We start from the raw sequence: 246,849 nt of genomic DNA, 5'->3' as shown, positions 1-246,849 counted from the left end.
TGTGTCCCTGCTCAGGGAATGAGCTTTTCCATCAGCAGCAGTCCAGGGCAGCCCACCACCCCTTGTGAGACACACACCAGGCACAGCACACACTGGCATCACCAGACCACGGAGTAAATACAACTCTGCCTTGGGTCATAGGTCTGCATTTCAGTACAAAGATCACTGAGGTCTGGGAGCATGGTTTTGATGCCTCATTCTTCTCCCTCTTCAAAACTGGACTTCAAATCTGAGGTTCTGGTTTATGTAGTTTGTAGAAAAAGGAATAATTCCACAAGGGTTTGCTCCTCTTTATTCCCTACCTCACCTCCAGCAATGTAATTACACCAGGGATGAGGAAGTATTACTTATACCACCTACAGTTTACCAAAGAAACTTGAACATGAGCAAAAACAAGAAAGAGGAAAACCAAAAAATCCTGAAGTAGGAGGAAATGGAAATGAACAGTTTTGAACTCATATGATATGACAATTAGCATATGTTATACTTAATTTCCTGCCAAGTAATCAGACACTAAAATAATTTTTATTGGATTCCAGTGTAGATTAAAAATCCATTAAAGGATTAAAAAAATGTCATAAACTTCTTTCAGAGTCATTCCCTCCCTTCAAACATTGCACAGCACTGGAAAAAATTCATGTTTAAGTGCCGCATTTCTGGTAGTTTTGAGAACAAAGTAACCAAAACCTGTTGATTTTTGCCTTTCCCACTAAACAGGTCAAAATGAAACACTTACACTGATCCTTATCAATCCTGCACAAATACATCTGCTTTGATAACACTGAATATTGTCACTATAGGCAGCTCACATGGAAAGCAACTGGATGAAAGAGCCTCCTGTGGTTCTGTCCTTAGTAATGGAAGCACCACTTTGGTCGTGCTATGCTGGCTGAAAACTTCCCAATGGTTTGGACAGGACTGAAAGGGAAAAGAATGCAGCTTACTGCCTCTCCCCACAGAGCACAAATAACCCAACACACTGCTGAGGGGATTGTTTGGATACACACAAAAATCACCCCAATGGAGATAATAAATATTATTTCGCAAAGGAAATAGACCTATGAGTCTCATGATATGCATATTATATGTTCAGCTTATAAAGTTGTGAGTATATGACTCTACATACTGGAGTTTATTTTCAAAAGAGCTCTAAAAGCAGCACAATGCAAGTTGGGCTAAGGAGATACACAAATATTAGCAGGAAGATACTATATCCTGAGGGACACCATACCCTTTTGGCAAACATATCCAACTGTTCTGTCCCAATTCATGCTGAACAGGATATTAACTACCAACCAACACAAGCATATCCAGTGTTAAGCCAGGAAGGAGCAACTGAAAAGGGACATATTAACAAATTACTGTAAAGCACTGTGTGACAAATAAGCAGCACAACAATCATCCAGAGAAGTAGCTGCTGGCTACAAAACATAGCTCTTTTAGAGTAAAAATGTCACTACCTCCCTAGTGTATAAATTCACTTAACTTTTGTAAATGCTAGCAAAGTCTTTTGCAGTACTTGTTCTTACCAAACACACAATACTGTATATTGACACCCATACAGAATCCAAAATGTTACATTTCCAAGATTCAGAAGCAGAATGACAAAAAGCATTCAGCTGTGATCTTCAAAAACCCACAACCTTCTGAGTATTCTTTCACTCAAAGTTTCAGGCAGGTGCTTTTCCCCAATGACCACTTTTTCTATCAGAGCTCATTTAATGTTTGCAAACACTGCCTGACTGGCAGCTGTGCCCAGTGAGCAAGAACAGAGGGAACAGCAGGAAAGCCAGGTCTTCTCCTATTGACTTGTTACCATCCCAAGTGAAGGCAACCATATGTCATAAGAAGTCAACATCCCTACACTCTAGTGCTGTTACCTCCTCAAATACAACAGGAATGGAATGTCTTGCCTCACCACTATTTATCTCCCTTCCTTTTCAATGATTAGTTAGATTATTGAATTATTACTCTTGAATCATAGAACTGTTTGAGTTGGAAAAGAGCTCTAAGATCATAGAGTCCACCCATGTCTCCAGGTGCCACATTGATGCATCTTTTAAATCCCTCCAGGCCCAGTGACTTCACCATTTCCCTGAACAGCCTGTTCCCATGCTTCACAGCCCTCTCAATGAGGAATTCTTGCCTCATATCCAATCTCCCTGGCACAGCCTGAGATAATTTTCTCTTATCCTGTCGTTTGTTCCTTGAGAGAAGAGACCAATGTGGTTACAACCTCCTCTCAGGGAGCTGCACAGGGCAATAAGGTCCCTCCTGAGCCTCCTTTTCTCCAAGTTGAGACCCCTTTGCTCCCTCAGCAGCTTCTCATCTGATTTGTGCTCCAGACCCCTCCCCAGCTCCATTCCCTTCCCTGGAGAAGATCCAGCATCTCAATGTTTTTTTTTTTTTGTTCGTGAGGAGCCCTAAACTCAATCCAGGATTTGAGGTGCCTCACCAGTGCCCAGCACAGGGGACAGTCACTGCCCTGGTCCTGGTGGTCACACCAGTGCTGGTACAAGCCAGGTGCCATTGACCTCCTTGGCCTCTGCTGAGCAGCACCCCAGGTCCTTTCCTGCCAGGCAGCTTTCCAGACACTCTGCCCCAGCCTGCAGTGCTGCAGGGCTTGTTGTGGCCTTCCTGCCCTCCAGGAGACCAGCACTCCTGCCCAGCTGGTGTCACCTGCAAACTAATTGAGGCTGCCCTCGATGCCCTCATCCAAGTAACTATTAAAGATATTAAATAGGTGTGGTCCCAACACCAAACTCTGGGGAACCCCACTAGTGCCCAGCTGGATGTGGCACTATTCTCCACCACTCTGGACTTGGCTAGTTTTTTTGTCCAGTCATTTAACTGAACTTGCTCATTTATCTAATGGTAGGAATTCTTGATTATTATTGATTTGGACTGAAATAAGAAATTTTTGTAATAACTACAACTCTTATTTTGATGGGAGATTTTGGTTACAGTTAACAGCATTCTTTAACAGGGAAAACTAATTACATTGCACTTCCAAAGGAGATTTACTGGCAATGCTGTAAAATCTCAGTCAACTTCATTCACAGTTGTCCCCTTGATAGGAATGAAGGAGGCAAATGATAAAAGTTAAAGACTTTCTCATCACAATAAAGGGACAGATATTCACAAAGAGGTTCCACACTAGCACAGAGGCAGGGTATCTCATTCTGTTAAAATAAGCATTTCACTGACCAGAAGTATTGATTTAACTGAAATATAAGCTCTCTCTTGCTTTTTGTGAGTGCTATGGCAAGTACAGGAAGAAGGAAAAGGCAATTCTAAACAATTTTTTGTAAGGAAGGAAAAAAAAAAGTATTTTCTTATGGAGTCTGTATGACTAAGCAGATCACCCACTTCTCCAGTGTTCTCTACTCATTATCTGGGTCTTACTTCTCTCATGCAGTTAATTATTGTCATTATAAAATAAACAAATTCAGACCACAGACCTGAACTACTCCCATTCACTGGAGAACAGGATGTGAAGTTACAGTTGACAGAAACTTGAAAATGCTGCCTAGGGTGAATCTTACTATGCATTGTCCAGAATTAAGATCACACCCCCCCCCCCACCAAAAAAAAAAAAAAAAAAAAAAACAGCTTCCCCAGGAAATTCTTCTCCAGAGATAACAGAAGCACATACCAAGACTGAGAGAAAAATCAAGAAAAAAAAATCTCTTCTGGGATAACAGCTTTTCCCCAAATATCTGATCTCAAATGCACTCATTCAATTCAATTCCAAATCTTCTCTATTCCATGCAATAATCACCTTGACACCCAGTTTTCAAGGCAACTGTTTCTTCCTGTTTAGAGCCTGCATTACACTTCATACACTAAGCACAAAAAGGCACTGGTATTGTAAGGTTTATTTCTTGGCCCTGTTCCCTAAATTCCTTGACACCTACAGACTAGGAACTTAAAATCCAACTGATGTCACCACTCCTACAACCTCTTGATTTAAGAAAATACTCTTTGTTCCTGCTATCTCCTCCATCCTAACATCCACTACAAATGCATGCTGATTTTTATTACTTCCTATGCCTGGAAGCTTGTGTTTGGTTGCTGAGGTGCATTCCATAACCTGGGCACTTTTTTAAAGGAAGGAATATACAGCTTTTGCACTATTTTGGGAAAGCAGAAGCCACAGCCAGCCATCCTTGCACACAACTGTTAAGCAGCAATGCTGCAAGAGTAACCAAACCTCTGGACAGTTACATTACACTGGGAATGCTGTTCCTTTTGTTTCCATCAGTGAGTGATGCAAATAATAAATGCAAATACTGAATAAAAGAGCATACTAAACAGAAGATGGCAACCAAACCCTGATGCTAAATCCACCAATTAGAGAGACAGAGACATACCTTGACACTGACAGACCGTTTTCAGAACTCCTAGGCACCAGAAGGGTAATAAACATTTGCCCTTGATTAAATTACCCATTTTCCCTCTTGCTGACTGCAGCCTCCCAGGCCTCAGACACATTTTCTGCAGCAGCTGCTCTTTTCCCAACTCACACACTGCTCCCACACTGCACCAGCACGACCCCTCTATGTGGCTGGACAGCAATCTGATTCAGCTGAAAACCTACCTGGAAGCAAAATTCAGTTCCCAAATGTGATTTACCACAAAGTTGCATGAACATCTCTTTGGGCACAAAGGGGAAAAAAAAGCCAGTGAGAGAGTGAGAACATGCAGCCCTGGGTACGGGCTGATCAAGCTGAAATCACTGTCACCAAGGCCATGCCCTAAGCAGTCAGATACTGCTCCAGTGCAGGGGACAGACAGCATTTCTATTTGAGAAAGTGAGATAGTCCTTGTGACAAAGCTTCCTCGCCTTCAAAGCTCCAGCCCAAAGGACAGTGCATGTAGCCAAGGTGAGATAAACTTCTCAGTTGTCTCTTTCTTCAAATAGTCATGGCATCACTAAGTGGCTTGTGTAACTGGTTCTGAACTTCATTTTGCTGGACTTTTTCAATTGAAAAAAAATCAATGCAATTGCCACTCAAAGCACAGAAGTATCATAAAGTATATTATGCAGTCAGACACTCTTGCTGTGCACATCTCTCTCCCCACAGCAAATACTCATAAGCTGCCCAAAGCCCAAAAAAATACATCTCCTCATGCAAGTCTCTAGCATGCAGCATTTTTAGTGAGAACCTCTGTAAACAGGTCCTTCCAATTACATGTGGGCACCAAAAAAGGCAGGATAAGGCTCTGTTTTAGAGAACAGGAAAATAAGCTGAGACACTGGTAACCTGTACTGAGAGAAATTTCTCTGGGTCAGGGCACGTCCCCTCCTAAATGCACTCTGGGGGACTTGTTAAAGGAACACCTCTATGGGGTGACAAAGAAAAGTGATGCAATCTGTACCATGAGAGCAAACAGGTAATTTCTTTAACCTCATTAGAGGAATCTACTTTGGCCATGATGAACACAAACCTGCCCCCTGGGATCAAGGGCTGATTTTCAGTACTTGAATAAGAGAATGACTTTCTTTAGCCCTCAGCCTTTCTTTGTTTTTTTGTTGTATCTTATTATGTCTGGGATAAGTAGATATTCCTAGGTTGTCCTAGAACATAGACCTTTCCCCAAAATGCAACCAAGAGCCACTGTGGGGATCTGGCCATCAATACATACTGGTGTATGTAGCCTCTCATGCACAACCCCTCTGTTTGCTTTGTGTTTGTTTCACTCAACACTTGAACTTCACCCAAAGTGCTCAAGCAGGCATAAACACTCTTGGCATGAGGTCCTAAAGGTCTTCTCTCATCCTCACTTCTCACAAGAACGAAGTTGCCACTCCAGAGACTGCTGCTCTTGGTCTCAATTTTCTAACCCAGGCCACAGGTAAATTTTTTCACATTCTATAGCTTATACTAAACAATGTCTCCGTCAAGCATAAATAAAAGTGAGAAGTGACAGGTCCCCTCAGAAAGCATGAGAAAGATACCTGTCTGATACAGGATACAAGAGGTGTTCCAGCACATTAAGACCAAATTAAAAAACCTGAAATCCTTATCTCCTGAGTTCTATGATCTCATCCAATCACCAAAATCTTATACAGACTCCCAGAGAGTTAATTCTGTTCACCTTCAATCTTTCCTGCCATAAAGCAACTGCAAAGAGAGCCAACAGATCATTGCAGGGAGGGGGGGAGGTAAAGAAACTGCTCACTTATAACCACTTCTGTCTCCCTTCACTGCCTTCCTTCTCTTTGTCAGCAAAATGGGTCAGACAAGATAACAGAAAGGAGAGCAAGAGATGCAGAGGAGACACACCCCCTCCAAGCTGCAAGGAAACTGAAAGATAAACAACTTCCCTCAACAGAAGGATTTACCTCTAAGTCTTCCTGCATAGGCCAGACCAGGAGGAGGGGGGAAAAAAAACAACAACAAAAAAGAGAACACAAGACCTTGCCAAAATAATAAAGTAAGTCGTAGAGGGGAAAAGTTAACACTTGGCTGGAAAATGCTCCAAGGAGGTAACTTCTTTCAGGATAGCCTCTTTCAGTGATAAAAGAAATCACTTCTTCTAGTGCTGACCTTTCCCCAAACCCAGAGGTCTCGAACAGACAGATTGTATCTGCTGCTTGCTGGAGCAGCCTTTCTGCACAGGGGCTGTCAGTGTAGGCACAGGTTCCCTGCTCAAGTCGAGGCAGTGCCTGGGAAAGGCCATCCAGGACAATCTGCCACGAGCAGAGCATCCAGCTCCTGCATTCCCCACGGCCCTTCCTCTGACACGTGACTGGGCACGCACCCGTCCTGTGATGGGGAAAAGATCAGGATGTCTGCAAAGGTGCCTACCAGGCACAAGATGCTGTCACAGCTACACTAGTTTCCATTGTACTTCCAGAAGGGTTTGGGAAAACATCCCAAACCAATTGTTCACAGAGAACCCACAGACAACCAGTAATCTCCCTAATGGCCAAGGCAGAAGAGGACCCATGGTTTTTTCCCCTGTACATCCTTCACTGCTTTGGCAGACAAAACACAGCAGAAACCATTCCTCTGGTGGACAAGGGGCACGCTGATTTCACACTAGCAGAGACACACAAGGCACAACATCCTTATTGCATCTGCACTCAGCTACCTCAGCCAGCAAGAGCACTTGCAATTTCTTCCCCAAATGAAAAAGCCATTTCTACAGAATGTAAAGACCACTCACTGCTGGAGTAAACATCTTCAGAGCACATTATCAAATTTTTTTGAGCAAAACCACTGGGGAAGGTATTCCAACCTCTTGAGGAAATGAAACAGCCACCCCTGTCCCACCCCCATACAGCCCCTTCCTATCACTGAAAATGACAGTGCTTCCCAAAAAAAGAGATCACAAATATTTGATTTCGTTTAAGTATACAGTGCATACTAGCATATTTATTCCCCCAAGAGACAATGTACACTTCATAGATTTAAAGGAGTGCTATAAGACAGCAACTACCACCACCAGATCCTTGAACTGACTCTAGCACGTGCAGGAAGAGTCTGAACACTACTGGGTGAGATCTGTTTAGCAAGTGCCAATGTCCCTGCACTTGATGACTTCAAGAGATGCAGACATCTTAATTTTCCTTAATACTTACAAGTATCTTCCTAATGTCTTCAGTGGTAGATCACATTCACTGTTAACAATCCGTGCCTTTTTCCTAATTTGAAATAATCTTTTTAATTTCCAGGCACTGGCTGCTATTGTATCTTTTTTCCACTAAATTAAAGGGCCCTTTGGTGCACAGTCTATTCTGCCCGAAGAAAATTGAGAAACTTTTAAATACCTTGTGCTAAGCTAAACTGATTGAGCAGTTCAATAAAGTTTTATAATGACCAGTTTAATGCCTCAAATAACACAGAACATTACATCTTTCTTGCTTTTGAACATCTCTTTAAAAACACCAACATTAAACCTTGTCAAAATACTCTGCAACTGATTTCACCTCTCTGTCCTTATTCAGTATTTCCTATTATTATGAATGTACATTAATATTAAAAAAAATTAATTAGCTTATTTTAAGCTCTGAAGACTCATTGCCATGTATCTGCTCTGCTCCTGCCATCCTTTCCAAGGTCGCTGGTTTCTGGAAGCACAATTCTGTATTCTAAACCTACAGCCTCCAGTCTTTCCCATAACATGCATAACATGCTCCAGCTCTATAAAAACATTTGGCCATATTAAACCCAGTTACCCAAACAATTCAGAGGACACTGTACAGCTGCTGTTCCTTCTTCATGCTTCACCACTCAGGCATAACCTTTACATAATCCACAAATTTGAACAGCTCTAATTTTATGTTTTCTTCCAGGCCACTGACAAAAATACTACAAAGCTCTGGACCTACTACAAATCCCTGAAAAAATCCTCCATTCATATTCTATTTTCCACATCTACTGTTTTTAATCCAGTTGTTGACTCATAGATCATACATGAAACTGTATATGTTGACCAAGATTCACTTTTCAACAACACCCTCATTGACTGAAGCAGTCATGGGAATACAATTACCACACAAATCCCATTTGTAAGTATGTGTTTGATACAAGAGATTTAATTAGAATTTTTTGATCTTCCAGAGCACTGCTACTCCCCAGCCACATAAGAGAGTCTCTTTTGCTACACTAATTTTGAGTAAATCCCACCAGCAGCCCTCCTCAATCAACTCTTTTTTGAGCAACATTCCATTTTCCATGTTGACTCAGCAGGCAGTCAGAGCACCAGTGCTCCACTATCCACTCCCTTTGTACAGGTCCACAGATTTTATTTTGTTTGGGGTTTGGTTGGTTGTTGTTGTATCAGCAACAAACAGCTAGAAAAATTCACATAAGATCAATAGATTTTAACAATCTGTTTATTCTGGATTCAACAACTCCAAATATAATAACCTGCACTTAATTGATGCTGATGTTCCAGGTAAGACTTGAGAAACTGGAGAAAATCTTTGGTGAATTACCATGTTTCTAAAATGTCATTTCCACAGCTCTGTTGGGCTAGAAAAGTTCTCTTCACAAGAATTTTAGATAAAAATTTTCACTGTGAAGAGGAGAAAGCACAAGTCAAAATTATGTTATTTCCACCATGTTTCAATTACCTCCCATCCTGTGTTTGCCCTACAAACTCTTTGTACCCAACCAGCCAGGTTCTGCACTTTCTGTTGGTCAATTCTGCCCTTGTATAGCTCCACTTTTTGTTAATAAGATCAAGTTGGTTTGCCACAGAGAACATCAGAATAAAGTTTTCTGCCAAATCACTACAAAACCCCTTTAATTTAAAGCCTCTCTTATATAAAGCATGTTGTTTTGCACTTGACTTGACCAAAGTGCTCCTGGTTTCAATGTATTTGTTACCCAAGAAAGCATGTAGCCATGTTGGGCTTTTCCACTTTTGGTTTTCTACCTATCTTCCCCCAAAGTTCTACCAGCACAGAAACAGTTACAGTGACAGAAGAGAAATTTTGTTAATATGCTTAATTCTTGGCTAGCTCCTACCAGTACCACTGTGTGTGCACGTGTACAGGAGAAGGAGGAGAGAGTAACTCAAGTCATACCAGCAAGAAGCTAGTTCATCTTATCAACTCTCCTCTGTTTCAAATAGGTGTCCAAGAAGCAAATGGTAACTGTACTTGGCAGCTCAGAAATTCCTCTTAGGATTTAGGGCAGTAGTAGAGGGTACTGTTTGTATGCACTCCCTGTTTATACCACAAGCTGCACTGATTGCATCTAACAAGATTTCTTCAGCCTGGTTTTGAAGCAACTGGCTAACAGTCTCCCCCTAAAGATTTCTGCATCTTTGAATGAGATCTTCAGTCATGAAGTTATTCAGCACTTTTCCCCAGCACAGGATCAATACTTCCTCCAGCTAAGTGCCTACCAGCCTTTGCATCTTCTCCAATGCTTGAATAACTGACTGTCACTAATACCAAACTTGGATCATTCTTGTTTTCTTTGTTTGTGCCTTTCAACTTGCAGATACACTCTCAGAACAGCAGCTTTGGGAGAAGCTGACAGGCTGCCCCAGAGGGCTTCAAATCACTGCTCCTACTTGCACACTTTAGAGCATGCTGAAAATGCAGCTATGAGGTAAAAGTGATGGATGTAACACTTCAAGTGAGTCACAGATACCTTTGACATGTCACAAGATTTTTGGAGGTGTCAGACTTGACCCCAACTCCAACATTACCACTGAATAAGAGCAAGGTTTCAATTGCCACATCTGCTCTGGCATTGCAATAGCACTGAATCAGCCTTGCTCACAAGACTGCACACAAATTCTGCTACTTCACATCAGGCATAAATTAAGTCAATCGTATATCTGACCTTTAAGAATTTCTGAAAGGTTATTTTCTATAGAAAAGAAAGTATCTCTATATCCTTGAGATATTTTTCAAAGTAACAAATCTTGCTGTTATTCTTATACAGTTCTATATCTATCTACATGAATGAAAGCAATATATACTTTTTCACCTTTTTTTCCCTCAAAACTTGTTTCAACTTCAGATATACCAATTTTGTCAGCAAATGTGCAGTTGGCATTTGCTGGTTATCACATACAAAATGCTGATCAATAACTCACTATTATTTAGAATGTCATGCCACCAGTAAGCTGTTTTTAAAAAATGATTACTTACAAAAAACAAACAACAAAACAATACCACCATAGTCTCAGAAACTCAACCAGCTTCTAAGGGTGCCTGTACAACAGATTTTACCTTCTCCTGGCTACCTCTAATTCCATCTTCTTTCTTCTTTCAGTATACAATGACCCTTGATTTCATCAGCTAATTCTGTCCCTTTCCCTAACAATAAATGGTTGTTTATTATTTCATCATTCCCCTTTATCTTCAAGATTATTTCTTAATAAGAATAAAACCCTAAAAATTAAATGTGAGGTTTCTAAAAGTTAACAAGAAACAAAATTTACATTCATTGCTTCAAATTACCTAAATATCAGATTCTACACAAGCCTTCTGTGCTAGCAAAAGTACTCAGTAAGTACTGATGTGGGAGGCAGGGGAAACCCCAGCTCTCTATAAATTATTTTTATATAGCTAAAATGTTGCTTAAACACAACAAATTCCTGCCTTGAGATGAGCATTCTCTGAAACAAGTTCAGCTGTAGCCAACAATCAGGTAAATAGAATGCAGAGATTATTTTGTGTAAGCAGAAAACATGTCTCAAAACTAGATCTATACCAAGGATCTTGGAATAACAAACAGTATTTAACCTCTGCAGGAACTAAGTTCTGGAGAATAAGGTTTAAAATAAGAGACTTTGTCAGCAGAGAATAATTACCCTACAGGATATTGTCCCCCAAAAACTTCTAAATAAGAGACTTTGTTAGCAGAGAATATTTATCCTACAGGCTCCTGTCCCCCAAAAAACTTCTAAGCACCTGATGGAAAGGAGTTCAGAGAAATTATAAGAACATCGTTTCATGGTAACTACCAGCACTCTCAGAAAACTTGTAACTGTTTCATTCAACTCACATCCATAAACCACCATGTTTCAAAGCACATTTTCTGCATTGTTACATTCTGGATTTGATCAAATGGGATTCAACCCCATCCCCATGGGAAAAATCTGCCACTCCCTTCCTAGCGCAGTAACTTGATACATCTCAAAGAAGTGTTTGAAACAACATTTTGAGAAACAAAAGTGAAGGCAAGGCAACAGGCAGACCTGTAAACTGGGAAGTCAGGATACCTGTGGCAGCAGAAGTCATAGGAAAGTGAGCCAGAGAGCCAAGAGTCACACTAGTGACAGCTGGAATACATGGAAAAGGATGGAACAGCTACTGCTCAGCGCTGCAGGTAGTGTGAATTGACACGTGTGTGCACCTACACACGTGTGTGCAAATGAATGAGGCTCCCTGCAGAGCTGTGTGGCAGGAGGGGCAGAGACATCGGTGGTGAGCACGTGTGTACAAATACATCCCTGCACGCGGGAAATGCAAGACACGGTGACAGCACTGGGCTGTACCAGCAGGAGCACAGCCACCTTGAGCCAGGGAAACCATGGCTTCCTGGCAGTCAGCACTTTTCAGAGCCACTGGGAGCACCACAGGCAGTTTTGGGCACCCCCAGCACATGATAAATCAGAGTGGGTTTGGTGGAGGGAGATGCTCAGAGGGACAGAGCTGTGTGAAAAGAGGCTGTGGGAGATGGGAAGGTCCAGACTGGAGGACCAAAGGCTTTGGGGATCTGACAGCAGATCTGCTGGACCTACAGGGGTCTGTGCACAGGGGCACACGGCAGGACATCAGACACAAACTGCAATGGTGCAGGTGTGACCTGACCTAGAGAAAAGGTCCTTCCTGGTAAGGACAGTCAAGCACCAGAACAAGGACACAGAAACTGAAAAACCTTTGTCTTTGGAGGGTTTAAGGTCTGAATGAACAAAGTCCTGCTCTGACCTTGGTGTACACCCCACTTTGAGCAGCAGGTTCGACTAGACACCTCTTGAGGCCCTTTCCAGTCTGATTATTCCACAATGTCAACTTGGATCCCAGAGAACACCATGATGTCCTGCTACAAATTTACTGTGCCAGGTTTTACCTTTCAAATCTTCACTAACATGCAATCACTATCAAGAGGAGACAAAACTCATGCTTTTTGGTTCATCTCCTCACAAAAGCTCAGGCTCCTACCCAGGATCTGCAATAGCTTTGAGTATCAAATCTAGAATTCCAAGAGATTTTAGAGGTGCAGAAGTTACCAGTTACCTGAATGCAGTACAAGTAGAACCCAGTGCCTAAACATTCAGAGCTTTTTTGGGAGAAGGTGGTGTTTACTCTGAGGCAGAAAACATCACACATCCACAGCAGCTCTTCCTTAAAGTAGCAGCTGTGTATTTCTTGAAAATTTCATGTTCAGCACCTACCCTCAAGGAATAACCCCTACATTCTGATGCTGTAAAGGCACAGGGTAAGAAGCTGCGTCGCTCTCTCTGTATATTCAGGGTGTACAGCTCCACACCTGGGAAAAGAAGCCTCACTTAGCAAACCAAAACCATGTCAGCTCCCACCAGGAGCACCTGCAGTGGTCGAAGCAAACTGGTTTGTTTTTATTCTTCTGCTGGGTGCTGTTGCCCCTAGAGCAGAGCTACTTAAACAAAGGCTGTTTATTCTAAATGAATTGATTCTGCATTGAAGCACACAGAGACAACTCACAAGGACCATTACTCTAAGTCAGGAAGGGGACCTACCACCTTCAAGCAGGGAGCAGAACATCTTGCGCCAACACAGAAGTTTCTGCAGTGATTTCCTATAGGCTAAGTGATTATTCACCAAGCATGATGCTTGCATAACCATACAAAGGATATCCAATGTTAATAAAGTTATAAGGACAAGCAAATGTAACCATCTTATTAGCAAAAAAGGAAAAAAAAAAGAAAAAAAAAGGAAATAAAGAACCCTTTTACTGTTTAGTGGTTTGGGGGATTTTTGTTTGTTTGGGTTTTCTTGCATTTTTTTAAATCAAAATTCCCCCGCCTGTACATGGACTGGAGGGATGTAGCAAGAACTTTTTAAAGCACCAGTTTTGTACCAATCGACTAAGAGACAGGAGCAGATTTCAATGGAGCATATGAACATCTCTCAAACGCGAGCACTGAAACATACAGTCACCCAAAACCTATTCCTCGGAGGGAGCAAGTTAAAAAGCTGTGAGACAGGATCCAGAGAGGAGAGGTGACAGGATCAGCAGCACCAGCTCAGCGCACCGAGCCTTCCCCTTCCACAGCTCACAAACAAGTCTCACGCAGACAATAAATTATGACTTCGCATGTCTGTTTACCGGTGCCACAGACCATGTTTACCAGTACCACAGATCACCGCCGCTCGGCCACGCAGAGCGTGCCAACCGCTGTGCCCGGGCACCGCCAGGCCCTCCCGTCTCAGCACCGCCAGACAACCGGGAGCCACGGCACCCCACCGGGGGCATGCACACCCCACGGCTCCCCCACAGCCAGAACCTCGCTCAGGCCCCGAAGCTCGGCCAGGCGAGCTCCGGGCCGGCCGCCCCGCTCCCGGTGGCGAGCGCAGCCTCAGCCCCGGGCCCGGCCCCGCAGCCCCCGGCTCCTCGCCCCGCACCGGGACCCGCCCCCCGGGCGGCCGGGCAGTACCGCCCCTCCGCCCTCCCACCCCCGCAGCGCTCCCGGCCCCTCGGACCGCCGGAGCCGCTCCCCCGCCGCCCTCACTCGGCGCCCACCGCGCCCCGCGCACACCCCCGGCGGGTCGAGCGGGCCTCCGCCGGCGCGCCCCTGCCCGGCCCGCTCCCATTGTGGCGGCGGCCCCGCGTTCTCACCTGGGCGGCGGGCGGGGGCTGCGGCCCAGCGGCCCCGGGAGCTGCGGCCGCTCCGGGAGCTGCGGCCGTCCCGGGAGCTGCGGCCGTCCCGGGAGCTGCGGCCGTCCCGCCGCCTCCTCCCGCCTCCGCCGCTCCTCGAGCTCCGCCGCCGCTCGGGGCCGCCCCCCGTCGCAGCGCCCGCCTCGTCCCCCGGGCAGCAACAGGCGCCTCCGCCGCGAAGGTTCCGCAGGGCGCAGAAAGGTTCCCCCCGGCCCGAGGGGTCCCGGGGCGGGAGCGGGATGAGGCGGGATGCGGGGCCCGGGCTGCCTCTGCCGGTGCCATCGGCTGGGAGGAGAGCGACTGCAGGGGGCAACCCCCCACCGCCCGCGGAAAGCCGGTAATTAGCCACGGGGACCCGTGGTCATTAAGGCTGGGTAGCCTCGGGGGCCTCTCCTCCGGCCGGCCTCAAGACAGGGACAACGAGGAGCTTGGCTCTGTGCCTCGGCCCATCAGCGTTAAATCCCTCCACGGGCACAAGAACCCATCAGGCTCCGAGCCCCTGCTCCACCGCTGGGCTCTTCACAGGAGAGAACTCTTTTCTCGTACCCAGTGATACAGGACCCATTTATGTTCACCACTGCTGTTCCCTGTTCTCCTGCCATCAGTCTGGCTCTGCTGTCTCCATCCCTTGCCCAGAGGGACTGGGCAACCACCACTGAGCCCACCCAAATCCTTCTCCAGCTCGACATTCCCATTTCCCTCAGCCTGTTAAACCCCAACCTTTCTGCAGCCTCCTCAGGGATCTTTAAAATTCAAAGTCTGACACGCCAGAGGTATCCAAAAGCACAGACAGCATTTCAGATATGAGTGCTAGGCAAAAGGTGAGCTCGTGTCTCATCTCCATGGGCTGGCTGTGGTGCCACAGCCAGAGAGCCCAGCGCGTCCATAGCCTCTGTCCTGGCCAGGATACTCTGCTGACACCACACCAGGATGCTCAGCCTACACAGCAGCCCATGTTCTGTGTTTTCATCTGTTCCAGGGAAGAAAAGGACAAGGACAGCAGAGAAGGTGCCTGGTTCCCCTGTGCTCAAATACCCAGAACATGAAAAATATGAGTGGGAGACTGGTGTCTGGGTGTGGATGTGTACTGGCAACCTGACCATCATCAGTGTAACTCAAATGTCAGTACTTCAGGGGCCTCTTGCTTTTGGGGAAGCCAGAACTGGTCCAAAATAAAAAGGCCACAGATCTATCTTACAAATAATGTGCTCCAGGGTGCTTGGCAAAGGCATAAAGGGATCACAGTAAGCCTTTACCCTTCTCCCCAGCCAGACACATCCAAATCCTCTACGGACCTTTTGCTGTTAAACCTGATAGGAAAATCCAGATTTTCCTTCCCTGCCTCAGCCTGTCACACAGGAGGCCTTCAGAGAGAAGGGTGGTGGCAGAGACCTCAGAAACAATGGGACAAGTCCAAGTTAAAGCAGGCAGGATGCCCCCCAGCAGAGCAGCAAGGAGTCCTTATGTGCTTTTATTCTCTATGGCAACCTTATAACGTGTTATGCTTCAGGCATTTGCCCCACAGCAACACAAATAAGCACAGCCAAGGGTGGATGTTTCACAGGCCACTCCTCTGAGCACTCCAGCAGCTAAGCACCTCCTCCTTATTTCTAGCAAGTTAGCTGAAACAGAAAGCCTAGAAGGTTATTCTTGGTTTCTGTAGATGTACAACCACTATCTTTCACAGCCAACGAACCTTTGCAGTGGGACACCCATGGTGTCTGGTGGACACATGGGGCTGGCTGTGCACAGGGAGCTGCCTGCACAGTCCCACTGCAGAGCTCGTCCCTTCACACAGCTCCACATCTCCCACGCTTCCCCAGCAGGCAGCTCGTGGTGCAGCCTCAGGACACCCACTGATGCTACAACCAGAAACACTCAGTCCAAGCAGCAAGTGTGGGTTATGACTGCTGGTTTGCAACACCGAGGCTGGAGTTACACCATCCAGAGAGAACTGAGGTAGCAAACTCAGGTGTCACTTCTCAAGGAGGTACCCTCAAGTCCCATCACACACAACGGCTCTGGCTCCTTAAACAGGTACCAGCTGTCCTTTACCATCTCTGGTAGAGGATTAATTTCTAGCAGTGACTCCTCCCAGAATGAGCAAATAAAGAAATGGTCTGAGATCTTCCAGGTGGGATCAGTGGTTGCCTTACACCTTCAGTGGAGCAGCCACCTACACAATCCTCAAGTGCTTTCACAGCCTTTCACACATCAGCCATCAACAAAAGTGCTCTACAACCAACCAACACTGTTCCTCAGGCCAGTGGCTGGTTGCTCACCACAACATGTGACCTCTGCCCTTCCCTCATGTCCTGTGCCTCAGCTGAATACAACGAGGCACCTGCAGCAGATTTTGCTCTTAGCTGGGCAGGCACCCAAGCACTGGAAAATTCCTGTACCTGGGTGTTGGGAAGCACCAAAGCAAAGGGACATGGAGCACTCCTGCTTTGCCAGGCTCCTGCTCTAGCCTACAGCAGTTATTTCAGTCTCAGAGTTGACACTTAGCTTTTCCAAACCCAACCAGTGCATGGACCCAAGGGGAGACCCATAAGATCTGAAGAGCAGTTGATTTTGACCTGCAGATCAGTATGTGGGGGTGGAATATGTGAACAGCAACAGAACATTTCCCACCTGAGTCCCAGGCTTTCTCCAACACTCCATTGCACTGGGTCTCCTTTGGAGATCCCTGCACACATCCAAGGAACAACAGAGCCACACCTCTAGGGATAAATAAAGCTGACTGATTGATGCCCTACAACTAGATCCCAAAAGAGCAAGGCAGACATTGCCTTAATAAAGGAAAGGCCATCAGATTTCAAAGCAAGGGCTTCAACTTCTGACTCTTTAAATGCTCATATCATTTACAGTCTGAATGGGGTTCTTGGGCAGTATGAGTTACATGGATTAGGAGCTGTAGAGGACATAAGTACAATTCCTCTTCCTGAGATTTTTACAGCTTAATGGACAGGAAACGTTGATGAGCCTCCAGCTTCTTACGCTATGACCAGAATCTCCCGATCTTCCCTTTGTGCTTTTTTCTGTTCTAGAATCACTGTCAATTAACAGTACACAAATAAAACCGATGTCATCCATCTCTCCTAAGCTGCACATGCATTATTCATCAACATGCCCTAATTGATTCTCTTATAACCATGAGCACTTCTGCACTTGGCAGTGTTCTTCTTGTTCAGCAGAGCGAAGTTTATGAAGTTTTATTCCACTCGGAAAAGGCACTTTCAAAGTCACTTCCATGACTTTTCTGATCAGAACATCAAGTTTGATCTCAATGCATACAGACTTCAGACCTGGGTTTTGTACCCAGATGAAAGTGTCAATCAAGTAACTCTGGTGCACTGATGCTCAGTGTCCTGACTGTGAGGTCAGTACTATTCTGGATACTCTGGGCCTTCTTCCCCATAATAGGGTATATAAAAGAGGTAAAAGGGAAATTTTGAAAAGGACTCCACAGTCCTGATTAAATGCTCTACAAAACACATAGGGAGCCAAAATGCCCTCACAACAGCTTTCCATGGAAGTTATAGAAGCATCTCCTGAACTACTCAGCCAACTACTCTCTGAAGACTCCCTCTAGACCAAGAGAAAAACACATATCCTATTTACATGAGGATAGCTCAGCTTTGCCTTCAGCACCCTGATGCTGAAATACCTCTGGATTCTTTCATCCTAATCTTTGACCTAGATTTCTGGGATCTGAAAGCCTGTGACAGAATGCTTAGAAACAGCACATACTATCAAGGTGCAGTCCACACACTCAGTGAGATGAGCAGGCCTGAATTTCACTCTGGAACCCAAGCAGATACAAGTCAGCATATGACACCCTATAGAAAGCAATTAATTAATCAAAACTTACCATTGTGAGGTTTGCACAAATCGTACAAATGTGTTTGGTTTGATGGGACCATACATCACAGCAATTTCTTCTCAAGTACTCTAGTGGCAGCACAATTCCTCCTACTGGTGGATGTGCCCTTTCTTAGATCCTTCTCTTTCCAATGTGGGGTCTAAGCTGTTATGTCAACTGGTTATGTCAACAGACAACAGTGTGCCATGGTGATACCATCTGTGCTCTCTGGAGACCTTCTGCAGCCAGGGATGTCACACAGTGCTCTGCATCACCATTAACCACATCTGAGTAGTCTCTGATATTCCTCTTTTCTCTATTTGGTGCTTGTTCCAGATGCTATTCACTGGACCTTTTGCTTGCTGCTGCACTCTTCCATTGTGAAAGAAAGGGGGACACTCCAGCCAGTCCCTCACAGGAAGCCCATCCCAACTACAAGATGGGAAAGCTGATGGTGCTGCCAAGCTGTTTTCATCCTGAGAGAAGGGCTCAAGCAGTCATGCAGGGGAGGCAGAAAATCAGACGTTCACTCGGTTTCTAATATCACACCGTAACATTGAGCTTTGTGCTGAAGGACTTGGTCAAGGAGTCACAAGGGAGCCACGACTCAGAGTAGCCTGTTAGGTTTGTGGTGCTCCAGCCTCACGGGCATTTAATCAGCCTCATGAAATCCATGCTGGACTTCACCTGCACTTCAGCAGTCAGCCTGCAGCCTCCTTCTTCCCCCGCTAGAAGGGGCTGAGAACTAGCGACTGCAGAGCAGGAGCAAGGGAGCTTCCTTAGGGGAACTTCAAGGCAAATCCCACCACACGAAACTACTTGGACACTTCTGCCTGTTAGTCTCTGCACCAGCCCAATCCAGAAGGGATTCGGTGTCCCTACAAAGCAAGATCTCTCTGCTTGAAAAGCTGATTTCTTAACCCTATGGTGAGCTGCTTTGGGGAGGATTTTAGTACTGAAATGCTGTAACATCATTGCATAACTCAGCACATGCTGCTCAATTGAAACACTCTTCAACCATCAACACTCCATTTTCAACACTGCGTGCAGAAGGTAAAACAAGGCACCACTTTTCCAGACGAAGCTGGAAGGGTTTAAGGTTTCAGGAAAGCAAAGAAAATAGCAAAGATATGGTGATATTAACAGGAGGGAGAAAGATCTAGACAGGGAATTTTGCTCAAAGAAGAGGCAGTTTTATATTTAAAGTAACTTGTTAAAGTATCATGTTTACAAACTAATACAAGGCAACACCTTATTAGAAGAGGTCACCCAGCTGCTCCTGGCAGTCCCCAGAGCAGGGTGCTGACTAAACCCAGGCTCATTCTGCTTCATCACCCACTCAAGGGTGATGTCTGTGAGGCCAGCAGAGAGCCCTCAGACAACCACAGTGCTCACACCTCCCACAGAGGGGGGCAGAGTTAAACCCACAGCTCCAGCACATGTCAATGCATCATTGAACTGCCTTGTGAAGGCCCATTAGCAAATTCACAGCAGGCAGCTCTTGACTGGTCCTTACTGGGGGCCAACCAACTTTTACAACACTCCAAGGGGACAAGGCAACCTCCTGCCAAGAGAAGAGCTGCTCACAGATCTGGGGTGGCTGCTGTTCACTTTGATTTTGCCTATAGCCAGCTCTACTTTTCTGCCATTAGCTGTGGGACAGGGAAGGTGACACAATGCACAACCAATGTAAGTTTTACTGCCAGTGCTCGGCCAGTACCTCCTTTTCAATGCTGCAATGAGCTTTCCTGAGGAATTAACTTCGGTAACAGTTCATACAAAGGGGTGCTCCCCTGTGTGAGGACACTGTCCCTGTTGGGCTGCAGATGTCAGGGCCATAGTGTCCCTAATGCCCTAACCAGCCTCACCTGGGACTTTCACCCACACACCCAGCACTGCTCATTAGCACAGGGGCTCAATTTAAGCCCAACTCTGGGCATTTAGTTTTGGTTGATGCCTGCTTTGTTTTGCTGGGTCTGGCCTGCAAATATTCCCCCCCCCCCCCCCCCCCCCCCTTTAACTTTCACTCTGCCTTGTTGCCATGAGTGTGTCTGATCTGGATCTGACCTGGGTCTTTGGTGATGCTGCTTGCTGCTCCTCAGCCTGCCTAGTTCTTCTGACTGTGGTGCAAGCACTGACTGGGGAGACCCCTGCCCTGCTGGTCCTGGAATCCCCTTGGCTCCTGGTTTCTTGTCTCTTTAAAGAGTAGCAGGTATTTGCTGTTGATGGAGAAGTGAGGAACTATTCAGCCTCTGCTCTTCCCCCCTGGTTAAAGCTGTTCACATTCACCCTCTGAGTGCATTAATGAAGACCCTGGGGCTTTGCCAGGGACAAGGAGGAAGGCTGTAGTTTGCTTCAGACAGTGAGATTTATATTGTTTTGCTCATTACACAACTACATTTTAATTGATTAGCCCGAAATTTATCCTTACCCAAGGATGGCACAAAAAAGAGGGTTTTTTTAGGAGATGAGAAGGATATGTGCAATTAAATGACTAATAATAAAAGACTTTTTGGTTTTGAGTAGCTATGCAACAGACATAATGACCATGAGTGGATTGTCAACGTTTGGGAAGAGAATTTAGAGCACTCTTCATATTAATGCTAGTAAAACCGACATTTTTTTCTTCTATCTGTAGGCCCATCCAGGATTTACTATTAATCTGCAGCCATAAAACAAGGTAGAGAACTTTTCTCTGATTTTCAATACACTTTCTACTCTTTTGTTCTTCATGTAGGAGCTAATCTTTTGTTTTTTAGAACAGTTGTAATCACTACAAATTCTTTAAGCAGCCCATATATAGGGCTTGGTGTTGATTTCACTTTTCATTTATTAGCAGTAATGCTTCTTTTTAGTATCATAATCCTGAAACAGTTGTACCAGGTGAGACTCCGTGGTCATGCACAGAATTGTTAAGGCAATGAGTGGCACCAGGAGCTGTTCCTTTCCCTACACTCCCCTGGTATCCAGGGTTGGCTCCCACCTGGATCCCTGCAGGCATTGCCCACTGTTCACCAGTTGTTCTACAGGAGTGTAATCATATTAATGGCAAAACCTGGTGTGCTTGAAAGCCACAATTCATTATTCTGTTCATCCCAGTACCTCTAGTATTTGGGAGAGGTTCTTCACGCCAGTTATTTCTGCTTTTTCACTCAGTGGGAATACACTGGTGCAATTCAGTGCTCTCTGCAGCCTGCTCTCCTGCAGTGGGTGGTATCTGAGTTTTGAAATAGGCAAACACCATTGTAGCTGTTTTTCCTCCATCACAGGTGAATTCACTCATTTGAAAAGCAGTCCCTGAGCAACAACTGTTTAAACTACATTTAACATTTTCTCTCTCATTGACTCTTCTGGCTTTACAGTTGTTTCTGAGGTTTAGGAGATTAAGGAAGTTTCTGTTTCAAAAGCACATTTTCATTCCTGCAAGGCTCAATCTCTGGGGCATGACTTAACTAGATAATTTTGATGGTGGATGTATTTAAGTAGGGAAATTATGGAACTGTACGTATGAAGGAGGTAATATGGGGCTGCCTGTATGAATAAAACGTCCTGGTATATTAAATGGGAAGCACCATTAACACATTATTTCTTTGCCTGCATGGCTGGAGCCATGATGAATGACTTTCCCTGCTCAAATGCAACAAGATCTGCTAGCTAGGCCAATGCAGCAGGGAGAAGAGGATGATGCAATCAAGAGGCTGGACAATTATTTTTGGAAGCTTACTGTTTACAGATTGGAATAGCAGTTAAGGTGACAACATACCTGTTGTAAGAGCTTTGGAAACTGTCCTGGGCCCCCTTTCAGGCACTACCAAGGGGTTATGAAACAGTAAATGGTTTTTTTAATAGTGCAGGGATGTGTGTTCAGCATGTGGGGAAAAAACATGATTCAGATCCTTCCCTTTCTCCAGCTTCTGGTAGAGGAAGCAGCCTCTAGGATTCCCTTCATTATACTGTGTGGTGACCCAGCACAGGACCCATGGACATGTCCAAATACACTTTTTCTGACTTGAAGTTGCACTGTGCTGCTTCCTTTGCCCCAATTATGGCCCTGGTGAGAACAAAAGTAGGAAGTAAATTAAGCCATACAATTTGTGTTCCTGTCTCCACTCTGATCTAGACCACATAAAGGATGGTATTGAAAAAGATAAATTTGCTGAAGTTAATTGACATTAGGAGAGGGAAGATATAAGTAACAGCTTTACTTTATTTCCAAGCATCTGAAATAATTATGCAAAAAAAAAAAAAAAACCAAAAAAACCAAATTAATCAGCAAAGTGTCCACTGCAGCCAAGCTGCACACACCCATGGAGAGGTATTGTTATGGCTGAGCCTGCAAACCCTGCATAACAAACAGAATTATGTGAAGCATTAGGGCAAAATTAAAGAAAACCCACAAAAGAAGAGATAGAAGAAGGCAGGCAATGGCAGGACTGCATTGGAAATCAGCCAAGGGCTAGCAGTGAAGTTTACCCAAATATAGTTTTGTGTTCCTGCCACCAACTTCCTCAGCCCTGTGTGCTTTGCCATGGAGTCAGTAATACACAGCATGTGGGTAGAGAAGCTGAGAGCCCTGCTGACTCCTTTGCACAGCCCTGTGCTCCACAAGAGTGAAGAGCAGTGGGCAGAGCAGGTTTTCCCACTGACAGAGAGTCCTGGAGACCAGCAGCCAGAGGAGGTATTTTGGCACATCTGCTGTCAGATGGGCTGGAGGCAGGGACTCTGGTTCTTGGGATGCTTTGATGTTATCAGGTCTGTGCCCCTTTCAGGGTTGCAGGAAAATTTCAGAGCTCTTCAGCTGTTTCAGGCTGGAGATAATTCCACAGCACACAAGCTTGTTTTTCTTAGTCATCTTTCATTTTCTTAGTCATTTTCAGCTAGTCCACACCCTGGATTTAAAATTGCCTGTGTACAGTCTGGGTGCAGAGCTGAGCAGGAATGGATTGCTCCCAGCTGGTGTCTGCGTGGGAAGGAGACTGCTGAATTCCCAAGAGATGTTCAAGACACGAGTACTCCCAGCAATTCCCCAGCATCGAGTGTTTTGAGATGGGATGAGAGGCATGGACCAGAACTGGCAGACCTGCATGCTGTGACCGTGGCTGAATGACAGGGTGAAGTCAAAGAGCCCTTCCAGAATAAAACAGCTCAGGGACGTGGATACTGCACCTGACACTTACATGGGGAAGAGAGGAGCTACAGCCCTCCCTCCAGCAAATCCTCCTCAGCCAGTGCTGAATCCCTCCTGGGGATTACTCCTAACTGAGCAAAGCCCCCTGCCTCAAACACTGTTTCCTTAGGGTGGAAGGTACAAGCTCTGGAATTTGATAGTGTCTGCAGGGTGACATATTCTCCTTTGTGCACAGGATAAGGGGTGCAACTCCACCAATTACAAAGTCTGTGTGTTACTAAAGTCTTGGCAAAGGTTCAGCCAGAGAGGATCAAGAGAGAAAAGCTGCATTAGGAATAGGAGCAAAAACTTTTCTTTGTCAGTGTGAGGTGTCTGCAATCAGCCCATCAAGACAAAAGGTTTTGTGAGCCTGCCTGGAATAAAGCTGATTTCTTCCTCCTCCTTTCTCAGTTTCCAAGGCTCTTGGGAGAGTGATGCTGATCAAGTCCAGGCAAAGAGGGAACTAGAGGGAGCTTCAGAAGATCTGTAACTGTGAGACCTCAGCAATCCCTTTTCTCTTTGTGAAAGGGAGAGATGAGGAGTTGCATGTTTGGATCTGGAAATGTTGCTCTAAAGCAAACACTGAATATTCACCATCTGGGTGGTGGGTAACCACAGCTCGCTTGAAAAACTTTCCACAGCAAGCAATGTTGTTCCCTGGAGCTTTCCCTTGGGGATCCATCTTCCAGGGAATTCTTTCCTCATTCAGGGCAATTTTCTGTACCCCAGGAGAACTTTAACAGTGGTTAACAGTAAGTAGTGGGAGGAGGCTGTGTCTCAAGGAGCTCCTCTGGCCTGATGCACCTGTCTGCTACAAAACAGGCTGGGAACAATCCCAGACAGCCTGTTGGGAGAGGCTAGGATGAAGAGAATTCAAAATGTCTGTGGTGAAATCTCGCCTTTATTATCCTAGTCACTCACATCCCACATATTTCAAGGAGACCAGCATTTTACTCCCACGATCCAAAGACAAAGCAAAATAAATCTTGGGACTCTCAGCCACAGTGCAAAACTCTGATTTATAGAAAATAGCATCCTAGCCTTGAAGAGTGGCTAAATATGCCTCCTTCTTCCTTCCTGGCTTAAAGCTTTGCATCCCTATTGCCAAAATCTCCTGTGAGTTCTGCTGTCCAAACAGCCTGTAAAAGCCATAAACATCTCTCATTATGTCCTCCCATCTTTTTAACTTCTCTTTGGGCTAAAGCATTGTTTTTCTTGCAAACTACACTGACGACTGCTGCCCAGGTACTACATTAGATGTAATGAAATTATGATAATCACACAAATGTTACATTAAAAACAAATATAGACTGTGAAACAATGTAAAACAGGGAAAATTCCTGTTGATCCTATCCACTTGTGGATACACTGGTGATTTGGTATGTCCAATAACTGAAAATTATCTTTTTTCTCTGGACAAGACTTGATGAAAAGAGAGGCAAGACAAAAAAAAGTTGGGAAAAAAATTCTTCATTGGGGTATGTCAAAATGATTCATCCAAATGTCCATATTTCATAATTAGTAGCTTTTATTGCAATTTAACAATCATATTGCAGCAGGTAGGGACAGACACGTTGTTGCAAATGCCCAGTGCAATATTGTGGATCAAGTGCACTCCCAGGCTGTGAAGGTATCACTTCTCTATAACTGCTCACTGATAACATTGGGTTTTGATAGTTTGTTGCTCCTTTGCATCCAGAAGTGGTAAAAATGTTTTTCTCAGAAACCTCTTCCATCACAGGGTGAGGGGTGTGTGTATTACACATATACCTGGTGTTCAAACTGAATGGAAATGCAGAGCTTTGTATCACCCATTTACTGTCATTTGCATCACTGCACATCTGAGCTGCCCTTAAACCCCAGCTCCAGAAACAGAGAGGACATTCAGGTATTTTTCTGGTTATCATTAATGCAGGTTTTAGAATAAGGATAAGGATACAGCACTTATCTACATCCCAAAAGGACTAGACTACTACATAAAATATCCTGCACTCCTATAAATGCAACTAAATGTTCACAAACAAGGTTCCCTGGAGACCAAAGCTGATGAGGATGTCCCTGCAGTTGCTAACAAAGCATACTGTGCCCTGGGAGGTAGTGGGATTTTTCTCCTTTGTGGGTTGGCATCCAATTTGATTCCTAAAAGTTCAGTGCTTTTCCCTTCCTCCATATTGTCAGTTGCTTCTGATTTATTTGGGCAAAGAAAATTTATAAAGCTTGTCTTTTTCTCTATTCCCTCCCCACTGACTGGGGATATGAAGCTCTTGGAAGGAAGAAAAGACATTGTCATCTACAGGAGAGAACAGGAGGAAGAGGGAAGGGAAGGGAAGGGAAGGGAAGGGAAGGGAAGGGAAGGGAAGGGAAGGGAAGGGAAGGGAAGGGAAGGGAAGGGAAGGGAAGGGAAGGGAAGGGAAGGGAAGGGAAGGGAAGGGAAGGGAAGGGAAGGGAAGGGAAGGGAAGGGAAGGGAAGGGAAGGGAAGGGAAGGGCCTCAAGCTGGTGCTGCTGTCTTGATGTGGCACTTTGAGTTCAGCAGCAGAACCAGAACTTATGTTAACTCACACGATGTCAGGGATCTGGGTCTGCACCAGTAACATGGTGCCCCAAGGACCACCTGCACTCCTAGGAACCTGGGCTTGGAGGTGCTTAGTATTTCAGGAAACTGCCCTCAAATATCCCTGTCCCAGAAAGTTTCTGGGGCTGCAGAGGCTGTTCAGGATGAGGGTAGCACAGAAAGAGGTGTTGCCAGAGGGAGTCATTCCTTCTGGGTGAAAACACATGACCTATTTCATGGCAGAGGAAAATTTAGGGCGAGAGTCCTGGGTGAATCCCAGCACAGTCTCTCTCAGCTTTACATTACCTTGTTTCAGCTGGGGATTTGCCCCATGTCAAAATGTTTGATGCTTTATGCTGCTAAGGGAGCTTCAGAGCTTCTTCCTAAGTGTGGCTGAAGGTAAGAACCAAGCGTTCAGACTTTACAGTGCTCCAGGTCCCAGTGTTTGGGCAGTGCCTGCAGTGTGGCTGCTGAGAGTTGATATCTGTGGAGCTCCCAGAGCTATAAGAGCCACCATGGATAAGCCAAAAATTAGGATTGCCAGGAGATGCAGCATATGATGAACACCATGCAATTGTTATTAAGACCCTTGGTGGAATTACTCCATGATAAAACAACTCACAAATACAAAATTAACATTTGCAAATGTGCCTCCCACCATTATAGCTCGCTTTCACCAATTTGCTTATTGTTTCTATGTGCATCAAAAATGGAGACATAAATGCACTTGACCTAATTAACTCCTATAGGGAGAAGTGATGAAGAAAGCAGGTATAAAATCTGCACTTAAGGTCTGATAAAAAGGAAAACAAACAAACAAACAAAACAAAACAAAACCCAAAAAAAAACAACAAGAAAAACCAACCCAGAGAAAGCCAAAACAAACCCCACCTTCCCCTTACAAAGGCTTGTAGTCTTAAAATTGTACTTTTTTTTCTGGTTCTGTTTAGTCTTTGTTTTTTAAAGCTGCTGTTGTTGCAAGTAATCCCTAAGATCCTTGTTGCTGGAAAACATAAGGAGGAATTTGTTTGTATTCTCTGTGTGTCTTGCAGGCATTTCACAGTATGTTGCGCATAGTCTTTTCTTGCTTCCTTCTGTATGAAGAGTTTTCTTTGCTGGTTGTCTCCTATAGTAACAAAAGAGATAAAAGAAAAGAAAACCCTCGTTAAACCACAAAAACTAGCAAGGGATTTTGTGTAGTGCCTGAAATGAACTTTTAACATTCCCAGTTAGAGATATAAATTTAGTCAGGAAATGGTGTCTTTGTTGCCGTGATGCCACTTTCTCTGTATTGTCTCCCACTTTTCTCATGTTCTCCCTTGTATATTCTTTGTGCTTGGTTTATCTGTGCATTTCCAGTCTCCCAAAGGCTCCTCCTTTCATAGCTTCACACCCCTGGATAGCTCATATATCACAAGACACACCAATAACCTCACTTTTCAGTAATTTGAGAGAAAGGAGAGGTATCAAAATTTGCTTGAAGTTTCTGGGTGTGTGTGAGAAGCTGAGCACAAAAAACTCTGAGCAAGACTGGACTAGCAGCGTGGTGAGGATTTGGGGGCCATGCTGCTGAAAGCAAGGGGTGTATGTCAGTGTATACTTCATGCAACACTGATTACTTTGTACTATTTAACTTTTTTGTTGACTTTCAGCCTGCAAACGCAGATGTGCTGTCACTCAGATGCTCAGCTAGGCAGAGTCTTGGCATCACACTGAGTGTCTGAATGGAGCTTTTTGGCAGCAGCTTATTTGGAAGAGAGCTTTTTGCCTGCTCATGTTCTCATTAGTATCTGAGCTGATGAACGACATTCTTCTGCATTTCTATGTTTCTAGATATAGATCTGGCTTCTGTCTTCAGTCTGGGCTAAATGCTCAGGGGGAGCTGGCTGGGGAGCCTGTGTCTGCACTGCTGAATCCATGCAAACGCTGGGAGAGCCTGGGGAGCAGCCTGCCTGATGGCAAGTCCTGCAGATCCTGTGAGTGTCCAGAAGAGTTGGTGCAGCTGGCCATGGAAAGGTCCTTGATACTTTCAGGAGTGAACTGCTTCTACTGATCTACAGTAATAAAGCAAGATGCAATGGCAGCTCAGCCATTGCCAAAATGTAGGTCTCTCCCTGTCCTCTCCTCATAAATAATTTAGCTGGTTTCAGTTTGTGTTGCTGTTTTAGCTCCAGCCCGGAGAAAACCACCCCAAAATGTTGCTACCACTCTCCCATCACTCTTACCCCACAAGCAGCCACCCTTGAAATCCTTCTGCAACAGGTGCCATCTGCCTGCTGTCACCATTCCCCTCTGTCTTTCTGCCTCTGTGAGAAACTTTTCCTTGAGCTTTGCTTGGCCTTTTCTGCTGAAAGGAAACCCCAAATGCTCTCTCCACACACAAGAGCAGGCATAACTCTCAGAAAAGGTGGCAACTGCATTCCCTGTATCAGCGCCCACCTCTGCTGCTCTCCGTGCATTTCCTCTGTGTTCCATTGATGAGCGAGCCTCCCCTGCCTTTCTCACCATCACTCAGAAATAGCGAAGGGGCACAGGCAGAATTCGAGTGAATGAACACATTTCGCCTGCCCTTTTACATTTGATGTCTCTCTCCAGCTGCTGGGTAGTTCGGCTGTGTGTGTGTGAGCACACAGATGGCTCTAAGCACCTCGGCCCCGGATGATTGCATTTTAATTTTTGCTTTGGGCTATTTTGAGCTTTTTCCTCTCCTCCCGAGAGGATACTGGTGTGCTGTGATGGCGTGCCACCTAGTGATTGAACTATTCCCTGGTCGCACATAATTTATCGGAACACTCAGTGCATGTATTTTGGCCCCATTTGCCCATGGTCACCTGGATCACAGGTAACCTGTGGCAACGCCTGCAACCCCTTTGCTCTGCTCAGTCTGTCCAGGCAGAGGGGATCCCACTGAACTGCTTTTTCCTGCTTATTTCACTTTGTACCTTTTTTTCCCTTTGTATCTCTTTCTACAGTATTATCTGTAGTTTCTCTGATGTGGGCAAGAAATGGGAGATTTGAGAGGTGCTGGCTGCCAGCTTGCAGGTCATCCATGGCCATAATCTAATCCATCAGGATTTTAAACGTAAAAATTTAGGACTAGATACGTGTCATTCAGATGCTCTGGGGGAGTCTAGACAGTGTTTAAAGCCCTTTAGGTATGAGTGGTATCATTGCAGATATTTATCGTCTTCACACCTCATAAAACCACTTCAGAACTATTTGGGCAGATCCAGGCTGGGAGAGCAATAAATCGTGCTAGGGTTGGAAGTGAGGCCTTTTTGTCGGGATTTTGTGCCTGCTGCCCACTCCCCAGATTGCCACAGGCACCACAGCCGGCTGAGCTCCGCTGCTGCCCTGGCAGCCGTGCTGTGTTCCCAGGTGCAGCTCCCCAGACTCTGACCTCCTGCCCGGCTCCTGCAGTCCCCCGGGGCATGGGCGTTGCGAAGAAACACCTTTCAGTTTACAAGCAGCTGAGCAGGGCAAGTTCAGACCCTCCCAAAGGTTCAGGTCCCGGCATTGCTACCCTTCCCTGGATGCTGCTGGGAAATCCAGCTGGTGCTGGGTGCAGCTGCAGAGGAATACAGAGTGCTGTGAAGGGACTCAGCTCTACTCCTGGGCTCACTGCTCACCTGCTATGAGTCATGCAGTAAAATTGTGCTGCAGAGGCTGGTACTGCTCGGTCAGTAACCACCGTCACAACTTCCTTTCAGCAGGAGCTCAGTTGCAAGGAGAAACACGGTGACAAGCAAACTGAGTCCCACAAGAGGATGGGGCAATTAATGACAGGCTAAGGGTAGGAAGTCAACAAACTTTATCACTGTAGATCTGTGCTGGAGGTCAAGGTGAGAAATTAACACTCCTGAAAGCCTAAAGAATCTGTCCTCTCCTCATAGGGCAGCTGTGCTGAGCGTCTCTGAATGCTGTGAGCTTTTTGATCATGATCTTTTTCTCATTCTCAGAGCAAAGGTCTGTTCAGGCAGAAGGTGAAGCTGCTGCCTGGAGCCTGGGTCTGGGGCTTTCTGCCTCTGCCAGCAGCTGTGAGAGATTAAGCAGCCCAGACACTTTTCCACCCCTAGCTATACTCAAGGCAACCTTTGGAAATGCAATTTGTGTCTTCCTGGCTTCTTCTACAGGGCTGTTCCTTCTTTGATCCCACAGCTAATTGTCGTTAAGTCTATAAGTTTATTAGGGCCCCATGAAATGGATTTATTCTTTCCTGGTAAACTACAGTATTGTGAGGTGATCTGAGATGTGACAGCAATGGGGAGAAGTGGTTGCTTTGTTCAAGAAACCTCAAACTGTGATTCAGCCACAAGTCACTGTTACCATCAGTTGGCCATCCTGTGGAATATGTTGTTCTTCTGGCAGGGGAGCCTATGAAGGTGAACTTTCCCTACCTTGCACACCACAGGCCTCTCTCTCAGCTACAAGATCCCACAGGGCAAGAGGTGCCAGCTGGCTACTGGCCTGTTATTTTTATTGCTCTGCAATCCACAGCCATCTTTTACATTTTTTTTGTGGGCTTTTTTCCTTCAATTGCATCATTAAGGTGAAGTGTTGTTGTGAGGATGGGGGCTTACTCACTATACCCAGTGCTGCAGGATTCCCACTCTTGCAGTCATTATCCTGGAGTTAATCAAGACTGACAGTCAAATGTTGGAAGTGTGGTAGCAGAATCTCTACCTGTGCAAACACTGCCTGGGGCAGGGATTTATGCAGCTGCAGTGCAAGGAAGTGGATTAATGTGGACACTGTGGGGCAACTTTGGTAAGAATGGTGCCTATGAAGCTTTTCCTTAGGAGGTAGGACACTCTTTCCCCTTATTTTGTGATCTTTTTATTAATATTTATTCTTCTATGAGAAAAGCTTCTGCCAGTACCTGGGCAATTACTAGAGCACAGCAGCACAAACAGATATTTCATTGCTTTCATGCTGTCTTGTTTCTGACAGGTGAGCCAGTAGGACTCCCACCTGCCCTGTGGGAAACAAGAATGTTGGACTGAATCCTTCCTAAATATCTTTGAGGTGTGGAAATGCCAGAGCTGGAGGCCTGAGCATTTCAGGCAGTTTGTAGAGGAGGCTGTGGCAGAGCCAGGGGGTGGCTGCAAGCTGTGCCCTGTGCCAGCAGTGGGCCAGGCTCTGGCAATGAGGAGCAGGCTCTGAATCTCATCTGCTCAGGTGAGCTGGGAACTGAACATCACTCTCTGAGAAAAGACCCTTTCTCCAGCACACCACAGATAAGGCAGGAACTGAAAACTCTAATTCTGCTCTCAGCCCTTTGAACATGGGGATAAGGAGTGAGAATGCAGACCTCTGCAGCTCCTCTTGAACAGCCCTGTGGATGCTTCGAGGCTCCCAGGTGCCTTGCAGGGGGAGAAGAAGGTGCAGCTGTGGATGTGATGATCTTCCCTGGATAATAATGTTGCAGGCAGGTGTGATATGATTTGGATGATCCGACCAGCCATGAGGGCCTGGGTGAGAAGTGTACTTTTCCAGATCTTCCCCTCAGAAACCGTAACTTCGCTGAGAGCATGTGGATCTTCTCCATGGGTAACTTGATAAAGTGGGGCAAGGGACCGTGCAGAGTAACAGTTCAGTACCACTGTAAAAGCACACAAGAGCAGGGATATTCCCACTCTGGAACCAACAAAGAAAAACTATCCCAGAGGAATAGAAGAGTTTGCCTGTGGAAGGCACACAGGGATGGGGCTATACACTGCTGAATGGTTTCTTTGCACACAGGCTCTCTCTCATCGCAGGCAGGTGCATTTCTCCTGCACTGACAGAAGGAAGGACTGGGGAGTGGATGAGCTCTCCCGAGCTCGTAATGAGCAGCTGTAGGAAGGGCGGGAACATGACAAGAGGAGTTTTCCTCAGGCACTCAGGAGAGCCCGAGTTTCCTCTTGCTCCTTTGTTATGGTCCAGAGCAGAGGTGGGGTTTAGCTGCAGCTGCCAAACTCAGCCCTCGTTTAAGTGTGAAGAAGCAGGACAATGCTCCTTCCCGTGTTGGAGGTAAGAGCAGGAATCACCCTGGAGCAGGAGCCGGCGCGTTCGGCATCCGAGCTCTCCTGAAAGCTGCCCTCCCTCTGGTGAGTGAACAACACAGTGAACAGCATTCAGCCTTGAGAAAGGAAGAGCAGCTGCAGCTGATCATAGTCCCGCCGTGGGACTGGAGGGCGGATGGCGGCGTGCCCAGCAACACGCCGCTATCGGGGCCGACAGCTGCTGCTCGGCGGCTCCTCCGTGTCACGGCGTGCCGCGGAGCCAAGAGCCTCGCCCCTCTCCCTGGAGACCGCATGCTAGAGCACCGATGCCCCCGCCCGAGCCACCGCTCTGGGCGATGGCGGCGCGCGTCGGGAACTACAGTTCCCAGCACCCCCTGCGGCGGCAGCTCCTGAGGGGCGCATGCGTCCCACGCGAACTCCTGTTCCCGGCAGGCCGCCCGAGAGCGTGGTCTCCCGCCCCGCCCCGCTCCCTCACGGCCGTGACGCGCGCGTCGTGACGCAGCGCGGTGACGCAAAAAAGTGTGCGCCCTCCACAGCGATCGCGGCCGCCGCGGGGTGCGCGGGACCGCCAGCAGAGGCCGGGGGCGGTGGCGGCACCGCGGGGCAGCGCGCAGGTACCGGGGTCGGGGCGGGCGGGACGCGCCACTGTTGATTCCCCGGAGCCTCGCCGGGCCGGGCCGGTTGGCGGCCGCGGCCTCCTCGCCGGGCAGGAACAGCGGCAGCGGTGGGTGGGGGGGTGCGCCTCAGGGGCACGGGGTCGGCTGCAGGTCCGCCCCCGCGCTAGGGGGCGCCCTCGGGGCGGGGGGCCCGGCGGGCCCGGCCCGGCCTGTCCCGTCCCGTCCCCCCCGGCGGGACCGGGCCTGCGCCGCCCCGCCCGCCCCGGGCCCCCGCGCCCGCCCCGCCCCCTGCGCTGGACTCTTCCTCCCGCCCTGGGCCCGCTCGGACGGGAGGCTCTCTGGCTTTTCGCTCTCACCCACTCTGGTCTGCGCCGACCTTTAAATGTTGGGGCCGCCCGTGCGTCCCGCGGAGCCGGGCAGTGCGCGAACCCGCGGGAGCTGTCACCGGCCGCCCCCGCGAGGTGCGGCCCGCGTGTTTCCCCTTCCAGCCGCGCGAAGAGGAATTGGTGTTGAAACGGAGCGGGGCTTTCTTTTTTTTTTTTCCTCTTATGTTGTAGACAGCAGAAGTTCGTTCCTGTTTTTTGGGCTTGTCCTGCCAGATCAGAACGTACTTCTAAGTTTTTTTTTGTTGTTTTTTTTTTTGTTTGTTTGTTTTTGTGAAAGGAGAAATTCCAGGAAACTGAATAACCTTGTGGTCTTCCCCAGTTCTTAAAATGCCTTAATAAAAAACAAACGAAAAACCCCAAACAACAACAAAACCCACAATACAAAACACAACCAACAACCGAGTTTTTAAATACTTAAAAGGAACATTAGGGATATGTTCAGTATACTGGGGCTGTGTTAAACAGGAAGCTTGAACAAACGAAGGCTTCCCTCAGTGTAGGACACCAAACCATTTCTTGTGCTCCAGAGATTGTGAGGCTTTTCTTACTTGGTGCTATATTGTTTCCACTACTGAGCTTCAGTGTTGACAGTTTGTGATACTTTGACTTCCACGTGGTTATTTCAGGCTCAACAGGTTTAGACAAATAGGTGTCATGTGCCTCATTTCTTTAAAGGGTATTTGTGATGAGAGGGAGAATTTTGTTTTTTCTTAAAGTAAGGAGTTCCTTGTGTTAAAGCATTAGTATGAAAGAGCCTACAGATGTACTCAACTTTGCTGGGCAATTAACTAGATTCCAGCTCATTAGTGGTGTTATGTTTTTGCATTAGTCTTCTCTTCTGCATTGTTTTCTCAGCCATACTTAGAATCATGTTTGGGAGCAATGTAAAACTGGACTGTTTAAGCTGGCTCAAAGTGCAGTTACTAGAATTTGGGATGCCCTTATGCATCTGGAACTACAAATCTTCATGTGATTTTTGTCCATTAATTTAAATGTGCAGTCTTCTTACAAAGAAGAAGATTATTTGAATTGCGGTTTTCAGGAGATGTTTTTTTTTTTTGCTTGAGGTATAATTTTTGGTTTTATTACATAGCTCTTTCATTTTCCATTTAAATTGCTAAGTTAGGCCTTTTGTGATCATTTCCCAAATAACCAAACTGTTGGTTTTCAGATTGTATAATTATATTTATATTCACTGAGAGGTTTCATGCTTTAAAATGTTTATCTGTGGGAAGTCAGTGTGTTCAGAACCTCCTAATCCTTTCCCTGAACACAGCATCAGTGAGGGAATGAGCTGTTGTAGTGGTGTGGTTAGTGTGAGGCTCCAATGGACAGCAGGGTGGAGCTGAATTGCTCCAACTGTTCCAGGCACTGAACCAAGGTTTGTGGTTAGTGTTTACTGGAATTTTATTTCCTCACTGTTCAGAGGTGTCTCACTAAGGTGACTCAAGCACTAAAGTGTCTGAGGTTTCTAAAACAAATGAGTACTTTGAGGAATCTGTGTCTCTCTACTCCTTGGGTTTCCTTTTATGCCAGATTCTTACATGTAAGCTCAGAAGAGTGAAATGGCCATAAAGCCTTTGCTGTGACACAGGAATAGCAGGTGGTGTTTAATATTAAAGCAATAGCATGTGCACCAACAGTGGTGTGCTCAAAGAGGCACATGTGGGTTTTCAGTGGCAGTGGCCACCATGGTAGTTAAGACTGCAGATATTTGTCTTTCAGAGTCAAATTCTTAGAGTAAATGCTTTATGTTTCGTTAATATTGATTCTAAATATATTTTGGCAATAGTGCTGTTTGGGAAAAAAAAAATCCCATTCCTTAGCTTATTAGATGTTCAAACTGAAATCTGTAGTAGGCTGTGATTTGCAAAACTTACTGAGAGAAAAAAATTACACCCCCCTCACCCCCCTAGTTTAAAACTGATCAGTTCTGCTGTTTCTGGATAGCAGTGTAAGATGGAATTTTTTCAGCAACTTGTTCAAGGGAAATAGTGAAAGTCAGAGCTCTTCTCCCAGTTTTCCTCACTGTCAGGCCAGGTGTGTTGCTGACAGTTACAGGTTAGTTACTGTCATTTATATTCTTGTCTTCTCTGCAGAGCTCTTCACTCTGATTTAAGATGGAGTTCTTGAAAGAGAACACAGTAGGAGTTTCTGTAGTGCCCTCTGAAATAATTGTATTTATTTGAATAGATTGGGAGGGATAAGCTTGTGAAAGAGAGGAGATGCCTTGGCGAGACATTCACTGTCCCTGCTGTGTCCCAGTAGAAAGGGTGGCATTTTTGTTATAACTTCATTTCAGGAAAGCACCTCTCTGTCAGCATCAGTTCTTTAGACCCATAATGTGCGTTGTTGAGGCAATACTCCAGTTTTTAGGGATGGCTGGGGTTTTTCACTTGATTTTGGTATAGCACAAGCTGTCCCAGAGGCCAGTGTAAGCGGTTCCTGACTGGGACTTTGTTGACCTGTTGCAGGTATTGCTGGGTCTTTTCTATTTTCCAGCAGAAACTGTTAAGTGTTGTTAGAGGAAGTAAATTGTTGTCCAGATTGCAGGAAAGTCTGCACAGGCCCTGTACAAGCTCTGAGTTCACAGGGCCTTTTTTTTCTGTATCCCTTGAGTGCAGAATGAAGGTGGGGATGTCTGAAATGGTTGAATGTGGGTTCTGTTACAGCACTTGTCTTCTGAGGCCCAGAGTGGATTTGTCTGAATGTTTTTCTGTGATATTTAAAAGCTCTGAAGTGCTGCTGGCAAGTGGTGTTCAGTTAATGAACAAGGAAATGGAGCTTTGAGCTTGGAGTAGTTTTTATTTTCAAAGGTGTTTTGGGGATGTGTGTGTGTACAATCTCATTATGTTTTTGCCTGCATCTAGGTAGCGTTTCTTCCTGAGCAATTTATGCATTTGCACTGAATTTCCAGATGTGGCATTCTGAAATGAATGAATGAATAATGAATGCCCTAGATAAAATCATAATTACTTGTGATTTAGGAAACCTCTTTCTTCATGCTGAGGTGGTTTTTTTGGTAGCAGATGCCCACTTCATATAGTACTTATCAAAATTATGTTCTTGTAGTCACAGGTTTATCTTTTCATAGTCTTTGGGTGATGACTTTTTAATGCAGTTTCTGCCAGTTTAATCTACAGCCAGTGTTCTTAACTTCATGTTTCCCATTTAACTAACCAGTCCCAGTACATTAAATTCAGAAGCATTTATGAGACAAGAGATAGAACTGCAGGATTGTTCATTCATTCCCCAAGTGAGAAAAAGTTTTAAATCAATTGGAGGTGTCCATCACACAGTTAAATTATGGTGATGTTTTTTCAGAGGCAACTTGGGCAATAAGTGCATATGTGATCCATGCTATGGCTGCCTTTAGAGTCTGTCATTTGACTGACTCCTGAACATGTATTTCAGGAGTTGATGTGTGTGACACTGTCTTAAACGCTTCTGTATTTAACACTGGTTTGAAAACTTCTTTCTCTGGGTCAGTTATGACAAATGGGTATTTAATCTCATGACAGGTGGATATTGAATATGTTATGGCTAATGAAATGCTGAAAACCTTTGTGTTTTTGGATATGAAGAAATCTGTTTTGCTTTGTGTACTCTCCCCCACCTGAAATACAAAGTCAGTTTATAAATTAGGTTTGGGTATTCCTTCCTCCAGAAGTTACAACTTCACAGCAATCACAGTCTGTCAGGTTGGAAGCTAGAGGCACAGCAGTATCTTGAGACAGATTTTGTTCTAGTTTAAGCTGTTAATATTTTTAGTGGGTTTTTATCAGATCAACAGAAGCTGACACTTGGAAATTTAAAGGTTTAAACAGAACCTACAGTGATAGTTCCCTTCATTAAATGGTACTTCAACAAGTCACTCAGTGCTGTACGAGTTTCTCACTTCTGAGGATGGGAAGATAAATCTTCTGTCAGCTGCTGTCATGCAAGGAAAGGCTGATAAATCTGAAGTAATTGCTCCAGTGCTCCCTCCTGTGATCATCCTTCCTTCCTCTTGGAGCCGTTCAAGAAGTGGTGCCCAGCTCTTTCCCACCCCGGCTGTCCTGGGGCTGCTCCCACTGCCCGCAGCGCTCAGGGGCTGCCTGTGCTCTCAGCACTGTGCACCTGAGGAGGCTGTTGGCACTTGCACCGCTGGCTGCAGGGCATTAAACTGGGATAGCGACACTGATCACACTCTTGCTGCCCTGGCTGGGTTGGTTCTTGAGTAAATCACCACAAAGGGTAGCTCAGGTGTGCTGCTGGAGTTGAGGTAGAGCTTTTAAAAGGCTCAGCAGTGAACACAGCCGTGGTGAGCTGTGCATTCCAACCAGCCTGGTCGGGGCTGGGGAGCACCAGTCAGGACTTGTGTTCAGAGGTGCACGTGTTCTTTGGTCTGCAGGCAAAGGACCAGAAAGAAACTTTCACCTTTGAAAGCACCGTTCTGTCACTTTATCTTCTCACTCCTTTTTGCTGAGTATTATTTGCCTCTTTCAAATGACTTGTAACATTTGTTTTAGATTGTTTCAATAAATACAGTAAAACAGTGGGATTTCTTGCTTATTTTTATGCCTTTTTTTTTTCTGGTTGTTACCTCTGCCTTAGGCTAAGCCATGACTTCAGGATCTGGGCATGTGGACTCCAAGGCTGAGCTCACTTCTTTGCTTGAGCAATGGGAGAAAGAACATGGCAGCGGGCAAGACATGGTCCCTATTCTCACCAGGTAGGATCTGTTAAGCAAATTCCTAAAACTGAATATCTGAAGTTACATGACAACAGCTTTTACCATGTTTTTTCTTGAGATGTTCACATACCTGATAACCTGTAATTCATTTTCTTGGTCTGGAAAATGAACTGTTAATGTGGTATTTAAATAAAAACTTTTAGTAAGAAATTTTTATTACAAAGACATCTTACACAAGCTGTCTCTAAAACATTCAGAGAATTTAATTCTCTGAAATAGTAGAAGTCAGGAGCATCATTAAATGCTTGAAATAACTTTGGTATCTTCAATTGAAGCTTGTAAAACATTCATCAAGGTGGGAAGCAAAGTGTGAGGGGTTTGAGATTGCAGTGACATTGATCAGATTAAATGAAAGGGTGAGAGTAGGAGGAGCTATATTGAGAAGATATTAGTTAAGCTCATAGGGCATGTTTAAAGTGGAATTTTAAAACCTGTTTGTTTTTGTTTTTTAAGCTGTGTGATGATTGACTGGCATTGTATTATGAGAAAAATATTCCCTGGACCAATAAATTATCTGGGGCTGTGTAGGTAACGCCATTAATTATAAGACAGTATCTAGTACAAAAGAAAGTTTTGAATCATCAGTTGCATTTGTGGTTTCCCAAGCTAGGCATCATTTGGGTAGACTGACATTACTCGTGCTTTAAGGGGAGATTTGCAGCAGTTCCCCCAGTTCCTCACAGCTCTGCTGGCAGGTCCATGGCCTGCCCTGTGTGTGCATGACTCAACTGCTCTGCAGGTCAGGAGTAATCCAGGTGTCTCTTCTGCCTTCTTGGGTCAGACAAGTCAGTGCACAAAGCTGGAGCTGGCACTGGGTGGAAGTAACAGGAACCTGGTGCATCTTCTTTGCTCATGTGCTATGCCTAACCCACTGGGCACATTTTTTTTGCTGTTCTTACTACATTTTAAAATTAGCCACGCAGGAGAAGGAGATGAGCAACAGAAAGGCAGCCCTGAACACTTGAAAATTAGTAGGTCTCTTGAAAATCATGAGACAGATTTTGGTATATCTTTGTGTATTGTCTGAAGAAAGTGTGCTATTTCAAGGCTTTTTCTTGTAGGTGTAACCAGAAATTTACTGTATTCTAAGAAATTTAAAGACATTTGAATGGAACGTGTATTTTTTTGTGCTTATAGCATTCTGGCACTTCTTGTTCCTGCTCAGCTCCTGGAGCTCCCTACATTATTTATGCTTAGACAAATCTGATAATTCTGTTGAGTCTCAAGGTTTCTGTTCAGCAGGTGGGGTAGTTATGAATGGTGAAGGCTTGGGTATTTTTGCTTTAGTGGAATAGTATAGATTTATTTAAGGTAGCAAGGGGATCTAATGGCTTTGGCCAGAAGTTAAAATCAGAAATTAGATTTACAGTGCTTCAGTTATCAATGAGAACCATGTTTCTGTTTGTAGAAGAGAATTTTAGCTATTTAGAGTTTGCTGGTAGAGATGCTCCCGAGGAATCCTCACCAGCTGGAGCTTGCATTGGCCAGTGTCCTGAGGCAGGTCAGTGCCCTTGCATATTGGTTTGGTCTTAGGGCAGAGTGAGCTCTGGCCGTACTTGTTGGTGAGTGGTATTTCTCTACTTCCTTCTTCCTTGTGAGCTAAATGGATGAAAACTTCCCTGTGTGGATGGAGGTTTGTTGAATGTGATGCTGAGGCAGCACAGATGAGAGTGAAGTAACAGGACAAGGACAGCAGCAGTAATAGCACCAGTTACAGACTGCAGCTTGAGTTGTCACTTCCGAAAAGCTGGTTTTCTGGGTTTACAGACACTTGAGTGTTAGAAAGTAGGAACTGAAGAAGTTGCTTGGAAAGCCTGTCAGCAAACTACAGGTATTTAATATAAATGTTTTTCAAAAATATTATAAATCAAAATGATCCTGCGATAGTGTTACTTCATAGACTGCATGCAAGTCATGTTCAACCAATTGGGCAAATCCTGAGACTCAGATAATTTATTGCATCCCAGGAGCCTCTTCTTCAAGGGGATAATCAGTTTAACATTGTAACTTCATCTCCACAAACCAACCATACTGTGGTATGGGATCCTAGAGCATCTTATGCTGTTGCAATCTGCTGTAAAGGCTCAAGTTGGTCATTAATGTCAGGTGATGACACAGAGCAGGATTAGGATGGCTTTGTTGTGCCATCTAGATCACTGGGGGCCTTGCAAACTTGGCATACTTCTCTGTATATCCCTGTCCTTCCCCACTCCCAAGCTGAACTCAGTTTGTGGCAAGTGAAAATGAAGATCTGACTGACTTTCCAAAGACAGTTGTAAGAGAAAAAAAATTAGTTAGAAGAAAATAGCTCTGTGTAAATCCTAAATAGCTCTGTGTAAATCCTGCATCTTGGCTGCAGATTTGGAAGTGGCTGCAGAGCCAGTATAATGCCAAGTGAATGAAGGAAATCTTGAATAAAAGTTCTGTGGCTTTGTGAACTGTATTTTGTTGCAGCCCTGTGTACCAGGTTAGAAGGTGGGAATAAGCTTTGGTAGTTATTTGACACTCAGTTGCTTCAGTTGAGAATTGACAAAGCTGTTGATCTAGATAGATAAATCTAAGTCAAGTCACAAACCACCTTTTCATGTGTTAGTTAAAAGAAGGGTATTGTAAGCAAGCTTGATTTTTCTTTTTTTTTTGAATCAATTTCAAAGAGGTAATGCTTTTTTTTTTTCAAATTTTATTTTGGTCAAACAATTGTGAATAATTATCTCATAAACCTCCATAATTAGTGAATCATTTTTGTCTTTTATTGATCCTGTGATAATGTTGTTGTCCCTGAAAGCACTGGGAGCTGGCTTGCTGTTTGGCTGCCTACCCAGACAAGATGCACTGGCCAGAGTGTTGTGCTCACTTTCCATGCTGCTTGTCTGTCCTTTCTGGCACATCACCAAAATGCTAATTATCACCTCAAAAGACCTGACAAGGCGAGAGTGCTGCTTCCTAGCTCCCCGTTTGTCTGAGTTTTCTGTCAGCAGACATCCCTCGAGCTATTAGTTCTCATGGAAAAAAAAATGAGGAGCTGGCAGTGGAGTATTTAAGTAACTTGCTTGTGCCAGAATTTCTTGAGAGCTCAAGCTGTGCCACCTATTATTAACAAGGGACACAATTTGCATCCCTTCACAATCAGGCTTATAAAAGTAAATATTGGAACCCCACAGGATCAGCAGTTTGTTGGAAGATAATTGTCAGATCAAAGGCAAGCAAGAATGTTCTCTGCTCATTCCCAATGAGCTAATTTTCTGTTCCTAGAATCTGGCAGGAGTCATCCTCTGTCACTGGCTAGACAGTGTAACTCACAGAGCCAGGACTAAGTACATCTTTGCCTCTAGTCATGCCTGGGAGCACTGGATATTTTCTGGAAAGCAACAGGAACAGAGTAGAAGTCAACAGTGTTCTGTATATGGGGAATCCTCTGTGAAAGACAAATATTTTTCCAGGGATTACTGCAGACTTCCAGCAGTTTTCCCTCCCCTGTGATAAACTCTGCCTAGATCACTACTCTGAGGTATTAAGACCTTGTTTTAAAATGCTGTGCTGCACATAGATGCTGCCTCCCACTCTGGACCTCTCTAGAGGGGAAGGAATCATGTTTTTTACCAGGGAAGTGAGATTTAATTTCCTAATGCTTTTTCAATTGAATTGAGTGCTCTTTATTTCACCTCAAACTGCATATATTTCTGCTGTAACACTACATGGAGAAGGACAGTGAATGACTATGGAATTATTTATTGCTTGATCATAGAGATAATTTTTCTCTTCTTGATTTTGTGCAAATAAAAATAATTAATTCTCTTACTGCTCATTCCAAATGAATTAGAGCATAGGGTTTCTTATGTCTGCTGAGGCTGCTTCTCAGTTTAGGGGAAGGCACAGCTCCAAAGCAACTCAATTTTGTATTTCTGGTACAGAGGAGCATTTAATGTATTTTGAAGGTCTATGAACAGGAAGCTGCCTGAGTTTCTCCTTGTCTTATCTGTGGTGGTAGTTGACACATGGTAAAAAGTTGATAACTGAATAGAGGTTACACTGCACTTAATAAAAGTATTTAATATTTATTAAATATTTATATGTAATTCTGCAACACCATTGAAATTTAATGTGCAAAATAACAAAAAACTGCAGACAGTTTGAACAGCTGCCCCTGCACAGACTGAATAGGGAGAAGGATTAAGTCACCTGTTCAGGACTTGCTCTGCTGTGAAAGAAAGTCACTGTGGTGGTGAGAAGCACTGCTCAAGCCCTTTATTTACTCTAGTTCTCTACACTCTGTGTTGTAGAGCACCACGAGGAGTCTAACATGAGTAAATAAAGGGTGTTGGCCCTTCATAGTATCATGTTTATGCATCTCTGGGGTGCTGCTATAGGTTCAGTGCATTTTGGAGATAAAAATGAGATGAGATGGAGGCCAGTGTTTTCTCTCCCCACTATTGTGGACAGTAAGAGATCCTCTGGTGGCACTGACGCTGGGTGAAAGCTGATGGGCTGGTTTGGAGTGCTCTGACAGATCTGTGAATGTCAGGAGCTGTGCTCCAGGACTGTGAATTCTGCTGACTTTGTGTTGTTCCTGCTGCAGAATGTCCGAGCTGATTGAGAAGGAGACTGAAGAGTACCGCAAAGGGGACCCAGACCCGTTTGATGACCGACACCCAGGTAAGGGCCCTGGGTGATTTTGGCAGCACCAGCTGTCCCCTGGTGCTTACCTGGTAGCTCATATTCAAAAGTAAGCAGTTTTTAGCCTGAATGTGCAACTGCTGATCCAGATCTGACACTGCTTTTGCACTGGGAAGTTGTGCTCTGTAGTGCTGACACTAGAGCATCCCACAGTTGGTTTGGAGGTAGCAGTTCAATATTAATGCTGGCATTTTGAGGTAGGAAGATGAGTGTTTTCCTGTTTGTCCCACAGGTCGGGCAGACCCTGAGTGCATGCTTGGTCACTTACTGAGGATACTCTTCAAGAATGATGATTTCATGAATGCGGTAGGTTTGCTCTAAGAAGTTTCTCTGTTAATTCCTCACACCACCTTATGGCTTTTATTTCCTCTGTGCTGGTTGACCTTGGTGCTTATTTAATACTTATTTTAGTGGTGTCAGAATTCTCTTTTCTGCAATACTGGTTTTTAAGACGGGTTTAAAAGCAACTTGTATGCCACTGTTAAAGTGACTCAATTAAAGGGGACCTCATGAGCTATTGGAATGTGTGTAGCAACAACTGAATTAGTTGTTTTTGAAGTTTGTCAGTCTCTTTAAAGAAAATGGAACTTCTCAAATATGAGTCCAAAAACATAATTCTTTCTATAATGGAAATGAATGCCACTAATTCCAGTACCTTGTTTCTGAGTGCTTGAAACTGCTGGGCTGCCTGCAAGAGCAGAAGAGCATGTCAGCTCTAGAAGACTCAGGCAATCAGGAGGCAAGAGTCTGTCTTTCCACTTGCATTGCTAACCTCTAACATGACTTAATGGCTAGAATTTTGTTACCTTTGCATCCCTGCATGGACCTGTATCAGTACACATTGCCAGAAGGATTCTGACAGATTACTTGCATGTCTCTCTCTCTTTTAAACTGCAAATGATAAGCAAGTACAGGTGCAATTACAAATGTACAATTTCTTATGTTATTTTTTTTTTTTTAGTTATCTTTTCATGTTTGTACTGTTACTGTTACAGTTTTTCAAGGCACTTGTCTTTACAAATCAGTTCAAGATAGATATTTAGTCAGTGAACAGCAGATCAGAAGCTCTCTGCTTCTGTGAGAAGTAATTTCAACTTCTAAGTCACTGAGGGAGCAGGGTAAAGGCTGGTCATATTGAAATCCGGGGCTTAGACTGCCATTCCTTATTTTGTTGTTACTCTGCTGTGGGAGCTGTAAGGCTTTCACTGCTCTGGGTTTGGTCAGAGTTGAATTTCAAACCAGTGCTGTTCCTGCTCTTCTCCAGCTAGTGAATGCTTATGTGATGACAAGCAGGGAACCTCCACTGAACACTGCTGCCTGCAGACTTCTGCTGGACATTATGCCAGGACTGGAAACAGCTGTTGTCTTTCAGGAAAAGGTATCACCTGTAGTAAAGCTTGGGTTTTAAGCTTGCTTTATTTTGCCAACAAAATAAAAATTTCTTCTTCCCGAAGGAGAAACCAGTAAAATACCATATTGAAATCCTGGGTCTGAGAGTCAGTCTGCTGTTAATGGGTTTAGGCTTTTTGCTCTTCTTTGCTTGTTCAGTTAATCAAATCTTGGGTATTTCATAGCTTTTTTAAGTGTTATGTGACTGATTCAAACAGAGGATCTGGAACTTAATGTAATGTTTTTGGGAATTGTTTTAATTGGAATCGTTACTTTATAGGCCTGTGAATGGAGCAGGCTGTGTAGAACATGGAGGACTTGCCCAGTAATCCCCAGCTCTGGCAGAGCAATTGCTTTCCTAGAGCTAAGTGATAAGCAAGTCATACTTTAACTAAGCAGTCTAAAATCCATAAGCTTTGTGGGGATTATCTGGAACTGTGATGGACAGCTGAATCAGACTTCTGCATATTGACAGATGAGTTGTTCTCAGGGAATGCACACAGAGTGGAAAGTATGGAGAAAGTGAATTTTCATTCACAGTTTCCTCATCTGTAACAATTAATGTTTGTCTGAAGTTTGGAAATGAGGTAGTGCTTTATAAAAAAGTTGTAAATTTATTTCTCTACTATTGGAAATATATATATGAATTCTAAAGCATGATAAAAGAAAAGAATAATGTGCTCCCTTTATGAACCATTTAATTTAATTTGAGCTCTTTGTGATCTTTCCAAAAGCTCAGGCTGGGAAGCCTTGATCAAAAAAACAATTTAAAACCACAACAATAGTTCCCCATTTGAGGAGAATATAGCTATTTCCAGAGACCAAAGCTCTCTGTAAACTGAAATGAAATTAAATTTTGCACTTGGGGACTTTTTTTCTTTTTGACTTGAGAATATCGCGAGCTCTGTTCCGGCGCTTAGGGCTCCTGTACTTCGGAGGCTCTGGGAAGAGGGTGCTGCTCTTGTCACAAAGAGGCCCTCTAGCGACCAAAGGATTTCACAGCACATCAGTCAGAATTTTTTTTTTTAATTATTACATAAGAGTATTGAAATAATAATGCAATTGTCTTTAAATGTATAGCAGGCAACTCCAGAAATCTGTAAGTTAAGAGTTCCCGTTAAAATGTCTCTTCATTATTACTTTTCACTGATCTTTTATTGTATTGTACCTATAATTCAAATTATGGGCAAGATTTCTGTCATGATAATAAAGTCTTGTTGTTGGTGTTTCCAAATCCAGTGGCAATTTAAAGGAAACAAATTAATCTTTCTTTCTAAACATTGCATTTTTAATTGTCTGTTTTAAATTTAGCCAAATTTCATTTTATTTGATATAAGTTCAACACAGATTCTTTGAAATTTGCTAAATTGCTAAATATTTTTATTAGTGAAACTCACTGGAACTTAGGGCTTGTTTGTTTGGACTAATTCATACTTGTAGTGTTTTGCTGCTTCCTGGGAAATACCTTGACTGGCCATTTTTGCAGGGGTGCAAATCCAAACATTTGATGGCTGGGCATAGTTTCATGCAGCTTATAGTTTTAGATTTTTCTCCCTCTTTCTTTCTCCCTTCCTCTCTTTTTGGTTCCAGTTATTTTTATTCATTGCATGCTTGGTAGGAAATCCAGCTTGGTCATTGCTTGAGATAAGAGAGAATTCTTCCCAGCAGGTGCTTTTACTGGCCCTGAGAAATTAAAGATGAAATGTAACTGTTAGAACTGGTTTCTTGTTTTCTCCCTTCTAGGAAGGCATAGTTGAAAATCTCTTCAAGTGGGCACGAGAGGCTGATCAGCCACTAAGGACATATGCAACGGGACTGTTGGGAGGAGCTATGGAGAACCAGGACATTGCTGCAAATTACAGGGATGAGAACTCACAATTGGTAAAGATCTCTCAAATGCTCTCCCTTTGTGGAATGCAGTTACCTCTTTATAAATTTTATTTATGGGGAGCTCACATTCATGGGTTAAAATTACTCTTACAGTGGTTGTAATACTGTCTGTAAGAGTCATGGTTTCCATCTTTTCCTGACTGAGTTGGAGCATGCAGTCTGATTATTCTGTTTACAGCAGATCTATTTAAAATGCCAATGGAAACCTAAGCAGTCAAATACTCTACTTTTTAATGAGGTTCATATTCAAACTTTCCTTAAAGAAGAATTTTAAGAAGCTCTGCATTTGTATCTATTGAACATTGTGATTTGCCCACCAGATAGAGGTTTTGAAATGAAAGGTAAGTTAACATGGAGACAGCTATGCTGAAATTGTGATGACTTCTCTTCTAAACATTGAAAGTATGACCTTTTGGTTTTGTGGAACTGCAATTTACTGAAGCTGCTGCTCCTTTCTTTCGGGCTGGGCAGCGATGGTGGAAGGATGCTTCAAGCTGGTATGTGGTTCTGTTAGCACCACTATAGCTCATCTGCCCCTAATGGCTTTCCAGCCACTTCCTTCTCACACAGGAGACATGGTGCTGATATTTTAGAATGAAAGCAACTGTAGCAAAATGGATTTGAGTTCTTTCACTTACTTTGAAGTTGTTGTTTCTCTGGCCAAATGTACACCACAACATACTCAGCACTATATGCTGTGGAGGGGTTATATGATGATAACAAAAAATACGGCTGAGGTGAGTTGCATGATCAAAGCAAGGAGTGTGTTCTCATGAATGTTGCTTTTCTGAAACAGGTGGCTCTGGTGCTTCGTCGACTACGAGAGTTGCAGGTCACTGAAATGACCACAAAGCAGGAAAACAAGCGCCCCAGTCCTCGGAAAGTGCCATCAGATCCTCTGCTGCCCCTCGATGAAGAGGCTGTGGATATGGATTATGGGGAGATGACGGTAGATGGAGAGCAAGAAGAAGTTTCTGGTGATATGGAGATCTCCTTTCATCTCGATTCAAGTCATAAGACAAGTAGCAGAGTAAACTCTGCTACAAAGCTAGATGATGTGGGACTGAGAAAAAGCAAATCAGGGAAACAGCATGAAAGAGACGGCTTCCGGAAGGCCAAGCAAAAGCTGGGCTTCTCCACCTCAGAACCAGAGCGGATGTTTGTTGAACTGTCCAACAGCAGCTGGTCAGAAATGTCCCCGTGGGTGATTGGCACTAATTACACACTTTACCCCTTGACTCCTGCCATAGAGCAGAGGCTCATTCTTCAGTACCTGACTCCCTTGGGGGAGTACCAAGAGGTGAGCATATGAAGGTGGGAGTAAACACTCTGAGCTTTAATTCTCTGTACAAAGCTGAGTGGAATTGTGGGGGGAAAGTGGCAGAGCTGTTATATCACTCTCTGATATTTCCTGTCGTGATTAAGACTGGTAACTTTTCCTGAGTTGTTGATGACTTCTAAGTTGATGAAGTCATTAGTTTGAATATTACTTGGTGAGTAATACTCAAACCTGAACCTGGCAGATGTGTGGTCTGGTAGTTGGAGCATGGCTGTGGGGATTTTTTTCCATGTTCCTGCTAAATTTGGTGTTTGCTTCCATGAAGCTTTGTTTGAAATGGAGGCATTTTTCCTGTTTGCTATGGGGGATATAATAGATTCCTGCAAGTATAAGTCTGAGGAAATAATCAACTTGAAAATCTAAATGAAGTGGTTTGTGTAACCTCTGTAGTAGTTCTGAGGAGAACTGGCAGGGCCCATGTTATGCAGATGCTTTTGAAAACTGATATTATTTAAATGGACAAAATAATATGACTGTGTTAGATTTACCAAAGTGTGTTTCCGTATTTCTTTTTTTTTTTTCTTTTTTTCCCCCCTCATTTTTTTGTGGTTTACCCTACTTCATAACAGAACAAAGCAACACAGTGTTGTTTTGTGGTAGATGTTATATGTGTGCACATGTGTGCCTTGTTTCTGTGAGAGCCAGAGAAACCATTACCCCCTAACACCCTGCATGCAGACCGGATTGCTTCATATGCCAGCAATAACAGGCTATAAAAAGTAGGAATTACTAGCATAAAGGTGTTACAAAGAATGATGCAAAGGGGTTTGGTTTGTTGCCCTGCTCTCCTGTTTTTTCTGTTCAGTTGTTGGGTAGTTGTCTTTGCACAGATGGAAGGTGGAGCCTCTCTCCAGGGTGGTATCTGTGTGGACTTCCATAGCCGCACTTGGAGGAGAGTCTTAAGATTTCCGTGTGGCAGCTGCCATGCACCTTGCTGCAGTCAGCAGATGTATTACAAGAGGTCTGTTAACCTTTATTGCTTCCTATGGATGGAGCTGGTTACCTCTGACCTCTCATAACAGGTATCTGCTAATAGGGGAAAATTGGGGGTTTGAGAGAGTATAAACCAAAAGAGACCTTGTTATTCTCATGAAACATTCAGCTAGTGTCCCATTTTGATTTTTCTCAGCTGCTACCCATCTTTATGCAATTGGGATCAAGGGAGCTGATGATGTACTACATTGATTTGAAGCGAACCAACGATGTGCTGCTCACTTTTGAAGCCCTTAAGGTAAATTACTTTCATAGTACATAAAGTATACTGTAAACACTGTAAAAACATGGAATATATGCTTGCTGTGTGTCAAAGGCAAGTGCTCATCTTTAGACTGGTGTCTTCCAGCATTCCCTGGGGTTAGAATTGGCTTTCACTCAACTTGAATGCATTGCAGGTTTGTTTTCTAAGTGTCAAACACTTAAAATGAAAAAACAGGAAAGGAAGGAGGGAATAAACAGATCTTAATTGTGCAGGAAGGGTCATTAAGTTCACATTTCAGCTGCCTGTTTGAAGATTATAAAAATTCCTTTTTCTGTGAAATGATTCTGTTCCTGCTGCCCTTAGATGGCATTTCTGAGATATTCCACGGCCTGCCATCTCAAAGGACACTTGTGAGGGGTAAGGCACATAAACATCTTACTCCCAGAAGCTTCAGCTTGACATCTCTGAGCTCAGTGGCTGAAATGCTGGTTTTGTGTGAGTAGTTTTAAGGTTACCTCCCCAAGGTAAAAAGCCACACAAAATAACCTTATTCAAGCCAAACCTGCAGTGCAGCAGCACAAGTTAAACTTTTCTGTGCATTCTTTCACTCTTTCACAATAGCTTCTCTGCCTCTGATCCTCTAGAGTCTTGCCCTGTGTATCTTTGTCATTTGTCTGAGAATTTATTTTGAAGGAGCAGTGTTCCTACTGTAGCTGTAGGTTACTGCATTGGGGAGTAGAGTGGGGTTTACAGTGGTTCTTACTTTTCCTCTTGAGGTGTAGGTAATACAGAAAAGCTGTGTACAGTACACTTCAGTGCAGCTGCAAGCTTCCCTTTAAGTGCCTTTACACCTAATTTTCTAAAATTCCTTGTGTCAGCAATGTGTCATAATCAAAATATGAATGGAAATTGAAATCATTAGTAGTGATAATAGAAAGTGAGTGAATTTGAAGAGAATAGAAAGACCTTAAGGCAGCTGGTTGGATAATTTCTGAGTTGCTCTACTTTTCTTCTATTTCTTTTGCAGGATATATAGAAAGAAGTGGTAGTGCCTCTTTTTTTTGGTTTTGTTATTGGGATAAATACTTCATTCTGGATTAAATGTAATGGGAGGAGGAAGTGAGGTGCACAGAGCAGTTACTTTTTCTGCCATCTATTTTTCTATGGGATGGGGATGGAATTGATGGCAAGTTTGAAGAATCCTGGTCTAATCTGCTTTTATGATTCCTTAGCATTTGGCATCATTGCTGCTGCACAACAAGTTTGCTACGGAGTTTGTTGCTCATGGAGGAGTGCAAAAGTTGCTGGAGATTCCTCGTCCTTCCATGGCAGCAACAGGAGTGTCCATGTGTTTGTATTACTTGTCATACAATCAAGATGCTATGGAGAGGGTAAGAGTTGTTCTTGTGCTGCAAGTGCAGTGATTCCCATAATTTCTCAGTGTTTCTCCCTGTGTTCAAACAGTGAATAAATATCTCCCAAGACTGAAAGCAGATTTATATGGATCATTGATATATGCAGAGGCATTAGGAGGTGAATAAATATGTATTGTTAATAATACAATAATAATGATATGAATAATAGTGTTTTGTTTCAAGCTGTGTATATGAATAGGTGTTTTGTTTCAAGGGTGTGGATTTCAGTTCCTAGGGATTTAACTGAAGGCCTTGTCAGTATTGTCTCAATACTTTAATCACCCTTTTCATTCTGTTCTTCCCTCAAAAACCTCCTTCATTCTCATTTGCCTTTCTTTTCCTGTCTACTCCAGTGGACTACACCTGAGATTTTTCTCCATGCGTGGTTCCAGATGTTCTGCCAGATGTTATCCCCAATATGTTCAGATACCAGGTAGAGCAGGTGTCTGTGGTACATTTTGGATTTCAGAGGAAGCCAGCTTCAGGGTACAGTCCCTTGTCAGATAGTCCATTTCAGACCTCGGGTCTGAAGCTGGTAGCCCTGTATTCTTTGAGTACATCCAACACCAGCAGAGAAGAGATAGAAAACTTTGCTAACTCGACACACAGCAGCTGGTGCCAGCACTTCAGTTCCTCTTGTCAGTGACCCTGACAGAGGATTCCCAGTTCCTTCTCAGAAGAAATAAACAGGCACTTGGAAAAGTCCAGTTCTGAGCACGTTGTCTGCACATCTTAGAGGCACAGTCTGAGAATGGGAAAAGACCAGCCCAGTTGTCTGTTTCCAGAGAAGAGTAAGGCTTTAGACTTGCATTTGACAATCCTTGAAATTTCTCTAGGCTTCAGTGCTGTCAGAGTTTGCTAGTACCTCAACATAGCATATGGTACTTGGTTACACTGAGCAGAATTAGTTTCTTCAGTGGAAACTTGTCAGCCTCTAGCAATGCAGTCTTTGGATATGTGGAAGTGGTACGAAGAACTATATCTGTATATCTCTGGAATTTTACTGCACTAAGGCTGCTGTATTCATTGTGCTCTGCTCTAGGAATGGACCAATTTCTAGTCCTACATTGCCAAATCATACTCTTTGTTAGTCTAACAGCAGCTTTTTTTTTTTACTAGTTTTTTATTTCACATGTCAAGTGTCTCAAGTCAAGCTGGGAATAACTGATACTTGTGCTCTGTTTCTCAAAGAGTCTTCATTCTCCTTGGTCCAAATGTCTTAAGCAATCTGTTTGAAGTCGTCCTCAGAAATGTTCTTTTGCTTTCTAGGTGTGCATGCACCCCCATAATGTGCTTTCAGATGTAGTGAACTACACCTTGTGGCTGATGGAATGCTCCCACGCCTCGGGCTGCTGCCATGCCACCATGTTCTTCTCCATTTGCTTCTCCTTCCGTGCTGTCCTGGAGCTCTTTGACAGGCACGATGGGCTGCGACGTCTGGTTAACCTGGTAAGGGCTGTGGCTTTAAGTAGTGAACAGGGGTTTAGTGGCAGGTTTTGCACCCTGTAAGTGCAACTGTGGAGAGTTCTGTTCTTTTGTTTGGTTTTGTTTGGCATTTCTACTCCTCAATTCCCAAGAGATGGAGAGGTGGGTTGAGTTCTCTAAGCAACGCTCACATACATCCTTTTGTCTTTATTATTTTTATTTTTATTATAATGATTATTGTCTAGAGACTTTCTTTCTCTTTGGAGTTTTTTTGGTGCAACTCCTGGGTTAAGCAGCACTCATTTAAACAGTGGTGGCTTAGTGGTAGTCCAGGTGTTTTTTACCATTCCACATAGACGCACACATTGTTGGACGTGGATAAATGCAGCCTTATTCCAGGAGAGGTATTGCTGTGTGTGTGCACTGCAGGAACCATGGGCACAAGTTCAAGGCACCATTCATGTAGAAGAGCTGCAATGTGTGCAGGGCGTTGCTGTGCACTCCTGCAGCTTGGGTCGTGTCTAACTCAGGGACAGCAGTGCTGCAGGATGCAAGCACACTGTGTGGTATAGTACTCAGCACAATACTGCTTCCAGAGCTACACTGATGTGACTTCATTAGCCTGGAAAAAACGAGGCTCAGGGGTGACCATATCACTCCCTACAACTACCTGAAAGGTGGTTGTAGTCAGGTGGGGGTTGGTCTCATCTCCCAGGCAATGACTGACAGAATGAGAGGACACAGCCTTAAGCTGTGCCAAGGGACGTTTAGGTTGGACGTCAGAAAAAAACTAATTGAAAGAGTGATTGGGCACTGGAACTGTCTGCCCAGGGAGGTTGTGGAGTCACCATCCCTAGACGTGTTTAGAAACAGACTGGATGTGGCACTCAGTGCCATGGTTTAGTTGATGAGGAGGTGTTCGGTCATAGGTTGGATTTGATGATCTCAAAGGTCTTTTCCAATCTAGTTCAATCTGTGATTCTGTGATTTCTGTCTTCATAGATAGTGAAGAAGAGGGCATGGTTCAATTTAGGCTGTTAACCCATGCAGAGACCCTTTTCTGTTCAGACAGCCCTTTTCAGCTCTCAGTGTGCTTCTGTGTCCTGTACAGCAATGGCAGCATGTTTGGGCTTTGTACGAGAGCAGCTGGGAGTTGTAGGTGCTTTTTTTTTCCTGAAGACTAAGCTGATGAAACTTTTTTTCCCACACCAACTTCTTTCTGAAGATAAGCACTCTGGAGATCTTAAACCTGGAAGATCAAGGAGCCCTCCTGAGTGATGATGAGATCTTTGCCAGTCGCCAGACAGGGAAGCACACCTGCATGGCCCTGCGCCGGTACTTCGAGGCTCACCTTGCCATCAAACTGGAGCAGGTGAAGCAGTCGCTGCAGCGCACCGAGGGTGGCATCCTGGTCCATCCACAGCCCCCCTACAAGGTGAGGAGCACATTGCAAGCTTTTCACATGGTTATTGCATTTCTCATTTGAACCCGAGCTGCAGACATATGTAGATACCCTTCGAAGCCAATGCAATAACTAGGCAGGCTGCAGTTGTTTTATTTGTACTTTTTTTCTATTGTGTGGAACGGGACTGTAATAGGAAAATACAAAGGAGCCCTTGAGGTTTGTCTGAATTACATTTGATTAAGGCTCCTGCTCATGTGCTGTAGTACCCTTTGCATCTCTCAAAAAACTCAAAGGGGGGTTGTTTTTGGTACTTGTGGGGTTTTCTATGCTGTTAGTTTCTGAAAGGACAAAATCTGTATGTGTATAGAGGTGCCTAATGCTGTAAAACTCATATAGATAAGTTTTATTTGATAATGATAAATGAAGTGTCTTTTGGACACCATGTTTTTCGAAATTACCTGTGAGATCCAGATAGATAATAATCCATAGTCTTGGCCATGATTTTTTTTTCCCTGATTTCTCCCTGCAAAACTGGTTTTGTTGGTTTGTTTTGGGTTTGTTTGTTTGTTGGGTTTTTTTTAAGCTGGATTTTATGGTTGCTGATTTTGAGAAAGTACATTCACCTGTGGTTTCTGATTTAATTTATGATGATTTTCTGGAGGAATTGAAATAAGAAAATATAAGGGAGTTTGTTTCTGCAGAAATCACTTATTTTTAGTGACTAAAGAAAAGTATATAAAGTGTTGCTTTCTCATGTAATTAAAAATATTGAAAGGCAAACTTGCTAGGAGTTTTTTTATTCAGTATGTTTCGTAGTCAAAACTTAGAAACTGTAATTGAATATTTTTAGCAACCTTTATAATATTTTAGTATAAATGTACATTGAGTGACGGTGTACTAATTACCAGTTTAGTAGTTTAAAAGCAGAGTAGAATTTTAACTTAATGTAACTTTGTCTTAAATCGGCCTTAGCTTTTTAAGACTGTAAAGAAACTTAAAGGATGTTATCCTTAAGCTTATTATTGTATATTATAGTGCCAGTTGCTGTATTCCTTTATAACTGGGGAATAAACCAGAAAGTAAATACATAATCTGCAAGACACAGTGGTAGTCTAATCTTATAGATGCAGTTTTCAGTTAAATCCCAGCAGAGGGGGATTTGATGTGCAAATATGTAACCCTTGTTATCTAATGGTGTCCTAACCCTGCAGGCCTGCTCCTATACTCATGAGCAGATTGTGGAGATGATGGAGTTCCTGATTGAATATGGTCCAGCACAGCTTTACTGGGACCCAGCAGAGGTTTTTCTCAAGCTGTCTTGTGTCCAGCTCATGCTTCAACTCATTTCCATTGCCTGCAACTGGAAAACATACTATGCAAGGTGAGCTGTTTGCTGTAGTGCTCTGAGTGCAGCCCTTGTGACTCTTGGGCAGGACGTTACATTTCTAGATTTTTCTACCCTGATAGTGTTTAAAACAGGCATGTGCTGTTAGGACCTGTGCTGTGGCCACACAGTACTTATCAAAGCTAACTCTGGGGAAAGCAGGACTAAAATTTTAAGGTAGAGAGAGAGACGTCAAGAAGTTTCAGAAGAGCCAAAATGCCTCAGGCCTTTGATTACTATAACACTGGTTTCTCAGAAAAGCTTCATCACAATTCTGTGCCTCTTTCTATCTGTCTCAAAATTTCTTTTTTTATTTTGTTAAGAGAGGCTAGAAAATGCTCCAAAGAGAGGGTGAAATCAAGACCTAATCTTAATCCTGGAATGAGGTGGACCAGTTCTCCCTCCTCCTTATTTCTGCTGCCTACAGGAGCTCCTTGCCTAACTTAAATTGAAAGCCTTTGAAATCTGTTTTGCTTCGGCAGTTCCCTGCCTCCCTCCTACTCTCAGGTTGCACTCTCCTGGGTAGTTTGTGTTCTCCTGTTTCTTTCCTTCTGCAGCTGTTTCCTAATTGCTACCTGGGTTAACTCCTACCTTTCCACACAGGTTATAGATCTCCTTTTTTTGCATTTTTTCTGCTTTCTCACCTCTTGCTAAACATCTCTTTTCACCTTCCACACACCTGTGTCTTTCTTAAACTGGTGTCTGAGTTGGTGTCTTTTTGCCTATCAGAGTTGTCTGGTTTGCTGTTAAACGGTTTCCCTTGACTTCAGAATAACTTCCTTCCTTGTTAACTGATGACAGAGTATTTTGGACAGCAGTGTTTCCTAGCTCAGATGTAGAATTAGATTAGATTTAGAAGCTTAATTTAGAATGCTTTTGTTAGTAAGTCCTAACATTCTTATTTTTATAAATACAAAACTGCTGTGCTTTTAGGAGCCTGTGAGCCATGTGGGATAAGTGTTGGCAGACTGCAGGAAGTGGTGTGCATGTGAGCACTGTGTTCTATGGAGACTAGCCCTTTTCATTCTAAAATCAAAAGGCACCATCAAATGCAGCAGATGTCACTGATTTGCTTCCATTTCTTGGAGTAAATTGAATGCTATTTTATGTTGTTTAAACAACTCTGTACCTGCAATTCTCAGAAGTTCTTCTGCTGCTGTCTTCCAGGAATGACACAGTACGATATGCTTTGGATGTACTGGCCATCCTGACTGTAGTTCCTAAAATCCAGTTGCAACTGGCAGAACCTGTGGATGTGTTAGATGAAGCTGGATCAACTGTTTCCACTGTGGGTAAGCTGAATATGGTTCTAACGACTTACACATTTATCAGTTGTCTTCTGCTACGTGGGTTTAGGCTGGTTGTTCCTCATCTACAGTGAGACAAAGGTTAAAATAACTCATGTTCTCAGAGTTACTGTCAAGGATGCAAATAAATGGGAGAGTGCACTGTGGTTAAAATTGTCATGATTAGCACTGTGCTTGGGTTACCAATTTAGAGGCAAGTCTTTCTCTTGCACTTGTTTTCAAGAGCTCATTCAATACAGGTGGAGGCAAATAGACTTTTGTAATGGGACTATTAGGCTTCCTCAGTTTCTCAGAAATCTAGGTCTCCTGAGGATATGGCATCTGAGAGTAAGGGAGAGGAGCAATTATTGCTGTGTGAGTTATGCTCTAACTGGTTGCCTCCAGGTTCAGCGTGTAAATGAGTGAGGTGTGCCTGGATCAGATCCAAGTCTTCTGCTTTAACTGGAGCCTCACTTTTCTTTTTAAGAAAATAAAAATGAAAGGCAAGCAGAATACTAGATATAGGCAAAAGATAATTTCGTTTGTGCATAAAGTCACTAAATGAACATCAATTCTGTGCGGGTTTTGATATTCTGAAGTAGGCATGAAACTAACAGAAATTCTGTGGGGAAAAAAGCTGCCCTAAGGTTTCTTTTTTGCCTGATTCCTTTTGGAAGTTGTGGTATGATTATTTTGTCCTCAATGATTTGGTTCACTTCCTTCCTCTTAGCATTTCCTTTGTTAATGCTTATACAAGAGAGTTGCTCTATGCAGTAAGAATCGGAGCATGTCTGTGCATCTTGCTCTGTCCAGATACCTTAGATTTTTTTACTCCTGGGCTGTGCTTGATCACCATGTCTAAGAAATTGTGTGACATTACCTACTGATGAGGTGGAGGAGCAGCAGTGTAGGAAAACATTTTGCTAGGGTGGTAGAAGAATATGTCTTAGACTAGTTAGCAGAACTTCAGGAATTTCTGGAATTAAGGGAAATACCCGTTTTCTTCAAATTTGTTGGAAGACTCCCTTACTTGTCTGATCAACTTGTGTAAGATACATTTTAGAGTACTAAAGAAGCTACTTCTTTCCCTCACTAGGTATTAGTATTATCCTTGGAGTTGCTGAGGGTGAGTTTTTCATCCATGATGCTGAGATTCAGAAATCAGCCCTTCAGATCATCATCAATTGCGTGTGTGGCCCAGATAACCGGATCTCCAGCATCGGGAAATTCATCTCTGGGACTCCTCGTCGAAAGCTCCCTCAGGCCCCCAAGAGCAGTGAACACACGTTGGCCAAGATGTGGAATGTGGTGCAGTCCAACAATGGCATCAAGGTGCTGCTGTCGTTGCTGTCTGTGAAGATGCCGATCACTGACGCAGATCAGATCCGGGCACTGGCCTGCAAAGCCCTGGTGGGGCTGTCACGCAGCAGCACCGTCCGGCAGATCATCAGCAAGCTGCCCCTGTTCAGCAGCTGTCAGATCCAGCAGCTGATGAAGGAGCCGGTGCTGCAGGACAAGCGCAGCGAGCACGTGAAGTTCTGCAAGTACGCTGCCGAGCTGATCGAGCGCGTCTCGGGGAAGCCCCTGCTCATCGGCACGGACGTCTCGCTGGCACGGCTGCAGAAGGCGGATGTGGTGGCCCAGTCCAGGATCACCTTTCCTGAGAAGGAGCTGCTCCTGCTGATTCGGAACCATCTCATCTCTAAGGGCCTTGGGGAAACGGCATCTGTCCTTACGAAAGAGGCTGACCTGCCCATGACTGCAGCGTCTCACTCTTCTGCCTTCACCCCTGTTGCTGCCGCTGCCTCTCCGGTGACTCTGCCTCGCACTCCTCGCATAGCTAATGGCATCTCGGCCCGTTTGAGTAGCCACACTGCTGTAGGTTCCACTGCCACCTCAGTCCATGCTCAGGCAAGGCCGTCTGCATCCCAAGGTCCACCTGCCCTTCCAGGCCCTTCTTACTCCAGCAACTCTCCTCTGATTGGCAGGATTAGCTTTGTCAGGGAGAGGCCGTCTCCCTGCAATGGCAGGAAAATCAGAGTGTTGCGACAAAAATCGGACCATGGCGCCTACAGCCAGAGCCCAGCTATCAAAAAGCAGCTGGACAGACACCTTCCTTCCCCACCCACGCTGGACAGTATAATCACAGAGTACCTTAGGGAGCAGCATGCCCGCTGCAAGAACCCTGTTGCCACCTGTCCCCCTTTCTCTCTCTTTACTCCCCACCAGTGTCCTGAGCCAAAACAGAGGCGCCAGGCGCCCACTAACTTTACCTCACGGCTGACCCGCAGGGCGGCCTTTCCGAAGTACGGAGGGGTGGATGGTGGCTGCTTTGATAGACACCTTATATTTAGCAGGTAAGGAAGAAAACTGTTATGATCCCACTCAGGATGTACCCTGTGCCAAAAAGCCTTACCTGGATTCAGGCTGTGCAGTCCCATGGTGAAGTATCCTTGGAGACAAGAGTTTTCATTCACAGTGACAGTGAGAGAGCCTTGAAAGGCATTTTTAGTAGTTCTTCTGTTTGTCTTGTCCTTAGTGCCAACCCTTAGTACACAAAGCATATTTTATTTTCAGTAGCAGCACTGACTAATGAAGCTGGTAGCTCTTTGTTCTCCTTTGGAAGGTGAGTATGTAGCACCAATTTTATGAGTGTGTAACAGAGCCTTGAGGATCGTTGGCTGACAGATACAGGACAGTGAAATCTATATTTTGTTCTTGCAACTGAATCATTGGCACCAGCAGTTGCCTTTTTGTGTGGCCTTTCCTGAGGTTAAACTGGAAGGTGGTGTAAAGTTTATGAAAATAAAGGTGATGTGTTCATGAAATCTTCACAGTGGGAAGTTACAATGCCAGGATGTTGTTTGGCTCATGTGACATATTCTTGTGCTAAGTGTTTCAGAACTGTTAGGAATCTTTTTGCTAGCTCTCTGTACTTACCTAGGTGTTGACATTACAGGTTTTCTATCAGTCCAGCTTTGAAGATGGAGTCCAAGTGCTTCAGCTTAATGATGTGCTTTAACAGAAGTACTGCATAGTGGACAACAAAGCCTGAAAGATTGCAAACACTGTTGTAATACTTGAGCACTAGTCTTCAAACTGACACTTGGCTTACTCTAGAAGACAGCTAAAACTTGTGCCTGTGTAATCTTTAATATCATCACACAGCATTTCAGTTTTGCTTCTCGCTAGCTGTGTATTTTTGCCTTCTCTAGGTTCCGTCCAATTTCTGTGTTCAGGGAAGCAAATGAGGATGAGAGTGGCTTTACTTGTTGTGCATTTTCTGCAAGAGAACGATTCTTAATGCTGGGTACTTGCACGGGGCAGTTGAAACTCTATAATGTGTTCAGTGGACAGGAAGAGGCCAGTTACAACTGCCATAACTCTGCCATCACGCACCTTGAGCCATCCAGGGTAAGGGATCTCAGCTCTGTTCTGATTTTTAGCAGCTCTCACTGCCTAAACTGGGGGATGTTTTGGGCCCTCTGGATATGTACATCTGAAATGTACCTGCTGGCTGACCTGCAGTGCCTGTCAGTCATTGGAGTACTTATAATACTTATATTTTGTGAGGTCTACATTTAGGGCTTTTTCTTCCCAAGATAATAAAGAAGATAGACAGTGGCTGGGTGCCTTCTTAAGAAATCAATAAATGTGTCTGGAAGTGGAAAAATGTTTAAACTGACTATTGCACATTTCTTTGTCTGCTATAAGATAGAGTTTATATATCTTTGCTGGAGAAAGAAACCTTTCAGGGGATGATTCTAGGAAGAAAGAAAAGATTTATAAGCAGAATAGACTCCCCTCCTATGGCATCGGAGTTCAGCCATGGATTATTGTGATTTTATCTGCTGTTAACATCAAAGATTGTTACTATTGTTACCTGTAAAGTTTGTCTACCTAAGTCTCTTTGTTTTACATAGTATTAGATACTTGGGTTTTATCCCTGTAGGAGTAGTACTAGGCACCAAAGTCTCTACAGTTTCTAAATTGATCTTGTAAGTTAAAAGTGTACAGGTAAAATGATAACCTGTTTTCCCTGGTGTTCTTTTCCTTTCCTCGACTCCAATCTGGAAATCCAGGATGGATCTTTATTGCTGACATCTGCCACATGGAGCCAACCTCTGTCTGCATTGTGGGGAATGAAGTCTGTCTTTGATATGAAGTAAGTACACTCTGATTCAGCTGTGGAGTGTGCTGCAGTTGGAAGAACCATTTGATACAGGAGTAAACTCTAAAACAGAACAGCGCAGATCTCAAAATGTCTCTTGTGAAAAATAAAATGTGATCTCTTTCTTACGTTGGTAATTTCCCTATTTTATTTGGTACAGAGCAAATTCTAACTAAGCTCTACCTGAAGTCTTGTTTCATGCAAGATGTTACTCCTGAAGGCAAAGAAACATGTTTGTGTTTTTATTGTTATGTTTCTAGATTATCTTGGTATTCTTTCTGTAGCCAGTTCACAATTTGACTAGCATGATGGTTTGCATGGTGAATTTGTCAGACCTGGATTGCAAACTCTTTAAAATCTATTGCAGTATTTACAATTGCTCCTTCCCATAAAAAAATGGATGGAAAACTCTTCATTTTTAAAAGGTTTGATTGTTGTCTACTTTAGTTGTAAACAGCTGTGTGGTGTGACCTGTGTGGGGTCAGCTGGAGCCTTTTCTTCAGAGGAAAGGTTTAACTCCCTCAGGCTGCATGTGTTTCAATGTTCACGGTGCCATCCATTGCTGACTTCTCCAAAGTGTTATATTGATGGCAGGCTCTGTTGATGGCAAGTTTGAATTTGCTACTGCATTCTTATGTGGTTAGTGGTAAAGGAAAGGGTTTCCTACATCTTTTCTCCATTGTTGAAACCTGTGCTGGAACTGTTGGGGTTGTTTAGGTCATGCAGAATCTGCAATTCCTTGACTTCTTTACTGATTGTATCTGCAGGCATTCCTTCCCTGATGACCACTATGTGGAGTTCAGCAAACACTCTCAGGACAGGGTCATTGGCACAAAGGGAGACATTGCACATGTAAGTACCAGGAAAGGTCATGGAGAAATATAACTCTCCATAGGATTTGTGTTAATTGATGTGAGTGCTTTGATGCTCTGTGTAACTGATGAACTTCAGAGGAAAGCTTTGAAAGTGTCAAATAACTTCTCCCTGTTCCTGTGGGTATAAACTTTACCATCACAAGCAGTGTGGATGTGTTGCCTCAGGGCAAGTATCCTGGCCAATTTGGGATTCTGCTTTGTTTTATTTGTTTGAGAGAGTTCATGACCTCTGAAGTTGCTTTCTTAGCCTTGCTTTTCACTAATAATAATAAAGTTCTACTGTAAACAGTAGCTCAGTCAACAGCTGTGGGAAATGACCTATTAGAAATGTGCTCCTTTTCCCCCTCCCAAATTTGCAGCTTACTTTTGGGTAATTTAACTTTACCACTGTATCTTCAGAGAGTATTGTTGTAGTGCTTTGCATGAATTCCTGCAAATTGGACAGACAAGGCTTCAGAGAGCTTTTGCTGCTTTGCAGTGCTAATTTGCATTTGTTATAGGCCCCGTCTCTTAAAAGAGAATTTGCATGAAAGTTTTCCTTGAAATATTACTTATTCAAAATATTTATAATTTCACATGTTACTCTGGTTTGTTTAAGTAAACTCTCCACTCCTTCCCAGTTTTTAACTTGGATTTAGCTGGAAGTTTGTGTATTGTATTTATCTGGTAAACAGATTTGTTTTCCAGAAACAGAGAGAATATTTTCCTCTGTAAGTTTGAGCAAGAGCTAGGCTCTGAAGGATGTTACAGATCAGATTTTTCTGAGGAGATGATCATAAACTCTTTGTACTACTTTAAACGTTTTATAGTCCAAGTTTCTTGTGCCAAAGCTCAAACTTGCCTTTCTATGTAAATGCCAGGAATTTAAACTAATTTTCTATAGTTTCTGGCTTTTTTCCCCTCACTCTGTGCTTTGGAGTTTCAGTGTTTGTAAATACCATCTGCTCTGAAAGCAGTTCCATTTCTGAAATAGTTTCTGGCTCAGTGGTACCTTGTGATTGCAGCTTCCCAGTGCACACCTCATAGTGGGGTTATTTTATTTGGAACTCACCCTGATTGTACTGAAATGTGTCAGTGAACCTGCAGTAAGCCAAGCAGTGGCCAAAATTTGTTGTGAGGTTTGGTTCTAGCTGTGAAAAACTATTAAAGGGTTGGTAGGAAGGGTTATTTATGGAATGCTGTCACATGAAACAGAAAAGTGAAATGGGGAATGGGGTGATTCTGTAAGCAGTCTAGGAAGGGAAATGGGGGGATTTTAGGCACAGGTATATTACAAATTGTGACTAATCTTTCTTTTTCTTTTTAATTTAAAAGATCTATGATATTCAGACTGGCAACAAGCTGTTGACTCTGTTTAACCCAGATCTTGCCAACAACTACAAGAAGAACTGTGCCACCTTTAACCCCACTGACGACCTTGTCCTAAATGATGGTGTCCTCTGGGATGTCAGATCAGCACAAGCCATCCACAAGTTTGATAAATTCAACATGACTATCAGTGGTGTTTTCCATCCCAATGGGCTGGAGGTCATAGTCAACACTGAAATTGTATCCTTTGGGCCACTGTGATAACTGGTGCTGGGACCTCAAGAGCTGGTATGGATGAACAAGTGGCTGTTTGCAGAATTGTGTCAATGGTCTTCTGTGCTACATGTTATGTGTGGTAACAGGAGTTTCTCTCTGAATCGAGGAGACTAGGAACTGTTAGGTAGCTAATTTAAATCTAGGTTCTTAATACAGATAGAGAGCAAAGAGATTTTCTTCTCTGATACACTCTGTAGCACCTCAGCTCTCTTCCTATGTCTTAACAAGATCAGTCTTGAAGGTACTGCGGTCACCTCTCATGACGGAATGGTATTTTGAGCAAGAGCTTTCTCATTTTGAACACATGGAATGGAATTGTAGTGCCAATGTCCACCTCTGCTTCCATCAGAGGAATGTCTTGTCTATTTGCAAGACAGAGGCAATGAAGTTCCTTGAACACATTTAGCCAGTTCTTTGCCACTTAATTTGAAAGGAAGTAGAAATTTTCAGTTGTTTGTTGTTCCTTAGCCTGTGTTTTTTCAGTGGGACCTCCGGACTTTCCATTTGTTACACACAGTACCTGCACTGGATCAGTGTCGTGTGGTCTTCAACTATACTGGCACAGTGATGTATGGAGGTAGGACTTCTCCCCTTACATCACTCTCCTGGATCACCTCTTGTGAGATTAGTAGATGCTTTTTCAGTGAAATGGGAAGCTTCCTGAAGTAACTCCAGGCTTTACTGGCATGCGTGAACTGGATTTTTTCCAGGATGTTCATGCTACCATGTATTGCTGACAAAGGCAGATTTCTGTAACATCAGCAATATCACAACTAATTAGTGAGATTAAAAAGCAACCTATTGTATAATGGCGGATCCAGTGATGCTTGAGAAATTAATTTTGTCTTCTGTATTAGGTTTTGATGATCCGTAGTATCAATAAAGGCATCTCTGGAACAGTAGATATTAAACAGGTCTTGCCAAGCTGTTAAATAGAAAGAGAATTCATGTCAGAGTCTCATTTGATCTGAAGTTGATTAATGGTAGTGACTTATGGAAGACAGATTTGTGGAATAATCTTTCCTTTTTTCAGCTATGTTGCAGGCAGATGATGAGGATGACCTTCTAGAGGAGAGAATGAGAAGTCCCTTTGGCTCTTCTTTCAGGACATTTAATGCAACTGATTATAAACCTATAGGTAAGAGTAAGAGTGGAGCCAATAGCTTTGTCTGGAGGTTTGAAGGATTTTTTGAAGTTTTCTTAATAACATTCACTTCTCTCTTTTCATGTATGAGAAAACAAATTGCTATATTCTGTTCTGGAGGAAGCACAGGACTTGGGTTTTAACACTGACATAATTTCAAGTATCATATCCCATTCTGTGTGTGACTGCCTTGCTTGCTCCTGTTCAGCAGTTCTGGCTTTATTTCCTCTCTTCTTTCCAAGTAAGGCATAATCTGAGACAGTAGGTCACTTGGCTGGGATGTCATTGCTCTCATTTCACATGGGGCTCTTGTTTTAGCTCATGGAGCTAAGCTAATTGCTCCCCTAGACATAAACAAATGTGGCTTTTGCTATTGAAGGGAGGCATAGGTCACAACTCAGTCCCTTTGTTGCTGCCTATTCTGAAGGATGATCTCTTGTTTCCTGTGCTTAGGGAAACCAATAAATTTATTATCAAGGGCGGAGGCACCATGCAGAGCAGGTTAAGAGCTTACGTAGCTTTTTTCACAATGGTCTCCCAACGTTTCTATTCTTTATTACAGGTTGAATTATCTACAAACATTCACTTCACTCACTTCAGATGTTTTTTCTTGTCCCATGACTGTATTGTTTGCTATTAGATGCTTCTTTTTCAGTGAGCATTAAGTAACCTGCAGTTAACCACTGAGTTTGTTCTGTGATGTTTTTCAGCTACCATAGATGTAAAGCGGAATATCTTTGACTTGTGCACAGACAGCAAGGACTGCTACCTGGCTGTCATTGAGGTAAAGCAGCTAAAATAAACTCTGCTCTCTGTAGCTGTGGTTTGAATGCACTGTTTGTTGTTTCTTTTTTGGAGTTCCTGCTGTTAAATTTGTGTTCTAAGCAGTCGTGGTGTTTTGATGGTGCTAAGGATGGTGTTCTTTTTTTTTATTCTGTACCCCCTGCAATCTTGTTTTGCTGCCTCTTATTCCGTAAATTTCCAAGCACTTTTGCTTCTCTTCTTCAATCTCTTCCCAGTTATAAATTTACAGGGATTTTCCTTCTTGTGAGCATAAAGAAAAATATTTTTTTTCCTTATTTAAAGCAGTAATTTCCTATTTTTGTGAATTAAAATGTGCATTGTACCAAATAACTGGGAAATGCAATCTTTTTGGGGCTTCCCACTGGGCTTTTCTGTGAATCAGTCTTATTGCTCCTTTTGTCTTCCCAGCAAAATTCAGAAGCTAAGGATTTGAAGCAAAAATTGCTGAGCTAAACTTCTGGTTTGTTAGGGATGCAGTTCTTTGGTCCATAATGTGTTGTCAGAACCCAATTTCTTGAAACCTGATTATGTACATGTATGAGTAATGTAAAATCGTGACAGCTTTATACTCTGTGAACCACTAGTCCCTACAGACCACAAAAGCAAGTCAGGAATTTCTAGCAGGGTGAATGTCATGTTTGACTACTGAAGTTGGAAATGACAATGAGACCAGGAAAATTTTCTTCCATAGGAGTCATTGGAAATGTTACTTCAGGGAACATGGCAGCTCTTGAAACTAAAGAAACTAATTTTTTAGTGCTAATTGTAGTGCTGCTGGTAAATGAAAGGGAAGGATTTTGGAAATGTTGCTGTGATTGAGATCAGATGTAGCATTGAATATGACAGCTGAGCTCAGTTCCTGGGGTTAACCTGTGTGTGGGCATCTCCCCTGCAGAACCAGGGCAGCATGGATGCCATGAACATGGACACAGTGTGCAGGCTATATGAAGTGGGTCGGCAGCGGCTGGCTGAAGATGAGGAGGATGAAGAAGAAGATCAGGTGAGAAGCATAGCATTGATCTGGGTGTTCAAGAGTAGCTGTTAGCCCTCTACATGTATTCATTTATTACCCAGAAACTACAGAGGCCTCATTTGGCCTCACCTAATGTGCAACAGATCACTTTACTGTTGGTGTAATCCAAGACCGTCTGTGCAGAACCTGTGTGAGCAGTAACTTTTTGCACTGTTAACTAACACAATCATTTATAGTTTATTTATTAATTTCTGTAAGTATTCAGTCTTCATCAGGAGCTTTGCTTTTTGTTCTGCTTTTTCTTTTTTTAAGTATTTCAACACCCAATATAGACAGTAGTGCTTAAGGCTTTCCTCTTTTCAATTCCAATTCTCATATTTGGACATAATTCATCACCAGTTTCTGAAGGAGGCACAGCTTGTGACTAATTCAGTGAAACTGCACAGTATTTCTACACAGCAAAAGGTTTAAAGAACTTTGAAGAGGGGTGTAGGTTTGCACTGGGATATGTTCCTTCTCTGATTGATCAGCTGTTTGATCTATGGCAACTTGACAGAAGAGCTCAGAACTGCACTAAGTGCCCCTCTCAGGGTGCACCTGGTAGAATACACAGTAGCACAGAATACTTACTACAGTAAAGTGAGAATTAAAATTCCACAGAATCAGTTTTTAACTTTGTGGGTGTCAAATGTTTTGGGGGTCTTTTTGGACAGGCACAAACATTATGCTTCAGTTCCCTAAGGATTTAAAAAGCATTATTCTTTGCTCTTTGGTATCTGCATTCTAGTAAATCATACATTTGTATCTCCTGTGATAAAAGCTGACTTCACCTTTTTCCAAAGAATACCAGAAAGTAATACTTTCTTGGTGGGTTTGTTTCCCAGACTATGTGGAAAGCTGGAGTTGTGCTTCCCTTTCTAGCTCAGAATCTTCCTGTTACTAGGTTAAAACTTGTACTTTCTAGTTCAGAAGACTGGAGAGCAGGACTCAGGAAAGAGTAACTTTCTTTGCAGTGAGTTGTTGCTGTTACTAGGTTTTCCCTGTAATTCTGAAGATGATGCGGTAGTTCTGATTTGGGTGTGAATTGTGCTTTCCTGGCCACTGAGAGTGCTACAAGGTTGCAGTTGAAGTCTTGGCATTCCTTTGCAATCATTGGTCACTGCTTCTATCCCTAGATTGGATAGATTAGAAGAGTAGGATTTCCTTGGAAGCAATAAAGAGGGAGATGAGGTTGTTGCTTCCTCCTTTCTTTCTACATCCCAGCCATCCCGTGCTTGCTGTGGGCAATATTTACTATTTCTACATCCACTTCCACTGGTTTTGTTCACTATTGTTTCACTATATTTTAGTATTCATATTTTCTTTATAAAATCTCCAAAAACAATTTGTAGCAGAAATGGGTTTTGCATTGTATAATGATTAACTAGCAGCTGGCAGGGCACTGCTTTGCAAAATCACTGGTAAGTGTTGACTTAAGGGAGATCTGTGTTTGTGCAAGGCAGTCAGTGGTTCTAGGCTGTAACACCAGGTACCCAGCAGAGATAAGGGATCTGCCACCCATCAGATGTGACTGGGGACACTTTCTGTCTTACAAATAGAGGTGGCCCCAGGCAGAGTCTAAGTGTGCTAAAAGCTTTTCTGTGAAGCTGATGAAGTGTTCAAACAAAGCTGCTCCTGGATGGATTTGCAAGCTAAGAGTGATTAGTTGGTATTGCATAACTGCTGCTTTTTATGATCTCCATTTCTGGGGTGTGTACATGTTTCCGAGGCAGTAACTTTCAGGGATGTTACAACCAAACTTCTTTAGTAAGAGAGATTTGGTTTTAACACAAACAACATTCATGAACCCAAATTCAATTCAATGTATGTATGTCTGGCCAAACATAAAGTAACCTGTTGCTCTTTGTCCCACAGCTGTTCTGTGCTTTTTCTTTAGGTTTGTTTTTGTCTTAGATTTAAAAATACAGCTTTTTGTCTTTGTGGAGACATCCGACATTGAGCTAGAATGAACAGAGGTTTTCCTGAATAAAGACAGAATCTCTTTGGTACACTTGTCTGTTGAGAGGTTCCCTGATGGAATGATTTTTGTTTGTGTGCATATCCTCACACATATGAAGGTGTTCAGTATTTGCCTAGTTTGTTTCTGTGATTTAGCTTTTAAAAAATTTGGTATAACATTTCAAACTTGTTGGAACTTCTCACAGATACTCTAAAACCTCTTCTGGCTTAAAGAGGATGCTTTCTGATCTTTCATGAAAGTGTTGGTGGGGGGAAATGCATATGAATCAACATGAATCTGGTGTCTTTTTGGGTCAAGGCTTATGTGGTAGAAACTAATTTGTTTGATCCCTACCTCAAACTAATTTGTTTGATCCCTACCTCTTCACACCTTGACTTGATATATATTTGGATTTTTATGTCTGACCTACATGGGTCCATGGGTACATTTTTTGCCTGTAGAGAAAGTAATGAGTACTCAAATAGAAGGGTGGCTGATAGGCAAGCCTTGCTCAGAAGTCATGTGATGCACAATGAAATTGCTTTAAAATTTTTGCTAAGAGATAAGACCTATGCAGAAATAAATCTGCCTGACCTTTTTTAACCTTACATTTTGATGCCTCACTGTTAATTCTGACAAATGTCAGCTGATGGCTCCGTGACAGCTTTTTCAAAAAGCAAAGACTGAAAGTCTGTAAAGTGACTGTAGCAGGGATGTTTGGCCTACAGATATCTTTCAGTTCTTTGTGTAATTTAAGAAACAAAACAGCTATGTTATTCTTCCTATCTCAAACCAACCTTCTAAGATTCAACTGATCTGCTACATAAATTACCCTCAAATTAAATGATGGGTCTGACACAGTGGCTTGAGCATGGGACTGCTGCAGTGAATGTTTGTGGGTTTGTTTGAAATGCTCAGGGACAGCACCAGTGGGGCCTGGTTCTTCCCTGCTGCTGCACCAGCCTTTCCAGTGAGGTCCCTGGGAGGCTGCCTTTCCCTGGCTATGGTCAATAATCCAGAGTTGTCAAGCCTTGTTAAACAGAACAGATGCTAATGAATGTTGATGCTTTGTGGTCTGCACTTACCGTGCACTGAGGGAATGTGAAGGTGTAACATGCTTAACAAGACTGTTTGCAAGCTCTTTGGTTGGGTATTTTACTCCAAAATTACCAGTGTTCCTGCCTTGAACTTCCATGAGTTTTGTGAATTATTTCACTACTGGGTGAGTATCCAAGTGTGTCCATCAATAACCAGCAGTCTTACTCACAAATATTTGCAAAACTGTGTTCAGTATACTGGGAAATAGGTAAGGGTTTCCTATTTTTCAGTCTGTCTGCAAGATCTTCCTCTTTTTCCTCCTCTATTTGCCACTGTTCTGATATAACTCTTTCAGTTAGATTTAGTGAAAATGGGTTGGGTGTCTCAGCTACTGGTACAGATCTTGGATCATCTTTTGGTTGTTAGCTTGCTTTATTCTTACTTATTTCTCTTTCTTGGCTGATTAGAGGTTTTCCCTTTTTCACTTGTTAAGCTACTGTCTTCTGTAGTGAGGCAGATGAGAAATTTCAGAGGAAATGGCACATGGCAGCTGCCATGGGCTAGAAAAGGAGACTTCAGAAATATTATGTGCTCAGAAAAGCTGAAACCAAGGGAACACGGAGCAGACTAAAAACTGTGAAACTGAAGTCTGGATGAAGTAATCTTCTGAGTGGGTTTTAGGATTTTCAGTCTGTGTATTTTTACTTCCCTGTTTTAGCTTTTCTTTCCGTATTAGTTGTTTAAGGCCTGTTTTTCTCTCAGTGGTACATGTGGGTGATATTTAATCTGTAAGGCTCAAGTAGTGTCCTCAGTTATTGTCATGTTCAGAGAGATTTATGGCTTCAGTAGCACATTCCTTCACCTAGCTGTCCCTGTCCTATAAAGTGTGTTCTACTTCTTTTGCCAGACCTGAAGAACTGTTAATTATCCTGCAGTGCTTCTGGGCTGTCGAAATGGTTGATGGTAGGTGTGTAATTTGTCTTTTTGCATTGGTTTAGAAAATTCTAGGTGATGGGTAATAAGCTTTGTTGATAAGGCAATGAAGACTTAAAAGACAATCACTGTTCTACTATATGGTTTAGTCAGGGTGAAGAATGTTTTCCTCAGCTTTCTACGTGCTCTTTGTGATCCCAGTTTCTACTTTTATTTTGGGATTTTCCCCCATCTGCCTGCAACAGTAATTCCAACAGCAATTCCACTCTACTTTATTGCTGTTGTTTAATGTTGTTGGTTTGATTTTTTCATGTGAATACTTACTTGCTGGGGAAAGACACCACAAACCTTAATCCATATTGGCACAAGTATTTGGGAATCATCAGACCGTGGTGGTGTTTTGCTATTATAAGCTGACTCAGAATGGTTTTTGTCATCAGGGACCCCAAAGTAAGGGTTTATTTTAGGAGCTGATCATGTAATATTTGAAGGTATGGTTTGATTGCAAGTCTTACTCAGGGATAAAATGGTTTACAGAATAATAGCTGTAAATGCCTCAAATGATAGTGTCTATTGCACACCTCCATAGAAATCTGGGAGCTTAGTGGCAGCTGGGAAGGCTGAGTAAAGAGTGGTTTCTATCAAAGACCTTCTTATATAACAGACACATCTTTTGAACAGGCCTCCTCAAAAACAGATATTTAAAAGAACAGTGCCTGTACTTTTTATTCCATTTTTTGATAGTAGCCAATAACTGTGACTGCTTTAGCCTATTCTACTGTTTAAGGAATCTATTTTCAGTAGCTCTCAGGCAGTGCAGAGGAAATTCTTGGAAAGAGATAAGTATTTGGAGTTTCCAGAAGGGCAGACTTAGTATAATGGAGTAAAAAAGCTTCAGCAGAGATAAAAACATATTCTGCCTGTTCAGTGACGTATATCAAAGATGTCCTTCCTCTTGCCTAACATGTTTCTAGAATTCCCACAGTAGTTGGGATCCAAGTAAATAAAAGCTGCCTCAGCTGTGATGAGAGGTGCCAGTCAGAGGCTTGAGAAAATAAAAGAACAAATTCTTGTCCATAGAGAGGGAGTTCATTTACCTGCCAAATTCTTAAATTCCTTTATGCAGTTTTGTTCTTTTTCATGGAATTAAAGGAATGAATTTATTTTTGTAAGTGAGAATGTGAGATCAGTGAGAGAAAGGAAAAGAAGTGTATTGAGAAATTGTGCCTAGTTCTGTACTCCTTACATTACATTTGAGCCCTGGAGCACAGAGAATATAATAACAGTCACCTTAGACCCCCTTTATCCCAAGCATTTAGGAAGGTACCATCTGTGAAATGGTGGCTTGCACATGCCTCAGAGGACAGTGACTAGAGCCAGGTTGATTATCATCAGCTGCAGACAATTAGATTGAAATGGAAACATTTCATAGTCAAAACCTGAGCTTGCTCAAAAGAGCCCCATCTGAACCTCCTGATCCATTTGAGGCCCATTCCCTTAAAGCTTTTGTTTGTCTGTATCATGGATGGTTTGTCATTCATCACACGTCGTTTCTAGACAAGCTAAATTTACTTTCACAGACTAAGAAATTAACTGGTTTTTATTTCTTCACTCCATGTTTTGCCTCTGTGACATTCTGTATGCTGTGTGCTGTTTCCTGTTTTAAATCTGCACATACCTACACCTGCATAGAAGCCTATGGTAAGATTCCTTGCTTGTTACATATGGTAACTTCTGCACCTTCCCAGGCTTCTACATTTTTAGCTCTGTCTAAATAGCTATGAAGAAGTAGAAATCCTAACCCTGAAGTAGCCAAGAAGGTAAAAGTAGGTGCAGCCCTGTAGTGTGAAAGAGATGAATACTTGGAATTAATTTACTGGTACATAACAGGAATTACAGGTTTGCTAGCTGAGGGGAAGGATGGACACTAGGTGATCTAGGATATGAAAATCCTTATATGCTTGACCAGGGAGTTGGTTGGCTGTATTTAATTTTTTTCTACTACCCATTATCCAGGAATGTTAAGAAGTGGTTGGGGGAGGAGGAGTTGGATAGAAACTCTTAAGTGACTGAAAACCAGACATATCACTCTTGAGAATTGCACTGCAAAGGCCCAGAAAGTACCAACATGGTACTCACCAAAGAGTACAATTGTTAGAAGATATGAGAAGGGTAGTGTGAGTGGAGAAAGATAAATTACTAGAACAAGGAGAGACTTACTCCTCTGGGTGAAACATTCTTCAGTACACTTGTATTTGAACAATGATCATATGTCCCTTTTTATGGAAGCAAAACCCCTTCCCAGCCTTGGCAATAGGGAGTAATTAAAATAATGCTGATAATCTAGAAGGGATCAGATTACTGAAGTTACAAATTTTCTCTAGGAGAAACCTGGGGAAGGAGGGTAAAGTAAACCAATAGGCTGTTTCTTGCAAAAACAAAAAAAATTACCGAACTAATGAAACTAAGGTAAACATTAATTTCTTTAAAAAGAAAACAAACCTAGATTGAGAGTGTAAACAACTTCTAGAAGCAGATGTTACCAGCACATAATTTGACTTGGCTGAAGGTAGCCAGAGTTAATTAAATATGAGCTGAAACATTTGAAGTAGTGGGAAAAGCTTTACTAACATTGGTTAGTTGTTCTGCAGATAGCAAAACAATAGATGAAAGTAAGAATAGTTAGAGTCATACCATGTAGCATGATTCAGACTGAGAGGTGCAAGAGGGATTGTGTTTTCCAAGGCAGGAAGTGTTTCTGGAAAGCAGGTGGAGGTGAGAGGTTCTGCTTTGGAGGTGCTGATGGGAGGTGCGCAGGGGTTGGGGAAGGACTTCATGGAAGCAGTCCCAGGAAGCTGGGCAGAGCTATTGATGTGCTGCTTGGTTTTTGCACTGAGAGTCAGCTCCTAGTAGAGGAAGAAAAAGTCAATGAGGTACAAGACAAACAAATGAGGCTTTTTTTAACAGCTGAAACCATGTCAAAGAAGCAAAATATCGGTGACCTGTAGATCTCAAAATTTCCAACCCAAATATCAACAATTGCAAAAGACCTGTGGGGTCTTCTTTTGGCAACTAAAGGCCGTCCTGATTTAAATTTGAGAGACTGTGTAATCTGCAGTGGAAAAGTCTTGAATTCTGGTCATGTGGTCTTAAAAAACTTTTGGATTCAAGAAATGTAAGAAAGCTCTATAAAAGTGTCTTGGGAGTACTTGAAAGCAGGCTGGTGTATTTTTATATACTGTAGATATGCAGTGCTGTAAGTCATACTTCCTGGAAGCACTTTGTACATACACTAACGTTGAAATACATTACAGAAATATGTTAAAATCAAAAAGTTAAAGTTCTGCTTAGTTAACATGTAGTTTGCATCAATTTGAGTAAGTGGAATACTGGAGTTTCCTGAGCCTTTGAGTAATTTTTGAGAGATGAGCATCAGTAAGTATATCAAGTATCAATAAGCTTTGCTACCCAAAAAAGACAAATTTGTGAATTTTGTATGTGCAAGGTGATTGGTAAAGGGGAATGGTAAGAAAGTCAATGATGATGATGAAAGCTTATGAAGTGCGTGCCAAAAAGCATCAAAGAACAATATGGCAGAAAACATGTAATGCTTGAGCAAGTGCAAAGAGTACTAAGGGCTGAAAGGGCTGTAAAAACTGGCAATGTGAAGAATTAGGTCAAGTAGGTTTTTATTTTTTTGTTCCAGTGCAGCTACCCCAGTATCTGCCATTCATTAGGGGATGTTGTTTAGTTTTTTCCTTTGGGGGTTATAAGTGGTAAATTAATTGAACCAAATCTACTCTGCTTTCTGGAAGCAAAATGGTAGCAGAGTTCAGTTATCAGTAATTTGCTTTGGGATGATCTCAAGATAGAAAAGTTGATTACACAGCAAGCAACTGATTCTATTACATCTCTGTAAATTTTTCCTACACAAACCTGGATATGGTTTGGAATAGCTTAGTCTTTCTCTGTGACATGGCACAAGTTTTTTTTTTTTCTCTGCTCTTACTCAGAGTGCTTGTTTGAGTCCCTGGGGAAGGTGTGCCATTCTCTCTCTGTTAGGGATCCCTTACACGAGACAATTGTGGTGTCTTGTGAGGGCTCATCCTCATGAACAGCCTGGATGTCACTTACATGTGGTGGTGTTAAGCTGCACCTGGCACTCCCTCACTCCCTTCTCAGCTGTGTGTCCCAGGGGTTGGGTTTGGGAGAAGAAGCTCTGGGTGCTTTGTTTGGAGAGCTGTCCCCAGGCTCTGCGTGGAGCCATCTGCTGCAGCCAGGAGTGCTCCACTGCAAAGCTTGTGCTTGGCTTGGCTCAGAAGCTGAGGCAGAATTTATTTGCCTATAGCTTAGCAGAAGCTTCACAGTTCCAAGTGGTGTCTGGGTTCTTTAAAACATGACAAGGTACAGGTTTCCTCCTCCTGAAGAGTCTCCTCTTGAGCCCTGTGGTGTGTCACCCCTCCAGCTCTGTAAGAATGTCACTGTGTGTCACACTCACATGCACATGACTTCTCATACCATGAGTTTAACACTGTTTTCTGTTTTACCAAGGACAGGTATAATTTTTGTCTTATTTTACTGCTTATCTTAATGTGACCAATCACCAACTTCAGATTAAGTAATTTAAATGTAAAAGTGGAAACATTTTATTTTTTCTGTTTGTATTTTCACAAATTATTTTTTTCTTCACTGGTTGATGTGACCCTTCAAAGTTAATTTGCAGCTAAATATACAAAATAATGTGTAATTTTGCTCTTACCCTTGTCAGCCAGAAGGGATTGTTAGCTCTATACAACTGTATTTCATTTTATCCTATATTTGAAGGGTGATATTGGTATAAATGCCTTGCCTTAAGCTTGAATTAGAATGTTGATGAAACAGCAATTCAGTTGCCAAGAAATATATTATATATGAAACATAATCAAATTTAGTAGTTTTGACAGTTTGAATCCTTGTGGACTAGATATTTAGGAAAAAAATACTTTCAGAAATTCCACAAGTGTAGAAACACAGAGGAGACCTAACTAATTTCAGAATTTGTCAGGTTTTACCGACATGGACTCTAAATGGATCTTGTACACAACATACTTTCCCCCCAGTATCTATAGGTGTGTCTCTGCCTCCAGATACTGAGAAACTTTGTTTAATAGTTCCAAGATTTTTGGGTAAATTGATACCTCTTTTTAGCTTCCAAGTTGTTTAGACACTTAAAAAGGAAAATAAACTCTCCTGCCTTTTCAGTTTTTATCCAGCTTTTCAATTCTGAATAGAGTAACACAATTTAAGACATTGGTCTCTCTGCAGATACTGCATAGAACAAAAATAAATAGAAATTATTAAGACAAAGCTTTTATACTATATACAGTAAGTTTTATGGAAAATTATACCTAGCATGGCACTGCAGTTTAAAACTGAACTGCAAGTAAGATGTTTCCTCTCCCAGTGTGTACACAATTATGTCTGTTTATTTGAGGACTCATTGACTCAAAGTTGTAATTTCTTAAAATAAGCACTGGCTTTAAAACATATTGGTTTTAATTTTATATTTTGTATATTATATAAACTCTTTCATAAAGGAAATGGTATGTAGCCAAACCATTGCTTTTATACTGTAATCTGCATTTAAGTACATGGCACTTCTGGTCAGCAGTGAAGATTTAGCTGCCTTTTGCAAGTGAAGAAACAATACAATTTACTCAGGCTTTTTGGTTTTCCTTATTTCTTTTGCCTGTGACAGATGTTGGATTTATGTGGGTGTGGTGGCTTTTTATAGCACTGACTGAAGAAAAAAAAAAAGTGGGTTGTGGAGATGACAGTAAAGGACTTTCCTCTGTCCCTTTGGAATTGAAAATGCAGCAGTCTAAACAGTGAGAATGTGGTGACCTTGAGGGCCAAAGGAACCCTTGAAGTGGGTTGTTAGATATCCATCTTAATTGCTTCCTAACTGCAAAATGTGTCTCCTCCTGAAACAAAGGGACAATTAGGACTGAATGAGTTGAGAACATTCTGTTAGAGAAACAGGCTGTGGCTGAGATGTGCAGGTAGATTGAAGCATTCCTTTTAGTCCTGGCATGTTCTGGAGCTGGGCTTGTGTTGGCAGTTTGTCTGGAAGAAGGATAGAACTGTTACAGCTCCTTCCCACTCAGTCTCATCCACTACACACAGATTTCTGGATTTTGTCTGTACAATGAGGAATTTCACTGCTTTACTGTATGCAGGTTCTTATGGTTTGATAAAGATCTTGATTAATACACAGGTGAATACCAAAGATGGTGTTTCTGAGCTGCCTTGAACAATTCTGTCATCTGAAGATGAGTGATTCAGGGATTGGCCTAGGCTAAAAGTATATTTTCCTACATTTTATGCCTCATCTAAATGGCAATGACAGAGACTGATGCTGCATGTGGTTTGATGTCAAGTGGAGATGTTGGTCCTGCTGAAACTAAAGCAGTTTGCACAAGACTAGCAACACAGCCATGGATTAACAGGTCTTACTGCATGTCCTCCTCAAGGATGCATTGTAGTGACACATGTTGGTGGCCAGTCCTGGAGAGGAACATTGAGCCAGTGGTACCAGTTTGCACCAGCCTTTTGCAGTTAAGATTTTGCAGGCCTGCAGGTGATCTGGCATATGTGATATTCTGAAGCTCTGGAGAGAGTGCTTGGATGGGTGATGGGAGAGTGTTTATAATATCTGACGGCTGGATATGGGGAGAAGTGAAAACTATGGGTTTTCTTTAGTTACTGTTGTTCCATTTTACATTTAGCTTTTATGTCTGCAATTGACTACTTTTGCTGTCTTTATAGGAGGAAGAGGAGCAAGAGGAAGAAGATGATGATGAAGATGATGATGACACAGATGACCTGGATGAACTAGATACGGACCAGCTGCTGGAGGCTGAGCTGGAGGAGGATGAGAACAACGAGAATGCTGGTGAGGATGGAGAAAATGACTTTTCTCCCTCCGATGACGAGGAGATTGCCAACCTCCTGGAAGAGGGAGATGAGGGCGAAGATGAAGATTCTGATGCTGATGAGGAAGTTGAACTGATACTTGGAGATAGTAAGTGTGTGGCCCACCTTGGTGACCTTGTCCCATGCTTAAGGTCTTGACAAAGAGGCAACATCTAAATTTCCCCTGAAATTACTTAACTGACATTTCCCTGGCCATCATCATGGTTGTTCACCTGGGACTTCTCTTAGCATCTCCTGGTAAAAACAGCTCTTGTGTGAGATAAGAGCTTTGCGTTCTGGAAAAGGAGGCATCTCCTTTCTTCAAGTGCTCCCAGGTGTGGGTGTGCGTGTGTGTGAAAATTCCATTTGAAGAAGCTTTGTCTGATTGTTTGTCTGTCCTCCTCTTCAAGGGGACACAGGTCTAACTCTTATCTCACCTGTCATCTCTGCCTCATGTGAGCCTGTAAGGACAGAGAAGCAATTCTGATTCTTGGTGCTGTTCTTTCTCTTTTGTAATTGCTTAAAATGCAAAGCCAACATGACATTTCTGACTTCACTTCCTTTATTAGACTATCCTGAAGCTAACATAACTTTTGGGATTCAATTTAAATTGTTCTCTTCCTCTTTTTTTATTCCACAAATACAGCATTTGGAAAATACAAAGTGTGTGTGTGTGTGTATGTGTGTATAGAAAGGTCTGAACTTTTTATGTAGCAATAACCCTTGGAAAATGCTTCACAAGAAAGAAGGTGAGTAGGGTAGTATCAGGCTTGGGATTTGTGATACCAAATTCTGTTCCCTTTTTTGCAGCACAGTTTTTGAGTATGTGCAGCCAAACCACTTAGTTATTTTTAATTTTCAAGCTCTAAAAACGGACATAATATAGTTACCTTACTTAAAAAGGTTGGTGAGGATGAGTAATTATAATGTGCAAGGTGTTTGAAGTCCTGCAGCGACAGATTGATTCCCATCTCGGCTCTCACATCAGTCTTCCCTGCCAGTGAGCTGGAGGATGAAGCATGCCAGCCCCCTCCTTGGCAGTGATGTGGCTGGCAGACTCATACATGTCTCCTGTGACAATGTAGCTCAATCATTTTTAAGGCCGTGGCCACGGGAGGTTGCCAGAGTTATTCTGTGGGGTCACTCTGCTGTTCTCTAGAAGGAAATAGGTTTATACTGTAGGGCCATATAGGATATTTGCACAGCTCAGTCATTAATAGCATCTTGCAGTGTAACATTTTGGGGTTACAGGGAGCTACTGTGTCCTAATAGTGGACAGGATCTTCGTGACAGGACTCCACTTGTTTTTCCTCAGGGAATGCAGGGCCAGAAGCTCTTCAGAGAGCACCTGGGATGCTGTACCTTGAATTTCCCAAGAGGCAGAATGACAAGGATGTTGAGGCCATTTCAATAACTCTTCCTGGAACCAACCAGGGGCTACTTGGCAGAAATTTCAGGCTTGCTTTGCAGAGCACTGTGCTATGAAGTGGCCACATCTGTACATCATTTATGGATAGAGCTACTTGAGCAGAACTTTGATCTGTATGGCTGTGGAGCTGCAGCCAGCCCATCTTGTGGCTGTTAGGTTGCTTAGCAGCAGTTTTGGGAACTTAGAGCAGGAAGTGCAGCTCTGCCAGGTTGATGCATGCATGGTCCTTGATGGCTTTAATGAGTGGGGTTTTGTGGCAGCTTCCTTTCTGTTTTCCACCCAGCAAAGAGCAATTAAAATTTTCCTCTGCTTATGCTTGTTCCAGAATTAAAAGTTGTAGTGGCACTACCAGTGTAGCAAGTACTGGCATGGGCTGCATTTGGAGAGTTTCCTGCTGCAGACTCTTGCTGTATTGTGGGTGAACATCCATAACATACAGTGAGTGTTTCCAAAGCAACATAATTCAGAGAACAACTGATAAAGGGGGAATGAGTGGCATTGCTCCCTTATGGTTTTGAAGAGGTTCTAATTCCTTTTAAAAAATAATCAATGGAGAGCCTTTTAAGTATGAATTTGTCTTCCTCCCCCTTTGTTACCACTTTGGGGACATTAGACCTGTTTGTCAAAGCAGTTCATGCATTGTGCAGGTCTTTCAAGAGCTTATTCCTGGGCCAGGTAGGTGTAATTTTTGAAATGCACATGTGACATAGGATGGAAGAAATGTATAGAATTCTCACCAGCAGCATGGCTGACTCTTGATTCTGATTCCTCTTTTCTTCCATAATCCATAATGGCAACTTCGAGGCAGGTCTGTGCAAACTAACAATGCCAGGCAGTTAACTGCAGTCAGGTTTACTTGCAGACACAGAACTCAGAACTGGAAGGTTGTGTGGTGAACTGGGGTTAAAAAAAATAAAACAACAAAAACCCCCCCAAAACTCCAACTTTCCCAGCTTCTCTTCTCCAGAGTTTCTGGATTTTTATCTGGCTTGTGCTTCTTTCCCTCTTACTGTGTAACTGCAGCTATTGCAGCACTGGCTGGTGTTTTCTAACTCCCCATCATGGCTGTGGCTGTTCTGGGAGCACTGACGACCCCTCAGCTTAGGCTCAGTCTGATGGATGGTGAGATGGAGCATCCCTTGCTGATCACAGTGGAAAGGCAGCTGGCTAATCTTCAGGGAGGAGGGTTGGGGGAAAAGGTTTGTACCCTCTCTGCTTGCTGTGATTTTTTTTTTTCCCCCCTAAGGATAGCCTCTGAGAAGGGGTGAACCTTCCAGAAGGTCTTCCTTACCTTAACAGGCATTTTAGAGATCCACCATTACTGAGATGGCTAAGTGGAAATCTTGGTGTATTTTCTTTTCTTTTCTTTAAAAATATTTTTAACACCCAGTTATCTGCTGCATCCAATGAATTCGCATAAGAAAAAGAGCCAACATCACCTCTAAGGTAAGGCAGGAGCCCTCTTGCTGCCAGAGCTGCTACCACTTCCCTCTTGCACAACTGAGGGATGAGACATATTATGTTTTAAGATAAAAAGCAAGTGTGTGTATGTGTGTGGCTGCTTCTGGTAAATCCCTTCATGTCTTCATTCTGTACCATGATGAAGAAAACCAGGAAGGTCACCTTTAGGAAGTGAACTGTATTTAAATTCATTACAGAAGCCTTTGAGTTACTTGAGGAACGTTCTAGTTGGAAGTTTGTGGATTGCTTCCACCTCACTGGGGTCCAGTTCACTGCATAAGGAATTACCTTGTGCACATCATACAGGGGCCAGGCTGGTGGAGCTGTCCAGCTGTGAGGAATGACTGACACATCTGTCCAGCCCCTGGTTGAAGAGCTGTTGCTCTTTGTTGGGCACAAGAAGTTGTGCAAGCAGCTCTCTGCTGGTATCCTCCCCACCTTGTCAGGGGGAAAAGTCTGCCAGCTCATAGGAACTGCACCTGCTAAAGCAGCTCCCCTTGAGCCTGTGTTGTAAGCAGGGAAGGAAAGCTCTGGTGCAGATTTCCTGGCTGCTTTTGCGTGGTTTGGTGCACGGATGGTGCTGGCTCTGTCTGTGCAGGGGAGCTGCAGCCTCAGGCAGGGGTGACCATCTCCAGTGCCTGGGTGAGTGCCTGTGTCACAAACCAAACATAACCCACGTGTCTCCTTTGCAGCTGACAGCTCTGATAACTCGGACCTGGAGGATGACATCATCCTGTCCCTGAATGAGTGAGGAGTGGCTGAAGGGCGGGGTGTGGCAGGAGGAGACGCTCCCTTCGCAACAGAAGACCAGAGACCAAATTGGAAACTGACTCTGAACACCTCAGCCCTACTTTTCCTGAGAAAACCTGAGGATCTCCTGCCGATCCGCTGTGTTGGTTTGAGTCAGTTTGAGGCTCGGGGCTAAGTCTCAATAAAGAGACCTGGGGTTAGGCCTCATTTCTCTCTGCCTTTTTTTTTTTTTTTTTTTTTTTTTGTTTTCATTTTAGGCTGAGATGACTCTTCAAGGAAACTTCTGAAGATATTTCACAATATATTTTCTTTGTATAAAGTTCTTTCCTAAAGAACAGAAATAGTTTTATAAAAAACAAAAAAAAGGCAAGTGTTCTAGTAAAGAGGGGAGACCTTTGTATTCCTGTAGTACCTTGTTACCATGGGGTAGGTTTGGGGAGAAAAATTGTTTAAAATTAAAAGAAATTAAAATTTATGCACCTACGAAGTGAAATAAGAGGATCATGGTTTCTAATATTGTTGAGGAGTGAGAATATTTTTATTTTAAATATGATTTTATTTTTAAAAAAAGAACTACAGGTGTTACACCTGCTAATGCACCACTGTGTTCCAGATGCTTTTGTCCTCCAGGGAAGAGCCCCTGGGGTGTTTGCTAATGTCGATTTGTGCTGTGGTACCAGCTAGTGGGAGGCTGAAATCCTGGCTGGGCCTAGTCAGAGCCTGGTATTCCTGAAGACATGGGAAACAGGGATTGGAGTTTGAGCCCTTTTTCTCCCCTCTGCCCTTTGTGGTTCAATTTTTTAATCTTTCTTTCCTCCTTTTTTCTTTCATTCTTTTTCGTCTTGCCCTCTGTGTGGAAACTGCAAATTGAAGGCCTTTTTCTTTAATGTAAAGTGTATTTATTAAAAAATGAAATACAAATCCTGTCTGTGTGTATGGCTATGAATTGTAGCCATGCAAAAGCAGTGCTCCATGTGCCTTGCAGGGCTTGGCTGAGAGCAGCCAGGTGTAGCTGGAACCTGGCTGCAGTAAGGAAGGGAAAGGAAACACAAAGGAAACAAAAAAAGGGAGGTGGGAGCACTGCATGGCTGTGGCACAGCAGCTGTGGGTTCCAGTCTGATCCCTTGGGTTGTCTGACAGTGTGGAATTCTTAGTGGCATCCTCACCACACTGAGTGGGAGCTGTATGATGCCATACAGCTGGTGTTGGGCTATGGTTGTGTGGGGAGGTGCTCTGCAGTTCAGGTAGGGAATTCTGCATCTCCTGGGGAGTGCCAGGAGCTGGGAGCAGCACCAGCTTCCTTCCTCCTGCGCTTTGGCATTGCCCAGGCTGCCCTGTGGCTGTCAGGGCACAAGGGCAAATCAGGTGCTCCTGTGGGGGCAGGACAAGAGGCCCTGCCCTCAGAGCAGGAGGAAGAAATGACAGTGGATTGTTTGACTTCCCAGTGCAGCACCCAGCTGCACAGCTTGGGCCTGTGCTGTTTATTCCCAGGTCTTCAGAGAACACCCACTCACCTTTTTAACCCTTTCTCTGTTTTGGCCACTTTCAGAATAAGGTTTGAGGTAGAACAGGGAACTGGAGACATCTCTCCTTAACACTACAACCAGTTTTCCACCAAGAATGCTCATTTCAACTAAGGCTCAAGGTCTTACTGCTTGAAGAGGAAGGATTCCCTTTTGAACTGAAAGAAGGGATAGCTCTTTTTCCTTGCATCATTGCATCGACTTAATGCATGTACCCAGAGATGCTTGTTAATAATTAAAAAGAAAGGTTCTGCTGCAACTTCTAATGGATAATTGTACCCTATGCAGTCGATAAAGATGAACAAGTGACTACTACAGCATTTAAGACCAGCAATTGGAGTACCATTCTGATTAAATGATATGACTGGAAATCAGATATACTACTCAGGAGCTGTGGAAGTAGCTTCTGCCTTATCAGAAACCATCTCACCCAACTTCACCATAGAAAAATGTGCAGCTCAGGAGAAGAAAAAAAAGAAAGCATGTACTTAGCTACTCTGCCCAGGGAGATGCAGTGCCAGATGTCCGTATCTTGTTCTGGCGTTAAACCCCGGCTGTAATTGGCTGCATCTGCTGCTGGTTTAGGCTGCCTATTTCGGAGAAATTTGCCAGCTAGTTTTGTGAGACAGAACCAAAACGTCTGGAATGGAGCTCCTGTGTATGCATTTGACTTGAACCTGAGGTGCTGTAAGTATACGAGCTTTGTACCCTCCCACACAACTGCCCTAACTCCACTGAACAGAGTCAGAGGGAGGGGATTTGGGTTTTACCCTGTGGGGAAGGAGGCAGGGCCTGCAGGTCACCCCCCCCCAGTACTGCTGAAGCACCCTCAGCCACTGTCCTGGGAAGACCTGGCCTCTCTGAAGTTAAACACACATCTGGGAAAGCTGCCTGCACCCCATGCTACTGCCTTAGTTCTGGGGGTCTCAGTGAAGAGTTCTGGGGAACAGGTGACTGCACCAAGCTGGGTGCAAAATGAAGTTCAGAACTGAGGACTAGCAGGGATTATTTTGTTTTTGTTAGGCCATACTTCTGCAGCTGCTTGGGATGGGGAGAATTCTCAGCATTTGGAAAATCACCTGCCACCCTGGCATCATGATTTAATCTATTTAAAAGCATGTTGCTTGGAAAGAATCCTGTAATCTTCTGGAACACTCAGAGCACGTGGCTGATGTGGTGCCACATAGAATTTCTAATTTCTTCTATGCAGCAGTTACAGACCCTGTCTTAGGGGGTGGAAGTTTTAAATGTCCTGCCATCTGGCTAAGACATACTCCTACCTCTTCACCTGAGGAGAACAGGGACGATGCAGTTTCCTCCCACAATGGGAGCAGATGAGCCTGGCACAGCCCTCCTGCCACCATGGTCCTCATTGCACTGGGACCTGAGTACCTGCTTGGCCCATTTGGTGCACTGCAACACCCTTCCATGGAGCACAGCCTGTGGGATGCCCTGCCAGCACCCTGGGAGGGAGCAGCACATCCCTGCAAGGCTGGGGTTAAAAAATCTCCCACAGGCCAAGGCTGGGAGAACAGGGCACAAACCTCGCCAAGTGTAGCTGAGGGTAATGACTCGGGCTCCTCTGCACTGGTCAGAGCATGTCCAGGGCTAGCCCTCATCCCTGTTTCAGTAGGAAAGACAGCCAGCAACTGCTGTTAAAGAGACCTTGTAAGTCAGAATGTTTGCTGAAGGGGTGCTTAGAATAAAAGATGGGGTACCTCAGGCTAAGCATGAACACTCAGACTAGCCCATTCGTGTTCCCCCTCCAAGTTTCTGATCACCCCTGAGGAGCCAGACACCCTGCCCATCCCAGTTTAAGGCCCAAGTCTTTGATGCTGTAAGATCCAGATGCAGGGTTATTTTGCTGTAACTGCCAACCCTTTTCCAGGCCTGTTTCTCTTGGAATCAGCCTGGATGCCTCTGTGAAGGTGAGGGTGGTGGACATGGGTCCAGGATGGGGCCTTTGGCCATGGCACAGTCTGTTAAAGCCACGCTGTGGCTCCCTTGCCAGCTGGGGAGCAGGGAAGGCTCAGGTCATTGTGTTGGATGCTGCTGCTTCTCTCCCAGAGAAGCATGGTGTTTTTTCCATAACTCTCCAACTTCTCCTTTACACCCGTTAATTTTGGTAGGAGGGAGGTTTGTTGGTCCTGCATACTTAAAGCCATCAGCCACTTCTCTGGGAACAGAAATCCCATCATTCAAATCTCATACAACCTTTGTCTTCCATACCACCCCACACTATTTATTTACTTATTTCACAAGGAAAGTGGGAGATGGGGGATTTTGGGCTGTTCCTTGGCTTTGCCAGCAATCAGTTGCAGCTTTTAAAATTTACTGATTTTTTTTTCCTTCCTCTTCCTAACATACACACACAAGGCCTGTGCCCAGCACCATGAGCTGCAGCTCCCTCCCATTGCCAGCCAGGAGGGCACTTGCTCTGCCACCACATCACTGCCTCAAGCCGCCCGGACACCTCCAAGGCAGGATACTCCCACAAAAGCCTCTAATCCCTCCAGGACCAGCCACGAGGGGTATTTAATAGCACTCGGTTTCAGATAACGATGAACCGTTACAATTGTTGACATTTGGCACCATCGGGGACTCGGTCACCAGGGCGGAGCCGGTATCCCTATAACCCTGTGAAACCGGGGCAGAGCAGGGCCACCAGTGCAGCCTGCCCTGCGGGCAGCGGAGCTGCTCCTCTGCTCCCACAGCACATTCCCCGATCCCTGCTGTTCCCAGTGGAGCATTCAGCTCCCCTCTGACCCGTGTCTTCACGGAAGATGCATCAAGTGAAATGCAACCCCCCCCCCCCCCCCACTCCAACAAACCAACCCACACTTGTTGATATTAATGACCCATCATCAGCTGATGACGTCCCTACATCTGCAGGGTTAAAAAGCAAAAAATAATCACTAGACTGAGTTATGCTCCCTGCTAAGTAAGTCATGACACCAATCATACCTAAGAGGAGTTTTAGAAGGGCTTTTGGCAACCCCTAGCAAGTGACTTGCAGGGTCACAAAGATTGGTGTGAGATAAATCTGATTCTCCCAAGAATTTCTTCACTTGCTTATCATGAGAACAGCAACAAAAAAACACCTGCAAATCTAAAGAAACTTTAAAATGTATCATTTTTAATCCCACGCAGTTTTCTGTAAGTCTCCTAAAATCTACAGGCATCATTTTTAAAAATAAAAATATCCCCAAACAGAACAGTATGGATTTTAACTCCAGCTTGGACTTGTTACCACATCCTCAGGTTGCTGAGCACCCAGAGGGTCTGGCTGACCAACCAACTACCTCATACCACAGACAGCAAAGATGATGGATCCACCCTGCTTTAGAGCTCAGATTTTCATCTCGAGTGATTCCTCTGTTACAGATCACCTGTGGTAACAGAACACATTCTCAGCCAGACAGACACATTTCTATCTTTCTTTATAAGCCTGCAAAAAAATTAAACTTCGGGAAAAAAATAGCCATTTATCTTTCAATAAAGGATTCCAGGTAGTACATGATTGAATGCAAATGGGCACCTCCAGCTCACCAAACACCGTCATGCCCCTGACTTGTCCACATCTAATATGGGCACAAGAGGGTTCCCCCTTAAATCATTTTTTTTCCTCCTGCTTGTTTTGCCTTTTATAAAAATTGGGAATGCCAAACCTTTTTTGTTTTATCCAAGAACTTCTATGACTGAGACATGTGCCAGGTGGTCTCAAACCTCACCAGCTTGAATACAGGATCCACTCCTCAGTAGCAAACTTTTTGCGAAGTATCCACTAATTTTTTTGGTGTTTATGAAAAACACTTTTATTCTTGATCAGGATTAGCTTCCTTGGTAGCTGGCTTCCTGGGAAGCTTCTATTTTCAAATAGAGACTCAACAGCAAAGCATCCAGACTCAAATATACAAAATAAAAATCAAACAGGACCAAAAATAAAAAACCAAAAAAAACCAAACAAAAAAAACCACAACAGAACCAACCTTTCAGTCTCTGATACAGCAGAAAGAACCCCCCTTCTCCTCCCACCTTGAAGGACACATAAAGATGAAGGAGGTGCTCAAGGTTGGAATCTGAGACCTGGGCTGGGGCCTTGCCTGGCCTGGCTGCTCCTGCAGCACAGGGAACTCACCCTTCCTGGTCCAGAAGAACTCGGATACCGCACAAGTTTAGAAATCCATCAGTGAACAAGGCTTTACTGACAACTTTTCATACAGTTAAAAAATAAAAATACAGAACAACAGCGGACAGTGTCACATATTAAAAACGAATAAAATGGGCTCTATTTAAAATTTTAATAGATATTATAGGTATTAAAATTAATTAGAAACTAAAAATCTTACCACTTTGGTCAAGGTGTTTTGAGCCTCAACCAAAATGATCAGCCTTAAAAACAACTGGGCTGTGTGACACACAAAGAAAACATGGATTTTGAAAAGACAGTGTGGGCTAGGCAGTGTCTTTGACTATAACTATCACCATATGTTCTTCTTCTAACTTCCCCAATGTCCTTAGTGCTGACTGGAGGTACTGCTGAGAGAACTCGCAAGGAGGGAACGCGTAAAGCATGCCTGTGCTGTCCCTGCCCTTCGCCCCTCCCACGGGCAGGCTGATAACCCCAGCAGCCTGCTTCTGTTTCAAGTAGGAGACCAGATTCCTGAGAAGCCGTCGCTGCAAGCCAGGCTCTACCACAGGGAAGGTCCCCTCGGCCCCTGCCCCTGCCGGGGCGGACTGGGTGGCCAGGAGCACAGCGTAGCCGTTGGGGCTGCCTTGTTTGATGCGTCGGGTGACTTCATCCAGCTTGGGCTGGTCCAGCCGAAGTCTCTGAGCGATTTTGAGCTGCGTCAGCTTCCCGCCAGATGAATGGTCTTTGAGGAGTCCATTGATGACACCCAGGTCTCCCTCCAGGATGTGCATAGAGGTGGGGAAGCAGCTGTTTTTTAGCACAAGAAGCCCATTCCAAGCAAGTTGCAGTGTCTGAGCATATTCTGATAAATTCTTTAGCTTTTTGGTCTCAGATTTTGGCTCCTCGTGAGTTTTTGATTCCGATTCACCAGTTCGATGATTGCGTTCGCTGTCCCTTTTTTTGGGCTGGGGAGCATCGGCTGGCTCGCGATGGGGTTTCTCCTCAGCCGTGTGACGATTGTTCTGGAGGGAGTTGCTCTGCTCTTTCTCTGCTCCGGGTTCTGTAGTGTGATTCTCCTTGCGAGCCCTGTCAGGGCTGCGGTCTAGAGCTGGCCCACTGGCCTTTGTCCTGCTTCTGTCCTCGTAAGGCGAGTGAGTAGTCCTCCCGCGGTCACTGGAAAGGCTCCGGCGTCTCCGCCTCTCTTCCCACGGTTTGGGCACGCTGCGGTCACCGTCGCTGCCCCAGCGCTCCCCGCTCCGGCTGCGCATGGACCGGCTGTAGCTCTCCAGGTTGTTCCTGCGCTCGGCGTTTTTGGCAGGGCTGGCCCAGTCTGCCTCCACAAAGCTCCTGTCTCTGTCCGAGTACAGGAGGTGCGGAGGAGTCCTATCCCGCACCCTCAAGTCTTGCTCCAGGCTCCGGTGCCGGCTGTACCCGTCAGCCAGCAGCTCGTAGTGCACGGGGAGCGGCGCAGGCTGGTACTGCTGTGGGTATCTCGTCTCTTCTGCTTTGGCAAAATCCACTCGGAGCCTCCTCTCCGGTCCACCCAAGGGAAAGCCCCTCATCTGCGCACAGGCGGCCTGGGCAGCGTCCAAACTCTCGTACTGGATGTAAGCGAAGCTGTCGCCCTTCACGTAGTCAATAGTCCTGATACTGCCAAAGCGGTCGAACTCCCTGGCCAGGGCTGCCAGAGAAGTGCTGGGGCCAAGGCCCCCCACCCACAGCCGGGTGGTAGGGTTGGCTTTCCCGTAGCCGATTTTGATGGGGTTCCTGCCCACAACGCGGCCTGACATGGCCACCTTGGCCCGGTGAGCCATGTCCAAGTTCTGGAACTTGAGGAAGGCGTAGGCGCCGCCTTGGCCACGTGCAGGGCGCTTGATCACCACCTCCTCGATGATGCCATACTTCTCAAAGGCGCGCCTCAGCTCCACCTCTGACACGTTGTGGTCTAAGTTGCCGATGAAGAGGTTGCGGGTGGCTCTCTGGTCATCCTCCGGCATCAGGTCTTCCTCGGCCACGATGGGGTAACTGTACGGGCGACCGCGCTCATCGTACAGCCCGTAGTAATCCAGGGCTCGCTCCCGCTCCCGGGAAAGCCCGATGGCGGCCGCTTCCAGCGCGAAGGCAGCGGCGGCAGCGTGACGGGGCCGCGGCTCCCGCAGCAAGGGGCTGGTGACCGGCGACAGCGAGCGCTGCTTGTACTGGTAGGCGCTGTGCAGGGGCGGCAGGTACCCCAGCGGCTCCGGGGAGGGCGCAGGGGGCGGCGTGCGGCTGCGCCGGCCCCCGCGCAGGTACACGGGCTCCACCTTGAGCGGCCGGTCGTAGAGGAGCAGCTGCCGGGCCCGGGCGTGCCGACGGGCGTCGCGGGCGTCCCCGGGATGTCGGAAGTTCACGTAGGCGACGCGGCCGAGCTCGGGCGTGTGGGACAGCTTGACACTGATGTCCCCGGCGCCCCCACCCGCGAAGCGCTGGAAGAGGCGAAACAGCCCGTCCTCCAGCAGCTGGTCGGGCAGGGCCGCACTCAGCCCGCTCACCAGCAGCGTCTTGTACTCGCAGGAGCCGGGCGGCTCCCCGGCCAGCCCGGCCGAGCCCCCGAGCGGCGCCAGCAGCAGCGAGGGCGCGGCGCCCGGCGGCGGCCCGGCCAGCAGCAGCGACGGGGCTACCACGGCGCCCGGCAGCGCCTTGGCCTTGGGCACGCCGAGCGCCCGGGACGAGGAGGAGGAGGAGGACGAGGGGGCGGCCTGGCTGCCGCCGCGGGCGCCCGAGACCGAGCCGCTCCCCGCCGGGCGGTGGTTCGAGTCGCCTCCGCCGCCGGCGCGCTCATCGCCGCGGTGGCTGCGGGAGCTAGAGCCGCCTCCACCGCTGCTGCTGCTGGTGGTGGTGCCGCCGCCGCCGCCTCCGCCGCCGCCGCCGGGCGTGGACTTGTCCCGGCTGCTGCGGGAGGCGCCCGAGCTGCGGTGCGGGCCGCGCCGGCTGCTGCTCTCTCGGTCGCGGTCGCGGGGCCGCTTGGCGGCGGCGGCCGCACGTCCGCCCGCGGCCCCCGGCGGGCTCGAGTCGCGGTCGCTGCCGCGCTTCATCGCGCCGGGCCCGCGGCTCAGGAGGCGCCTCCGGCGGCCGCCGCCATCTTGGACAAAAGGGAGCGAAGGCGGCTCCGGCCGCCGCGCCGCGCGGGCCCTACGTCATCGCCCCGCGCGCAGCGCGCCGCAAGCCGGCGTCACGGGGCCGTGACGTCACACAGCGCGTCCCACCGCCCGCACGCGACGGCCGGACGGCCAATTAGGGCGGGCGGCGGAGCCCCGCCCCTCAGCGGGCTGAGGGGCGGGCACGGGGCCGGGCCCCGCATGGAGCTCGGGCGGGAGGGACCGGACGTGTCGAGACCCGGAGGGAACGGGGTGCGGAGGGGGGCGCGGAGGCGGGCGTGTCCGGCAATCACGTCACACAGCATGGCTCCACCCGGTACACACCGGCGAACTTTAATGAAAGTCCCGTACAAAGCGCGGGGCCGGCGTCGCCCCTCAGAGCCTCGAGGTCGCCCCTCACAGTCCCCTCGCAGCCCCGGTCTCGCCCCTCAGAGCCCCGGGATCGCCCCAGGGTCGCTCCGATCTCGGCCCTCAGAGGTCTGTCCGGGCGCCGGCCGCCCTCGGCGCGTACTTGGGCATCAGTTCGTGGATCCTGCGGATGAAGTCGGACTTCTCGGCACAGCCCTTGCACACCTCGCCCCAGTCATCCAGGATCCGCCGCAGCTCCTTGACGCGCAGCTTGCGCAGGTCCGCGGTGCTGAGGTCGATCTGCTTGTCTGCGGGGAGAGCAGAGCTGCACTCAGACATGCCAGGTGAGCTAGGAAGCCAAAACCCAAGAGGAAGACAGGTGCCGGAGGTGGAAGGAACGTCTAAATTAAGTTTTGGACAGCAGATATGGCTCTTAAAGCTAAAACTTATTAGGAGACAGAAAGCTTGGTTGGAGTTTAGATGCAGGAGTTCCACATGAGCCCTGAAAGCCCCTTTATTACACAAGCAGCAACACTTCCACTGGACAAAAGAAATGTAGCAGAGTGATTTCAAGAAAAATATAAGAAAGTGACACCAACAAAAAGCTTTTCAGGAAGCAACACGACCTTAGTAGGAGAAATGAGAAGTATAAAGACCCACAATCCAAGGGGTGTCTAGGGGGTGTAAGGGAAAGCTAGAGCAGGCATTTCTATGCCTGAATTTTGTATTAGTCTTTTCAGGAAGAGGAGTCATCTAGGAATATGAGAGTTCAAGGAAGGTAATGCAAAACAGAGAGTGGAATGCTCAAAGGAGACACCAGAGGAGGTGAGAAAGCAGCATTTATCACCCTGCTGCTGGAGAGCAGCTGGGACTGCAGAGTTGAGCTAAGGGCCCGAGCACTGCCAAAGCAACACCCCCGCCCACTGCCAGCCCAGGCTGTACCACATACCCTCCCAAACACGACATTCCAAACAGCAACGTGAGCACAGCAGTGCTGCTACACCTGGGAGTTAGTTATTCCAGGGGCTGATCAGAGCCCCCACAGAAGCCAGCATGGGTTAGCAGCCAACAATCTTACCTAAGCATCTCCACAGAACTCTAGGATGTTCATGGAGAGCAACCCAGGTTGCACAGCCTAACAAGGCTACAGAACTCAGGACTGAGCAGTTTTAGGATGTTGCTTCAACCCCACTGATCCACACCTCAGCAAATCACAGGCATTTTCTCTTGTGCAGGCAACTCACCGTATTTAAGTTCACAGATCTGACTGTCTTTCTTCTTTAGCTTCTCACAGATCTTTTCCACAGGAATGTGGTGACTCATGGGCTTCGATACCTCATTAATGATTTTGGTGGCTGCATCACTTGTGGCCCCAACATAATAGCACTAGAGGGAAGAAAAGAGTGAAGTGGGAATGCATGGAAAAAAACAAGAGTTTTCTGTCCCTGTTCTCATCTGTTTTTGCAGCTGGATGTTTACTGTTACAGAACCTCCCCAAGGGACTGCTAGAGCTGGACAAAAGGAGCCTAACTGAGCCCAGAATACTGAGCAGGTGTTTTCCATTGCACTGATTTTACAGCTGCTGAGGTTGGTAGTATTGTTTCTTAACTTTATAAAAATTGAAAAGGATTAGGAATAAAGTCTTCTTTCTTAAAAGAGCTTCTCTGAAGTGTTTCCCCTCTGCATGTCAGACAGTATCTCTGTAGTTCTCTGAGGAGAGTTCAGGGCCTTTTCCTTGGGCCTCTTCATTCACAAATTGCCTCTGGTTTTAGTAAGGGCAATTTTGTTTTCCTTCATTTAGTTCTCAGCTAAACAGCCAAACAGTATAAATATTTTAACAGATTTTACACCCCAAATACCATTTAAGGGAGAGAGAAGCCCTACATCAAACAAAAGCTTTGTAATTTCCCGTGCTTCAGTCACAACAGAGATGCCAGCCAGTCCAATCACTATTGACAGGGTGGTGATTTTTTCTTTTTTTTTTTTTTTTATGGTGAAGAGATTGAACTCAAGTCCTCTCTTAGAAAAATATACAGGATCAGCTGTGGCCGCAGAGCCAGCAAAAGCAGCCCCTGGGAAGCCACATCATACAAACTCAAGTTTCCCCTCATTTGCAGGAAGCAAATATTACTGCCTACCCCTACTTACCAGGCGGTTCTCTTTGCCCTTTGCTTCTTTGCAGGATTTCAAGAGCTCCTTTTCAATACTGGAAGGTGTGAATTCAATGTCGTTGTCCTTTAGACTCTGGTAGAACCTTCCCAGGAATGTGACACACACTGGAAGGGAAGACAGATGGAGTTATCAGCCAGAGCAGTAATCTCATGGGAGCTCTTAGAGGACACTTGTAGGGAAATGGAATCGGGGGTTTGAATAACAGAACTTTTCTGAACATCACCCATGGTTCAGAAAGTCATTCAGAGCACATGTGAACCAAGCACATGCCCTGGTACTTTTGGTGGGCTTGTAAGAATCTGAGGAATGAGATCCATGGAAGTGTCCAGGGGCCTCTGTACACTGTCCTGAGTGAGCACAGGATCATATCATGGAACCACACCCATGCAAAAATGTAAATTTAAAGTTGTCTTGCTGCTTTGGGAAGCAACTTGGGTGAACATGGGTGTCAAACCCAGTGCTGACAGAAAAACAACTCTGTACATAATCCTCTGAGACTCGCCATGTGCTGACTTCAGTAACGGGGTATCACTGATTACCAGGCTACTTGGGTTGAAATTACGTCCAAGAGAAAAGAAATGTGATCCCATGCTACGTCCATGTGGCACCTTTCTCCTTCTTTCATTTCCACAAGCTTCTGATGCAGTTTCAGATGGAAAGAGGGAAGACTCTTAGACATAACGCAACTCCCACAAGTGCAGCTGTGAGAGGACAGATCCAGGTTCCTGCCTGTGGGAAGGGCTGCACAACTCAGTCATTGCTCCTTCCCTTGGCAGCAGTCACTCTGCACGTGCTCCAAAGTGCAGCACTCCCGTGCATGGCTGGGAAGGAGGGCAGACAGCATGTGGGATGACTGAGGGACACCCCGAGTGTCGGATTTTGGTCATCCTGCTGCTCACAACCCATCTGTGGATATCAGCATCACCCGGACGGAGCGCTCTGCAGAGCCCCCTCAATTCCTGCTCAGCACCTGGGGATTCTCACACCTTCCTGCACAAGACAAGTGCCAGGAACCACTCAGCCTCTAAGGAACAAGTATGAGTTATAACTTTTATGGGATTTGTTTACCCCAGCCAGAAGGGACTGGCAAATATTATTGTCATTAGCAACTCGTGCTCAACTCAGAACACAATGCATGGCACAGTAATTGGGCAGGACAGGAAATGGAGTATGGCCATCACACAACTGAGTAGAAATGTACTTTCATTATATTAAAACTGGAACTAATTATAAGATGGGCCATTTTGGAAAACTTTTTGTATGCATACAGTACCCTTATCTATCTCCTACCAGTCTATTCCCAGTCACAGACACAACGATGTCCACTGTTGGGAATTGAAAACCTTGGAAAGAAAAATGACACTGGTGGCCACCATAGGATAGAAACACACTTCCACTCCGGTGCTGTGACAGCAGCTGGAAGTTTTGATTTACGGGGTTCCCTCCCCTCATTCCGCCTTATTGTCGGAGGAGTATTAGTATCTCAAACTCCCAACCAGCTATTGGAGCCCTCCTCAAGTTCTTGCTTCACTTGGGGAATCTCTTCAGTTCACTGCACAGGACCAACTTAATTTGCTGTGCAGCTCAACAGGTTCCACCCGAGGCGTTTGTATTTCCGTGGTACACAAAAGGCCTGACTTGATTTGGATCAGCTGCTCGCACTGAGAGGACTCCGAGCCCTCCATGAACTTAATTCTGTGATGACTAAGGGGGAGTCCCGGCGAGGTCCCGCTCGGTAACCTTACTCGCGTTCTCCTGCTTCCTGCTCCGGTCACCGTCACCCGGCTGGGACCGCTGCCCCGCCACTGCCGAGCTGCGACACTGCTGATCTCCCGGCCTGGAGACGGTCCGGTGTCGTCGCTACTCATCACCGTGGGGAGTCTACACTGACCCCGTGGAGAGGGACCGGCAGCTTCCCGACAGATGGAGTACCCTCCGAAGGGAGATCCCGTCCCAGGAGCGGGGCACGGCTGCAAGCCCCGCCCCGCCTGCCCCGCGAGCAGCCCGGCGCATCGCCCCGGCTCCGGACACCCCCGAGCACCGCCCCGGCACCGCTCACCCGCGAGCGGCGCCTGGCCCGGCCCGCCCGCACTTGGCCAGACTTGGGAGACTTTTCCTGCCGCTGGAGGCAGCTCTCCCGCCGGCCCGGCCCGGCCCCGGCGGCCGGGCTGTCACTCGGGGCTGTCACAGCCCCAAGGCTGCTCCGCGTCCCGGCCCCACAGCCCGGCGAACGGGCCAGACTGCGGGAGAGGACGGCGAGAAGCGGCCTTCCCCCCGCCGTGTCCGCGGGCCGGGCCCGTCCGCACTCACCCTCGCAGTCCCCTTCGCGCAGCGCCCGGCCACCGGCCGGCAGCAAGAGCAGGGCCAGCGCCGCGCAAAGCCCGTGGGCCGCCCGCATCCCGCCTCGCCCGGTAGCGCCCGCCGCACCGGCACCACCGGCACCACCACCACCCCACGCCGGCTGCCCCCGCCGCCGCCCCATTGGCCCGCTCCCCGCCCGGCCGCCACGCTCGCCGCTCCCATTGGCCGCGCCGCCCCCTCCACGAGAGAGTTGGCGGCCGCTGATTGGGGGGAGGTGGCAGAGCGCCGGCGCGGGTCCCCGCCCCCTTCGCCGCCATCTTTGTTAAGGGAAGGGCGCTCGCGAACGCGTCCTGAGTGCGGCCGCGGGCGCCATCTTGGAAAGGGTCAGGTCGTCGCACCTGCGGGCGGGCGGGGCTACCCTGGCTCTGTGCTCCGCTCTCCACGCGTGTCCTGGCTGTGGCGGCGCGGTGTGGGGCGCCGCAGGGTGAAGCTGAAGGGTCGCTCGAGGCTCCCAAGTAGCGTGGAGTCGACGGGGCTGAGGAGCCGTGTGGGCAGGGTGGGATGGGTGTCCCGTGAGGGGTGGAGCGGCTGGGACAGGCTCGGTGCCGGCACGGGCACAGCCCATCACGGGTGGCTCTTGGGTGCACCCTGTCAGGTACAAGGCCGGGACGATTCTGTTCCAAAAGCCCTCGCAGTTTGTGCTGTTAAGTACCTTCAACAACCCCAACACTGAGTTTATAACTGAAATCCCCTTCAGGTTGGGAGAGGAGCACACACCTGCTGAGAGCTCCTTGTGCGGCTTTACGTGTAACTCCTGTGTATCCTGGGATGTCATTCCAGTGAAAGGACGGGTGAAGTCACACAGCCCTGTGCTACAGCAAGGGAGCTCCCATGTAGTTCCGTGGGCTTTCTTACACAGGCTTTTTACCTTGCACTTCTTCTTGATCCATGGTGAGGTTTTTGGGGCTCTGTTTGTTCCACCACTCTCCAGGCCCTGTCTCTCTGCAGCCTTAGGGACTTGTCCTGGCTCAGACCTGGGTGATGGAGAGCTTGTGCTGGTCCTCACTGTTGTTTCTTCCTAGTGTCCAATCTAACCCTGGTCTTTGTCAGTGTGAAGCCATTCCCTCGTGTCCTTATCACTCCAGGGCTTTGTCCAAAGTCCTTCTCCTTGTTCTCTTGGAATCCCTTTAGGCATTGGAAGGTGCTCTAAGATTTACCTGGAACCTTCTCTGCTCTGCTCAGTCAACCAGTTGAGTGGGCAGGAGAGTTAATTTGGCTCGGTGGCTCTGTGGGGATTGGAGTCCTTGGGAAGTGCAGGTAAATAGAGGGTGTTCCTGGCAGCTGTGGGGGCTGGGGCTGGAGCTGCACTGGCTCTGCTGTCTGAGAGTACAAATCTCTTACAGCCATTGAGGGGATGAAGGGGCTCAGCCTCGGGTATTGGGGTGCTAGGACAAAGAAGTGAGTTCTGTTAAGGTGAAGGGGAAACACTTTGGATAAAGGTAATGTAGTACTGCTGTGAATGAATGCTAACTAGAAGATGAAGTGTAATAGACCTACTGTTCAAAAATTTGGTTTAGTTTATGTGGGATTGACAGTAAAGCCTGTCAAAAGGGAGAAGTGGTATGTGAACCTTGTCTTAAGACACCTGAGCTTGGAGCTCTGCCTTGTGAACTGTCTGTGTTTGTGTCCATGGCTTGTTAAGAGTCCTCTACAAATTTATGCACAGGGTGTAGAAGGCTGAATCTTTCATCTGCCAGGTTAAAGTAATATCTGCAGGTTTAATTTCTCCTCTTACCAGCTTTGTAATGAAATTCATACTGAGTTGGACAAGTCATATAATGAAATTGTGTTGAAGTTTTCTTATTTAGGTAAGAAGAGGTATTTGGATATGGGACTTAGATTTCAATCTGACTAGTAGCAGCTTAAATAAAGTATTGGACTTGCACTGTAAAAAAATTTGTTGGTTTTAACAGAAACTAGAGTATTTTTTAAATTCTTGTTTAAAGCTGAGGGCTTCACACATCTTATGTTGTGCCAAAGGACAGTTTTTATTTCCTGTGCTTGCTTAATAAATAGTTTTTATCTGAGTAAGAAATACTTAGCTAAGCTTTAATAAGCTGGCTTAGAAACACTCTCAAAGGGTCTGATTGAATGCAGGGTGGAACATCAGTCCTGGAAGGAGTGGCTGAGAGTCCCAGGGTGTTCAGGCTGGAGATCTTACCACATTCTACAGCAGCTTGAAAGGTTGTAGCCAGGTGTGGGTCAGCCTTTTCTCCCAGGGAACAAGTGATAGGAGAAGAGGAAATGGCCTCAAGTTGTGCCAGGGAAGGTTCAGGTTGGATATTGGGAAAAATTTCTTTACTAAAAGGATGGTTAAGTCCTGGAACAGGTTGCCCAGGGAAATGGTGGAGTCAGCATCCCTGGAAGTGTTCAAAAACCAAGTGGATGTGGCACTTCACAATATGGTTTAGAGGGCAGAGTGCTATTTGGTTGAAGGTTGGACTTGGTGATCTTGGAGGTCTTTTCTAACCGGAATGATTTTATGATTCTGTTTTATGATTGAGACAGACTTCTTCAGACATCAGGTGACCATTTTAGCTAAGCCACAGGTTGATACTTCAGATGCACTGAAGTACTGTGTTACGGTTTCTCTTCTCAGTGTTTGTATGTGGGTGCCTTGGCAGTCCATGTACATCCCGGGGCCAGCTGAAGAGTCAGACTTGCTGCTAAATGTCTTTTGAGACAGGTTTCAGAAGTTTTTTTGTTGGTTTGTCAAGACATTAAATGTATTATTTTGCCTCCTGTACAATGACCTTGTTTACTGGTGGTAATGGAAGAAAATTTGAGACTGGGAGCCTGTAGAAGTCACCATGGCTCTGAACTCCCAAATCCTGTGTTCCTACATGTCTTAACTACTATTCTTTCACATTTACTATGTTAAAATGATTAGTAAGTATTTAAGTACTATTGCAATAATAGAGTAGCGATCTTCTAGGCAGTGAGATAGTGGTGGTTTAACCCCAGCTGTTAAGGATGTGGCACCCTTATCAGCTACTCCAGAGCTGTCCTAGGGGAGAGCTTTGTCTCTGACAGTATTGCCCCAAAACTGTGCCTGGGGCTGTACCTGCTGCTTGCTTCAAGAAGTTGATATTAAATAACACTGTCAGCTAAAAGAGGGAAGCCATTCCCTTACCACACAAAGTCCTTTTGGTTGCCCCCATTTTTCTCATTCCCACAAAGGTGGGAAGTGAGGGCTGTTCCTTGTCTCTTGTGGAGTTTTGGAGCAGCCTGAGGATATCCCTGCCTCGAGGACAGCAATGACCATACAGCTGTACTGTTTTAATATCAGGTATTAATCTTTAATTCCACATCACAGCAGTTGAGTGAATGGGTAAGGGAAAGGAACCCAAAACAAACGGCAGATATTTACATCTAAAATTCACACCACTTATTTGTTGGTTCTGGAAACATGCTATCACAATATATACAATTAAGTACCTTTAGGACACTTGTACAAATTAATTTTTTTCCTTTTGAATTTGATTTCCATTATAGATAAGATAGCTGTTTTTATTTTATTTTAAACATGAATACACAAAAGAGAAGTGGTTAGAGGTTTTTGCCTTTTTTTTTTCCTTTAAATAAGCACAGAATGCCAGAGGTTAAAAACACATTTACAGGGCAGAATACCAGTCAGACATCACAATCTATACATTTTTTGCTCAATTTCCTGTACAAATACACAGCATTCAAATGGGGGTATTTACAAAGAAGCATGACCAGAGGATATTTTAAATATCACATAATTTGTTTCCCAAAGGCTCTTGCTCTCTCCAGCCTCCCCAGTTTTGGCTGATACTCCCACAGAAGGGATATGCAATATCCCTTACCTAAAAAAGGGTAAGTAAGCTAAAAACCAAACAGAGGAAAATATGAAAAAGGATTTGAGTCTTGCATACAGCAATAAAACCAACCCAACTATTTGGGGAAAAAAAAAAAGTAGGATTCAGAAAAATTGTTTTAATTGCTTTTCTTCTACCACTGTAGCTCATTCTCAATTTTGTTTCAGATGGGGCCAGCAGGTATATGGATGATGGAGAGACTTATAGCAGGATTCCAATTTTTCTCAGGAATGCACATGCTATTTTGTTATGCAAAGAAAACCCAATGAAGGCAAGTACATTGAGGTTTGAATTAGAGTTAGGCGTAGAATGTCAAGGTCCTGTTCAAAATATCCTGTTGCTGTGGTTTATACAAGGAATCTTCAAATCCTGTTGGGCAAGTGCAACAGCTGCTGTTGCTTCCACTGCTCCAGGACTGAGCTTGATGTTGGAGTTGTACTATGCTAAAAGACACCTCACCCTACGGAGAAATAGTAGTTCCAGGCAATATTAGTTCCAAGATTCACAAAATCTTAATAATAGTCTTTCTGTCTTCTGCTCCCTTTAAGGCAAACACTGAAAAGGGAGGCAGAATTCTTAGTAGATATCAGAACAATAACAAATTTAATTCCAGAGACACTTAAATTTGGCAAATTCAGCTATTTATTCCACCCTTCTTTATGTGGACCTGGCATAGATTAGGTATTTGTACACATCACCTGATTGATCTTCCAACTCTTGCAAATATACAGGAATGCCAGACTCCCCAAATGGTCTCACTGCTGTTGTACCAGGTCTATAATCAGAGCAGGATGATGCATTTTCAGACTGATTAGAGCTCTGGTGGGCAGGTTTTCCAGCTGCCTGGGACTTAGTTCCATGGTAATTGCATTCTTGGTTCTGCAGAGTTTTATTTGCAAGACCTGCTGTTTTTTCACATTAAGGAAGCTCGGTAAGTCACTACATTTACTACTTTTAGTCTTGCTGCCAGGAAAAAAAAAAAAAACAAAAGACACCAGGGCAAGGGAGATGGAACTAAAACTTAGCTCTTTTAAGAACTTCACTGGAAGAGTCTCAGTAGGATTGGAGGATAGCTTGTGTGAAAACGTTTCACCCTTTTCTAAGGAATTACCTTGACTTACCTTTACTGAAAAGATCAGTTGTTTTTCTACATTTATTCTATGCCAGAGATCCAGCTTGGTTTGTTAACATTGAAGACTGTCCTAGCATTGGAAAACTCTCCTTCCTGCTAAAGATGAGACATCCACTATAGCCCAGATTTTAGTATCATTGTTTAAATTGTGAAGGATATATAATGATTACAAGCAGCCTGTGTTAGTAACAAAATAGAGGAAGCAAGAGAGACTTTGTTCCAGCCAAATAGGCCATTTAAGAAACAAATCCATAACTGAGTGGTTTTGCATGGGGTAGAGCTTGAGAAAGAAAACAAAGAAATCCTCTTAAAGTCCCCTTTGTGCAACTTCTGAGTCCAGACTTTATACAGCCAGACTATCTTTAGCCAGTTCAGAAACCATGTACTCTGCCCAGTCACTGTATTTAGAGGTAGTGCTAAAGGTGACCTGTAAAATATTTATTATAATCCTTTTTTGCTTCTTTATGCAGTTTTTAGCAGGAGAAACTGAGCAGTTAGGCAAGAATTCAAGATGTAAGTTGAGTGCTGTTTCTGGCACTAATTTATATGGTGGAGGTCTTATTTGAATGTGCTTCAGATTTTTCAGTGGTAGGAAAGAGGGAGGGCTGTTCCCATCCTACGGAGTGTGCTTTGCAGTCTGCAGGGGGAAGGGTTATAGGGAAGGCTAAAATGTGTGTGGGTGTGGCAAGGGAAAGGAAGGTGACTTGTTAATCTAAAAACATTACGTATTTGATACTATTTTGATTGAAAACTTCTTGAAAAGTATGAAAACAGGAATAAAAGGTTTCTTAGAACCAATATATTTTCTTTGTAAAGAACAATATTACCCAGAGATATTTTTTTCCTGAACTGTGCAAGTACTGATTAAAAGGCATGGTTTTGGTTCATAGACCTGTACTGTCTTCAGCTCTGCACAGTTCTGGTTTGTGTGGTGTCCCCCCTACCCACTGGGGACAACCCTGGGGGCTTTGTGTCCCCCACGATGTTCTTCAGCCCTTTCTAGAGCTTACCAATAAAAATGCATGGGATTGGGGAAGGCTGTATTGCTGCCTGAGGAGAAAAGGAAAAAGAAACCAGAAACTCTCTTCTTCCAGAAGAGAGAAGCAGTAGCTCTTACTACACATTCTAAAGAAGCAAAAGAGGAAACAAACACTTGTTCTTTACAGGTTGCCTTTAAGGTCCCTGACTCTGGGGTGTACACTTGATATCGGGCAGTGCTCGAGTCTCGGTGTTTTCTGTCTGCTCTGAGAGATGGGACATTCTTTCTGCACACCAGCTGCAGTGAGTTGTTGGGAGGGACTGAGGATGTTAACAGGAATGAATCTCAGCTCCTGGGTGATGGAAGTGGGTGAGAATTATGATGTTCAGCCCTGAGGCAAGGATTGTTGGATGTGATGTATTTAAGCCACCTTTTCTTTACTGGCTGGATCATCAACCAGCTTGTGGCATGAGAAACTCAATTTGGTTGGTTTTGTTTTAATCTGGAATAGAAATGCTGGTGTCAACAGCCTGCCCAAAGCTGGGCATGGGAAAGGCCTACAATGAGGTTGTAGCTCCAGTAGCCACCAACCTCCTCTCACTCTGTAGCACAGATGAATAACACGATTCCCATGAGAAAGCAGATTGGCTTAGCCAGTGAAAGCAAAATTTAAGAAATGAAACAGTACATAAAAAACAAAGGAGGCAGAGTTTGTTGGAAACGATATCTTAGAGATCAGTGCATCAGCACTGCTTAGATTGCCTCAGCACCTGTGAACCAATGCAGGGAGATCACTGCACAGATATGTACAATCCTGCTCTCAAAAGAGCCAATTTCTTCTTAGAATTGCCATCTTTCCACTGCCTGCAGCTCATGCACCTTCCAGCCTGACAGTTCATGGAATCCCTGATTTCAGCAATGAGCTTTCAATTCTGTACAGCAAAGAAATATGTCCCTAGTGCAACTGCTTCTACTCATGTGCGTCTCAGAACTGGGAGGAAAGCAGGTTCAAAATCAACTTGCCACATTCCCCCCATTTTCCCCTCCACTTAAAATTGTATTTTTCAGCTTCTGCAAGTCTCTATGGCTCATATGCCGTATGATGTGGTTAAGAAACTGCAGAAGGAATAAACTGTCCACTGCACAGAAAGTTAAAAAACATAACGGAAAGGTGTAAAAAGAAATTAAAAAGGAAAGCAGCAACCTGCCATGCTGGCCCAATTGCTTTTGTGGGCTTCAGACATAACCTTGCGGCAGTAGAAAATCGGCTTGCTGTTCTCCGAGTCCTGCTCTCTCTCTGTTGTATCCAGACCTGGAATGCCAATGCCAGCTGCATCCAGGAGCTGTCCCTACTGCTCGCTGATGCCGTGCTCCCATGCCACCCTGGCCTGCTCTTCCTTTCCACCACTCACTGGTTGGGCCACTTTACGGTGCAGCGGGCGGTGTTTGTCATCATCCTCAATGATCATCCCCTCCTCGTTCTCCATGTTTGGCAGCCGGGAGTGGTAAGGTTTGGGGGGTAAAGCAGGAGGGTCCATGTTGTCCTGAGGAATGACTCCAGACGGAGCAGAGTGGCTTCGGCATGGCTGGGATTTGAGCGACTCCAGGACATCAGGCTCAGAGAGACTGTACCTGACAGGGAGGTAGGGTGTCTCTAGATCTTCATCAGTGTTCCAGGCCTGGCTGGGCACAGAATCCATGGTGTCTGTGCGAGGAGGTGGCTCAGAAGAATGTCCAAAATTGCTCTCGCTCAAGGAAGAGACACCACTGCTGGCACTGCCAGATAAAGTGGAGTTACTGCCATCTAGACCAGACTGTGGACTGGTGGGCGATGCAGGGATAGGATGAAGAGGGGACTGTGTGGAGAGAAACAAAACCAGGTTAAAATTGAAAAAGGAAGTAATGCTGCATCTTGTGTGTTGATCCCCATTTCAGCTTTTGACAGTGTTGTTAACAACGGCGCAGTTCCATTTGTGTTCAGGATGTCAAGGATTACTGGTTTACATGTATGGAAGTACCACTTGTGGGCAGACAAGTGCACTCAACAACACCAGAGCTGTTAGAGAAACAGCAGCTGAGGTGATGATCAGAGTGCTGAATTCACAGCATATGGTGAAAAAATGGAAAAGGGAAGGACCTACAACCTGTGAGTTATTTCTATAGCATTCAGCTGTGGAATAGGTTAAGAGCTTTCAGTGGGTTTTCTCATCTGCAAGTTACTAGCATCTTAAAAATAGTGTTTCTGCATTCAGAGGCTTTGCGGTGGGGACAGAGAAGGGAGAACCCTTTCAGCACCCCATTGTTGTCCCACATCCCTCTCTGCTCTCCTGCCATTACCTTGCGCAACGTTCGTGCAGGCAGTGCTGGAGGAGCATCACTGAGCTGGTGGTGGAAGGCATCAAAGTGCAGTGAGTAGTGTCCTGGAACAAGACAAGGGTCAGAAATGCAGACTTGTGCTGTTTCATTGCAGCCACAGAGCTGGGTTTGGCTCTGTAATGCCAGGTAACAGCCCCAAACACTGCTAACGCCAACCTGGGGCTGCCTGTCTGATGGAAACTGCAGAGTGCATCTGTCACACACAGGCTGCTAAGGAGAAATATAGTGCAGAGAGAGATTTTTTCATCGCTCCATTATCAAGGACCTCATGGCAAGTCAGGCTCTTAAACAATGAACATTTGAAGTTTTGTTTAATAATTTTAATAAATAGTTTAATAACTTTAACTTAAATCATTACTAAAGTTGGTCATTGGTAAGAAGCTACACCAAGCTTCAGCATTTTGACATTTAGTTCTAGTCCCAAAGTACACACAGGTCCACATTGCTTAAGGACTGCCAGAATATGAAGATTTTGGGGAAAAAAAAAAAAAAAAAAGACAACCTAGCAGACCAGGAAAACCTATGGGGTTTTTGTTTCTGGTTGTTTTTACAGGGGTCAGCTTTTAGGTGGTCTGGATCTGTGTGTGTGTGAGTGCAGGCATGAGCAGCAGGCCTGCTGGGCACGTCCTTACCATGGGGCAGGCTTCGGGGAGGCACTGGTGGGGCCAGGATGCTCCCAGCGTGGGCAGACAGGAATGGCAGCGCCTCTCGGCTTCCGCTGTCCAGGCTCCAGCTACTGGGTGCTGCTGGCACAGCTGGGGGATTGAAACAGATGTAACTCGGGTGATGGGACAGGGAGTCTGTGGGGCCAGCACTGGCTTTCCAGTGTGCTCTTCAGCAGCAGAGACACAGATTCCAGGGACTTGGTGAATGGCAGGATTGACAGCACAGAAAGGCTACAGAGTGTTAAGTTGAGAGATGATTTATTAGGGAAGTGAGAGTTAGGTGATGGCAGGGTTAGTCTGCCGAGCTCCCCTCCATTCCTGGGCTGGTTTCTAGCAAATCTGAAGAGCAGTAGGACTCTGGCAGGTTTTTTTTGCAAATCAGTGTGGAGGTAATAATGCAATCCCACCAATGGAACAGTGGCTGGATCTCAGGTGTGAGCTGTTCTGCTTGGTGGGGAGGGGTGACAAGGGAGCATGGCAAAACCCTCTCTATACACAGGACAGCCTGTGGCTGCACTGCAGGCTCAGTGAGGACTGAATAAAGACATGAGGGAAATTATATCGCAATCCCTTTCAATCTGTTGCAAAATAAATTATTTCAAAGCTTAAATTTGCTAAGATACAAAGTTGATCAAGAACTTTGATACAAAAATATTTAAGACAACATTTTGACCTCCTTGTGTTACTGAGTGTCCTGAAGACGTCAATTCTTTGCGAATCAGGAAGTATCTATATACTTCATTTAACAGAGAGTGAATAGTATCTTCATCGACTTGGTTTTTCATAGAAATAAAAGCTGCTTCTTGACATGAACCTTTGTCAAGATCTTGAGAATTCTGTCGACCTTGAACATTATTAAAATGCACCTTTCCTCCTTCCTTCCAAGCAAGACTTGATTTATTAAGACATGCAATAGTTGTTTGCTTATTTAAAAACAAGTATGCAACTGCAATTTCTTCAGATTAGCAAAGAGAGGAATAAAAGTAATTAATTGAGCCTGGCAAAGGAAACTGAGATAAAAATAGCTTTATCCATCTTCAGTTTGCAAAATGGAAGCCTGGAGAAATAAACATGGAGTTTGACATCTGAAGAGGATTTCTCCTAAATTAAAATGCCTGCAGCCATTTTTGGTGCATTTCTTTCTAAAATGACTTTGAAAGGTTTCTCTCTCTCTCTTTTTTTTTTTTTTTTTTTTTTGTCTCCCTAGTTCATGAGTTAGCATGAGCATGGGGGTCCCCAAGGCCTAAAATTCCCTAAAGTAAAAAAGATCACAGTGATAGCTTCATAAGATGGAACAAACCCCATAAAATATAAAAGTGATTTTTTTTTTTTCCAAAGAGAGATTTCAGCCTGAGAATCCAAGAAAGGCATATGAAGAAGACACTAAGAATCTTGACAGAGAACAGGTTCCAAACAGGGTCTACCTCTCCATACAAGTAATGTGGCTCCAGATGGATTTTCCCTGTGTACATGCCAATGCTCTCATTTGCACTACTGCAATTGGTGTCAAATGGCTAAAACAGAGGGACAAGATGTACAGCAGTGCCAGCCTTGCTCATCTCTCCTGCCATGTCCCAGGATCAAACAAAAAGGGCACAAAACTTGATTTGCTTGGCCTGTAAAACTATTGCTGTGCTTGTTGTTTTGGGGATTTTTTAAACACTGAGATGCAGAATGTGAAGAAGAACACATGGTACCCCGGTGAAAAATCCATTTATGCTTGCTCAGTCACAGCTTTGAGTATTTGGGAGTGCTGGAAGAAGGTGAGATGATTCTGAAGAGTGGCTGCTGCCCATTAAAACCAGTGTTTTAGTCAAAATGCTTCAGGGAAGAAGTGAAGCAGGGAGCTCCCAGTGCTGTGACTTAGCCCGTGACTCTCTCTGTGACTGTTCTTAGTGGCTCAGTGGCCAAGTTTAATTAGTGGGGTAGCTGCATTTGAACCATTCTGCCCTGGGTGATTGATGTCACCATTGTCACTGGGAATTACTGAGCAGAACTTCTGACAGGGCCAGGAAGGGGTGGGGGAAGTCAGGGCCCTGACTGCTCACAAAATCCAGGGCAGATGGCATCCCAGCTACATGGAAAGCTGAGGGTTCAGGCCTGCCAAGAGCACCTGCAACTGCATTTTGCCACCAGCCAGGCACAAGAGCTGAGATTTCTGCCACACCATCCCCACTGAACATCACTTGTGTCTTGTGGCTTCTTAGGCATTCTGTCCTTGATCTCTTGGCACTGAATACCTCACTCCTGCATAATATCACTCACAGATACAAACTCAAGTATTTTTTCCTAGAGAGACAATAAATATGTATCTACCTTCCTTTTCCAGATCTTTCTCCTGTCCAGTACAAAGATCTCACCATCTCTGTCATATGTTTGGTTCAAACCAACATGGCTAAGCTGGAGCTCTTAATCCCTCACTCTCCAGTCTTAGCTCTCTTGTCATCGCTCATTATTGTCATCAAGTCATCATTCTGCCATTTATTCAGAGCTGGTGATTGGTTTCAATCTGGACTGCTCATGTTGAAGTAGGGGATTCTGATTTATTAGAAATTCTAAAATAAAAATTGGATTTTTTTTTAAGGTATAGCTTAGATCTGGCACAGTTACTGAAACAAAAACACAGATAAAAGTCTGAGTGTATGATGTAGGTCAGGCTCCAGACTCAGAGTGGTCTTTCCTGGCCTTAAAAATCTTTCAAAATACCATTTTTTCCTAGCCATATATGACTGTTGCTTGCTTAGGCAGCCTCCTTGTCTCAGATTTTGATTCAGGAATTTTGCCCTCTTCTGCTTTTTCACAATGCTGCCTTTCAGATAATTTTTGAGCCCATCATTTTGTCCATGGCAATTCCTTCACAAGGTGCTCCTTTTCTCTTACACCATGTAAATTCTTTCCCCTTTTTCATTTTTTTTACCCCTGTAAGGTCTCTGCCTGTTTTTTTTTCCAAAGGAATGAGTTAAAAAAACATATATTCCTAATGATAAATAAATATAAAACTACCACAAAGAGGGATTACAAGGCAAGTTTGTATTTTGAGCAATACATGTATATTGAAAACCAGTATAACTCATGAACAAAAATATAGTCCAAATCTTGGGCTGATCTCAGATAACTTCTCATTTGCTGCTTTGCTTGACAAAGGCTGCAGGAATTGTTTCAATAACAAAATGCCAAACTCAGCTTTCTGAAATAGAGAGGTTTGTGCCACCCCACCCTTCTGTGAAGGCTCTGAAGTGAGGGTAAGTTGGCAGAAGGCCCAGTTCATTAAACTGTTAATTAGGAAAGTGTGAGAGAAATGCACTCTGCCAGGAAATGTAGAAGCCCATTTGTTACTTGCTGTAGCATGACCAGAGGAACAGTATTTTAGCAAGCATGCATGCTGAACAGGAAAAGGAATACCTTTCTCAGCCACAGACAGGTTGGGATCACTGCAAGGTTTGCACGGTCCAATCATTTGCTGGATCAAGGCGCGCTGGAAATTTGGAGGCTAAGAAAGAAGAAAGTTAGCAAAGAAGAGTTAAAAAAAAAGTTACAGACCACCTGGGGTAACATGGGGACTTTCTGTTCGTTTATTTATTTTTTTTTTAAGCAAAGAAGTTTTTTAATAAGAATTCCCTGGGAGCCTCAGGCTGTGCCTGCATTGGCAGGTATTGCAGTGCAATGTGAGTCAATCTCTAGGGTGTAACAGTGCTGAGGATCCACAGTCCCTGCTCTCTGGAGGAGTTATTTCAGATTAGCTCTAGCCTGGCCTTGTGCCCATTAGCAGCTGGAATATACTGTTTGCCCTCTGAAGCTTCTCTTTGGTTTTGTTTGAACTTGGATGCTTTGCGACGGCTCTCCAGTGCAAACTGAAGTGCGATAAGTGGGCAGGATCAGGAGATTCCCTTCAAAAGTGCAGGCCAGGGTGAGATTTAAATGCTTACATCTAGGCACACTGTTCAATTTGTCCAGAGAAATTAGGGCCCAGATTTTTTGGAGACACTGTATCAGTATATTATTTCAGCCTCTCATGGTTTTTGATACCTCTGGAAATCACCATAAAGTTATTTAGAATCAACTTGAAGGCTATTCTGTAGGATGGATGGCCATGGTTCTTAACAAATAAAGAAAATGGTGTGACTACTTGCAATGGACCAGGGCTCACATGATAAAGTTGGGAAGTGAGTCCATTTTCACAGGACATATCTGCTCTTTTAAGAGTCACTACAGTTTGTGTCACTCAACTGTCACAGTGGGTGCCTCCACCCTGCCATCCTCCAGGGGTGGATTAATAGGAAGAGTTCTGCTTCACCTCTGAAAACAATCCTAAGCTGCTGTGCTTTCCAAAAATACAAAAAAAAGCTTTAAGGTGGTCAAAGCCAGCAAAAATCCGGCCACAGTTTCAGGTGGTTGAACTGAGACAGAAGAAATGAGAGCTGCTACCTGTCCATTTTCCATGATGGCTGCGGGATACATGGCGCTGCTCGGTCGGTCCCGGTGCGCTGGCAGCAGCATCATCATCTCCCGAGAGTGGCGGTACTTATCTGGTAGAGAGGGAGAGCCTGTAAACAAGTGAGAAAAATCACGTACACGGGACAAACAACAGCCAGGTGTCTGCATGCCCGGGGCTCTCAGTCCTCCTGTGCGCTCGGCTCGGACGCGTGAGCTCACGGGACTCAAGGAACGGTGCCGAGCCCTCTAAGCAGCTGACTGTTGGTGGGTGCACAGCACGAGGCTGCAGTAAGAACTGGCTTCTTGTATGCAATTAAGGACATACCACGTAGGGTGTGTAAGATGTGCGTGTCCCTGGTTGTATGTTGCAAAGTACTTCCTTTTAAACATAAAGTGGGCGCCTGTGTGGAATCAGCTGTGGCTGTGCCTAATGCTCTCTTGTGTTGTAAAGTTACAGAAATGCCATAAAATTGTGCATTTTAGAACTGAATATAGGAGGAAGGGACAAAAGCTTCAGATATACCATTCAGTTCCAGCAGAAATCTGTGGGAAAATACTTCATTCCTTGGTTCTGGATAGAGATAAGTGTTGCCTTCTAATTGGTGCTATCTTGGTCAGCTTCCTCTTGTTAAAGCAAACCAACCCAAAAATAAATAGCATATTCTATAAATGTGAGAGGCACTTCGCTTACAATGCTGCTGTAATGATGATTACTACTGTGTTGCTGTACTGAGCCCTTGGATGACACTAGACATCTACCAGTGCTTAGAGTTTTATAGTAGGAATAATAAGCTTGATTTATCTATTGGTTATCTGTATAGTTGTCATTTAAGATATTGGGGTGTCTTACGAACAGCTTTCTGACAGGTGGAATTGCTTGGGACTCATGTCCTTCAAGATGAGTGCCACATAACAATACGCCTCCTGATGTGCAACAGCTGACAGTGGATTTGCCAGAACAATGACTCTCATTAGTGACTTCCTAAAGTCTGACACTACTGATACTCACAACCCTTGGGATGCACAATATTAGGCAGGAATTGATGTTGTGAGGCTGCTGAAGTGAGCTGTAATTTGCACTGATTGTTTGATTGCGTCACAAACACAAACTGAACAGATGGCAGCACACAGCGCATTACAGAGCCATGCCAGCTTTTGGGGAATACATGCCCCCTCTGGCAAACTTCCACAACCACACACATTACCTGGACAGCACTCCCAACATATGAGCAAAGGCATTGGTGCTGGTTGATGCAGCTTTTACCCTAGCAGAAGCAAACATGCAGTTTTGGGGACTAATATTCAGCACACAGTGGAAGGAACAATGTGTCCAGCAGAATGCAGGATAAAGTCCTACAATTTCAACAATTCCATTGGGGGGGGCAGATGCCAGATTAATCTACACCCCCCACTCTGACATGAACAGTGGCAGAGTATCTGCATTCTAGTCCCGAACTCATTTTCTCCCCAGACATAGAACAGAAACATAATTGGACGACATTCTTTGCTTTTATGTACAACATCAGCTTGGAGAACACAGTGTTAACACTTTGTGCTGAGTCTTTTCCTCACAGGTCACAGATAGTCCTGTTGTGCAGGACAAATGTTAAGATGCTGAACTTTTAGGTGTGCCCAGAACTACAGCACAGCACAACCTACACTGCAAACTTTTCCTTTTTTATTGATGTTGTCATCCTTGCTCTTTTATATCAAAGATGCAAACCACCTCTACATACTGTCAGTTTATATGGGATTACAGCTTCAAAAGACCTTGGACTGCAGGACCTGAAAAATCCCACATGTGCTGGCAGAGTGTAGGTTAAAAAACTGGTACCCTAATTTGTCATTAACTATAGCTATAAAAATGGTAATAGATTATACCAAGTGTTCAGTCTACAAACGTACTGCTACTTAGGACAGCTAGAGAGCACAACAACCACGGGTCCTTTCAGGGACTGGCAGAACCTAAAAAACAAAGTCAAAAAAAGCCTTCAAAGCTTCCAGAGCAGCCAGTGGCCATAATAAAATGCTGCAGCATGTGCCAGGGCTTACTCCTTTTAGCATGTAGCTTGGTTCACTTGATTTGTGCAGCACTGTGGGTACTTGCTAATGAGAAGGGAAAACCTGTGCTAAAGCCAGAGATAGTTTTGCTTTTTTAATTATAAATATGTTAATCCGCTTGTAACAAGTATTACATTAATGTAAACTCAAAACTCATTGAATCTCTTCTCCTGGTTCATAATTTTTATTATGGTTATGAAAAGTTTGCTCCTGCACCAAATTATATTTTTTTGATTAAAAAGGAAGTTTTAATGTAAGTACATGTATTCTTGCAAAGTGCTGAATAAGACACCAGGACTCATTTTTCTACCCCTTAAGGAGGGGCAGTGTTGAGGAAGCAGTAGGAATGCCTTTAGAGTCCAGTCAAGTGTCTTGTGGGAATTGCTTTTTGAGTGCATTGGAGGAATCCTAACTGCATTTTAAATTAAATTACTGACAAACCCTAACTCACTCCTAGCTCTTTCTGGGCCTTTTTGAGTTACAGTTTCTCACTTTCTGAACCCTGACTTGTGTAATCTTTTAACTGCAGTGAAGTTCAGCAGTGCCTCATGAGCTACTGCAAATGGAGCCAAACTGAACTGAATTACTTATTGACCTTTTACACAGCAACAGTGGTGCTTCCCTGACAGGGAAGAAGCTACTCAAGAGTCAAGCTGGGTGAAAACTGAGAGATACATATTTGTAGTAATGAGTAACTAGCAATGTCTATTCTTAGCACAGAATTAGCAAATTCTTGCAGTATTCTGATTTCAGTTCTGTTTAAGACTTCTTTTGTAACTTGTGTATATTACAACTAGTGTAATTTTCATGCCTTAATCTGCAGTTCAGTGATAAAACTGAATCGTTGATCAACCTTCCTGATGGCTATGCTTTAAAAATTCTTTTTAGATTAATAGCGTAGTTATTTTCTTTGGACAAACCAAATAATCACCTGTGTGGCTATTTTAAAGATCCATAAAAGGGTGATTTTTTAGAAGTGGAGAACAATTTAAATTCCTGCTGGATTCTTAATACAAAAGGCCACGGCTTGCTTTGGTCACTGATGGAGCTAATTTGTTATAAAGATACCCATCTTCTCAGGAAAGGACTCTGCAGTAAAACAGAGAAGGTGGTCTAAGTACCTGCATTATCATTTGAATAAATGAGAGAAGCATTTAAAAATCAGGCTAAACCCTAGAAATCCTACCCAACCATGCTCAGGTTAAAGCCACAGGTGACAAAGATGTTAAGTTGATAAATTTAGGTGGCCTTTATGAAATGAATTGTTGAGCTTTGTCCACTTCCCATCTGACAAGTGTTCAGCTGCAGCATCGTGACTCTCGTAGCTTTGTTGGCAGTCTCAGCAGAAAGGCCAAGGGTTGGATGGGTCATGGAGACTGAACTATCCTCTCACCTCTAGAGGTGGTCCCTCCAGGACAGAGATGAGGCACATGGGTGGGGGCAGCGTGGGGGAACTTGCACAGCTGCCGCCCATGCTGTATCTGCTCTGTGGGTAAATAGAGGGCTTCAGCCTCCAGTGGTGTCAATCCAGCACCTTTCACCAGCGCTAAATTAAAAAGAATATAAATAAATACAAAAAAAAAGGGAAAAAAAAAAAAAGGATAGAGGTGCATTGGCAGAGCTGCACATGATGTCATGTCTGTGAAGTACCTTGTTCCAGCCAGTGATACTGGTCTCATTTTCACAAGCATCAAATTCACCCAGTTAAAAAAACAAAACAAAAGGAAAAATCACCAAGGAGAAGAATACAGCTTCATTAGCATGGGGGGGGGGGAATATGTGTAAGGGCTTTTTCTCATTAGGAACAGCTCCATTTCCAACAACAGTGTTATAATAACCAGAACAGTGACTGGCACACTGGGAAACACTGATTGCATCTGAGACCTTACTAGAAGTGAAATCCCACCAGTGGGTAATGTCTGAATGCCGTGCTCACCTAATTTAAAAGTGAAAGGAACAGCAGAGAAGAAACATTGTATCACAGGCTACATAAATATTTTTCAAACTCATTGCTTCCCTTACTGTTTCCCATTGGAAATGTGTCTGGGTCCGGTCCCTGGGAGGTGCTGTTGGCTCACTCAGCAGCCCAGACGCTTTGGAGCATTCAGCATGTTGGTTTCTAAGCAACAGTGAATAACACCGTAAAGAGGGAAGCTGGTGATGCTGTGCAGTCATCAGGCTCAGAAGGACTGTCACAGCCTGTTACAGCCTGGCACTGTGAGCCCGGCACTGGACTTCTGCAGTGGAGAACAGCATGAAACAGTACAGCACCAAACCCTTCAGATCCCCCCAAAGATTCCCATGCCAGCTGAGGCACATCCACTTAGGGACTTCTTCCTGACATATAGCCCTCTCCTCAGTTCCATTTCCTGTTATTCCAGTTTCACCAGGTTACTGTTTGTCATGATTCGCCTTCCAGCCCTCGGTAATTAATGCAGTTATTTGCCTTTATTTGAAGTTGTTCACTTCTCAACTTCCTACTCCATCTGATCCCTCAATTAAATCACCTTGCTGCATCTGTGTCATAACAACAGCCAGTCAATTAGGATTTTACTGGCAGATGGAGCAAAAAAGCCCCAGGACTGCTTGAGAGAAAGGGCTCTTCTCCACATTCCCTCTCCATCAGGAGACACAGAATTCCCCTATGTTGAAAAATGGATAAGATTTAAATATCAGCCTCTGACTATATCCTGGACACCTTCTTCAGATGCCTGTGAAAAAGAGGTGTAGATCCTGCAACTGAGAATCCAAAGTGAGATGAAAAAACCCAAAACCTTGAAGAGAGGTTAGGAAAGTCAGTTCACATGGAGTGGTTTTGCTTCAGCTGGGGAAGAAAATAATTAGCAATATCAAGACCAGCTACTGTAACACAAAAGCAATATGAGTACCCCCAGAGTCTGCTTTTATATTTTTCCTTTCTTCAAGAATTTCCTAACAGGGAAACCCTTCTTTATCTCCCTTGTTTAAAATTCATATCTTTCAACATTCATCCTGTACATCCACTTTTGTATTCATATGTTTCTGCTAAACTGCCTCAAGTCCTTTTTTATGATAATTTCTTAAAATAATTTTTTAAAATAATTTCTTTAAGTTTGTAAAATGATTTCTTTGCCTTTGTCTTCATGATCTCTAAGTTCTGTACCGAGGACTATTCTCATTTTCCTCCAGACTGCCTGCCACAATTCTGTGGGGGAACAGTGGAAATCATTATTAAATTCAACTGCCTGAAACCAGCATGTATTAGAGATACATTCAAAATACAGATGGGAAAATGCTTAAATGGAGAATTAAACCGTTTGTGAAGAAAAAGTACTGAAGAGGTATTTAGGTGTCCGAAACAGAAACAGTGTTCCATGTCAGTGTAGGTGGTGTTTCCTCTAAGTCAGCAAGGTTGCCAGGCTTAGGGAACACCTGCAGGTGCCCCCAGTCAGGGCCTGTCCATGCTTACCTCGAGCACTGGAAGGGGCAGAGTTAATCATCTGGGATGGTGCCGAGTGAGTGGAGCTCAGGCTGGAGGTGGAAGGACTAGCCTGGGATGAAGATAAAACACAGACATTGGTGGCTGAACCTCGGTACCTGGGCTTAGGGTAAACAAGTTGCAGGAGGTGGAGAAACCATGAGAGAGACCTGAGTGCATCAGTGCCTAAGGGATTTACCTGTCTTGGATGAGCCAAGGCTGCCTCTGCCCAGCTTCAGTGCAGGCTGCTGTTAACCTGCTCTGTGGGACTTGTTCCACCTCCCCAAACCAAGAGCAACACTACCTGCACATGTTCAACGGGGCAGGTAAACAAAATGGGACAAAAATCTTTTTGTGAAAGCAGCAGGGTGACCTTGGCCTGCAGTGCCACAGTCACTGTACAAACACAGGAGATTTCTTCCCAAAGTTAATCTAGTGAGTTACTGTCATCTTTCTTGAGCACTGTTACATTCTACCTATTCAGTTCTTTGAAAAAAGTATCGCAGACAGATCCAAGCATGTGCACAGGTAAAGTGTACTGCTCCTAAGCAAAACCCTGTGGAACATGTTCCACGCTGTTCCAGGCACTGCTCCTGGCTGTGCTGGAGCTGTACCTGCATGTGGTACATATCCTCAGCAGTCTCCCCCACAGAACTGTCTGTCAGGATAACCAGGTTTCCTGTTTCACTGGAGGTGTGCGACGACAGAGAGGATGAGGAGTGTCGCACTGAACCAAGCATGTTCAGTGGGCTGGAAAAAAACAGAGCAAGGGCATAATTAATTTTTGAACCTGTTTGTGAAGCCTGATTTTTTTCCAAATTAATAAGTACCTGCAGTTACCTGCTGCTTTAGGTCACTCTAGATGTCAAACACTTTGGAAAAATCAGGCCAAACAAGCCCAAACAAATCTATAAATGTGGGTGAACATGAGAGAAGTGACAGGAAGATTACAGGTAAAACAGAATAGTACATAGGATGTTGAATTTCAGAACCCCAACCCAGGGTAATGTCACATCATGACCTTGGGTCCCTATCTGTTTTGTTTATAACAGAACACACTGAAACCACTCTCATTTTTAATGCTAAAGTGAGTGGGAGCAGCTTAAAGAAAACATTCCAAAGGAATCCAAGCACAAGACACACAGGTCAAAATCCAGTTTTCCTTATTGCATGCACTGGGCCTCAGCATTACAGTATAAGGCAATTTTGTAGCTGATAGTAAATTAATACAGCCCAGCTGGCGTGCAGGCTGCACCCTGATATCCCTCAGGGAATGAACTTTTCTTTGTCACTCTAATGACAAAGTTTCCCTAGTCGATCCTAAATACTAAAAGAGCCTTTACAAAGTGAGGAATTTTGAGGAAAAATATGTTATCACCCAGACACTGCTTGTCAACTGCTAAGCCATGGGAGCAGTATAAGCTACTCAGTTTTAATAACATGAAGAATGTCACCATCCTGGATTCACGGACCAACTTTTCACTGCTTTTTATGCCAGCCTTTAAAAGCAGCTAAAACATAGTGACCCAGTAAGAAAAATAAAAACATAAGAGCAATTAGCATTTTCAAAGCAGTGTTGGCTGGATACAAATAAAACTAATAAACAAACTAATAAAATTTTGTCCTTATAATCCTAATTTTTATCCTCTGTCATTATCTCAGATTTAATATATGGCCATTAAGTTTGAAAAAGCACCATACAGTCATTTTTTGATATTCTGATTAAAACACCATGGCAGCCTTTCTTGTATTTGACTTCTGATTTGGTCAGAATTATAAAAATAACTATGTTGCCAATTTTGATCCTTCAAAGTGAGTACAAATTGAGTTGGATTCTAAAACAAGCCATACAATTTTCCTTTTATAGTAGATAAGGACCCAGTTATTTGCTGTTGCTGCAACAGAAGCAGGAGAGGTTGGGACCTCCGAAGTCAGATTAAGTTTGGAGAACTGAGTGGCAAATTTGTTTCTGCCTCTACAGTAAGTAAAGTGATGGAGTCACACCTGGAGGTGTTCAGCATTTGCTGCAAGTTGGATTCCTCAACTTTCTTATTCCAATTCTTCAACTTTAATAATTACCACCGAATGAAGACAAAAAGCGCTTCTGCCTAAATTCGTGCTGCCTGCTCTGGAGCACTGCTAAACACTCCTTAGATCCTGGAACCTTGGTGGAACAGCGTGCAGAGCCCCTGGGTCTGTGGAGGAAGAGGGGGTTACCTGTGTCGATGCACCAGCTTGATGCTCTCTGGGCTCATGGGGCCGTGGGACACCAGCACGTTGCTGCGGGGGGTGCTGGAGCCAGAGCAGGCTGGGCTCAGCTTATCCAAACCAGGTAACTCCTGCAGAGCAAACACACTTCAGCTCAGTCAGTCATGGAATACTGCAAGTTTTCTTCATTCCTGATACTTCCAATTATGGTATTTCTTTTAAAGTGAACATCCAGCACCTCCTGTTAATTTTCCTCTGTCTTACATAATTTTCTGCTATGTGAGAGAGCAACTGAAAATTAAGCTTTACAACTACTCTGTGATACAACAAAAAACATACAATTATTAACAATCCTTGTTGAAAGGCCAAGTTAACATATTTTCCACAACTGCCTTCTTGCACAAAAATCAAGAATTTCTTTGGTAATTTGGCATTCCAGTAGGTTCAATCAATGCTGTATCAGCCCAGTTCTTTAGTGAACCTTACTGCAACTGACAGATGTTTAATCATATAATTAAAAAATGGGAAAGTGACTGCTGGCTTACGTGGTACAGGCTGGATCGCATCATCTGGAACTGATCTATCAGTTTCTTATGCAGGGGACGCATTTCAGGGTGTACAAATTTCTCATGGACTGCCAGACCCACTCCTAGGACGTGGACCTGTGACAAAGAAAATGCAGCATCAGAAACACAAGTAAATTGTGTCTAAGGGAGAGGATAGAAGCCTGCCCTGCAGTTCTGGCAATGTGCAAGGAATATGTCACAATATGACAAGAATGCTGGTAACCAATCAAGCCCTGGAGTCCTGGCAAGTTCATACTACTCCAACAAGTACTTAAGTGTGTGACAAGTACATTTGTGTCATGTTGCATTGCTTTTCTTAGGAGATAACTGAAAAAAAAAAAACAAAACCAAAACAAACAGCTAGATTCTCTCTGCAGAGTGAACAGCATTATGTCCTCACATAGATAATGCCCTGGGACAAAAACTCTTCCACCCAGTGCCAGGGATGGGGTCTGAGCTCCCAGCAGAGACTTCTAGAAGGAGTTTCTGATAATTGAGATGAACAGCAGCAGTGTGGCACATGCAGTCACTCCTCCTGTTCCTCATTAGTTACTTCTAAAAGTCACTTTTTCAAAGGTCAAACATATAATATTCATGATTGGATGAGATTATATAAGGTCTCAGATGAAAGAAAATAGCAATGATAGGAGCCTTAAGATGTATGTAATTCTCTACATGATCCAAAGTCTGTACAAACAACAACTAATTAATCTTCAAACATCTCCCGAGGATTGAATGGAGATAAGCATTATTTTACAGATGGGGAATCTGAAATTCGGTGATTTGTTGAAGAACAAGGCCTAGTAGCTCTAGTCAGATTTGGGCACACTGTTTAATGGGGTGCATCTTGCCAATCTTTCACTTAAGAGGGATGTGATTATCTGATTTCATTCCCATCAAAGCATCCGGCAGCTTTATCTACCAAGATGTTTCAAGGAGATACTATGGAAAAATAAAACTACAGATAATATAAATAGACATTAAGTTTTCATTTGTGGCTCTGCAACTTTAATCTCAAGCCTGACCTGTCCTGCCTCTGATTATCTTTGAAATTTGCTAGGAAGACATAGTTCAAAATGCCAAAAATGAATGGCAGGCTTGAAATGCAGCAAGAAGTCTGTTGGATAATAAATGTAGAAAACAAAATTAATGTACTTTCAGCTGAGCTTCACCTCACATCCCATAAAGTGAGTGACTTGTCATAATCTCCTTGTCCACCCCCCTCTCGGTTTTTGTTTGAATGTATTTAGATCTCCTGTACCAAAAATCTTTGCTTCTGAATGAATCAGTTGGATCTGATGTTTAGGCTGACTGCTGATGAATCCAGACAATGTAGCAATGTTCTTCTGCACCTGAAAAATAGTACCTGTTCCTGCATGAGTTCCTTGAGCTGGGTGATCTTCTCTGCGTCTCCGGGGTGCTTTGTGATATAATCCTTATCAAAAAAGGCCTGCAGGAAAAGGGGGAAGAAAAGTGCCTTTTGCTTACAGGAAGATGTTTCATTATAACTTGGAGTCAAAGGATGAAAGGAAAAGGTCCAAAAATCTTAGGAAAATTAAATATATTAAGATAACAGCAGAGCTTAATTTTATTGTTTTTTAGCACTGTAGGATGCAGAGAAAATGGTCTTTGCAGCTGAAATTATTCTGTTGAATCATGACTCTGACCAAGTTTCCCTCTGTGACAGTGATGTGCAATACCACTAAGCCTTGTATCTTCCAGTTATTTGAATTTTATGGTTTACTTCACATAACTGCCTAAAGCTAAAGGAATTTCATGAGTAAATTGGTAATTAATGCAAAGCCTGAAGAGCGTTCTCTCCACAGCTCCGTTGTGCAGACATCCCTGAACCACTGCTGCAGTTTTTCAGTATTTTACCCTAAACCTATGTTTTGCAATGCTCAGTTTAATAAACAGCTTGCCAGAGATTATGCTGGATAACATATTGTATTTAACATCATTTTAGTTCAACAGCGAGTCTGAAATTAGCCCATCAGCAAAGATAATAGCTCAATAGCATGGATTAGTGGTTTTTCCTGATTCCAGACCTCATCAGTTACCACCAGTCCCACAGCCTCTATTGCAAAATTAATTTATAACGTAAGTAGTATTAAAAAAGCTGCTTCACTGTTTTACCTGCCAAGTGAGGATTTCTAGGTAAACCAAGTGTCATCTCTGAGAAATCCTGCTGTTACCTGTACCTATTTCCATGTGACATCCTAGCTCCACCCCTGGAGCCCCCTTGCATATGGCTATGCAAGCACTGATGCAGAATAACCAAGTAGGGTGTGACCCCCATCTTTAGATAATGCACATGAGAATTTCTTACTTTATTAAGCCATACTGTCATTAAAACAGAAATGCAAACAGAACTGAGGAAGGGTGATACTCAATGGGCAGCAGAGCCTGGCTTACCTCCTGGTACCGTGCAATTCCCCCGTTAACGGCGGCATCAATCACTCCATTCAGACACATGCTGAGAAGATTAATGTTGCCATGCATTTGTTTATGCTGGTACTGGCTTATCAGTGTCCTCAGCTCCTGGTTTTTGTTCTCAACCACTTGAATGGCATTTTCCAAAGGACTTACTTCAACCTCAAAGGCAATAAAATATACTTTAATTCCATGGACACTTCACTGAGATTTATTATCTTCCTTGTAATAAAATGACACTCCAGGATTGTTCAGTGAGCTCCCTTCACTTTTACTGCTTTGTAGAAAATTAGCTCCATTAACAAACTCAACTGTTGGCAGTGCTGGATTTCAGGTCACTTGGTTGCAATAATAGGTGTCTTTCTATATACTGAAGACATGGCAGCAGTGCAATTACTCCATCTTTTTGGCACTGTCTCCATTACAACGTCTGTTATACAATTCCCCTAGTTACATTCAGCAATTATTTAGATGAAGTGGTAGAAAATGGATGTATTTAATCCTTGGTAAACACCATTTTAAATTGCAAGATTCCAGCCCAGTGAGTTTTAAGCTGCCTATCCCATGTCCTCAGTAACTCATCATTTCAACCCCCAGTTATAGGAATTATGAATGTTACCAATTCTCTTCTCTCCACTTCAAACCAACGAGAGATGCCAGGCAAACTGTGAGTCAGGGTCAGAGTGGTGCGTTCAATCCACAAGCTCTGCAAGGAGGAATTGAGGCTGTGAGGAACAGGGAATCACAACCACATCTTCTGTACTCTTACTACAGGTGCAAAGGGGGCAAGGCTCAGAAAGGAATGAGCATTAATTCTATAGAAGGTCTTCCTGAAAGTCACTTAAACAACAAATCAGGAATTCAGCATGCTTGGAACACATTCAACATTTCTAATAATTTTTAAAACTTGACCAATCACCAGTTGTGCCATGGGACCCAAAAAGACATTGTAGACCTATGTATCAGTAATAAAAAAAAAAAGTCCAGCCAAACAAACAGTGTCTTCTGTGACTAAAATAACTCACCTTTAAACTGGTCAATGCTTTAATCAGGTCAGAACTCAACAGTATTCAATCAAACATGGACTAAACCCATTCCTTGAGTTGCTGTGGTATCTTTGGCTGTCAAATCAGGATTACCTGAAGGCTCTATCAGCATAAAGTAACAAGATGGTATTCAAGAGATGAACATTTAACCACTGCTTATTTGCTGCTTGTACCTTAAACTCGTTCTCCTTGTCCTTGGGGCCCTTGTGGAAGGGTCTGTCGTAGCGGAACTTGCGGATGTTGTTGACGCGGTAAAAGCTCTTGATGCGATCGGGGACACGGTCCATTTGCAGCACGTCTATACTGTCTGGGATGGGAGTCACTGCATAGATCTGTAAATCTGGTAATTGTGCAGTCAAAGAAAGCTTTATCCATGCGTTTGGGAAGACAAATAGGAAACGGCAACCCACACAGGAGGCTCCATTTGCTGACAGTGTTCTCATGGTTCAAATCCCCCACAGTATATGTGCTGTTCTCTCAGAAGCCAAATAAGTGCAGGTTCCATGACTAAGCTCTCCAAAGTCCCTGCAGACCCCTTAAATGTGATATGGTACAGTCCTTAAATGTACTGAGCATTGTACTGGATGTACCAAATCCCAGTTCAGGTGACCAATGAGAAGAATGAGATTCAAAGCCTTGGGTGTAAAAAGGTTCAGCAGTTTTAAAGAAAGGGAAATTGCAAAAAAGTAAAATACTGAGGTAAAAAAAAAAAAGAAAGGCAGAATGGGAATTAGTGCTTTGGAACTGCATCTGTTCCCAGCAAAATACTGGGCAAGAGAAGGTATCAGGAGCACACCGAAGGACACAAATTGTTTGTGATGCCAGTACTGTTGGTAAAGCATTAAAACATGGGTATGACCAAGCACAGCCCTCTCCCTTCTACATGGAACATGACCTGCATTACTCCCCCAATATAAAGTCACTGCTCTCTCTAACACCACATCCCACAGTGGACCAGTTCCTGTCTGCTGCAGACAAGGTCTGGTTTTGTCCATAGCCAGCTCTACCTCTGTGCTCTGCCCCAGCTCCAGGGAGAGTTTGCCCTTTCACAGAAGGATACACTGAGCATCACACTGCAATATGGAGTCATCAGGGTGGTTGGGGTGCTGCATTGCAATGGCTTGGGGGAACTCACTCAGCATCCTCTGCTGGAAGGCTTCCAGCCTCTCATAGTCATGGCCCCGACACACATATTCTTTGTTCTGCAAGAAGGATAAGCATAAGTTAGTGTCCTTAAAAGTAACTTAAATTCTATTGACTTCTATCTCACTTTAATATTACTTTAAGACCAAAGATAAATGACGGTGGCAAGATGCTAATGTGAGAGTAGATGTATTTTATCCCTTCCTTTTTCTTTACAATGTATTTCATGAAGAAGTGATGAATGAGGAGACTATTCCACTGATCTCTGAACAGCACAATGCCTGTGATTCAGGCACACCCAGCATTTCAGTCTTGTGGTCCCTTCTTACCTGCTTTTCAGAAAAGGCACTACTTTTAATTGGACCATACTGAAATGTATCAACTAAAACTTCAGTCACCAGCTTGGCTGTTCTATGATGGGAAAGCTGCTGTCAAATACAGTGCACCAGATGGATAAAAGTCTTGAGGATCCCATAGAACAGAGGGACATATATGTTTATCATTTTATCAGTTCTCTTTAGAGAGAAGTTGCTACAAACTATTCACAAAAATCACTGTTTAATCACTGCTGTATTATCACAGCCGTACAACCCAGCCCTGACTGTGATGAACAATACATGCTCAGGAACTCCCTTGTCTATAGTACAGTAATACAGAAAAGCTTTACCAAGAATTCTCAGTGGCCACTTAGCAAATTCTCCTTTGGCTCTAAAAGCACTTTCCTCTTGATTAACAAAATTTTATTTCTGCTAATAATGGAAACTGCATTTAGATATGACTCTTGAAGCATTAAACCACTTGTGCAGAGTTCCTGGATACTTTTTGTGCCATCTCTAACTCCAAACAGCGCGATACAGGATTTCTAAAGTCTTTAGTGTCAGGAAGATTGTATTCCAGTGTCTTAACCCTCACAAACCACAGTTTTCATCACTGTTAATATATCCTGGTTCAAGTCCAATCAAAACAGGCAAATTCTCTAATTTTGGTAGTTTAAACTCTCATACATATAATAACTAGAAGAACAAGGAGTGTTTTCACCTTATGAAACAATTAAAAACTTTTTTAAAAAAGAACAGCCTTTTATTTCTTGCATTTAGAAGCTGGAGTAGCATTCAAGAATGTGTTTTTAATTGCTCTGGAAAAGGGATGTGGCCAAGCAGTTCTTGATCGTGTAGCAAAATTGAAGGGAAAAGTAGCAAAACCAGATCATAAAACACAGCTAGGGAGTTGTTATCTTTGGATTTGCATTTCAACTTTATGGAAAGGATCTCATGTTCTGGCTGTGACATATGTCACTTTGTATGCATCAGTCACAGCAACCAATGGACTGGGAGAAGAATAACATGATGAATCTTGACAGTTCAGTCTGTAAAGCTCAAACTTTGCAGCTATTATTAAATTTGGAGTGAGCCCATGTTTGAAGGTGAATCTCTTCATGACACTTACAGCAATCTCTGTTTTAGCTTTTGATTGCAGCAATCTAGAAAACTGTAAACCTATAAATAAACTTATTGTGATTCTAAAAATAATGCCCTGGAAACACCTCAAAGCTAAATTTAATAAGACTTTTCAGAGAGATGCCAAGGCAAGATCTCAAAACATGGCTTGTCAGGCCTTACTTGAACTTCTGGTACATGGAGGATATGGACAGTTTTAATTTAAATTTACTTATGTAGGAAGGATAGAAATAGATGCAGAATTCATAGTAACATGAACAATTACATTTTTAGACAAAGGGTCTTCAAAAACCAAAGATGTAGGAAAAAAGTCGTTATTTTCTGTTTTAAGCTATACAGCAATAGAAAAATACATGAGAAAAGGGCTTGGAGTTATTTGATCAAATTAAATCATTCCCGTATTCATTTGAAGATTTTAAATCCATGTAAATCTTTTTCTTCTCTAGAATAGCTGCTTCCAATCTCTTTACAGTGTGATCCATGCTGATGTGACTGCTAATGGGCTTAGTCTGTGCTCCACAATGTGTGTGCTGTATGGATCATTAGGGAGAGAAAGGAGGAGGATGACTTTTAATGAGATTGCTACTTTAGTAATCTGCTATCAGAAGTACTGCTACCAAATATAATTGCAGAATTAACAAGGATTATAATTATGTACGCTCGTGTTTGCTGGTAATGTCTCCAGCCAAGGATCCATGTTGTTACAGCACTTTGCAAAGAGTTAGGGCTGAGCACAGGGAGCTCGAGCAGTGTCAAACACCTCAGCCATGCAGGATCCCAGGTGAAAGGGAGGATCCACAAGATAAAGAGATGAACTTGAGTCACTGACAATACTTCAGATGTTAGGAATGCTCGTGTGCCGTGTTGACTGTGTCGGCACTCACTTGCTGAAACATTTGTTGTTAGATATAAAACCAGGAATTGTTAGTTTTCTCTGGAGATCTTCATGAAAGGCCAGCTCTGGGTTCACACTGCAGCACCTGTACTTTCTTTGGATTCCTCTGCAGGGCTGTTCTACACTCTGCTTCAGGCTGCTGCAGTCCTAATTCTGTGAGGAGCAACTGAGGGAGGAGGGGCTCAGACTGGAGCAAAGGAGGCTCAGGGGGGATCTTCTCACCCTCTAAAACTCCCTGACAGGAACTGGTAGCCAGGTGGGGATCAGGCTCTGCTCCCAGGGAACAAGGGACAGGAGAAGAAGAAACTGCCTCAAGCTGCACCAGGGGACATTAAGGCTGGACATCAGGAAGAATTTCTTCATGGAAAGGGTTGTCAGGCATTGGAATTGGCTGCCCAGGGGTTGATGAAGTCACCATCCCTGGAGGTGTTCAAGAAACAACTGGACATAGCACGTGGTGCCATGGTCTGGTTGACATCGGTCAATGGTTGGATTGGTGATCTTGGAGGCATTTTCCAACCTAAATGATTCTGTGATTCTGATTCTGGCACTGTTCACCTTCAAATAACATGAAACCACACCCTTTATCCACTGGTATTTCTTCTCCTTGACTAATTTCAACTTGCCTTTATTACCCCTACCTGTGTTTCCATTAAAATACTATAATTAAACCCCAATGTTGAAATCCTTGTTAAAAAAACAACAAGCAACTTCATAATCAGAGGGAAGTATAAGAGGGCAGCTTTCAAAATGGCTTGGCTTTGTATAGCTTCATCCTGTGTACCTCGATTGGTGCCACCTCTTGTCAAACCATTCTTTCAAAGAGAACACAAACCATGCACCTCCAGTCCTTGAAAGCTTCCAGTTACCTTGTCCTGTCACATTTGATGGCATCTGCCATCAATTTGCAGGCAGCTCTTTGAGCACTTGTCACATTATATTCCTTCCTTGCTCTAAACTAGCAACAAGACATTGTATAAACAAATACCCATTTAAAGTTTGATTCCTCATCAGGAAAAGAAGAAAATTTCACTTTTTAAACAGATTGGTACACCAGCAGACAATGAGCTCCAAGTGAGGATGTGTCCAAAGAAGCTGTTTGGCTTTTTGTTGAAGAGAGGAAATTTTCATTTGCACATAGCATAAGAGTCATCAGGCTGGGATTAGAATTCTGTCAAGTGAGACTTTTTTTCAAGTGTGATAATTTGAGATGATGAAAATTAGTTGTAATGACCCAGCATTGCTGCAATACAGAATTTCGCTTAATATAGAGGCAATTTGTGCTGCATCCGCAGATCATCAAAAATTTACAGTGGCATGAGTCAAATTTCTGATCTCTATTCCCAAAAACATTCCCAGTGGACCGTGTCCTTCAGTTCAGCCAGAAAACTGTTTTTATTTGTGCAGGCATAAAAAAATATGCTGAATAGTATACATTGTATCCCCAAAACAAAAATACAAAGCTACTCTGAGCCTGGTCACTTTGTCACATCCTGTATAAATTTGGCTTACCCGCAGGAAAAATGGGAATTTTCGACCATAAAAACCAACTCTGAAAAACTCTGGTTCTAAGCGTTGCTGTTCCATGATATTGTCATAATAGGTAGCTTCCATTTTCTGTGGAGGAAAGAGATAGCTGCTATCAGACCCTTAAAGCTGCACTTAAAACATTAACATCTCCAGACTCATTAAAATATCACATTACCCTTTTACTCCTGCAATTTTTAATGAAAAGACTAAAATTCTGTTAAAGATAAAAATTACTAATTAAACCAGTCTACATGGTGGAACAGACTAGAATATCACCATACTCATTTTATATTTTGGAAGATGACATATGAATTTTTCCTGGTTTATCTTATTTTAAATTAAACAGGTCTTGAATATAATTTTCTTTGCATTGTAGAATGAATTACCAATCTGAGATTAAAATCCACGTTGCCTGCCTCACAGTGTCCTATTCTTTCCTACAGATCAAAATCCATACCACTGCCTGGAAAATTACATCTAATTGGGTTTGCCTTAATTGAGTTGAGTGGCATGAAAAAGGAGAAAATTAAATCTTCTACAGCTCTGTGCACCAGAAGGTTTAACATGGAAGAAAAAGGTGGTTGGAAAGAGGAAAAGGATTTTCAAGAGTGGGATTCCCACACCCTTTGGCAAACTGAACCTCAGCTGAAAGGCACACAGGAATTTCAAGAAGAACCAGTGTAACACCACTGCTTCCACTGCAAAGAACCCTAACTTGCAATATTGCATCCTGGTTTGTGCTCAGTTCCCACAAACACTGACTCCTTCTCCAGAAAGGGGAAGGTCCCAAAGTCATTGCGGGAAGCATCAAGGAATGTGGTGGGGATGTGAATGGCACCAAGAGTGCACAGCCAAGCTGGACATGTGCTCTCTTTGGGGCCACTTGGGAGAAAACAGGTTCTTAAGAAGTACAGTTTATCAGACCTTGTTAGACAAGTGTCTTCAGATAAAAATAAACTGGACTTTTTGGAAAGAGAATTTAAACCACTGTGTACATTCATGCAAATCTGGACACGTGTATGCTACCCCAGGAGGAGATGAACTACTTTCACATTGAGAAAGTTTTTAAAAAATACGAATGCAGCTTTTTCTGATTAAAGCATGATGCTGCAAATGTGCCCTGATTTCATCATGTGTTTGGTTGTACCAGAGGACCAGATCCTTGTAAACTGGTAAGAATGCCACAAACATTTGCCTTCTTCAATCCCTCTCTCTTGCTCATCTTATCTCACTGAGGCACAAGCTGTCCTTGATTCTTTTGGAATTAAAATGGAATATGTTTTAAAAAATAGGCTATTTTATGCAAAAATATATGTAAACATGCCATTGCAATAGCAATCCCAGCTCCTGTGTGTGTGTGCTGTCTTCATATACTCACGGGATTTTACTGCTGCCAGAGTTTGGAATTACTCCAGTGGACCTACAACGTCAGCAATATGAATCAATGGCAAGGAGTCACAGGGAATGCATGGAGCTCTATAAGGAATGTGATTCTTTTTTAAATTCAGAATGCTCTGACAGGAGAGCAAAACGCTCTGGGGGACGATGTGAGAGTCTGCAAGGAGAGAAGGTGCAGGCACTTACCCGGATCCAGCTGAGGCTCTGGTAGTCGTAGAGGCTCTCGTACTGGATGGCCAGTTCTCGGCACAGAGGGATGCCAAACTCCCAGCTCTGCAGGGCCAAAGCAAATCACACTCACAGCAAACACACTGCTACTGCCAGCTCAGCTGACAGCAGTGTGGAGACAATTCTGGGAATTCATTTGGTATGAAATGGCAGAGATTAGATGTGAAAATGCAATGCGATGAAACCATTTCCATTAAATAGCAGATCAATTCCTTCTAGAAGATGGGAACAGAGGCATATGTTCCGTGGAAATTACACACACATACTGCTTGTTCTGGCAGTTCATTTATGAGACTGGGAACTTATCTGGAGAAAGATAATAAAACTGACAATTTTTCTTTTGCTAGACACCCCTTCAACTCACCCCCAAACAGCTCCTTTTCTTCCTGCACTAACTCCCTGGAGTACAGAGTTAGGGCTTGGCTCCCCAGCAAAGTGCTCCCCTTCCCAGGCTGCTCCTTCCCACTGAAAGCACAAACTGTCAGGCAGTGGGAACACTCCAACGTATAAAACATCCTCAGAACTGACCTGCATTACTGCAGTGACTCAATATCCATATTCAGGAAGCCACACTCATTTCTTCAGCTCCCAATCCCACGCAATAAATCTCTCCTAGCACACCATCCTCATCATCCCAGAGGTCAGGAGGAAGAGACCCACTTTGGGCACACTCACACTGAGAGAAAGACTCTCCTGTTTCCTCAAGTGGCTTTTTGGAGAGCTCATTTTACACTGAAATCTCCTCTTCCATCACCTTTTACCTGCACACACTGGAAGCCTTTTTGGGGGAGTGGCTGTTTCTCACCATGCTTATGGTAAAGGATTTAGAACACCAAGGTCTCAGCTGAACCTTTACTGGATTAAGTTTTATTATGCATTACTGGGCTAATTTGCCAGTTGTTTTACAAGGGACCCTGCTGCAGTGAAAACAAAATTAATGTGTGAGTTAGACTATCACCTTAAGTTTTAAGACTATTAATAGCAATATTATAAGTTCTTGGTAACAGTCATTAACAGCAATTATGTAAAATATTAGCATTTAATATGGAAAGAGTTTTTCTGGTTACATGTACCTTCACATAAAAAAATGAATCTCTACACTGTTTGATTTAATTTATGAGGCAGTTTACAGTGTTGTCCTTTAAGCCCACATTTGTAGTGTCTGTTCTCTCCTTACTACCACTTCTTTACTACAGCTCTTTAGCTTCAGTCAATTACAAAAACTTCAATAAAACCTTGCTAAATAAAATACTGTACCAGAATCTATTTGGATATTCTGATAGTATCTGTAGTTTGGGAGAATGGGAGGCCTGAGATTTATTTAGATCAAAGCAATTAATACAATAGGAAAGGAACTGAAACACCAGTTTCTTGACTACTCTGAGTATCAGTGAGGTATTTGTGATCTCAAATTAACAGGATTTTTCCCGTGGTTCGTCAAAGCCCCTGACACACAAACTGATCCACTGAATTGAGATCAACCATAGCCAGCTAAGTGTTTGTATGTGCAAACTCAAATACCACTGCATTTTTTATGGTTGCAGCACATTCTTTACAGAGGTACTATACATAGATTCTCAGTCCTCAGTTGATCTATGTTCACTTCTAAAACATCTTGCCAGGAATAAATGGCTTTTTTCCCCACAGAGAGTGTGAGCAGTCTTACTTCCAATGGGGATGCTGTGACTAAAGCCTACCTAACTCTCTAATCTGTGTGCTGGACAGAAGCAGAAAGCTCACTGGCTGTTTTCCCTTCAGGTGATCTGAGGGATGTAACCTTTCCACGCTCCTTTTCTGATGTCAGTTAAATTAACAACATGGTACCACATTTGATTTCTCTATATACCACCTCTTCTACATGTACCTTGATACCATTCCTGTCATCCTAACTCAGGCTCTCTCTTTGTTTCAGTTTCCACATGAAGAAATTGCACCGTGCTACCCAAGTGTTCAGCGGATACAAGATGAGATGGAGAAGTGAAGAAAAACAATATACAAGGCAATGTCCTAAAGAGAAAATGGTTTGTAGATATTTGAAAGGAAAAGGAATGAATGGATATCCAAGTCACTGGAGCTTCCGTTTTAAAATCTGTGATGCTAATGAGTAACATCTTCACAATACAGATAATTAATATGTAATTCCATGTGACGTGCAAGTGTCACTTCCCTCTTCAAATAACTTCCTGATATCTCCACTGGCAATTTTTCTCATTAGTGCTTTCTGTTTTGCTGACCTCTCATGTATTTGCAAGTTGTGTATTACTTGAAAACCACATTCATAGGGCATTTATTGCAGCCTTCTCCTATGACACCAGCAATTCCCAGCTGACTGCACACAAGGTGGCACAGGTAGAGACAATCAACCCTTCTGAATACCAGCCTTTCTTTACTCACATCCCATGTGCAGATTTCTTTTGGAAATGATTCCCATGAGGGTACGCAAAGAGTAATGATTTCAAGTGTTGGCTGTGGAGCACATGCAAAAACTAAGTGCTTTGGGAATGCTGCTTTGGGTCTCTGTGTGCACTTGGCTGCACTAAGGAGGGCAGAGCCTGCAATGCCAGGGTGGGAGCTGCTCAGAATTGTCAGTTAATAAATCAAACAATGAACTGGACAGGAAAGGGTTGTGTAGTTTTCGAGCTATTGCTGTGCACAAACATGATCAGTTGGGTTCAAACTCTTCCATTAATGGATGTCTTCAACTAGAGAACTTTTGAGTTTTAACAGTCAAAATTGTAACTGAGGGTTAAAAATATCTTCAATTTAAGTTATGTACTAGCACACACTGCCAGCTGAGCCCCAAACCAATTCACAGCATAGCAGAAATCAGCAGGAAGGGGCACATGACCAGTGAAGGCTAAAAGGGCTTTGGAACACTGTGTTCCTTCCCAGCACAGGGCTGCTGCTGATGCTGCTGAGGGTGGGAGTCAATTCTGCACCCACTGCACATCCCAAGCCTGCCACAGGCTGTGCCACTGGCATGTCACAAGACACCCTTGTGGCCAGTTTTCCTCCCATTCCTGTCCTGAGAAAATTTTCCTATAGACAAATGCAGAATTTTTACACCCTTTATACTCTGCCTTGACACCCACACTTGGTGGGAGAGGCCAGGAGCAGCATGAGAAATAGAACTCTGGAAATGCAACTGAAGGACAACAGCAACTCCCGCTCTGCAGAGGCTGAGGAGGGACCATCTCAGAATAGTGCAGAAAGAAGCTGTCAGACACAAGTAGAGGGTAGCAGGTTTCTTCCATTCCCTGAGCTGCTCCCTGTCACACAGCAAGAGTGCTGAAAAGGAGGATTTGGCTTCTCAGCATCTTTCACTTCCATAGTCTGAGTGACATACACACTGCTTAAGTGGATTATTTAATCATTCAGCTACCATTTGTAATAAAGGAGGATTAAAACACAAATCAAGTAACTCCAAAAACATCCAGTAGGGAGAAAACCTCAGAGGTTAATGCTCTATAAACTTAGGAGTTTTATAGCCTAATTACATCAGTCAATTTTTACTCTGCTTCACTGTGTATATGGATTCCCTGATGTTGTTGTCAAAAATTGAGACTCACTTGCTTTCCATAGTGCCTCTATCATCTTTGTCTAGTCAGACAGTATAGTACTGCAATATTTGTACAAGCCAGTAATTTGTTTTTAAGTGCAGTCTGAAAACCCCTGAAAATTTCTGAAATGAGAGAACCATATGCAGTGTTACCACAAAAGAGCAGCTCTGTCAGGCACACACAAAAAAATCTTGATCACTTCTCATAAATGGGCCATTTCTCCCTTAGCACAGGAATCTGACTCCTTTAGCAGGTTCTGTAGAAAATGTTTCTGCCATATGCAACTCCTATTACCAGGGCTAGGAATGAATTATCTGGAATGGCAGCCCCATAAGAACCAACTCGCATTTGTATTTAATGCTACTGTCATTGCCATCACAGGCAAAATTAACCCCAAGGCACACATACAGATGTTATCTCCCAAGAACATAAGCTGTAGGAATTTTCCTAGAGAAGGGAAAAATTTGAAAATACTCCAATAAATGATGTCACTTTTAAAGTTCATCTCTGAAATGTTCCCAAAACACCATGACACAAGGGACTAAAACATCTACCTCTGCAGTAATTGAAAAAAAAAAAAAATTAACTGTAGAAAACCCATACTCAATATATGAAATTGAAATGGATTGATTTCCTTCTTGTACAGTGGATGGAACTGCACTTCAATTGAAAATCACTTTAAAATAAGTGACACAGAAAGGATTTAAATCTTTTTCAATAAAGAGACCCCTATAGCATTTGCCTGCCATTTCCTTGTGTAGGTTCAGCACAAAACAAGTTCTCAAGTGAGTCATAGCACAGTAGTTTCCATAGACAGCTACAAAATGCAATCCCACCCCCCAAAAGCTGAGGAACTGGCCCTGTGCCACATCAGCTGATCCAAGGCTTGGTTTAAAGGTTTAAAACTGTTCTGGCGTTTGTCCTGTTGGCCTCCCTAATCCCTTTCAAATGCCATACATAATAAAATACCTTTTCTCATCTGTTTTTTGTCCAGAGAGCCAATCTGTCATGTTATAAACCCTTTTGAAACAAATTTACTTCCAGACTACTGAACTGAGATGATGGCTTGCAAGCCCTAAGTCAGTCAGGAAAAGGGAAGGAAGCTGCTGGAAGAGAGAAGAAGTTGGCATACCTTCCCTTTGTTGAAGTAATGGATAATCTTACGGCACAGACCTTCCTTACGTTGCCACTCTGACTGAGATGGGTAATGCAGGAACTCTCTCAGAGGTCTGTCCTCCCACTGAAGCAACTCACAGTACAAAAGCAAAGTGAATGCAGCCTCTGTAGGAAAGGCAGTTATGGAACACTGAATCAATGACAGAAAATAAAAACAGCCAATACTGAAAGGTCACAGACTTGCTTCTGACAGTCTGTGATTTCTGATTTATAGTTTGTGAAAAGAACCTCAGCTCTTAGAGGACCACTAAATTATTCAATTATTTAAAATAGCAGCACACGATTTTGAGGTACAAATCTGTCAAGTTTCTTTTTGCCAGCTACTTGATTTAAATGCACAGTCAGATGTTGAAATCTGTAACTAGATTTGGGACCTGCAGCTTTAAAGAGAGCTTGGAGAACACAGCATTAAAGTCCATACACATTCCAAGTGCTCCCTCAGCACTGCAAGGCAAGGAAATATGACAAGTGATTGTGTAATGGTGGTTTTGCTAATCTTCCTTTAAATTTCATTCTGCTGTTGTGGTATTTTTTTAAAATCCATCTTCTTTAAAGAACACTTTAATGTAAAATTTGAAGTGCAATGCAATAATAACGTGGTTGGGTATAAACAGACAGTATTAAACTTGAGGGAAGGAGCTGGGCCTCATCTTCTTGCCTTCCCAAGTGTCATAACTGAATCATGCTAATTCTTTCCAAAAGAATGACCCAGATATTATATAACATCTGGAGAGTTAAGAAGTGCCATGAGGACTCCAAGCAGACTGTGGAACGTGTGCCTCACCTGTGTAGTTGTCAGCCTGCAGGTGCATGTCACACAGCTTGTGGATATAGCGGATGTACATCTCCTCCTTGTTAATCTCAGATTTGTAGAAATTCTGTGAAAGAAAAAACACACTTCTTACTCTTGAGACTCTCAATTCAAGCACTCAGCAGCATATGTTGGTGTGCAAGGTTATTGAAAAGAGAACACATTCTTAGTGGGAAAGAAAATTAATAAATCTTTTGATGTTCACAGTGATCTAACCCACTAATTTTATATTGTGGCATGATTTTTTTTTTTTTTTCAAAATGAAGGTAGCCAAAAGCTGAAAAAAAAGGTGAGAGAGGTTGTAGAACCTGTGTCACAGGGATACACAGAACTCAGCTGGACACAGACCTGAGTAGCCTGACCTATCTGACCCTGCTTAAAGCAGCGAGTTGGACCAGAGGATCCTCACAATCCTCATTGTTCTCTTCTGTCATCCCATGCTTGGATTCTGAAGCTACTCTTGCCTGACAGATTCCTATCCCAGCCTTTCCCATCCCACTTTCAACAGTATCACAAAGAGATAAAGGAAACATCTTTACCATAAGGTTAACAGTGCAGCCAATCTTCTTGTTTTCTGTTTCATCTCCTTTCATACAGTCCCTAAGAAAGTAGAGCAATATTGAAACACACATCTACAAGAATAGTCCTTTTAAAATAAATTTGAAGCTAGCTAATCTTCCAGAGTTTCCCTGGATGGCAAACAACAGATAATCATATACTTCATTCTATAAAGTTCCTCTAAGAAAAATTTCCATATTAGGGCTGAGATGATGTGAGAATTGAGATGATGTGTCTCCTTACAAGTTTGCATCTGCAAACAAGCTCCTGAAGTGACTGTTCCTGCATTTCTTACAAGAATCTGAACAAAAATGAGATAATAGTGGTCAAAAATAGTCTTCATGGAAGATCTACTATAAAAGTAAAAAAACTCCTATTTATCCAGATGTAAACATTTTGTCCTAGTCAAAGGGTTGGCTTCCATAAATGCAGCTCTGCAGTGTGGTGTGGCACATGAGCATACAACCTGAGGGATTTAGGCTAGATTTCTAACTTCTGCATAGGTAAGTTAAATCACAAAACTTACCTTTGGTTTCTGGAATATTTTAGAAATTGTTTATATTCAAACAGTACAAGAGACTAAATTTTTAAAGCAGTGACAAAGTAAACCATCCTGAGAACTACTCCAGCTACTGACTGGCAGCTGGACTCTAAGAAATGCCTGTGCATTTCCAGATTCCAATGCCACATTCCAGTTCCCTGTTCTGGTAATGACAAATCAGCTGCAGATTGAAAATCAATTAGATACTGGTATATGCTTCTCAATTAAGCATGGAAATGTGGATCTGTTTGTCAAAGCTGTCTTGCTGGCAGCTGTTTATCATTAAAAAGCAAAAAACAGAAACCAAAACCACATGGCACCCCCCACCCTGCCCCCATAAAAAACCCAAGTAGCTCCCCTGCATTCCCTTTAAATATGTCTCCAATACCTGGTTGTGCACAGTAGTTGTAGAGCAGTTGCTGCCAGGAAAAAAAAGCCCTGGAGATTGGATCAAGGTGGTAGGGATAACAAAAAAGAGCAAACTGAAAAGCACAGAAAAGGATTTGGGACTGCAGAACACCCAGCCTAGTCAGAGGGTTTCACCTCTAATGAGCAGCAGCAGAAGAAAAAACTATTTGAACTCTTGTCAGTAGGCTAAAGATAGAAATATCTGGGGCAGTTCTATATAGGTTCAAATTGTCTATTATTAAAAAGAAAAAACCTCTGAGTGTGTGTGTGTATATATAAATCTGAAGTTAAAATATTTCCTTCTAACGAAGTCAAAGCTCAGCTGCATTGACACAACAGTCCTGCAAACTTCAGTTTAAAACTAAATGAAGGCTGCCTAATTTATAGTGAAATATTGCTCATGAGCCACCAGCTGATGTGTCAGAGTTCCCAGACAGAAATTTTCCAGCCTGCAGGCCTGGGTGAGGCATTCAGCACACCTTGGTTCAGTGAGGCTTTGGGGATCACTTTTGCATTTAACATCTATTTTGCTCAATTAGGTGAGATCATTTCAGTGATAGAAGGAATTAACGTTTTAGCAACCTGAATAAACCTCAGTACAAAACTATCAGGAACGAGCACACAAGAATGAGAATAAGGACTCTGGAGATAAAGATCTGGGATGTTTGCTCAGAGCCCAGCACCATAGATAGGCTTGCATCTATGCAGCTTGATAGTCAATAAAAATATTCCCTGTAGGAATTTGGTACCACGTCTTGACAAACTTCTCATGCTTAGAACATGTTATTGCTGGTGCCAGATACCTGTAGTCGAGCAGACGCTCCATGAGACGAGTGACGGATGTGACAAACGAGATTCCAGTCTCCCGCCAAGTTTCCTGCTCAATCTTCTCCAGCAAACTGTTTGGAGATGGAAAGACAGCAGCTGAGGCTTCCAGGGAAGGGGTACAGTGCATGCAGGCTGATACAGGCAACTTGGGTTCTCCCTCATAAAACAAATCCCAGAAGAATTAGCATCTTACCTGGGATAAGGCCCAAAGAGTTGGGTTCTACTCCAGGCAGCATGAGGTAAAGATAAGGAAATTACAGAATTGACAGGAGAAGGGAAAATATCCTCACATTGCCATTTAACAGATATTAAAAAGAGCAACACTTATGGCAATACTTGTTTCCCACATGATTACCTGTAGCTTAAATACTGCTAGCAGCAGTCAGAAACTGAAAAGGAGTCCAAGTATTTCTACTGCAAATATTTCTTCTTTGCTCATCCCTCTATAAATTTTCATCTCTAATCAGCAACCAACCAACCCACCCTGAATCACGTTGTATTTAAACTGGAAATAAAAGCAATCTGTTCCTGTCTAGCATAGACAGTACAGTGAGCACCCATCTCACACAGTTGTGAAGGAAGAGAGAAGGCTGGAATGAGAACAATGAACATTGTAAGAAGTGAAGAAAGAAAGCTAATTTACATGCTAGTTTCCCTGAAACTGGATTTCCAGTCAAGGAATTTGCCACTTCTAGAAAATAAATTCTGTTGGGTATCACATTCTCCAAAGAGGCAAACTCTTCAGTACTGGGATATTTGCAGCTGAGGGACCCAATTCCCTTTTCAGCAGTATAGTTGAGACAGTAGAATTCAAGGTCAACTATTTTTTTCACACAGCATTAACTAATTTGTGGATTTTTTTTTCCCTCAGCTGTTTCCTCATGTTGTTCTCAGACAACTCAGTGGCAAATATAAACTAACTGGTTGCTGGAATTCCAGGCTGTTTCTTGGTAATGTGTCCAATCACTAACATCTAAAAATGAGTAAAAACTACAGCCCTTGAATTCTTAACATTTCAGGTAATGAATGTCTTCAATTGCTGCAAAGGCACACTAGTCCTCTTGCCATGTGGATTAAAAAAAGAATAGATATTTCCTTTCCTTTATCCCTGAAATAGACTTAGTTTATCTTTACACATAAGATCCAAGACTTTCCAAGGTTGAATGTACACAAATCCAAACTGAATACATTTCCATACTTCCTGAGGATAAGCACATGGGATAGGCAGGCTTATCTAGCTTGCAATGAATGTATATGCAATTGCAAATTCAGAAAGAGAATTATTGGTTCCAGCAAAACAAAGGTTTATGTCTCAAACAGCTGGTGTGCTACTGGAGGCCACATAAAATTATCTGTCTATTCCTTCTGAAATAAACTAGGAACACTCAAAATGAAATTTGGAGACATCAATAATCAAAGGTATTTAAGTGTAAAGTCAGGCATAAAATCTTCAAGTTTATCCTTCTGAGTATAAATGGTTGGTGTGAAAGATGTGGAAATGCAGTGTCACAATGGACTCTGGAGGAAGAAATGGGCAACTGTTGCACCAACCAAAACATGGCTTTCAAAAACAGAAGGAGAGAAAGGAAAACACCGAGGAGAATCTCCTTTGGTCTAACAAGGCTTGACTCTGTAGATAGTGCAGTGTGTCTCTAAATCCTGAGGCCAGGATCTCACTCACTGTTACAGAAAGAGAAGGGCCCTGGATCCTCCAGCAAATGAGTTTTTGACAGGAGGATGATAGCCTGTGCAGCCTTTTATTAGATGTCACAGAGAGAAGGCAAAGAAGAATTTAGGTCTCTATATTACTTGCAGCACTACTTCACTGAGCCATTCCAGGGAATCTTGCCAGGAAGGCCTTTCCTGCCTCCCCAAGGATCTGTGGCTGCACAGACCAGTGCCTGACTCTTCCAATGGCCCTGCACAACACGAGGAGCATGAAGTGGCAAAGCTTACAGCAGGCTGAAGAGTTCCCTGTAGTTCTCATCACCTTTTCCTTCGGACACCAGGCTGTCCAGCTTATCGATCAGCTCAGCCTCCACCTGCAGGAAGAAGTGACCAAATCCAGCACTCAGACACACTGCCAGGGAACCAGGACACCAGGCAAACTGCATCCTGAACTGCAACAGAACATCCAGCACCACTGCTCTGCTCTGGGAATTGATTTGCAATCACCCAGGCATCAATCTTTATAGTGGAAGATTATTTGCATTAAACCCCACTTTTTAAGCCTCTCTATGATTATATGACACTTTGGTTTTTTCTTTCACTTATATAAAGGGCCACACCAGCATCATTATGTTTCTCTTAGAAAGATTTTAAATACATATTAATTGCTACCCTAAATATCAAGTGTGATATCAGATATTCTCATAAAATTGATTCAAGTGCAGAAATTGATGTCTGTAACATTAAACAAAACAGTTTCATGTAGTCAGAAATCTTGCAGAAGACAGTTTCACTACTAGTGAAGAAAGAGACTCCTAAAGGCTGAAACTGTTTGCAGAAATATGGCTTATTTTTATTTAAAGACAAGCATAGTTTGAGCTTCATTACATTGCCAAATTGCAAAGGAAGTAACGATGGGAAAGAAAAGCAAATCAGCCAGTGGCACACAAATGGACTTGGTGCTCTTGCTGCTGAAATCATTAAAGGGAGATCTGATTTCATCCCTGAATCTGACTGTATTGTTATTCAGCCTTGCTGAAAAAACAACCTTATTAAAACATGAACTGCTGAAGAAAATTTTAAAAAGGCTTGAAAATGAGTTTTCAGAGTTTTTATATTTTGTGACAAACAACTGAATATTCAAAAAGTGAAGAGAAGCTTAGAATTAAAAAAAAAAAAACAAACCCTCCCTTTGTTTGTGATCTACAGTGACAACAGAAATCAGTAATGCCTGTGTCCAGCTATCCAGCATTATCCTATATATATATAGGAAAGCAAATTACTCCCCGGTTCCAGCACATGATGTTAATGAGGTTTATTATCTTGTGGGGTATTTAACTATTTATTTAATCACTAATACAGATGATTATTTCATCTTTAACCTTAGAAAGTTACAATATATGCTTCATAAAACAGTGTGGAAATTTGCTACACAGGTAATTTAAGAAATTATTTGAGCTGTAGTTTAAAATACATTAGTGAGTATACAAATTAAATGAAGATTATGGAGAGTTCATCTTGATACAGAAAATATAAATAGGCCCAGAAACTCGAAGGTGACAGTAGGTGCTTATTACTACAAGTTCCAGAGAAAGACTGTTCTATGGTTATGCTAAAACAAGTGGAAAGAGGACTATGATCAAAATGCTATTGCAATAATAATAATAATAATAATAATAATAATAATAATAATAATAATAATAAAAAATAGCAATTGTAGCAATCATGGGAGTTGAAGAGTAAGAAAAGCAAGCTCCTGGTAATACTCTTCCACACAGCTTTTAATAGATCAGGTTAGGGGAAAGGTCTGCTATTCTCCTGAAATGACAGATTAGATCTGGCGTTTTAATGACCGTGCAAATAATTAATCACATGAATTATGATGATTTAATGGTGATATACTCCTTCAGAGCACTGCTCTGCAGACACTGGCCCCCAGTATTGCCCCAGCACAATGACAATGAAACACTGTCATCCAAGGATCCAGACCAAACCCAGCCTTTATTAGCAATGCCCTGCACTTCAGGGATCTGGTTTGCAGTGGAAAATCTAAGCAATTCTCTGACCACAACTGGGAAACAGAATGATGAAGATTTCTCTCCCTGATTTGCAATCAGGGCTCACAGCAGGTGGAAACTGCAGAGCTCTTGTTGGACTTAACCCTTCCCAGAGAGCTGCTGCAATTTCTGAAAATAAAAACAGCTACAAAGTCTGTTTCAAGGCAGAGTATAATGATTTAATTATACAATACCACTTCCTAGCTGCAAATTGAAGACAGAGAAGCAGGGAGCACTGTTTTCACAAAGACTGGCTAAACCTTTTCATCCTCATTTTTGGTTCTCAGTCTGTCCCATTTAATGGCTGACTAATAATGTAAGTGAAACCACAGGGAGCAGGGATAGCCCAGCACCCACAAAATTCTTATCCCCATCTGTGACGTGCTGAGCACATCCCTCCTCTTCCACATGTTCACAGGAAATGCAGTTTGCACTGGTTAAACAATCTTGGGGGTGTTGTGGTAGTTTTGGGAATTAGGTCTTGAATTTTCTATTTTATATATATTTACATGATATCTTCACAGTCAGAAACAGCTCAACAAATGCAAATTCCTTGCTTCCAGCTGGACACTGCAGACAGACAGATGTAGAAAAGGAAAGCTTGGGAAATGCCCTGACCTGTTTGAAGTTGCCATTCTTTCTCTGCTCCCAGTCCATCATGTCATGGAAGATTGGGATCATGATATTCCGGACTTCTGGTTGTGGAACAAGTGTAACACCCAGAAAGGGGCCAATCATTCCCGGAATAAAGTGAATCTTGTGCTCACCTGCACAACACAAAACAATTGTAGTTAAATATAAACCTTTGCTATCTGTCACTGAGAAAATAGGGAACCCTTGCAATAATGACATTTACACTGTAGTAAGCATGAACATTACAAAGGCAAACGTTCTTTTACTGAAAAGGAATGAAAAATCAGTATTTGTTTTACACCCTTTCTTGTAAAGTCTCTAAGAGCATTTTTGATTTCACTGTAAAAGCCTTCAGCAAAAACTGTCAGTGCATTTTACGTGCAAAGGAATTCAAACTGTCAGAAGTAACCAAACCAGAACACATTAACTGGAGGAAAAGAGACTGGGGTACTTCTAATTTACCAAGATTTTGAAAGGGCTGTGAGAACAATGGTACTTAATAGAACACGTTTAGATTTCAAGGAACTACAGAGCTCTTGGTCCCCACTGCTGTCTCGATTTCCTAACTGCCCCTGACTGGCAGCAAGTGGATCTGCTCCAGGAGGGACCTGAGGCACTTGGCTGACAATCTCTTCTGAGCCAAGGTGCTGCATTGTGCAGAGAGAAACTCAACAAAGCCTAATCTGGAACAGCATCCAGTGATAAATGTCTGCATCTGCACATCTAAAACTGGCTTCTCACTTCTCAGTTGAGTTTGTCCAGCATAATTTTCTGGGTATTGGATCTCTGTTACCTTGGAGGGCCTTCTATTCTCCACACAGATCCTTTGAACTGTGACCAGTGCTGGCTGTATCATTTTAGCTGTGCAAGACAAATCAGGCTTATTCAGTTTTCTTACTTCTTCCCGACTGCTGTCTGAACTTTGTCCAGCTTGTCTTGGGTTTCTATTTTTTTTGTGTTTTGTTGTTTCTTTTAGATGTAGAAAGCAGGACTGGGCAAACTAATCTAGAATCAAGTGCACTTTGGGAAAACACTGTGACAGTAATAGGGTTCCCTCTTCTCTTACTCCAGTTTCTTACATATTTTCTCAAAGATTACAAAATCTCCTTTACTGTAGCATTTTACAGGTAGCTCCCTGATTATCAGCATGGTACATTTGCAGTCTTTGTGCTTTTAAATAGCAACTCCTACCTATATTCCTACATATAAAATGTTTGTATTTGGCTTGGTGAATATTTTGCAGCCACATTATTAAGTTATCCAATCTGACTTGTGTCATTCTTTTGCTCTCTTAATGACTCATCCCTTCTCATATCCTTGCATTTGTGATCTCTATCAGTAAACATTTTGTTATTTTCCTATAGAATACAGTGCAGAAGAGAGCTTTGGTGGGAGAAATGCTTCTCTTCAGAGAAACAAAGGATTCTGTGATGCCACAAAACATTTAAAAAATTTTAAAATCTGACAGAAATGGGGTTTTCCTTTGGCTTTGGTTGTCAGGTGTGAGAGAGAGAGGCTTACCCAGGTTCTGCCACATGCTGAAGAGCTCATAGGCCATCATCACTCTCATATCACCATACCTGAGAGAGAACAGAGTCATAGCTGCCCAGGGGACAAAAGCTTGCAAGACAGTGATATGAAAAAATAAAAAAATTCAATTCAGATTTATGTCAGTGTAAGAATATCAAACAATGTGACTAATCACTGGATGTTGTATTGGGAGATCTAGTTAATCATTTCCCAGGCATTTTTACATCCCAGGTTTCATAATAAATCACAGAGAATTATGGTAGGAAAATAAGGCTCCTTTTTGAGGTGGGAACCCAACAAAACATATCCTTACTTATCCAGAATCTTCTTTCTCTTAGGTGGCGTGGCATTTTCCAGTTGGAGACTGGGCTGGTTGATAAACAAAACTGCCAGGCTGAAATAAGAGTTCCACACCTGTGACAAGGGAAGGAATTTTATAACATTACTCTCCAAGAGTAAGTTTTAAAGAAGTGGAAAAAGAAACAGACTCCTTTTCCTAATCAAGGGGTAACTTCATCAATATGTCTCTTACTATGGAGATACAAATTAACTCTTAAGGGTACATATGGATTCTTTAAACCCTGGTAGGAACTGAAATTAAGCCACTGGGTTTTCCTCTTTACACCAGAGCTCAAGAATGAATAAAGTTGGTGGCATCAGCAAACTTGTAAATTGTTTTTCTGCAGGTTGAACAGATTTTATCTGTCAAAAATCCAAAGAGATCAAATTATATCATGAATGAGACCCCTGTAAATTGGTCTGTTTTCCCAGAGAGATGAGGTTTTTGCCAGCTTGGTGTGTGCACTTGTCCCCAGGTGCATGTCTGACAGCTCTTCCTTACTAACACTGAACTTGCTGCCCATTTCCAACTACACCAGACAAGGGACAACACTCCCTAGGATTGTATTCCTCCAGGTTTTGTGTCATCAGCCAGAGAAACCTCTGGGAGCAGTTAATGAATTCCCCAGCTTCAGGAAAAGCACTGCCTGGGTTTACATTGCATTACCCATCAGTCTGCAAGACAGCATGCTCCATTAGCCCCATGCTTATGGAATTACTCGTTTCCTATATGAGGACCTGAATTTTTCTGATTTGATCTCACACTGTATCTGTTCTACTTCCCATCAATTCCACAGCAGACTCCATTCCTGTCCTTTATCAGTTAGGTCATCTTCCTGACAGACACTCTAATAAATGCTGCAAATATCATCAGCTAATGCAGAGGGCAGCTCCTGTTCCTTTGTTACTGCTGGGTTGAAAAGATGTCAGAACATTTTCTGAATCAATTCTTACTTTAAAATCGAAGTCCGTTTCTGTGAAATTCTTATGCAGGGCAGAAGACAAGTACTGAACTGTTGTAACTATGATACTGCAGCCAAAAACAAAGAAGAGAAAACAAAAACAGAACATTTGAATCTGGAATACAAGTTATTGCAGTGGTTGGTGGTGCTGGTTTTACTACACGTACAGAGAATAGCATTCTTTGTGTAATCTCTGGGATATTTACATAGAAGTCACCATTCTATGCTTTAATGAACAATTTGTACTAATTAATACAGCATTGTGAACTTTCACTATTATTGTAAGTTTTAGAATTTACACAGGAGCCTTTAAAATCCTGTCTATTTTGCATGGCTGGGCCATATGACCACCAGGGAAATGGAATAATACACTTCTTTTCCCCCTGTTCTAAGCAGAAAGAATTTTCCCCAGAGGAGAATAAGGAAAAAAAAAAAAAAAAAAAAAGCTGTCCTTGTTCTTGTCTATGCAATGGTTCTCTATCTCACTCTCGTTCAACTCAAGATATTTGTGAGTATTTTGCCAATTTTTGATTCTCTGTTATTTTTTGTTGGTGGCCTCATCCACCTTAGTGAAAGGCAATTAAGGCACATGACAGATTCAGGAATTAATAAATGGCATGTAGACAGTATCAAAAGAAGAGCACATCTCTAATTCACAAGCAGTACTCCAATAGCACTGCTAAGTGTAACTGTCTAAAGCTTTGTGGCAAAATTATGCCTAAGGGAACAGGTAACCTGCAGCATCTGAGGGAGCTCCTATCTCAGGTGGATTTCTTTTTTCCTTACAGAACTTCTTTGAATCTTTACGCTTGAGTTACTGAAATCCACTTCTTTCACTTCTCATTAGCAGGGGGGATTCACAGAGCATTCAGCTCAGCTGAGCAAGCAGCCTTCAGGAGCATTTCCATGGGGTTTCCTCAGAGTGGGAATGCTCCAGCTGTCATTCAGCCAGTGGGAATTCCACAGCTAGTTTAGCTAAGGAAACCAGTGAATAATTCCAGCCACCCTGTGCTCAACACTGCTGCCTATCCAAAGAGCACAGTAATTAAACCAGCAGAAGCAAGAAAACTGAGATAAAACAGAGCATTAAAATGGCAGATGGCAACTGAATTGAGAGAGAGCTCTGTGTAATGCTTTGGTGTCATGGCTGGGGTCTGCTCCCCCTGTTCCAAAATACCCCAGTGCCTCTCCTGGGTTGGCTAAAGAGCGATGTTCATGGGAAAAACCAGATGTTAAGTGCAGGGATTCCCTGGCAAGGGAGTGAGAGGCTCATCAACACCCACTGGTGTGGGGAGCTGGGCTTGCCCTGTGTGCTGGAGCTGCTGAGCCCCTCAGGGCAGCTCCTTCAGCTCTGCTGGGAACTCCTGGCTCTGAGAGTACTGGTGGAGTTGAACAAACCCAGGGTGTTACAACAACAACAGAATGAGGACCAGCACTCCAGGATTCCTGCCTTGATCCTCACATCTCAGTCTGAGGAAAAACACTGCCCCCAGGCTTCAACTGCCCCAGAATGGCAACACTTTACACCTGCTCCTCTACTTACTTGCTGGTGAGCAACCTCATCACCATCCAGTCTCGAGGAAAGACACTCATCTTCATCAGGTTCCGAAACACACAGAAAATCTTCAGGAGGAACTCCTGTCACACAGGGGAAAATAAGTAAGAATCAGCAGCAGTTGCAGGTGAATCTATTTTCTTGATTGTAAGACAGATAATGAAGCTAAGTGTGCTCTACTTGAGCTTTGTGTTGCAAGGCCATTCACCTGGAAACATGGAAGCAACATACACTGGAATATGGCTCTATTCCTTCTGTTTGCATCTCATATACAACTTCCAGCTTCTTTAAAATCTTCACTTCTACAAGGAGATGAAAATCTTCCCTACGTGCGTAATTGTATCTGACTTCTCATATTACCACCCAGAGTTCCAGTGTCAATTTGCAGCTATTTTCAAATATACTGGACTCATAATCACTTTTTAATGCATTCATTTTATTAAGTGATCTGTCCAAATTTCTTTGGACTTACGTCACAATTTGAGAACTAACCACACCCCCAAGCCCAATAAAACTCCTACACAGGCTTTCTAAAATAGTAACAGAAAACCCCTTTTGTGGCAACACACAGCAGCAAAGACCTCTTAGACACATTCAGCTGAATGTTTGCTTTCCAAAAAAAAAATCCACAAACCTGAAGACATTTCTGGTTTTTGATTACCTGGACCTCAATGTCTCTAGAGAACAACAGCAAAGATAAAATGTGACAAGCTGCTGGCCTTGCAAACTATGATTTTGTTGTTTTGTTTTCCTTCCAGACAAAATCAAAATAGCAGAGAAATTGGCAAAGCAGGGATTCTTCAAAACCATACTACCATTATGCCTTAATGGAGGGTGTGTGATTAATATCTTGGTGTAACTGAGCTTGGAGTAAAGCATTAGAAGCTTCTTGACTTTTGGCCTCATTTTGCCCGAAGTGTAACAGTGGTAATAAAATGCCTTTCCATGCCAGGAAAAAAAAAAGTAATGGAAATATTTTAACAGACATATTTGATGGGAGAAAAAGAGTAATATATAAAATCTTCAGCCTTTGTGGTACTCTTGGAACACATACTCAGATTATCAGGGATACAACAGTTCTTTTGGGCATAAAGACAAATTTTAGTTCAATAACCTTTCCACAAGTCTGACATAAGAAATATAGTTTAGATGGCTTTTAAAATATCTATTAAAATGTATTATGAATTAATTTACCCAATCATTTTCCTGTGAGCAATCTGAAAGCAGCAATCTCAGATAACTATCAACCTGAAATACATAGAACCCTGCAACCTAAAGATAAGAATTTTATCATCTCAAATTCATCTCTCTGATTTATTGAGCTTCTCTATATGCATACAAAATATTCAAAAGCTAAAAGTCTATCCAGAAAGGACTTCTCACTGCTTCTCCATTTCATTTGTTAAGGTAACAGAAGTTCCTGCCCCATTACATTGTTCTTATTGTGCATATTTGAGTGCCATTCTAAAAAAAAATAGTTTTCTATAAAAGCTTGTCTTTATTTATAGGATTAGTCTGTCTTTTAAACAGGCTGTTGCTGGAGATACTCCTCTTCCCCATCGAAGTGGGGGTAAGAAGTTCTGCTGGTGTGAGATGTGCCATTTCAAAATGTCAGAGGTCTGTGCCTCTCACCAAGCTCTGCTGTTCATGGAGAGCCCTAATTTAAGCTGATGTTCACAAAGCATGCAGCAAGTTGAGTGGTAAGGTTACAGCTTTCCTAGAAAAGATTTAATCTGCTAGAGATGTTTGTAACCCCCAAAAGGCTTGAAATTCTCTTCTGGCATAAAATCAATACCCTTTGCAAGAAAGTTCCAATACATACTGAACATGCAGTAAAATGCTATACAGCAACTGACTTCACATTCACAGGATTAAAAAAAAATTCACAGGATTAAAAAAACCCCTGTTCCTCTGCCTCTGTTTTATATGTAGCAATTACAATATCCTTTATATCCAATGACATCTATCATGGGACTTTATTTGTTGTCATAATTTAGTGCCCTGTGGTCTTAAATGTGTTTCTGTAACACTACACCAATGATTCTAAAAGTGAAAGGAAGGCCCCTGAACAGAGTGTCAGCAGATGGGAATGATTAACAGGGCAAGTGATGCTGGAGGGAATCCCCTCTGCTCCCCCATTCTGAGAGAATCACCCTACAAAAATCACATCCTTTTGTACCTTCAGTTCATCCTTGCTTTGGAAGTTGTCCAGTAAGTGCTGGAAGTGAGTGTCTGACATCTGACGGAGCAAAGACAAAAGGCAGGAGACATATTCTCCCTGTTGACCAAATGAGAAACTCTTTCACTCAGACAACCTGAAATTTCATAGATACAAAGCTTAACCCGGGGGAAGGTATAAAGGGAGGGGTCTGAAATGGCCCCGATGCCTATGGGACAGCTGGCATGCACAGAGATTGAAATTACTGCAGGTTAACAGTTCCTGAGTTACTGTTCATACAGGATACACCTTCAGGAGGCTCCTCCACAGGTGCCAGTTTTCAAGATCTTTAATCAAAGTTGTAGTCTAATAAAAAATAATTTAAAATTATTAATACAGACATTAACAAATCACCCTCCAAGCATGCAGGTTTTGACAATACCTCTTCCATGTGCTTAATATACAGTGTCTGTCAGAGGTGTGACTGCAGCTCATGCCAACAGACCAGCAATTATTTGAACTAAGTGATTCTGATCAGTAAAGCAGTGACAGCTTGGGATCAGGCTGGGCTGCAGAAGGTGTCTGGAAGTTTGTAAATATATGATTTATTAGTGTTCACCAAGTTCTGTGCTGTCAAAGCTCCAGTTCTGACAGGACTGCAGTCAAATTTCCTGAGCAGTCTGGATAAACTACATGAGCTACAATTTCTGTAATTCTGCAAAGTAGATGCACCCTAACCAGTTACCACAGCATCCCAAAGTGTTTTCCAAAGAGGAGCTCCCCCATTTTACAAATCTGAAAGCAAAGCACAAAGAAGTTAAGCAATCTGCCCAAGAGAACAACCAAAGGGGTGCCAAAAACATCAGGACTGGGTCTGTTGACTGCCAGTCCCTTGCACAACACTATTTTTTTCTGCAACAAAGAAACTGATTTGGAAAATGCACAAATCCAAGCCATATCTGATAAGACTCTACATGTCACTGTGCTGTGGAATGTAAATTGAGGAGCAAATACAAGGGACTGTGCCTTTCATTTTATTGTTTTTCTAAATGGCTCAAGCATCTACCCAGAAGCTTTGTCACGGGTTGTTGCAATAAACTTTTCAGGGCTGAACTTCACTAGGAAGAAAGATGTGCTCTTCTGTGTGGGCTGGCATGTGGTAAACAGCAGTAAGTCAAATGGCAGCAGTAAAATGAAACTGAGATATTACTGGACATTTGCAAGCCAGTGCCTTTCTTGTCATCTCTCAAAGAACATCTCATTAAGTTAACAGGGAAAGATCCAACTTTCTCTCTTGTGTGAGAAGTGCACCTTAGTGCACATCTTCCCCCAGCAGCACCGCTGAGGTTTAAGCCATTTGCTAAAAAAACAAATCTAAAAAAAGGATGTTCTGAACAGCAGTTTAACATCCTACATTGTGCAAAAGCTGCATTAGAGACTCCAACAAACAAAAATAGGTTAAAATAGGCTAGAATAGAAAAGGGCAGAAATCCAGGAAAGAAGAAGGCTGAACAGCAAAATTTTAGTCTTTTTCTTCTCTTCTACTACATGTCAAAGAAAAATTTCTTCCCTGTGGCTAAGGCTGGCAGCCTGGGTAAAGTGGTGGCTTCTCCCAGCAAGCTCAACAGTTCACTTAGCATTTCTTAATTTCTTTTGAAAAGGTATGTTGTGTTTCATTTGCATTAAAAAATCAATGGCCCTGCACAGAAGCTCTCCAGGGTGTTAAGCAAAGGGATTTAACCACAGGGCACGTTCATATCCTCAGTTTTGGGGATCACAGCCTGAAACTCATTATAGCCCTTGGTGATATCACCTTAGGGGTGAAGCCCCAAGGCAGCTCCCCACTACCTCAAGTCTTAAGCAATAACTCTCAAATCCCAGCTGCAAAGCCAAACAAGAAAATATCCTGGAAATCCACTAAAGCTTCCTGAACTCCACTGCTTCCTGCAGCCCTCACTAATGCAGAGAGGAAGGAATGGGTTTGTGGCTTATTAAGGGAAAGAGACAAAGCCCTGGGCATTCATGCAGCAGAGATGATGATGAGGTGCCAGTGGTGGTGAGGGACTGAACCAGAGGTTAGAGAAGCAGGAAATAGAAACTGATTGTTAGTTACTAACAGTGATTTCTGCTGTGCACTGCGGGCAGCGCTGCCCTCTTACCGCCTCCTGAGACTGCGATTTACTCATGATTGTGAGCAGAGTTTGTAACAGCACGTCCAGGAGGCTCTCCACCATCATCTCAACCTCCTCCACGACATCTCCCTCCTACAGCAAGAGGTGAGCAGACAGACAGTTAGAAACTGGAGAGGTGGAACAGGTGAAGGCAGTTCTGCTGAGTCAGCCATACCACAGGCTCACTGGGACAGAGGGCTCCATAACAGGTTCAAAGAAGTACAATTAAATTCCTCATTGGTACCAGGTCCTGTTGTTCTGTCAGTGTGTGTGTGTGTGTGTGTGTGTGTGTTACCTTGACAGTCTCTGATGGAAACATGCAGGGTCACAGCCATAAAGGTTAGTCTATAATCAAAGGCCTAGAACACAACAGGAGCAGATTATATTCAGGAACCTTTACTCCATGGCAGTATTATTTTAACTTATTTCCATGATACCTTTCATTTCATTCCTTTCTCACAGAACCATGACTTGTAATTGGAAATACACATTGGTATGAATTATATTTAGCAACATGAGCTTCCTACTTTAGTCAGGTGGGGAAATTTCACCACCCCTGTTTGTGAGCATTGCTTTACATGATCTAGTTACCATTTGAGATAAGAGTATTATGACCATCAAAGCTGGGTGTTGAAACTCAGCAGCAATTTCCAGAAGTGGGATTTCACAGATTAGATAATTTTAGAGTATTATTTTAATGTGAACCACAAAGTGCTAGTTACTGTCTCTTGGAGAACTCTGAGTCCTTGAGCTGTGTAGAACTTTTAAACTCTACTGACATCTAAGTTCTAAGCTTGCCTGAAGAAAACCAAACAGTGTCAAAGCTGGTGAGGGTGTATGCAATTCCCCCCTCCTAACTGCAAGCACACTGTGTAATCAGGATGCTCTGAGTCACACACAGAGCCAGACCCTCATTTCAGATGTTCTCCTGCTGATAGCACATCCTTGTTTTTAAAAGGTTCTTTGAAAAACCTGTCTTAACCTATAAGAAATGTCTCACTCTTCATTTTACTCCATCAGTGGTGAAAATAAAAAATTAAAATCATGTAGCAGATTTACCAAAGAACTGGTCTTGATTATGGAGAAGATACTACTGAGGATCCCAGAACAGATAAGCAGCTCCTTCTGCTGTCGTAGGTGAAGGTGAATGTGGTGAAGGACTACAGGCAGCAGGATGCGCCGGGACTCTGAATGAAGGAAAAGCATTTCAAGTGCAAGGAAAGAAAATATTTATAAACAACTGCAGTGGGTGGTTGCAACAAAATTCTGTGGTGTTATCATTCTCACCTTGTACTGACTACAATAATTTAAGTGCACTAACTTGATGTCCTCACTACAGGAAAGAGAAACCCTATGGAGTTTTCTATCTTCTACTTTACCTTCATGATTTCTTTCATTCAGATATTTATGTATGAAATGCACTCAGTCTTCACCCATTTTCCACTGAGTTCTTAAAGTTCTGTTTTTAAAGTATATGTAAGCAATAATATAAATGTATTTAAGTAAAATTTCAAGAATTAAAGAGTTACTAAAGTGTTGAGCTAAAGAAATACTGAAGTTACAGCATAAAGATTAAAGATATTTTAAAGGAATGTGGTGGGTTCCTCACACCATTATCTGCCCTGTTTCTCAGGCATAAGCTGGCTAGGAAGGAAGTTTTCTTCCTGTCCATGAGAAAAGCAATGCAAAGTCTAAAGTGAGATTTGGCAGTTTAAATAATTGTCTGGATTTTTTCATGTATGTTTATCAACCTTTAGTAATTACAATTTATCTATGTTGGATTTATAAGCATTTCCTACCATAGCGAAACTTAAGTATTTCTGCTGAACAGAGTTAACAGAGCTACAGAATATTCTGAGTTGGGACACACCAGGAGTGGAATCCTTGGATCAATGGAGTCCAGCTCTGAAGTGAAAACCCTTGTGGAAAGGGGAATCAAACCCACAAGGCTGGCTTTATTAGCACCCTGCTCCAACCAACCCAGCGAATGAATAGATTTCTCAACGATGCTGCCAAGGGAAATAATTACCAACGCGATTGGCATTCGGCAGGGAAGGATTTACAACAAAGCCACTGCACAGGCACCCGAGCTGGAGCAGCAGGCCTGAGCCCTGGCTCACCTGAGAAGGAGAAGAGGCGGCTGTCGACCGTGCGGGCGATGGACTGGAGCTTCACCACGTCCATGGACTGGCCGATGTGCACCGTGCTGGGCATGCTGCCCAGCGTGCCCCGCACGAACTCCGCCACCTCCTGCACCGTGAACATCTGCAGCAGCTCGTCGAAGATGGCAGGGAACGAGTTGAGCAGGGCGGCCTGCGGGTACAGGAGGGAGCTCAGCACCTGCGCGTCCCGACCCGCGGCTCGGTGCAGCTCGGTGGGAACAACAGCAACACTGAGTGAAGGGTCTGCACAAAGTACTACAGACTGAGCTATGGCTGGTGGTCGTGGCTGGTGGTACCTGGAGCTCAGAGTGAACGAGTCACGGGTAGCACAGGAAAATCGAGTGCTTCTGCAATAGGACAAGTTGTGCATATAGATACAGCTTCAAAAAGCTGTATTTTAGGATATAGCTTATGAAACAGAAAAAAAATTGAAATATCAGAGAACAGAAGATAGTCCATTTTTGTTGATTTACTTTTTTCAGTTAGTACAACACTTGCTTCTGATGAGAGAGTTCTATACTAATTGTTTGTATTAAGCAACTACCTAAGATAGTTAAAACTCTTCAGAAAATATTCTGAAGTGAAGAACCTGCTGACAGACCCTTAACCAGCTCTGCCATGTGACACTCCAGGATTTCTGCAGCAGGGGTGGGGTGTGAGCCCACGTGAAAGAGGCATCGCATCATGCGAGTGTGCATGTGATTCTTGCAGTAACAGGTATTTCCAGAAAGCTGGAGCTATCCTTGAAAGTGCTTCTTAAAGTGCAGAAATAATGTTAGCACAACAACAAAAACCTCTTCATGTCTTATTTCCTATTTTTCAATTATTTTTTTTCACAAGAGTAGAAAATTCCACGCATCACCCTATGCTCAAGTTCTGCACACTTGGTATGCTATCAAACAACTGCCACCACCTCTAATGTTTTAAAATTCTTCCCTTTCTCTACATCCTACCCATGCTCCACACCTGCTTCCTCATTGCAACTACTTAAATTCCTAGATGGTTGCTCTCTTGGAGCAGCCTCACCTCCACTCTTCCCTTCCTGCCATTCCTACCACCCTTCTCCAAAGCTCTCCATACAAATCCCCCAGTGATTTCCTGCAGCGAGTTCAGATCTACCAGACTTCATTGCAGATCTCTTTGCAGTTCAGCTTTGCCCTTCCAGAGTTTCACAACTATCAGTATTGCCTTTTCCTCAGAGATTTTTTTATTTTCTCATTACATAAACATTTCTGTATCTCTTCCATATTGACACGACTCTCCTAATCCATATAATCCCAGCCTCCTTTGCAAAGTCTTTTTCCTTCAACAGTGAAATCTATTTATGAGTATTTGAGCAAAATCAAGTTATTTTTACAACTAACAAGTTTTACAACTAACAACTAAATTTAACTCATTAAATTATTCTGAATATAAATTTACCTCCTTCCTCCAACTCGTTCTCTCTCAAAATTTTATTCTGTTACAATCAACTCAGATTACACAAACCCCCACAAGGCCTCCTGGGTGTTGTCACCTATTTGTTCCTGCATACTACAATGTACTGACAAAATAAATAAGTATAAATCATTTCATTAGCTCCTGGTACTCTTGGAAGGCAGTAACAGCCACAAATCCAGTCGCTGTCTTTAGCTTTGGGATAATACAAGTGAAATTACAATATTGGCCCAGCAAATCCTTACTGGAGTTTTCCTAAACTTTTTGTTACTTATAAAGCAGAAGGATTTCTGTATAACCCCTAGCAATCCAAGAGCAGGCATGGAATCTCTTCAGGAAGATTTGGAGCTGTCCTGAGGCAACATCATTTCCTTGAAGGGTCCCATTACTGCACAACACCCCAAAATATGCTGAAACATTACTCATGTCAAACTAATTGCCTGGGAGGATGGAAATCAGTTTTACTCTCATTGCTGGAAAAAAACTGAGATACTGAGATCCCTCAAATATCCTGGAGAAGAGAACAAGTGTGAGGGAAATTACGTTTGCCAGGGCCTTGAGCATTTCTGTGGGTATTTAACAATTGTCCAGATCTCCAGAACTAATAATCAAATAAGAAACAAATGCTTTGCTCCCTGAACAATTTGACTTATATAATCTTGTGTACCTCCTCAGTACTTTCTTTTTGGTGTGTGGATGCCATAAACCGCTCCATGAATAACTGAAATATTCCACATCTCCAAGTTTTAAAGTACCGGCCACTTAAACATCAAACTTCAGTTTATATGCAGGAAAAGTGTTTGGGGTAGGGAAAAGAGATTAACTGGGAACATCCACAATGAAACACTTGAGCAGTCTTGGGGATCATTACTTACAGAATTAAATGTCGGCCTTGTTGTGCCCCCACATTTTTGTGGGGCACCTGTCCCGGCTCCGCTCGCCTGCCCTCCAGGCTGGGGGGCCTACAGGGCAATGGGATCAGGGGCAACACGGTGGCAAGGGGGGAACAAAAAGCAAACTTTTCAAACTTTCAACAAGGACAGGGTTTGCAAATTATAAAAGCCCAAAGTAAGAAATACCATAGTGAGAGAAAGGAGGAAAAAAATTAAAAAGAGAAATGAAGAGAAAATGGGAAAATTTCCCATGCTCAAAGTGACTCTCCCTCTGTATTTGGGACCAACACAACTGGAAAACATTCAACAGATACTGTTTCCGTTCACCATCATTTTGTCTGCAAAATTCTGTGCAGTTTTCTCGTGCTCCTGCTTCACCATATTATAACCACTAATGGGTGATTAAATGAAATATTAGAGCAGCTGTTCTCAAATCTTTCAGAGCAGATCCTTAAGAAAGAGATCACTCCACTGGCAGCTTCCTGAACCAGCAGAGTCACTGCCTGGCTGCCACGTTCACAGCAGCTGCTTCTTTTGCAAAATACAGCAGGTGTTCCAAACATCTGTAAATCTGCATTAGTGATTACAAACCACCTTCACGTTACCAGGGAGCTCTGGGTGCTCCATTCTAACATTCTCTGAGCAGAGGCATAGAACTACATGTTTGACATTTAAAACTTAAATGCAGGTGTATGTAATGCAGTACAGTGGTCTTTAAATCTGAATCCAAAACTCAGCAGCATCCATACTAACTCTGAGTACTGTCTTCAGCCCATATGGAATCTTCACAAATTCCCCTGGGCCATATTCAGTGATGCTTTAAATATGAGTATGGGCATCACAACATGTTTGTGGTCAGGCTGCACATGATTCTGACTGTAATTTTAGCACATGCTGGAATTGTTTATCTGAGTGCAAATACATCAGCTGAACTCACTGTGATGCTGCTGTAACTCTAAGTATTGATTTGAAGTACCATTATGAGGGATTTAGAAATTCTTGAGGCCAACCATAAGACATGGGAACGAGAGAGACTTGAAAACACAGTTCACTTTTGCCAACAGAAAAGCTGCATGCTCATGTGAGAAGTCACTTCCTCCTACAAGTCCAGCTCACCTGTGCAGAGCTACTGTCTAATGCCATGATTGGGGGTCTTGTTTTCCAGTATCACCAGCTTGTTAGGGGGGAAAACTCCACTGACCTGCATTTAATCCCCACACACCCACACCTCCTACCCGTGGCAGGAACATCTGCCTCATGGTTTTCCAGTGGGAGTGTAGGAAATAGCAAACCTGTGTGAAGATGAGAGTCTCAGAGCTCCTGCTGTCCAAGCTGAGCACAAATCTGATGGACTGGAAAAGCTCCTGGATGCTGGAGCGGAACTGCTCCTCCTCCATTCCACAAGTAGCTCTGGAGTAAAGGATCCGAGATTGGACAATGAACTTGAAAAGATATTCCAAGGCCTTAAGGAACAGGAGAGGGAGGAGATCAAGACAGAGAAAAAGAGAGAAAGAAAAATAAAGGAGCTTTAAAGAGAACCAGGAAAGACTCTACATAATAACTAAATTCTTGAGCTTTAGAAAAGAGAATGAAAAACAGGTTTTATAAGTTACATAATTCAGTTGAGGAAGAGATACTCTTAGGCAAGTACTTAGTCTCAACCAATAATCTTTGTTACCTCCATGTCCCACTAACAGAAAAAGCATGCATTTAGATCAGAGACAAATCTGAGTTACATAATTTGAGGAAAATTTTGGGCAAGGTAAGAAGCTTCTGGTTTTCTCATGACTTGGCACAACCATGGAAGTGTCTGAAGAAGCTGTTATGTTTTCTTTCAAAATTTTGTAAATGGCATTATTTAGAACTGCATTTATTTGGCAGCAGTGACCATGAAGAAAAGGCATTGTTCTGAGCAGCTGTAATAAGTCACTGCCCTGTCAACAATTCTGAGACACCAGCCCAGCAGGGTGACACTTCACACACCTCCTTGATACTGGCTGTGCACAACGGTCAGTGCCAGAAGGTACCAGAGATCGGGGACATCACTCCTTCCCTTAGTGCTTAACAGGATTCACTAGCAAAGCAGGATTAATTAAGACATAATTCATGGTTTGATGATATCCTCAAAATCCAGCAAAACAACAGGCTGGACATTCAGCAATCATAGGTTGTACAGAAACCTTAGTAATAGTCCACTGTATTCCACAGAAAATATATTTATCATTGCAATTCTTATCAATCTTCAATGCTGGGAAACTGGAAGTTAATTCAAACACAGATTTTTGCTCCCAAGAGATAGTTTTGCAGCCATAAGAGTCCCTCACTGAACCACCACACAATATGCACAAGTATACAATGCTGTGTTTTAAGTTTTAGAATGTCACAGCTTTCAGGATATAGAACGGGAACGTGAAATTCCTCATAGAGCCATCATGGATTTCAAAATGTCATTGACTCTTAGAGCCTTTCTTTCCCCCAGAAATCATGGCAACTTTGGGAATTCAGCAGTTATTATTTATACTACTAAACTATCTCCCAGTGAAGCTTCCTTACACCAAAGAACTTCATCAGGAAATGAACTTCATCAGCTGCATTCCTGGCTGGTTTCCAGACAAAGGCCAGTTGGTTCCCAGTCAGCTCTCCAAGACAATCCCTGTGCTAACACTAAACCCAGCACATGCAGTGCTTTTAGGAGCTGCTTTAGGGGTTCAGTATACACAACCATAATTCTCATCTGAAGGCTCGTAACTTCAATGTGAGGATTATGTTTTGCAGTGAATCAGAGCGTTTGTGTGTGAACCTCCACAATTCCCTGTGGAAGGTGAGATAGCAGAGCTCAGAACACTACTTCCTTAGCACAGACAATGAGCCCACACAGGCAGTGAACCAAAGAGTTCCCAGTGTTTGCACACTGGCTGGGATGCTAAAATCACAAACCCAGTCCTGGTAGCACAAGTCAGTACCAGGACTAACTTTGGCTCTTTCTACTTAAAACATCACAAATATGATGTGTATTTGTACCTAAAGATGTACAAGTGCACCGAGATAAAATCCCAGCCTTCAGTGATGTTTGGCATGATGTGAAAGATCAGTGTCAAATAAAAGTAGGTCCCTTACAAACACAGTCTGTGTGCATGTTCATGTAACAGGTGAGCACCTCTGCCCTGTGACCAGCAGGGAAGACTCAGGGAAAACTTCCTGAGGTAGAAAAGCCCTTGCTGTTGGTTCCCTAATTTAGGCAAAACCCACCTACAGTTCTGCTGGAAGATAACTGAAGCTGGAAGGAATTTCCTTGACACAGTTCCTTAGTTCCTAATTTCCTCAGGGATAGCAAAACTAGCTGTGGAGTCATTCATGGACACTTGGTTATGGAAGTCCCCTGGGAGGCACAGGCAACTGTTCCTGGATGCAACTTTTGTACAGCTTTGTAGAGGGCACAATAAAGGAACATGATGCTGTGTTCTAGGTAGAAATGTCCTTTCAGTTGCACAAGTTGCACAGGAGGTTTTGAGAATTAAGAGCAGTCTTGAGGGAGGTAAGAAATTTTAGCAATCCTCTAGAACTCTCTTTGCTAATGCCAGGATTGGAAATCAGAATCCTGTGAGACATCTGCATGTCCATCATGAATGTACATGAGCAGCCAGAAGCCGTAAGAGAGCAGAGTATTTCAGCACCAGCTTTAAGGCACTACACTGAACAGAGAATTCAGGGAAAAAGGGATACGGAGCTATCCTGTTTTCTCAGTCAAAGAACTGCTAACTCAAGGAGTGTGGTGAACACATCAAAGACCACAGAAATCCCCAACAGTAGAGGCTGGTACTCGTAATGACACATTAGCAATGATAATGGCTTTGGTACAAACTTGCTCCAAATGCCTGAAATAAAATTTGGAAACAAAGAAGGAAATCAGTCACTTCACTATAATGGGAGAAGATAAAGACTTGAATTTGGGCCTGCAAGAGATACCTGCAAAGGCAACTGTCTGAATAAGAAGTGACAGCAGTGTGGGTGACAGAGGAGGTGCTGTCAGGTCTGCACAAACTCTGCTGGTAATTTTAGTTCCTGTGCTTGGAAAGGCTTGGGCTGTCAGGTGTGCAAACTGACCTCCCTCACAGAGGGAACAGCCACATTCCAGGCCAGCACTTGAGAGCCCCAGTAAGCAAAGAGCTGCTTTGGAGACTGAGACACAACGTACCATATTCACAAACTGACTTCTCTAACCCCAGCTGCTGAAAGACATTCCAGCAGTCCTGTCATTACTATTTCCAATCAGGACTGCTGTGTGGTTCAACAAATGCAGATCACACAGGGACAATATCCTACATCTCTATTTGCTGCACTGCATAAAGCACTAATGAGTGGTTTGAGAGGCAAAAAACCTCCTCAAAGTCATTCCAGCTGGAGATCTTCCTCTCATAACTTAAATAGCTTTTTTGCAATTAAAAAAAAAAGGGGGGAAAGATAAGGGTAGGGGAAAAAAAAGAATAAGAAAGTTGCTAATTCTTTGAAAAAGCATATTTGCCCTATTTTTACCATTCCATATGAATCTGTGGTTGAAAATTCCAAAGATGTTCCTAAGCATGTCAATATCTACAAAGACAAAGCAAGCACTGGTGTAATGCCCTTGTATTATCTGAATAGGATCCTAGCAGGGGATCTGGAAAGTGAGAGGATGGCACTGGCAGTGTCCTTCACCTGGAAGAGGTTTCACCTATTTGTACTGACAAGTGACAAAATCCAAGTGCTGATCACTGCCACTGCTTCCAGTTCCCCAAGTGCCCAGACAGGTGTTAGGACACCAGCCCTCTTGGAGGCAGAAGGTACAGGTGGGCATTCACTCAAAGAAAAACATCTCCCTGCAACTGTTGGCATCTTGTATTTATGCACTTGACACACTGACTTCCAGGCTTACTATTACACATGGTAAAATGAATCCTTCATTTATTTACTGATTTCTCTGTAGTAGCCCCAAAACATTCCTGGTATTTTTCACAGCTGTGCCTCCCTGGGACATCAGGCTCCTATCACAGGACCATAGGTCAGGTCCTGTGCTGCTTCTGAGGATTTCCATCCAGTTAAAGGCTCATTTATCTGGTGCTTAAAATACTCCAGGACTTCAACCCATTGTACAATGGAGCTGCGGCACAGCCAGAAATGAGCAAAATTTTGATCCATAGCACCAGTGCCTGATAAACTCAAAAGTGCTGCTGTGCTTGGAGGGCAAGGTGTAGCCCACATCAGTGGGTACTTATGCACTGGCCATGGATATAAGTCTTACTTAAGGTCTCCATTGGGTTGCAAAAGGGGTTAAGGGGACTTAATTCTTTAAATTTTTTCAGCACAAGGATGGTTCTTCCCCTAAAACTAAAATTGTGGCTATATATATATATATATATATATAAAAATCTGGTTAAACAATTATAGGAAGCCAGTGGCACACTACCCTTGATTCCATTTCCAGCTCCCCCAGCTGTCAGTGGCCCCAGAGGAGCAGACAGCAGTCTCCCAGTGGATACCTACTCTCATGGCCTCCTGGATGTGGTCCTGGCGCACGAGCTCGGCCGAGCGGTCCATGTACCACTTCAGACAGCGGATCAGCTCCCTGAGGGAACAGGCAGTGAGTGAAGAGCAGCCTTCTGCACAGTTCTCACTGCAGCAAAACGCTGGGGTTTTAGGGAGAGATCTCTAAACCGGTCTCATTTGACTTTATTTCAGTGGTCACTTACAGCTGTCCTTGATACTGAATTTACATGGTATTTACATTTATTTAAGTTTCAAAACCAGAAAATTATTTCTTCTCTGTAATTGACTTGGACCATGAGGAACACTAAGAGAACATAAAAGAGATGTTATTAGAGAGACAGCTTTGATAAAGGCATGGTTCTAAGACCAAAATACACTTTTGTTTTATTAAGGAATCCCAGCTCTCATCTCAGTAAGAAGTTTTTAGAAGCTGAGATCACAAAAAAAATACCTGCATCTATTTTGCTAAGTGCACAAGACCATCTGGATTAACTTACAAAGGCGTATTAAACCCATGTTTTATTTCAGACATCAGACTATCAAAAACCACTTGTTTTGTCTGAAAGAGGTACTAATTAAAACAAAGCAGAACAGCTTTTTACCCTCTGAACAGGACTGTGCCTTCCAGTGCTGTATATTATCTATGGGTTTTTACCTGCCATTGATATGGTATTTTAAATATTTATTTTAATTACACAAAAATGTGAATTGCTTAAAAGAATCAAAAGACATTAGTAGCTAACTTTTATAGTTTACTGTGGCCAAAGATAGAATATACTCAGATATACAAAAGCAATGGTCTAAAAGAAAAAATAAACAAGACCCTGAAGGGTACCTGTTATTGCTTTCAAAAAGTCTTGCTCTCTGATGCAAGACTCTTTTGAATACCAGAAAATAAGGCAGAATCTTCAAAGTGACAGTGAAATTTAAATTTCTGATCTAGTGAAATTAAATTGTAACCAAATAGAACACCTTATGTGAATACCTGTCTACTTCAGAAATTACAGTTAGTTCTCTAAGCTTTCACACAAGTCATGTATCCCAACATCCTTAAGATGAGGAATGCATATGCTCTTGGTAACTCATTTTTATAGACTACAGACTGATAATGAGTTGTTGTTAAGTGTCTCTTCAGTTTAAAAAAAAAAAAAAAAGAAGAAGAAATATTTGCCAGTCCAGAAGGGAAGAGAAATGCCCAATGTGGCCATGCTCAGCCACTGGTAACATTTGGTAGCTTTTCCCTACAGCTGTTCTGGAAAACTTCCAGGTGAGTAGCTCTGCTTTTGGGGACACTGGTGCCAGGAAGGTTGTGATCCTGATAGTGCCACCATTCCCAAGTTTAGTGATGCCACCTCTCAAAGGGAGGAACACAAGACCTACTTGTAAGCCAGAGCTCCTGCAAAATGCTTCTGGATGTAGGTGTCCATGACGGGGCGGAAGTGGAAGTACTTGCTGTCACGGAGCAGGTTGATGATGAACACCTGGGGACATGGAGAAGGGAGCCCAGCTCAAGGAATTGCACATTGCTGCCAAGTGTCTACAAACAAGTGGCTCAAGGTAAGGAGCATTCAAATCCATGAGCTGTTTAAACAGTCACAGTTGTGTTATCAGGTATTAGTGGCTGTCTCCCCCACATGACAGCAAATACTGCTGGCCCTGGATGTGCTGAGGTCAGCCTGCCCCTCTCACCCAAGATCATTACAGAAAACAGCTGGATCCAGCTGAGTATTTCATATTTGACAGAAGCACAACACTTGCAACATGATCATAAGAAACTTAAAACTCACTAAACATGAGATAAATAACAATCCAGCATCTTACCAGAGACTGGAAGACCAACAGACCATACTTCTCTGTGTTGTCATCCAAAACTACAAACAGTGTGTCCAGAATATCTTGTAGGAACTAAAATGATATGAACAAAGAATTTCAACTTAAATTGTATTCAAAAGGTTATTTCTCCCCTGCTTTAATTAGTTCATACATGTTAATATCTTTGTAAAACACTTGCCAAGGACAAATCACTTCAGGTTCACCCATATGATGTGACAGATTTTAATTTAATTTTAGTAAGAAAGAAATGTTCTCTTTGCAAGGAATATCTTCAAACAAAAATGACAGAAAACCCAAAAATAAGAAATATGTGCTATATACCTGATTTGTAATTTTGACTGAGTGCTCCTCTCACTTTAAGCTGACTGGAAGTGCTGCCTGACACCAGTGGCAAAACAACTCGCTCTCATTCTCAAATCATTGGAGTCTCAGGTACTGTTCAGCATCAAATCTGAGGCTGGGCAGTACATTAAATTATGTTTAATATTGATATTTTTGTTAAATGACAGAAAGTAAAGCTTTTCTAACAAGCATTAATTGGGGACAAGTTACACGTTGCCAATTGCTTCTTTCACCCTTAACTCCACATCTTGTTGAGCACTGACAGTTCAGTGATTTTCTTTCTGAAAGCACAGTCCCCAAAAGGATGAGTGTGAAGGAGAGTGCTGAAGATCGTTAACTGCACATTCTCTCATGATTTTTTAATTACTTAAATTTCTAATGTGGACAACAAGAAATAAATTATAACAATTTATGAAGTCTCTGAAATGATAAAATGTCTTTTTTTCTGAATTATTACAGTCTGTTCTTCATATCCCAGTGCCAAATGACAGCTGATTTATGGGGATAATCAATTACTTCTTCCCATGAAATAATTCAATCCATATCTTTCTTTCTCTATAAAAAACAGATACTTGTACTGCCCTACAAACAAAGTGTACAAAACATGACATTCTTGAAGAATTTCAATATAAAAGGGATTTGTGCTCCCTTGTTACTGTTACTAAGTTATCACAAAGAGTAACATTCCAGATTTGGCAACATTCAAACGAGTTACAGTCAAGTGGCTTTAATGATAAACTACTTATTAAGTGATAGGATTTGTCTTCAGTTTCTTCTCCTTGGTTGTTTGTGTCAGAAATCAGCTTTTACTTCCAGATTTATAGAACTAAATCCTAGGGAGAGTTCCCAGCACACCTAAGATTATTGGAGGCATATCTGGAATGCACTTTGTTTTGCTGAGACCACAAGTATTCAAATGCAGTTGGAAGTTCCTGGGCCTGAAGGAAGCTCAGGCCACACAAGATTATCATGTAGAGCAACAGTGGTCACAAAACCTGGTGAAATGATGAGCTGGCAGACAAAAGATTGGTGCACTGCTGGCTGGATGCACCAGAGAGCCCCTGCCAGGGTCTGTGCCTGCACCAGCAGATGTGTGGGACTGCAGACTGCAACCACTGGTGCTGAGGACCCAGCACATGTGGCTGAGAGAATTTGACTAAGGATTAGCTCTGGTTTGATCCCACACACTTACTGTGCACTAATTTCTCAAATGTGTATTCCTGTCCAGTTTCACATCATGATAAAATCCCAATTCACACAGGGTGGAAGTTCACAGTGTGAATCAAAAAGCACAATAAGAGGGAGCCTTCAGAAGTGGCCTGCAGGTCTGAACTCACTGCCTGTCACAGATACATCCAAAGGCTGTTATTTCATGTAGTACCTTAACAATCTCCTCGCCACTGACATGTCTCAGTCTTCCCAGAATATCCATCACTCGATCTGGGTAAGCTTTCCATTTGAGCAGGGCAAGCAGATCCACTGCAGAGAGATGGAGGAAGAGCTAGAACCACACACAGAGGGAAGAATGGCAACCCCACACCCACCAGAGATTCATCACATTGCACTTCATCTCTTGATGCAGCCCACACTTCTTGGGAAATTATATATATGTAATTTTATATAAAATGGAAAACAAAGTACAATATGGAGCGAGTCAATACTACTAATGGAGAAAGGAATGGAGTGATGGCGTAGTGCTTTGAAAAGAGTAAAGGCTGCATTTTTCCCTGTGGACTTGACACTGCACTGTGGACTATCCATTCCTGTCTGCTCGGCCTTTAGGGACGTTCCTGTAAAAAAAATTATTTGCTTAGCTGCTCTGTAAAATCCAAGCAAAAAAAAACCCCTCTGGATTGTGTAGAAGTACTAATAGTGAATTATTTTTCTCTCTTCCCAAATTCCTGCTGCCTTGGGCAGTTCTGAGGGATCAGCAACTCACCATTCTGGGTCAGTTTGGTAGAAGAGAGCTGTGTGGAGACTGAGAAGGTCTCTTTGGTGCTGCGCTGGAAGATGAGGCTGGAGGGGATGTTGGGGCAGCCGTTGTAATCCTCCTTGCAGCAGGGCAGCCCCAGGTAGAGCGCGTGGTTGTTGAACGTGCTGTTCTCATCACACTGTGGGGACAGCACAAGGGACAGAGCTGTACCACGTCCATCTCATCCCACACGCCCACGGCCTGTCAGCAGTTCCCCACCAGTGCCTGTGTTGAGATTCTTGTGGGTGCACACCAGCAGTCCTAAGGAAAAGCTCTGCTTGGGGGCTTGAACAGAACCAGCTCTACAGAGTGGTCTCCAGCCACTGCCTCTTCAGAGCTCATCAGATCTTGCAGGTGTAAATTTAGTGTTGCTGCCTGAAAAACTGTACTAAACAAATAAACCCAGGTGAATCAGCAGGAAGGAAAAACCCCAAAGCCCAAATCTCTTGCTGCAGGTCTGTCAAGCTGTTGCACTGCAGCACGAGGCATCTGAATCCAGCACAATGTCATCTTACAAAGGCACAGAGCAATGCCTTAGGCTGGTAGAAATGCTGAATGTTCATGAAGACCAGCATGTTCGAAGTCAAAATGGATGGGATTAATAGCAGATAAATCATCATCATCAGGATGGAAAAGGTGAGCTGCACCTAGAATAGAAGGCTCTATCCAAACCATGTGATTTTGACTGTATAAAATTTTGAAACTACTATTAATCTGTTCCTCACACAGTTCTAATAAGGGGGAGAAGGATAATGTAATGACCATTACTCATTTAAGTAATGAAGTAGAGATGAGAAGTGAGAAGTCTGCAGAGAACTGATACCTTATAAACATAAAGCTCATGAATATCATCTGACAAGGTTGTGCCATCATCTCTCATCAATGGGGTGAATGCAAAACCAAAGAGCTTCTTTTCTCCCTTGTCTTTTGCTGCAGCAAGAGATAGAAAGAAGGAATTGAATTTATGCATACTCTGTCTGTCAGTATATACAAGATTACTCATCAACTTCTCCACATACCTAAAAGAAAACAAGCAGCTTACAGAACAAACAACTTTTCTAATTTCTTTTTTCTAGTTCTATGTAAAGGACTGACAAGCTTCAAATCAAACACAGCAAAATCTAAACTGTTTATCCCACAAAGAAAACATTTTTCAGAAAAACACAACAAAAGAACAGCAGGGACAAACATCTTACAAAGTGCTTTGCCTGGCACTGATCGTTCACACACGTTTTTAGTCTGCCCTTCGATAAATTCAGCAAAAGGCTGCTTAGCAGTGTCTCTTCACTGTATTTCAGGCTGGCCTCTCTTTCCTGCTTTCCACCCACTGACAGCATCATCCAGATTTAACTGGCAGTGGAAGGAGCTGGGGCCTTTTGGCTTTGCCCTGGTGTCCTGGGGTGACTTTATGATGCTTTTCTCCCCAGTCGTCTGTTCTGTTTGTGCAGGATACTGAGTTCTGCAGCTTTAAGACTGGTTTCAGGAGTGAAGGGGGAGAGAAGAGATGCAGAGTTTGTTATCAGAGACTACACTTGCTCCCCTGCATCCTTCACACAGACTGTGTTGTCTGCAGTGGACAGCAGGAGAGAGCTCTCCTTTGCTCTTGGTTAGTTTCTGGCTAGCTGAGGCAGAGAAGTTCCCTGGACTGTGGTTTTTTTTCCTTTTTCTTGGAATTGTTTGAACCTGCTCTGGACTGAAAACCCAGAGGAGCAGCAGGAGCCCACACCTGTGTCCCACCAGGCCTGGCCTGGGCTGTGACATTCCCCAGCTCTGGAGGGACTGAGAACAGCCCGAGTGAGCCGGGCTGCAACCCACGGGAGGGACCCTGCTGAATTTGTCACCTCCTTAGAGCAGCGAGAGGTTTTACTGTTTAGCATCATTCATTTTTGTGCTGGGGAGTGCTTTGCCTGTTAAATAAACAAGTTTTTTTTCCACTTCTCCCCGAGGAGATATTTCCCCTAACCAGCTGGGAGAAGGACTGCTTGAATCTGTTTGCTAGAGGGACCCCATGGAGAGGTTTCCTCCCAGATCTGCCCTGCAGCAGGCCCGCTGGGGGCACTCACTGGAGCAGTGGCGGAACTCGAAGCGCAGGTGGGAGCCGCGGAAGCGGTCGATGGGGATGGGCAGCTTGATGATCTCCCCCCAGCGCGGGCTGTTGTTGTGGTACAGCACGAAGGAGTGGTAGGCGCTCCTGCTCGGCTCCCCCGAGCCCAGGCTGATGCAGTCCTGCCACCAAAGGAAACAATCCAGCATTAAACACGTCGCATCGCCGCCTCCGAGTCATTTTATTACCCGGTGATGACCTTTATATAATTCATGGCTTTCTGTACACATAAAAGAGTCAGAAGCAGAAATTCAGACGCAATGAAATGTCAAACTTTTTAGGAGATCTTGAAACTTTGTTTTGGGTCAAAGGGTGAACTAAGAGACCTGTGATGCTAGATTAATCCCAGTGTCTTATTATTTAAGCTAAGTTCTCCATCAATCACTGAGAAGATACAATAAACACCAGAGTCCAAATATATAAAACTGAGTCCACAAAATAGGACGTAATAGGACCATCATCACTTGTAATATTAGCCTTACGTGAAAAGATCCTTTAACCAGATTTCTGCTTCAGTAGCTCAGTTCAGAAGTGATAACTGACCTTTCCAAGCTCTTTACAAATGTTCACCTTTCAAAGCTACAACTATCCAGCCTCCCCAGGTATCCCAGAAATTTCTAATCAAGTTACTTCCTCAGTGGTAAGCAAAGAATTTCTGTGTAATACTCATAATCTAAAAAACATAACTGGATCTAAATTTCTGCCTTCAGAAATAATAAACTCAGAGATCTTGTCCAATTTATGCCTTCACAGAATACAGATGAAGAAAAACATGAACTGATATTGTTTAGAAAATAAAAAAATCCTTAGAATACAAGTGAAGGAAAATAGGATAGACATCGTAGTCCTGAAATAAGGACAGTAAAAGGTCCTTTGAGATGAAGACATGGGGCAGGATGGTCATTTTTTTATATATGAGCACTAACACATGCTCTAGACCCAGCACTTAAAAAGAGATCCAGGATATAGGACATCTCGTAAAAACAAGCAGAAAAAGGACAACTTGGAGATTCTTCACTCTCAGCATGTCCAAGGATAATGCATCCAGGAAGAAACAAGCTAAGCAGACCAAGAATAACACATAATATAAATTCTGATGTAAAATCCCCATGGAACAGTATGATGACAGGAACTGCTACTGGTCATTTCCCCAAGGCATCTGTAAATTCTATCTGAAGAAAAGAGCAGAAATGTTGATTTTTTAAATCTGTAACCATCTGACTGCCCAGTCAAGAATATCCCATTAACCAGACCCAGTTAGTTCAACCTCTGACAATAATCTGCTGGCTTTGAGAAACTTAAGAATTTGTGAAGGAGCCCAAAAGGGAAGAGAAGCTCTCTGGAATTCTGAGATTCATTGCAAGGACAGCCTATGTGGACAGAGACTCACTGCAAAGGCTCTGATCCACACTGAGTGACTGAAGGCTGAACTCACACAACTCAGTCCTCTCAAATAATCCTCAGCAATCACATGGGATGAACCACAACCCCATTTTTTTAATACAGCAACAGGAATTAAGTGTTGCAGATAACAACAGGTTGGTAGATAGAGGTGCCAGTACTGCAACCCAGAACACTCTTAAGATCCCAATTCTATTCTGTAGTAATGACTGTAAAGAGCAAATGGTTGGGCTTCAACACAGCAATTCCAAAACCTCATTCTGCATTAGGCTCTTAGAAGCAAACAAAACAGTATTTCTATTTCCTCTACAAGGTACAGTAAAAATTCAAATTTTAATGTGAGCTTTGTTTTGTCCCATCAAGAAGCCACCTGCTGTGGCTGACAAATGACCAGTCTTTGAATGCAGTTTCATACTATGAACTTCAAATAAATGAATAGTCTCTCCTTCTGTTGTTAACGTAGTTCCCATGCAGTTAAACTACAATCTATAGTCTGAGGAGGGCAGACTGGTAAATCTTTAATTCTATACTGTGATCTGCAAAACACAAACATCAGACTAATCTCCAGACACCTGGTGACCCTGAGACCATAATACGCAGGAGAATTAGAAAGCAGAGGCAGAGAAGGGAAGCTAAACCAGAAAAACTAGCAGGAAATTTCTACTGTTAAAGGTGTGCCTTGCAATTCATAGGCTATTCCTGCTACTGGAACAGAAAGAAATAAGTGGGAAATGTGTCAAAGGATTTTTTTTTTTAATTTTTCAGACTATATTAAAAAATACTAACAACTGAGTAAAACCATTTTGAGAAGGATATGCTCCTTTTCATTTTGAACAGCACTACATTTTGGAGGTAATTTCACTCCTTTCAACAGGACTATTTCTGGATCAAGATACACTCAGCAGCAATGAGGAGATGAGAAAATTCTTATTAATGCTGTGCATGGTTCTGCTAACGGCTTCACAAAGGCACAATTCAGATGTAGATTGTGCTGCTGGCTGGGACAAGTTTAAGGATTTGACACAGAATGAATCACACAGAATGACTGGGTTGGAGGAGACCTCCAAGATCATCAAGTCCACTCCATGCCCGAACACCCCAACTAAACCACGGCACCGAGTGCCACCCCCAGTCTTTTCTTAAACACATCCAGGGATGGTGACTCCACCACCTCCCTGGGCAGACAATTCCAATACTTGATCACACTTTCTGTAAAAAACTGTTTCCTAATACCCAGCCTCTATTTCCCCTGGCACAGATAATAACCTGTGCCCCTGGTTCTGTCATTACCTGGAGAAAGAGACCAACCCCACCTGAGCACAACCACCTTTCAGGTGCTCTAGAATGACAAGGTCACCCCTGAGTCTCCTTTTCTCCAGGCTGAACAAGCCCAGCCCCCTCAGCCATTCCTCACAGGGTTTGTGTTCCAAGCCCCTCACCAGCTTTGTTGCCTCCTCTGGATGTTTTTGAGCATCTCAATGTCCTTCCTAAACTGAGGGGACAGAACTGGACACAGCACTCGAGGTGTGCCCTCACCAGTGCAGAGTACAGGGGAAGAATGACCTCCCTGCTCCTGCTGGCCACACCATTCCTGATCCAGGCCAGGGACCACTGGCCTTCTTGGCCAGCAGGGCACACTGCTGGCTCTTGTCCAGCTGCTGTCCATCAGTGCCCCCAGGTCCCTTCCTGCCTGGGCACTGTCCAGCCACCCCGCCCCAGCCTGAAACATTGCAGGGGGTTATTGTGGCCAAAATGCAGGACTTGGCACTTGGACTTACTACACTTTATCCCATTGGATTCTGCCCATCCATCCAGTCATTCCGGGTCTCTCTGCAGAGCCCTCCTACCTTCCAGCAGACCAACACATGCTCCCAGCTTAGTGTCATCTGCAAATTCACTAATGAAAGACTCAATACCCTCATCCATGTCATCAATAAAAACATTGAACAGGACTGGTCCCAGCACAGACCCCTGAGGGACACCAGTGGTGACTGATCCCAGCTGGATGCAGCACCATTCACCATCACTCTCTGAGCTTGGCCTTCCAGACAGTTCTGAATCCAGCAAACAGTTCTCCTGTCCAAGCTGTGGGCTGCCAGCTTTTCCAGGGAATGCTGTGGGAGATGCTGTCAAAGGCTTTGACCAGTGTCAAGGTCAATGAACTCTCAGTGTTCTGCCCACATTCACAGGCATCATGAAACAGCAGGAACCAAAGATCTCCTAGACACAAACCAAGTGTCTTTGCTGCTTTGACTGCAACCATACAGAGGAGCAATACCATGAAAACTGGGACAGAGAGTTTCTTTTGAATATGTGGCCTACATTGCAAAACCCCACAAAGATCCTTTATATGTAAAGTCTCTCCTTTATGGCAAATCCTAGAATGGTTTGGGTTGGGAAGGACTTTAAAGCTCTTGTTCCAACCCCCTGCCATGGGCAGGGACACCTTTCAGCAGGTGCTCGGAGCTCCATTCAACCCAGCCTTGAGCACTTCCAGGGATGGGGCAGCCACAACTTCTCAGGACAGTCTGCTCACTTGATTCCTTTCTAATTGGACTGACCACCCTTTGCAGTGTTTGTGCAATGTCTGTCCCATGTAAAGCTCCAATGTACTTTACAATAGTAATAACAGGCAAAGACAATGAAAATCCAGCTTCATCTCAGTGAATGACCATTCCAACCAAAATCACCAAAGGTAAGAGTGATAATGGCTAGAAAGTATCTGGTTTTTGTATGTAATCATTAGGCACCATTATGTACATTAGCATTTGAAGATGCTGGTATTGCAGTTTGAGGGACTTCTTGTCCTCAGCAGACTGAAATCAACTGAAGATTAAAATTTGGCCACGCAGTTTGAAAAGCTAAGGCAGAAAAGGAATCTGATCTCCCTGTACTGAACTGCTCTGAACAAAAACGAGTTCCTTACAAGAAATGCACTTTACTTTTAATGAAAACACAAGCAGTTGTAGTAATGAAAGTTCTCCTTTCAATTAAAACCAGAAGATTATAGCAATGTATTCAGTACACACTTCTATGTGTTTAGATTCTTCACAGTAATGGCTACAAAGCCCATTTTTTTTGCAGGGGAGGTAAAAGAATAGGTAGGGGGAAGTTATTTCTGATAGCTGCTCATGCTGAAATCCTTTCTGTTTACTTCTCTATATTCACAACCTCACACATACCTCCTTCTCTTCAATGAAACTGAAAGAGCAGAGGAGGTAAAACAACAAACATAAACAATCCCCATCCCCAGCTGGAATGGAGCCAAGCCAGGGTGAAATTTTATTCAAAGTAATTTTCCAGAACTACATTCAGTACTGTAACCCAACAACTCAGATTCAGAAGTCTCCCTTGGAATCACATTTCATCGTGTTGTATGACACACACTATTTAATTTTAGATATGCCAGATACTCCTCAGTTCTGAGTACAGTTACTCTAAATTTTTTTACTTTAGCCACTGACATCACATTTGGAAATCACACAGACTTTTCAGTTTATGAGTATATTCTCCCAGTCTTCTATCTCCATATAAGGGAAGTGCTCCAAATCCTTACAGATTTATAACTTTATAATATAGAGCTTACAAATTTCACAATTAAAAAAAAAGTGAGAGGGCCAGCTTTATTTTAGCTCTTCCCTTGTATCAGAGTCTGGAACAAGAGGACGTGTCCCTGCAGGGAGCACCTGAGGCTCTCAGGGAGAGGAGCACTTACTTTCAGGATTTCTCCATCAGCATAGAGCACGTACATGGTCACCTCGATGTTCTTCTGCACACTTTTGCCACCCCTTTCAAAGTCCCCCTTCTCCAGGGTCAGGTACAGGTCATTCCGGATGTCACCTGCAGGGACAGAACAGAGCCACAAACTTAAACTCCACAGGGGACACTGGGGGCTGTCCCAGTTCCATTCTGCAAATCGTTCTCTGTGTTCTGCAAGATGATGGCTGATGCCCCAATCATTCCAAGCAGCAAGTTAATTGTTAATAAGGATGAACAGATTCATATCAGTGCATAAAATCAGACCATTGTTAGTAATGCCTTTAATAATGTGAACTCAGAATCAATACTGGCTTTAATTATGTAAGTGGGGAAGGGGATAAAAACCTCTTACAGCTATACTATGCCTTGTTAGCTGAGCTGGAAGTGTCAGGCTGAGTCTGACAAAACATCTTTAGCTTCAGACATCCTATTTCCAATGTATTTTACAAAAAACAAGTATTTTTGTGACTATCAGAATAACATCATGTTCAGTTAGCCTTTCAAGCATTTTCTGTATTTTCGTAATTTTCTTTTATCATAACAACACAATAAGAACAGCCTTTTTGGAAACTTGATCACAATTCAATTCTGATGGATTAGGAGGGAATTATAAATGTAATTTTTGCTACTTTTCTGGCTGGCCTCTGGTATCCATATGCATGGCTATATGAAAGCAGTATGGACACTTGCCAGCTTCTGACTATGTCATTTTCAGGAGCTTTCAGACCAAATTACTATATTCAGAAATAGAAATGTTTGTGTCTCAGCATCTTGTTACCCTGAATTTCACAGACTCTAGCTCACTTGGTTTGGTTTTATTTTAGAATCTCATTTTGGAAACTTTGGGAAACGAGTTGCTTTCAAAACTAATGTGGTGAATTCTAAAGCCTACACCAAAAGGACAGCAGGTAACACCTATTTTTCTGTAAGATTTAGTTACTGTCACCATTTTATGATGGCTTACACTTAACATTTCTTTTTATCTACTTGCCAGAAAGGCAAACATACTGAAGGGCAATATATAAAAAATAAAAATAAAAAAAAATTAAAACCTTTCAAGGCAAGTATTTTGTTAATCAGCCCCAAGACACTAAATAACAAAGTAATGGAACAAAGCAGAGACTCCTTCAATGTCTGACTTATTCCACTTGGAGAAGCTGATGCAGTTAAATCTCTGCATTAATCAGCACAATGAAATAAGCCAGCATTTGCTTTCAGGCACTCAGGGACATCCTTTTGTGCCCCTCAAAGCAGTGCTTCAAATTCTTTCTCAAAAACCCCACAGAACTTGCTCCTTAATCTTCTGTAGGGATAAACAATAGAAGCTTTCAGTCCTGCCTTTGCTTCCAGTTTTATTTCTGGAGATAAGTACAACTCTTTCAGCATGGAACATCCAGCTCTGTGGCTGCCAGTCAGTGCTTCCTGCTAGGACCTCTGTGAATGGGGATCTGTGTGCAGAACACGCTCCTTTTCCCAGGAGCCTCCCTCTCCTGCAGGGTCAGTGCTGGGAACACCTCCCAGGCAGAGGCTGAGCTGCCAGGAGGCATCAACAGGGAAAAGATGACAGCAAGAGCTTGGTGAAAGACCTCGGATACTGGATCTGCTTTGGCTTATCAAAGCACAGCATCAAATGCAATGATCCACGGGCCACAATAGAAAAAAAAATATATTGGGGTTCAAAATCAAGCTGAGATACCTCTATCCTGATTATAGGGATATCAAGGAAATCAAAAAATAATGACAAAATATGGTTAAGTTGGGCCTTTTTTTTTTTGAAAATCCTCCTGCTTAACAGACTCCACCCCTTTTTCTCAGCAGTTTGCACAATTAGGAAAAAAAGTTCCAGTTTCTGTGTTGTAAATCTTAATAGAAATTAATTGTACTCACTACAATTAGCATTTTGGAGCTCCCTACTTATGACCTCTTTTCTGGAAGGCAGTCTGGCTACACAAAGTAGTAGCAAACCATTCTCCAGCCTAAATTAAAGGCACCATTTGGTTATATATAGCATCTTATCTTCTATTAAGCTTAACAAGAGGGCTATTACTCCACTAATTTAAAAAAATGCCTTTGGGGTAGGGTGTAGAGGGATCTAAAAACCAGTGGATTTGCATAAAAATTAAGGAGGAAGATGGGGAAAAGTATTCTAGTGAAATATAACAGTGCATCTTCTCTTGTAAAAATAGTCTGTTGGATCTTTGAAAAATACAAATGGTCACTACATACAGTAAAAACAGGAAGTAAATGTCTCTAACAAAGACAAAAAAGCATTTAACCATCAGGTAGGGTGATTATTTTGCTGGAAATCACCTTCCTACAAGGAGCAATCTCCTTTTCCTAATGTGTCAGTTGGCCTGAGGCCTCACAAGTCTTTTGTTTTTGTCCATTTGCTTGTGCTTTTGAGGGATTTGAACTCTGATACCCCATTGGGAGCACAGAACCCAGAGCAAACGCTTGAGCATAGAGCAGTTTATTGCAATCTTTGCTCTGAGTGTGCAGGGCCAGAGAGAAAGCTCAGCTCCATGCCATGGGGCTGGGCACGGAGGGGCAGCGGGCACAGGACACCTGGCAGGGACACCTGGCACGGGACACCTGGCAGGGACACCTGGCAGGGACACCTGGCACGGGACACCTGGCATGGGACACCTGGTAGGGACACCTGGCAGGGACACCTGGTAGGGACACCTAGCATGGGACACCTGGCAGGGACACCTGGTAGGGACACCTGGCAGGGACACCTGGCAGGGACACCTGGCACGGGACACCTGGCAGGGACACCTGGCACGGGACACCTGGCATGGGACACCTGGTAGGGACACCTGGCAGGGACACCTGGTAGGGACACCTAGCACGGGACACCTGGCAGGGACACCTAGCATGGGACACCTGGCAGGGACACCTGGTAGGGACACCTGGCAGGGACACCTGGTAGGGACACCTAGCACGGGACACCTGGCAGGGACACCTAGCACGGGACACCTGGCAGGGACACCTGGTAGGGACACCTGGCAGGGACACCTGGTAGGGACACCTAGCACGGGACACCTGGCACGGGACACCTGGCCCAGGAGGGCACCAAGGTGGCATCAGCAGGACCAGGAGCAGCCTGGGCAGCTCCAACCCCACTGACAGCGACGTGCCAAGGCAGGAGCCTGGGCTTGGCCAGATGAATTCCATTGGAAAGAGACAAAGATAAATAATGAACTTGTTGAAGATGTCAGACCGTTCATGCAAATGAGTGCACAAACAGCCTTGTGCAAATCCTGCATTTTGGGGGAAAGGCAGGCTGGTACCTCAGCTTGGACCACAGAGGCCTCAGGCCTTCCCAAACAGCAGCACAGAGCAAAAAACTGGGTGAGATGTGGCCTCCCATCATCAGGACAGGAATAAAAAGTGCTACAAGGCCAGTGGGCCATGGCTATTTATAGAGCAGAGCCTGCTGATATCATCTTAAGCTGTGCTGGATGGCTGTCAAGGATAAACTGAAAACCTCATGAGAGTTTTCAGAATGGGATTTGTTTCAAAGCCCATCCCTCTACAATTGTTTTCGAGTTGAAAACAAAAGGAAACTTCTTTTTGGCATAATCCGTGCACTTTTTTACATGGTTACAGACATTAATTCTGTATCAAATGCCTTGAAAGACAGTGTTTTCCATGATAATATCAAAAAGTCATTTACTCATGAGTTATGGGGCTCTTCCTTTATCAACTCCCTTCACCTCTATTAAGGTTTTTTTTTGTTTGTCTGTTTTAGCCTATTTACGAAGCCCAATGTCCAACATACAGTTATTTAAATTATAAATCATAAATTACATCCTGGGGAGGTTCACTTGAATTGAATGGAAATCCTTTCTCATATCACCTAAAACTATTTTAATGGTAATGGGGGCAAAAAGGAGTGCTGGAAAAGGCCATAGGAGCCAAAAATTGATTTTGCATTCACAGTATAAAGGAATGTGGAAGACTGGAAGACTTCCAAGTAGTTATTTATCATTGTCAAGACTTAATAATCTGAACCAGCCCAACAGCCACTCCTTGTCTAGGCTCCAGAAGAAGAAATTGGAGCTTTTCCTGACAGGGTGTGTAGGTTTTCCACTGGAAGACTGACCAGTTACTTGTACTGCAAAATAGTAACAGTTTACAGCAGCTGTCTGCATTCAATCCAACACTTTTTATTCAGAAATCCTAAAGGTTTTGGACACTGAGGACAGGAATGGTCCGTTTTGTGCAGAAGAATACTCTATCAAAAAAGGGTACATAATTCACAGAAGTTTCTGCAGGGGAGACAAATTTCTGATCACTCAATTCTAGCAATTTCTTTTTCTGACCTGTCAGGTGACCTTTTCATGACTTTGTGGACATGTGATATATCCCTGCAGGCTGGGGAAAAGTGGCAGCTCCCAGAAGTCTGCATGTGTAGGTCGAGTTTCAACTAAGTAAAATAGCTATTTATCCAGAGAGTATTAGACGTTTTAAAAAAAGGTTTAGTCTTTTACAATTTAGGCAGCCAAGGGAAAAAAATCAGAATATTAGTGTTGAGGTGTATTTTCATCAAATTGCTGAGCTGGTCCTATTCACTTAGGGCCTCACACTGTGACGCACTGTCTGCTGGACTTTCCAACACCCCTGGGTTTGGCATCTCTTCAAAAGGAGTGGCACTTCACAGAAGAGTGAATGGGCAAGAAAGACAATCAGAGTATCTTCCACAATGGCTTCTGAAGAAAACCCAAACCTGTACATTCATGTCCCATCTATAAATGAACAACCAGAGCCAATCAGCATCACCCCACTGACCTAAGCCAAGCTCAAACTGAGGACTTGGGCCATCAAGGACCAGCTTTGAAGCTAAGCATGAAGTGTTCATTTCTGTTCATGCGCAGTGTTCTCACATGTTCTGGCTGTGTTTGCTTGAGCTCCTTGCAGGGGAGCTGCTCTGCTTCCTGGCTGAGACTCTCACTTTATCCTGGACATTCTCTCTCTGGATTCTCTTCCCTGGAAGCTGCTGCTTTGGAGGGGGTCAGTGATCTCAAGCAGCCCAACTCCCCCCTCACCTGGAGCTGCAGCTGCCTGCGGTGCAAACACGCAGCTGCCTGGGAAGGGCAGGGCTTGAGCAGGGCTGAGGTTCACAGAGGAGCTTTGTGCTCATCACATCACTCCTCCAAACCAAAGGGACAAAGACTGACTGGCCAAGGCTCAGTGGGAAGGGCCTCCAGCACCCCTGTCCTGCTTTCTGGCTGCCCCTCAGGACTTGCTCCCAGTCCCATCCTCCCACTGGGTGATCTTCCCTGGCTTTAACAGTGACATCCCCTCGGGCAGCCCTGGGAAGCCCCTCCATATTCCCACTGCTTTCCTGGCATAGTCCCATGCTCTGGGGATCACATTCCATCCATTTCAGCAGCTCATTTCTCTGTCCCTTCACCAGGCAGGCAGCAGGGTTTTTTGAAGGCCAATATTCTTGAAATAGTTACAATGAGCAACTATTAACATAATTGTGAGCAATATTACAGCAGCAAGGGGAAACAAAGCTTCTATCTGCTGCCTTCATGGCAAATTAAATTAGTTTTGTTTTTTTTTTCTCTAAAGAGAACATTATGCAAGTGTAACTCTGTGTGCTTCTCCAGCTTTCACTGAGCAGAACACAATTGTTTCAAAGAAAAGGGACAAGCAATATTATTAGGTTATTTGCTACCCACTGTTTGACTGCTATGTATAGAAAAGAATTTATACAATGCCCTTTTTAAATGTGGTGATTTCTCTGGAATATTTGCCTTTCAGTAGTAGGAAGTTGTTTTTTAGTGCTTCTTCTCTCCTCCAACTTTCCATTTCCACAAATTTATTTATGAAAATAATACTTTTTATACTCCCCATTTCGGGTGACAATTATTACATAATTATGTCTTTTGGCCTCGTTAACACTCTTTCCACGAACATTCTGAGAATGTTTGATGGATTTTACCATGTCCTTTCCTCAATGTATTTTTGCCATGACTTTGTGCTCACTGGCTGAACAGATGCTGAGATGTTTCTCACCTGTTTCTCACTTATTCACCTGTTACAGTTACTAAATTTGCCTGAAACCCTGTGGTATGGAGAGACAAAGTCTCCACCTCCCTGTTACCAAAGTTTCCCTGTGATGTTATGATTCACTGTCTTTATCAATCCCAACATTCCATGGAAGATATGAAAATGGAAAAAAAGCAAGCAAAAAGCAGACATTACACAGAAAAGCAGAAACTTACACCCAACAATCTTCATCTCTGCATCAGAAACAAAGGGGGGAGAATAAAGGGAAAGGAACAGGAGAGAAGCCAGGAAATTAAGACAAGAAGAGAGAAAAAAGAGAAAGAAACATCACTCACGAGTCTGAGATGAGGCATGCACTTTTCATCAGAGGATCAAAGGAAAAGACAGAATACTTATCAGCACATGGGCAAGGGGAGGGGTGTCCTTGGGGGACTGACAAACACCAAGCCTGTGCAACAGATTTCTGCTCAGCAAGTCCTGCACAAAGCCCAGCTGCAATCCCTAAGGAGCAGCACAGGCCTCACTGCTCTCAGCTCTGGGAAAGGTAAAATTGGCAGGATCAGATGCAGGCCTTAAAACCAGGAGCACTTTAGAAAAGGAATTTAAAAAAACCAAAAAACAAACCACAAATGAACAAAACCCCACCAGAACTTCTTCAGGAGGCTGGTTTGACCAAATCCCCTTTGATTTTGCTAAAAAAGATAACTGAAGTCTTTATGATGCTCTTGTCAGATCACAACACAGTAGGAAACAAAGAACATTTTAATGTTACAAAAGAAGGCAGGAAGGGTTTTTTTGTAGAATATTAAGCTTGTTCTGCATAACCATGCAAGATACAAACCCATAAAGACCAGTTTCACTTTGTTTCTTAATGATGACCAGCTATGACTGATGTTGCTCCTATCTGAGGGACAGAAAAAGAGGGTTTGATACAGGGAGATAATGCTACAGTTTAGAAAACAAAAAAGGATAGGGAAACAGTAATGGGACACAGCTACAGAATTTTAATAGCTAAGATGTACACATGGGAAAGGATTTCCTGATAAAAAAGAAAATGAAAATGTTTAAACCTGTGACAAAAAAAAAACTAAGATGAAATGCTAGAGCTATTTACTTTTTTAAAAATAGATTTCTTGGTTCAGCAGAATGATCACTACTTTTTTTAAAAGTACCAGGTGACACAGCCTTTATTAATTTATTAATAAAAAACCATTTTTAAACCACGCTATCCTGAAAAATCTGTAACCGCTTGCAAAATACAGGTCATGAACTTTCTGTGCTGTTTTCTGGAAGAGGAAACCCTGTGTTTAATGACAAACAGTTCTGAAGCAAAGCAAGGAAGAGCTGGTTTGACAAAGACTGTTAAAGCAGCAGACATGGCTGAGAACTGCTAATGTGCATGACCGGCTTCAGTCTTTGGTTGGGGGCTTTTTGTTTCTTTTTTTTTTTTTTGGTCATATGTGTCCCCAGTGAATTATTTTTCAACTTCAGACAATACTCATAAAGCTAAGGAGGAATGTTTGATCCTGGCTGTAGAAACACTAGCACAAAGTCAGTTGATAGATATTCCTTGTTCATGTAGCTGGCTGAATCCACCTGAAAGGTAATACAACCCAAATGTTCTATCCTGGATGTCCGGCAAACTCCAACCCCAACTGGATCTGTTGTTTTAAAAGCAAACAACAGGCAAATATCTGCTGTCATTTGAATACATCAAACATATTTTGATTTCCAAAAAACTCAGATTAGTAATTAGACTGAACACTGTTTGCTACATCAGTGGAGTTCCTTTGCATTTCAATCTCCTTATTTTCCAGACATTTCATGGAGAATACCCTAGATAGTGAAAGCCTTTGTTTGCAGCCTCATTCAGGACTATCCCTCTCTTCAAAGCTCCTCTCTACTCTGGCAATGTCCTCATTTATAACTACAGTGAAAGTTCATTCAAACTTCCTCAACTGCTTTGCTTTTCTTATTTGATGTTTACAGACATGTACAAACTGCATTTCCTCACAAATAGAAGCATTATTCTTACAATGCCTAAAGCTTTGCAGCTAAACTCAATATATAGAAACCTCTTGTAGCACACCTGGAATCAAGGAGAAGTTCTGTGCCCAGATCCTCTAGAGAGGCAGTAATAGCAGAATGGTGATTCTACCACCATTGTTTATAGCAATCAGCATAGATATAGATACAGATACAGATATAGATATATAGATAGATATATACACACAGAATTCCAAACAGGTTATCATCTTAAAACCCAGTGTCTTCTCCAAAAAAAGAACTGTGGCTCTCACAAAGACAATCTGGAACTTTGGATTAGCTGCAATGAACAGAGAATTTTAAAAGCTTAGGGCAGGAGTACTTTTTGTATGAGCACTGCTGACCTGTTTGCTCAAGCCTTGGCCCAAAGCAGCAAATACAGGGGACACACTGTGCACTTTGCAGAGGGGTCAGGGGCCAGAAAACAAAATTACTCAGGGGAACACTGAGGACACAAAGCTGTTCCTTCAGTGTCAGTGGCCAGAAGCCCTGAGGTACAGCTTTACCCACAGAAATGGAGGATCAAGCAGTTCTTGCAGGAGAATCAATTCCCTTGCACAGGTGTGTAAATGTGACACATCCAGCTGTCATCTCAATTGCAGCAGATCACCTTGCAGGTGCTCTGTCTGTACATCAGCCTGCAATAATTCATCTTTTCCCTATTCAATTGCTTTGGGTTATGCCTGGAACTGCTAGAAGGCTACAAAACTTACAAGTGGCTTTATAGCCCACATCCTCTGCTGTTCTCTTACCACCATTTTCAAGCTCATTAGTAAATATACACATTGTTCTAAATCCTTTGAGTCTTTAGTTTCTAGAAATGTTTCCCACCTACTCCCTATTTTATTGTGGTTTCTGAAGAGCTTCCATAATGAGGCTTCTGGTACTGATGTCTCACTGCAGCCTTTTGAGTAATAAAATCTGATGCTTTTCCCATTATGCTTTCACCATATCTCCCATGTCTGTAAAGTCACCCTTGGGCTTGCTCATTAGAGCAATGAAGTAATAGTTCAAATGCTGCTCATCACAAACTCATTTGTTACCACACTGCAAAAGTCAAGCCAGTGTAACACCAGGTTTTATGTGGTTGCACGACTGCCCACATTCTGGGTTCTTCCCTAAATGAACTCTTGGCTGTGGTGGGGCTGACAAGCTAAGAAACATCTCCAGCTGTTGTTCCAGAGGTGAGGTGCAGAGGAAGCACAGCAGGGCTGCAGCCAAGACATTGCACAGACCAGCTGCTCTATGGGGCCAGAGGGAAAATCCAACCAGGTCTGCACCTTCTCTGCTTCTCATTACAAAAGGATCACACCAACTCAAAAACATCAAGGTTTCAAAGTGGAAAGTCATTTTTTTTCCAGGATTCTGATTGTCAGGAAGAAGAAATGTCATGCATTTAAAAAGAAACTTCTCTATGCCAAGTGTACAAGAGGGATATTAACTGGCAGGGGTTGTGGGGAATATCAGAGCAAACTTTCCAGATTCCCTTCTATCCATGTGATTTTAACACTTCCATCACTGTAATGTCTGCTCCTGACAGTGTTTTAGCATCTGCCTCCCCAAATCTGACATTTACTGATAAATGAGACAACTCTGTTACAAATCTCACACAAGTGAAGTGCCCATCCTAGTTGCACTTGACTGGGAGAGTATGAGAAAAAAATGACCAATGTTTTGAGTTTGGAGCTGCTTTGTTTACCTGGCATTATAACATCAGGAAATCCCAGCTTCCTGGTGACAGAAACGCCTCTGTTGAAGATCATGGGGTTTTCCCTTCGGATCTGCTCCATGTCACCACGAAGAAGCTGAAGAGATATTATAAGTCCTGGAAAAAAACCAAAGGGGTTCATTGTTTCTGACCTAATAGTTAGATTCTGTGTGTACAAAGCATGCAGGTAACCTAATGTTTTGCTCCACAGTTAATTTGATACAATATATAAACACAGAGCTCTTTCCTTCCTTGGAGTAATTGAATATTGAAATGCTGGAAACAAAACTGCTATAAGGGATCAGTTAAGAAACACAGAATTATATTAAAATACAAGTCCTAACAATCAGAATACTTAGTTTTGCAGACATGTCCCAGGCTACAGAAGGTACTTTCATTGTTTCTATTCCTCACATGCAGCAGGTTGTGACACCTGTATGAGCAATGCCACCTCTGTCTGAGGGACCATCAACCACACAAAGCTCTGGAACATCTCTACAGTGCCTTTAATCCTGCTTTATATCATGAAAAGACTTAGAATATCTGTTCCACTCATTTTTTAACAGCTTCATAGATGGATGTCGATTTTAATGAAATTCCCAGCAGTTCCTCAACATGTTTCAGGAGTGCCAACTGGCCAAACTTACTTCAGCAATCAGCTCTGCTGTTCAGTGTATCATCTGAACAACTGGACTAGGAATAATTACACACTTAATCTGAGTCCAGCTGTTTTCTCTACTTGCTTTTAATTTACAATGCAGGGGAGTAAAATTATGAAGTCCAGCATTACCACACCAAAAAATACCAGGATTGAGCTCAGCATTCAAGCCCAGTCTCACCTGCTGAACACACACTACCAGCTCCACATAGCCATGAGAATTACCTGCACAGAGCAATTTTCCACATTCTTTATCTCCTTCAGTGTCACTTGGTCAAGAGTTCTTTCTGTCCTCTCTGTTCACTGCCCAGAACAACACACATTGAACCAAACCCTGCCTTGGATGCACATTTTTGGATGAGCCATTCAAAGTTCTGCTTAGGAAACTAAGCTCAATATCTGGGCTTTGTGACCAATATTTAGTCACCATTTTCTCAGACAAGTTACCAAGGGAACAAAACCAGGAGTATTGTGTACCTCCCACCCACTTCCTGCCTTCTCCCCTTGAAATAATTTTCATGCCTGTTGTTTGGCTTCAGCCAAATTTGGCAAATAAGTAGATACCCAGACTACATGAAGATTGTATAAATTTAATGAATACTGGGAGTTGGGATGAAAAAAAAACAAGCATAAAGCCTTAAAATGAAGGAAAAGGGAGGCCAACCAGCCAGCTGGACAGTCAGCATGTATGTACTCCATAGCTGCCAAAATATGGACATGGAACTGCCCAGCTGGATAGGCAGGAGAGCACTGCAGGGAAAACCCAGGCTCTGAAAACATGGGAAAAAACCAAACCCACTGAATAACATGTATGAGGGTGTCTGTGTGTACAGAAGGTTTCACAGCACACAAGAGACACATGCTCATTAGAAATCAGCCTTGACTGTTTCTGCTACTTACAGGAAAACTTGTTCATTTTATATTCTTGTTTGCTATTAAAACCTAACCAATGAAAATAAAATTTTAAAATTCCAGTGTAAAAGGACTGGAGCAAATTTGGAAGTTCAGACATGTTACTCAAGTTTTCAAAGTTATAAAGAATTTAGGAAGATCTTTTAATGATGACTAGTGGATAACTTTGACAGTAACAGGAAGAGCAGAAGGGAATGAAACCAGCTTTTTCACACAGTAAAATTCCAAACGTGTAAAATGTTTTATTTGGATATTGTTGTATTTAATATTTTCTATGGGAGTGTGCACTGCATATTCCACTACAGTGTCTCAATATGCAAACAAGCAAAATTAAGACAACTTCAGTATTTGGACACGACCATGATTCAGGCACTTGGTAATGAGTGCAGAACTGGCTGTAATGAAGCTGAACTGTATCCTATCAGCTGCTTCATTTGCAATGGGAGAGCAGTGATATCTCTGAATTAGCAACTACAGTCATCATTACATGAGGTAAACAGATAAGACAGGATTTACTTTCCCTATTTATCTGTCATTAGCTACGAAAGGAAAACCTCACATCTCAGTGAATTTCTCTGCTACAAATAATCAGCTGTTTCCTAAAGGAGATGTTCAGCTGTTCTGACAAGCAAGCACAAGGAGATATTTACCATAGTTGGAGCTGGGGGCTGTGTATTTGGTGCTGGACTTGCGGATGATATTTTCATGGATCTGGCACCATTCGTTTTCATTGTTACACCTAAAATAAAAGAACACTAATTCAAGTTAAATGCTTTCTGCTGAACCATCTTAGAACACAACAGTCACCTTTGCTGTAGAGATAATATGAAAGCTTGTAGGGTCTGGATGAATGAGAGAAATCCCACGTAACTCTTCTTTTTCAAAGTGGAAGGAAAAACCAAATATTCCCTAATAGTTATGTCCTTTGAATGGACCCTTTGGAGCTGGTGGTGACTCTTCTGTCATCAAAGTCGTTGTTCCACTCTTCAGATGATGACAGAATGAAGAAAGCTCTGGACTTTCTATCTGAATTCTGTCTTGAAGAAAATGAGTGCTACACTTCTGTTCAGGATCCAAAGCACAAGATCCAGGAATTTAAGTTCCACTGAGACAGGAATCAAGGAAAGCAGCCCCGTGTTCTGAGGCCACAGGTTACTGTCCCACAGGATGGGAGAGACCTCAGACTGGGGAGAGAAAGGCAAAGAACTGAAGTGACCTTCTTTATCAAGCTTTTACACGAAGGATGAGCCATAAAATCTTCTCTCATGTGAAAAAAATGGCACCTTTACTACAAACAGTGCAATTGGTTAAAAAAGAAAGGAAAAGCAGTATGTTGCTCAAGTCTAACTGCATTTTAAATACATCTGTGCTTTATTTAAATCCCAACATCAAGATTCAATGATTCCCCATAAAGTCAGCAGTTTTTAACTCAGCAGCAATAGTGAATCTCACTTCTCCTGAAAAGCAATTGAATTAAACAGTTCAGTTAAACTTCTGTCCTATCAACGCTTAAAGGTTAAAAAAAAGAGCTAATACTCTAAGCTTTTGGCTCTTAGGAGTTTTGAGAAATAAATCACTTGGTAAAACGTCTCCAAGGATATTACCATTTCCCCCCTTTTTTGCTTCCCCCAAGAGTACAAGATGTCAGCAAAGTCAGGGTAAGACACACACCAGCTCCTCTGAAGACAGTGGGGATGTTTTGTTTTGCTGCATTATGGAACTGAAGACCAGCATGGCAGAAGGAATTCGGGCTCTCTACAAGTAGGAACTGGCAATTTCCTACAGCTTCATTCTTGCAAAACCATGTGGTGCCAAGAATAAGGAGGTAACCCCCAAAGCCTGTGGTGGCACAATTACTGACACCCCCAAATGTCCTTAGAACAGCAAAAGGAACAGAGATAACTTGGAACAAATGAAATACACAGAACATTTCACTTGCTCTGCTGCCCACCTCCTGTAAGTACTGTGTCATTCTGGGAGGAGACACCAGTGCCCACACAGTCACACAAGGCAGATCAGCATGAAGTGACCTTGCAGAACTTCACAGGATGGCAAATTGACTGTAATTGCACTCCCCAAAACCTCTCAAAAACCAACACACAGCAGAGCTAAGGCATTAATGGACAGCACAGCCCCCCGCCAATAATTGTGGTGTTGTGTGCTAATTCAGATCACTCATCAAGAGAAAATAAAATTTTTCTTCACATTATCAACACATTAGAAGTCATTTATCCTACTCCAAATATTACTCTCCTAAAAGCAGAGAGAGAACCTATAGCACAAACTCTATACCATCCTCCCTCCTCACAGTTACAAAAAAATGTGTTAACCTGTGGTGATTTTTTAGTTTCTGTACCAGACTATGGAGTGCAAGTTAAAACAGGTTTCAGCCTCCAATGACCTATTCATACAAATTAACCTGCAACCAAGTTATCCCAAAATCAACTGTAAAGGCAGCTTTGTACCATGTGCCAGTGGAAGCTGCACTTTGCATTTCCTGAGTGCCAGGAAGAAAGATCTCTCAGCTTTGACAGGATGGCCTGGGACACACTTGCTGGGAGGGTGTCTTACTGTGCTCACATTTTACTTGTCCAGATAAAGTACATAAAAGAATCTATTTCTCCTTCAAATAAGAATTTTCTCCTGAGCCATCCACCACCTTTGAGGCTGGCTGGTTGTGCAGCCAATGCACATTTGGAATGTTTTCCATCCCACAGCAGCCCCAGGTGTGAGCAGCTGGGGACAGTAACAACAGGGATGAGAGCTCCTGTCCAGCTGGGCAAACAGCAAAAATGGAATAGCAAAAGGGAAAGGCATTCAGGCATTAACAGCAGAAAAATTTAAGATCTAGGGCTGGAGAAAGAGGAAAAAAAAGATTCTAAGAAAGTAGGGCATACAAAAAAAAAAAGAAATTTAAAAAGTGAATATGGAAGAGAAATGCATGAAGTTTTCAGGGGAATTGTAAGAGGGGGACAAAGAGTAACATTCAATGAGCAAAAAAATTTCATTAAAGATACAAAGGAATACAAAATATTAAGTCAAGTTATCTCAGAAAAAATGGGCTGAAAATTTAAATTCCATCTCACTTTTAAATTATTTTACACATATATTAAAAAGAATAATAAAAGTAAACCTTTATGCTTTTGCATAATGAGCTTATAACTACAGCTGTGGTACTCTATCCTCTTAGGGAGATTTTAACATGACTATGGGATTAAAAAAGAGGAAAAGCTCAATTGTGAGAAAAAATATTTTTCAGACATAAATCTTTAACAATAATAAGGCAAGCTGAGAAAGACTGGTGAAGTAAATTGATTTTATTTTCCCCTCCCATAAGCATTCTCTTGTGGATTCAACAGAAGTCTCCATTGACAGACCATGTATTTGTTTCAGCCTTTGTTAGGTTTTCAGTGTCAAATTTTTGCCAGCTTCTACCTGTGAAAAGGCTTTTCTAGCTGCCTCATTTGTGGCAGCTGTAAGCTTTAGCCACATAGTGTATAAAAGGAATTCTTTTTACTGCTCCTTGAAAATTACAAATACACCTCTCTCCTTACTTCATCTTTATGATGTTTCAGAGCTGGCCTGAGGCATTTTAACAGTAATCAAAACGAGAGCAGCAGGTAAGAAAATCAGTTAAAGGCTGTTTAAGCACTCATATTCCATTTTAAACTTGCAAAGCACAAAACCCTGTCATTTCAATTGTAGCCTATGAACACAAAAAGGCAGGTTAGCTAAAGGAATGTGCAAAGAGAAGATGCAAGAGACAAACCCGTGAAAACTCTGTCATGAAAGACCAGCTAGCAAAGCTGAAAGGAAATGAGCTGGTGCCCCTCAGATATATCCATGCTCCCTCCTGAATATTTCTGCTGGAGGTTTACACAGACTCCTGCAAACAGCAGCAACATAAAAGAATGATGTACAAGCCCAGGAGAGTGATAATAGTGATAAAGAATTACAAACATCCGATTAAAGAGCTGAATTCAGCCAGGGGCTCTCCCTGCCCACGTGAGGAACAGCTGGTGCAAATCTGCTGAGGAATTTGGGCAAAACTGTTGGGGCTCTGGGTGTTGTGAAGGGAATCCACGTTAACAAAACACTGCAGATGGGCAGGAAGAAAAGGGAAGCTCTGTATCCTGTGGTTTTTATCCCACCACTGTACCAAGACTTTGGGTTGCTCTAAAGAGCTGTGTGACTCCACCCGTCACTGACAAAGTCCAGTGTTTCAACAAGGTTTTTATGTTCTATTTTTCAGAAGCTAAAGAGACATTAAATGGGCAACAAAACAAAAATCTAATAAGCAGAATGTTCCATTTATGTAAACGTTCAAAATGCTGCAGTTGCAATACATTAACACCATATCTACAAAGCCAATAGAACTACATAGCCAAAACCCACTGGTCTGAGATAAGCTGAAACTGAATGTGACAAAAGGCCAAGACTGGCCAGATTCCACTGACAGAGAGAAGAAAAATGAGCATTTTCTTCCCTATAATTTGACATTTTTGCTACAATTTTCATAACTTTTGGCAAAGGAAGAATAAAAGAGCTGACTCTGAAAGACTTTTGTTTGGACTTAAGAGATTTCTAATGTATGAAGAGACATCCAAGAATCTTCAGTGAACAGTAAAAGTCATATTTTCATTTAGTTTCCATTGAAGGTCACATTTTCTGCTGCTGAATGCACTCCTCAAAGAATGACAAAATTCCATAACCCACCAAATTATCTTACTGCTCTCAGTAGTGGCCAGAGACCACAAAGCAGTGTCAGCTGTGCCTCAGCCCATCTGCAAAGCAGACCTTGCCAGTATTTATCCTCACTGACAAGGGATTTAAATATTCCCTGCAGTCTGCAGACAGTTTGTCTGTGACCTCTTTATTACAACTGTGAGACCACATTTCATAATAAGAATTTGCTAGTTCAAAGTTCAAAATCACAAATAACTGAAGACAGATTCCTGCTCAAAAAATGTTGATTTGTTTTGAGAATTTTGGTCACATACTGTTGACTTCAGTTGTTTTCTAGTTCTTTTGTTGGTTACTATGAGTGGTAAGGAATAGCAGATGAGGCATGAGTTATTATTCCCTTCATCAGGTGAAATGCAGCACATTTCTTTGGGTTTGAGCTCAGCAGATTTTAAATAATTCACATTAATAAAAGAGCAGCTTTGCAAGTTACATAGATTTGGGCAATATTCAACAACTTCTGAAGCATCTCACACACCTGAAACATCTGTGGATAATATTTGTTATTTTCTACGAGCCGATGGAATAATAAAGAAGCAAAAAACTTCCTTCTAGGAGTTACTCACGTGTAAACTTTGAGCACAAAGTCCTTCTCTTCCTTGATTTCTGAGATGGACTGGAGCACATCCATGATGCTGAGCACTGCACAGCCATAGGGGCGCCGATAGTGCAAATGGGGGGGCCCTTTCTTGGAGTCATTGAGCAACATGCGACCTACAAGGAAGGGGATTCAAACATCAGGGATGGACACACAGCCACATCCTGCCTGCTGTGTTCATTACCCCTCTGAGAACACACCCCCAGGACACTTTCAGCTCCAGGCTGACACTCCTGCCTGGCTCTGGAGGAGCTGGAGTTGGTTTTCCCCCAGCCCCACGTGCTCGGGGATGCTGAGCTGGACTGGCACAGCACCAGGGCTGCCTCTGCAACATCCCCCTCTCCAGGAGCCTGGGGGCAGCTCTGGGAGGGGACAGAGGCAGGACAGCTGCCTCACACTGGCCAAAGGGATGTCCCAAAGCACATGACAATAAAAGGGGAAGGAGGGGCGGGGACATTTGTCACTGCGGGTTTGGCTCTATACAGATTGAAGCCTGCCCTCCTGGCTAGTGACTGGACATGGAGGGCTGATAGGGAAAGAAGGGAATGAATCTTTTGCTTTCCTTTGCTTCTGCTCATGGCCTTTGCTTCATGAGACTGCCTTTATCTTCACCCTTCTTCCATATTATTTACTCCCCAGCTCCATCCTGCTGAGGAGGGGAGTGACAGAGAGGCTGGGAGGGCACCTGGTGTCCACCTGGGGTCAACCCACCACAGCTTTTCCCTCTTCAACTTTTCAAACCCAGAGGTCCACTTGAACCTACACCTCATTCAGCCAAAAACAGTCAAGGGCAAAGTGAACAGTGCCATGTCTGGCCAGCTTTGATTTGTAGCTCCATGACACGTATTTGCATCCAGCTGGGTTGACTACAAATCATCTGTGGATGAGCCAAGAATGTGGCTTCTACTCACCAGTCTGACCCACACAGAGATTCATTGTGCTTCCTTAGGGTGCACTATTTGCACAAATTCTCATTAAGGGAATTCATTATATATTGTATATAATACATTTACTATTATATATTGGTTATTTATCATGTTTGGATGGATCTTTCTTGGAGTGCAGGAAGGAGAAATCTGAGGTACAAAGCTGCTCAGTGATTGACTTCCTATTACTGAGGCAGTTTTTAAATAGATCAGAAGATGCCAAGGCCAGAAAAATCACTGTGATAATCAAAGTGAACTTGTAACATTACACATAATAACTTGCCCAGCCCTTGCATCAAAGTTAATACAGCATCTTTCTACAAGCTTCATTTATCACCTCAAGTGATAACAGAGCAATTCTGATGTGCAGGCTCTTATGACAAGGGAAGTCAGATAATGAAACCCCGGCCTCTCTGACACATCTGTGGCTCTGAAGGCACATTGCCATTCCCAGGACAACACACAAAGCTCTGTTTAGAGCTGCTGTACTTCAGAAAAGATGTCTGTGGCTGGTAATGGATGTGAGCAGTCACTGGGCTGGCAACAGGCTTGAAAACCCTTTCCTTGCAAACACTGCCTGGCCACTCTTCAGTCACCTGAAAACCTGAAACACACGAATAGCACAGCACTACTCACTTGTTTACAATAATACAGCTGAGGAAACTGTCTTTGCTGTTCCTACTATACACTGTTAACATTGTAGGCCCAATATTTAAAATAAATTTTAGACCTAACACAGGTTAAATATGTACTTGCACCACAGAATCCTACAGCAGCAAACAAATCTTGATATATTTTTGTATATAATCAACCCCTGATTTTCTCAATGCGGATGGTCAAACATACTGATGTCCTGCCCTGTAACACAGCTATATCACCAGTAAAAAGATCTCATTTGAATTTTTTAAACATTAAGCAAAAAGCCTTTTTAGTTTGTCCCTCTCCTGTAGATGTGGTGTTTAATCGAAAATTCTATTTCAGACTCAGAAAAACAAAATCACTGTTAAACAGTCATCAGTAACTTTCTAACACTTAGCTCCATATGGTCTGAATGTCAATCAATCTATGACTGAGTTTTCTAAATGTATAAATCATTTCAAAGTCAGCTAATTAAAACATACATTTAAAAATACTTTAAGAGCTCTATTTATTACATATATTTCAAGCATTAAATCATACTGTACCTATTCGGATTACATGGGCAACTATGTACAAATCCCTCTTCATGTCCTTGCTGCTGAGATCCTGAAAGATTGCAAAAAAGAGACATTGCAACATAAGTGCCTGTAACCAAATGTGGATGAAAACTCTGAAATCCCATGTTACAGAAAAGCAGATTAAGATTTTCAAAAATGAGCTTCAAGAAAAACCAAACAACAGGAAAAGGAGAACCTACAGAAGAGCAAAAGGAAAGCTGAATTTAATGAAGACAAATAAGTATTATTGACTCTGAGAAAAAATTCAGAAAATCCACATAGGAGACTTTTCAATAATTCATTACTGCAGCATTTTGCATTCATAAGTCAGAAGCCACCTTAACTGCAATTTCCTTGATATGTTGTAGTTTTCACTGATAACTTCATAAACAAACAGCAACTTCTGAGACATTCCTACTGCAATTTTATAATTTTTTTTACTGACAGGAAAGGTCTAAGAAATGTTTTTCCCTAAAAATCAATTTTCCCTATGCCACTCACCTCCCAGACAAGATTTTAAACAGATACTGTGTACCAGGAGAATATTCATCCTTATTTTAGACTGATGCAAAAAGGCTCCTCGTGCTCTACAGCAACAGCTGCTGCCTCTTTCTCTACTAAGTGCTGTGATCTCACTGTCAGGTACTACTTACACAAAAATTAACTGGAACAGTCTTTGATTCAGATAAAATCTCATGGTTTTCTTTAAAAAGCTCCTCAACTACATGGTATTATAACCACTGTAAAAGGAAATAATGCTATTTTTTATATAAAGAAGGGAGGAAATTTAAACTGTGGACATCTTAAGATCCGTCATTCCTAATCTGAACCAACTTAGAATTAAAACCTGCCTTTTACTGAAAGCTAAAACATGAACCTTAAATCACACAGGGAATTTCTTTCTCATGTGACTTGAGAACCCAAACCTCAGCCAGTGAGATTAAGATGGCAATGCAACTCCAAATTACAATAGAAGATGGCACAGTGACTCAGAACAAGGCATAAAGGGAATTTATCCTAAGGAGAAGTTTCAATCCCTTCCCAGTTGTGTTATATTGCTAAATTACAGCAGGCAAGTAATAAATTCATGGCTGTACCTCCTTGCTCTCTAAAAGCACCTCTGCATTTCCCTGGGCAACATATGCAGGGAGCTGGAGAGCCACTGTCTGGGATGCTGCTAACCAGCACATCTGTCTCTCCAGGGCCAAAAAATGAAGCCACATTAACCATCCTTAGCATTTCCTCCTCGGGCTGGATTCTGCTGCTGCACCAAGAAGGGAACACACTTTCTAGGCTTTCTCCATCACCCAACATACCAGGGTAACATATGGTAGCCTTTATCTTGCATGTCTTGGAGACATGAAGTTACACATCGAAAGGGATTTGACATAGTTTTAATCTCAGTAATGCCTGACAAGACATTTCAAAAAGCAAAAAAACTTGAAGGTAATACTTAGTGCTCGAGAGAGCAATAGATTCCTGAAAATGTCTGTGCTTTGACAGGGGGAATTTTATTACACCATCAGATTACCAGTTCTAATTAACAGCAATTTAAAGATGTATTTTTTCAAAGGGCAGCTGTCAAAACATCAGAAAAAGGCAGGGCATGAACATATTGATGGGTTCACACTTTAGTTGCTTCTCCAATTTCACAAATACACTGTGTCACAGCAAAAGGCAAAAAATGTGGGCACAGATGGCCTTGCATTTCAGTTTGTATAGCAGTGACTTTTCACAAGGCAAGAAATTCTTACTATGACATGGACCAAACAATCAAAAGCCCCAATCTCTGTGAGGAAGTTTTCAGAGAATTCCTCTGCAGAGAATCCATGTACATCTCCTAGGACCAGGAGAGGATAAACTACATTTACTGGTTATTCTTAAGACTGCATCCACAGGGTGGCTATTTCCTGCACCCTTCTGAGCTTCCTAAATGATACTGACTGATACACAACAAAATTTCATTATAACTCTAACTGAATGGCTTTTTAGAAAATCACCCCTAAATTTTCCCAGCTGTACTGGGTATGGAAGAGAGTTACTGTACAATAATGGTTAGTTCTTTACAATGCTGGTTTCTAGAAAGGTCTGCTTGTGTGTTAAAAAACCCAAATATCATCACAACTATCCCCAAACCAATGGAATCAAGGATACCTCTCTGTCACTAATTAGTTATTTAATTCAGCTGCCAGCCTCATAGGCCACAGAGAAAAAGGTATTTAACAAAAATAACAATCTTATACAGTATAGTTACATTTTAATTCAGACCCATGCACAGATTCTAACATGCACAAGGATGAGGTTTCCTGAGCTTTGATCTCCAGAGCAAGCAGTTTCTCACCTTTGCTATGACATGACAGCAGATGTAAAACCAAAGTCTGGGTAATTTTGATATCTTACACAAGGAGACAGCTGAACCCTTTGAAGTAATAGAGATAGCAGAAAAATCCAGGGATCCCTTGAATTATCTAAGATATGGGCTGCTTGCCTTGGGGGAAGATTAGAGTTTTTAAAAAATACTGTGGTATGGTGAGGGAGGGCAAGGAAATAAATAAATAGATTTAAAGTAAAGGTGAACATAAGCTGGGAGCAGACCTGAAAATCACAGAACTATCTTATCTTAGAAGCATTTAATAATTAAGAAATTATGATAAGATAGAACCACTGCAGATAAAATGGTTATTCAAAAGAGCAAATATTTATTGCTCTTTTACTACACACTTTGGAAAGTTATTTGAACACATTGATGAAAAATACCATTTTAGCAGCGTGAGGTTTTTGGCACAGATAATTTCTCCAATTATAATTCCTGTTACATAGAGTATACATTCATTATAATTCTTGTTATGTGGAGTACACATTTGATAGCAGATGAGTGAGAGAGTCTAAGCATCTCCACCAGCCAGTGATGGAGTCTGAGCACCCTGGAGAGCTGAGACTGCAGCAGCTTTGGAATTTTTGCATCGTGACAGGAAAGGGAGCTCAGGAGCTTTCTCTGGTCAGGACTGGGGCTGTACTGGCAAACGTCTGCAATCCCAGAGCTGGCTGCTCTTGGACTAGACTGGCCCTACTGAGAATATGCAGCAAGTCTCTCCTGGAACTGTCTTATGGCCCTGGCTGTAATTTATAATTATGTTTTAAAGGGTGAAAGGGCTGGTTTGCAGATCACCAGAGCAAAACTGTTTCACGGTGTTCACCACACAGAGAGAAACAGGACACTTGTCCCATGACCCCAAGTCATGTGGCATTGGTGAGGCTGGGGAAGTTGGATGCTGAAAATCTTTTCCAAATTGATGAACCTCAGAGGTCAGAAAGTGCCAAAGCTGATGCAAAGTCTGTGCTGCCTTTTGTGAATATTCCTTAGGACAGCTCCTAATGCTGCACTCTAGCCTTTCATCTGACTCAGACATGAACCTTAACCCCTGCTGACCTTCTCTCAGCAGGGCCAGGCTCTGGGTTTCAGTCACCATCTCTGGGGTGGCACTGTGACCTCTGCTGATGTTTAATCAGCTGACAGCACTTCACTGATGGCACCAAAACCAGAACTGCTACTGATGTCAGCATCCAGGTCAGTGCTACTTTTGGACTGCATCTCCTAGATCCAGGTGGAGATAGAACTGAGCATCCTTACACCTGAATCTATTCTGTTCCCTAGGAGGAGGAATTCTGCTGCCTTCCTTAGGGAGAGAAGGGAACAGTGCTGGGGACCATGCCTCGTTCAGCATCCAGCCCTGCCTGACCTCAGACAGTGTAACTGCCAGAAGCAAAGCCCTGCCATCTTTCTTCTTCACTGAAGGTAAAAATACTTCTGCTACAGATCTTCCATCATGTGCAGTAACTAAAGGTGAGTCACGCTGGAAGGTGTTTATCACACTTGAGATCTGAGATTCCTTACAGTTATTCTGTGAGGAGCTGTTAAGTTTCAGTGCCTCCAGATTTTCATATTCTTTCTGAGAAGTAGCAGATAAAATGATGGTCTGACACTTGATTCTGAGGGAATTTTAAATACAACTTAAGACCAGAGCAGAAGGGAATTCTGACAAGGGCAGGTAGGGACAGGACAAGGAATAACACTTGTCTGGTTTTCATTCAGAAAAAAGTGCCTTGTTTTATGTTCAGGCCATCACGGCCTTTTCCTAAGCTCTGTTATCTAAGCACTGCACATCCAATGAAAATATTAAAAATTTCAAACTATCTGCAGGAACAAATGCAAGTACTTCAGAATATTCACTTAGCCATAAAAATAATATAGAAGTACATTCACTTTCTGTATTAACACTTAGTCAAAACTGTAACAAAACTATTTCTGTTCTACTGATTATATTGGAGAAGAAGATCTGAGTTTGCTTCCCCTCAGGAAACCTCCAAGCCCACCCCATGAGGGGAGAAGAAAGGGAGCAGACACGTACTGTGAAAAGTGCACACATTCGATCGATCTTCTCTGGATTCCTGGGGCCTCCGTTCTTGTTTAACCTCACCATGAACCTCTCACTGAAAAAACAAACAATGGTAAAAAAACAATGAGCTTTTCCTATATATAGTTCAACAGAAAAATACTGGTAGATTTGGGTTTTATTCAAAAAAGATGCACTGGTTTCTATAATTTCAAAGTCTATTAAATTGTATTCCCTGGTTTATACAAAATTACACGGAATAGCACAGATTTCTAATAGTAAGTAGTCTGCATGTGAAAACATTGTGTTGATGCATATTCATGATGCAATAACATTAAAATAATGTGAACATAAGAAGCACAGAAGCTGTACACATTACAAGTCCTCCAGGCAAAGGCTAAGGCAAACTTGCTGAGGGGTACGCTGCCTTTGGTAAAACTGAGTTCATTAAAATCCACTCAAAACTAAAAGTTACAAGAATACCAATTAAGCAATCTCCTTCAACATAGAACATTTCTAGAAGAAAGACACTAATTCAAATACATTAAGATTCAATTGATATAACTCTTACCAATCAAATTTAGCAGTCCTTTGATGAATAAAACCAGCACATTTAGCCAGACTGCAAAATGAACAATCCTCACAATGCATGCTAAGACATGGACATTCATATTACTTCTTAAGACAGACAATTTATCTGTACAAGTAAGTTTGATGAGCAGTTTTTTCCCTAGTGTGCAACAGTCCCCTAAGTATTGACCACAGTTTTCCTCCTAGATGTCCACAGAAATAAAAAGAGAGCACATCATTAAATCTTCCAGTAATCACAGATCCTTTCAATCCTATCCAGTACAATTGCATCAATTCCAGTAACCTTCATTTGATACATTTGCCAACATATTATCCACCACTGGCCTGAAGAAAATGAAAGCAGTGTCCACACGACCTCTTTTGGCAGCTTGCTCCAAGGGCCACTCATCCCTGCTGTTAAAGCACATGGGTCATGGGAAATGCCTGATTTCAGTGCACTGCCACTGCTTTTTGTCACCCTGCTGCGTTAGAGAGCCCTTCAGAGAAGCTCATTTCTCACAGGGCAGGGATAGCAGTGATATCCCCACACACAAATAAGCAGTTTAACACTGCTAAAAATCCAAGAAAAAGTGCTGGAATCATTTTGTAGAACTCACCCACAGTGAAATTTTTCAACAGCGTTTCAGGAACAGGTTTAAAGCTGTAAGATTGTAGCAGTCTGATACTGGGACCATTCACCATAAATACTCACACATCTGGGGGTACCACACAGGTGAAGCTGAGCTCCTGCTCATCCTGTGATTTATCATCACCTCTTGGCCATTCCACACAGCTTTATGCTGTCAGGTCATGTGACCTGTCCATTATAAACACTGATATATTTTCAGAACTATTACTTTTGTTCAGATGGTCCTTAATTTTTTCAGCATAACCCCATACATCTCATTATACACCTTGGCATGATAATTTCTGTAAGTTAATGATGCTCAGCAATCAAATCATCCTCTCTGGCTGTTTCACTCTCCCTGTCACTCACTATAACTCCAATCTCCTTGTGTCCCACAGCCCTATTCAGTTATTTTAATTAATTTGCTACTGATGCTTTTCACCTCAGAGACTGCTGAAATGCCACAAAGATATCCATAAGAAACAGACATTTGATGATTCTTTTGAGATGTCAGTAAGTTAAGAACATTGTACCAAATACTTTAATGGCATGGTAAAATCCATTCTTTCAGTAAGAATTTTGTGATGTGTTACATAGAGAGCAGGATAACACTAGAACCTCACAACATTACACTGACAGTCACATTACAACAACATTACATCTTCATAGCTATCTCTATCTACCTAATACATAAATCAATGTGTTACATCCTGTATTTTAAATTTCCAGTAAGATGTAGTCTTGAACTTTCAAAACAGGGTATTTTTTTAGTGTTCTTTCTTCTTTTATTATTATTTCAGCTCTAATGAGAATTTCATTTCCATACAGGAGGCTGAATGCAATACTGTATGCCACAAAATCCTGTGCAGACTGTCCCTCAGACAATGGCAGGGAAAGGGCTGCCAGGTCTTTGAGCTGAGCTGCTTGTATAGATTTCTTTCATTAACAAAGGCTGTATTACTTAGTGTGCTTTTAAAGAACCCAGAGACTTGAGACTCACTTGATGGTCTCTTGCAAGGTTTTCCTCCATTAATAAGTTGAAATATTTTGAAATTTGCAATTCATCTTTTCCTTGCTAAAGCCATGGAGAAAATCTGGTTCCTGACCCCCTATTCCAGTGTTTTTCAAGAAATGAAGCTGCCCCCACCTCTCTCACCTGCCTTTTGATCACCTGTTCCCTTATTTAAGCACCACTGCAATAATAACCTTCCTTTAATTTCCAGTCTTCCCTTGAGTCCTCCTCTTGAGCTTGTGTGAATAAATAATTAAAGGGACTTTGAGCAACTGCAGCATTTGAGAACTGTGGAACAGGAAGAGGCATTTGCCCACAGGAGACCCATGGAGAGGAGGCAGTGACAGGGCAGCAGTGCCAAGTGGCCACCCCAAAGGACCAAGCCAGCTCCAGTTCTCCCTCTTTTCCTTGCACATCACTTCTCCTAAACTTGTGGGTTTGTTTCTCATCTGCAGCATTCCTCTAATCTCTGATATTGCTACTGCTCAAGAACTTTTACTATTATTGTCCAATTCTATTATTATTCTGCTAAGGTCTCACTGGTGCCAATACTGTCAGGATCCCTGCAATGGTCCATGGAATAGGACTGGAACCTTTTTGCACTGGTGAACTCACATGATGAACTAGTTAGTCAGCTGCTCCCCATTTTACAACTGCAAACTTATTTCTATGTCAAAGCAAATCCGGAAGAATAACCCTGTTTCCAATCACCTGAAAATCCACTGCCTTCATCTATCACTGCAGGTCTGTTTTTAGACAAAAATACACACATTTAGGGTCAAGAAACTTAATATCAATTCAGTATCTTAATTTCTTCTTTTAAGAGTTATGTCCTTGGAAAAAATTGAGTCTCCAGTGTGTCTTTTCCTCAAGCTTATCTTTTGCAAGGACAGGGCATGTACAGAATCTAGGCAACTTTATGTCCAGTTTAGTAAGACTGAAATATGAAATCTGAACAAACTCCATGTGGAAATTAATTAAAAACCCAGTAATTATAACTGCCAGATGAGTGGTGGAAATTAAGTATGGGGGGTACTGAGATGCAATCTGACTGCTTGATCCTACTGCTGCCCAACCTCACAACCAAAACCAACACCAACAACCCAATAAAAGTTTTAAGCTATTCTGAATATACACCAAAATCAGGGTTTATCTCATAAAATTAGAGATAAATGCATCATATAGAGAAAAAAAAATATTATTTTACCCTGCTGAGCTCAGACCCAAGACATGCCACATCAGAAGCAGTATCTAAAACAAAAGCTTATTTATTCCTCTTGCTCCTATATGCTATAAGTAAGCTCCAATTACTCTAATTGCTGCATCTCCTCCTGTGCTAATTCACATCATAGTGAAACCACCTCTTGTGCAGCACTAAGCCAGGGTTTGCAATCATTCTCATGATTAGTAATTGCTATAGCTCCTCAAATATAAGAATCACTGCTCTAACAAGCAAAGTCAAACAGCTTCTTGTTCATTCACTTGAAAAGGAGGAAAAATGAAAGGAGTGTAGTGTCTCACTTCTTGGCTGCCCCAAAGTGACTGAAAAGCAGGACCATACTGAACTCTGTAGAAAGGAAGGAAGCCATCAATAGTTTGGGATGTTACGTTTCCAGCATGAAAAAGGGGGCAAACAGGGACAAAATTTACTGTTGGGTGAGCAGAGTGGCACTATGCCCACAGGGAGTTTTTGTTGTTGAGGTTTGTTTGTGATGTCCTCTGCACAATGTGTGAAGATGACAACAGAAGGAGAGGGCTGGCAAAGAGCTTGGGCTGGACTGGTGAGCCCCTTGTATTTATTCAAGGACAAGTTTCATTACTGGGGGTGTTTCAAGGCAAAAATCCTGACTAAGCATCAATTTGGGAATGTAGGTACAGGATTAATAAATGCATCATGCTGAAGCTGTGGGAGTATGCAGAGAGGCTGCAGATCAATTTTCTGTTTGAATTGGAGACTGGTGATAAAGAACATGGATAAAAAAATTAATTCTTTAACAAAGTATAGGAGAGTGGTTTTCTGAAGCAGGGAACAGAACCACATTATTGTTTCAATCTCCTTAGGCAAAAACCTCACGTCTCATACCCTTCCCTTGCCTTAAATAATAGTCCAGCAGCTACTTCTCCCAGAAACAAAACCTCCTTCAACTCTCTTCATTCCAATGTACCACTGAAAGGGAAAAGGTACAAATGCTCCCTAATTTTTCTTCTTTTCTTCAGTGCTTCTTATTTCCAGAGAAAATAGGGGAAACACTGAAAACCCCCAATATAATTAAAAATACCTCAGTCCTTTCTCAAAAGGTGTATTTAATTGGATTTGCAGAATTTAGCATGTGACCAACCTCTGCCAAGAACCCAGGTTATTTTAAAAATAGATATTGGTCCATGATACACATAGAATTGCTCAGGTGGAGGGGTAATGTGATAGCAGAAAAGATCATATAACAACTTGTATTTTAGATTTTGATCTTGGTGTCTCCCCAGGTTTCTTTCTGACACTTTTATTACCATGCAAAACCTTACCTGAATGCAAAATACAAACTCAGGAACAAAAATCTGAAAATGTTGCTACATAAGCCAGAAATTTGCAGGAATAAGCTACAAACACTTGTCTAGCTAGGACAGTTCATCTCCTTTCAGTCCTATTGGTTTAAATAATAAACGATAAGCATGATATTATTTCATTTCTCCCCTGCCCCCCTCCCCAAAAAATCTCTAGTCTCTTCTTTAAAGAAAGTTAATATGCCTGACAATAATTCTAGAGTAACATCTGAGCTGGCATTGAGCACCATAAACATTTGAAGATGCTACTGTAAAAGCACCATATTTTGTCCCAGATAAATCTCAAGCTCCACACAGGCTATCCAGGAGAGATCTTGGGATGAGCTGGTCACTCTATGGCAACTCAACCTTGCCAACATTTCCTTTCAAAATATCCCAGTCTTACTGTGCACACCACATTTCAGGCAGTTTCTTCATCAGTGCCATCAAACACTGCATTCTTCCTGCTCCTGTGTGTACAAGCTCTACAAGGACAGTATGTTGACCAGATGAATGGAATTATGTTAGGAATTACTGGTATAGGATCAAAGCATTTTCTTAAAGCTGTAAAAAAAGGAGCTTGTTACAAAACATCAATTAAGTTAGGAGAGAAACACAACGAAAGAGATCCCTGGGGCTTGGTGGGAGAGAAAACTGAACTGCAGTCTCAAAACCTTATAGTTTGGACAAGCTAATATTTGCATGGTTTAACTTGGGAAACTGTTCTGTATGAAAGAGGAAGTGCACTGACCCAGCAGAGCAGAAGTTTTAAAGCCCCAAGGCAGCAGCTTTTCAGAAAGCAATTACTGCTCCCCACCACCCTGTTTGGAAGCTAAAGGAAAACTGGGCTAGACTGGCCTGGCTTTCCATTTGTGCTGCACCCTGCAAATACAGCTACTATAACCACATGAGGTTTCCCATATTTGCTTGCACAACTCCACACAAGGAAAACATAAGGCTTCTTTTCTTTCCATTGGCCAAACTGGAAATTGGAATTTGGAAATTTGTCCAGATCTCTCGAGTTTGTCAACTCCAAGAATATTACCAGTGTCAGTGATTGAAATGGTCATGTCAGGACAGCACTGCAGCCTGATGCTTTTCAGAACACCCTGGAGGAACTTTCTAAAAAGGAAACAAGCCTCGCTTCAGGCCTTCTGAACTTTATTTCATGAACATGGTCCCATGTTCATGAAGAAAGCATGTACCTATACTGACATTTTAGTGATTTCCCATTGTGAAAAATAATGGGTTTTACTCTTGAAAGATGATTTAATAAGTAGGAGTATCCTCTGAAAAAGCTTTTCAAGTTTATTTTCTGTTCAACATGATTATCTTTTAGAGTTGCTAATTTTTGCTTATCCTCTTGGGATAAAATCCAGATCCTTACAGCTGCTGTAAGGTTGGCCTAATAACAAAATGTCCCAGAGCTCCACAGAATGAGTCTCCATGCTCAGTGTGAGTGCAAGAGGAAGACAGAGCACATACAGAGAATGGACCCATGTCTGTGAAGAACTCAATTCCCACTTCCAGTGTAAAGCAACAGCATCTCCCAGATCCCAGCAGTGTTTGAGCAATCCATCATTGATAGTGGTCACTGCCAAGCCCTGGAGACAGCAGCATCACCTCTGCTGAACTTTCAGTTTGCTCACTGTCTCAACAGTGACTCATAGATGATTTAAAAATCTTCCTTTTCAGGCGAGCGCTCACAGAGCGTGTTTGGTTTTTCCCCTTTTCTTTTGTTGGGGGAGGCAGGAGAGCTCTTTCCCGAGCTGTGTTATCCTGCAGCTCTGCAATAACCCCGCTTTTACAAACGACCGAGGCACAGTACACTGCTTTGGTTTATGGAGTGTATTTTATAAAGACATCTTAGAGAAAAGAACACCAAATCTGTGAGGGAAATGAATCTGGCCCTGAGAAAACGGCTCCAAGCAACACAGTTTGTTTCCCAGCAAATTCAGGCTTAATGCTCATGAATTATTAAATTACCACATTGGCGAGAAGCCCTGGGGGAGGATTACAGAGCTTACAGTAAGACTGTTACTGCAAACACTGGGTTTCCATGGAAACAGAAAATAGTGACAATAACTACCTGTCATTTCTCTTGCCACATTCAAGGGAAAACCACCAAAATGTTAGTGTGTTATTGAGGTTTGCAGGGGAAAGGGAGCTAAGCACCAATTACATTCTCCTTGGCTTCTCATGACTCTGCCACACTTGAACATTCGACACCATCATGAAGATTTTTCTGTTATTTCCATCGTGAAAGGTACATATTTTGATCCCTGAAAGGAATTCTGTCAATTAGAAAAGGCTTCTATAAAAAAAAAAGAAAGAAAAAAAAAAGAAAAAGAAAGAGACTTCAGTCATCTAGAGCAATTCCCCAGGGATGGTGATTTTAACTAATGGAAGGCAAAGCAGGCTGACCTGCCAGGTGGCAGGTGAAGGAAACTTTGCAGGGAAGACTTCTAATTTTGGATTACAGGTATTTTGTAGAATAAGGATTTTATCACCATGTCTACCATGGAAGGACCTAATGTTTCTGAGGTCTGATACAGAAGCTGTCACACTTAATTCTTGCTCCACAAGAGCTTTGCACAGGACAATTTCTGTCAGGAACACAGAACTGGCTTTTGAGGGGGAATTTTGCTACAGAAAGACCTCAAGTGTAATGAGAGGATTCCATACACTGGGCCTTCCTACAGACAGAAAATTACTTGGAAGTGCTTTCTCTGTGCTCACTTACACATTTAAACAGCACAGATTTCCCTGCTGCCCCTTGAGTGAGCAGAATTTCTTCCAGCTGTGTGTGTTTATGACACACTGTCATTCCTCACCTGCAGGAAAAGGGAAGAAGTTCCAATGCCTGCAACTCATTGATTTCTTCCTGTTAACAACTAAAAAATCAAAACAACTCTACAGAAAATTCTCTATCCCTGACTATTTGTACATCATATTTGACCCCCAACCCAAAAAGCTCCCACTTGTGGGGAAAGGAGGATGGTGGTGGTGAGAAATACAAAATAAGATGGATATCTGTAAAACTTCCTGCTTTGGAACAGCTACATATTAATAATTCCATAGGAGCTAGGAAAAATAGTAATTTTGTAGAAAATAATTAACATCTTTAATAATATCACTTACATCTCTTACAGCAACTTTCATATACCAATCCAGACAGCAGCAGTTTCTTTTGCATACACTATTAACAAGGCAGAGAATAAACAGCAAAAACAGGCAAGTGCAGATTCCAGAGAGAGAGATCCCAGGAATGAAAGTCAGCAACCAACAGAGAAAATGAAAATGCATTACTCCTCCTGCGTTCTTTTCTAAAAATCTACCCACCAAAAAACCTTTTAAAATACTCCACAGGTTTTGTCTTCAGTGATGACAAAACTTGTGTTTTTCAGAAGCTCTATATTCTATCAGAAAGGCTCTTTGTCCCAGCTGTCTGTGTGCAGCAGACTTCACAGATCTTCCATGGTCACTGCAGTGACCAGAACAAGGCCATTGCTGTGGGCAGCAACATTCCTTAATGTTTGTTGAGGTTTTGGGGAAGTTTGCCTCGAGCAGGATGAAAAACTCATGCTGCTACCATTACTATTGCTATGAATTATCTATTACACAAAACTCAGATAAATACTTTCCTTGAAATACTAAAGCCACAGGAAACTAAGGTACAGGAGGAGCTGATGGAGGATTAGCTATTCTAACAGATCAGATTGCTAGAAGACAGGTAAAAATTGAAAGATGGGCTTTTTTCATTACTAAGCAGAAAAAAACCCTAATTTGTTGGTAAGGTTAATCCATGGGAAAATTTTCTGAATATTAAAGAAATAATTTGGTGTGATACAAAGTTATTTTTTTTCCCAGCAGACAAATCATTATACTGACAGCGAATGAGATAACTTTTCTATTTTAAAATAGCTATGCTATTAAAAATATAACAAAAGGAAAATCTAGCACATATTCACAATTAAAATGAAAATACAATTTTCTACTTCTTTACATAGCAACTGGCAATAAAGGAACAGGATAATATTTTAAAGCAATTAACTGGGAATAAATGCCCACACATTGTCCCAGTATTCCTGGAGCCATTACTTGAGAAAGAAACAACAGAGAAAGGATCTTCAGGTCAGTCCCATATTCTGAAAGAGAATGCAGTCAGACTGGTTTGACACAGTTTTTACTGTGGATCCCTCCACATTAATTAACAATTTCTCTTTCAGCTACTCAACTTCAACCATATTTATCTACCCAGTGACCCTTCTTTCCTTTTTCTGACCTTATTAATGCCAGTCTTGCTCTTTTATTTCACCTGCCCCACTCTCTCCACTCCCAGCTGCCAGACCTCCCTCTGCCTGAGCAGAGCCTGGTGTGTAGAACTTGTGCAAGTTCTACAGCCCTGGTTTGGGCAGGCAGAGATGCTCTGTACAGGTGCCCCTGCATTAAGAATGTTGATCCTGCACAAGGACTCAAAGCCCTTCTTGGACAGGACTTGAGGGAAATTTGCCATTGCATTTCACAAATTGGCTCAGTGTTTGAAATGGAAGCTCCTGAGAGTGGTAATTGTCTGCATTAGCAAGTGCTACAGGAAAATTATTCAAGATGGCATGTGTAAGCACAATGTAATTTTAGCTACACTGTTCCTGCTAACACTTTTTTAGCAGCTGATATACATTCCTATTGACAGTTTAAAAGTAGAAAAAAAAACATGGCTAAATGATGATGAGAACCATGGAGCTAAGGGCCATCATTAAATACAAACAGAGATGAGGGATTCTTGTCAAATTTGTCAAGGTAACCTTCAGCAGCTTGGTACAGATTTGTATTCTGACGTCTGAATCTTGAATACTGTGTCTCAGAAACTCCTACTACAGAAAGAGCAAAAATCAAATCCCCTGCAAATTCATCATTTCTAAATCCAGTGTTTCCAAGTGGTGCATTTCATTTTACTCAACCTAAATGCTGGCACAAACATTTTATTTTTACAGACTCCCCTGGTCACTCAAGTGCAGTTTTGTGACTTCTACAGGACCAGGTTGTACAAGAAAGTAGCAGCTTGAGAAAACTTCTAACACTCACACACTAGTTAAACCAAATCCAGTTTGGTCATGCCCCAGAAATTTACTTGTTTACAAAGACACATTTATATGGACAACAATGTTCTCTAATATTTTTATCCCTTTAGTATCTTGAATTATTCACACATTTGTCCATTGATTTTTATCACAGAAAATAATTTGGCTGGAAAGTGTCCCAAGATCCAGAGATGAGTTACAAGTGGGAAATCAGTATCTCCATTACCTCTGCAGTTACCAGCAAACCCCACTGCAGAGCAGTACTAACAGCCAAACATTGCCACTGAACATTTGACTCAGCCCTGAAAAATAGGGGCAGATGATTTTATGTCAGATGACTTTTGAGCAGCCGAATCCAACCACCCTGCTGTAGACCCAGAGCATTTTTTCAGCCCATAATTATGTTTCCAAACCATGTTTCTCTCCAGAGAACTGCTTTGTCAATGGTGCTAAATCCTGAAGAGAAGACTTGGGACAGACTGTACTGCTCACATTCTCCCCACCACCCACCCACAAAATGAGAACATTTCCACAAAAAACATCTTTCCGTATCACCTATTAGCAAGAGCTTTAAAGAGCAAGCTTATGGTTTTTTTTCTCATTTTGGCTACTGCTTTGAAATTTTAACACTGAAAGAGATGTTTCCCAATCAGACTCCCAGCCTGTGTTGCAGTGGTTGCAATCCTGGCTCACCCCAAAGACATGGCAGATATTTAAAAGAGACACTGCAGAGAACACCTGGTCTCACAACAAAAGGTTTGAGCACTTTCTGTATGAGAAATGCCCACAAGGACTTCCTGAGTGACTCCCATCAGCAGCACCACGGGCACTCTGCACATCTCCCAAACCCCCAGTCATGAGGAGGTCGGTGCTAAAATGGGAATGGCAAAGGCTCAGTAAGTACAAGGAGGCAGGTGGAGGATTTACCAGCAGAAATATGCACAACACCATTTTCCATGCATAATTTCTGCTTAGGCCCCCAGATCTTCAAATTCAATCACATCAGAGCTTCTCTTTTGTTCTGTTCACTCTCCATAATTAAGGATATTTCTAGATGACAAGAAAATTTTAAATCCCAGTGGTGTGTAAAATAGGGTAACTGGTTGAAGACGCAGGCAGAATGAAAAACACACATGTTTAAACATAAACTTTATAAAGAAAAAGTAAGACAGAAATTTATTTATCCTTTTCCATACTCAAAAGGCTGAGGGAACTGGGATTGTCCAGCCTGGAAAAGAGAAGGCTTCAGGGTAACCTTGTTGCCCCTTCCAGAACTTGAAGGGAACCTACAGGAGAGATGCAGAGAGACTCTTTACAAGGGCTGGATGAGAGGACAAGGGGGAATGGCTTCACATTGAGAGTGGGTTTAGATGAGGTATCAGGAATAAATTCTCCCCTGTGGGAATGGGGAATGGTGCCCAGAGCAGCTGGGGCTGCCCCTGGATCCCTGGCAGTGCCCAAGGCCAGGCTGGACATTGGGGTTGGAGCAGCTTGGGACAGTGGGAGGTGTCCCTGCCATGGCAGGGGTGCAATGAAATGACCTTTAAGGTCCCTTCCAACCCAAACCATTCTGGGATACTACAACAGTTAGTGGATTTACCAAGCTCATTTTCAGCAAAAAAACCCACTATCATACTTCTGAATGTGTCATTTTTCTAAGTTATGCATAATTCTATGCATTTCTGAGAAAAAAGTTATTAAATAGGTATCTAAACCTTCCTGCTTTACTGAATTTAATTTATTTTCACCCATCAAAATCATGCTAAAAATGTCAAAAATGTAAATATATCTCTTATTTGTTGGATCTTTCCAGCACAAATAACACTCTGCATCCCTTTGTCTACCAGTTTCCTCTAGAGCAGTTACACCCAGCCTGTATCTTTTCATTTTATCAAGTTTAATACTTCTCCTCTGTTGAGGCAGGACATGCATTGCCATATAACAGAACAAAATTAGTCAGCTCTGATGTGATTTGTGCTTGTTTTGCTTACCATTTTTGTTAGCTTCTTAGTGCTAACAAGTAGTTTATTTGCCCCACAACTTTTCACATTTGTCATCAGACTGCAGCTGACCTTCTTAGGGAGATTGAGGCAAAACAGCCATTAAATACTCCAGCTATCTTGGAAACATCTGCTCATGGCTTAATGTCCCCTTTAATCTGTTCAGTTATTTCTTGATTTGAAAAAAGGGTTTTTTGCTGGTAAAGCATTATAGAATTTGTTTTTGTCCTTGATGCCCCCTGGTAGTTGTATTTTTTCTACAGGTTTCTGTCTCTTCCAATCCTTGTTTGTGCAATTTCATTTATCCTTTTTTATCCCAACTCCATTTCACCACAGGACATGATACAGACTTTCTGTTGTTCCCATATATTTAATCTTTCCTTCATACTGATGCAATTTGCTTTTGTGCTCTTCATCAGTATCACTGAGAAGCAGACAACTCTCCAATGTCTTTTCTCCATATCAGTTTACCTGTGTCTGATCTTTATTGACACCATCCTCACTGAGTTCACCATCTTTACAGTAACATTTTCTTTGCTGCCTTTTTGATGTTACTCTCAACTCAATCATTCCATGAGCATTCATGCCATGGTATGTCTCACAATGGGATATAATTACTGGGTATAATCCAAACTGGATCAATTATCACATCATTTCCCAGTAACTTCCACTTAGCAAACAAAGTGAGGTATTAAAGATGAGTCACAAAGTTGCTAGACTAGTGGCTTTTGTATGCAAGAAAAGAAGAAACCCCAAATACTTTAAACCAGACAAACTTTAATCCCCTTTTATCTGAGCCTTCAAGTTCTATTTACTTACAAGTATTACCTTTTCTATTTCTGTCAGACTAAAACTGAAGTCACTTTTTCCTTGTGTTTACCTCTAGGTCTGACCCCTCTGATGGCAGTGATGTTATTCCTGCTGTCCATAGCTCCCCACTGTCATCCTTTGTCTGTTCCTCCTTTGCTGACAGCCATTAACCACAGGAATATTTTTGTATTCAGAACCTGGGAGCCATCTCCAATGGCATTTCAGCTGCACCTCCAACCTTCTGATTGCCAATCCACACCCGGTGCATGCTGTTACTTCAGCCCTTGAAAAACACTGGAATTTTCAGCAATTCTTCACTTCACCTGCCTGGGAAATAACTCTTGGCAGCAACAGGTTCAGGGAGGTTTGTAATCCAGCACATGCCCAAGGCAGTAATGCTGAAAGACACTCAGCCTCCAGTGTGAGCTGCTTGGTTAAGAAATTTATCAACCTCCAGACTATTTCAGAAGTCAATTTGTCCCTTTCATTTAGAGTGCAGTGTGCAGAAGCCTTGCTTGCCTTTTTTACCTTAATGTACTATTTCCTGAGAGGAAAGAAAATGTTTTAAAGTAGATATAAAAACATAATTCTAAATTTGTAGCAATGTGTTTGTGTCTGTTTTCTGGTTTCTTCTACAAAACAGAACTCAGCCTCGTTACATATTTCTTCCCCAACACTCTTTGGGATATAAGAAAATGTAAAAATTATGTTGTTTGCACCACAGCAGACCACTGATGCTCAATGCAAAGAGCTAAGCAATAACAACTGTTTGCACAAAAAAACATTAGTGTGTATATATTTAAATTTGCCTGAACCACTCTTTGTGCTTTTTCTCATTACAACTATTATTTGCTTTTTTTTATCACTGGCAAAACCCTTTCCTTAAGGTTCTCCACTCAGTGTTTACCTATAAACTGCAACCCAAAACAGTTTGTCTCCTTTCAAAGCAATTTCTGCTGGCAGCAACTGGTCTGCCTGTCCCTTCCTCTTCCTGGCAGCTTTTCTCACCTAAATTATTTAATATTTTACTCCTTTGCAATAGGAACTAGTTAGGTAAATTTTTTTGGGTTGGTTTTCCATTTTCACCTTTCCCTCTTAACAGCTATTTTCTGGTAATTCTCTCAAGAGAGTAATTATAGGCATGTCCTAAACTACATCAACTGGAGTGTCCAAAGAGCTGCAGAGATGGGAAGGGTCTGGAGGGGAAGCCTTAGGAGGAGCAGCTGAAGGGTCCTGGTTTGTTCAGCCTGGAGGAGACTGAGGGGAGATCAGGGTACCAATCCCTGCTCTCTGTGCCCAGGGACAGCAGGGAAGGACTGGAGCTGTGTCAGGGAAGGTTTTAAGCTGGATATTAGGAAATACTATCAAGTCATAAGAGCTTTTTAATATCTCCCCAGATTTTAGTGGGGTATACTCTGAAGAGATACAAAACTGTTCTCACTTAATGTGAGCTTTCTTCCAAAGAGAGGAAAGAACATTGTAAGGCTCTTTCCTCACGTTGAAACAAATCTAAATCTAACTGCTGAAAACTGGGAGAGTTTTGACTACGGCAGCAAGGGACTGTCAGGACATGCTTTTACCAAAACTCAGAGCACTGCACAAACATGGTGTTCTTCAGATCAGACCAAGCTGCACTTGCAAAACTTCCAAGACACAAAATAAATGCTGCAATGCCCTTCTACATACTCTGATGTTTTCAAAACACATGCTTGTAAGAGAAAAAGCCAGCCCATCTCATGTTTGCTAACACTGGCACCAATTAGTTCAATAAACCGAGAGCACAGACACAGGGATGAATGTTAGGAGTTTATGTTGAGAGCAATACAACAGTGAGAAAAAGGTATTTTGTGGCAGGCCTGGAAGGCAAGGAGTGGAGGAGAGTTACAGAGGCACACAGCAGTCCCTTCTCAAACCAGCCCCACAGCCTGGCCCTGTCATTATTTGTGCTTCTTAACCAACAGCCCTAAGGAGGAAGCAACAAGACACCAAGACCTTCTGTAACGTCTGGAGGCAAAGTCAGAAAACTAAAAAAATTCAACTATTCCGTGCCTTTAATGCTTCACTAAATTTCCTATGCAAAAACCAACACTTCTGATATTCCCAAATAAGGATTGCAGGGCCAGCAACTCATGATTTACCAGCTCTGTCCTTCCAGCTGGGCCACAAGAATACACCACATGTTTATCTCCAACTCTTTTCCTAGGAAGCTTTTTAGCTGTTTGACAAATTCCTACCTGATCTGTTTGCCTTCCCGGACATCGTACAAAGAAAAAAAGACATCAGTGTCCTCTCCAATGGTGTTGTAGGTGAAGCTTTTCAGGCTGAGGAAGAAGTGATGAGGCACTGGCATCCGACAGGCTTCTCCGTGCCGCTGACGGATTGTGTCCACCTGATCCAAACCAGGGAGAACCATTGGCATTTCTACATATTCTATATTATGTATTCTATATACTTCTATGTATTCTATATACTTCTATGTATTCTATATATTCTTCTAAATAAAGGACACCTGACCAACTTGACCATTTTAACTGAGAACCTGCTCTCCTCTCACCATCAAGTTTAATCTCAAATATATTCTGCCTCAGATATAGGTGCTAGATTGAGCTTTCTGTCTCTATTTATAACACTTCTAATTTGAATGGACTGAGGAAACTGGGATAGCCAAGTAGATGCAAAATAAATAGTTTATGCATTGAAAATCTGATTTTATCAAATAAACCAAGTCAATCCTATTTCTCAAATTTTGCCTTGATTCTGGTACTGAAAATGAATTTTAAGACTGGTACTGCAGTGGTTCCTGATGATTTCCATTTAAAGCAGATGGACTTCAAAGCATTTTTAGTAACATTTATTCCATTATTTCTTTTGAGCAGCTGCAATGCACTTATAGAGGTCATTTATGTGGCCAGCAGGGCAAGGGCAGTGACTGTCCCCCTGTACTGGGCACTGCTGAGGCCACACCTTGAATCCTGGGGTTTGGGCCCCTCCTGTCAAGGAAGAGCTGAGGTGATGGAGCCTCTCCAGGGAAGGGAACAGAGCTGGGGAGGGGTCTGAAGAATAAATCAGATGAGGAGCAGCAGAGGGAACAGGGGGACTCAGTCTGAAGGAGGCTCAGGAGGGACCTTACTGCCCTGTGCAGCTCCCTGAGAGGAGGTTGTAGCCAGGTGGGTTTGGTCTCAAGGAAAATGCACCAGGACAAGAGAAAATGAGAAAAATTCTCCACTGAAAGGGTTGTCAAGCACTGGAACAGGCTGCCTAGGCTGGTGGTAGAGTGACAATCCTTGGAGAGATTTAAAAGATGTGTAGATGTGCTGCTCAGGGACAGTTTAGTGGTGGGCTTGGCAGTGCTGGGGGAACATTTGGACTTAATCTTAAAGGCATTTTCCACTCAAAACCAATCCATGATTTAAAACCAGGCTTAGCAGGCTAGTTTGTCCTGCAGGTATAAAAAAACTTAACAAGGGTTGATAACATGAGCAATCAATCAAGCCAAATAGTAGAAAGATTTACAGCTTGACTCAACATATCAAGATCTATTTACAGCAGTGAATGCTGAGGCGGCCAAAGAAAAAAGAGTATAAGCAAATGTATACTCTCAGTTTTTATAACCCTTTACATCTATTCATGCTGATCTTAATAAACAGGTTGCATGAATATCCTAAGTTCCCTATGCTCATCTCCTCTGAATGCACAGAGAAGTACAGTCTAACCAAAAAAAATCTTCAAATTTCCAGACTTGCAATTCAGATTTGAACTGGTTTAAAAGGCATTTTGTTCTGGACTTTAAATTAAAGCCAAGGAAATCCTCACTCCTTAAAGACAGGTACCTGTGGAAGCCCAGATCTCTGTAAAGATCAAAGCCAGATTCCATGCCCAGGACTGGTTTATATCCAGCACAGAAAGGATGTGTGGAACAGAAGCCACTAAGCCACGTGTTAGCAGGGAGGCAGAGAGAAGAGACACAGGGGCACAGTGAGGCTTTTGATCTCACCACACAATTGTATCTTTAAAGAACAACAGTTACAAGCTCAGGAAAAGAGGCCTAAATGGAATGTGAAGAAGTCCTTACTGACTAAATTACTTGGGAATCTTCTGAGGAACTGTTCTATGGGTAAGGACTTACACAGTAACCTCCATCATAACTTTACCCACATCACCAAGAACTTAAAGACAGCAAAAAATTCAAACGTGGATGGTATTTACCTGTGATGTGCTCTGCTGGACACTGTGTCTACTTGACAAATGCTGTGGAGATACAAAATAGTAAAATTGAAACCTTTTTCAAAGTAAGAAATATTTACATTATATTTCTGTAGCATTGGAGCAGCAATTAAAAGAATATGACTTTCAAGATTATTACCAACTTTTCATGCCTTTTTTTCCCAGTGTATCATCACTCACAAGACCACTTGCTTTCCTAAAGGCTTTTCTCAGTTAAGCTGTTGCTTTATCTAACTATTTGAATTTACAGGGGGTATTTACCTTAGCTTTTAAAGTAAATAGCTGTCACAAGTTAGCCAGAATTTCAAAAAGAAATGCTATTACACTGTTGGAAAATTTCATTATTCTGTGTATTCTCTGTCTTCTCTTGCAAAATGGGAAGATAGCTCACCACTAATCATCACCTGGTATATTGTCTGTGGAAAAATGCATTTGTTAAAAAGCACAGACATCTAGAAAGAAAGATGGATTTTAGACATTGTTCAACATTTTTGCTCTAATAAGAAAATGAAATCCTGAAAATTGGTTAAAGACTCTTCTACAATTTCAGCTGCCCAACACATGTAAAGAAGAATTAGTATAAAGCACTACATGTCTAAAAACTCAGAGGATGTTGCTGTATTTAAAGCCTTTTATGCTAGAAGGAGATGTTATAATCAGAAAATGGACTGCGAGGCTCACTGAAGCCATTTAATCTCCAAAGGGAGATTTAAATACTAATCCAAATTGAAAAGGTTTCAGAGAGCTTTAAAAAAAATCATTAATGATTCTGTCATGCCTTTCCCTGCACATCATCTCAATATTAACATTTTAAATCAAAATATTAACATTGACACTGCCACACACTATTAAATACTCTCCTCATTCACCCCCATCTTCCTCCTTCTATTACAAACCCAACATCTTATTCTGACCAAACATTTACACTCTATATCAAAATCAGCAGATGTGTTGACAAACACGAAGCTTCAAAGGAGGTGAAAGTGGAAGATTATCCATAAAAGGTATTTGTAAATACTCTTCAACAACTACACTGTCTTTCACACAGAACACAAGCAAGACTTTTCAGCACAAAAGGAGCGATACTCTTCATGATGAGAATAAACCAAGGAGGTGCTGGGGTGCTGAGGGAGCTGGCAGAGGTGCTCACTGAGCCACTTTCAATCCCTCTGCAGCAGTGTGCCCAGCTGGCCAAGGACACCTCTGTATTTGACAGTGGTGATGCCACATCTCAAATTCTGTGTTCAGTTTTTGGCCCCTCACTAGTGGATCAGCTCTTAGGGAAAATTTTGTCACCCAAGGCATTGTGAAGCACTGGGACAGGTTGCCCGGGGCAGTGGTGGAGTCCCCAGCCCTGGAGGGATTTAGAAGATGTGTAACTGTGCCACCTGGGGACAGCACTTGGTGGGGCCTTGGCAGTGCTGGGGGAATGGTTGAGCTCAATGATCTTAAAGGTCTCCCTGAACTGAAACAATTCTGTGACTCTAAATGGCATATTTTGACATCTGTTTACATTCACAGTTATAAAAGTGTCCTCTTTCACACTCTCAGTAGAAAAATAATGATCTCCAGCTCCATTGTTTGTGTAACTATTTCATCATCCACTGAATGTTAAAAGCCTTCAAGTTGGCTGAGTTGCCCATTTAATCTTTTTGTCACCTGCAACCACTCAGAATTAGCTGGCATATAAAAGACCAGTTATTTAAGCTACTCAAGGTGTCCTGATTTATTTTGATTAAATAAATCTCTAAATCCAAGTAAGAAAGTGAGACACTCAAGCAACACAAACATAAGAGGTGGTCTGAAGAGATTCCTCAGCAAACACTGCTGCGTACAGAGGGTACACTGAGGTAAATCTATAACAATAACTGGCAAAAACCTCAGGTTTTAAATTGTTCCACAACCAAAAGATTAGATTTGACTAACTCTCTGCTTTCATGCTTCAGGACCGCATTATAAAAATGCAATCACTGACTAAGTTAATTTATGTGTCCTTGCCTCTGGCCAGGCAAAGTGCCCAGAGGGTATGTGCCATTTTTGGGTACTTGGATGGGAGGGTGACTGAAAATAGCCAACATGGTTTTATCAGGGGTACATTATGCTGGATCAAGTGGTTCCCCTGAGGTAAAATAACCAAATCAGTAGGTGAGGGAAGATTAGTGGCTGCTGTCTCTCCCCAGCTCGGCGAGGTCCTCAGCACGGTCTCCCACAGCATTCCTGTACCCAAGCTGTAAACTTACACCTGCATGGGCAGACTAAACTGCTTGGTCAAAGAACCCAACAACCAGCAGGATTTCCATGCTCCAAAGGCAGTGGCTGATGGTGTGAATTCTTTGGGGGTATGTCCTGAGACCTCTGCAGCCTCAAATTCCCAGATGATCCTACACTGGGGACAGCAGACTGGCAGGGTCCTACTAAAGCAAGCCAAACATAAGTCAGGGGAGCACTTGGGCAGAAGGGACATTTAACATTTTCCTGTTTCTGTTACCAGGGATGAATGGAGCCAGCAGACTGAGAATAACATTTATTCCTTTTTCCTCAGCACTGAGTAAACTACAGCTGAACTACTGCACTCAGCAAAGGCCAGTGAAGCAGCACAAGGGGTCTGAGGAGGATGGAGGGAATGCAGCATTTTGAGTCTGGACAAGAGAAGGTTTGTAGTGACCTGTGGCAGCCCTCCTGTAGCCATGAGGCTCCCAGCACGAAGAGCAGCGAGGCTCTCCACAGAGCTGCACAGCAGTTTGGCCAAAATACTGTGGTCATCAACCTCAACATGGGCTGTCCCAATGCTCCAACAAGGAAAACTCTAACTCCATCAGGGCAGCCATTAGAACAGGGATCCAATCCTTTCCCTTGAGGAATTTCAACATCCAACTTCACAAAGCACTGAGCAGCCTGGTCTGAATTCAGTACTGACCTTGCCTTGAAAGCAGGAAGTTTGCCTAGACCTCACTGAGGCCCTTCCAACCTGAAAAGCCTTCCAAAGTGGTATAAAAAATAGGATTGTTAAGAAATGATCCATCTTCATTAAAAACAAAATCTGTTTTACCTTTATTTTCCCAAAAGATAGTTGTCTGTAAAGGTTGTGCAAACTTTAACAAATACAATGTTCAGTATATCTTTCCTCATCAAAGTGCTTTCTGATGCCTGAACTGATTCCTTGCTATTGTAACCTAGGCCTACTGATTCTTTTCTTATCCATCATTAGGATTAAAATATTCATTAATTCAGCTTGTGATTCCATTATAACCTCAAATCTCCTCTACAAAACCACCTAACCTCGTAGTGTCCCAATCTGTACTTCAGAGCCAACAACTGACTGCAGGAGTTAAAACCTTGCATTTATCCATCTCCCAGTTATATTACATTTTTTATATAATTTCTTCAATTTCTCTGTGTTATTTGGAATTCTGATCCTTCCCTCCACTGAAAGAATCAGAAATACTATTTCCAGCTTTGTGGATTTTGTATATTTAGGAAGCAGACTCCTTATTTCAACATGTAGTCCTTAATTAAATTTGAACCACCACAAAGTGGAGGGTGAGCCCAAGAAATTCAGCTAATTCATCCCTCCTCCTATTTAATCAAAGTATTGGCTGCCTTTTTTTTTTTTAATATGAGTTTTCTAATTAGCTCTGTGTTTACATTACAGTAATTTCATCTAGAACTAATGACCTTTGGAGAATTTAAATTAAAACAAACATTGAAAACCTTTATCAAAATCTAAATATGGCATCAGCTGCTTCTCCTCTATCCACTAGGCTTTATTTATGTTCTGGAACTTTCAAAAATTGCTTATTCTGGACAAGTTCACACTCACTATTACTCATGTCCTTGCTGCAAGTAATTACCATTTTCTATTACTATTATTATTATTATTATTATTATTATTATTATTATTATTATTATTATTGTTGTTGTTGTTGTTATTGTTGTTGCCCATCATTTTTTACAGGTAGAGAAAAATTCCCAGCTCCTCCTTCATCACCTATTTTTAAGGTGTGAAATTTGCTTTCCCTTTGCTGGTTTTCTGGAACCTTACCCATCCTCCCAATGAATACCACTCACATGTCTGATATGGCTTCTTCAAAGATCCCAGCTAGAATGTATGTAGTTCCAAATCCCCTGAAACTGAAAACTTCTTGATAAAATAACCATTTTACCAGAGTATAGTGGGGCAAGAAGGACATTAAATGCCACATTATTTTCTTGCATCATGTGCCAGTTGCTTTCCCCAGTATAAAAACTTTTCTTTTGCTTCCCAGTTAGTACCAGGTTATTTGATTAAAACTGTTTCTTAATACAACTGACCACATTTGCTTGTTATATTTGAATTTGTGCATTGCCTTTCCAATTTTTCTATTTACCCATTTGTGCTATTCTTTTCTACTTCTCTATAATTCTGTTCTTGTAAACTGGCTCCTGGTAATCTCAATTTCCCTTTCACTCTAATGCCTGGAGGAAATTAAGAATTCTTAATTTATCCATTGTGGCCTGTTAGTGAGCATCTTGTGGTTTTGTTCTTAATTTACTGAAAGAGCTATCAATTCTCCTTACCTCCATTTTCTCATCAAACCTCTTTCTCATGATATCTTGTCTACCAGTATCAGTTTTCAGTGTTGCTCTTCCTCATTCCCTTCCTAACAATACCTGGTGAGTGAATCCCATCATTCCCAAGTCAGTGTTAAACCACTTTCTGTCTTCATATTCTCATCTGACTTCTTAATGGGCTTTAGAACCCAACATACACAAACCTGTCCTCTGTCAATCTGCTTTGTTTTACAAACAACAACCAAGAAAATCACAACAAAGATTTCATGATCTTCCTGTCCAGTTTGGGTCCAGTTGTTTTCCTTATCTAGTAGAATCTTGGGTAGCTGAATTCTTACCAATCACATTTACCATTTGAATAAAGAATAAACAGTTATGAGGTGATGGCAGTATTAATTTGAAACTATTTATTTAGGAACTCTATTTTTTTTTTTATTAGGAACTCTGGTGAACTCATGGCATTTCTCTCACACAGTTGGAGGAAATGCCCAAGCTGCAGCAGTTACACAGCCAACAGCTGTGCCTTTCATGCACCTCCTGAACTTGTCCTGGGGACCCATACCCACTTCAATAGCTTTATAGAAAAACTAAACCTAATTAATCACCAGCTTTGAACATTCCTGATTTGTGAAATGACTTCAGACATTTGTGTCTTGTAACCCTTCCATGTGCCATCCAAGTGTTCCTGACATTCTGCAGGACTTTGTGTTCCTAAATGACAACTTCAATCCAGTGGCAACTCCAGCACTGAGCTCTGTGGCAGAATTCTGAAAACATATTTTCCCACCATTCAAAAGCAATATGCATTTTAAAAAAGTGTTCTGTCATACTGGTTAAAGTCACAAACATTGTCATAGGGAAAGGGCAATTTGCTTTCCTTCAGGAGCAAAGCAACAATTCCTGACAAATGCTGTGCATCCTGCATCCACTGGCATTTAGCTTCAGAATGAGTAACATGGAGAAGCAGGATGTGCAATGCTTCAGAGAACAATAGCTCTGCCAAAGAGATGAATGCAGCATCACCCAGCCATCACAAACACACTTAGTAATGAAACATGAGAGCTAAGAAAGAGGCTCAAATTTAACAATTTACAATTTATCAAGAGCAGTGCTGAGTCTAATGACTGAGTAAAAAACTGCTTGAATCTCTGTTGCCACAGAGAGAAAAGTCTGATGTGTTACCTCACCCACTGCTCTGCTAATGAGTGTTTTCTATGTTACATTTAACATCCTACAATCCTGAAAAGATAAGAAAGTAATTTGGCTCTCACAACTATTCCTGCAAGATTATTTTACAATATAAAAACCTCACTTCTCATTTGAGAATCCATTAAGTATTTCATCACAAATAAGGAGGACTCTCTCCCTGGATTTTGTTAAATAATAAAAACAATCCCCAAAGCACATTAAAAATAACCCTAAAACAACCTAAGCCACCAACATACCCTTCCTTCATTTTTTACCAAATTTAAGTTAAAAAAAAAGTACCATGTTTTCAGCTGCTTTGGTTGTGAAATTGCCTCCTGACTGTGAAGAGATGTGATTAGACAGCACTGTCCTCTTGTATCTACAGACTCCAGCAGCAGTGAAGTGTGCAGTAACAGTGCATGGAGCAGCATGGAGCAGCACAGACACAGACCTTAGTCACAGGACTAAGGGTGACATAATCAGGCTGCTCTGGCAATAAATATTGCCCATTTGCAGTACTCCAAGTATTCAGAGTAAAAAAATGTGCAGAATAAACCTCAGAGTAATAAACCTTAGTTAGAACTAATATCATACCCTGAGTCTTCACTGATGGAATTTGCTACTGAGTTATTTCCATGCTGTACTGGAGGAAGGAAAACTGTGCTGTACTGGCACCAAACTCTCCTCAGACCACAGCAAATTAGGAACAAACTTTAAAAATTAGCAATATACACTGGTGTACTTCCATATTTCTTATGCAATAATTCTTAGTTCTTTCCATGAAATGCACTGTTACATAGTGCAAATAATCCAAACCAGCAACAGCACCCAGCTTGTTTACAAAACATGCCTTTGGTTTCAGGAAAAGTCACATCTTGCACACCAAACATATCACCAAGCCATGGACCTCTCTGACTCTTATCTTAAGTAGCTGAGAGCCAAAACTGCTTTAAAACAAGAAACAGAAAGATTCCTATAAGTCAGTGACACAGAAAACAACTATTTTCTTTGGAAGATATTGAGTGAAGAAGTTGTATAAAATAATTGCTGAGGGGTTTTTATTTGGCACTTTTTTCTTTTTTTTTTAGATAAGATACCACCTGAGGAAGGGTTTTCATTCACTTTCCTGAATTTTAAATGCTGTTTCTCCCTCTACAGTTAGATCACAATCCAAACCAAAATGATCTGTATTAGTCCTACTAACAGAGAATCTGAACACAGATAAGTTGTAAAATGCATCAGTGGCTTTATAGTTCACTAATGGCACAGTTCACATTTCCATAACAACTTCAACTTCATTATGTAAAAACAGGCCTGTACGAGTGATTAATAATGACAGAATTTGGAATTTAATCCAGTGAAGGAATTATACTACTTCACCTGAAAATCCAAATAATCAAATGCACTCCATGCTTTCTAAGGAGCACTGACATACAACAGGGATGACCTTAATGTTCAAGGATTAGTTTTGCTGAAATTAACTTATGCACACCTGTCTCCCTCCTCTTTCCCCTTTTTCTGTGAGCTCAAAAAAGTCTTTTCAACAGGGCAAAGATATTTATTATCTATGCAACCGCTAAGACATGTTACTTACAACACCATTCGGAACAAGAAAATATGTAAGAGTACAGAATAAAAACATTTTCCCTTCTTTCCCTCCCACAGTGAAAACTCGGTGGAAACTCCCACAGAATTTCTTACCATTTTATAAAGGTCTGAAACACTGATTTGATCTGAATCCACAACCTCAAAGTCCTTCCGTGGAACTAAGTCAAGGCCCAAATGTCTGCAAGAGAAGGAAGGAGCAGTGTCAGTGTGGCACATGAATGGTCACCAGCACCTTCTCCATGTGCCTCCTCCAGGGCAGGGACATGGAAATACTCAACTGTTCCAGTCTTACTGCATGTGTTAGCCATTGAACAGTTCAAAAGAAAATTTAATGCAAATATTAAAACATCCCTCTACAAACTTGCTACTTTTTGTTTCCTGACTTCAGTGGAGCTCTGGCAATTAATGCAGGGGAAGCTTTTGGCCAATATGTTGATGCAGTACCCAAAACAAGGTAACTTTGTCCATAGAAATGTAGCAAGCAAATAAAGTTCATACTCTGGTTGCTGATGAAGTATTTCAGTAAGACCTTTCACTGCATAATGAAGAAGTCCCATTAATACTCCTGTTCAAATGTGCCAACAGATCCCAAGCCTTGGGAAGCTGCTTAGATATTCCTGGTGTTCATACAACTTCAACCCCATGTAAACATAATGTTTTTTGTTAGTAATACACAATAACTGCAATAATATTAATCTCTGTTTGTAACACACACAAAATATTTTTAATTATTCTGAACAGAAGTAATATTTTGGCTCAAATCAAATATATAAACTGATTTAAAAAAAAAAACCACCAGTGCAAAGATGGAAGGAATTCAGCTGTAGAGAAGGCAGTTCAGGTCACAGCTTCACAGGAGTAGCAGACAGAATAAGGTATTTTTTATCCAAACAAATAAATGCAAACTGTTAATGATTAATTAATAACTATAGACTGCAGGACAAGACAACCTTAAAGGTGACAAACTCCAAGTTTTGCTCCATAGATCATCAATTTCTGAGGCACAAAGAGTTCTGAGCATTACAATAAAAAGCTACATTACACACATATTAGGAGTAAAATTTTGAAAACCCAACACATGAATTAACCATTTTCCTGCTTTTTCCTTATGCAACTTTGATACTTTACTTCCAGACACTTCATAATGAAATTCTAAACAGTCTTAAAAAGTCAAAACTTCAGAAGAGGTGCCCTCACAAACAACCTTAGCACTCCTTCTGTCACAAACTATAAAAGAAAAGCAAAAGTCAATTTAATTTTGTAATCAGAGAGGGAAATATTCTGCACAGACTCATTCCTGATGGCAAATGAAAAATGTTATTGAGGAAAACCTCTCTGCTACTGTAGAGTAATTGTGTGGAGCAATAACAGAAGGCTGCAGGCAATCCAGTGTCTCTTTCTGAGTTTTGGTTTAAAACAAGAGCCAGGAGAACCAGCCTCTGCTCACCACGGTGCCTGTAAACCTCACCCAGAAGTTTCCAAACTCTGTAATTCTATTTCTGAATCTTTGCCTAAGCAGGTTTTCCTTTTTTATTTCTATCCTTAAACCATCACTTCTCCAAAATAAAGCTCAGCCCTGTTCACTTGCCCTGCCAGCACTATATGGTCATTGAAACACCCTACTGACAAACTGGAATTTCCACATTCTCAGTTCTTTGCTCAAATCAATTCTATTTTCAATGGAAAAAAGGGAGCAGCTTTCCTTCTTAAATGGAGCTTCATGTCAAATACCAAATTCCAAATTCTAATGCTACATTGTGAAAGTCATGGTTTCACGCTTTGTTTTCATTAAACTTATCAAACATAAGTTATCTGTGGCCCAGGACCAGTATCTGAAAACTGCAGCTGCAATGATGAAAATGACTGCATCTATTTACCAAATGAAAAAGATTAAAATAAGGACACACTAGGTAATCCTTACCTGCTGCTGCCAGTTGAGCCTACTTATCACAGAAAGTAAAGAAAAAAAAATACAAAAATAAAGGTAAAATCAGTCAGAGATCATTGCAAAGTTTAAAAAAAATTAATGCTCATTAAATTCATTCACAGAGGCCTTCCAGAAAAAAACCTGCAAAGCACCCTATCATTCATTCATGTGTGCACACTTCCACCCCTAAAGTACATTGATACAGGGATTTCCCCTCAGTACACAGATATGAACAAATAATTCCCTACTAACATTATCAGAGCCATTGTGTGTGCACTGCAGTTCCAGGACAGCCATGGAGATCTATTAAAGTTTTAAAGTTCCCCAGGAAAACCTGGCCAAGGCAATTCCAGCCTGATGAGGTTCTGTTCACATCATTTCAGCTCTCTGGAGAGCTGGGGTGAAGCAGTGCCTGCACTCATTACTCAGAACATGACAAATGTATTATCTTCTGCTTAATGATGTTCAACACTGCAGCAGCATCCCTGTGAAACTTATCTAATACCCTATTTTTAGTTAAATCCCTTAACATTGTGGATTTTCAGCCCAGCAGATTCTCATTCTCTAATCTATGTTAATCCTGCTCAACACTTGCTCCCAGCAAACAAGGGTGTCTTGGCTGGAGCACAAACATGCAGCATTTATTGTGCAGGTGGAAGTTCAGGTTTGTACACTCAATTTGTATCAATTATTTTTTTGCCTGTGAAGGACTGACAACATAATGCTTGAAATGGCAATGACAGTGGCCCACTTTCCCTCTCTATTATCAAACACTGGGGGAATAGAAGAGCCCCAGCTGCCAGACAGTATTTCTCCAAAACAGAACACGCATAAAAATTACATAATGTACTGGTTCATTTATTTGACAGTTTCTGTCTCCACAATAGTTTCTTTTACAAGCAAACTCTTGTGCTCTTTCATTCTGCCTTCACACTGAACTGCCCTTCAAAAATATTTCCCAAGTATACCTACAAAATATCCCCAAGGCTATCAATTACCTCTTGATTGCATCTGTTTGGGATACCTCCAGCTGGCATTTAGACATTCTTCCTCTTCTACCTAAAAATCTTCATAATTTTCCTTTCTTTGGGGGATAAAAATTTTAAAAATCCACCACCTAAAATCTCTAGATAATTTTCTCTCAAGTAATATGAAATCAAGCCAACTGACAGAAATACAGGGCTTTTTAACAGTGAAAGGGATGAACACAGAACTCAAGGTCACCTGGGCTTCTGGAACAAAACAACTTGGGTTTGATGGTAATTTTGAAGACTAGTCCTAATTTCTAGTACGTTCATTTATTTATAATATAAACACTACAGCATTTAGAATTCATAAAACCACAAGCCAGCACAACTCTTGCTAGAAGAACCTTGCAGATATGTCATTTGACTTAAAAAAACTACAACTTTCAGATGCAAACTCAGTCTTGAAGAACAGATTGGGAGTGCTCATCACATCTGTGGAGGGTACAAGATCTCATCTTTTTGCTCCAAAAATGTCCACTTTACCTCAATCTTATCAGCTTTAATTTTGCAGCCACCATTTTTTCTTGTATTCCTTCTCTCAGTATATCAAAACCTCACTTAATATCATTTGTATTTCTATGACACAAATAAAGATGGTAAAGAGAAAGAAAATTATCCTGGCAGTGATTCATGTAAATTATGTACAGGCTTTAAAATAGACTGTGAAGGAAATAGAATACAGAAATCCACAGAAAATTAAATACATTTAAAAAACATGTTTGTCAAAATGAGATTGTTAATACAACCTGATACTTTTCTTTGACAGAATTAAGTTATATAAAAAACTGCAAAGGCTGCAATCTACAACAAAATTAGTGAAGTACTGATGTAATGCTACACAGGAAATTATTTCTTAAAATGAAGATTATGAGATGAAGGTAAATAATCTTAGTTAGGAACTGATAAAAGGGAATTGTAGCAAATACTTCTGAGCATGGCAGTATCAGGGTATAGAGAGGTTATTCAGGTTTTCCTCAAAGACTGACTTTCAGCAAAGTTCCTTATGCCTTTAATCCCAACTCAGTCACTACTCCCAGCATACTCAGGAAAGATGCTGTACATTCAGAAAGAAATGGCAGCTGCTCTTCCTGTAATTCTTAAAGGCATTTCTTTATGGTTAAGCTGGTCACTCCTATTTTGATCTCCTTTGATGCAATGACAGCTACTGCCATAAAACTTTAATTCTCCAGACAGGTAACATCTGTACTTTTAATTCCTATCTCCAGATGCATTCTACCAACTCTAAGCTAACTGTTACAACACTACCAAAATTTTTTATTCTTTTCCTTGTTCTTATTCTTTTTATGTCAAGAAAAAAATGACAAGAGGATATATCACTCCAAGCCTCAAAATAATCTAAGAGTGTGACTGAAATTTAGGGCTTTTTGAAATTCAAGATTGTGCTGACTTCACTGGATCACATAATTCCAGCCCTCCACAGTTATGGATGTCAGTAGTTAGTGAGTAGAACCAACTGCTACTGGCTTTCCAACTGCAATTCTGAGGTAGCAGAAAAACCATGACCTTAAAAGTGTGTTTCATTTTCTTGGTATGACAGTGTGAAAAATTTATTTCTAATATTTTGCCCTTTGTTTTTCTTTTTAAATACTCAGTTGTACCTTTTGGCTATCTGTGGATTTTTCTGTGCAGAATTTATGGCAACTATTTGGAAGGTTTCTTTTAATGCAATGATTTCAATAACATTTTATTGGAAAAAAGAATAACCTTTGACTAAAAAGTAATATAAGCCTACGAACTCATCTTGTTTATGGCTTTTATCTGTCAGAAATATCAAGGTATTGGTGGCTTCCCCTCCTTACTCTGTTTCTAACCCTAAACATAGAATATAGAGTCCACATTTATAGGGCAGGAAGTGTCTTCCCTGAGTATGCAAGGAGACCTGGATGCTTTCTGGTAATCTCCTGACAGGTACTACATTCATCTGAAAGAATCAGTCCTGAAGATCAGGTGAGATGACCTCTGATTTTCAAGTTGAATTAGTTTGAAGAAAGCTTCATCTGCCTTTCTGGCACACAAGGTATTGCACATACTGCAGCAATTAGCTTTTGGCACTATCAGAAGCAGAGGATTCACATTTCAAATAGAAGCCCTGTCAAGCAGATTCCTTCATCTGTTTTTGATGCAAAAGTCTCTACAATGAAACAGATCTTCATCAGCAAAAATTCTGCATTCTGGTTTCCCATTCTAAGCAATAGTAAAACTTGAAAGACTTATCCCTTCACATAGAAGCAAAAACCTAAACAAAAATTTCAAAATCACTTATCTACTTTACTTGAAACATGATAGAAAATGAGATGAAGAACTCATGAAGAGCTGAAGTTTCAACTTTATAATGTGACTAAAATGAGATGATAAACAGCTTTTTAATGTTTGTTTCCTGCTTTACAACTTTTTCCTTGTTATTCACAGACCATTGGACAGTTCCAATAGCATTTCAGACTTCCATAGATCAATATTATGGCCAATTGTGTCATAGTGAAACATTACCAGAAAGCAGAAGTATTTGCAATATTCTGTATAAAACCCAGTAAGATAATCAGGAAAGAAAACAGCAGATAAGGTTTTGGCTGTGCAAAAATACACAGAGAGATTCTTAAAAATGCAAGTCTAAAACCAGCAAGGTGCTCACCCGAAAGTAGCAAATTCTGATTGGGAAATAACAAAACCTCTGTAGCAGCAATATCAGCCCTGCATGTGTACAAACCTAAGGCACCTGGGGTAAGTGGAACAAAGAAGAAATCATGAATGAATGAATGAATGAATGAATGAGAAAAAGGATGAATCCAGGATCTTTCTTTTGTACAGGGGAGAAAGAATGTGTAAGCAGCAGAAAATGGAATTGCTACAGGAAAGGGCAATCAGAATTGTGTTAGAAGAATGATTAGCAACAATATGGGGGTAAGCAGCAATAATTGTAAAATAATATTCCCACATTTTAATAGGCCAAACTACAGAATAAAACTTATTAATATTTACGGTAAGCACACGAAACTAAGCAAACAGAAGGTGTGAAAACAGTCTAAATGAGTTCTTTCACAAAAAGAAATCTGTAGCTATTCAACCAAGGAGTGTATCTGTCCCTTGATTTCCACCAGCTCCTACCAGGACACAAGGGACAATTTCCAGAGCCACTGCCAGTGTTTTTAAGGGAATATTGTACCAATTTAACAAAGCAAAAAAAAATCCCTAATTGGTGATGACAAGAAGTGTGAGTTTTATGTTTGCACCACTCCTTTCCAAATCATACAATGATCAAGGTCAGGATAAAAGTAGTCTCTCACTAAATAAGCAAACATATTGCATATTAGACGTGTGAGATTACTGTTTCCTGAAATCTGCTAGGCAATGGAATATCTCCTGTTACACTGTACTGTCTTGAGTAATTGCAGCCCTGTTCAAACTGCAGGGTACTCAATCTTCTCAGACAGCATTAATGCACATTAATAACAATGTTTTTAATTTCTTTTATTTGCAAATCTCAGTATGACAGAACAGCAATTAACACTATTATAATACTTGAGAAAGGGCAGTACTATGTGAATATGTCTATAAAAATCATTAGTGTTTTTAGCAGATTAACACAGGTGATTGTAAGTTTTGTGATAAAACTCAGAGAGGGGAGATAGAAGAGAGTGGCAGAATTCTTCCAGAAATTCTATGGAAGAGTGATGTTGCAGAAATACCCCCAAAGTCCCAGGCATTTAGATTTAAATACTGCATATACCTCTGATATCATGCATCTCTTTCTCTAGGGAGTTCAATACCTGTAGTAAGAAGAAGAATTTTTTTTCCTAAACAAGCATCCTGAGTAGATTAATACAATCCTGAACATATTTACTGATTTTACTGATGTTTCTCCATAATTGCCATGCATTGGCTTTACTTTTATAGTTTGAATTACATTTGTATTTAATGGTTTTACATCAAAAAAGATCTATAGGCACCTCATGGAACAACCTATTCTCTTCTCTGCTGCATTGCTGTCTTTTCTTCTCATCTTTTTTTCCACACAGCATTTTTTGCAGCTTCCTGTTGCTAATTTGATCCAAAAACTCTGAGCAAAACCAGGCAGGCATAAAGCTCAAAAACAGTCTCTTGGTTCCCATTTACTCTACTAGGCATAAGAATGGAAAATAGCTGTAATTGCACACTGCAGAAAGACTTGATGCAATCTATTGGTCTATGTCCTTCAGAGCTTTCTTTCAACAGGAGAGAAATGAAGTGCAGCAACTGGGCTGCTAAACCTTCATCAGGGTGTTCAGATATGTCCCTCAGAGGGGGTTTTGAGGTAGGGGACCAAGGAGCAGAATCAAACAAGCAGAGCTTAATGAAAAACATTGAATTTTCTCCTTAGCTGTCAACTTAACAAGACTCCTCCCCACTCCCACATGCTCATTAGCACTAATCCCACTCCCAGTGGGAAAGCAGTTGCTGTTTGTCTGAGAGTGTCACGTGTGTCACACACAACTTACCTGTCTGATCCACATCCCAGGACACACAAGTCTGGCCAAGGGCTGGTTTTTGCCTAATGGCAACTTATTATTATTTCTGTGTGAATGAACTGCAGTTGTCTTTGCCTTCAAAAGAACCTCTCCACAAAATCACCATAGAGCTGACCAAGGAGACTCAACCTCTGAGAAGCATCATGATACAAAAGGTCTAAATATCACAGCCTCAGCTCCAACACCCCTGGTTAACTGTGAGATTCTCTACTTTTTGCACCAACCATTAAAATACTTCTTCAATGGAAGAAAAATGTGTTTTAAGTACCTCTGAACACATCCTCCTAATATTCTAGGCCTAATATTCTCTAGGTTGTTACCAAATAAGTGAAGTGACCTAATCCTTTTATAAGTGCAGGGAAAAAGGAAAGCCTACTAGTAAAGGAAAGCCTACTGGTAAACAGCTCATTTCACACAAAGAGCAATAGAAGTAGAAAGCAATAAACTCACTGTAAAAGGCTCTACTTGGTTTTCAAATAATCTCAAGTTCTCCCCGTGTACAAATACTATTGGAAAGAAAACATTGTGTGGTTTTTTTGTTTTTTTTTTTCGTTTATAAAAGTTACTTGAGAAGAATTAGAAGAAACAGGAGCCAGTACTTACTCATTGCCCCAGTCCAGCCTCACTGTGAGGTGTCTCTTGACCTCTCGCACCTGATCCTGTGTCAGGTGCCCTGAGAGCAGCTGCCTGCGGAGGTCAATGAGCTCATTCATCACGTGCCGCAGCTTGTAGAAAAGATCTACCTTATGTTTCTGTAAAGGCACATTTTTGGGGGGAGGGAGAGAGAAAAAGGAAGAGGCAAGGAGGGAGAAAAAAACAGGGGAAAGAAAGAGAGAGGGAGAGAATAAGTTTGGGAAGACAAAGTGTGAGAAAGAGAGAGAGAAAGAGAAAGATTAATAAGTTACCCAATTTTCATTAATTACCCTAGAGGAACATCAATCCAGATTTTATGAGCCTTAAAATATTTACATCAAAAAGTAGTGTTAACTGATGTAATTCATACTAAATAACTTCTTATTCCTGAGGTTTAGGCTCAATCTGCTAAGAGTCCCATTTTCTGATGGAACCTAATGCTAAATAAGAGGATTCATTAGGCACAGTGGGAATTGCTTATTCCAATCATACAGTAAATGAAAAATTTTAGATTTAAAGTGATAGAGAGGTGAAAAGCTTACTTCTGTCAGCAGCTAACTGAATGGCTCTGAGCAGTCAGCAACAATGAGTCACCACAACAAAAAAGCATCTTTTAATTATTTGTGATATTCCATTTACTAGAATTCAGCCAGGTATAAGGGGGTGTGTGTGAAAATTCATTAGCTGGCACTCTAAACAGGACTAAAGTAATCAATAATAAAATCCACTAGGAAAACTACTTTGAAAGAGAAAAATGGCCATAGATAATATAAAACCCCCACACACCACCACCATCAGTAAAGACAAACAGAAAACATCCCCCAAAAACTTACACAACTAACACTGTAATCCTTTTCAAAAGAACTGGTACTACTCAATTATGGAAAAAAACACCTCTTCACCAAAACCAAATCCCCCAAAACCAGACAGAAGTAGAAATACTTTATACCCCTGCAGGAAATATCTATATGGGAATTCCCCAAAAAGGAAAACTTGAGGCCAACGACCAAGGCCATGCATAAGGTAGGATAAAATAAGCACATGTGTCCAAAGGACTCTGGTCTGTGCTGGATAGGACTGTGTGTGAAGGGGGCTCGTCTCCACACAGTCAGTCTCCATAACTGCACAGAACAGCCAATGTGATGTGAAGAAGCAGCCCAAGAAGGAAAACAAGACCTCCTGATGCAGCTGGATGCTGGTTTTTGAACAGCTGAGCTCCATTCCCAGTGCTTTGCAAAGGCTGAAATGTTTGAATCTCACTTGGGAAAACACCCAGTAGATGGACTGATGTGGAGACTTCAGCAGCTGGAACTGCCCTGATCATGTCTGTGCTTGTACATGAGTGGGTTATAAAAGCCCTCTAAATAAAGACACCTGCATCTACCAAGACTACATCTGATAGAGGAACATCCACAAAGAGAAACATAAATGTTTTCTATTGCAATGCATTATTAGAACAAGTGTTTTTCACTTGTTTACCAAAAATAGATGGGATGAAAAAAGAACTTCCACCTACTTGAGCTTGTTTTCCTATAAGAGCAGTAGATTTGGACATGACTTAGGAAAACAGACATCAAGGCAATCCCTTTTGATAAGCATTTAAAAAAATTCTCTGAACCTGATTACACATCTGTTTTGCTGAAGCAGGTTAAGCACAGATGGCATCATCAGTTGTATCTATCAAACAATTTTGAGATGAAAAGATGCACGGTCTTTCAACTCTGCATCAAAGCTGGTTCTGGTCCCACTTGGAAAAAACAGACACCAGACCTAACAGAAAGACATAAATTCCTGGGCCTGAAAATATTTATGCAAGGAAGATAATCATGCATAGCTAATAAGTATAAAATTAGTCTATTTTGTTTAGGTTTTATTAATAAGTGTGGTCACAAGTAAATCCTATGTAAGCTAACAGGGACCGCAGGTATGGGAAATGTCCATTTTTATAAGCTATTTATGTGAACAAGAAAATGTTGTCACTTATTAAAACACAAGATGAAAAAAATTGAGTTTGGTAGTATCAAAAAAGCAAATTATGTATATTTTAATAATAAAACTGTTGGGAAGGAAATTATCATGAGAATCAGGTCCCAAACCACCATACTCAGACTTCCCAAGTAAACCTGCTAAGAGAGTCACTTTCTCATTCCTGTAATGATGGTTCAAGGTTATCAAAGCAGTCAGGTCCAGAACACTGTGCTGGTTAAATTACAGTGTGTTCTATGGCTATGTTTAAACAGTCACTTCATACAGGAGTATCAGAAGTACTTATTTTAAATACAAATAAAGGAGACTACAGAATGCAAGTGTTTCACCTGCTTTAAACTGAATACACAAGTATTGAGGGGAGAGCTAAACACAGGGTGTCCTTCCAGAAAATCCACGGTCCAGGGCAAGGGAGGGAGGAAGAGAAAGTGGAAGCCAGCAGAGTTGTGGCTGTGATCTCAGGAAAACTGTAATGAGGAACCATAGATGCAAGATCCACTGCAGAAGGGATTTTGAAGCAGTCAAAAAATCAGTTTCTAACATTCCTTCTCACACTACACAAGCCCAAGGACTAATGAGCTTCATTTGGGAGAGAAAGAAGGAAGGAGATACTCACGTTTTAATGACTTCTCCCTTTCAAGATTAAAAAAAACTCTTCAAAATTCAACACTAAGCTATGTTAATCAGGATTCCTACTCTTTGTAAAAAACCTGTAAAACAGATGGCCCTGGACACCACATTTACAGACCTCCCACCCCCCCAATTTTAAGTATTAAAATCCTTCCATTTTTGCTGGAGTAGCGACATAAATAAAGCCAAAACTTTATCATCTTGTTAGCAGCTAAATAAAAGATGTGCAAGTCAGTCTGATGTGTAACCATAAATTCTGTTTCACAGTTAATTTTCATACAACCTCTAACCTCTCATTTTTTCAGCTGGCTTTATCACGAGCTCCCAAGCAAGGAGCACTTTAACACCCGCCCAGAATGATCTGCCGTGTGCACTTATAAACATATTAGGCAAATCTGGAATATAAAAGTGAGTATTTCTGCAGAACTTTTATGGCAATAATTAAAATGAGTCACAAACAAAGAACCTAGATGCCTTTAATGAATTGGGACACTCCTCACAAGCAGCACAAGTCTTCTAACATGTCTTGTTGCCTTATTTTACTATCCCCAGACACAAAAACATTTGCTGTATTTCTTTGATGTGTTATAACTAACAAGTCATGCTAATCAATGTATGGATAATCTTCAGATGTGCAGCTATGCATCCAAAAGTGGAATTCTGGCAGTAATTTGTTTTTTCTTTTAATGACTCCATATTAACTCTGTGGCGTTCAAAAGCCAAAAGATGGGTTTGGTGTGGAGCTTCCCTCACCCAGCCCCTCTCTCACTGCCCCTGTCCAAAGGCCAGGGCAGGGGGAGGAAATGACAATGTTTGTGGGGTAGAATAAAGACAGGGATCTCACTCACCAACCACTGTGCCAGAAAAACACACCTCCCTTGGGAAAATTTATTTATTGCCAGTTCCAATGGAGTTGGGCAGTGAGATACAAAGACACAAAGAACCCTTGTCCTCAGGAACTCCCTTCTCAAGCCCAATGTCCTTTCCCCTTACTCCTAACTCCTCCACCCTTCACAGAATCACTTTCTCCCCACAGTGGCAGGGGAATGGAGGAGTCAGTCCATGGCAGCTCCTCCCTCCTCCTCATAATTCTCTCCTGTGCCAGGGTGGGTTCTGCCACCCACATCCTAGCGTGGACCGAGCTCTGTTACCTGTTCACCTCCCCCAGCTCAGCTCCAGTGTCTGTGGGCCTGTTTCTCCCCTTTCTCCCCCATCTCACTGCCCCAGAGGCCACCCCAGCTGGGAGCAACACCATCCCCATGGCCAGCACCTGGCACAGGAACCCGTGGCCAGCACCTGGCACAGGAGCCCGTGGGCAGCACCTGGCACAGGAGCCCGTGGCCAGCACCTGGCACAGGAACCCGTGGGCAGCACCTGGCACAGGAACCCGTGGCCAGCACCTGGCACAGGAGCCCGTGGGCAGCACCTGGCACAGGAGCCCGTGGGCAGCATCTGGCACAGGAGCCCATGGGCAGCACCTGGCACAGGAGCCCATGGCCAGCACCTGGCACAGGAGCCCGTGGCCACGACCTGGCACAGGAGCCCATGGCCAGCACCTGGCACAGGAGCCAGCACAGCCGACACAAAGCAGACCTTGCTCCCGTGCAATTCCCTCAGGTGCCTCTGAAGCACTACAGCTGCCTCTGTCATTCTCAAAATAACAGCCACATCATATGAAAATATATAACACACTGGAATATTTTAGCAGATGACCTATTTATAGTCACTGTGTTACCATTACTTCATTTACCACTATTGTAAAGTCAGGATTTTGCCTCTCTCAAGAGCAGTCCCCTAAGACATTTCCTATAAAACTGCCTTAAGCTGTAATGGGACAGAAGGGTGCAAAAAATTATTTTCCTTATATAAGCGAGTGAGTAGCTTTTCCCAGGTTCCTTGTTCTGGATTTTGGTATCTACATTAGATATTAAAGCCTGCAAGCACCATCCGCACATGAAAGGAAATACTAAAGCTAGAAACAACACAAAAATCCTGCCTTTCTTCTCAGTTTTGTAAGGATGATTTTAATTAAGCGAACCACTTTATATCAAAACTCTGCTGGAATTTAAAGACTTTTGCAATATTTATAGCTCAGTCTTACACAAAATCTGTAATATTATTACCATGCAAACCTTAAACACCACCTATCAAATTAGAGAGTATTCATCAAGTGCCTGTTGATCAATAAAGGTCAGATTACAGGTCAATACAAAGTTGTCTCAAAAACAGGGGAAAGAATTGAAGAGTAAAAAATTTGTGTGGGAGATGTGGACAGTACACAGGTGTCCTGACTGGCACCCACAGAAAAAGCAATCTGAGAACACAGTTAATACTTGCACATATTCATCAGTTCTCCGTATGTGCCCAGACATCTGGTCCTCTTGGATTACAGTGCTAAAATGGACTTTAAAACAGTTAAAAATATAGACAACAAATAAGACAAAATAACATCAAACAAGAATAAAATCAATAAATTACAACTTCTAATTAAAACTACAAACTCCATTTACTAAAGGTTGAGGTACCATCCTGGGGTTTTCACAAGAGGCTGGATTTGATGAGCTCCCCCCTCTCTGACAGGACACCATTAAGAAAGTCAGGGGATAATAAAGTGTTAAGGTTGGTGTCCTAGGTTACAATGTAAAGATGTGCCCAAAAGTATGTATTCTATCACCATCTGCTGAAACCAGGCAGTGTTTCTTATCTCTGTGGGAGATACCCTCTGCTGATGGGCCAGCTGTTAAAAAACAGGTGGGGCAATGTTCTCTAGCTTTCTTACTACTGGTGCTTTGTCCAGGAAGATATCTTCTGTTAATGGGCCATGGAGTCCCACTGCATGACTGATAAAATTAAAATAAAATCATCACATTGGGAGACGCTCCATCCAGAGGGAGGAGCCAAACATTTCCTACCTAGATAAAAACTGAGATTTGGCACACCAAGGGAGCCTTTACCCACTGGTTTCCAGAGGACAAGGGCTACCAGACCTTTCTACAGGATCATTACTTCAACAAGACCACTTCATCTGGATTGCTACCACCACCCTAACTAGTGGGGTGTCAGGTTGTAGTCTGACTCTGACAGTGGTTTTGCTTTTGTACTATTGCATGTATTTTATTTTTTCCCTATTAAATTGTATATCTGATGTGGAGTCTCTCACTGGTTTTGTTTTCAAACCATTACAGTTGGAAAAGACCTCTATGATCTTCAAGTCCAATAAACCACATTAGTCTTCCAAATCAAGTAACAGACTGAGAAAGGCATCTCAGTTTAGGTTTGTCATTCTTCTATCTTGAAAATCTCTCCTTATTAGCTCCCAGTTTATTCATAAAGATGCATTATCATGAATTGTATTTATTTTGTCTTATGAATATTCACAGCATTTAGCTTCAAACAGAAATTATTTACTCCAATAAAAATCTATCTGAATTGATTCTCTACTGTATTCACAGAGGGCATTTCAATTTGCAGTTTGTAATAAAGCTCAATAAACCAGAGTGACAGCAAAAATAAGTTCTTCAGACTTTTGCCCTTGAAAATGAGTAAAATAGCTTAAAATACTGACATGTGACAAGGGAAGAACTTAGGCAGTAAAAAGAATGGTGTAACATCAATAAAGAAAGCAAATGCAGAGAAAAAACAACAAAACAAAGCCTGTACAAGATAAACAGAGATGTTGCTACAAGCTTTCCCTTTATATTAGATTAAATAACATGCCTGAATTACCATGCATCATACTTCAGTAGTACAGTAATTTTTTTCTAGATATACCATGTCCTTATGCTTCTTCCAAAGGGCTCAAAAGCTGAAAGATACATTGAATTTACAACAGTAACTTCAAAAAAAAAAAAAAAAAAAAAAAAAAACCAAAAAAACAGTAACAAAAAAGGTTCCTTGCACTCTTGGCAACAATCCAAGGAGAAAGCAACAATCCTGGATTTCCCTGAACTGCAAAATAAAAATATTCTCAGAAGAAAGAAGCCTTTGACATGAAGCCCTAAACCACAGAGAAGGTGATTGGATAGAGGAACCTCACACTAGCAGTGTATATTCAAACTTCTTGCTCATCCTTATTTCCCCCATTTCTCCTACATATATTAGGAATTCCACTTGTGCATGCTTGTGCTGACCTCCCCCGCTCCTCAGGAGCATTTAATATGCTTTACCAAAAACCTTGTGCAGCAAAGCAGCAACTGAATTGCCTCCAAAATAATTTCACAACGCCATTGGATTGGATTGCACATCTAAAAAAACATAAATACATTCAAATTCTTTACGATAAACAGAAAACAACAATGGTTTGTTCTGCTCCAAAACCAAAATGGTGTATTTAAATCAAAGCTATCTGCCAACACATCCAAAAACTTGGTGATATCTTCTATCTGTTGCAAACCAAACAACCCACAGCTTTAAACCCCTTGCAGAGGGGAATCCAGGTAGCACTGCAGCAAAAGTAGCACTTAAGGAACAGCAGGACACAGGAGGACAATCCTCACAATGTTAACAAAGCTCTTTTGCCTTGAAAACAGCTGTTCTCTTTCCTCAGATCTCCTATGAAGGACAGTGGGTAATATCAAAACCTGTTGTCACAATGCTCTCTACTTAACAAATCAACCTATCTCTGTTCAGAGCTCTCCACAGAATATTATGAAGAAAAATGTCCACAGAACTCTCCACAGAATATTACAAAGAGTTAGTTCCAATCTATTGCTCTTCTTCAAGAAGAGATGTTTCCTCTTATTTGTTTGAATCACCTCACAGACCTTAAATACTTAACTCACACAATGTGCAATTCAGAGCCTATTTTTATTTATAGTGACTCAGCATGGTACAAACAACTTCTCCACTCCAAACATCAGTTAAGCCACACATGTAAATAGCTCTGAGGACAAGCTATTACACTCCCTGGCAGTCAAGATGTGCATCTTGACTCTCAGATCTCCTCCATATTTACAGCTTCAGATGCCTGAGTTGTCTAATACAGCAACTTGGGACAAGTACAAGATGACAACATTTAACAGTTACAGAAACAAGTTAAAGCAAATATGAGACAATTCTGGTGTCTGACACTTCCTGCTATCAGTATTCATATGCTGTTGCTACCCTTAGGCATTACCATCATTAGGAATGGCCAGCATGAGACAGGTATTCTGGGGCTAAATTAGTGTTGTTCAGCTTTTCTGGTTAACAGAAAGAAACAGGATGCAAAAAAAGGGAGATTAGTCTTCTCCAGGAAAAAATCATAAGGGGCTCTGTGGGATAATTACTGTGAGAAGAAGGAAAACTTGGTTGAAGAAACACCCTAAAGTTGCCCTCTGTCTAGAGCCCATCCCTACCCTGGCTGCCACTGCTGACAGCTGAGAGCTGGAGAAAACCCTGCCTAATGAGATTGTGGCACAGCCTGCAGCTTACTATTGCTTTGTTGAGATTGAATTGAGTTCCTAAATCTTTAGGAGCAGCAGCAACATTAACCTCATTTCCTAACATCATCATAAACTTTTAACAAAGCTTAAGGAAATGGAATTGAAGGGGATAAACTTAGAGGTTTAATTCTTAATTTCGATAATACTGCAAAACAAGTGATATTAACACCCCTTTTCAATCTATATTACATTTACTGAATTCAGTTCCAAATCCTTTGGATATTAAATGTACTTATTTGTTTTTATGTTGTAAGAATATCTTCATTCTAGACATTCTTAAATGCATGAATGTACAATTTAGGATAAATTTCCATTCTGAGGAAAAGGAAATATGTATGTAAGGCTTCTGCTATTTAATTAAGGATGATTCCCCCCAGTTTTGAAAGTCTCCATCATGACACAGATGAGGTAGGACACAATGTGAAAACAACACATCCTGCTTTATCATATTTCTTCAGGAGTATGACTAGCAAGACTAGATAAGATAATTTAGCCTTCTGAAAGACTGTACACCAAGGAAAGAGCCCAAGAACACGAAAGAAGCTTCTTTTTCCCACTGTGACCTTTTTTCAGGTTGTGATGGTGCTTTTTGTCCTGCTCCCTCCCCTCAGGAGTTCATCAGGAGTTCTCCCATCTCAAGGTCACCGCTGCTAAGGACAACTTTGACCTTCACATCCCCAAAGTGCCCTGCCCTGTTTGTAAACACGAGGTCCCAGCAGTGAAGGAGCTTTAATAAGCAGAACTAGAATTGGTACCAAACGTTCCCTGTTCACACCATCACCTTCCATTTTCCTCACAGACTTGTGTCCCATATTTACATTAAAACCAGAGCCGCGATGGACATTTCCTTTCCAAAATACATTTGCTGAATCATGTGAGATCTTCCAGAGGGAAAACTGTTGGTCTTGAAATACAGCAAAGGTATTTCTTCTCCCCTCAGAAGTTCTGGTCCCGCAAAGCTTGGAATGTTGGTAAATGTGGCTGGAAGGGAAGCGCTGCCAGCCTCCTGCTGGGGTCTCATCCCAGCCATCTGGAACGCCTCCTGCTGGAAGCACTGAGTGCCAGCACACCGCACCTACCCTGACGCACTGGACCAGGGGCACCTGTGTGACCTTCACCTGATAAAGGTCTAAACCTGGAGGACCTGAGAAAGACTGCATTCCATGCCATGGAATGGTGCTATTTACCTGTAAGACAAGCAACAAATGAAAACATTCTGCTCTAAAAGAAGTGGAAGCAGTATTGGATAAGTGTGGATGCCTCTATATTGCACACTTTCAGAAGACTTCTTACTATCATTTAAATGGAAAAGAAATGAAGGTATTCAGAAGAAAGCTCCCTACCCATAACTAAATGGTTACATTATTTTACAAATACAACAAATCCCTCCAGAAAAAATCAGTATTTTAAGGTTATTTTCTGCACGACAAAGAATTATATTACCTTTCACATCAGTTTTAAAGTAGAGCTAAATGCTTTCATTAACATATTGAATAAACGTGATGTATTTATAGAAATGGTTTTAATACATAACATTCATACTAATTGATAATAGTCATGCTGTCTAAGTTAGAACTTGTACAATAAATATCTCTGAAGAAATTCAAACTGATTACAGTATATTACAAGTTCTGTCAGATAAATAGCTTACTTTTAGCAGTGCCTTACTGCGCCAAATTTTCAAACTAAAAAATACTTTCTCTCTAAAGCATTTCCATTGCATTTAAATCAAACATCTGCTCTTCCAATGCTATTTACATTCTTGACACTTTGCATCCAGTGGGGTTCAAGGATACAACCTGATATTTTCACCCTTTTCCCAGCTCCTCTCACACAGTGTCCCACAGGGTACAAAATTAATATTCTCCTTCACACACTGGAGGGCTCTAGAAAGAGTATTACTGCTTTGTACCTGACAAACACAGCAGCTTTTCAGAGAAAAAAGCTCAAAAGAAGTCCTAGAGTCTGTAGGACTGGGTCAGTACAAGTCATCTTGAACATCTCTAACAATTCTTTGTCTCTGTCTGGGTCCCTGCAGGTCATGCAACACAAGTTCATTATGTTAGAGAAGATTTTGCCAAAAGCCATTTTAAAGTAGCACTAGGGGCACTTAAAACACTAAGAAAGAAAACCACAAGCAAAACACACACCATTATTCCCACAAAACACAGACCATTATTTGCAAACTGGTTTGATTAGAGCATTTTGTAATTAATGATCCTGGGCATGGTGCCACCATTTGTCTTCCAACATTTCTGTGAATCCCTAAAGAAAATTGCTGACTGGATTTCAGTGGTTTTCCAGCTAAACTGTCTAATGGAAATTCAAAACAGTAAAGACATTTTAACTATGCCTCTCGTAGATAGGTTCCAGTAATTTTCAGTTCTCTAGAAAAGACAATTTCAGCTTCAAAGGAACAGTTCTAAGAAAAGAAAAAGTCTGTGGGTTTGCAAAATCTGAGACCACTACCCAGTAGAGGAAAATCCTTTTCAAGGGAATTGGTAGCACATTTATCCAGCAATTTCAATAGAGATTGAGCCATTTCTACTGCTCCACACAGATGTTTAGCACAACTCTAATGCTTCCTAGAAACCCTGATTTTCCCTCTATAAAATAGATACATAAAATAATAACTTGTCAGAGTTAAAAAAACAACACAACTCTTTTCTAAGATCAAGACCAAGATGCACTGCAATTATGTACACCTTACTTGTAAGCTCAGGATTTTTTGGAAGGGAAGCTGATCACCCAAGTAGTCTTTTAACTAAAATATCTACAGATTTCAAAATTTTCTGTTTCTGTAGTGAATTATAATGCAGTTATTTATGTTCAAACACCAGACACGAAACATAAAATTGTGAGAATATGAAAATCAAAATTCCATTACACGTGAGGATTTTCTCATTAATGGAGTAATGATTCTTTACAGCTCTTTGAGCTATTTCAGTATATGCAAACTCCTGTTGATTTATCAACAGTTTTAATAGTAATGATCAGTGGTGGCTCAGACACATTTTATGCCTCCCACCATTATTAAACAAACAAAAGAACCCCAAAACAAACAACAACAAAAATAACAAAAAAAAACCCCACAAAAATACAAACGAGAACAACAACAAAAAGAAAACAAATGCAGGAGCCACTGCTTGTTTCTGCAAAACATCTCTGATGTTCCTGCTTTGGAGCATGGCAGGAGGAGAAGTGGGGTGCAGAATAAAAGGATAGACACACTTGAACCAGCAGCTGTTACCAATGATTACAGAACTGTCCTCTCCCTTGCTCAAGTCTGGATTTTAGTGTTTATACATGATGAACAAAAGGTTTCTAAAGAGGAACATCCAAAGAATATCAGCTGTGGCAATGAGCAGCACCGTTTGCCTGGAGCCTCAATCTCAGAGGGGTTGGGGACACAAAACTCGTGAGAGCAGGAATTGGGATATTTGGGAACCCAGGACAGACATTTCTGCACCTTGCAGGTTGTGGTGGCTGTGCTCAGTGCAGAGATCCCCATGTTTTAGGGATGATGCCTCCAAAGAACAAATAACAAATGGAATTGCACTGTATGATCTACTCAGATACTCTGTGAGAAGAGAGCTTGGGTTTTGGAACAGCCAGAATTGCTGTTAGGAAGAGCCAGATCCATCAAAGCAAGATTTATATAAACAAGTCATTTCTTCTGCAGCTCTACACACGGCCTCAGGAAAAATACTGGGAAAATAATAACTGATTCAAATGCAAGCTAAGCTACTTCACCCCATGGAAGAACACGTGAAGCTGAGGAGCTTTAAACTCTGGCACTGAGCTAACAGCCATCCCATAATACAGCAGGAGTGAAAACAAATTACGATTTAGCAGTTAAACAAAAAGCACAAAAAAGAAAAGCGGAATGCAGCAAATAGGATGTAAATTATAAATAAAACCTGTTTTTAAATATTTGCTTTCATTCTATCTGTAAAATATTCAAGTTTTTGGTTAATAAAAAATTTAAATAGTTCAAAGATGAGAGGCAGAATTACAAATAAAAAGCTAAGAGAAAAGAGGTAAAACTCCCAGGATACAGAATTAATTCCAACCTCTTCAATTTAAATGTTTGTTCCATGTATGTGACAAAAACAGTCCAAATATTTGTAAAGGGACCTGTGGCTAGCAGCTGTTAAAAATGTAGATTTTAAACAAAGATCCCAATAACACCAGAACAAAAACATGTTTTTTGACTCTGAGCACCTCATTATTCTAAAAAACAATATCAAAACATTCCTGTTAGTGTGGAAGTGCAGGTAGTTCCTGAGCTTCTTTCCATCTATTTTAAATAGGGTCACCTTCAGAGGTGGAAGTTGGGTGTTTTCACTGGGGCTTAGGATGCTCCACAGACAAAAGCCATATGCAAAGGAAGAAAAATATCACTGCACAGGGAGAATGGTTAAAAGGTCCAGTTAATAAATGGCAGCCAAGCAGGGTCAGCAGCATTATTTTTCTGGCAGAGGAGGGCCCTCCAGGACACAGCTGATTTCCACCTGCTAAACCTGCCCAAAAGGCAAAGGAACCACTCCTGACTCACCCTGGCACCTTTACCAGGCAACTAAACCATTTCTGGTGATCTCCCACTCAAAGATATTCAAAATATCTGCTGTTTCCTACAGCGTTTGAAACGTAGGAGAGCCCAAAAAAAGGTATGGAATGTCAATCTTTTCCACAGTTTCTATATAAATAGCCAAAAAGCATGTCCTCACCAAGGAGGTAAGTCATCCAAAACCACAAAGAATGCATTTAAAGGGGTACAAGAGTTAGCACTTCATCTCTGAAAGGCATCACTAGACAAAGACTCCTAAAAAAAAATCAGTCTTTTGCATACAGTGCTCTTGCATGAAAGAATATAAAACACATCAGTGCAGCACATCCCCTGCCTCATAGCATATTTTCTTGTATTTTAGTAATGCTGTTTTTCAACACAGCTGGTCCTGACTAAACAGATTTAAAGATTCATCCATTCCAGGACTATAAAGGATTATCGTGATTATCTAGTCTGACTTTTTGCAGGGCACATGCCATAGAAACCTGCTCACAGATTGCTGCAAAGTATTTCCTCCAGAATAATGTGGCAACAAATAATTTAAAACACAATCCAGTCTTGTTTTAAAGATACCAGTAATAAAGAAACAACTGTTTTCTGTGACTAATTTATTGCTAATCACCCTAATTATTAAAAAGTGCCTTCAATACTATTCCAAATTTACATGGCTCTGCTTTGCAAATACTGGGCTTTGCCCTATTTTTTTTTTTTTGACAGAACTGACAGATTGTTGACAGATTACCTCAATTATCAATCATCTACCTGCAACCCTCCTCCATGTACCCATTTATAAGTCATAATAGGCTGACTCCTCACTCAACCTTTGCAGTTTGTCTGAGCAAATGTGCAAAGTAATCTCTTCACTCTGTCAGGTTTCTGCTAGAACACTATTGTCACTTTTATTTATTTAATTATCTCTCTATTTTTATCCCTTATATGTCAAGAAGACATGGATGAGCAGGCAATTCTTTCAAGAATTACAGAATATCCAGAAAACATATTTTTTTAAAGGCTGGATTTGACTCTGACTTTTTAGTCTAGAAATGACAAAAAAATACAGAAAATCATTTAAATCAAAAACTTGCAAGAAAGAGAAATGGAATGAGCTCTTACCCTTGTCCATGGCAAATAAGATAAGGAATAGCAAGCAAGAGGGAAGATTGAACACAGGTTTCAAAAAAACCCTGTAACACATATGGGTCAAAAAGTACTGATTTTTTGCGAAACTGCAAAATATCCACTGTGGCAGATTTTTTTTTTTAACAGGCAGCACAAGCACATATTGAAAATGCCATTGTTGGACATGACCTTGTTGTAAAGGACTCAGATGGATTAGATAACCTGGAGATCCACTCCACGTTCCCCCTTCTAGGACTCCTGATCATCGTGGATCACCTCAGAATCTTTATAGCTGCTGCCCCATCTATTCTGAAGAGGACACTGCAGAATCAGCAGCAGCTGCCCAGCAATCACCTCATTAATACAGAGAATTTTTCAATTATTCTCCCCCTCTGCCCCTCCAGATGCCCCCTGTCTAGAAAGGTAAGAGTCCTTATCCTCCTAGCTGTCAAAAGCAAGGAAGAGGCTGATGAAGGGTTGGTTTGCCATAATAATGTTTCAACATGTTAAGTGTCACTGCACCTCAGGACATAAACACCATCTGTGGGACCTTTCTATATTTGAATGTATTGGAGTCAGTGCTGTTTAGATGAGCCAAGTATCTGACAGAAACCACACAATTTCTCAACTAATCACTGTTTAACTTCCTATTTCTGCATCATCAGCAATTTCGATATCACTGATTTTTCCTGATTCCTATGAAGAAGACTAGTGAATAGTAGACTAGAACACATCCCTGAAGCTCCTATTACAACCAGCAGCACTGAATAAAAATACTCCACTTTCAACTGCTTTGTTATCAATCCATCTATTTTGAAACCGCTTAGTAAGTGCTAGATTTCATTCTACACTGCTAATTTCTTTAATCATTGTGTCAAGGGAAGGTTAGTTAATAGCATCAGATATTGGAAATTCCAACTAGATAAAAGGAAAATGTGTTTCCTTTGTGTGTGGTCAAAATCTAGAACAGACTTTTTCCAAGAGGTGTTGTGGGTTACTGTAGTGGTTTTCCTTCACCAGTTTGAGATTTCCTGGCCAATGCACCAATTTATGTGCTGGGTTTAGTGCTGGCCAAATCACCAGTGCACCCACTAGAATTATTTATTCATTTCCTGCTGTGAGAGAGTATTAGGAGGAAGGTAAAGCAGGCTCAAATTTTGAAGGGCATAAAGAAAGAATTTTATTAAGAGAAATAAAAGAATAAGAATCAGAACAAAACCTTCAGAACACTTCTCCCCCCACACCCTCTTTTCTTTCCCACTGACATGTAGAAACAATTCAGCCAGTTTACCATCTTTACAATAGTCTTTTTCCAGTTCAGTCTGGGAGAGGAGTCCCTCTTGTCATGCTATGGGGGCTTCTCCACAAGTGAATCAGCTGCCTGGGAGAATGGAAATCTGATCACTGTGTAAAAGTCCCTCCCCTGACCTACAGCTCTCTCCATAACAGTTTTTGAAGGCTCAGTCTTTGGCTAATGGGGGACACTTTTAAGGATGAGCTGTTCAGAAGCAAAGGTTCTCTTCATCTATCTCTGAGATCTTCTCTGGGAACAGAGATCTTTTTCCCTGGGGACAAAGAGTTCATCACTCTTCTCTCTCTTTGTGCAGACTTCTCATGGGATCACACTACTTCAACATCTGCTTATTCAGCACGGATGCCTTTGCTCTTGTGTACAATCTGAACACTCCAGCACCACCCCCCCACCCCCCAAAGATTTTCAATGAGTTACAGGGAAAAAAACAGTCTGATGTATCAATCATATCTTCAGCATAACCTCACAAGAGAATTTCAGCCCAGGAACAAGGAATCTCCTCATCCCCTCCCACGGGGGACCTGACTCCTTCCTTACTGACCTTGGTGCCTTTATATTGTTTTTCTATGGGTCTTCATTCTGTCCTTTTCTTTCAGTCAAGAGAGAGAATGAATGTTTGCAGGTCTCATCTGTGCACTGAAAGTTAATGTCTCCCAAGGCCCGCAGACAGTGGTGTGATCCCTGTGGAGTGGCTGGAGTTCCATGGCCATGCTGGGAGGGCTGGGCCAGGGTCTTCAAGGGGCCCAGCCAGAACAGCAGTGCCAGCTGTGGCTGCACAGCTGTTTTCTGGCTTTTGCTGCATTCAGCCCCAGCCATGGGACCGCTGGCCTTCCCTCACCCTGCCTGGCAGCTGCTGGGACCCTGGGCTGGCAGCAGGGCAGGGCTCAGTGTTGGTAAGATGTTAGCAGCCATGGCCCAGCCTGGCAGAAGGACAGAGCTCAGTGTTGGTAAGATGTTAGCAGCCATGGCTCAGCCTGGCAGCAGGGCAGGGCTCAGTGTTGGTAAGATGTTAGCAGCCATGGCCCAGCCTGGCAGCAGGGCAGGGCTCAGTGTTGGTAAGATGTTAGCAGCCATGGCCCAGCCTGGCAGCAGGGCAGGGCTCAGTGTTGGTAAGATGTTAGCAGCCATGGCCCAGCCTGGCAGCAGGGCAGGGCTCAGTGTTGGTAAGATGTTAGCAGCCATGGCCCAGCCTGGCAGCAGGGCAGGGCTCAGTGTTGGTAAGATGTTAGCAGCCATGGCTCAGCCTGGCAGCAGGACAGAGCTCAGTGTTGGTAAGATGTTAGCAGCCATGGCCCAGCCTGGCAGAAGGACAGAGCTCAGTGTTGGTAAGATGTTAGCAGCCATGGCTCAGCCTGGCAGCAGGGCAGGGCTCAGTGTTGGTAAGATGTTAGCAGCCATGGCCCAGCCTGGCAGCAGGACAGAGCTCAGTGTTGGTAAGATGTTAGCAGCCATGGCTCAGCCTGGCAGCAGGGCAGGGCTCAGTGTTGGTAAGATGTTAGCAGCCATGGCTCAGCCTTGGCCAGGGCCCTGTGACCTCCCCTCCTCTACCTGGCCACCGGGCTGGGAGGGGGAAGAACTTCTTTCTGCAATGGCCAGAAAGCAAGAGAGCTTTTTCTGAGGCTTGTTAATTTTCAACATGTGTGTTCATAGTAGAATGTTCAGCTTTCTCGGTGGTTTAACAGGCTGTCAGTTCTCAAAACTAATCCCTGATTGGTTTTTGTCGAACACAGAGGAAGCTCTTAGCAGCTCCTCTCAGAAAAATCATTTTCATGAGTGGCTTCTTCCCTCCTCCCCACATGTCAAATGGGCAACATCAGCACAGTTCCTAAAAACTATTCAAAACTCATCTGAACAAGATCCTCAACAACCTGCTCAAATCGGGTCTGCTTTGGGGAGGAGGTTGAACTGGAGACCCCAGAAGTTCCTTCCTATCTATCCAGTTCTTCGATTCTGTGCAGGTAAAACTGGAGACACAGCAGTAAAACTCCCTGTGAACCAGGAGAATGTTCTTCACCTAATTCTAGCTGATTTTTGAAGCTGAAATTCCATGATGGAAATAGCAAGCAGAGCAATATTTTAACTTTCACAATAGAACAGCCTGCATTTACAAAAATAATAATTCTTCCGTTTGACTATTACCAATAACACAAAACCTCTCTTTCTTGGTAACCACTCAATTATAACATTGAAATTTAACATTGTAGCAGGACAGCCCATTTAATCCACCAGAAATTCCTGAATTGCCTTCTGCTTTGCAATATGGATGAAGTTGCACTGCAATTCTTCCTATGGCAGGAGCTATAAAATCAAATTTCTTTCCTCTACACAGCCACTTATATGCAAGAATTTGTTGTTGTTGTTAGACTGAGTTCAAACTGGTAAAGAGGTACAACATAATAGGGCAGAGGGGTAGAAGAAATCAGGAAAGGAAAGGTGATAGCTTAGGTTATTCAACCCATCAGAAGGTCCTGGCCAAGCCAACTTGAGCACCTCTAGCAAAAGATGTTCCATAAGGCACAGCTCTCATTTCCTCTAATAAAATGGAGTAACTCCATTAGAAAATGGTGCCATCCACTGCACAATAATGTTCTCAAAAAAGCAGCTGAGATAGTACCAGTGTTTGCATTGGAAAGTGTAAATGTATAAATGTTAAACATGGAGTATAAGTGTTTCAGCTTATTGTCCATGTGTAAGAGAATTCTGGTGCCTTTTTTTTTTTCCCCCCTGCAAAGCGTGTCAACTACCTAGATATGCATTTCCCAAACCTACTGACAAAAAATTCCCCTTGAAAAATAGTAGTGGAATGTGTTAGAAGTGTTACAAAATTATATCTTTAAACAGGGTATAGCTTTTCTAGGATAAATAAAACTGACAACTAGAAAAGATTTATTTTAGATTGCTTCATACAAGAGAATTCTTTTTAAAAAAGGCAAGTACACAATGTCTGTGTTTCCTCTTTCTGCAACTATTTTAATACCAGCATTCTGTTCTTTATCTAACACAGCAATGTTGGGGCTCCAAGAGAAATATCAAATCACAATTATGTTCCTTCAGAATACTGTGCTGTTAACAGAATAACTGTTAAACAGAAGCCTTGCATTTAGCTGTGTTTCTAATGTAGATTTCCATGATGACAGCACCAGCATCACAGTGAGAAATGACAGGCCTGGCAATTATTGTCAGATCTGAGACAGAACACTCACCAGCTACTTCAGAATATGACACCAAAATCCAACCACAAGCCTAAGTGGCTCATTAAAATCATCCTCCTGACTCTAAACTTGTCAGCGATGCTGTTAGGTCCCCAGAAACAAACTGCCATTCTGTTTCTGCTCTGTGACACAAGGGCCAGACAAAAACTGGCAGAAAACTTATTGTTTGTTTTTTGTCTTCTTAGCACTTGATTGGTCACAATATTTTCCTCTTTTGAAAGGCAACTCGATGTCCCCATTTTCCTATCCCTTCTGCCTCTTCAAGCAATAACTGAAACATCTCTTCACCTCACTCCTTGTCAGCTAAACAAATTGTCCAGTCAATTTTTTAATTGCAGGAAAAATAAGGTCAACACTTTTTCTATTTTCCTCTTTCACAAAAGTTAAAATGACAACCAAACAACAACTGAGTTATTTAGGAAAGCAAGAAGTACCCAACAAAATTCAGGAAATAAAAGAAACCAAACTGAAGTTCTGTGAAAATAAAGACTGGGATTGACTGGGAAGTGCCTGGCAGGGAACCAGGGAAAGGGAGATGAAAAGTTAATGAGAAGCTCAGACTGGGATTCTGTAAAAAAATGAGATAAAACCAGACAGATGATGGGAAAGAGTCAGATGGAAGAAATGGGGTAGCTGAGCTCACTGCATAAAAGTACAAATTAAAGTTTCCTAATATTTAGGGTGGGGTTTTTGCCTATTGAACATCTGAGGCCACTGAAAAATTGATAGGAGTTCTGACAGACTCGGGGGACTGGTCCTCAGAGCACAGTGATGAGCCAGCCTGAACTGAGCTGCCACCCTGCACAGGGCTGAGAGCTCCACAAAGGTGACAGGGTTTGATGTCTTCTAAAAAACCACATCTTATGTAATAGGCACCTCCCTATTCAAAGTGACAGATTAGTTTCTTTTTTTCTTTTAAATTATGTTTTGGAAATAAAAAGATATAGTATATCTCTCTCAGGATCCAGCATGTCCCATAACTTCCAGGATCTAAAGTTTTCATCACTGCATATATTTAAATGAAATTAACATGCTAATAATACCTACATAAAGTTGTTTGGTTTTACAAAAAAATCCAAACTCAGACAGTGAGTAAAATCTTCTTTTCCCTCTCTTCCATTCTAACAACTATTCCATAATTAACATTTTTATTTACAGTAATTTCATTAACTCTATCATGAAAACCTGCCAAACACCTTTCTTTACAGCATCCTTTTCATTAGTGAACACACAGTCAGAAAGATTAAAAAGAAACCTTTGCTGACGTTCTTTTCCCGTTTACCCAGAAAATAAGAGAATTTTCTTTTAGTATTATGAGCCACTATTCTATGCTACATTTTAGAAGTTCATTAAATTCCCTCTAAGCAGCTTTCCAAGCATGTCCCCTTCATGAGAAAATAACAAGTCCATTTGACAGTACCTGTAAAGGCTCTTATCAGCACTAGGCACTTACTGGGCAGAATCTCACCTACAGAGAAATTTCAGTGGAAGGTAACTGGCCACAAGCTCTTCAAATGAAACTTGAGCTATTCAGGTCAAAACAAAAATTATGATACCAGAAATGTTACTATTTTACTCCTTAAAAGAGGTAACTTCTCTGTGTAACTACCTTTAAAGTGGTAGCTTCTCTGGGCACAGCCTGCCAGGTTCACAGGCCAGAAAGACTTCATTAATTATTACCTCAAGTTCTCACTGAAAAAAATACAGAGAAAGGCAGAGATGGATTCCCAAAATAAAATTACTGCCTTCAAACCTTTACTAGCCTACCATAAAAACTATTAAGTGCTGTCAGTAATAGATGCAGAAATACAGAACACAATGATCACTTCTAGGACTTTAACACCTCTTTATGCACCTGTAGACAGTAAAGTGATCTTAAGCTAATTCATAAAAGACAACTGGAAGAATAACTCTTAAACTATGATCACAAATCATAAACCTGTATCTTTGATAAGCTTCACTGGCAGGGCACTGAGCACTGGATCAAACTGAAGGCAAGCTCAGACTCCTGGCCAGGGCCACGAGGCTGCTTCCTGAGGGGCAGGGCAGGAATGTCACAGGCAGGAGGGGACAGCAGGGGACACACCACGTCTCACAGCAGCAGTGCCATCTTACAGCAGTGTGGAGAGTCCAGAGAGATGCTAAAGAAGTGACCCTTTGCTTGTGACAGGATGCAGGCTCAGCTCCGTTCCTGAATGCCGCTTGCACAGACTAGAGAACGGGAATTTACAACCCCCCCCCATCAACTCTGAGGACTTATCAGAAAGAATAAACTGAAATTTGCTCCATCAACAATTTAATTTAGATCAAACAGCCAATGCTTGAACAGCAAAGAACATAAAAGACACCACTGTTTGCCCTGCTCTGTGGAGGGCTTTGAACTCAGACTTCTGTCACTGCTGAAACAAACACACACTTCACATAACAAACTCAGGGCTCAGCATCTTCCAGATTTATGAGAAGCTCTTTCAGCTCAGGAAGATTGCAAAACTCACACCCAGCTCAGCAAAACACAGTGAGAAGAAAGAATTAATATATTAGCCCTAGGAAGCCCTGTGCCAAGTCACACGAGCACACAATCTTAACTGCTGTGGGTAAAACTTTGACCAAAGACTAGATAAGCATTTTCATGAGCAAGTACATTTCTTTGAACCCAAAGTAATTACTTCTCCATCATCCCTACAGTAGAGGAGGTTCCTGGATTTCCTGGGTCCCTGCAGCTGCTGTGCAGTCCCAAACCCCTCAGCCATAGTGGGGGATGCAGGGTTTGGCTGGGCAAGGCTCAGGCACCTCCAGCCCTCGCTGTGCCTTTGGCAGCAGCAGGAGTTGCTGTTGCAGCAACACCAACTACAGACCACAGCCACAGGAAGCCACTGATACAAAGAGCTACACATATATTATCAGAAAATAATATAATCCTACACATGATTTACGTTTTCTATTATTCCAGTGAAAGTTTTTTCTGTAATGTGCATTGGATCTCATCCAAACACCCTGGATCGTGACCTATTAGTGACAGGGAGCACTGGAAGCAAAAATAAATTAGTATTTATTTTATAAGCTGTTAGGCTGCCCTAGGTACATTTACCTTTTGTACTTAATTCTTCATATCATCTTCTTGGGCTCCTGGGATATTTTTTCCTCTTGCCTTGTACTTACATCTATCTATATACACAAACAACAGGATGGGAATGCTGGTGCAGCTGTCTCAAAGCTTTCTTCCATCACAATCATCAGTCTCATTTTACAGAGCCAAGCAAGGGAGATGGAACAGCTTCAGCTGCTAGAGACAGCAGATGAACTTCTTTTTGTTACAAAGACTTTTATCTACTTTCTAGCCAATAGCATCATATTAAAAGCTGACAAGCACTTGCTCTAACCAATTAGTATACTTACACATACCTCTTGCTCTGAACAATGCTTGTAATAGCTTAAAAAAACAGATAAAGCTTCATCATTAAGCTTACATATTTCTACTATCTTGCTTAACACGTTTTCCTGAGGTCTATCTCTACACAGCTCATGCCCTATTGCTTCTTGTTCTTGCATCTTCAGCATTCTTGCATTTCTCCATCCTGAGACTTGCTTTCACACAGCTTTCTGAGAGTTTTATACCTTTTCTATTTCTATTCCCACATCATCTGATAGATTTTTTTTTCCCCCACAAAGGCAGTATGTTATTTTCAGGGATAAGCATACAATCAGAGTATCCTTCCCACTAAGCAGTACAAGGATGGCAGCAACAGCAACTAAAGACTTTGAAATCAAACTTGGCAATTGGTATTCTTTTTCTATTTAATCAACTTTTATGACTGAACCCAAAGCTGTATCTATGACCAACCAGCAAGCATAAGGCTCTACTCTAAATTAAAAACAAAACAAAACCACCATGAAATTTACAGGAAGATGACCACAAAAAAGTGTGAGAAGCTGGTTCCAGTACTCACAGAAATCTCTCCCAATTGTTTTATTTTTCTTTCTTTGTATTCCTTCTATTTTAAGCAATCTTTATGTGTAAAACATAGCATAAATAATTTCTATTAAACATTAAAGGTTTAGGAAACAGACAGAAGAATTTCTGAAAGGAAAACACATTTCTCCAAAGGCCATTAATCACTATTAGCTTAAAAATTAGATGTAACAACAACCATTTAAGAAATTTTGTGCACTGTTTCCAAAGATACAATTTATATTAATTCCCCCCTCTTCATTCTGACAGTCACCAAAAAAACCCCTGTTATGAGAAACCTGCTCAAAGAGAAAGTCAAGAACTCAAGCAAATGTGGATAAACAACAACTGAAATTAGCCTTGCTTCCTCTGTCTGTGTTTTACAGTAGTTTGTGATTACATGACCATATCCAGAACCTCTAATTTGACCCAGGAACAACCATTAAGAGTTTCATTTGTGGATCAACGTGCAGTTCTTAGGGCTACAGTTCTGAGTTCACTAAAAATTATTCAGACCTTACCATGAAGGATGATATTTACCATTCCTAATATTTCTACATAACACTGAGCATCCAAGTGCTTCAAACCTTCAAAAGTATTTTTGTGAAAACATATGCAACAGTAGCGATGTATTACCTTGGTTGTACAGAGAGATTGAAGTTCTGATCAGAACCCTTAGGGACAAAGTAGACTGGACTGGGAACACTGGCAATTCCCTGGTTCCTGGATGTTTACCTTTACCACCCTGCTTCTACCTCTAGAACAATTTTAATTTACCAATTATCCCCACATTATATCCAGTCACGTAGATGGAAGTTGAAATAAGAAAGAAAGAGGTCTTTAATAATCTTAAATATTGTCACTTCACCTTAATGCCTTATGTAAAATTATTTGTCTATTTACTTGCCAGGCTTACTACTGAGCTTTTAAATTAAGATGCATTTTTATTTGTGTTTGTATATCAACCATTGCCTCCTCTCCAGCCAAGTGAAACAATGCAGAGTAATCAGATTTGGCAGCCCAAGTGCTGGCTGTCCACTGCTGCAGCCACAGTGTTTGCTCACTGTCACTCCAGCCACAAGGATTTAGTCCACTTGTGCTATACTGATCCATATAACACTGATTTTTCTATCCCCCTCATCTGTGAAACTTTCTGCTGTCCACTCCTCTTAGAAAACAAATATAATTTTTTACATATATATATACATTATATATATATATATAAATTACAATAACTATTAATCATTGCAATTGTTAGATGCTACTTGCCTTTTTCTCTCTCCGTCTTCGGGATAGAAACAGCAGAAAGTGACAAATCAGGATGAGACTGAAGGACACTTCTGGATACCACATGGATCATAGTGCCATCCAGGCTGCCAAAAGGACAGATGTTCTTTGCTTTTCTACTGCAAAGCAAACTCTGTCTTCTATGAAATTAAGTCCAAACTGTCCTTTTAGTTCCAGTAAATACCCACTAGGGATGATCAGTCTTTTCCTTTGTAAGCCCTATCCATGCACAGCACCTTGCTCACTCACTCCAAAAAGGCAGATTGCCAGTCTCTCCTAGCCCTTATCCTCCACTCTTAATTTTCTGATCTTCAAAAACCAAACCAAACCAAACCACCGTGTTTTATCAAAATACATCTTTGGAATACTAAACTCCAACCACACTACCACTTGCCTCTATTTCAAATGCACTTCTCTAACATCAGCAGACTTGGACCAGCTCAGGTGATTCTCTCCAGTGACAGATGAGAAACTCTCAAACTTCTGTCCAATTTTTTTATTAAAACCTTCTTTCCTTGATTTAATCTAATTCAACCTTCAGTGTGTTTACAGTGCAAAAGAAACTGTTTGAAATCATCTGCAGGTCAGCCACTGGTTTCCCCTGAGTAAATTCTGTTTCCTTGTTGGTTTTTCCCAGCTGGTCTTACACCAGCATTCAATAAAATCAAATTCCCTTGTTTCAATATCACACAAGTACTTCACATGTGTACTGTAGCACTGTTTGCAGCATGCACACTGGATACTG

The 246,849-nt window shown here is 42.4% G+C and overlaps 4 protein-coding genes across 10 annotated transcripts; 1 reads left to right on the top strand and 3 right to left on the bottom strand.

Annotated features, from left to right (window-relative positions):
• The first annotated feature begins 32,387 nt into the window (after positions 1-32,387).
• On the top strand, positions 32,388-79,785 carry DCAF1 (DDB1 and CUL4 associated factor 1). Of its 7 annotated transcripts, XR_009933575.1 has the most exons (26): positions 32,389-32,542; positions 37,528-37,645; positions 42,243-42,319; positions 42,573-42,646; positions 43,605-43,718; positions 45,473-45,610; positions 46,416-46,919; positions 48,088-48,189; positions 49,389-49,547; positions 50,841-51,020; positions 52,222-52,431; positions 53,613-53,782; positions 54,953-55,077; positions 56,168-57,428; positions 58,287-58,485; positions 59,154-59,236; positions 60,010-60,094; positions 61,432-61,665; positions 62,185-62,278; positions 62,735-62,839; positions 63,556-63,629; positions 64,545-64,649; positions 75,400-75,655; positions 77,999-78,174; positions 78,366-78,421; positions 79,129-79,201. XR_009933575.1 is itself a non-coding variant. In XM_062500940.1 (25 exons), exons 2-25 carry the CDS (start codon positions 37,536-37,538, stop codon positions 79,185-79,187), a joined length of 4,527 nt encoding a protein of 1,508 aa, XP_062356924.1. In that variant the 5' UTR covers positions 32,388-32,542; positions 37,528-37,535; the 3' UTR covers positions 79,188-79,785. The 7 variants fall into 7 exon arrangements, 5 of the variants coding, with proteins under 5 accessions (XP_062356924.1, XP_062356927.1, XP_062356925.1 ...); XM_062500940.1 differs by lacking the exons at positions 77,999-78,174; positions 78,366-78,421 and adding an exon at positions 70,285-70,293 and having other exon boundaries at positions 32,388-32,542; positions 79,129-79,785; XR_009933574.1 differs by having other exon boundaries at positions 77,999-78,421; positions 79,129-79,174.
• A 4,598-nt stretch (positions 79,786-84,383) lies between these two features.
• On the bottom strand, positions 84,384-87,915 carry RBM15B (RNA binding motif protein 15B). Its single transcript, XM_062500611.1, has one exon. The coding sequence runs from the start codon at positions 87,913-87,915 to the stop codon at positions 85,165-85,167; it is 2,751 nt and encodes a 916-aa protein (XP_062356595.1). The 3' UTR covers positions 84,384-85,164.
• A 376-nt stretch (positions 87,916-88,291) lies between these two features.
• MANF (mesencephalic astrocyte derived neurotrophic factor) lies at positions 88,292-92,943 on the bottom strand. Its single transcript, XM_062500736.1, has 4 exons — positions 92,809-92,943; positions 90,475-90,602; positions 89,571-89,712; positions 88,292-88,634 (listed from the first exon to the last, which is right to left on the bottom strand). The coding sequence occupies exons 1-4, from the start codon at positions 92,894-92,896 to the stop codon at positions 88,450-88,452; spliced, it is 543 nt and encodes a 180-aa protein (XP_062356720.1). The 5' UTR covers positions 92,897-92,943; the 3' UTR covers positions 88,292-88,449.
• A 7,218-nt stretch (positions 92,944-100,161) lies between these two features.
• DOCK3 (dedicator of cytokinesis 3) lies at positions 100,162-205,284 on the bottom strand. The gene is made up of 47 exons (XM_062500450.1): positions 205,169-205,284; positions 190,311-190,392; positions 185,890-185,950; positions 183,748-183,895; positions 179,089-179,177; positions 176,860-176,985; positions 167,047-167,171; positions 161,890-162,052; positions 160,650-160,756; positions 159,794-159,965; positions 159,236-159,333; positions 157,501-157,584; positions 157,060-157,160; positions 155,677-155,758; positions 151,449-151,619; positions 147,785-147,977; positions 146,724-146,851; positions 145,611-145,757; positions 143,515-143,613; positions 141,324-141,418; positions 139,773-139,848; positions 138,793-138,893; positions 138,471-138,529; positions 136,935-137,083; positions 134,548-134,633; positions 132,785-132,811; positions 132,567-132,662; positions 130,796-130,856; positions 130,230-130,323; positions 129,402-129,550; positions 124,668-124,754; positions 123,066-123,170; positions 119,119-119,260; positions 118,232-118,398; positions 117,632-117,718; positions 116,995-117,174; positions 115,946-116,029; positions 114,559-114,675; positions 114,023-114,144; positions 112,420-112,555; positions 111,797-111,878; positions 109,742-109,894; positions 106,279-106,379; positions 105,256-105,343; positions 101,821-101,943; positions 101,150-101,232; positions 100,162-100,668 (listed from the first exon to the last, which is right to left on the bottom strand). The coding sequence occupies exons 1-47, from the start codon at positions 205,282-205,284 to the stop codon at positions 100,162-100,164; spliced, it is 5,649 nt and encodes a 1,882-aa protein (XP_062356434.1).
• Positions 205,285-246,849: the final 41,565 nt, after the last annotated feature.

This window comes from Cinclus cinclus, chromosome 12, assembly GCF_963662255.1.
Source record: "Cinclus cinclus chromosome 12, bCinCin1.1, whole genome shotgun sequence".
In the NCBI taxonomy this organism is placed as follows: Eukaryota; Metazoa; Chordata; class Aves; order Passeriformes; family Cinclidae; genus Cinclus; species Cinclus cinclus.
The sequence above is the reverse complement of the archived record's forward strand: the minus strand, read 5'-3'. Positions and strand labels throughout refer to the sequence as shown.

Excerpts from the sequence above, each read along its gene's own strand:
- DCAF1 (XM_062500940.1), top strand. The coding sequence starts at position 37,536 with ATGACTTCAGGATCTGGGCATGTGGACTCCAAGGCTGAGCTCACTTCT. Across the intron at positions 43,719-45,472 it reads CTGTTGTCTTTCAGGAAAAG|GAAGGCATAGTTGAAAATCT; the intron begins GTATCACCTGTA and ends TCTCCCTTCTAG. Across the intron at positions 45,611-46,415 it reads GGGATGAGAACTCACAATTG|GTGGCTCTGGTGCTTCGTCG; the intron begins GTAAAGATCTCT and ends TTTCTGAAACAG.
- RBM15B (XM_062500611.1), bottom strand. The coding sequence starts at position 87,915 with ATGAAGCGCGGCAGCGACCGCGACTCGAGCCCGCCGGGGGCCGCGGGC.
- MANF (XM_062500736.1), bottom strand. The coding sequence starts at position 92,896 with ATGCGGGCGGCCCACGGGCTTTGCGCGGCGCTGGCCCTGCTCTTGCTG. Across the intron at positions 89,713-90,474 it reads AGGGCAAAGAGAACCGCCTG|TGCTATTATGTTGGGGCCAC; the intron begins GTAAGTAGGGGT and ends TCTTCCCTCTAG. Across the intron at positions 88,635-89,570 it reads GATCTGTGAACTTAAATACG|ACAAGCAGATCGACCTCAGC; the intron begins GTGAGTTGCCTG and ends CTCTCCCCGCAG.
- DOCK3 (XM_062500450.1), bottom strand. The coding sequence starts at position 205,284 with ATGCCAGTGCCTCATCACTTCTTCCTCAGCCTGAAAAGCTTCACCTAC. Across the intron at positions 146,852-147,784 it reads CCGCCTCTTCTCCTTCTCAG|AGTCCCGGCGCATCCTGCTG; the intron begins GTGAGCCAGGGC and ends TCCTTCATTCAG. Across the intron at positions 101,233-101,820 it reads TCCCCGAAGCCTGCCCCATG|GACACTACTCACTGCACTTT; the intron begins GTAAGGACGTGC and ends GTCTTGTTCCAG.